This window comes from Clinocottus analis, unplaced genomic scaffold (assembly GCF_023055335.1).
Source record: "Clinocottus analis isolate CAN_PGR_092001 unplaced genomic scaffold, fCliAna1.0.p SCAF_24, whole genome shotgun sequence".
In the NCBI taxonomy this organism is placed as follows: Eukaryota; Metazoa; Chordata; class Actinopteri; order Perciformes; family Cottidae; genus Clinocottus; species Clinocottus analis.
The window spans coordinates 371,148-644,769 of NW_027175976.1; the positions used below are offsets into that span (position 1 = coordinate 371,148).

The window sequence follows — 273,622 nt, forward strand, 5'->3', positions numbered from 1 at the left end:
CCGGAAAACATGTTCCCAGAGCCGTCTTTGTGGACCTGGAGCCAACAGTCATAGGTGAGAGGTTTTATGAATTAGAGGGAACTGTTGCGTTAGCCAACTTAAACAATTAGTGCATTGTAAAGGGAGCTTTTATTATATATTGATGATCTTGTTGCTCCACAGATGAGGTCCGTACCGGAACTTACCGCCAGCTGTTCCATCCCGAGCAGCTGATCACTGGAAAGGAAGATGCAGCCAACAACTACGCCCGCGGTCACTACACAGTCGGCAAAGAGATAATCGACCTGGTTCTCGACAGGACACGCAAACTGGTGAGCTCTAATGAATCTCAAACTGTCGCGTAGTCATTTTGACTGAGACCTCAGTGATCCTTACAATAACACATATTCTCTTGTTTTATTCCTGCAGGCTGACCAGTGCACAGGACTCCAAGGGTTCCTCATCTTCCACTCCTTTGGAGGAGGAACCGGCTCTGGCTTCACCTCTCTGCTGATGGAGCGTCTCTCCGTTGACTATGGCAAGAAGTCCAAGTTGGAGTTTGCGGTTTACCCGGCGCCGCAGGTGTCCACGGCCGTGGTGGAGCCCTACAACTCCATCCTGACCACCCACACCACCCTGGAGCACTCCGACTGCGCCTTCATGGTGGACAACGAGGCCATCTACGACATCTGCCGCAGGAACCTGGACATCGATCGCCCATCATACACCAACCTGAACCGGCTGATCGGACAGATCGTGTCCTCCATCACGGCCTCCCTGCGCTTCGACGGTGCCCTGAACGTGGACCTGACGGAGTTCCAGACCAACCTGGTGCCCTACCCCCGCATCCACTTCCCCCTGGCCACCTACGCCCCGGTTATCTCGGCAGAGAAGGCGTACCACGAGCAGCTGTCAGTGGCTGACATCACCAATGCCTGCTTCGAGCCCGCCAACCAGATGGTGAAGTGCGACCCCCGCCACGGTAAATACATGGCCTGCTGCCTGCTGTACCGAGGAGACGTGGTGCCCAAAGACGTCAACTCCGCCATCGCCACCATCAAGACCAAACGCACCATCCAGTTTGTGGACTGGTGCCCCACCGGCTTCAAGGTGGGCATCAACTACCAGCCGCCCACCGTGGTGCCCGGAGGAGACCTGGCCAAGGTGCAGAGGGCCGTGTGCATGCTGAGCAACACCACCGCCATCGCAGAGGCCTGGGCCCGGCTCGACCACAAGTTCGACCTGATGTACGCCAAGCGGGCCTTCGTCCACTGGTACGTCGGGGAGGGGATGGAGGAAGGGGAGTTCTCCGAGGCCAGAGAGGACATGGCCGCCCTGGAGAAGGATTACGAGGAGGTGGGCACTGACAGTGTCGGGGAGGAGGATGAAGGAGAGGAGTACTAGGTCCCTGAACATCTGTAGCTCGCTGCGGCTCTGTTACGACCCAGAAAGAAGAGCCAAACTAAACGTCTTAATTGCTAAGCAATATTGGACTCATTCCTTAAATTCTGCACATTCCAGCGAGCTGCATGATCGTCACACCTCATTTGAAATCCTGCAAACCAATAAACGGAAACATGAAGTCATTCTGTTGTCTTGTGGTTGCGTCAATCATTTCACCGACTCAATCAGAAAAGGGAAACAGTTGTCTCGTGTCACTTTTTTTTACAGATTAGAAGCGAGAGGCTGATATTATGTGTCATTAATTGAAAGTGACCTCCAGGTCTTTGTAGTGTTAAATCCTTCAGCAGCAGATTAAACCTCAGCGTGTACGAGGTGTTAATGGTTAGTCTTAATCTCGCCTGAGTTAAATCCAGCAGCACAGCGTGACATTTCTTGGCCAAATCCACTGAGATTCTTTATTTTCTAGGTCAAAGTGAACCATGTTTTTGCCTCATACTGTTTTAGTACAGAGTCACAGAAGTCACACTCTATTGCAGCACTTAAACACGAAAATATTTAATCAAGGTCTCACAGATACAAAATAGCATTTGTTTTTTTTATATTTTTCTGACTTTGCATGAGGTAAACAACAACACATCCAGAGAGGACGGCACAGAGTTAGTCTTTTCTGCAGCTCTCCGTCACGAGAGGAAGCGACAGACCGAGCGGGTGAAACCTGTCTTTAAAACTCTGGACGAGCAAACGGCGGCACGGCTTCCACGAACTTCAACCACAAACAGGAAAAACAAGCTTCAGCTGGACGTCTGTTTAAATAGTGAGGCTGGTTTACATGCAGGAGATGCAGAGACCTGCGGTGAGTTCTCGAGGTTCGACGGCAGTTTTAAAACCTTAGTCTTGCTCTAACCTCAATTTTTTTATTTATTTCTATTACATGTGAATAAAAACACTTCTTAACCCTCTGATGGTCCCTGAACGCATCATATCTGTCTCACACATGCCGGTGTAAATCTTAACGCTTCACGTCGTCCCAGAGTAAGAGTTGAATCACCCGATAGAGCTTCTTCATCATCATCATCGGAGGGAGGAAGGACAAGGTAAGAGGCGTCGGGAGTCAGCTGATCTGGGTCGTACTGGTTTCACTGGGGCAGAGCTTTGAGGATGGCGTTGACCTCCTCGGCGACGGCGGTCAGGGCAAACTCAAACTGGTCCTGAAACGAGAAGCACATATCATCCAGTAACCGCTTCCTCAGGGCGCGGCCATGAAGGTCACTAAGAGGGCCTGACCTTGGTGCGGACCATCCCGGGCCTCTGGTCTCGGACGTGCTCCAGCGTTGCGGCGATGTCGATCTCTTTCACACCTGCAGGACACACACACTCTGAGTGCACCACAATATGCAACTAATGCGTTATGACGATTTAAAGGTGTTTTCTGTGTGCATATTGTCCATCTGTATTCATAACGACGTTTATGTACGAAGGCTTTTGATTACAATCAATAAGAAATGAGTCGAGAGCAGATAAACGGACCTTTCGCCATGCGGTTGAGGACCATGTCGATCAGGATGTAGGTCCCGGTCCGGCCTGTGCCGTTGCTGTGGAAACAGAAAGGAGAGATCAATGATATGGTGCTGCTGCCACCATGTGGACACACGTGCTGCTGCCACCATGTGGACACATGTGCTGCTGCCACCATGTGGACACAGGTGCTGCTGCCACCATGTGGACACATGTGCTGCTGCCACCATGTGGACACAGGTGCTGCTGCCACCATGTGGACACAGGTGCTGCTGCCACCATGTGGACACAGGTGCTGCTGCCACCATGTGGACACATGTGCTGCTGCCACCATGTGGACACAGGTGGTACTGCAATGCATGTGGCCACGTTGAGGGAAGTGTCTCCATGAAGCCTCTTTAGTCGTTGCTGTTATTTCATATTTAATGAGTCAAGGTGTACCTGCAGTGCACGATGATGGGGCAGGACCGTCCTCTGTAGCATTTATTCACCTTCCTGTTCATCAAAAAAGAACATTACTTATTTCTGTTGACAACCTTCATATTAAATATTCCATAAACACTTGTAGATGCAAGGTGAATGATCCAAGCATTATGTCTGTCTTAAACTCCTAGAACTGTTACAGTAAACACATCTTCATACTTTAAGTACTAAATAATAATGCAGCAAAAAAAGTATGATTATTTCATACCATATGTCAAATATAGCATGCTGAAGAAAGTCATAAACATGGGGAAAATATTAATAATTCAAAGTATAAAATGTAAAAATAAAAAAGTGAAATGTTATAGAAACACGAGAGCGGTCAGAGAGATAAATTGTTATATTAAAAAATGATACTTAAAAATGTGGAAAAAGTGAAAAAAGTACCGACAGAGAGAAAGAGATGGATGATGGAGAGAATGGATTGATTGATAGATGAAGAGGTGAAGGGTTTTCGGCGATGGACCTCCTGTTGCAGCCACATCAGTCCATGATCATTTTTGTGACTATGCAACTGGACCAGACTACTAGCTGCAAACCACAAGAATGACACAGACAGATATGTCGAAATAAACCACGGCCCCGCTGACCTCCATCGCACAGGAAGAGAGGACAGGAAGGGAAGAAGAGAGGAAAAGAGGAGGGAGGAGGGAGGACAGGAAGAGAGGAAGAAAGGAAAAGAGAAGAAGGAAGGAGGGAGGACAGGAAGAGAGGAAGGAGGACAGGAAGGAAGAAAGGAGGGAGGAAGAAAGGAGGGAGGAAGGAAGGACAGAAATGGTGGATGGAGGCAACAGTTTCTTCTGCATCATTTGAAATGTTTTCTGTCGTGAGTTTCAGAAGCGATTCTTTTGACGTTAAATATAATCAAATATAACAACAGAGGTTTGAAGAGAACCAAGTGCTGTGCAGAACCGGGCGATCCGGGTGTCAGACCCCGTCAGAAGCCTCTGCAGATACCTGCGGAAGTCCAGCAGCGGGCGCGTGGCGGTGGGGATGCCCTGCGCCGGCCAGCTCAGGAAGTGGAACTGCGTGAGCGTCCGGGTCTCCTGCGTCTGCACGTTCTTCAGGTAGAAGCTGCGCACCAGGAAGTCGTTGCACCAGATGTGCTCCGACACCAGGTTCACCTGCAGGGGAGAGACAGGAAGCCCAGCGGTGGAATCAGATAAGTCCCGCCCCCCGCGCCTCTCGCCCCCTCCTCACCTCGTAGATGTGGTACAGGGACGAGCCCTCGTCCGGCCAGTAGCGGTCACACTGCTTCTCTCCGTCCTCCACCAGCGCCGTCATCATCACGATCACAGTGCAGCCGTTCTCCCACACCATCTAGCAACAAGTCAAGCTTCATTCACACTGCTACTTCTTCTTTAAACACATTTCCCCGTGGGGATTCATAAAGTACATATGTATCTGTCTTCTGCTCCTCTTTTCTGTGTCATCTGAGCTCTCCTTGAGCGTGAGAACCCTGGATGTGTTTATCATCTCTGCGTGTCACCGACCTGCCAGAAGTCAGAGATGGTGTGAGACAGCGGGCCCTGGGTGGCGATGTAGGCCGGCATCCGGGGGTCGTGCTCGATCTGGAGGGAGGCGGAAGGTCACGCAAGGTCACGCAAGGTCAAACTAGCTTAGCTGAGAGCTACAGAGTCTCATGGAGACAAGTGGTGACAGCGACCGCTCAACCAGAGCAACCGCATCCTTTATGATTTTTGTACGACATACTATGACCTATTTTATTATATTTTTACTATAACATTGTTGTATGACACATTTAAGTATAGTATGTGTACATATAAGTACAACATACATGTTACATACGTACTATGGTGCTGGCGTTGATGTAGTCAGAGCGTGAAGGGTTGACCTCCGCTTTCAGCTTCACCCTCGAGTGGTCGTCTGGAGGACAACAGTCACGTTGAAAGCCTCGACATCCATTTGTTAAATTCCTCTTATATTCTACGTCGCATTTACACAGACATGTTCAGTATCTTGGGACTCACAGGGCACGGAGTCGGGGCAGCGGTTCTTCTTGGCGTTGGCGTCACTGTGCGCCACGGAGACGGCGCTGGGCTCGGCCTGGTAGGAGCACAGCGCCTCCCACTCCTTCATCAGCCGGTCCTTGTTCCTCAGGTGGTCCTCCATGTAGGCCTGAGGGGCCAGCAGCTCAGGTCGTTACTGTTCCTAACATCATGAATACATCTTCTAAACTCTCTAGAGTTCATGTTTCTGAGTATTTATTCTGTCACTATTATGCTGGGGAAATAAGGATTATTAAGGCACAAGGCGGAGGGTAAACTCTAAGTCAATTTAACAAAATGATGAGTACACCATATTTAGAATACTAAATAATTATAAATTGATCCAACGAGAAGATTAGTTCAAACTAATTGTATTTTCAGTAGTTTGATTATTAGTCATTCTTTGTTGTCTAAACTAGGATTTAGGTTTGTCTAATTTAAAATGTCTTGTTTGTCATACTAAAAAAACTGTGTGGATCAAAATTGAAGTTTACCATTGAAGGGACTATTCTTCCCCTTTCCCTTCTGTATTCTTAGTTGAATTAAGTCAAAGTTCAGACGATTTCAGTTCCTTAGCTTGTGTAAAGACATCCAGGTTACACATTATTTTAAGCTGAACCAGCGTGTTTTTCTACAGTGTACTGACCAGTATCATGTGCCCGGTGGAGATGTCCATGTTGGCCTGCGCCGGCTCCTCGCACCACGACGGCGTGCTGCTGTGGGAGCTCGGACTGGGCTGGGCTCCGTCGCTGAACTGGGACGACACGCTGCTCACCCTGGAGTCGGCTCCTCCCACTGCTCCTGCGGCTCCTCCTCCAGCTCCTCCTCCTCCGCTCGCTCCTCCCACGGCGCCGAGGGCAGCGGCTTCCAGACGTCCGAAGGCGCCTTTGGAGGCCATGTGCTGGCGACACAGGTCCTGGTGAGCCAGTGACATGCGTCACTGCTTCATCAGCGCACAGCGCTCCTACTGCTGTCGCATGAATACTTCCTCCTGTTGGGAGCTGAGGACATGTTGTCGTCCTCTCTCTCTCCTCACCTGGTACTCCTGGTGGGTGAAGCTGCCCCCCTCCGGTCCCAGGCCCAGCTTCTTCTTCGCCAGCCGGTGGGCGTGGTGACGCAGGCAGGCGATGGCCATGGCCGCCGCCAGCACGCTGCCCATGCAGGCCGCGGCCACCAGGGCGGCGAACGCCCAGCGGGAGCCTCTGGGCTGGACCCGCATGGCCAGAGGCAGCGCCTTCCCATCGCTCGTCTGGAAGGAGGAGACCAGTCAGTAATGAGGGAGACACAAGAGGTCAAAGAATAGAAGAGGAGGAGGAGGAATCTCTTCCTTTATTCCTTCCCATCTTTCTCAGCAGGAACTTAAGACAGAAATGTGCCTCAGTAGAGCTGTGTGTGCTTGCATCTTCCTTTCCTTTGCATCCTCCTCTCTCCTTCACTTTCTGCTCTCTTCTAAACTTTCCCTCCTTCTCCTCCTCCTCCTCCTCCTCCTTCTCCTTCTCCCCCTCCTTCTTTCCTTCCTCCTCCCCCTTCTCCCCTCCTCATCCCTCTCCTCCTCCTCCTCCTCCTCGTTGAATTGTCTCTCTTGACCTTTCAGGCCTCCTCCTTCCTCCCTGTGGGCCTCAGGAATGCGAGTCTCTCCCAGTGTGTGTGTGTGTGTGTGTGTGTGTGTGTGTGTGTGTGTGTGTGTGTGTGTGTGTGCTCTGCGGGGGTAGAAAGACTTCACCTGCTATTATAAAGCATAAAGGGGCCTTTTGGGGTTCGGTGTGTGAAACAGACGAACGAAAGAAGAAAGAAAATGGACGACATGTTTTTAGAAGAAGCTCACGTCGTTCTAGAATATTATAGGAACATTATAATAATACATAATACATAAAAAGGGTTTTATATCACTAATAATGTTTTAGGAATATGATCCAAAGCGCGTGAATAATTAAAATCACATTATTAAAAGTAGATCCCGATAGTGAAGGAACATTATGATGATCACAAAAGTAGATAAATATAACTTTAAACGATTATTAAGACATATTTATCTGAATATTAGACTTTGTTTGTGGGATACAAGTTCTCAATGAGAATAAATGGTCATAAATGTGACTTCCAGCTTGACAGATATATTAATTAACTCTTCATTATTAATAATAACTCTTCATTATTAATAATAACTTATTAATCCTCTTCATGTTTAAATCTGTCATGTTTTTACTCACCAACTCACCGGAGCAGCTTTCCTGAACTCACGTGGATCCAATGCCCAAATACCAAGAGTCAAGCTAGACGGAAGTCAACAGACTGGACTTCCGGGACTGACTTTCAAAATAAAAGTGTACTTTTTTCCCCCCGTTTTTGTACATTTAAATAAAAGATGCACTTCCGGTTCAAGTTTGAAGCGTTATATTATTTGAGTATTTCTATTTTATGGAAGGTAATATTTTATGTTTATATTCCTATTTCCCGGGCGTGAAACACACCTGTCCCACGCCGCTCTGCAGCACCTTCAGGCCCGTCTCAGACTGCGGGAAGTCCTTCTCTGCAACTGCAGGAACAAAAACACAAAGTGGAGTACTTTTACCAGGATGTTTGACAGTATTTGAAGTGGTAGTAGTAGTAGTAGTAGTAGTAGTAGTAGTAGTAGTAGTAGTAGTAGAAGTCATAGTCGTAGCAGTAGTTCTAAGTGTGTCCTACCGGCTTTCTCTGCCACATCTGCAGCCGTCAGGTTCTTGGAGTTCGGTTTGATCCGGAAGGTGACGGCAGGGCCGGAGACGCTGCACAACACAAGACATCCAAACACCAGTTACACACAATACTGCACACAATACTGCAGTACTGCGGGTACATTTGAGTATTCATGTATCTTCTTTTCTTTCCTCTCAGTGGAAAAATATTGTCTTTTTTATTCCTGCATTCATCTGACAGTTAGATTGTACATACAAAGAGCTTTTACATGAGATTAAACTAATGTGTCGTGATCATAACAAAGACACATTTAATAACTTCAGCTTTCATTGGTTTCAACTGTTTTCATGTATTTGGTGTATTCTGCCTTAAAGTGTTTTAATCTTCTCACTGACATTACATTTTTGTTTTAAAATTATTTTGTGTTTTTTAGGCAGAATGACAGACAGAAAGTGACTGCTACAGGTTCAGGTCAGAGGTCACCGTCAGCTGAAGGTCAGCGAGGTTAAAGAGGTTTGGTGAGATAAAGGAGAAGGGATCCACCAGGAGATCTTCTACCTGATGGAGATGAAGGAGTCGCTGGAGAGGCTCATCCTCTCCGACAGCTGCTTCAACAGTCTCACCCCGTCGCTCAGACTGAGGGGGCTGCGCGCACACACACACACACACACACACACACACACACACACACACACACACACACACACACATATAGACACACACACATAAACATACACACAAACGTAAACACACATCTACACAGACTCATCCATCAGAGGTGGAATGTAACTCGGCGCCTTTTAAAGGTTCTGGTGTCTTTTCACTTTATTTTGAAGGCTTTCTGGTTATTCTCCTCGACTGATATCCTCCTTCCTTCCTTCCTTTCTTCCTTCCTACTCTCCTCCTTTCCTTCTTCATGTCTTTACCATCAGTCTTTTGTCTTTCTTTCCGTCCTTCTTCCTGCTTTCATTCCCTTCATTCTTTCCTCATGTCTTACTCTCATCATTCTTTCCTTCCCTCCTTTCTTTGCTCTCTCCTCTTTCCTTTCCTTCCTACACTTGCGTCCTGTTCCTCGTCCTCTCGTCCTGGTGTGAGGATGCTTCCTCCTCCATGTCTCTCCACACGGACACAAACAGACATGACGACAACAGAGAAGCGTCATAGCTTCACTCATTCACAGCGAGTCTCCTGATTGGTCGAGGAGGCGACGCGCCGTACCTCTGGTTGGTGACGATGAAGCCGTACTCCTCTTGCCCGGCCGGCTTCAGTTTGTCCCGCAACCCTTCGCGGGCCGCTTCTGGTTCGGGGGGCTTGTTGGTGGAGGGCGGAGCCTCCGGGGCGGCCATCTTGAACGCCATTGAACCTTCTGTGACCTGATGAGCATGAATAAAGATGTTCCATTCAAGCAGCTGTTGACATCACACCTTTCACTGTCGTAGTTACCTTAACAATGTATCTACAGGAATATATTTTACAGTAACTAGGTCTTCACCTTCTTTCTCGTGGCAGCGTTGTTCTCATACTTATCTGAACAGGAAACAGAAACACGCAAGAAACATTATTGAACTGGATTTAAGATGGTTTTTAAGATGGTTTTAAGATGGTTTTAAGCAGACAGACCTCCAGGCTGCTGGTGGGCGGAGCTCTCCAGCAGCAGCTGCTTCAGGGCGACCGGCAGGTCGTCCCGCTGCTGGGGGGTCAGGTCCTTCAGGTCCTTCAGGTCCTTCAGGTGCTCCAGGTCCTTCAGGTCCTCCAGGTCCAGGCCGTAGTGGTCCAGCAGCAGAGCCAGCCTCTGCAGAGAGCGCTCTGAAACAACTGAACTGTCAGAGGCTTTTTATCCCATGTCACATTTAACATGTGCAGAAGTAGAAATACTACAATGTAAACACAAAGACTTCTGCAGAATAAAACATATGAAATTATAATATGTTGCAGCTGCTAAATTGGGTCCAATTTGAGCAATTTATATTATTTATAAATAATATGATTGTATATTCGGCTGAGTAGCTTGTAAATCACACACATCTCCCTGATGATCAATATATTATTAATAAAAAAATCAATAATCTTTTGTGTTTAGTTATTTTCCACCACTGAATGTTTGTTGGTCTCCACACTTATTTATATATAATATAATATGTTTTATATTTCCTTATTTCCTTCCTCACCATCAAGTCCTGAGAGGGCAGCATACTCTTCCTGCTCCTTCCTCCTCTCCTCTTCCTCCTGCTGCTGCTGCTTGTTGAGCTGAGCCACCTGGGAAACGTAGTCCTCGCTGTAGTCCAGCGGGAAGTCTAGCTCTGGGAAGAAGGAGGAAGAGTCGGAGGAGGAAGAGGAGGAGGACAGCGAAGAGGGAAATCCTGCAGCGGCTGCTGCCGCCCCTCTGTGGTGAGAGAGGGACTGCACAGGGGAGGAAGAGGAAGAGGAGGAGGAGGAGGAAGGGGAGGTGAGGTAAAAAGACACCAGGTCCTGGAGAAGCTGCCGGTCTCTGTCCAGAGGGTTTCCCTGGGACCTGGAGCGAGACGGGGGGCCGGGACTCTGGTCCAGAGAGTTGAGGGAGCGCTCCTCTTCATCCTGGAAGCCGTACTGCTGCTGCAGAAACACACATATACACACTTATATATATATACAAATACACATATGTATGCTGTATATATACATATACACGTATAGTGTATACACACACACACACATATATATATATATATATATATATATATATGTATATATATATATATATATATATATATATATATATATATATATATATATATATATATATATATGTATAGTTGTGTCTATTACAGAATAACTGCTGCAGCAACACACATTTTAAAACAATTAAATTCTCAACTTTGTACATAGTTTCCATATTAGTTATGATGTATGAAGAGATAATTCCCAAACTTGTATTTGCATATATTTTTTGGTTAAGTGTTAAAATACTTTAGTGGTGATGTATATCTCGTAGTTTCTACATTTAGTCGAGTCGTATAATATTTTAAATGTTTTATAGTATTATTATTACTAAATCTTTGGAATGAAGGCGTGTGCTTCCCCACCTGGCGGTAGGTGTACGGGTCCAGCAGGGGCGTCTGCATGTGCACGGAGGACCGGGCCGGCTCCAGCATCATGTAGTCCAGGTACTGCTGCATCATGCCGGGGTCCGCCGGCTCCTCGGGCCCCGAGACCCTCCGCTGGACGGGGCCCGGCAGTCTGGACATCCTGATGAAACAGCACTTTTAATTCATTGCCAATCGTCCCTGTGAGTTGTCTCTGGACGCCGGACGGTTTCTTACGGCTTCGGCGACTTCTCGTAGAGTCCGGAGCCGACGGTGGGAACGCGGCTCAGCTCTCGGCCGATGACGGCCTGCGTGACGCCGTCCTTCCAGGTCAGACCTGGAGCACGGACACACGAGCGTCAGCCGCTGGAGGCCGACACTGCTGAACGGGGCTCATGCACATGCTGACCAGCGGGTTTACGAGGCTTTAATCCAAATTTCCATGACTTTAAACCACATTTCCAGCAGTGTCGTACGCCTGCTTATGTTTTGAGCCTCTTTCTTTTAAAAGCATATTTTCAAACAGGTTTTGCATGAGCATAAGAGTCGAAGCTTCTCGTGTCGACGTGAAGGAGACTCACCTTGCACCATCAGGTCCTTGAGGACGTCCTGCAGCTTGTGCAAGACGGGGACGGACACCCGGTACTGGACCGGCTCGCGGTGAGGAGTCTGGCACCGCCCGAACAAGCCGTCTGCACAGGGAGACAGCAACACTCACTGAGGCTTCACGCCGGCACTCAGAGGGAGCCCACCCAGCAGCCGCAGACCATGTAGCGGCTGCCTCGCCGTGAAAGTTAAGTTGTGCAAGTTTCTATCTACGTTTCTACAACACGTTCTTCACCACGCAGAACCTCCACCACGCAGAACCTCCACCATGCAGAACCTCCACCACGCAGAACCTCCACCACGCAGAACCTCCACCACGCAGAACCTCCACCACGCAGAACCTCAGGTTCCATCTGTTAGAGACCAGCGCTCACGAGACGTTTCACGACAGGAATTGAGACCTAACCCCTGAACATTACGCTCATTCGTCCTCACAGCTCTGTCTTTGAAACATTACACTGCATTATGGGTAAACTGCATTATGGGTAAACTGCATTATGGGTAAACTGGTTCTTTCAGCATCGTGAGAGGAACCAAAGCAGCTCACTGAGGCAGGAAAACACACAACATAGACATGAATATGGCTCCAACGTACACATTCACAAGTACACACTTATGTACACGAAGCACATAGACAGGCGCGCGCGCACACACACACACACACACACACACACACACACACACACACACACACACACAATGGAGTGCCAGAAACACAGAGTACATTTAAAGAGTGTGTCTACAAACAGGTGGAGTATGTACACAAATACATGCAATACACACACACATAGTGAAGCACACGGTGTGTGTGTGTGTGGGTGTGTGTGTGTGTGTGTGTGTGTGTGTGTGTGTGTGTGTGTGTGTGTGTGTGTGTGTGTGCTGTGGTGAGTCATCACCTCTGTCTGCCTCCATCTCTCATCAAACACACACACACACACACACACTTGGGAGACACACAGTCGTCAGGCAAGTGATGTCACTGTTGTCATGGAGACGGCCACGGCGAGCTGCGATTGGCCGCGGCCGTCTGACGGAGGGAGACCTTGTTTACGTTGCTCTCTCGCTCTTCTTCTCTCTTTTGTCTCTTCGACTCCACCTCTCTGCCAACGTGACGAACCCAGAGGACAAGTAATCATCTTCCACCAGTTCTCACACACACACACACACACACACACACACACACACACACACACACACACACACACACACACGTCGTCGTAACGTCTGCTGCTTTGAAATGTCTTTGGATGAAATAGATTACAGATGTTTAAAGAAACAAAAAGGCTTATTCATTCTCGAACATATTTGTTTTACTAAAATATTAATACTCATACAACAAATTACAGAAGTATTTAGTACGCAAACTAGTACTATAAAATACTTTTATTGAACTCAAATATTTACCGGAGACGCAACCTAAATAGTATTGCTAGAATAAAATATAAATATTAAAGAATGATAAATGTTTAACACAGATTAGATACCAAATAGATCATTTTGTTACACAGTCTGTATTTATTTATACTTCAGGGTCTTAACACAGATTACAGATGTTTGACGCAGTCTGGAATGTGTTCTGCTGAAGTATGGCAGCGTTTCAAAAAGATGTTTCAGGAGATGAAATGGGGCGTTTGTGGTCTGCAATGGAGAGATTTTACATAAATATTCAACATTACAGATGTTCAAGGGCACAAAATGTGCAGTTATTTTAACGCAGTTTGTAATTGAATCTGTTTTACTGAAACATTCCAGAGGTTAAACACAGATTCCAGATGTTTCAGGCTGTGAACGGCATCGTGTTTGCGATGCAACCCGTGACTCTCTCAGCTTTACTCCACACACTCGGATTACACACTCTTGCATTTCACACAACATCCTGGAGGCGGACAGGGAAACGCAGCAGCATCAATAACTCAGCCGTCTCTGAAGGCTGCTCACGCATGTGCACGCTCACGCACGTGCACGCTCTCGTAATGACATCCTCACCGCGTTTGAACAGACAGGAAGTCCACTGAGGGACGATACACAGCCGTGACGGCCGTTTGATGGATAGAAGACACGCCGCCGCCTCCTGAAGCGTGACGCTGCAACCGTTGCCTGCTGGGATTGCTCACAATTGGTGGTTTTAATAAACCCGTCACGCTGCATTCAGGGTACCGTGAATACGAGTGTCCCACGGGAGGAAGAAAGCAACCACGCCGGCCTCCAGAGGAGGGCCTCTGCAGTTTGAATTTGGCCTCATGAATGTGTGAAAGAGAGACGTGCGTGGTTTTATAAAGGAGAAGTTTAAAGAGGAAACACATCATTTCTCCTCACCGCTCAAAGCTGGAAAATAAAAGCCAAAGATTCCTCTTGGTGTCTCACTTCTTCCTCTATTGGCTGTATTGATTCGTCCCTGTGAATCAATCAATATCTGACGTGTATAATATGTTCTCAACGTTCTCAAGAATCAGCTTCATGCTAAAGGAAGACTTGACTGAACTAAAGTTTTAATCAAAGTGAATCTCTATAAAACATGTTTGTTGTTTCATTTCCTGCTAAACTATTGACGTGCGCTCCTTATTAGCGCATCATGCAGCCGGTTCTTCACAGATATCAAAGCTCTGGCTGTCAATTAGCAGACCTGCTTCTTTGAGCTTTGAGGATTTATTTCAAATGTTGTGAAAGATGAAAGCTGAAGTAAGGAGCCAGTCAGAAGGAGCTCCACGTGTTTCAGGATGAAACTGTGGACGCAAACATCTGATGGAGTTGAACTCACCATCGCTGCACAGCTGGTCTCTGGGACAGAGCTTCTTTTCAAACAAACAACCTGCAGACACAGAAACATGAAACCCTGAGAGGATGCAAACACCTTATGTTCACAGTTTCATAGTCTAAGTGCTTGAACACTTTGACTGAGAAACTGTCGCTTTAATGAAAACTTATATTCTGTGAAACATAAATCTTTACAATGACATTTATATTAAATTCATTATGAGACAAATATGGACAGAAATTAGTTGGGGAAACCCCCAACAGAGCGAGCAGCGACACAGGACGTCCATCTTGTGCTGTGTGTGTGTGTGTGTGTGTGTGTGTGACAGTTGACCTTCTCCAGGTTCTAATCTGTTGCGAGGCAGTAAACAGCAGCAGATGTGAAGCCCGCGCTCCGCTCTGCTCCTCCACTGTTTGACTGGTTTTCATGAAGGGTTCATGTTCTCCGTGGGTTTTATTCACACACACACACACACACACACACACACACACTTCCATATTGTTTGAATAGAAATGGAAATATATTGACCTGTGTATTGTGTTTTTAGGGTTATAAGTGGCTGATGTTTCAGTGAAACCTTTAAAACCTCCTCATCACTCAGTCCTCTTGTTTTCTTTACCGGCTGGAATTATACTTTTCTCATGTTCCAGAATGTTAGTGTGTTGTGTGTTTAATTTAATTCTGGCGTGCTTCTGTGCACTGCAGTCTATCAAAGGTCGAGCCGACGACACCAACAACCTGCCGGTGCTGCGCTGCCAGAGAGGGAATCTCCATTAGAGGAGGAAAGAGGAGACGGCGCTAAACATAGAACGCAGAGTTTCTGCGTCCGTCCATCCGGCCGCCGCCTCCTCTGTAAAAAGTCTACATGATGACTAATCTGTCCTCCGTACACACACACACACACACACACACACACACACACACCCGGCCTCTCTCTTCCAGTGCCGGTGCCTCGCAGGTCGTGGTGGTCATGTCTCCCTGCATCACTGTCACCTCACCGCATCCTCACACACTGATTAGAAGTCACCTCGCTGTAATTGAGTCTAATGAGCAGGCTGGTGGATGATGCACTGTAAAAATAAAGACCAGTTACTTTAGATCCTTCACTTTAGTAAAAGTACAAAGTATTTGATGTCAAAACGTTTGCTAAATTAATAAAATATATTTTGCATTTGTGATTATTTGCTAAAAGATGAAAAAACACATTGATTTATATCGCAAACAAGATCTTTGTGCACCGGCAGATTTTATTCACTTGTTTTCCAGACTTTAAGGCTTCTTTTAGAAGAGACAGCTGACCCAGGAAGAGATGTCTATGAAAGGCTTTTTAATCCAGAGACTTCCAGAAACAGACGCAGCAATAAGATCCACGCTTTGATGCCATTTCATCAGAAAGAAGAGAAAACACATGGAAATGACTCAACTCCGCCGACAGCAGAAGGTCTTTACATTGCTCAAGAGAGAGAGAGAGAGAGAGAGAGAGAGAGAGAGAGAGAGAGAGAGAGAGGAGCTGACGTCAGCATCAGCTTCATTTTGTTTTCTGCTTTCTGTGAAGGTGTGGCTCCTGCTGAGCAGCAGATTCATCCTCTCATCACTGGAGGGAGATCAGTGACTCTCTGGTATGTTGATACAATCATAAAGTAGACGTCTATCTATCTAAAGACAACACTCTGTGAGCAGCTTCATGTTTCTTTGCCGTAGTAAACGGGTGTGATCTCCCTCAAAGCATAAACATTGACACAGGAAACCAGAGTTCACATCCCAAACCGCCGGTTTCTTTGAATCATTAACTCTGAACTGAAGGAACATTCAGAAGACTTTCTGCATCTTCACGGCTCACAGGATGACTCATGCTTAAAAGAAGAAAGAAAACTATTTGAACAGGCGTGAACAACTGGTCTAATGTGTGTTACGTCCATGAGATGACTCATCCTCCTCATCCTCCTCATCCTCCTCAGTGTCTCTGTGCCGTTGCCTTCATGGTCCATCAGGCTGCCAGACTGGTCCCAGTGTGATCTTCATGATGGTGCTGCTGGCGTGCGAGTGAGCTCGTCCTCCGGGCCGCAGGCGGGCGCAGGGCGCTTGAGGTGCGATGAGTCAGCCGGGACGGAGCACAGGCAGACCTGCGTGGTGCGGCAGCGAATGACAGGCTCTACTTTACAGAACCGAACCACTGAGCTCGCCACATGCGGTGTTTACAGGAGGATCCGTCTTCCTGCCAACACCCAATGGAGACACTGGAATGTAAAAGGTTAACCTGATGCGTCTTCTTCCTCCATAAGGACTCATCACTGTTGCTCCTTTATCAGCTCACTAAGCGTGGATCAATCCACCGCTGAAAGTAGATCCCAACACACGCAACATTTCCTCTTGTTTGAGTCAAACTGCAGATGATCGAGGAGAAGGTCTTAACTGGAGACGTGACTATATGTTTAAAGATGTGTGTTCAGTAGGAACCAGATCAAACACAGAAATATAGAAAATAATAACAGAATTATTCTAAAAGGTTTCTGTGGTCTCGTCTTCAACACTATGTTCTTCCCAATGCAGACACACAACATATCTGATGCTCATGTAAACTCCTGATTAAACAAACCAGCATCTTCCTCATGACATGGAGACAGCTCATGATTGTATGTTCAGCTCCAGAACAGGTGACTCTGAAAGATAATATTAAGAGGCACGATCTTGTTCTGACATCGATCTCACAGCCGACAGGTCTGTGGTTTCCACTGAACATGTTTTCCTTCTTGATTACCAACTCGCTCCCTCCGGGCTGCAGAACATCATCTCCTGCCATCAATGATGAAGCTATCGTGTATTCACTCAATGTATTAATATTTGATTTCCTATTAACTGCCATAAGAAGCCACAATAACCGTCCAGTTAGACTTTAATGTTTGAAAATTACAGCAAATGGCATAAATTGTAATATTGAGTTTTTCCCAGATTCATTAACCCTGTAGAAATCTCAGTGAACAGTGTTTTTATATTTCTAATAATGAGTGAAAAGGGTTTAATGAGCCAGTCGCTGTCCGTGGTGCTGAAACGCCGCGCTGTGTTTATTCCATCGAGGCGACAGGAAGCCTTTGTTGTACGTGTGAGCAGCCGGCGCTGAGAGGTCAGTTATGAGTCATAACTGAGACACGCCTGTAATATTCCTGCAGGGCTTCATCGTCTCACTACGCTTCCCTCTGATAATGTGGAACCAGAAATCTGTTTTCTGCCAAACCCCTGGAAGTGATTACAGTTTACGGTCATCAAAGATACGTTTTAGTTCTCAACGCCTTCGATATTCATCATTTTATGAGCTGCAGGAACGTTTATATTACAGAAAATACAAAAAAAAAACACATCTCCTGATACAAATGATCTCATTTCACACACAATAAACCTGAGGATCAGTGTGAGCTCTTCATGTTGTAAAACAAATTAACCGTGAGTTATGAAGCTGTGCTGTTTGCTGAAATATTCCTCTCCGGATATTACGATTTTATAGTGACTTACTGGCATAATAATGTTCTATAATATCTCCATAACCAGTTTTTTGGTGTGTAGGTTCAGTTTTATTGAGCTCGAGGCCATGGGAGGCTGACTGAAGGAGCCGCAGCTGAGAGCAGTTGACGTGTATTTGATGAAGTAGTTTTCATCGGTTTCCTCTGATGGTTATCGTCTTTGCTCCAGGATGTTGTGGGATGTCTACAGAGAGCAGAGTCACTGCAACAGGACGCTGAAGAAAAGATGTGTTCAGCTTCTCTTCATCGCCAGCGTGAAGGAAACACTGAAGCCTCGTAGCTGAGAGTTAAGTTCAACCAAACATTGTCTAAGTTTATCTAATAACACCGGAATGATTGCTGCAGCACATGGATGACTTTCTACATTATAATAGCATCATAAATTGTCTCCAAACCAAACAAAAGCATCTCTCTCGTGGCGTCATGTCTCAGCAGGGTCTCGGCCTCTCGCCTGCAGTTGATTTGTGTTTGTTGTCGTCTTTGCACACTGAACAACACAATGATTCATTCAGGCAGCCAGACACATCCGCGCTGACCCGCGGTCATGCCATTCGCCTCAGTGACGCAATCCAGCACCGGAGTAAACAGATCGGGGATTGCTCTCAATATCGATGTTAAGAAAGAATACGACATTGTCCTTCTTTATTTTAGGGATCGAGTTCTGCGCAGAACATATGAAGCAACTTAAAGCCCATTTCCACAAATCCTGCATCACATTTTCACAAGAAAAACAATCAAATTATCTTTGGAAAACCTCCAGTTGTTCTGATATCCTTCCTCTATTGGATAAAGAAGATGAAACAACAACACTTGAAGTGTTCTGCGGCCACACAAACTCTCTAAGTAGAACAGTTACTATAGGAACACTGTGGGGACTCTTACGCGCCGCCCTGCCTCGCTAGAGCGTCTCCGTCTGCGTTGGATCACATCTGATGCGTCTTACCGTGTCGGGCGGCCGCGCACAGCCGGCAGGAGGCGGTGAGGAGGAGGCAGAGAGCCGCCCAGAGCCGCGGAGACCTCATGGTACATCCAACAGGGGGAGGGGAGAGTGGCCGCCGCTGCGCTGCTGCTCTCCTACCAGCTCTCCATCTCGGAGGAGAAGCTGCTGCTGCTGCTGCTCGGGAGTGATGGAGAGGGACTGTGAGAGTGTGCTCGACCGGTTGGTTGGAAAACCAGGAACACAGGAGGCGCCACACTGCAGGAAATATTCAGAGCTGAGCCAGTGAAAAACACAGAATATTGTCATGTGGTGGGGGAAGTACACAGATCCTTTACTGAAGTAAAAGTATGCATACATCTGCAGATGAAGAGCACAAATATTCTTATTATATTAAGTTCATCATTAGATGGACTTGCAGACCTTTTGTTTTAGTAACTATCAAGTTATATCACCCTGATGAGATCAGCAGCTACTTTCTCAGATAAACAAGGATAGAACCACACAGGCTGTGTGAAAACGGTCATTTCTTGCAGTGTGGAGGAGTTCCCGTCTCCTGCATGGTGACGTGTTCATGTGCAGCATCCAGACGCTGAGCAGACATCTGGTCCTCACTGGGTTTATTAAACGTGAGCAGGAGGAAATAAATCACAGCTTCTCCTGCAAGATGAAAACCTTCCTGCTTATTAACCAAACAAAGAGGAGAAAATGAAAAGCCTTTCAGTCTTTTATTTACTTTTTCTAAACAATTTCAGTTCGTATAAAAGATCCTGAAATGTGGACTTTTCTTTATTTGAAGGATTACAGTTATGAGTCGACCACAACAGTTTTTAAAAGGGTTTGTCGTCTTCAACGATGATGTCATCACACGCTGAACACGGCGTCCTCTGCCTCCATCGCTCTAATCGACCACCAGCGAGCTCCTCACCGCGGGGAACAACTGGAAGAAACCCTGCAGGAGGAAGCAGACAGGAAGTGGGAGAGCAGCTCCGAAACATGTGAAAAATATATGAAACAGTCCATTTATGGTCCATTTATGATGATATGAAACCATACAAGCTCTATCACAGCTGTTGTTGTGGTTGTTTGACGTAAGAACAGTCCAGGAGGTCGTGTCCGGCCTCATCTCACTGGACACCATGGGGTCACACGGGCCTTACCTTGAAGAGGGTGGTGCTCTGCAGCACGCTGGAGGTGCAGCACATCTCCCTGATGGAGTGCATGGAGAGCTGCGGCGCTCCGATGTCCAGCACGGGGATGCCGAGGCGAGCGGCGAGGATCGGCCCGATGGTGGTTCCACACGGGCTGTCGTTACGCACCATCACGTCCTGCAGGGGTCACAGGTCACACTGAGACCAGAGAGAAGGCATCCATCTCTGTGCGCTTTCCCATGAGTCATGACATAAGTCCTGCTGAAGGACTCAGGGCCGTTTTAAAGACACTCAGCAAGCCAACGCTCAGGTGAATGGAAAAGCATTCTGCAACCATGCAACGCTCGCCTTTCGTCCTCTTCGATCCTCCTTTTGTCACAGCGTTTATATTGTTGTTACGAGTAAGTTCAAGATGTAAAACCCCTTTGAGCTCTTCCAGTATTGTCATTATTACTATAACAGTATAGAAATGTGATCTCATAAATAGAGAAAAATGAATCTTTCCACATTTGTTTTGCACATGAATCGCTGTTGACGTTTTTCATCTCCCTCGTGAATTATTTTCTCTCCGTGTCGTTCCGGCACGTTGCTAAGAGACACAGACACACACGCACACACACACACACACACACACGCACATGCACACGCACACACACTCCCCTCTGTACCTGCAGCGGCACGGCGACTCGGCCGGCGACCTCTCTGATCACGGCGGCGGTGACGGCCGTGGTGGCGTAGCGCTGGTTACAGTTGAACTTGATCACCGGGCCCTGAAAGGCAGACGTGAACGTTATTGATATGTTAATAAATCATATTCACCTGACGTGTGCTTGTCATTACGGGGCCAGGATGCAAAGCTCGAGGAGTTAAACTTTTGTTTTGTTTATGAAACAGTCCTAAATACTGATTAAAGCTCTTTTTGATCGAATGTCACTGGAAACCAAAAAGTTATTAATACAATATTATTATTTTTTTCATATATTTTTATTCCAATAATACATATAATTGGAAACTAAACTGTAATTAAGAACATGCACGAAAACAAAATATAATTTGCATTTTTTTATTTTGAAATGAATAAATAAACAAAAACAAGGTCTTCACCTTGTGGAAAGCAGGACGGTGGTTCTCCTCGTGCTTCTCCCTGACAAGGACATGTTTCAGAAAGGAAAGAATAAAACAACAATGTACAGAAAAGATAAAGATTACATCGTCCTAACGTGTGTGTGTGTGTGTGTGTGTGTGTGTGTGTGTACTGACTGGTAGTTGGGGTGCACAGCGTGCGCCATGTCGGCGCTGATCATAAAGGACAGCGGCGCCGCCTGCTGGAAGGCGGTGAGGTTGGAGGCGGAGGCGGAGAGGCGGCTGAGGATGAGCTCCGTCAGGTTGGACTGAGCTCCCTGAGCGCTCTCTGATCCCACCTGCAGGACACACACACACGGTTCACTCATTGATGATTAAAACATAGATGTGTTTGAGGCAAATCATTTGTTTTTTTTGTCTTTAGAGATCAACAACGTGTGTGTGTGTGTGTGTGTGTGTGTGTGACCCTGCTCACCTCTTCGTTGTCGTACAGAGTGATCATGCGTACGTTGGGCTCTTTATCCAGAGAGTCTCCTGAGCACGACTCCACCAGCGCCTGGAGGCGGGCAGGAGGACGGTCAACACGATACACGACAAAAACACAACAAGCTCAGCGCTAAGTGGGCAGATGTTCATTCTGAGAACATCTCAGCTGGTTTAAACAGCCAATAAAAACCAAGAGACTAAAGGAGAGACTAAAGGAGAGACTAAAGGAGAGACTAAAGAGAGTAAATAAAGAAGGGTAGAGGACGAGTCGTCGGACCTGCAGCGCGCAGTAGCAGCTGTGCAGGTTGTCCAGTCGAGGAGAGTAAATGAACTCTTCGTACACGCCTCCCAGCGCCTGCAGAGAGAGAAGAAGAAGAAGAAGATGACGGGTGGAGTCACGCCTGTTGATTTGTTGTCAAGTCTAACTGCGGAAACGTGATTTAAAAGAGTATTCAACAGTGACGTTTCCTGGTGTGTTTTCTTTATTTTTTGTGCTGCTAAGAGTGATTAATAAAGTCTCATCTTCTGCATAATGATCACGTGGCTCATGTCACAATGAGGATGTCACGCTTCCTTGCATCGAGATTCTGTGCCAGTGTTTTTGCGTCGTTCATAAATATCTGTGCACTTGCTGCTTTAGGGGGTCAAACTGGGTCATTACAGGCGACAGGAAGTCTCACCGCGGGCTGCGTGTCGGCCAGACAGAGCTCAAAGTCCAGCAGCGCTTCGGGCTCCACGGCCAGCTCTGAACACAGCACCTTCACTAGCGCCGGGTGGTGCTTCTCCGCCTGCAGAGGGATGATGCAACAACTTAGCGCTGAGGTTAAAAACTCAACAACAGGTCAATTATTCTGAGAGTTATGAGGCCAGAAGAAGTATCAAACATGAGGAATAAGAGCAGAGACGGAGAAGCACACATTCTACGACCTGCATGTGTTGGGCTAATGCTAATGCTAATGCCAGAATACCAGGCGGGTCTGTGTTACCGTGGTGACAGCACAGCTGCCGTCTCCGGAGGACGCACAGCCCGTCTCCAGCTCCTCCTGGACGGCGGTGGCGATGATCGGCACGCTGAAACAAAACAGAAATACACAAACTGAAGGATGAAGAAGTTAAAAAATAAAGAATCTAAGAAAATGAAGTCAGGAAAACAAGCTGTTTGTGAGTAAAAGTTGTATTTAGTGACATTCTCCTTGCTTATTTCCACACTTTCTATGTAATTAATATCAACAGTAAAACCTATATTACAACTAAAGTGTATTAAATGGTGACTTTGTTTTGTTCCTACTGGTTTCTCTGAACGCAACATGAACGCATGGAGTTACTGACAGGTGGTTCTCCTTGTTGGGGCCGAAGGAGTCGTTCATGTCCCTCTGCAGGTGGATGGCCAGGTGAGGGATCCTGAGCAGCGGCCTGGACACGTGGAACAGCCGCTGAACCAGCCGGCCGTCACTCTGAAGAGGACCACGCGCTCTCGTGAGAAACATCCCAAAAGAACTCCAAAGAATTTGTCTCATCGTCATTTTTTTTCCACAGATTTTGACTGACAAGAATAAGTGCCAGTACTTATACCTGAGCTAAATACTGAGTTATAATCCTGGTACCTTGACCATAACGCGGCCGGCGACGGTGAGGTCCCGGTCGAACCAGGTGTTCCAGATGCCACCTCCGTAGCACTCCACCCCGACCTGCAGGCAGCCCTGCTTCGTCCTCTTGGACCGCGGCTTCACCTGAAGCACAGAGAGATGATCTGATGCAACAATGTGATGATGCTCGACTGATTTACTGCCAAGAGAAACTTGTATTTTCACTTTGTTGTTTGATTCTTCGGCGTCTAATATCACAAGCTAAACAACATGCTGTGACACGAGCTCAAACATTAGAGTCAGAACCATGAAGATGTGTCTCCTGTCTCACGTGTAAAGGATGTAAAGTATTCTCGCTGCTTGCTAGGAATGCAAGGAAGCCTAAGATAGTGATTGACAGGTGAAAGTGGGCGGGCTCTCACCCTGAGGCAGGGGCTGTCTGTGTGGGCGCCGATCATGGAGAAGCCGTTTCCCGGCAGGAAGCGTCCGCCCACAGCGAAGGCGATGAGGCTGGAGAAGTTCCTGGTCACAAAGTACTGAAGAGAGCAAAAGATGGGGCGTCAATATGGATTATTCAACTTAAAAAGATGTGCAAATATTAGTTATGTAGCCTTTGAAAAAGGAGTCTTTAAAATCTCTGACTCTGACCAGATTTCCTGACTAAATCAGAGAAATATTCATTGGTGAAAACAAAAGTAAAATGAGTCTATAGTGACACTTTGCCCCCTGAAGGCTTCCAGAGGACCGTGACCTTGGACCCACCTTGCTGGACGGCTTGATGTCCCACTGCTCTGCCTCCTTCAGCTCGATGAAGCCCGCCTGCAGCAGACGCCGCCGGCATTCTTCAACCACTAGAGGAGCAGAGAAGAGAGCGCATGACTCTTTCTGTCAGAGACATTTGTCGGGTTTCACAGAGTCAGAGAGGTTTGTCATTGAAGCTGGAAGAAGATCTAGTCTGGCTGAGTGCAGATGAACTGAAAGACTGTGGAAGCCTTTGCTGAAAGACTCCTCTGACCGCAGGATGCTTTGAAAAAAATAAATATGCACATTTATACATCTGTATCTTATCTGGTGCAAGAGTCTGCAGTCTTTAAAGCACTTTAGCCTGCACTTCATGAGCGTCTTCTCAAATAAAGTTGGATTGCGTTAAAAAAAGGAAAGTGTGCTGTAAACGTGGTAAAAATGCACACAAAACAATATTGGTTAATCCAAAATAATTAATAAAGTGTTAAATAAAAATAAGTTTTTCTTCCTTCCCTAAATTGACGTCTCTGCACAAAAGAATATTTCCAGTAACACGTGAAATGTACTTTTTTAAATTGCTTTTCCTCATCAGCTGCTCTTTAAGACCGAGAGGTCGCGGTGCAAAGGTCGGACGCATCTCCTTTATCTGCAGAGACTTTATCTCAGCTGAAGCTCAAAGTCTGGCACCTTCTTGATGACACAAAGAGCCGTAAACATCTACAGCAGTAAAATACACGACACATAAAACACAACGCAGCAGTGATATTAATCTGTACGATAATAAAACACTGACAGAGAACATGTTACTGCACAATCAATGCTGTTAATACTTAATAAACACACTTTTCCTGACAGACAGTCAAGTTTTGGATGCACTTTTTTCACAGCGTGGTATTTGTACAGAATAAGAAGTATCGTGACGTCACCGTGGTACGGAGACACCCCTTTGTTGACAAACTGCAGGAACTCTTTGGCTGCAGACTGCACGGCCTCTTTGGAGCTCTTCATCATCAGACACTGTAGAAAGCAGAAGACACGTGACGTCACATGACCATATGTATACAGACAATAATCACGAGATTTAAATCCTTTCTATACTTTCCATACGACCAGACGTGTAGATAGACAAGACAATGAATAGATAATTAAAAATGAGTGAAATAAGAGACGCTTTTCAGCTTAATAATGTAATAAAATAGTCATTATAACGCTGAAGCCAAAGGTTGTCCGATAAAGGATGCACCGCTAAGCTTTGCTAGCAGACCTGAACGGGACAACTCGAGCTCCCTTTTCTTCTTCTCCTGTTGCGCTCCTCTTCCTCCGCTGGTCGAAGTCAAAGCAGCTCTCACACACCGCCGCGACAATACTCATTTTATGGCACTTACCTGCATTCATTAACTTTCAAACTATGAACTCCGGTGCAACAGCACAGCGCTGACAGGCGGCAACAGATTTGCTGACTGTGGACCGAGAAAGACGCTGTCGCGGTTGTTCTACAGACACAGCGCCACAGCGCCGTCCAGCGGCCTGGCGGGGTAACTACACCCGTTACATATTCACCTGCCTTTACTTCTACCTTTCCCTTCATGTCCCTCTCCACAAGGAGAGACTGGTGAAGCATGCAGGAGGCATTGGTTTAGATTTATTTAAACATATTTATTATATTTATAATACTTTATCCTCATTGCACAGTACAGGCATAGAGGCAACCTGTACCTACACTGTGCACACAAAGTGATCATGTACTTATGTCTTGTGATAATATAGCCTAAATATTATATCCAGAATTTTATATATATATATATATATATATATATATATGTATATATATATATATATATATATATATATATATATATATATATATATATATATATATATATATATATATATATATATATATGCAAAGCTACCCCACCGTGAGCTTCAGAGGTACGAGCACTCCTGCAGTACCCTGAACGCACCACTATAGGGCGCAGGCTCTGGAGTCTGTCCTCACCCACAATGCAGTTCACCTGCAGATGAGTTTATACCTCAGAGATATGATCCATCACCATTAAAAAACATCACAGTAGTCCAGCAGAATCAGAACTTCATACTTTTTGTATTAAACATAAAAATCATTTATATTTTAAAGGTTGGATTAGGCTTTTATTCTTTTAGTTGGGATAACACATATTGAGTCATGTTTTTAACTGTACAAATGAAAAATATCCCAAAGGAATCGTAAGACAATGTGTGTGTGTGTGTGAGAGCGGTGACTCTGTAAAGTAAAACCACTCTATTGTTTACATGCTGGCTATTTCAATCTCCTCACTTTTAAACTAATGGCTGTACATTGGTATTGATCCGCATTAGACCGGCTCAATGCTCGCTTTCACTTTATTCTGCACTTAATAGCCAAAGGAGTCAATTCTTTGCACTGAATGCAAACAGCTGAATGACCATTGAGTGATTTTACAAGCTCAATAAGCACTTATGACCTTTGACCTCAGCTAAACGACATCGTGGCGTTTCTGGCGTTCCTGTTGAGGCGTCGGTGATGCTTCCTGAGAAAAACACCCCTCCACACATGCAGCAACTCGTCGTGGAGCCGACACACTGCACCCGCAGCTACTGGGAAACATACATCTCTGGCGTGTTGAGACGAGTCGAGGCTGCTCTCTTTTCTCCAGTAATGTCTTGTCTGTCCATCTTCATGTTGGAGGGGGGACGGGATGCTGCGTTGTTCCCTTCAGCATCTCTCTGCTCTTATTACCGTACAACACGCGAGGTGAAGAGAGCTTGTCAACCGCATCAAATGGTGCAAGAAACTATAAGACAGGTTGCTGCACTAGAATCAATAAACTCAAGAGAAACTCACTCACCTTAACATTAAAGTCCCTCATACAATAAACAAAGAAAACACAAAAGAACAGCTCCCCGCAGGAGTTAAAATAAATCACTGGATACCAACGAGATATTTTGCAGTGGATTAGCAGAATATTCAAATCACAATGGAAGCAGCATTTTTGCAAAAGGGTAAAATCATTTTCAGACGGCCTACACAATGAAATGTGAAGTTAAATGTCACATCAATCCTCTGCTCATTTCCTCTCAGGTGTGCAGATGGATGCAAACCCACACCTGGAATAGTTGTTTTTTCTTGCATTATTCTTCTAATTCCCCCAAACACAGCTGCTTCTGTCCTGCTCATCAAGGTCAGTCAGTGTTGTCCAATCAGAACATGTGTTTGTGCAGATAAAAAGGAGACGATGGAGGAGATTAAAAGAAGATGAAGCTTGAGATACCGGAGAAGGAAAGCGGTCATGTGAGGTAGAAAATACAGGAAAGAGAGAGAGGGAGGGAGAGAGAGAGAGAGAGAGAGAGAGAGAGAGAGAGAGAGAGAGAGAGAGAGAGAGAGAGAGAGAGAGAGAGAGAGAGAGAGAGAGAGAGAGAGAGAGAGAGAGAGAGAGAGAGAGAGAAGAGGGAGGGGCTGTTTTCAGGAGAGAAAATCCTTTGTGACTTTCACATATTATTTGCTAATAAAAGTAAAGTGGACTTCATGTTCCAGTTGATGGATGTCTGCACGTCCTTGAGTTAAAATATGACACACACACACACACACACACACACACACACACACAGAGAGAGAGAGACAGATTAAATACAGGCCCATAGGAACACATGCTTTAATAATCATAGTCATAATTAAAGTTCTTTTAAAAAGCATGGAGTTACTGGCCTACAGTGATGACATTGCACTCTCCTTTACAGAACAGCCGGAGAAATAAATACATCAGAAAATAAATACATCCTAATGGAAGAGAACAATTTAATTAAATTCATAAGAAAAGAACGAGTTTAAAAGAAATGATCAAAAAAAAATAAAATAATAAGTGCTGTGTTTTATGTACAAATTTCACATGGATGCACATGAGTGCGTCCGGGTGTTCGGGGGGGCGGAGCCGGCGGATCAGGTGAGATCATGCACTTCCGTTTCCTACGGGTGAATAAAAACAAACCCTTCCCACATCTGTTTGCTTTTCCTATAAAAAAAGAAGGTAAAGACGATAAAGTGTTCACATTTTCACTGGTGACAGAAATGTTCCGTTATAAAGAAATGCACATGACGGAAGGAGCCGTTGGTCTAAGTACAAGTCGGTATGGCCGCTGGTCCTCTGCTTTCATCCAGACTCTCTGAGCAGTATTTACACTGGCATCTCAGCCTGGAGTCACATCTTCAACGTCACTAAATAATTAGATTCTAGAGAGATTCTTCTACACGCTCACGTTTAGATTGCTTTGCAATACCAACGAGGAAGAAGGGGCTGCTCTGCCACAACAACCGGGCTATAAGGGGGAAAGTTTCACACACTATCTTTTTATCTTTGTTCATGGAATAAAAACAATAAAAACCTGCTCGGCAGCGTGAATAATCTCCTGGAGGAAACCGTGTGGGATGAAAGTGGAGTCGTTTCCACTTCAAAATCCTCAAACGCTCGTGTGAAATCTCAGAGGAGGTGCCAGTGTAAATGTGTCTCTCTCGCTGTCAGCTAAAAACAAATCCTCCTTGTATACATCCAGGCATCTGTGACAACAACAAGCCAACTCCACTAATATTATGTTACCCTGTGAAAATCCTTCACATTTAATACACAAGCCGTCAGCAGGAGATCTGCCAGTAACCCCCCTCCTGTTGCTGAGTGGTACAGTCCACTGAGGGGCAAGGCACCGTTTCAACAGATTCCCCTGAAGTGCATCGTCCAGCACCAACAAGCACCGAGGGTGACGGAGGGGTTCCCCTCTGCAGCGACGTCCCTCTCCCTTTCAAGGACGGTCTTTGTAGTCCAGATGGCACAGAGAGCAGAAAAAACATGGGTTTGCATTTAAGGGCCCTTATTTCCCTTCGTAGACACTTCTTTGTTGGACACTTACAGGCTGAGGAAGTAGTTGTTTCTGCACCAACAGCGGTAGAAACGACAGCAACCGAAGCCTGCGTTTGAACCTGAGGTGGTTTTCCACTGGAACGGAGATCCCTGATCTGGTTTGACCGGGTCCGGTTACAGCCGGCTGCTTCGGGTTTCCACGCCGACCCATAAGATTGTAGCAGCGGTGTGTGTGTGTGTGTGTGTTTGTTTAAGTGCATGCATGCGTTTGTGCATTTTAATCTACTGAAGGACAGTGAAAAAGAGGTCAACCGAGCCTCTGCACCACACTGATTGCTCCAGCAGGTATCCACAAGGAACACTGGGCTTTATGGTCGAAATGTAACTAGTAAAGGGTTAAACATGTTTTGCATTTTGGGTAAATCCAGCCCTAAATATATTGTCATCCTCATAGGGGTGTGGCTAAACCCAGATTACATTTAAACCCAGAATCTTTGCCTTGACACACACTTTGTCCTTGCACAGCTGTGATTGCAGAGTCATGCGTCACCCTGGTCGAGCGGTGCGTTCAGGGCCCTGGGAGGTGTCGGACCGGTCAGATCCGTAGGGAAGCTCTTGCAGCGCCAGGTCCGGTGAGGGGCGTCGTGGAGCCGCGGTCGTAGCCGATGTCCACCACGGTGTGCGGGCGGCCCGCCACCCGGCTCGGGAGGGGCTGCGCCTGCACCTGACGCTCTCGGAAACTCTGGATGTAGCTCTGGAAGGGGGAGAGGAAGAGTTTGGTTTGAAGATGGAAAACACGGCAGCATTGCAGGAGGCACAAAAAAATAATAACGAGACCCTGACCGGCGAGAGGACGTCCGTGTCGTAGCGGCGGATGGGGTTGGGCTTGCGGCGGTAGGCGGGCTCAGTGTGAAGCTGCTTGGCCTGGTGGTTGGCGGAGGCGGAGCCGTGCTGCGGCTTCTTCTTCTTCTTGTTGCGATAGCGATCGTCCCGCTGACGAATCCGCATCACCTGCATCCTCCTCTGCTGCCGGCTGATGATGACTGAGGACAGAGGAGCTCGCATTGGGATCGAAGCTTTGTAGGCGCTGAGAGTCAAGCTACTGCTACTTAGCTAAAACAGCTCATGGAGCAAATCAGAAATACTAATATTTACAGTTTAACCTTTTGGAAACCACCCTATTTTCAGGAAAATTGCGTACCTAAACTAAAAAGCGTGTATCTCTGCAACTACAGCTTAAAGGTCCAACTCTAACCCAAACCATAGCACAATCCCTCACCCTTGGTATGGGAGTACCCCTCAGCGGTGACCTTCCACTGGACCATGACACCCAGCAGGGTGAGGGCAGGCCACACCCCGAGCACCACCCACGTCAGCCAGCACACGGGCTTTCCGGGCGCCGCTTTGATCCGCTCGTACATGTAGAGCACGAGGGCGAAGAGCTCCACGAAGTAGTCCACGGCCACGGTGATGACGGCCGCGCCGAACATCGCCGTGGACACCGTGGTGAAGAGGCGCTGCCACTGCAGGGTGAGCACGGCGAACAGCATGCCCAGGCCAAGCAGCACGCCCAGGGGCACCCAGACGGAGCGCGGCGGGCTGTCGGAAAGCTCCTCCATGCCCACCAGGGTGGCCACGGCCACCAGCAGGCCCAGCAGCAGGCCCACCATGAAGAGGCCCACGCTGCGGACCAGCATGGTGACCAGGCCGCAGAGCGTGCCGATGCCGAGGCCGATGCCCACCGAGGCCTCCACGCTCAGCTGGGTGTCCAGCACGCGCTCCTTGTAGCACAGCATGAAGATGACGACGGTGCCGAACATCAGGCCCGTCAGGAACATCACGGCTTTGAAGCAGCGATAGCCTGAAGCCAGAGGAGGAAACACAGGTGAACCGGGTGTAGCTTCAGGAGGAAATCCCTCCAGGGTTCATACACATTTTGACCAATGGACTCCATGACTTTAAAGCAAATTTCCATAACTCTTCCAGGTTTTCCATGACCGTACGAACCCTGAAATCTGCCGCGTGGAACCAGGACTCACCAAAGAAGCAGTAAATGATGCCGAAGAGACAGCACATGGAGCAGACGACCGAGGGAACCACCTTGTAGCGGCCGCTGGAGTCCTCGCAGCCGTCCAGGCGCTCTGGACTCTGCTCCTGGTCGGGCTGGCCCAGGATCATCTCCAGCGTGGTCGTCATGGTGAACAGGAGGAGAGAGGAGGAAGGGGGGAGGAGGAGGGGGAGGAGGAAGAGAGGTGATGAGGTGGGAGGCTAGGGCGCGCCACACAGCCGCATGGCTTCACCTGAGGACAGAGGAGAGCAGGCTTACAAAGCACGAAGAGATTTGGAGACTTCTCTCTAATCCTGGATCAGGAAGAGTCCTTGAATGCACCATCATAACATTCATAACGTTGAGGTTTGACAGCAGGTGATGAAAAGGTGCATTAGAAACCAATCGTTGAACCGGTGGTAGAGTTTCAACACGCTCTGCAGGTCCAGCGCATTAGAGGTAAAACAGCATGATCCAAAGGATCAACAACAAAACCCTGTTAGCCCGTTTCATAAAGTGGCTTTGAAATCAGCAGCAGAGCAAAACGGGTTCTGCCCACACACACACACACACACACACACACACACACACACACACACACACACACACACACACACACACACACACACACACACACACACACACACACACACACACACACACACACACACACACACACACACAGAGTTTGGCATCCCCCCCGATGGCGGAAACAGCAGATAATAATAGCTCAGATAGCAGCATGTGTTTGGGCGGATGAGGGCAATCGAAGCCTCTCTGTGTTTGATCAGGAGGCGTTTAAGGGCAACAAGATGGCGTCCTTTAAACGCAAACATCTCCCATCAAGCATTCAGCCCCTCCGATATGAAATACTCTCATACAGTTGGGTTCTTTATGCTCCTACCCCTGTGGTGTGATATTTATGTGTAGTATTACGGTTTGTTATTTTTTCTTTTTTTTCAAGTTTCCCTCATATTATTTTTTTACGCAATTTCTTCTCAATAAATCTTTTTATCCATCTTCAGTTTCTTTGCATCCTTTTGTCTGAGTGACCTTACAGTGTCTTTGTTTAGCAAAGTCTCCCTGTGATCATAACGTGCAGCGGTTTGTTTCCTTCTGTGCAGCCTTTCCTCACCTCCTTTACTCTTTGTTTTCATGTGTAATCCGTCAGCTGTTGCACATTAACCCCTTCCTGCCCTCCATCTGTTTCCAGCAGCGTCCTCAGCTCGCAGCGGTCAGTAAACACATTGGCCTGGATGGTCTCCTTGCTTTTGTTTTCTCACTTTGTCTTCTCTCTCTCCTCCTTCCTAGCTGTCCTTCTGTTTCCTCCTCCACACTCACAACAAAGTCCTGTATGCTTAACTCAACTGTATAGGATTGTTTTTGCTACATTTAATTCATGATTTGCTGTTGTCGTAACTATAAGTTGTAAAACACACCGTGCTGCATCATGTTTTTATGTAAAAGTAGTTTGATTGTGAGGTCAAAAAGTGCACGCAAAGTAGAACACATCCTCTTCCCCTTCCTTCCCACGCCTCCTCCCCTCTGTGTTGCTGCATCTCGGGGGGAGTTCAGTCTGACTGGAGGGTTTCTGGGTCAGGTTGCTTATGCAACTCCTGTCTGGGGACCTTTGCTGTGATATTCATGAGCTTTCTCATCCCTTCCCTCCTCTCGTTTCCTTCTCCCTCACATCCTATTTCCTTACCTTCTCATTCGACCTCTCCATCATCTGAAGGTTGAAAGTGGTCTTGCATACAGAAAAACACTTGTTTCCTTTCTTTCTGTGAGTTAAATGAGACAAATCTCACGTCTGCGTGTGAACTACAGCTGGAGTCAATACGCGGTTAGCTTAGCTTAGCATAAAGATTGCAAGCAGAGGGAAACTGGTAGCCTGGCTCGGTCAAAAACACCTCTAATCCTACAAATGTCCTACAAGTTTGTGCAGAAACGGGAATGTTAACGGGACAATTTGTGCTTTTCGGGGATGTTCTGAGGGGAACTACTTCTTAGTGAACAGAGAATGAGCCGACATCAGCACATTTCTTCCCCTTTCAGACACTACTTAACATTATAAAACTTATTTTTCCTTTTGATAAACGTCATAAAATAATAATAGTTTCTGAGTCGCCTTGATTCCCTCAGCAGGAAAAACTAAACGCATGAAAAACTAGAGAAACTGTCCATTGTACGTCGATGTTGCCAGAAGCATTTGAATAGAGCCAAAATAGAAACATTCAGTAGGAAGAGGCTGATGAATAAAGCCCCATAACACACACACACACACACACACACACACACACACACACACACACACACACACACAGACAACATTTTCATCCAGACATGTCATATTAATAATCATCTTTTGGGGGAGGATTAGCGGGTCGCGTGTGTGAGAGCACTAAGCCGTTTTGTACCGCAGATCAAGAGCAGTTTTTATGTTTGCAGATGGATCATCCTCTGAAAAAAAAAGAGAAAATAGACGAGTTTCTTCTTCTTCTGCTGTTCGAATCAGCAGCAGCAACAACAACAACAACAACAACGCCGTGGTCGTCCTCCTCCCGCCCGCTTCCTGTCTGCTGCCAACACAACGCAGCGATGCTGACAGACAGTCGGCCGGTCCGAAGCCGGACCAATGACGGAGCGGCTTAAACTCCCATAGCAACAGCGTGAGAGCCAATCTGTTCCCTCCGAGTGTGTGTGTGTGTGTGTGTGTGTGTGTGTGTGTGTGTGTGTGTGTGTGTGTGTGTGTGTGTGTGTGTGTGTGTGTTAAAAACGCTGCTATAGAAACCCTCTCCTTTAAATTAGACACAAGGCTTCAGTGTCAACCTGCAAAGCACAGAATCAAATGTCAGCTCGACTATTTTCAAAATCTATTATTAAAGTATTTTTTACTCTGAAAGATGTGAATATTGCTGACAAGAAATGAAGTGAGAAAAGCTTTTTTGTTTGAGAGAAAGAGAAGAAGAAGACTGTGAGGAAGTAAACAATGCAGGTTTACATTTTTAAACAGCTATTGTTATTGTTAGAAAGGAAGAATGTCCTCTCCTCCTTTCACGCCATCGGCTGTCCAATGAAAGCTCAAAATGCCCCAAAATGCTCTTGAATCAATAGAGTGATGATGCTCTCAGAACAATGAGGACGAGCACCACGAGCTCAACAAAAGGTTAAATTAACATCGACTGAAAGTGACTTTGAATGGATGGAAAACAAGCGGCGCTCCTCTGCTGCGTGCGTCTGTCAGCCCGACATTCAATGACATGTTTAGTCTGTTCTGCCGTTAATGATTTGAATGTAATGCAAAGAATCTCCTCGTCTCTGGTTCAAGAAAACACACGCAAAGAAAATGCAGTGCAGGAGTTGAAGCTGCTGGTGCATCAGACGATAAGACCCAGACACACTGACACAGATCCTGAACTGGAAGAGACAAAGCCCTCCCATAAATACAGAACATGTCTATTAATACACAGAACGACATGCCGCATACGTCTGACCCACACGTTCAAGTCCACACAGCACAAAACCTCTTCAATGTAAAGAGATATTAGTGTCAGTCAGCTCAGAAAATCTATCTACGTCTGCATGATGCGTTCAAGTGCTGCAGGGAAACGTAGTCGCAATCACCCAAAAGATGTTGACAGATGACACGAGGCAACGCTTGACTTTAAACAACAAAAGCTGAAAAGCTAAAGGTGGAAATGTTCTGGTGACGTCGCAGAACATATCTGCCCTAAAATAAATGTTCTCTCTGATTCTTTTTTTAAAGTCTTTTTGTTTCCGCTGCGTAACACAAGCAGAGGCGGGAGACATGATTCATTTTGCATTCATGCATCTTAATAAGCTCCGTCCAGACGCAGGGTCGTCTGCAGAGGAGCAGTCCTTCAGTGACTTCATCCTTTCATCTGCTCTCATTCAGGTTCATCCTGGAGAGTCAAACTTAACTTCACCGCCTGTGTGCGAGCGTCTCTTGATCATTTCTCTGCTTTCTCTCTGTGCACCTTTACAAGGCTGCGTGTTTCATAACCCTGTGACTCATGAATCTGTTCATGAAGCATTTATTTAAAGACACTTGTTCCACGATCACATCGTTTCTCTCCTTCGGTGACAGAAGCTTCTCTCGGCCACCAGAGAAGACATCTTCACTCAAACAGGTTCATTTTATCTGCTCACAAACGTATGTTTCATAGTTTTTCTAAAGACCAGACTTCTCAAGACACATATTTCAGCTGAGTGTGTGCGTGTGTGTGTGTGTGCGTGTGTGTGTGTGTGTGTGTGTATGTGTGTGTGTGTATGTGTGTGTGTGTGTGTGTGTGTGTGTGTGTGTGTGTGTGCGTGTGTGTGTGACATCCAGCTGTGTTAATCCTCCAGCCGCTGGGCGATGCTCTCTGACTGAACTCTTTTGTTGTTCACCTTCGGCCAATAAGAAGCCAGAGACTCCGGTGACCTCATCAGCCGGCGTCTGGTGCTTTCAAACCGCTGGTTTTAGTGGTGCTGCTATTTTCTCTGACTTTACCAACTGGAATAGCAAAATGTTGTCTCGTGAACCTTAAACATCTTCAGACTTCACCGAACGCCTTTAAAGACCCAGAGAGATATTGTTGCCCCTAAAACACGACGATGCTACACCCCCACACAGACTCTGGTATCGTTTCCATGTGAGAAAGCATGCGAACATGGAACGAGGCTCTTAGTTTCATGTGATGGGGTGAAGCGTGACGTGAAGGAGGAGAGATGCCGCGTTACGCAACGGCCTCGAGACGTCACTGCAAATCTCTCTGCATTGGCAACGAGTCACATCATTCAAAACAGGACAAATACAACATGAAAATAACATCTTATATGTCAATTAAAGACTGATTGACAGATTGTCCCACTTTGACTTTAGGAAATAGTGACGTGCATTTATTACCATGTATTTACATTTCATTTATTACCATGTATTTACATTTGAATCAATCAGGACATTTTAAGTTGCAGCTGTGAAGTATTTCATTTTCATCTTTGTTCACAATAACAGAGCACGATGCACGCTGCACGCTGCGCTCCGTCTCAGCGTGGTTCACCCTGCGAGGTATCAGGCTGCTGGGAGAGCTTTGCCAAAAACTACAAAAACAGGGCCGAGCATGACGAGCACCGAGCGAGCTGCCAGCGCCGCTCACAGCGAGTGTGTCACATGTCGGCCTCCAGAGAGGAGGTTGTTAAAGATAACCTGGACCACACCTCACCAGTCAATACGGAGGCAGGTGTGTGTGTGTGTGTGTGTGTGTGTGTGTGTGTGTGTGTGTGTGTGTGTGAGAGAATCATTCTGCTTTCCAGGGAATGATTCCTGGCAGGAAGGTGAACCCAGTGAACTCATGGGAAGCTTTTAGGTTTAAAGTGGGAAATGATGAGCAAACTAGATTTTCCAAAAATACTTTTCTAACTTGATTGTCATCTTCTTAATATGAACACAAATCTCCTCGGTCCAGTCTTTAAACGTTTCTTTCTCTGAGCTCCAGATCTTCACGTGGACTCTTTGTCCTGAAACAGCAGCGTGTCATGAGACCAAAAGCATCGAAAAGGACAAATAATTCCTTCACTTCATCAGAAGAAAGTGACTCACAATGCAGTTTTTTCCAGGAACAACACTTCGTGATCTGGCGGTCGCCGCCTCTCACCCACAAACACCCACAAACACCCACTGGACCGCGGGAGGTCGGGCACGACCGGCGGCACCGAGGCGTCCTCACACCTCCTCAGACGAGCAGCTTACATAAGGCCGCCGCTAAAAGCGGCTGTCGTGTCCTCTGATTGGACAGAATGTGGAGAATCTGCTGATGGGGAAGCGGTGGGAGGATGAAGAGGAGGAGGAGGAGGAGGACACTGAGGTCTTTGTCCGTGTTGGACTGTTTTACCTCAACAGGCTGCAGAGAGGGCAGCATCGTGAAAGAGACTATTAAACTAAACTAGTCTTTAAAAAGGTCAAAAAATAATCACAACATCTTTGAATGTCAGAACCCAAAAGATATTCCAGGACCTCATGAGTCAGACTTTATTATTTAAGCTTTTAAGGCAGCACCAAGTAGACAGCAGAAGCAGAGCGTCAAGCCTCAAATCCACTGTGTCCTACATTTGATGAACATCTTCTATCACACATGTTAGTCTCAGTGTGAGGAACATCTTCTACCACACATGTTAGTCTCAGTGTGAGGAACATCTTCTACCACACATGTTAGTCTCAGTGTGAGGAACATCTTCTATCACTCATGTTAGTCTCAGTGTGAGGAACATCTTCTATCACACATGTTAGTCTCAGTGTGAGGAACATCTTCTATCACACATGTTAGTCTCAGTGTGAGGAACATCTTCTATCACTCATGTTAGTCTCAGTGTGAGGAACATCTTCTATCACTCATGTTAGTCTCAGTGTGAGGAACATCTTCTATCACTCATGTTAGTCTCAGTGTGAGGAACATCTTCTATCACTCATGTTAGTCTCAGTGTGAGTGAACATCTTCTATCATACATGTTAGTCTCAGTGTGAGGAACATCTTCTATCATACATGTTAGTCTCAGTGTGAGGAACATCTTCTATCACTCATGTTAGTCTCAGTGTGAGTGAACATCTTCTATCATACATGTTAGTCTCAGTGTGAGGAACATCTTCTATCATACATGTTAGTCTCAGTGTGAGGAACATCTTCTATCATACATGTTAGTCTCAGTGTGAGGAACATCTTCTATCACACATGTTAGTCTCAGTGTGAGGAACATCTTCTATCACTCATGTTAGTCTCAGTGTGAGGAACATCTTCTATCACACATGTTAGTCTCAGTGTGAGGAACATCTTCTATCACACATGTTAGTCTCAGTGTGAGGAACATCTTCTATCACTCATGTTAGTCTCAGTGTGAGTGAACGTTCCTGCAGCCTCGCTCCGTGTCCTCTGTCGCCTGCAGGGAGCCGCTCAGGAATATCAATGCTGCTGGTTCCCGTGGAGGAGAAACTGAACGCTGTGTAGCACAAGAGCGCACACTATTTAACTTCCAGTTCTCTTTGCATGAGCATACACACCCTCAGGGATTCATTTAGCCTCATTTACAGCCTCGGGAGACAATCAGACACACTGCTCCCTCTTCTTGGGGGGGTGAAAACAGGAAGAACAGATGAGCAGTGTCACCAGCTGACAGGTGGCTCTCCCCTCCAGCACCACCTGTAACCTTCACTCATCATCACTATTCTTTGCATTTCTTTAATATTATTGTTTACTTACTCAAATGAATCTAAATCCTACGTATCTATCTGAGCAGCAACTTCAAAACATCGACGTCGTGATCATGAACATCGCTTTACGATCTGAGTGAAGAGATGAAGGATTCATTTTATTCCTGTTTTGTGTCAGAAAAACAAACGTGTGTCTGGACTTAAAGCTCATAAGAAAACCAAAGGAAGTCTGCCGCAGTAGGAAATATCCCATGATCCTCTCTGCTCGTCCCCATGCAACCTCCAACAATGTTGTGAGCGCACAGCGGCGGGGGAGGGGGGAATCGAACCCAATGATCTCCAACGCTGCGGCCACATCGGAGGATAATGAACCGCACAAGTTTGTTCACTCTGCATCCTGCACTCGAGCTCTGGTTTGAGCTCTGAGGAGAGTCGACTCATCATCTCACCTCAGCCGGTGCTTTTGTTTGTACCGGCTGAGGAAAGGCTCGGCGGCCCACTTCCTGTCTGTCTCAGCGATCCTGAAGCAGGAAGCAGCAGCAGTGCTCAGCAGACCGCTCTGCACCTGTCGGCTCTGTGAACATCTGGCCCGCAGCAGCCGGCGGCTCGCTGCTCGTCTCAGACTCTACTTAGCCCTCATTGGCGCGCATATCACTGCTGGACCCTGAACGCCTCGTGGGAAACTCTGACATGCAGATTCCCCGGCTCAGCAAGAAGAGAAGTAAACAGATGAAGCGCTCCATTAACGTTGTTACAATAAACAACCAGACGTCTGATGCACACCGAGTTAAAGTAAACAAAAATAATATCATAATCATTTTGAGAATATGTTTAAAAACAATTCAAGCATGTGTTCTGTGATACTTTAATGCATTCATAATCTTCTTGTGAGGTGGTGAGATGAGGTAATATCATGATTTAAATGCAAATAGTCTCAAATGTACAAGCGATGATTCAATAAGACACAAAGAGCTGCAGCAGAAGGAGAGTTAACTCCACAGCAGACTCAGACAGACGGGAGGAGGAGGAGGGAGGAGGGGAGACGAGGAAAGAGGAGAGATGAGGTGAGATGAGGAAGGAGGAGGGGAGGTGAGGGAGGAGGGGAGGAGAAAGGAGGAGGGGAGGTGAGGTGAGGGAGGAGGGGAGGAGAAAGGAGGAGGGGAGATGAGGTGAGAGAGGAGGTGACGAGGAAGAAGGAGGCGAGATGAGGTGAGATGAGGAAGGAGAAGGGGAGATGAGGTGAGGGAGGAGGAAGGAGGAGGGGAGATGAGGTGAGGAAGGAGGGGAGGAGGAAGGAAGAGGGGAGATGAGGTGAGAGAGGAGGTGAGGAGGGAGGAGGAGGGTAGATGAGGTGAGGGAGGAGGAGAGGAGAAAGGAGGAGGGAAGAGGAGGTGACAGAGGAAGCGAGCAGCACCAATCCAGAGATGTTGACCCACTCGTGTTGGGGCGTCTTCATTCCCCCGGCTGTCTGCAGAGCTCCAGTCATGCTGCCTGACTGCACCGATAAAACACACACACACACACACACACACACACACAGTTTCACAACTAGAGTTATTCTAAAGATGAAACGCTTTGTCTGCTTCAGTTAGCAATGCCTTACATTTCCCAGAATGCATTTCAGTGAAGGAATAATGACTCCAGATAACCTGGACTGGCTTATATGAAGGAACAACAGTAGAAGTTTTACAGCAGCTGCAATGCATTCTGGTCCATTTCCTGTTTGTATGTTATGTGTCAAATAGCTCCAGAGAGCTGGTGTTGGAATAAAAAAAGCCAGCAGAGTTCAAATAAAAAGACAACTGAGCTGCATTCTGGGAAATGCAGGATTCAGTATTTCTGAAGCGTGACGTTCACTAGACACCAAAGGTTCTGATATTGTTGGTCTGTGCTGCTTCTGACCGTTCCTTTTGTCATCCGTCTTTGGTTCCACCAACGTATCGAGGCCAGGTCAGTTTGTCTCGACAACAAATAGGAAAGTAACGTCCATCCACTGGGAGCTTTATTTAAAACACACCGGTGAACCCTGAGCTCTCATGAAACGTCCCAAAACATGAATAATACCATAAACCAGGTGATTTAAATACATTAACTACAAATGCTGCATGCCTCACCCAAAACACACATGTACATAACTCACATCATTGTTATGTAAAGACATCAAATCCTCCGGCTGAAGATGAACAAAGAGTTTGACACTTGTCTCATCTGACGGATTCATGAATATCTTGTGCCACAGATCCAACTCCAGATTTAAGTATCAATAGAGTTACAAAGGATTAACAACCACTGCAGATTGAATGATTACCTCCTCAGGGTCCTGAAGACTTCCAGCCTGAGCTGATGGTAAAACCGGTCCTCGATGTGCCTGAGACCCCTTCACGGCCCTCTGGAGAACTCAAACTCCGCGCAAACACGTCATCTATTCATGCGCGCGTCCATCTGCCCTAACGAGAAGCCATCGACCCAGATGCGCCATCCGGGTCATCCGTCACCGACCTCCATCACACGAAGCCCGCTGACCTCATTCCAGCCTCTGCTCACGCGCACACCGCCCGGTGCATCCTGACAGCAGGTGTGTGTGTGTGTGTGTGTGTGTGTGTGTGTGTGTGTGTGTGTGTGTGTGTGTGTGTGTGTGTGTGTGCGCGCGTGTGCGTGTGTGGAGGTGTGGACGTGCGTGCGCAACTGAGACAAAAGAGACGCACCGTGCGCGTACAAACAGGCCACTCACCATCCATCTTCACCCCCGACAGGTTGACGCGCCTCGTCCGCGTGCACGTGACGCCAGAATGAGCCCCCGAGCCCGGAGAACCGAACATTTTCAACGCTTTCTTCCCAGACTTGGGTGCATCGCCGTCGGTGTGGAGGTCCGTGTTTCCCCGGCAGCCGCAGCCCCGAGCGGACTAGCCCTCCATGCGGGGAGAGGCGCGCGTAAAGCGGCTGCAGAAGAGGAACCCTCGCGGGTTACATGGCGGAGAACAAGCAGGACTGTGGGCGCAAACTCGAGATGCAGTGATGCTTCCTCCAGGTGAAGAAGAAGCTCACATGAAGAAGGAGCCTCCGCTGCAAGAAATGTCCAGACGCGTCATCGACTGATTGAGTAAAGAGGGAACGACAGTCCGCACATGCGCAGTGGCTCCTGGAGGCTGAGGCTTCTCACACATCCCCAAATATGATATATTTGTTTATCAGTACACACATTATCTTCAATAACAAGCAGTGGAACGACACCAAGTAGCACACGTATTGTTGTTATTGTTAAACACAAACATCACCTGAACGTCAATCTTTTGCAGTGCGCGTGGCTGACACACGACGTCATCACGCAGAGGGAGCGGCGTCACGTAATTCGAGGTTGGGACCACCGGAAGTAGAGCTGTTTGACCTTCAAAATAAAAGCTTTAGTACAAACCTGAAGGCCCAGGTGAACTAAAAGCCCCTCATGCAGGGAGGGTAACTAGTTTGAGATATTCACAAACAGACAACAATAACAACATGCATCCAGCAGAGAGATGAGAACACGCGTGTTTATTTGAGTCATGAGAGCATTGCTGGTGTGTTACAGAGATTAAATACAAATATAAACGGTTACATCGTGTGCACAGAAAAGCCAAACAAGTCAAGCGTTTTCTGTTATTTAAATGAATCAGAAAAGAGCTTCCCCTTCTTCACAGATTTCATAAAACCTCCTTTCCTTCCCTCCTTTCCTTCCCTTGTTTCCTCTCCTGCGAGCCGTTCATGACACAGACCTCCCTTCTCGTCACTTTCCCACCAATCAGACTCCAGCAGGTCTTCCTCGTTCTCGACTCGGTGGAGTCTCCGGTGATGGAACGGCCTCAGAGAGTCACGCCGTGTCCGCCTGACACTCACATTCTAGCTGTTAGCACCTGCTGTGTGCGACCCTCATGGGGTCACACGGTTCATCCTTCAACATTGATGCTGGAACAAGCGCAGCAGTTGGACCTGCGTTTAAAAAGAAGCGTTTTAAGCGGGCGCCTCCTCAGGCTCGGGGCAGGAAGCGCAGGTTGATGGGCGTCCCGGGGACCAGCAGCGTTCGGGTTTTCGGCTCCACGACCGGAGCGCCGGGTTCGGGCCGGACCTCGTAGTGCTGCATGAGCTGTGAGGCGACACAACGGGGAACATTACAGACGCCTCTGGCTGGAGACTTCAGACCAAAGGTACTCATTGTGCGGCGCCCTCGAGGCCTCCCTCACCCGGGACAGAGCAAAGAACATCTCCATCTCCGCCACCCTCTTCCCCAGGCAGGCCCGCACGCCCACGCCGAAAGGCAGGAAGCTGAACGGGTGGTGCTGGTAAGAGCCGGGCGCCGCGCGGACGCCGTCGTCTCCGAGCCAGCGTTCCGGGATGAAGCGCTCGGCGTGGAGGAACTGGTCCTCGTCGTGGCAGGTGGCGTAGTGACACAGGTGGAACTGAGTCTGCAACAGAGAGAGAGTTGAAGGGGCGTGTCCTGCGGTCAGCTGTTAAGGGGCGGCGCTCATACCCGCTTAGGGAACCAGTAGTCGCTGACGACCACCGCGTCCTCCGAGATGAAGCGTCCGTTTCCAGGCACCACGGGATAAAGACTGCAGGGGACAAGCTGCAGGTCAGGTCTGCTTCATGATGGAGAGATGCTTTATGATGCTTTATGATGCAATATGGTGATGCTTTATGATGCTTTAAGACGCATTATGATGTTTTATGATGTTTTATGATGCTTTATGATGTGATATGATGTGATATGATGTTTTATGATGCTTAATGATGTTTTATGGTGCTTAATGATGCATTATGATGCAATATGGTGATGCTTTATGGTGCTTTATGACGCATTATGATGTTTTATGATGCTTTATGATGCTTTATGATGCTTTATGGTGCTTTATGGTGCATTATGGTGCTTTATGAAGCTTTATGATGCTGCATTGTGTGAGAGGAGCTCAGGAGTGGGCTCACCGGAGCGTCTCCTTGACGACGGCCTTCAGGTACGGCATCCTGCTCAGGTCCTCCGTGGTCGGCTCCCTCCTGTCGGGACACACGGCGCTCAGCTCGCGGTGCAGCCGGTCCTGCGCCCGGCCGTCCCTCGCCAGGCGGTACAGGGCCCAGGACAGCGTGTTGGAGGTCTGGGGAGGCAGAGGTTAGAGTCCGGCGCCGCTGAGAGGCTCAACACGCGACAGAGCGCCACCTGGTCCGCTGCTGCCTGTCGGGGCATTGAGGAATGAATATCTTTCTCATAGGGAGATGTTGTGTTTCCCCGCGTGGTCGGTGATCCGAGACAGCGCTGTGAGTTCTAGTCAAACTATTTCAGAAATGTCCCGACTCCAGCGAACACAACACCAACAAGCCTCAACCTCTCTCAGGAACGCCGCCCGACGGCTCGCAGAACCTGTTTCTGTTGCAGCGCTGGGTTCCCTCCAGGCGAGCCGCTCACAGAGGAACCCGCTTCTCCTTCTTCCTCTCAGGGACACAGCAGCTTCATGATGACTTCATGTATTCATAACTCAAGAAGGAGTACTTGTACTTTTAGGTAAACGTCCTGTACTAGCAGTACCACTGAACCTCCACACAGTGGAACCGCTACTTTAAGTATCTGAGTATTAATGTCAAATAAAAATATCAGATACAAAGACGTGAAACATATGAACACATGAATGGACAGAAGAAGTATTTCTAAGATGAAAACCATGAGGCTTTACGATCCTTTATGAAGCTTTATAATGAGGCATTACTATGCTTTATGATGTATTATGATGCTTTATAATGATGCATTATGCTGCTTTATGATGTGTTATGATGCATTATGAGCATTATGATGCATTATAATACTCTCCCCTGCAGCCCAAACACCAGTAGCTGTGACTCCAGCTGCTCACCGTGTCGACGCCCCCCAGCAGCAGCTCGGTGATGCTGATGTAGACCTCGGCTCTGCTCAGCCTATCAGAGGACAGCAGGTAGGTCAGGTACATGCCCTCCGCCGGCTCGCCGCTGGACACCTGAGCTTCAATCTCAGCGATCCTCCTGTCGATGAGGGCCCGAGCTGCCGGACGCAAACACAGACAACTCTTTCCTCACGTGCACATCAACCCCCGCGGCGTGTCCTGCTCCTGCGGTCGCTCCTCCGGCTGCATACCTACGCCGTACAGGTCGTCCCAGGCCTGAACGAAGCGGCTCCAGTAGGGGAGCACGCCGCGGCTCCAGCGGGGAAAGAGGACCACGGTCTCGGACAGCGTCAGCATGTCGTTGACGGCGGTGATGAAGCGCAGCGTGTCCGGGGGAATCTCGTCCTGCAGGCAGCCCAAACTGGTTTCAAATAAGATGGAGGAGATCCCTGCGGGAGGCCAAAGTGATCACAACGCGACCTCAACCTCAAATGTCCTGCATTCAAACAACCTCCCACCTTCAAAGCCAAACTTGTAGAGCTCGGCGGCCATGTCGGACACGGTGGCCCCGTCCTGGCTGCGACTCCGGAGGAGCTCGACGCGGCGCAGCAGATCCCCGACCACCTGCTGGATGACGGGCGCGTAGGCCCACGCCTCCCGCAGCTTCAGCATCTTGGGGTTCAGGGCGCTGCGCATGCGGTACCACTCTGGCCCCGAGCTGGAAAGTAAAAGAGCTTCTTCAGATCACGGGCGAGGGGGGAACGCCTCTCCTGTAGACCCACGGATCGCTCCGGCTCCACTCACTCCACGTGCAGCCCGTAGGCCTGGCCCCGGAGGTCCCGGTACTCCTTCCAGTGAGGCAGCTCGGCTCTGGACGGGTAGCGGCCCTCCTGCTGGATCACCTGAGCCACGAGCGCCGGCGTCGCCACGTTGACCACGTCAAACGGGCCGAACCTGGAGCGCCAGATGGGCCCGTAGAGGCTCCTCTGCACACCCTGAGACAAGAAAGACCAGCGGGGAGAATTCAGTGTGGATTGAGGATCAAAAGGACGTTAACAATTGTGTTGCGACGTAGAAACTATTTATATTTCATCACATTATTACAGCACTGAGCGACACAAACACAGTTACTGTTTCCTTTCGAAATTTCTGGGGAAATATTTCTCAACATACTAAATACTCATAATGCCAAAACTGCATAAACACTGTAACATGCTACTACTTCAATATTAGAACATTTCTCTCACAATCTTTTGTTTAATCTCTATAATAAACATAATCAACTTCACTGCAGTTTTCCACCAGGGGGAGTACGTCAGATACTATAAAAACTGCGTAGTGAACTTCTTCATTACTCATAACCAGTAACATATAGATGGATATTTACACATCTGAACACACAGCTCACTTTATGTACAGGGGATACAGCGCGTTTAGTTTGGAGATGACATTTTCGAGCAGAGGCCTAAAAACAAGTTGTTTTCCAAAGTTAAGAGCTGCTGTACCTGCAGCAAGTGGCTCTTGTCCGCGTATCCTTTCACGAACAGCCAGTACAGGGTGGTGGACAGACTTGGACCGGGCAGGTCCTCGATGCTCTTCAGCTTCCTCGCAGCCTCGCTGGTCGCCTCGCTGGTCGCCTGGACGTTCAGGTTCCTCCGGCCCGCGTGCGGCAGTGTGTGGGAGCAGCGCGCAGAGAGCCGCAGAGCTCGCGCTGCTGCCGCCGAGGAGCCCATCATGAAACCTATGCAGGCCTTCGTTTCTGTCTTTTATTTTGGTAGAACTTAGAGCACTTCCCCCTGCGGGAGGTTTCCGGCAAGTGATTTGGTAACAAATGAATCGTTGTGCTGGAGAATGTGACTTCATGTTCACAACATTTAGTAGAACTTTTGAACAACTGTCTTTGATGGAGAATCTGAATACTTTATTTGCCAGAGGAACCTGAACATACAGGCAACCAGTGAGGCGACCAGTTTTATTTTAAAATATAATATTGAAATATATACAAATTAATTGGAAATAAATCCACCAGCAAGAAGATGAACAAAATGGTATTTGGTTTTATTTTGAAACCTTTACCCGGAAGTTTAAATATGCCAGATTTTGTCTAACGTTCTTCTGTTGGTTTTCTATTACACCGTTTATTCATTATCATCATCATCGTGTGGCTACGCTGCCCTCTGGTGGTTCAAAACGTGTAACTACACGTGTGTTCTACATTTTTAATGCTGTTTGTAACAAAATCTTCAGAAAGTGAGGTTTTACGCCCTCTGGCGGCCATGGCTAGTCACTACAGTTAGATTTATATCAAGTTAGCGGAAATGCCTCCAAGCAATATTTAATACTTCCGTATAATATTGAATACGGTTGTTTCATTCGAATTCTTTAACGACGCAGTCAAAAAAATGATGAAAAAGTATTCAGCAGTATTATCTCACATTTAATTAATCTAACATTTAATTTTCTTGTATTTGAAAAGTGGGCGTGGTCATGTTTGTTTTTGCCCGTTGGCCGGTTTTGTCCGCGTAAAACCTCACTTTCTGAATATTTTGTTACAAACACAGCAGTCAAAATGTAGAACACACGTGTAGTTACACGTTTTGAACCACCAGAGGGCAGCGTAGCCACACGAGGATGATGATAATGAATAAACGGTGTAATAGAAAACCAACAGAAAAAAGTTAGACAAAATGTGACACATTTACACTTCCGGGTAAAAGTTTCCAAATAAAAGCAAATAATATTTTGTACATCTTCTTGCTGGTGGATTTATATACAATTTATTTGTATATATTTAATTATATATAATACATACAAACCTCAACCTAACCAATGAGCCTTATTTTTATGAAAGTCATATTTGACACATTTTGCTTTATACAAAAAACACAAACACAAAAAAGTGAAATAAATATCTTTTTATTGTTTTTCGTCATCATAATTGTTGTAATTATGAACACACAGCTGTCGCAATACTCCAGAATTTTGCCAAAAACAGCAACCATTCAACGGCACCGCTGCGTCTCTTAAGACCCAACCATGCATAAAATCTCCCATTTAAAAAAAAGTAAAATAAAAAATATATATTAAAAAATTATGCGTACCACTGATATACAGATCTGATATAAACAGGCGTATTGGTCACAAACCAATTAGAATTATAAACATGGCTTCTTTAACAATACACAGAGACCAAACATGTGGGATATAAGAGGACTTTGCTTATTTAAAAAAGGGGGTACATTTTAGTTTTATACATTTGTACATTATTTCTATTTTTTTTAAATTATCATTATTTGAATGTTCTCCCCTCCTACAGTCAGAATGCTCAAGGCATTTAGGGCGCAGTGTCCAAATAGCACAAATTGCAGTAAATGCACGTTTACTTACTTACACGCACACACACGCACGCACACGCACGCACACACACACACACACACACACACAAACACACACACAGGAGTGGCAGCAGTGGCTTTAGACACTAAAGAGAGAACTACAGGTGTATCTTGGCATTTGCAGGTGACAAATACTGGCACCGAGGAGTTAATCCACGGTGGTGAACGAGGCCATCCGACGGTAAAAAAAAAAAAGAAGACATACATTACATTCTTGTATTGAGTTTTCTCTCTCTCTTACACACACACACACACACACACACACACACACACAATAACACTTGTGTAAAAATAAAAAAATAGTCTTTAAAATGTGCAAAGAAAAGGTCGCTGAGCGGAGCTGCACGGTGCCGGCCGACAAGGGAATCGTGGAACGCGTCCGTGATCAGAGATAGTGCATCACGGCTGCGTATCGAGGGAACAGTGCTGGCGGCGGTCACAAGTCGACTGTAAGCCGCCTGGAACTCAATACAACCACGAATGTTCGCTGAATGAAGAGGCTCTCTCTCCTGGAGCTTCAGACGGGTCTAATGCATAAAGAGTGTTGGAGGAGAAGTTAAACAAACCGTCGACTCGGTTGAAGCTTCATGAGCTACAAAGTTTTCCTGCTGCTTTTAAAAATAGGTGCAATCAGTAAATTCTCTTTACTGGCGTCTAGTGGCCGCTGCAGGGAACTACAACAACAAACACGTCATTCGCTTGATTAGGAAATTAGGAGCTAGATTAGATTAGAAGACCCAAAAATAGTTTCTTAATTATTCCAGAGAACGTTTCCTAGAAGGAATCATGAGCAGGACAGAAATTTTATAGCAAGATTAGATTAAAATATTATTATTGGAGTCTTTATTCTTCGTATTTATTGAATCTTGCGTTCAGCCAACTTTATTAACGCAGCTAAGAAGTTTCCCTATAAGTACACCGTTCAGAGAGCGTTCTTTCCACGAAACGCATTTCATATTATTTCATAGTTCAAGTAGCAAAAAGCCAAACCCTCCAGGAGAGTTGTTCGTACCTTCAGAGTAGAAATATACATCGCGTGAAGTCATTACAGCTTCAGTACGCGGAGAAGTGCATGATGGGATGTCAGCGAGGTTTGAGCGCTTTAATTATTTCTTCCAGTTAATGAGCAGCTGCAAATAAATGTTTGGTTTCTGCAGCTGCAAGGAATATTTATTATTTATAACGTGTCTCGACCTCGGAGCAGAACGAGTCGTTCTTGATCCTGTTGAAGCTCAGAATGAATGTGTGGAAGCTCAGGAGGAAGCAACGCGTTTGTGGTTCGGCTAAAGTGACGAGTTCATATTGGATTTGGCAGCAAAAACAACAACAACAATAACAACAACGACAAAGGACAGGAGCTGTGAGATGCTGTAAACGTCTTCAAGTGGGAGTCTGATCTAATGAGCTTCTGTGATGAGTCACCTGTAAATGTTTCTGTAAGGGGACCACAGCATCATGCAGCCAGACCGGCCAATCAGCTGTGAGCTTGTTGCCACGCCCCCTTGTGGCCACACCCCTCTCCTGCTTCAGTAATCAAGCTACGCAGAAGATCTGAAAACCTTTTTTCTTCTTCTGATGACCCACTCGCCACTTTCTATTAAAATCAAACGTATTTTAATTGTTGTTCTTGATTAATCGTCTAAAGATATTAAATTTACCTTTTGAATGCTCTACTCGGTGAGACCCGGCGAGACCCGCGGACATTAACGGCTGATTTGAGATCTGCTAGATTTGGGGCCGAGCGCTGCAAAGGCAGTTTATCCAGGAGGCAAAACAACACTGAGAGGAACTCAAGACTTACTCCTACACTGCGCTTAAAAAACAGAAAAGGCACACGGCGAAGAACAAAGATGAAGGAGGAGGAAGAGGAGGAGACAGTGAAGAGGAGGTGGGATGAGGGCAGGTGAGTGGAAACTGTGTCCTCTGCATCGGGGGTTTAGTTTCGTCTATAGCAGCGGGCCCAAGTCCTCAGGTCCCTATGGGTTTTGGCAGGAGACTACATTCTGGGGTCGGGGTCAGCGAGATGGAGGGTCCGGGGCCACGAGAGTCCGGCGTCGACTCCTCGTAGGTCCTCGACGCCGACGCCGTCTCGCTCCCCAAACGCACGAAGAGAGAGAAACCGTACAAACGTAAAAAGAGGAGGAGACGTTTTCAAAGAGTCGCTTTTCATCCCTTCAGGAGAAAGAGCTCCGCCCCCTCGTTGGTTCAGAAATTAAGGTGCAAATTGCAGAGAAAAATAAAATATAAATTCATGTCCTCCATGGCAGTCTCGTACAAACAGAGAACGGAGGAGCTTGAACGCCGCACGACCCACCCGGTCGCCCCGCCTTCTTCCAGCTCCTCCTGGTCCAGATGGATTCAGCGTGGAGGCGGAGTCAGAGGCGCCCCTTTAGGTAAGGCCGTATCCGGCGGTTAATGTACAAAGATGTGCCTCAGTAGCTCGTCTGCAGACGGGCGCTGCTTAGTCTCTACAAAGATCCGCTTGAGGAAGTCCCGGCAGTGGTCCGACACGTGGGCGGGCAGCACCGGGTTGGTGGGCTGGGTGGCGATCTTAAAGATGGCCGCCATAGCCTCGAACTCCGCCCACGGGGGCCGCTGCGTCAGCATCTCCACGACGGTGCAGCCGACGCTCCTGAAAGGGAAACAACACGCGTTGAAGCGTCTGAACGAGCGGCCGGCCGCTCAGAACTCAAGAGCCCGGAGAGATTTGAGGATCGGTCTCACCAGATGTCCGCCTTCCTGCCGTAGCCCTCGCCGCTGATCACTTCCGGACTCATCCAGTAGGGGGTGCCGGTCACCGACATGATGCCGGTTCCCGACAGACAGATGGTCTGCAGCCGCCGGCTGGCCCCGAAGTCGCCAAGCTTCACGTTTCCCACCGAGTCCCGGAGGATGTTGGCCCCTGAAGCAGACGAGAGTCAGCTGCCTCTTCCTGGTCAGTATAATTAAATGAAGCCCCGCCCCCTCACCTTTAATGTCTCTGTGGACGATCATGTTGCTGTGCAGGTACGAAACACCCTCCAGGATCTGCCGGGTGTAGCGGCGGGTCACGTTTTCTGTCAGCGCTCCGTACGACTTTAGCTGGTCCTTAATGGAGCCCTTCAAACACAAGACCACAGCAGCGTCATCAAGCAGGTCAGAATCTGTCGCTGCGTAAACCCTCATGCATGTGAACTCACGCCGGGCATGTACTCCATAAAGATGGAGAGCGTCCGCTCCATCGTGTCCCGCAGGCAGCCGTAGTACTGCACGATCCGCTCGTGGCACAAATTCTTCAGCAGCTGGATTTCACACTCCAACGCGCTCACCTCCTGCAGGCCCGGAGAAGAAGCACCGCGGTACTGTCATTTCATGTGTGTACATGCACCCACCGGAGAAGAAACAGTCCTACGCCTCTCACCTTGCTGGTCTCCGGACTTTCCGGGTCAAACTGGACCTGCTTCACCGCCAATTCTCGCCCGGTATCTGCGTCATAGCAGAGGAAAACCCGCCCGAAGGCACCTTGACCCAGAAGCTTTCCCAGCCGCCAGTTGGTTGGTGCGCGTGGAGCTGAACAGACGATGACATCATCAGATAAATGACAGCTGACGTGCATGTTGCTCTCACCTGTAACATGCACACCAAGGTTCATACACAATAGTGAATAAACGTCATAAAGACATGAATATAACACATTTACAGGACTTTAACTACACTTTGGGGGGTTTTAAAAAGGACTTTTCCAGACCTGTAAATAACCGTTATAATGAGCAGAAGAACCCTGTTCTTGAGACTCACAGCGGCTGGGCGGGCTGATGTCCATGACGGACAGGGTGGGGGCGGTGGGTTCAATGTCGCTGCCCCGGCGCGGCCTCCGGCCGGGCCCTGGGGCCTCCTCCAGGTCGGGCGTGAAGACGCTGCTGCCGCTACTGGTGCTGGGCGACTGCTCGGTCGGGCTGAAGCTCACCGGCGAGCGGAAGCCGTGGACCTGCGTTCGCCGAGCGCGAGGGAAAGTCTTCCTTCCTGCAGAGGAAGAGGACGACTAGAGTTATGAACGAGGATTCATACATCTCACTGACTCAGACGTCCTTCAGGAAAATAACCCACCGTCACTGTAATCCTGAAGACCGAAGGGAATGCCGTATCGCCGAGGGTACGTCCCACCTTTCCCCGACTTCTCAAACACCGGGATGTCGTACTCTAGAGAGGAGGAGGAGGAGGAGGAATTTTATGCCATTGGACTTGTTGTGATTGTTTAGTGTCAAGTCAGCTTTTCTCTGTGTACAAAATAATGTTCAATGTATGAGGGACAGTATTTATTGTTATTCTTAACTTATTAAAAAGTTTCAGAACATTTACCGGGAAAGTCCTGGTGGTTGTCTGGGTAGCTCTGTGCTCGTGGCATCCTGGACTTTGGGTAGTCGCTGCACAACAAGGAAGAAAGCATTTTAGTATAATAATATAATACTATGTAGAGTTTCCTTAAGACTGGGTGTGCATTCAGGAGCTTCATCATGTCCGAGAATACAAGTAACCTGATCTGCAGATACGCACTTCTCTATATATCTCATCTCCAAACACAACAGCGGGCAAAGTATGCGACTCCCTTCAAGTATGAAACTGTATAAATGTGTATGAGGTCCTGACCTGTCCAGTGGGCTGTCCAGAGAGGGACAACTTCCAGACGCAGAGTTTTCTGGACTGCTCATAGACAGCGGGTCCAGCATCTGAAGAAAAGAAAGAACAAATAAATCATCACATCCTCAATGTGCTGTCAGTTTCTGTCTGTCTATAAAGAAGTGGACCCACCTGGTCCATGCTCTCCGGGATGAACTCCCCCTCGCTGTTGATGCTGGTGAAGGAGCCGTTCCTCGCCACCTGCTGCAGCGCGTCGGGAATGTAACCTGGAGGAGGGGAGCTGCGGTCCGTGGAATGGGAGCCTAAGGAATAGTGTTACTTAATGTTATTGATAATATTAATATATAATAAATGAGCTTGTGCAAAATGGTCAGCAGGTGATGAAGAGTTTGCTTCACGTCTGTGAGTCTCCACTGAGAACTACTCGGCTTGAGTCTGACCGTGAGACATAATCACCTATCAGAGCCAGCATGCTCTTCTGGTCAGCGACCCGGAAGCCTGTGTTGTCCAGCACCTCGTGGGACGTCAAGAGGTCCATGCTGGAGGAAGAGTTCTGCAAAAAGAGAGGGCAGGAGCCTTAACGTCTTGCTTTGTTCAGGGTTTACAGCTTAACATTGAATGCTAAGATAGCTTAAAAGTGAAGCTGGGAGCTGCTCACCTGGGAGGAGACCTGCAGCACCAGGAGGATCTTCAGGCTCTTCATGTGAACGCTGCGATCCAGCAGCTCCACGGCCTTGTCCAGGTCGTCTTGAGTGGTCAGTGGAATCACCAGCTGCAGGGAGAAAAAAAAAACACGTTGATGCCGATATCAATGATTAGAAAGTCATTTGATGAAATCTCCGACCGTCAAAAGTGTTCATAATGAACTGCGACGGCTTCTGACCTCGTTGTTGGTGTAGTGAAGGTCCATCGTCTGCCCGAACGCCACTTTAGCTTTCACCTTCAGGTCATCAAGCTTCACAGGTCGAGGGAACTGTAAGATCCTACAGAGGAGAAGAAAGGTCAGAGGTCACAGCTTCAGGTCGGCGCTGACGACGCTAAAGCGATGAAACTGGCCTCACCTCTTCTCCCCTTTGAACTCAAACTTCACTCTGACGTCGTTCTGTTGGAAAGACACAACGTCGGATGGATGAGAAAACCTTTTGTCATGTTTTGTTGTCGCCGGACATCTCTGCTCAGCATGTCGCGGCGTGGTTACCTGGTTCTTGGGCGAGGAGGCTTTGGGTTTGCCCAGGTCTGACAGGACCATGGCAGGACGGCGAGAGCGGTGCAGTTCAGCCAAGTCCTGCATGATCGAATTTAGCGCCTCCTGGTCATCTGAGAGAGCACGAAGGGCAGTTTATTTTACAAATTATAACTCATTTACAGATTATAACTCATAAAAACAAAAAGGAAGAAAAGGGAAAAATACTTAGGCCAAATAGAGACAATTACAGTTTAGTTCACAGTTAATACTGTGATTAACACAAGTATGAAAAGTATTCTTCATTGCACTTTCTGCAGCATTCTCGCAATTTATTTTACATTTCAAGACAGAATTCGTTTTTTTTTTTTTAATCCTCTTCAGTTATCTTTCAAGCTTGGCAACCAGAACATGTTATTGCAAATAGATGTCAAAGACACGTTATTCATGGAGAATAAACATTCTTTAGGGTTGAAGGTTTGACGAAAGACAAAGCTGGCTGACTGCCAAATAGTAGGACCATCTAAACACACACAGACATGGACACACACACACACATACCCATCATCATGGCACGGCGATTGACCCAGGAGGCCAGGAAAGAGGATTCTCCCATCAAAGGGATTCCTTTCTCCTGCAACAGCAGAAGGACAACATGAATCCGGACAGCTGATCGAGCCACAAGTCGGAGCCTGAAGCGCAGACAGATCAGCTGATCTGCACACAGCGAGTCTCTCACAGGGCTGGTGATATGTAAACATCGCATCACGGTCGCTCCAAAACATCGCTCCAATACCGTTTAAGATTGAAGTTGTTTAATTTGCGTTGGTGGCATTGACTTGTATCATAGTGGGACATGAAAGTGGAGGGTTAGTGAAGTGTTGTTAGTGTGCAACACTACAGTCAGAGGGTGTGTTAATCCACAGTGCTGATGACAGATAAATAGATATTACTGATGGAAACCTACGATCATCAATGATTTTCCTTCTTCGCAATTCCACCCAATTCATGACAGTTGGCTATGACCATAAACATTTGTCTTAGCCTAAACATAAATCTATTACTATTGTTATCCCAGTATTAAAGCAGTATTATTATTATGAAAGTAGTATGGTTCTATTATTATTATGATGACAGTATTATGGTAGTATTAAGGCAGTATTATGGCAGTCTTATGCAAGTATTAAGGCAGTCTTATGCAAGTATTAAGGCAGTATCATGCAAGTATTATGACAGTTTTATGCACGTAATAAGGCAGTATTATAGACGTGACAGAAGTGTTATGGCGTTATTATAGCAGTATGACAGCAGTATTATGGTATTATTATGGCAGTATTACGGCAGTATTATAGCAGTGTTACAGCAGTATTATGGCAATATTGTGTGTTGTGGCCTTCTGTGGTGGATAACTGACGTTAGCTTTAAATCAACTCGCTAGCATCGCCCAAACAGCCCCGCATGCTAAAAGCCCCTAACAACTGTTGCTAGCCTAATGTGCCCCTCCGAGCCTACCGTAAACCAAAAAGTCCCGACGGAATGATTCAGCGTGTTGTGATATAATCGATATATAGTCGATAAACAGCAGGAGAAAGCAGACCTGGCTGACGGAAGGAGCGAAGAGCTTCTCGCTTGCAGAAAGATCAGGAAGTTGTCAAGCTAAGCTAATGCCGTAAAAAAAAAGCCACAAATAAAACGACTTTTACGACACATCTGGAGCGGACGGCTCCTTCTTCACCCCCCTACCTGGTGGCGGGTTGCACGAGTCCACAGGGCCGGTGACAGGAGCCCCGGGCCCCGCGGAGAGGAAGCAGAAGTTTGGCACTGCGCTCCCAACTTTCACTCGAGTCCTGCGGGGCCACGACGACGAGGCCCGACAGGGGTCAGTGGGGCCCGCTGGGTGTCTCCGGGCGGAGAGACGACAAGATGAACGCTTCACCCGACGAAAGTATGCCCGTGTGCGTGTGTGTGGGAATAAAAGAGCAAAAGTTAATCGACAGCGTCCATTTGTTTGCGCTTCACGAGCCTGGTTGACGGTAGCTCCGCTCGCTGTTGTCCCCCCCGGTCGCGTCAATCTCACGGGCGTTAAACAGTGGGAAATCGGAAGTGGACATATTTTGATGACAAAATAAAACAAATGTCTCACAGCAGCATGGGGGATATATGGACCATCGTGCAAACAAGAGACATTATAAAAAGAAACAAGTTCAAAAGAAGTTGTATAAATGAACCAATAAGCTATACAAAAACAGTAATACAAAAACTGTAAACAAATTCACATAGCCTAAATAGAATATAGACAGAATAGCTATTATAAATTATGTTGTGTTGACAACACTTAATTTTGGTGAAAACACACTTTTATTTTGGTGAAAAATGACACAGTAAACACAGGTATACATTCACTTCTGTATCAATGGTTATCTAAATATATGCATAGTAGTATCTGACTTTCAGGATATTTCCTTTTTCATCGCAGTGAGGGAAATTGCCATCCATACTTTTTAGATAGTAATGCTACAGGTTAATAAGTGTTGTACAAAATATACTTCCTTGTCTTATTTCGAAGGAAACGATTCCCTACGCCACTTCCAGCGGAAGTTGAAAATTCTCACAACATCAAGGTACTGCTGCAACCGAAAGCTAGCGCCAGTTGCATCTATTGTCCATTACTAATAACGGCTCAAACGGAGGAGAAATATGTCAGATACGGTAAGAAATGAACTCCTGAGAGTCTGTATTGATCTAAGGCGGCCCACGGGGGACAAAAAGGCCGATTAGTTAGTGTTAAGTGTTAGCTGCTTCTTCGTATCTGGTCCAACAGCATGCTAACGGTTAGCTCGTGCAGCTTCAGGCCCACAGAGCTGTTCAGCTTTACGGCTTATTTACAAAGTCCAGCGATAAAATAGTAATCGATACCACAATTGTAAGGCCGAAACTTTCCCCTATGCGAACAGCAGTGTTGTAACAACAAGCCAGAATGCCTTTTTGTAATGTGTGTGTGTGTGTGTGTGTGTGTGTGTGTGTGTGTGTGTGTGTGTGTGCGTGCGTGCGTTTAAATGTTTGTTTATTTGTTATTGTGTTTTATGTTTAAGGAGACAAAACCATCCAGCCAAGACGGGGGTGATAAGAAGGATGGAGAGTACATTAAATTAAAAGTGATTGGTCAGGTGTGTAGGAATGCACTAATAACACAACTACGTAACTCTGAACACAAGTTGCTGTTGTTGTGTGATGTGAAGACTGATCTGCAGCATGTTATACACACAATCACTCAATATATACACATGTGTGTGTTAGGGTTGCTTACTTGTGCATTTAAAATATTGTTATGTTTCCAGAGTAAGTTTAGAAAAACACATGTATATTTATGCTGTGTTGGTTTTCATCTTCATAAAGAAACTTATTGAACATTACTGTGATGTCGGTGACATCGTCCGGCCTTCTCCACAGAATACTTTTGATCATATAGGAAACTGATGTGTTGCTTTGGAGGAGTTAACCTTTAACATATATTAGGAAGCTGTAAACTTGTTTTCATTCAGACTTTGGACTTCTTCCATTAATGTTGTAACAACATAAACTGTCACCCTGGTTGAACCGTGCATCATTTCTGCTGCTTCTCGTCGTAACTGTCTCTCTCCTACCGCAGGACAGCAGTGAAATCCACTTTAAGGTTAAAATGACGACGCATCTGAAGAAGCTGAAGGAGTCGTACAGCCAGAGACAGGTCTTTAGTCTTTTTTAAATATCTTTTAACTGGATTTAGAATCCAGGGATCTCAGGCTGTCAGAACAGCTCCAACAGCACAAGAGGCCATTATTTCAGATTGGTGTTGATTTGTGTCTTAAAGGGTGTTCCAGCAAGCACGCTACGGTTTCTGTTTGAAGGACAGAGAATCGCAGACAACCAAACTCCCAAAGAGGTAACGTTGTCTTTCCTGACTCCAGCGTCCCGTCAGCCTTTTGCTGAAACTTCTACGAACACATTAGTGATTTAGACATTTACCACCTCAGTGTTTTTAACCAATCCAAGGTTTCTAAAAGCTGCACTCGCGACTAAAACTAGCGCGTCTTTGTTTTCCCCAAAGCTCACACACTTTGCAAAAGATGTGAGACTATTACACCTTCATTTGGTTTTAAAAATGAGTCTATATTATGTTTTTTTTGGTCTTGAACAATCAAACAGCTGTGAAATATAAACAAACGTTGAAAGATGTTCCATTTCTAAGAAAACATGCAATTTGATATAAGTAATACACAAAATGAAATAACAGGAAAGATTTGTCATACAAGAAGCTTGTAAAACGTGTTTTTGACTCTTTTGCTGTGTGTCCATGGCAGCTGGGGATGGAGGACGAGGACGTCATCGAGGTCTATCAAGAACAGACTGGAGGACTCCGGAAGGATTAATCCTCCCACATTTCTACTTTTTTTCTTTCTTTTTTTGTATTTGATTTTGTATGTATGTACGTATTTTTCTTTCAAACCATCTGGATCAAAACCGACTCTTATCAGGGCTTCCATGTATGCAAGTTTAATATTTCCTCATTTGTCTTCTAGAAGTTAGCAACTTGCTCTGCGTGCTGTTTCGGAAACAATTGTCAAAACCAGTCTCGTTTTAAATAATTCAAATTTGAGCGTAAAGGTGTGCTGCCCGGTGTTGTTATGCTGTGGCCACTGGCTTTGGTGCATGTGGGGATGTTTTGGAAATGTTTTGGCTTTGAAATGTGATTTGAGAAGCAACTATTTGACTATTCGAGACACTCGAGGACCTTCTGGCCTCTTAAGTCTGAGGCGGCTGAAGCAAAGCTGCTGCTGAGCTCAAAGCTCTTTGGATGCACTGTTCCTTTAAATCTGTGTTTGACCGGCATCAAAAACACCGGCGTCCTCTCTTCTGGTTGTCTCCTCCAGGACGGTGCTGTTCTCCTGTTCGTTTCTGGTTTCGAGCCGGATGTCGACAATGCAGTTGTGTCTTTTTTTCCACATCCAGGAGGCGTCACTCGGACGTGTTGCGTGCTGATTGACAGCCGGATTACCGGTCAGCCCCTCTGTAACTTTAACCGTCTGACCACACATTTTAGTTCCCTCTGTGTGGCGTTTCAGAGGAACGGCTCCCTTCACTAAATTGTAAAAACATGATAATGATAATTGACCCGATGCGGTAAGATTTGAAATTTAAAAAACACATTTAAACAATATTTGTGCTTTACCTGTGTATGTTGTATTCATTACTAGAGTGTGTGAATGATATGCCAAATGTATCTGCAGTGCCGTCTTTTATTTATATACGAGAGGTTGATTCTGTAAAGATATATCTAAATATATATATATATCCGATATGGAAATATGTTTTTGCTGACTGACAGCAATGCGTTGTTTTAAACTCTGAATAGGCCGAGGTGCAGCGGCGTGTTGCTGCCAGCGCTGCTTTTTAAGCTTTTCTTTGTGTTTTTGGAAAGAAACTCTCCCTCTGAGCTGTGTGAGGTTCCTCCAGGGTTCTGTGGGGGGAACCTCAGCTGCTCATCCAGAAACATCGCAGGAAGCGACTTTCAAAAGCAATCATCCTTTACTCACTTAAGTGACGCGTTGATTACATTCGCTTCTCAGAGGCGTTCTTGAAAAGTGAACGACCGATCCTTCAGCTGATCCCAGTGTTCATCATGAGAGGAACGTTGATACAGATGGTTTGAAATTCTGGAGACGAGCTTGTTGCTTCTTTTTTGGAATAAAATATTTAAGAAAATACTGCTGTGCTCTTTATATTCTTACTCTAGTATTCATTGTAAAGGCTTCAGATGCAAGTTGATGCATTTCAGAACACTGAGATATTGTTTATTGTTCTATGGATTCACAAACCTGAACAAATAGCGCGCAGCTCGGTCTGAAGCGTGAAGTGTTTGCAGAGCACAGATTGAGACCAGTCAGTAAACCATGAGCTGAAAAGATCAAACCACAAACCAGAAGCTGATTTACAAACGTTTTCTTTCTTCGGTTCAATCTCATTAAGCAAATGAAGCTATTTTAAAGCCATGCAGAGTATTTCTCCTGAGAGTCCATGAGTTATAACACTAAAAAAGACGCTTCACAAGTGTTCGTGAGACTCAAACGCCGGGTTGTCGGCCCCCTCGCCGTCAGTCACAGGCGACCTCGCCGGTAACCTGTACGTGCAGAAGATGACCCCCGATACCGCCATGAGGACCGCCCCCAACGTCCCGAGCCTGATGCCCCACCCCGCATACTGGGACTCTGGAGCCGAGGGCATTCTGAACTCGGGGGGGAACTTGATGGTCTGATTGGTCGCCACCGAGCTCAGGTTCCACATTAGTGGTACGAGTGACGTCGCGGCGGCCAGCAGGCACAGAGCGCCGGTGCTGACGAAGGCCGCGCGGACCGAGGAGCTCCTCTGCACCCCGAAGTAAACGTTCCTCAAGGAGTAGACGGCGCCGGCGTTCCCGCTCAGCCCTGCCAGCAGGGACAGGAGCATGAGGACCTGCCCGGCCACGATCTCCGGCGGCGTGAAGGCCTCGGTCAGGCCGATGGGCTTGCAGTGCATGACCTGGAAGCCAGGGGTCACGTGGGTGTGGCTGTTGAAGCAGGCCCGCCAGACGCCCACCCAGGCCACCCCGGAGCTGATGGCGTCCCTGTCCGAAACCAGCCAAACCCGCCACTGGATGAGGCCGAGCGCCACGCCGGTGAGCATCCAGCCCACGCAGCTCACCCCGAGGGCTCCGAGCTGGGCGTGGCCGCTGTGAGCCAGGTACTTCATGGCGGCGAGAAACACCTGCTCCCTGCCGCGCTGCGCACCATCAAGGGATCAAGTGCAGGCAGAGAGTTCACCTCGTGGTGGTCGCTTCATGTGCAGCGCTTCCTCCTGCAGCTCCTCTGAGGACACGGACACACACACACACACACACACACAGACACACACACACACACACACACAGGTGTTCACCAAGGAAGCAGGCACGTTGCAATACATGATGTGACCACCTGGAGTCCTGGTCAGTTTGCTGGCATCAGGTAACGTTCAGCTAAAGCTTCATCATCTTGGATGATTTTTCAGTGATTATTATCCGTTAGTCGATCAGATATTTCCTCCTCGTCGTGTCACGTACCTGCTGCTGTGTTGCTCTGAGCCTCCGTCACACAACCAGACTGAGATCAAGTGAAACCCTTCTGGCGTCTCTTCGGGTCGATGCCCTGCTCACGGTTTCCCGTCAGGTTGTGAAGCTGTAAATGATTCACAGAACATAAACTCTGAAGGAGTCGCAGGTGAACCGGGTTCATGTACTTTAGTTTATTGCGCTTACTACAACGTCAACGTATCTGTAATTGAAGCCACTTCCTCTCTGGTCTACGAGGAAGTCGCACAGCAGTTTGTGACTTTAGAACAAGTTTATTCAGTTCATCACTTATATATTCTTCCTTTCGGCAATATAAGAAAAGTTCAATGTTATGGAGATGATACTCAATTATATCTATATAGATCCATAAATATCTATATAGAACCAAAGAAAACTTCATTCAAGTGTAAATATGCATTTATAGAACATCGTTTGAATGTGTGCTCTGAAATGACAGCTTGTTATCTCGTTTTATTCCCAGATTATCTGGATAATCTCCCGTCTCCCTCCGTCCCCAGCACTGTCTTCATAGCTCTATAAACTCGTCTCAAAGGTCACACTGGTAAACTGAAGGCGTGGCAATGGCCTCAGGATGATAATGTTGTGTCAACCGTCCAGACGCCAGCAGAGTTATGACTCAGTAATATTCAAACCCACAATGCATCAAAAGAAAATCTGCATTGTAATTGTTGCCTCCCATCACAACGGCCTGTTTGTTGAAATACATCTTAAAGGAGTTCAAACTCGTGTTTGTTATTTGCTTTTCTGTCACTAGAGCCGTGTCCTAAAGAAGAAGAAGCGATCCAAAGTATGAAACCTTCTTTCCAGTTGTCGTATGGACACTTCATATCCAGCTTTCTTCTACTTCTTTAAGTCTGGCTTTCCTAAAATAAGTGAAAATACAAATTCAGTGGTTTCCTTGATTGACCGGCATCTCACGTGCTTTAAGAACCAGTAAATATAATAGAAATACAAAACAAAAATCTCTCAGCTTTTATCATTTTATTGCTGCGTAGGTGAAAGAGTGCACACGTGTGTGTGTGTGTGTGTGTGTGTGTGTGTCCAGGCCACGCCCACTCCGGTCCATGAGCGTCACAGTGGTGGGAAGAGACAGCAGGCACGTCTTCAAATAAATATATACGAGTCAAATCAGAGAGTAAAGTGCTCACTTTCACCTCCACAGAAACACCAAGATGACGTGTGAAGGAGAACCTGCGAGGTCACAGGAGAACCCGCGAGGTCACAGGAGAACCTGCGAGGTCACAGGAGAACCCGCGAGGTCACAGGAGAACCCGCGAGGTCACAGGAGAACCTGCATGTTTCCTGCAGCGTTCACAGGCAGTGAACGCTGCAGGAAACATGAGTCCTGCTGGTCTTTAACACGTTCATCCGGTTATGGGCTCTTATTGTAGCATGAATGCAAGATGTGACTGCATGAGGTCACATGCACACATGTAGCTTACAGACAGATGTTGTAAAGCAGGAGTCTAACATCTGACAGGAAGCCAACCAGGAACTCTTCTTTCATTTCCTTAGAAAACTAAAAAAATACGTCACCGGTGAAAATAAATTCCCCGTATAAGTTTCCCAAAAAAGCTGTCAATAAATTACTGAGCAACATCGCTAAGACAACTAGAACACACCTGGTGGTAATTCATTACAGCCCTGCAGCCACACAATGCAACTTAAATATACACAAGTAATAAAGAGCAGCAACACTGTCGGATAACGACAACATTTGCTTTGTGTGTTTGCTTACACGCACCATGAAACATGACTCTGGTTTAGGTTTGAAATCAGTGTCTGAGTGTTAAACGGTGCTAAAACGCCTCAAAGTGAAATATAAAAGTTATAAAACATGAGTAAACCTGGACTTTGGGATACTAAAAGATATAAACAACTGTCTGTGGACTAAATCTAGATTCAGGTACCTTCATATTTATATTAAGGAATGAAAAGCCAACATTAAATCTTTTGTACTTTGTACATAAAATACATTTCTTATGTGGCTATGAGCCCTTTTGTTTTTTACGTGGGAATGTTAGGAACTTTCCTCGCAAGTCTACTTATTAAACCGTTAAAAACAGATGCGTCCCAAAGCAGAACAAACACAAATAACCACACAAAAGTCTCGTCATCGTGCCAGAGCTGGGCCGAAGGAGCCGTGTTTCCTCACGGATGACTGCAGGTCCAGCAGACCGGGCCTCGCTCCTGTCTCTTTGCTCAGAGAGCGAAATGCAGCATCAACAGTTCAGCAAAGACGTGGATATGAAACTGCTCCGGCAGCATCAGAGCTGCAGCCGCACGGCGCTCCGGGCGAGCGACATCAGAGCGCCGGCGGCGGCAGACTGTCCAGCAGGCACTTCAGCTGCTCCTCTCCCAGCTTCACCTTGTCCTCCAGCTTGCGCTGCTCGATGATGAGGGCCGACTTCATCTTCACAAAGTGCCGGTAGTCATCCAGGCTCTCCGGGTCCAGGTGCGCCTCCATGATGCCGGACACCAGCCGCTCCCGGCGGTCCAGGTTCTCCTTCAGCTCCTTGGCATCCTCGTGCTGCTGCATCAGCAGCTTCCGCTTCTCCATCAGGGTTCTCTGAGAACGGGTTCCTGTTATTAGTCAGGGCCCGTAGACATTTTGACCAATGGACTTACAGGACTATTAACCAAAGGTCCATAACTTTTAACCAAATTTTTATAACTTTTAACCAAATTTCTAGACTTTTAACCAAATGTCACCAAGTTGTATTTTTTCCCAGGACTTTTCCAGGCCTGGGAAAAAAACATTTTTAAAAACGCCAGGACTGTTCCAGGTTCTCCATGAGCGTAAGAACCCTGAGTATTGAATCAGCTCGTCCCTTCCGCCCCTTGGCCGTTACCTTCTCCTCCGGCGGGGCCTCGTCCTCCAGGCCGTTGAGGGCGTTCTCCACGCGGGCGAGCCGCCCCGACAGCGACAGCAGCAGGCTCACCACCTTGTCCAGGTCGCCCACGAACATGCAGAACTTGTCCAGCTGGTTGGCGCGGCAGAGCCGGCGCACCGTGGCCTCCACCTGGCGGCCCAGCGCCTCGTTGGCCTCCACGTCCTCCTGCAGGCTGAGCCGGGCGTCCCGCAGCACCGCCAGCTTCCTGGCCAGGCTGGACATCAGCTCCTGCTGGGGGGTTAACACCATACACACAGTCAACACAGACTGCAAAGCAAATGCCTGTGGACGATGGAAACGTGACGCACGTCTTCACCTTCTTGCCGGCGAGGTCGACGTCCAGCTCGTCCTCAGAGTCCTGCTCCTCCAGCTGCTCCTGCATGTCCTTCATCTTGATGAGGAGCTCGGCCTTGGGAGCCGATGTGTTGTAGTAGGAGGAGCTGGGGACCAGGGAGGCTGCTGCAGGCAGGTCCTCCTCCTCCCTCCTGACACACACACACACACACACACACACACACACACACACACACACACACACACACACACCTTTACAATCTGGCTAATTTAACTAATTTCTAACTGCATTTGATTTATTTTTAATGATTTCTATTCGTTAAAATAGTTTTTACGTCTCAACTCATATTATCTTATTTTGCATTGTGATTTTTTTATTTTAAATAAGTATGTTATGAAAGTATTATTATCAATATTAACTAACAACAGTCATAGTGTTAAATATTCAGGATAACGAGAGAGGTCGTTTTGAACGGGGAAGATAGATGTAATGAGACATTTGTCCACCAGGGGGCAGCAGGCTAATACAAGTTGTCCAGTCAACCTTTATTAGTCTCTTAGTTTGGTAATTTCATTCATAATGTTTTAACACTTCATGTTGATCTCTTTTTTATTCTGAATATCTCAAGTGTTTTGACAAGCAGCTCAATGTGAATCAATACTTCACAGAACTTGTTAAAGATCCCACCTGTCCATGCTCCTGGGGGACGAGGTGGGCAGTCTGGAGCCAGAGCAGGCCCTCCTGCTGCCCTCCAGGACCGGCTCCTCCGTGGGGAACAGTCCTTCCATCAGGTCCATGGTGGTCATCCTGCCGCTCTGGTCCAAGATGTCCACCAGGGTCTTGTCCTTGCCCATGATGTCCCTGGCCAGCTCCTCCCTCTTGGCGTCCTCCTCCCCCGCCGGACTCGACTCCTTCCCCGGGCCCGAGGCCTGGGCCAGGTCCTGGCGGGTGAAGGCGCTGAACAGAGACGAGGCCGGGCGCTCCGCGGCGCTCAGGGAGGGGCCGGGGGGCGGCGGCCCGAAGCTGCAGGTCTCGCTTTGAGGCAGGTAGGCCAGACCCTCTCGCTGCGAGCTGGACTCTGCGTGGACGATCCTCACGGGGACTTTCCTCACCGGGGGGTTCACATCCATGTCAGCGGGGAGCCTCACACCACGGTCTGACCTGCACAGGAACAACATTAAAGTATCCAAACATCTGAAAACAATGGAGACTTGTCCTCATCTTGTGCCTCATAGCAGCTCTTTTCTAGTTTGTTTCCTGTATGTTATTAAAATTATTTAAACATTTTGTCATCATCTGTATTTTATAGTCTATTTTTGCAAATGTAAGACTAAAAAAACACGAGGACTTTCCTAGCTTCCAAACAACTCTTTGCTCTTCAGTGTTTAAACCACGAGGAGGTCTTAGTCATCTTAACCTCAACGACTGAAGAAACCTGAAGATGAGGAGCTGGAGCGTTCACATCATTGCCCCAGTACGGAAACATCAGAGCTACGTAGTCGTTTCTAATTAAAGGACGGCTCCTACAGTCGAGCTCAAAGGCAAACCAAAGCTCATGTGGCTTCAACTAAATTACAGACAACCAGCTCAATCTAACCGTTGCATATTTCAGGCTTCTTCTTCGGTTATTCCTTAAAGTGTAACGTGTAACAAAGTGAAGACAGTGTAACGGTCTCCTTGTCCTTCTATCCGTGGACGTGAGCTGGTCTACCTGAAGTTCAAAGCCTTCTCTTGTGGGACGGAGAAGCCTCGCGTAACGAGGGGCGGCGAGTAAACCTGAAGCCCTTTTGCTAAGCAGCTTACCTGAGAGGTGAGTCATCCTGAGCGGACGCGGCCGGCGGCCTGTCGGTCAGCCTCCGCGGTGGCGAGGGAGAGCGCTGCGCTCGCTGTGCTGCAGGGAGCGACGGCGCAGCGGTCCGGCAGCAGAGCAGGGAGGACGAGGACGAGGACGGCGGCTGCGGTGGATCCTGCTCCGGCTCGGCTCCTCCAACTTCTCTGCTCCGGGCGGCTCCGGGCCGAGGGGAGCCGGCCGAGGCGGGGCCGGCGTCACGGTTCCGGGTGTCAGAGCTGCAGCTGGACCGAGGCCGGAGCGCTGACGGGTCTGCCTGGGTGCCAGGGAGGAATTCCTGGGAGGAGGATGTGGTTTCCGGGCCTAAATGGAGCCTGGGCGGAGGCAGGAGGCCCTTGGTCTGTGGAAGCTGGGATGGAGACTGGGATCCGGGGCCGGGGCTGAGGCTGCGAGGCCCTGAGGAGTGTGTGGTGTGGGAGGGACTGGTTCTGTGGTCGGCGAGGCCTGGGACCGGGCCCTGGTCTCTGGGGACTGACGGGGCCAGCTGTGGGCTGTGGTCGGGATGGCATCGCAGCCGGCTCTCTGTTTTTCCTCTGGAGGTCAAAGTGAAGACAAACTGCATCAGTAACTGCGATAAAAGTAGATTTTTAACCTTCGTTACAAAAGAGGTTAAAACCATCTTCAGTCTTCTTTTTTTTTAAAGCTGCTCTAACTACTAGTTTTGTTCCTGTGGCAAGAAGTCTGGACTTCATTTCATGAATCACGGTTTTGAAGCACTGTGTTTAATACAGAGACATATTGATGAAAAGCACTGTACAGCCGTGTACAGTGTGTGTTTCAGTGGTAACGTGTCAGAAGTTGTTTTCTGGTATAAAAAAACCTGACTTTGATAGACTCAAGCGGAAATCCAACAGCTCCTAAATTTGGAAAATAGTCCACAGGAAGTCGTTTCCTTCCTTCGCTCCACTAACATCCTGATTGTGTGCGTTACGATTTGAGAAACCTGAGCCACGGCTGTGAAAAACAAACACAGACGAGATGAGGGCAGATGGTCTGACACATTTCCACTAAATAAATATTATGTGACATCAATTTACAAGATTAAATTAGCGGACATATCATTAACCTGACAGCAAAACAGTCAGCAGAGAAAGCGATAACTGTTCATTTTGAAAAGCAGCTCAAGGGTTAAACGATCTCCACCTGCCGTACATCAGCTGTAATTACACACGCTTTTGTAAATGTGGGTGTAGTTTACAGGATGCCAGGAGATACTGTTCACCTCAACATGAGCTCCAACAACTCTACACGGAGGGGAAGAGTTCTCGTCTGCAGGATATTAATACTTTCCTTTAAGCGCAGGAAACCTGGAAATAGAAACTGAGGCGTTTTCTTTCTCTGAAAGCTCACCACTTAAATCCCACATTTACATGAAACTTCATGTGCATTTGTTGTTTTTTTCATGGATGTTCCCAGGAAACAGACGTTATTATGTAGGTCATTTTATATTTATCATACTGAACGCTTTGGGAAGAAACAGAGCATTTACTTAATGTAAAAAGTGTTTTTTCCACTGATTGTTTGTTGTACATTTTTGAACTCTTCATCTCACCTGGAAGTGCTCTGCTGGCTGGGAGCGGCTATCCAAGGTGAAGGAATGTTCTGCAAAAGAAACGTGAAAAACTTCTTTGCCTAACTCTGCAAATCCGTTCACAAGCTCTCGGATGAAAATATCCTTAACATAAAGAAACACAAAGAAATACAGCTTAACGTCATCATGCAGGTCCACAAACACCTGTTTAATCTCACCTGTGCATAGAAGTCTGCAGAGGGAGACGACCGGGATCTCTCGTGGACGCACACGGCCCTCTCCTCCCCCTCTGCATCCAGGATGTTCTCTGCTGAATGGTACCTCCCCTGCGTCTTGGCCTCGGATGACTTCTTCTGCTGGTTCCACGTAGCCTGGTACTCAGCGAAGGTCCCGAGCCTCTGCTGCTCTGCCAGCACCTGCATGTGTGCGGGGCTCAGGTGTTCTGCACACGGGCGAGCCTCCTCCTCTGCACAGGGAGTCGTCTCTTTGGGTTTGCCGACCTCACCGAGATTCACATTCAAGTTTGGACCCTGACTCAACTTCAGCACAGGCCTGGAAAACGCCGGTTTTACCTCGAAGAACTTTCTCCGCTCTCCAAAAGACCCCGTCTGGGCTTCTCCCTCCACGCCCACCTTGTTTATCTTGTCAGGTTCTGAGAAGGAGTGCATCCTCTTGACCATTGGGAAGCGCTTACGTCCTCTAATGCGTCCACTGGAGGGTTTAACGACCGGCACCTCTGGTCCAAGAGGCTCAAGGTCCCGTCTCTGGAAGGAGGTGGCCTGCAGGACCCTGGCCTGCGCCTCCTTCAGGTGGTCCTTGTAGGTGTTGGAGAAGGACACACCGGAAGACATGGACGTCTCCGTGGACCTCCACTCCTCCGCTTCCTCGTCCTCAGCGTTGCAGGTCAGGGTCGCGGCGCTGCGGCTCTTTTGCAGCTGGGCTCGCTTCTGCTGGATCTCATTGCGGAGGGTGGTGGCATACCGGTCGCTGCGGCGATAAGACTTCCCGCTGCCGGCGGCCGCGATGTCACTGACATCCAGCGTTGCGCCCGCGGTCGTGGCTGCCGGTTGCCTCGCGGCCAGACTCCTACTCTCCTGGGCAAGGGAGTGGAGGAGTGGGGTTTTCTGGGGGGATATTCGGCGGTCTTCTTGCGGCACCCATGGGTCTTGGTGTCGTGAAACACCGACCTTATGATCATTACTTTCATGTGTTGCGGCGTGTCTTTCCGTGTCATTAGCGAGCCCGTCGCCTCTCTTTGCAGCGTCCTCCTGGCTTCGAACAGGAAGCTCAGAGGCTCTGCGGTCATAATGAAGCCCGTTCCCCAGGTTGGAATGGCCACTGCGCTCCTTACTGTCACTATAAGGCAGCTGGGACTGAGGTAGAGAGTATTTTGTCTTATTGTTTGTCTTCAAGGAACTTGGGAAGCCAGGTTCATTGCTGTTTACCCGTTGTGGTTTCTCCATTTCCCCCCTACGGGCCTCGACTTTGCCGTGCCGGACCTGGAGCTCAGCAACCGAATGCTTGCTGCCCGGGCCGTAGTATCTGTTGTGCCTCACGTTCTCCTGGTTTGGGTTTGCAGCTGAACCAGCCGTGGAGGCTGTGGAGTGCCGGGCGTGTTTCCGGCTGAAGATGTTTGTGGGCAGTTCCTGGAGGCTGCGATAGTAGCTTCCTACACTCTGGATCTTGGTGGGAGCTGCCGACCTGGTCTGCATGCAGAAGGGGCTTTCGTCACTGTATTGCCTCTGGTGGGCAGGTGGTTGGGTGTAGTGAGACTGTCTGACATCATTGCTGGACAGCGAGAAGAGTTTGTTGGGCTGCAGCTGGTTGTGGTTGTGGTCAGCTGCCGTGTCGGGGAGGAGGAAGTCTTTGGTGGACAGCGGGTTGAAGCTACGTCTGGCCTCTCTCTCCTGCTGGGCTCTGAGGGTACTTTCTGTCAGTTTCTCAACGGACCTGCCGCGGGTCTTTGCCGGCCCACTCGGCCCATCAGAGTACGGGAACACCTTTGTGGCAGCGAAACTGTCACTGCGCAGGGGAGGCTGTGGAAGAGGAGGAGACTGGGACCTCTTCTTCTCTGGTACCTGCCACACCGGGCCTACGCTGGGCCTCCCTGCGACGGAGACCCGAGGGGCAGCCTGCTCCTCCCATCCGCCGTTCCCCAGGGTCGACTGCAGGTACCTGGGCCGCTCCGCCTGCTGAGGCCCTTCACTCTGAAGGCCCTTGAAGAAAATGTTTTCAGAGCTGGTACCCTTCCCATCATGACCGGGAGGGCTGGAGGTGATGGAGAAGCAGCTGAACCCGGACTCTCGTTTGCCTCCTGGGGCACACAGCGGCTCATCACCGCCGACGTATTTAGTCGGGGAAAGACGACCTGGTGGGAAGGGATGAGAGGGTCGCTCCAGGTTCTCCATGTTGTTCCCTGAGCTCAACGGGCCGGGCAGCAGACGCTGGACCTTCTGGTCCCCTTGATCCGACTCTTTGGGCCTGGTTGTGTGTCATCAGAAACAAAATGAGACCAATGCTCACAAATGAATTAAAACAAAAACGTTCTTTCCTGTTTAACAGTGAGAAGCTGAAAGAGAATCCCCAAAGTCTCACCTTGCTTCATGCTTTGGCTGCCAGATCGATGCCGTGGCGGCGTCTCGCCTGGCAGGCTCCGCCTCCTCTTCTGTCAGCTTGGAGGAGTGCCAGGAGAGGGGGCGTGAGTTTGGATCATCCTTCCTGCAAGGCACAGAGGCGAGCATGTGAAACAAGGGAGTATTTGACTTTTCAGCTGCAGAGTTCAATAGTTGAACTTTTTATTTCAACCTATTATATGTTTCTAGGTATTTGTGTGCAAAGTCTTCGAGCCTGGAAATCAAATGAATTTGCACGTACTCTTTGAAGCGGTTTTTCCTGGAAAGCATGTTGAAAAAGAAAAGATTTACACATGTTTAACACCCTCATTTCACAATATATTTAAAACAGAGGAAAATATATGACAGCGTGTTAACTTCAAGACATGAAAACCAACTAAAAGCTACGAGGAGGCTGAATACAACTGGGACAAACACAACATTAGAGACACAAATGTGCAATTACCACTAAAGGTTTGGACAAGCAGCACCCACAAGACTCAGAACACGAAGGAAGGAGCACAATGCACAGACTCCATCACTGGGTTCAAAACTACCAACCAACAGAGCGACGCGAGGCTGGTACCTCATGGAGCTGCGCAAAATCTTGGTGAGGAAGCTCCTCGCCACGTGAACCTCGCTTTCTGACGGCATTGTGTGCGGGGACACAACATCGACCATTTTAGCCCTGATGGGCAGCGAGCGAAGGAAGAAGAAAGAAAGAGGAGAAGGAGGTAGAGTCAGAAGACATGAAGAGACACAGAACAAGACAATCTTTCTTCCTTCTAAAGCACACATAGGAGTCTGAGGCCCTAGTGCTGGTTAGACTGCTGCAAACTCAAACAAGGCAAAAGTAACCCCCTTCCCCCCTCAGCTCCCCTCAATGGGACAATCTGTGCTTTTTAGATGCAGACATGTCGCTGCATTTTGGACCAAATCTAGGAGCCGACTTCCTCACAGATTGATGACCAAGCAGGCTGGAAGCTCTTACTCTGAAGAGCTTCCACAACCGGAGAGGACAGATCCGTCACCGCCATATGGCCCAGACGAAGATTAACTGCTTAGCTTGGAGAAAAATTTGAGAGACGGGATCCACAACCGCCATAACCTCCCAGTTTTAACGTGCAGGCTGAATCTGTTAAATGGTTGAAAATAAGTGCGCTGAAAAAAACAAGTAAAAAATGTCTGTTTTCTTGAGTTCAAGTGTCAGGTGAAAGTGAGATATCGCGACCAAAAGACACTTCCTTGGCTGTGATTGGAAGGTGGAACCCGGTCACGGTGCATTCTTTGAGGCCAGGAATGCAGGGAGGGAAACCCTCGCCTCCAGAGCACATCTCTGCTCTCCGTCAGGAGTCTGAGAGTCTGACAGCGGAGCAAAGAGAGAGCGGCGCCATGCTCTCGGGCTCGCTAACAATACCTCCACTGTCTCCCATTCCTTTGCGTGTAATCCCTTAAGAGACAGAAGAGATATCTGGTATTTTATTAACTTTCATTGTTCTGATTTCACAAGTTGCAGACGATCTTCCTCTTATACGTTTATACATATACGTTGGTGTTTTAGTCACAGCAGGTCAGATGAGCATGCAAACATTGTCTACCATGTCTACCAACCGTACGCTTGCATGGTAGATAATCTGACCGGCTGCGCACTAAAACACTAACTTTTTAATTAAGTTTTGGTACTTATATGTGTGTTTTTCTCCAGATATAGGAAGCTTGAATGAACTCGTTTGACTCGACTGAGCTTCTCTCTCCATCTATAAACCAACTCTTCTTCTTTTGCGTCTTCCAATCAAACCTAAACTGTGAAAACTCTGTTTCTTTAAAAGGTAGAAATCCTTCTTCGCTCCCTTTGTTCAGTGTGACACACACAGTGAGTGTTGCCTCCAAACAGACTCCTGCACAATAGAAATGCAAATGTCACTTTCTCTAAAGCGCCTGGAGGTCCATTGTCAAAGAAAGACAGCTGCTCCGTCACAGAGAGGAGACGCCGGCGCTCACGATGGAGACGAGTCAGAAAGCAGAAGCTGACGAGAACGCTCGTCAGAGAGAGGATGAAGCGGAAGAAAAGAAGCTACAAAAAACAACATGTTGGACTTCCGGTTGAGGTTTAAGGAGAATAAGTTTGTCAAGAGTCCAGTTGGGTCTTAAACAGTCACATGGAATGAGAATTCTGATCCAATAAAATAAAAAGACATTCAAAATCACACGTTTTAGATGAAATGATCAATTGGTGAATTAAAAAAGTGGCTCAGAAAAATAACGAATATGTCAAAGTCCAAGCAAATCTCTTGTATGATTTAATTATTACAATCGTATTCATTAACACATGCAGTAAGAACTCTAAGTATTGTAATAATTATGACACACATGTTGATAAGGAGCTCAACCTGTCGCTAAATGAAGCAACAGAGGAGGAAACAGTCCACTTACCAGCTCCCTCACAGGCTGGCTTCAGTATCACTTCACTCCTGCACAGCGACTCCTTCAGAAACCCAAATAAAAAGGTCCAGTCTGACACCAGAGCTCCCACCAGTCTGACACCAGTCTGACACCAGAGCTTCCACCAGTCTGACACCAGTCTGACACCAGAGCTCCCACCAGTCGGACACCAGTCTGAGGAATCTCCCTCCGCCCAGCAGCAACACAAACACACTGCACCTTGTGCGGAGGAGGAGATTTTCTCTGGGATTACAAAGGGGGATTTGAGACGGAGGGGCGGAGTCCTCGCTGTAATCTAGAGTGTGTTTGGGCTGCAAGTTGCTGGGCCTGCAGAGCCGCCGGGGCTGCTGGGAAAGTCAAGTCAACGGGACGTGAACGCCACAACAGTCAGGAAAGAAATAAAGAAACAATGTAGCAATGCAACAATGTAGCAAAGTAGCAATGCAACAATGTAGCAATGCAACACAAGCGCTCATTTTGTCTTATGATATTTATGCATTGACAACAACTCAACAATTTGTAGTTCCAACTTCTAAGTGCAACCCTTAAACTCCACCTAAATTAAAACAAATAAACTAAATCTGTATACGAGCAAAGGTTGACCCGGTTCTTAAGAGACCTGATCCTGATCCACCAAGAAGATCAAATCAAAACAATTGTTTCTCAGGTTGAAGCTTCCTCGTACACGCAGACGGAGCTCTTCCTCCACCGAATGACGCCACTCTTCCACCTCCATGTCTGGTGCAAAGGTCTAGATTTCAGGGGCTCTGATGTTTCATGACTTGGCTCTATCGGAGTGAAACTGGGTGGACTGGGACTGCAGACAGGTTCCCCGTCATCGAGCAGGTACCTGATACTTCTGTATTCATTTCATCACGACCTTGTTTCTCTGCTGAAGATCTACAGCAGCGTCCTTGTCAGGAAACATAGCACAGACAGGAATGTTTGGCCCGAGTCCGGCTCTGTTTGGAGAGATAGCAGCCAACGCCAGGCTGAGGGGGAGGAAGGAGGGAGGAAGAGGAGGAGGGAGGAAGATACCGAGAGACGCCTCCACCATGGAGAAACTCCTCCGCTCTTCATTTAAAATACAAATCATGAGTTTGAAGAGATGTCGCTGCTCAAATTAGGAAACCTGTGATGACATATTTGGTGTTAAAGTGGTGTAATGGTAGACGTTTATATTAATATTCATGTTAAATGTATGTGAGCATGTTCTCTGGATGTTTAAGGACTTTCTGGCCCATGTTCTAAATCAATGGGAGGCGGATTCATGGCAATTTGTAACGTTAGGATCACTGTGGTAAAGTGACTTTCATCACAATAAAAACATTTACATTTTGCAATGCATTGCCTTTTTTTCTTCTCCATGACACATTATGCAGTTTGTCAACATCTGTTTTCCCTCTTAAGTTCTCACTTCTTATCAAAAGTGACGCACAGCCGGTCCCCTGATGAGCAGCGAGGCGTTCAGCGCCGCCACAATAGAAAGTGCGAGCGTCATCAGCGCCGGGCTTATCGTCGCGGCGCTGCAGCGCTAACACAACAAGAGGGAGGAACATGCACGACCTTTGACCCACACAGACCTGAAGACGAGCAACACCTGGAACATCTGGCCCTGCTCTCACTTCACCAAAATATAAATGAAGGAGTGAAGGGTACGAAAGAAAAGTGGAATATTTATGCTCAATATTAACCTTTAAAACCTGATGGTAACTTACTAAATGTTTTTTTTTCTGCATAAATGTGCAGATCTGATGTGTTTTTTATGCTAATGTCGCGATCTCAGTGCAGGTTTTTGGATTGTAAACGTGTTTCTCTGCATTGTAAGACAACAAAAATAAAAACAGATTTTTAAATACAGACTCTGGATCTGAGATCTGAGATGAGGACATTCAGAATAATTCTCTGCATGCTTTCTAGTCTGTGAATAACATGACTCCTCTTTGTCAGGGTCAGATAACATGTGCCTGTGTGTGTGTGTGTGTGTGTGTCAGAGACATCAGGTTAAAGAGCTGGAACTGTGATTAACAAACGTTTTCTGCCCTGTACATTCACACAGAGCAGCTCTGCCAGACGTACTAAACATGGGTTTACCTGCACTGACGTCGTCCTCCGTCACCTTCCACCCTTCAGGTCCATCCTCACACTTTAAAAGCAGTTTGTAGGGCTCTCTCTTTTTAGATGTACAGCTGATCCTTTTGGGAAAACGCCTCTCAACCTTAATGCGTCGCTCACACAGCGCTTCCTGATGTACTCCCACTTGATTGAATCAGAGGAGATAGACACAAAGACAGGAAGTACCTGGGAGTGAAAATCTTCTCTTTTATCTTCTAAAAAAACAAACTGTCCAGAGCGAGAAGAACAGCCGACGGGAGCGCCCACTCTGTGCTGGTTGCAGAGGCCAGAGCCCATGAACACAATGGGCTCTGCTGATACGGCCTATCCCGCTAAGCAGTGTCAACTCACCTAGGCAACGTGGGCCGTACCACTCCTCCCGCAAACGGGGGAGCACGGCCGGACAGAGGAGGCGGCCCACCTTTCCCTCCTGTGGATTCAACCCACTCTGCAGAGCCCGGCCCAGCGGAGGCTTTGCAGCTGCTAATTGGATTCAGGCTCTAAGACTCTGTTGCTATTTGCCAGTGAGCTTATAATTCTGACAGGACAGGACATCAATAAGGGGATTATTCTGGTGGAGAGGCCCAAAGTACAGTAGGAAACTTTCCTCACAGAATAGAAAAATAAAACAAAGAAATGAGACTTGATAACATTTGTGGATTATTCTGTTCTTTAACTTTTTAATTTGTCCCCTTAATTTAAGTAAATTTGGATCTTCATTAGAATATAAAATAAAGATCTGTGGCTCTGTCATGATAATAGAACAACAGACCTCTTTCTGCATACGTTGAATCTAACTGAACCCAAATACATGTGAATGGCATATATCTGTATTCATATATTAATATTCAAGATATTTGAGGCATTCCATGAAAACTGAAATACTTTTGTCACACAGTAAAGTTGGAAGCAGAATATAAATATTTCACGCAGTCGGCTTAAACCTCCATAAGGTGTCGCCAAATCTTTCTGCGAATTAGTACACAAACTATCAGACCAGTGAGTTATGGATCCATGACAAAGAAGATCTCACGCTGCAGAACCTCTGCAGAACCTCTGCAGAACCAGTGCAGAACCAGTGCAGAACCAGTGCAGAACCAGTGCAGAACCAGTGCAGAACTAGTGCAGAACCAGTGCAGAACCAGTGCAGAACCTCCTTCATCTGAGCAACACAACACACCTGGTCTTAACCTCACTGTCATGAAGAGGTGGAGCAGAACATCGGCAGAAAATAGTGAAAAATAAAAAAGATATTTAGTTTACGAACATATACAACAGAGAAACGCAGAACATTGCCTCCTTGTTGAATCTTTCCAGGATAGATCCGTCACAGGAGACTCCTTCTCTCTCTAGGAGTCTTCATGAGCACTGAAACACCCGCTGGCTGCAGTTCATCTGCGTTTGTTTTTCAACCTCAAACCAGCAGCGAGAGGCCCATATGCGTTCCTCGCATATGGTTCCTCTGGTGTTTTAGGGCGTCACATGGTACCTGCGGACCGCCAGGGTCAGGGTCTGGTGGGAGCTCTTCACCAGGCAGATGGCCTCCTGACGGGAGCCGCTAAGCTGGACGACGCCCACTCTCACCAGCCCATCGCCGGCCTGCAGGCCGACTGCCGCCGCCACGCTGGCCTGCTCCACCTGAACACACACACACACACACACACACACACAAGGTGCACGGGGTCACAGAGGGTACGGTTTCATCTGGCCGGCAACCCGAGTGCTCCGATTAAAAATTAAAACGCTGCCCCGTCTGCAACCCGAGGAGGCTGGAGGAGCCTGCTGACCTGCTGCAGCCGCAGGAGGAGAAGGTCCATCATGAGCCTTCTATGATGGAGGTAGAGAAAAGGGGCAGCGGTCTTTCATTAGGTTACCGCGTCTTATATTGCGTTAAGTATTTTATATATTACTTATTTATGTTGCTTCATTGTTGCATCATTTTAAAAAGTCTGTAAATGACAAACTGTGTGTTTGACGATCAATTCATTGACAGAATATGATTTTTTTTTTTTTACATTTTGCCAACACAAATGCCAAAATATTCTCTGGTATCAGCTTCTATGATGTCATATATGATAGTGAAACAGCACCGTTGGGTTTTGGGCCGGTCTCACTAAAGAAATATAGTGATTATGAAATATGCTGGCTGTGTGTTGTACCTTTGTGATGACCAGAGGCTCTCTGTGCTCGGTGCCGCCCCTCAGTGTGAAGCCCCAGGGTGCTTTGCCTCGGAGCAGCACCTCCACCAGCTCTTCCTCCTCCTCTTCATCCTTTTGCTTCTGCGGCTCTGAGCCTCTCCGCATGTCCAGCTCCCTCGCTTCATCCCTCTTGCTGGAGCTCTCGGCGAGTCTCTGCCTCCGGTCCAGTGGGCTCCATCGTGACTCTGCAAGATTCAGCATTCATGTTGGAAAACATTCACAAATATATCCCAATTTACCTCAGAAGGATCCTTCAGTAACAGACGAGTCCTGACAGACAAATAGAGACACAGCAGGAGGTTTGGGCAACGAATGACCCATGGAGGGTTCAGTATCACGTTATTTAGATCATCGGTTTCCATCAAAGACAAAATATTTATGAAAACAAGATATTTTTTCTAATTTCTCACATTTCGGAAACCAAAATGAATGAAGATCATTGAAGATGAATAAAAAGGTCTTCTGAATGCTGTCCTGGGTTTGAATCACCACTTTATGTTCCTAAAAAATACAAAAGTGAGTTATCTATATATTCTTAAAACACACAATGTAATTTTTTCCTCACATTTTGAAATTTATTTTGGCTTTTAAAGTTAAATATTTATTTTAAATCAGAAAATCAACTTTATTGAATCTGCTTCATTAAGCTAGCCTGTAATATAAGTAAATACATGACGTCACGTGACGTTACAGGTCGATATTTAGATAACGCTGATCGCTAATAAGCTCATTGTGATTTATTGAACTCCAGAAGAAACTGTAATATCGAAGTTTTATTGATTTTTAACTAGAACCTTTATGGACAACAAACAACAAACAAACCTTGTGAACAGGAGAAGCTCCAACAGGTGGTGCGCGTGCACAAGCCTCTCGTCCTCTGCCGCGTGACGGCGTTTTACCCTCTTCAGTACTTCATAAAGTACTTCCTAAAGTACTTCAGAGAGCAACTCCATCACCTCTAACTGCAGTCCGCTGACCTGCAGAGCATTAAACACGGAACTGCGCACCAGCACCGAGCATCAAAAAGGTTTGTCGATCTGCACTCTGTCCAGCAGGGGGCAGTAATGAGCACCGGACGGACAGGGTCAAACGAAGAAGAAGAAGAAGAAGAAGAAGAAGAAGAAGAAGAAGAAGAAGAAGAAGAAGAAGAAGAAGTTTCCATCTACTTTTTTATTCTTTATCTTGTCTAATGTTTTCAATATTAAATCATGATGTATGTGTTCATGTGCAGTAAAAACATAATAACTAGTGAAGCAGAAGTATAAAGTAGCAGAACATGTAAATATAAAGTACAAGTACCTGAAGGGTCAATGATTGAGGCCAGGCTGCCCTGTGGCCATCAGGCCTGCAGGGCAGTGTGGTTGTAGGCGTGATCGTCTCACTGCTGACGTCCAGAGAGAAAGAACATATTGATCTTGTGATTGTGATCTTTATTGAAACACAGACATGTCTTTAGTTTGGCTGAGCACCAAAAGCAGCGAGCTCCTCTGCACCTGCTCATGCAGTGATGTCACAGGGCAGGAATGCAGGCGTGGAGGTGAGACATCCGAGGTACCTTTGAATCACCGAGCATCGTCTGTGAGTCCTGACTGCATCGTCTCAGGTGAGTGCGCAGTTTAATCTTCTGTCTGGGGGAAGAGGTTTTCACCTCGAAGCTTTGGAGGTATTTAATGCAGATTTCTAGATTTAATTAAATAAAACAAGTTTAGCTTGATTAGCAGGTTTCACTTTTTGATCAAAATAAATGTTTTCTTGTTAATCTCAGTGTGACATTGAACAGCTGGACAGAACATTACAGACAACCAATGGCTTCCTGTCAAAGCCCAAATTTGGAACAAAGTTTTTATTTTTCAAACCAAACTGAGCTTAACACAGTGAGGACAGAAGCTAACCAGTGTTGCATTAATATCAAAACTGTAATCATTCTTGCATGTTGGAAAAAGTTAAAGCAGCAATTTAAGTATTTTCCAAACCTGAAGGAACTCACTTGGATATAAAGTTTTCACCTGATCAACCTGCTTGTTTTAATTGATGCAGTCAAACTGTCGAACTGGTTTCTCTTGAACGTTAACAGGCACCTCCCTGTGTTCTTTTATCTAGCATACTGCGTCATTAAGGAAGTATCTACCACAAAGAACAACAACACAACATGTTTGGTGGTTCAAAAGGTAAGATATGCAGTTTTATCTCTTCTTCCGTTCATCCGGAGACACAAGTTTCATGTCATTTTCTTCTAGAAATTGTAAGTTTTTTCTTGAAACCCCAAAGCAGGAGGACAGGGTCTTAGCGGCTTTGGGCTTCCAGGCGGCGAGGAATGCGGGTTCCCTGACAAAGACCCCAATGGAGATGATCGTCATGAAGGCCGCCATGGATACGGCGACAAAGACCCCCATGGATATGACGATAAAGGCTGCCATGAAGATGGCGACAAAGACCGCCATGGATATGATGATACAGGCTGCCATGAAGATGGCGATGAAGACCGCCATGGAGGGCGTCGCCGTAAAGACCGCCATGGAGATGATGATACAGGCTGCCATGAAGATGGCGACAAAGACCGCCATGGATATGACGATAAAGGCTGCCATGAAGATGGCGACAAAGACCGCCATGGATATGACGATAAAGGCTGCCATGAAGATGGCGATGAAGACCGCCATGGAGGGCGTCGCCGTAAAGACCGCCATGGAGATGGCAATAAAGACCGCCGTGAAAGGCGTCGCCGTAAAGGTCGCCGTGAAGGGACCGGTGACGGCAGCCATGACGAGAGCGGGGGCAGTGACTGCGGCAGTGAGAGCGGCAGTGACAGCGGCAGTGGCAGCAGCACTGATGACGGGCAGGGTGGCCGTTGTAGAAGACATCGCGGGAAAGGTAAAGGACGTCATGGTCATGGTCGTGGTCATGGTCATGGTCGTGGTCGTGGTCATGGTCGTGGTGGGCACTGCTAAATGCAGGTGAGATACAAAGTCAATTAAAAGCCTGTTAAATCTTTTCTCTTACTCTGAGCGAGTACACACACACACACACACACACAGACACACACACACACACACCTTTCAGCCCAACATGGAAGCGTTTAGTGTCAAAGAAGAGCTTTGTGTTGTCAAAGTTTATTCTGTGGTGTTTATGAAACTGTCCTGTCTTGTCCTGAAGGCAGCAGACGCATCCAGTGAAACTCTAACTACATTTGTGCAATGAAAATGGTCATCGCTGTATTTCTGCACTCTTATGAAATAAAACATTGAAAAACATTATGTTGTATGTCTGTATTGTGACAGAGAAAGACTTTGCTGTTTTAGGAAGATGAATTGTTTGGAAATCATGGAGCTTTAAGATTGAGTTTCTGTCCCTTGTGTTTTTATGCATTTTGTAGAATTAAGGACATTTGAGGTGTATAAAATATGTTGTTTGTATGAGTTGAGTAACTACGACACAGTACAACGAGTCCTGAAGGCTCCTCCTCTTGCAGCCAGCATCTCTGAGAGGGGACAGGTGGGAGGTGACAGGTGACAGGTGATAGGTGGGAGGTGACAGGTGACAGGTGGGAGGTGACAGGTGGGAGGTGACAGGTGATAGGTGGGAGGTGACAGGTGACAGGTGGGAGGTGACAGGTGATAGGTGACAGGTGACAGGTGGGAGGTGACAGGTGACAGGTGGGAGGTGGGAGGTGACAGGTGATAGGTGGGAGGTGACAGGTGGAAGGTGACAGGTGGAAGGTGGAAGATGACTTGTCGTTGAAAATATTGAATGTAGTATTTTTAGTTTACATTTTCTCCAATAAGACGATCTCGTTTCTTTATCTGTGATCAAAGAGAAGTTAAACTGGTTTTCTTCCTCTGACACTTCGGGGAAAACCTTGGATGACCTCCGGCTGGAAAACAAGGTCGTCCTCCTCAACAGGTGTCATTTTCTCACTAAACAAAACCTGCTTCAAATACTGCGTTGAGATTTCAGCGTTTGTTATGAAGACATTGTAAGGAAGCCGTGTTTTGCTTATGAAAGCTCTTATTTCCCTCACTGCTCACACTTTAGATTCCTTATTATTTTGTCTTGGCAGTCAATTTGTTTCTGTTTGTGGAGTCACTCTTGTTGCTAGCTCACCCCTCATCATCAGGCCAATTCAACTTTGGTTCATGACCAAACTCCTGCAGAACTAGTGACATCCCATCGGCCTCGGTTTGTATTAATGTGATGTAAGCATGGTAAACATCACACCTGCCAAATGACACATTTCCTCCTGTTCGATTGAGAAAGTTAGTGTTTTATTCACTGGACGCTGCTCAGAGCAGCTTTAACCATCATACAACACATAGATCTCAAGCTCCAAAACGTACATGTTGCAGACGGGGACTCCACATTCCTCCAGCAGCAGACGGCGGGATGTAAACACATTTAGGTGCAGTTTTAAGTCCTGGTTCAGATCACATATTCACACTTAGTGTCCATGAAAGGCCAGTCCTCGCAGTGGATCTCCGTCTCCCAGCACAGCTGCAGAGCCCGAGCGATGATATCCTCCGACATCCTCTGGGCAAAATCCAGCATCGTTTTGCTGACTGGAGGAAGTGTCACCAAACCTCCATCATCCGGCGTCTCCTCTGAGCCAGCTGGACGTTTTGTCTCCTTCACGTCCATTAAGAATGCGTTGGTTTCCCTCGTTTCTTCTTCGTCCATGGCGGCCTCCTCCTGTTTGTGCGAGCGGTCTCCAGACCAGCATCTCGACTCTTTACATCCCATCTCAACTGGAACGCTCATAAGCTGATACTTTCCATCGCTGCAGAACAGAACGACCATCGCAAAGATGTTCCACACTCTTTCACAAGGTGTTTTCCCCCAAAACAAGGTGACGTCACCTGCAGGTTTCTGTTTACCCACAAACACAATACCAAGAACATCCAGTCTGGAGAAGGTCATCTGTGTCCAATAGATAATAAAACATCTAACAGGCTTTGTCAGATTAACCATCACTAAAAGAATATTTTGAAAAAGATGATTATATTAGAACAAGAAGGATAAAGTGTTCCTGTATTGTATCAACTTTATGTAAAAAGTAAACACTTCATGAACTCTGCAGCGCCACAGGAGACGATATTATTGAAATATATTGAGGTGTTGTATAATGTCTTACCCTCTGCGGCTCCTCTCTGGACTCGCTGCAGGTCCTTTAGGTGCTGACAACCTTCAGACCTGAACCAGTTCCCTCGTGGTGCAGGTCGGTGGGAGGAGCAGGTCTGCCAGTAAAACATGCTGACACACAAAATGTGTGTCAGTGTCTTGTTCTTCAGGTTTCTATCTTAGTAATTTTAGAGTTTTTCCAACAGGGCAAGTTTTAGTATTTAAATGTTCAATTTAAGCTAACAAGTCCAATTGCAATTTCTTCATGAAGTCAATGTTTATATTCTGCATGTCTGGTGCAATATGTTTTTATAAGCTGCAGTGTTCATTATTCAGTTCTTTTTGCATGTACACATATACAATTATCTCATGAAACTAAACAACATTGGTCTCTCAGACAAAGTATTCACATGATGTATTTCTTGCTTTGAACTTGTTTGCGTGGTTCTCTCTTGTCGGACAACATCACACATAAACACAACCTCAGAGTCACATCAGCTGAAGTGTCTGAGACTTCCCTTTGAACACATTATGTCTTGAAGGAAAACAAGAACAAAACAAGCACTGGAAATGCCAAGAAGTTGCTTATCTACCATCAAAACTCATCATTAAATAAAATAAATAACACAATGAATTCAGTGAAATGAAGACCCAGTTATTGTCTTTACTCAGGTTTCATTCAATGAAGACAATATATATTGTGAAATCTTGCTACCTCTTTAAATCTCCCTTCTGATTAAAAAAAGATCCGAGCAGCCAATCATAAGGTCCGGAGGCCGGAGGACAGACTCATATGAGACAGCGTCCCGCACTGGCCTCTTCTTCTCCAGGATGCTCCTCTTCCTCGGCCTGGCCGTCTTCTTCTCTGCGAGCTGGTCCGTGGAGACCAACCAGACCTCCAAGCTGCTGGCGGAGAGCGGGGAGCAATGCTCGGCCTGCGACTTCCGGGAGTACAGCAAGCAGATGCGGCTCCACAGCATCAAGTCCCAGATCCTCAGTATCTTGCGGCTGGAGCAGGCTCCCAACATCAGCCGGGACATGATCCGCCAGCTGCTCCCCAAAGCGCCTCCTCTGACGCAGCTCCTGGACCAGTACGACCCGCGGGTGGAGGACGAGGACCACGCCACGACGGAGACCATCATCACCATGGCCACCAAGCGTAATAAACCAACACCCCTTTGCTTTCCTCTTCTGTGCTCTGCACCTCTTTTCATCGTAGTGCGTAAATCCTGCGCGTAAAGTTAGTTTCCAAGTCCACACTAACAGCACCGAGTTTAAGCTTCAACTTTTACAATAACTTATATCCATCCGAACAAAATAGTTTCAAAGTCCTTCAATCCCAAAAAAAAATACTCACAGCATTGTGATTTTAAAGAAGAGATGTTGGTACTTAAAACAGTATTGTTTGAAAAAATATTTCTGCAAATTAAATCAAATGGTTTATAATAAAAAATATATTAACTTGGGTGAAGTAATAATAAATGCTGATCTTTAATGCCAGTAGGGGGACAAGAACAATGAATATTTATTATCCAGCAGCCTTTTGTTTACTGGGTAAAAGTTTCAGTTTAGATTTGTGGATTTTGTGGTTTGATGATGGCAGAAGAAAAAAGGTCAAAGGGTCACCAAAATAAATACGGTTCATCCTCTGGTTATCAAAAAATATTTACAGAAAATTTGATACTACTCTGTTAGTAGTATTGCAGTATTGAAATATATTGCTCTTGGAGAGTTGTTTTACTTTATCTTGTTCATGTGAAACAAGATAATTGAACATTTTGATCAATTCTTCCAGCTAACCCCATCGCCCAAGACGAGCTGTCCTCCTGTTGCCTCTTCAGCCTCAGTCCAAAGATCCAACCCAAAAACATGCTGCGCGCTCAGCTGTGGGTTCACCTGCGACCGGCCGACGCCGTCACCACCGTCTTCCTGCAGATCTCCCGCCTCAAACCCGGGAAGGAGGGGAACAGCACCCGGGTCAGAGTCCGCTCCTTGAAGATCGACACGGACGCCGGCGCCGGCTCCTGGCAGAGCATCGACATCAAGTCTCTGCTGCAGGCCTGGCTGCGGCAACCGGAGACCAACTACGGCATCGAGATCAACGCCTACGACTCCAACGGCGAAGATCTGGCGGTCACCTCGCCCGAGCCCGGAGAGGAAGGACTGGTGAGTGCACAACAAATCAATACATTTAAATGTGTTTTATAAGGTGCACTCTTTTATAAGCCGCAGCTACAGGTCAGCTAGCTCGCGAGCTAGCCTCTCCCACCACCTCCCCAGCGCTAGCTCGCGTTGCTAGCTCGCGTTGCTTGCTTGCGAACTATTGATGTAGAGGTGGTGGGAGAGACTCGCTTGCGTTGCTAGCTCGCGAGCTAGCGCTGACCTGTAGCGCACACCTGTTTTCCATGGTGCCAGCTTGGGCGAGCGTGGCGGCATCGCCGGTGGGTGAATTTTGTCCACAAATCAGCTGCACCAATATTTAAGCCGCACGAGTCTAAGTAGCGGCTTATAACCTGAATTTTAAGGTAACTAAACTGCAACCGCACATGGACCCTGGAGGGTCACTGGAGAGCCGGGTTGTCTGCCTCGCTGGTGCATTTTCAATCTCTTTCCAGCAACCGTTCATCGAAGTGAAGATCCTCGACAGCCCCAAGAGGTTCCGCCGCGACTCGGGCCTCAACTGCGACGAGGAGTCCGCAGAGACCCGCTGCTGCCGCTACCCGCTCACCGTCGACTTCGAGGAGTTCGGCTGGGACTGGATCATTGCGCCCAAACGCTACCGAGCCAACTACTGCTCGGGGGAGTGCGAGTTCATGCACCTGCAGCAGTACCCGCACGCACACCTGGTCAACAAGGCCAACCCGCGGGGCACAGCGGGGCCCTGCTGCACGCCCACCAAGATGTCGCCCATCAACATGCTCTACTTCAACCGCAAGGAGCAGATCATCTACGGGAAGATCCCGTCCATGGTGGTCGACCACTGCGGCTGCTCCTGAGGAGAGGAGGAAGCAAGTTGTGCAACATTATGTATTTTATTAAAAAGCTAAACTTAGTCACAGCAACATGAAAGACAAGTCCGGAGTATTCTCAAGGATAAGCTGTTTAGAGTTTTATACTTCGTGCTTTTATCCAACAACTAAAAATAGATGAGAAGAGATGACCAACTAAATGTGATAAAAGCACAACACAGATCCTCTTATCTTATGAAAGTGTGTCCTGGTTTGAGCCTTGACCAGAGCACAGCCTGCAGGGCGTCTTCCACGTGCGCCTTTATTTTGAAAAACATGAACCGAATGACTCTGGGCGGACTGGTCGCCCTTCTCTGTCCCAACGCTTGTTTGCAAACTCCTCGCTGTGATCTGTTCTCAAGAGAGTTTAGTGAGTATACGACCCCACAAGAGACAAGTGACCTGTCAATCAAGGCAAGTCTCATCGATCTTGTAGTTAAACACAGTTCACTGCCTCCTATCCTCGAGGCCTCAAGGTTGCATCGTGTCTTGAAATGTTCCCCCTTCTTCTTCTTCTTCTTCTTCTTCTTCTTCTTCTTCTTCTTCTTCTTCTTCTTCTTCTTCTTCTTCTCTGCCATTTTTCCATCTCTCTTCTTCCTGTTTTTTTAGCGTGCATTCACTACACATTTGCAGGTTACAGAGTATGTTGACGCCAAACGAATGAAGAAGTATTTCGCTGAAACATCTGAAACAGAATTGTGGTCAGAAGTGTGTAGCAACACCTGACGGTGATGTCACAGTGATGTCACAGTGTACTAGCACGCCTCGGAGTGCACTTCTACGTCACTGAACCATAGGAGGTCAATGAACCTAAAATAAGATTTTAGGTGGCGTTAAGTTCAATTCTGGTTCGAGACACAATCATTTTCCTGTCAGAGTCAGAGCGGAACAGCACCTAGTGGACATTAGAAGAACTGCAGCTGGAGATGGCACTTCCTTTGGCATTTAGCTGTGGTGGTTTATATGTCAAACTTATATATTTGTATGTTGCCTTTGGGGAGTAATAAGACACATATTTGCATGCCTCTAAACTCAAAATATAAACATAACTTTCCTCTCATAGAGCAAAAACCTCAAGAAAATCAGAACCAAAGGGTTATGTCAAAGGGTTGTTTCACATATCAAAATCACCCCTTAACTTATAAAATAGTGTATAAAACAGACAACGAAGTTGTGCTTCCATCAGCCAATGACAAGGCGAGGACAGGAACTGTGATCTCAGAGGGAGGTTTGAACTCGATTTGAAGCCAAGTGCAGATGTCTCTACTGTTGTTGTGCTTCACGGGGGCTTCTGACCCAAAAGTCTTTGTTCTGCTGTTGGAACAGAACGTCCATGAGTGACACAGTTCCATGTTTGTGGTTCTGCAGTGAACAACATGTGCAGTCGAGTTATTGCGTGCACATTGGTTAATTTTCCTGCAAAAGAAGAGGGGTTTAATCTTCTTCAACTCAAGTTTATCTCTACAAAAGGGGTAGTTTTCTTTAGATAAGGCAAATGAATCCACTAGAGGAAATGAAAAAAGCGGAATTACACCACTTAATGACATTTTAAATCTTAAAAAAAAATCATAAATCACACGTAAATGTGGATATTTTGTATATAGAGTATATATACTATGTGCTGTATGTTGCATTTCTCACTGCTTAAAATGAATAATAAAGTTTGTTCTGCTATTTATCTCTAAAGATAGACGAGGATGAGTTCATTAAACGTTCACTTACAATGTGCTGTGAGGATATGGGATGGTGCATTCAAGGACACTGAAAACTTAACTGTTGTTTGCTGAGAAGCATTCCATGTATGAGTAAAGCAACAGATGGCATGTAAACACGTTGACAATCCTTTAAAAATATAACTTTCTTCAGTAAAATATTGGCTGTCTTTTACGCTTCTTTGTGTCTTGGAACACACCATCAGTTCTCATTAACATAGGACTTTAATGTCTCATTATCACCAATATGGATCGTATAGTAGCTGTTACATTGTTTCCTGGAATCGCAAACATACTTAAAGGATGTTTCAAGCTTCTACAAGTTGAATTTCTCTCAGAAAATTGCAAAGACAAGCTGAATGCAAGAAACATGGTCACCGGATGAAGAGAATAAGCAGCTTTGAACACAAAGATGATGTTAAGTCTCGCTGGGATCAATGTTTTAAGAAATATGCTTCTCCACAAGCTGTAATCTGTTAGACCCAAACGTTTCTGTTTAATGATGTGCGTCAAATATATATTAAAAGTGTTATTTATTTATGCCACTAGGTGGCGACATTGTGCATTGTTTCCAAATTGAGTTGGTAAGAACTTGAGCTTTATGCCACCTGTGTGCTCGTGAATGCATCTAAGTGACGTGTAAGGTCTGTATATGTTTATACTTAATCATTATTGTACTTCGAATGACGTGTCTACCACAGCTGCACCCGACTTGTAAGTAGAAGTATTATTACTCCTGTAGACGAATGAATCACAGTTTTGATATCATACTGCATGCATTGATTTTTTTTGTGTAATTTTGATTAACATTTACATCTTTTTTTCTGAAGAAAATATTCATATATATATTCATATTTCAATGGGTCACTAGTTTTCACCACAAACTATTTCAGAGTGTTTTATTTTCAGAAAAATTCAGAATCCAAAAGGTTACACAATTACATCAATTACAAAAACACAAATTTAACAATATATACTTTGGAAGCAGAACTCAGAGTTAATTGTTTTCTAGACTGTTAATCATCTCGCAAACTCCAGATTCATATTATTATAAATATGATTAGGTGTCTAATTATTATTAATATGAATAGTAGAAGCATAAGTATTATTGTACTGACAGCATATCGGACACACCTGTTAAAAAAGTCTTTAGTCCTGTTTTTCTTTTATTGTCCAATATTTCTTGATTTTGAAAAATAAAGTCTTATTTTCCAATCATATATTTTTGCAAAATCGTGTTTAATGTCATTAGGTCAAAGTACCCATTTGCAAACTTATTTCATCATAACTTTCAGTTTCAGAGTTAGTTTCTCTTTCTTTGAAAACACGTGGTCACTGTGCGCTCTTCCGAGTATTGCTTTTACTCCCCCGGAAACTGCATTCTTTTGCTTAAAAAAACACATCAATAATATTTCTGTATGTAATTCATGACCTTTAGATTGTATGAAAAAAAATAAACACATATTTTTTCTTAATATTGTGATTATAACGTTCAAAACAACTTCAACACCATTATTTGTATATTGTTATTATGGGTACATCTGCTAACTGACGGAACAGCCATTTTCCTCGTTCTGATTGGCTGTCACCAGCAAAGGGGCGGGAACATTTTGCGAAGCCTATGCTGTGATTGGCTGAAGCTTTTTCCGCACACTACAGTAGCAGAAGTAGACGGAGTAGCTCATTGTCGCAGGTGGTGTTCATTTTTGGAAAGCCTTTTTTGGAATAAAAATTCCATTTCCGGCACGAATTGTGCACGTTTCCTCTGAATAAAAGGTAAGTTTGAAGAATTACTTCTTCACGAAGTGACAACACGTTTTCCAAACCAGCTGTATGTTGTCTAACAAACTGATCGAAGCTAACTCGCAGCATTGGGTCGCGTTAGTTAAACTCTTAAGTAATAACAGCGATACGTCCAGTTATTTAATATCTCAATTCAACTTTGCAAAGTTTTGAACGGACTCTGTCACCGCCCACCACATGTGTGTGTGTGTGTGTGTGTGTGTTCGTGTAACTGTGTATGATTTATCAGCTGTCAACTTGTCCCAGTATACGTAACACCAGGCGAATCACATGGAGGCCGAATTCACTAGTGATAAATAATCATTTGGATGACGTCATGTGTTGTGTGCTAAGACGCGCCGTATGGATGGCAATTTAGAAGAAACTCGTAAAAAGTCAGATTTCGTCACGGAATCTGGTTTCCGAAAACTGGCATGGGGAGGTGTGTTCAGAGACGATCTCGGCCGTGGGACGTTTAAATACTGACGCTGGAGGCGGTGATATTTTTGGTGAATACGAAACCTATGGACTTATTCTACATTCTTCACATTTATCAACTCACAATATTGCTTATAATAACGTTGAGTTCAAACATTAAAAAAATTATTAAGTTTGATTGAACAATATATTTTGGGGGATTTTCTATAAAAATGCACTATAAAGTCTTCGATGTTGGACTTTCATGTCGACAGTAAATGCATCTAAAAACTAAATTGCGAAATGACAGCCCATAATAATTACGCAGTCAGCATTTTCTCATTTCTGAGTCTTCCTCTGAAAGAAAACAACTGCAGGAACGCATCTGCTGAACTCTGCATCCTCGTGTTGTTGCTCTCCTTCACCAGAAGATGGCGCAGTGGTGCCAGCTCCAGATGCTGGACAGCAAGTACCTGGAGCAGGTGGACCAGCTGTACGACGACTCGTTCCCCATGGACATCCGGCAGTACCTGAGCAAGTGGATCGAGAGCATCGACTGGTGAGAAGACCCTTCAAACTAAACAAAGTGTTCCCCTGATAGGCACACGATCAATGAGTTAAGCAGATGAATCAGTGATGCATCTGTCGTAGTAGTTCTGTGTGCGCTGCCTCCTCAGGGACACGGTGGCGGTCCAGGACTCTCTGGCCACCGTCCGGTTCCACGAACTCCTCTCTCAGCTGGACGACCAGCACAGCCGCTTCTCCCACGACAACAACTTCCTGCTGCAGCACAACATCCGCAAGATCAAGAGGAACCTGCAGGTTGGAATCGCCGCCGCAGCGCAGCCCGAACCTGGTGACGCGCGCTAAACTCTCACTGTCTCTGCAGGACCGGTTCCAGGAAGACCCGCTCCACATGGCCATGATCATCTCCAGAAACCTGAAGGAGGAGAAGAAGATCCTGGAAAGCGCCAAAGACACCGAGGTTAAACATCTTCTGGCACCTTTTCAGTGTTTCAGAATATTTAGGGAACATTCACACATTTCTATTGCTTCATATCTATATTCTGTAATGCACACCTACACATTTTTGTATTATGTATTTTATTTTTATTAATTTCAGTAAATTAAAAGTTGTTTGAATCTCCAAAAAATCCTTAAATAGTTTTAGGAATGGCTTTGTAAGTTGGCCCTAAATATAAGTCAAATCAATTCTAATAAATCTATTCTTATACATTCTAATAAATTAATACATTCTAATAAAATATCTACTTTTACTTGGTGCACAGCAGGTCAGCAGATATGAAGAATAAATAAATGCATAATAAATGAATATTAACTTTGGTTTTATTGGAGCCGTTCCTTTCCTAGATATTCTCTTATTCACTGTGTTTATTTCGTACTAAAAGTAGGATAACGTTTCCCCGTCTGCAGCAGGAGAGGGAGGGCGTGGTGTCGGCCATGGTGGTGGAGAAACAGAAGCTGGACAACAAAGTGAAGGAGATGAAGGAGCGAGTTCAGGTGAGACGGTGGAAGAAGAGGTCACGTGACACCTGGTGCACATTAGTTTGTCTTCCTCCCCCGCTAAAATATCATAAATGAATTTATTTTCAAATGTTCTTCTTCAGGTGGCGGATCAGAACATAAAGAACCTTGAAGATCTGCAGGACGAGTACGACTTTAAAGTCAACACTCTGAAAAACAGAGGTGAGGTGACGTCTGTGAAGATGTTTGTGGGTTAACTATAGTCACGCATTGGGGAAAACTGTAATATTTAATGTATCATTTATATTAATCTGTTGTTTTCTTGAGTCAGAATATTTTAATCTCTACCTTTCTGACGGGAAACTGAAGCCGTTATCTTGGCTCTAATAAAATACACCAGACTCTATTGATAAAAACAGTAACTTAAGCTCTTTAACACAGGAGCTGTTGGTCTGCTGCTGTCTCTATCTGGTCGTTTGAGTTATTGTGAGACTTTGGTGAATCTAAAACGACCCTTTAAAACAACAAAGTCTCACAACAACGCAAACTAACTGACTGATGCACAGACCAGCGGCTCCTGTGTTCTGAGAGGTTAAAACACTGTTTTTGTTCATGGAGTCTGGTGTGTTTGGAAAGAGCAAAGATAACGGCTTCAGAGCGGTAACCAGGTGAAGACATTGAGACTCTGCCGTTGGCTTTAAGGCTTTCTTGGTGTTTCTGCAGAGAACGAGATGAACGGCATGACACCGAAGGAGCAGGAGATGGAGAAGATGACGGTCACGAGGATGTGCCTGGACCTGAAAACCAAGCGCCAGGCGAGCAGAGCTGCAGCACGAAGCACTCGGTGAGGCCTTAGCGTGGCACAGGGGGCTAACGGTGTGTTTGTGTGCCGGCGGTCAGGAGGTGGTGACGCAGCTCGCTGAGCTGCTGACCGTCACCCAGACGCTGCTGGCTGACCTCACCTCAGAGGAGCTGCCGGAGTGGAGGCAGCGGCAGCAGATCGCCTGCATCGGAGGCCCGCCCAACGCCTGTGTGGACCAGCTGCAGAACTGGTGAGACTGCTGCTAATACTACTAGTACTACTAGTACTACTACTAGTACTAATACTACTACAGACTCCCCCAATGTCCGCAATAACTTCTCTCCACATCTTTTTCCTCCTCTTTATTGATGTCGTCCTCATTTCTTTCATCCGTCTCCTCGTTGCCATTATTCGCTTCTTCCTCTTCCTCCTCTCTCATCTTATTTTTCCTCCTCCTCTCTGATATTCTTCTTCCTCTTCTTCCTCCTCCTCATCATCTTCTTCCTCCTTCTTCTCACATCTTCTTCCTCTTCCTCACATCTTATTTTCCCTCTTCCTCATCTTATCTCTCTTCCTCCTTTCTTATTCTTGTTTCTCCTCCTCGTCCTCCTCTCATCTTCTTCCTTCTTCCTCCTCCTCCTCTTCCTCCTCCTCCCACCCTGCAGGTTCACATCGGTAGCAGAGAGTCTCCAGCAGGTCCGTCAGCACCTGAAGAAGCTTCAGGAGTTGGAGCAGAAGTTGACGTACGACAGCGACCCCATCACCCAGAACAAGGCTTACCTGGAGGCCCGGGCCCTGGAGCTGCTCAAGAACCTGCTCTGCAAGTAAGGAAGTGATGGATTATAGGAATGAAACCTTTAGTAATGAGGATTATGCCTAATGTAACGCGTGTGTAGCTCTCTGGTTGTAGAGAGGCAGCCCTGCATGCCCACCCACCCCCAGAGGCCCCTGGTGCTGAAGACGGGCGTCCAGTTCACAGTGAAACTCCGGTAGGAAACTTAGCTTCACGTCAGCAGACACAACACGACGAGTTTGATTTAATCTGTTATATTATTGATGTTTTTGCTGATGTTTACAGATTCCTGGTAAAGCTGCAGGAGTTCAACTACCAGCTCAAAGTCAAGGCCCTGTTTGATAAGTACGCTGCGTTCAAGAGCTCACGATAAAAAACTTGTGTTGTGTTGTTTAACGTGTTGTTTACCGACTCTTCTTCTGCTCCTCAGAGACGTGACGGAGAAGAAAGGGTACGTCTCTAACTCAATGTATATTTTATTTATTTTTATGGTGACTAGTGACGACACCTGATGCAGTTCCACCGTTAATACTATAAATATTCACCTTTACAAGTTAAATTTGGATAATCTCTGAGATAAAACACATTCTTCATGCTCTAGAAAACATTTCCCCTCTTCCTCATCCTCCCATTTAAATGTAGATACACATTAATTAATTCACACATTGGCGTGGTTTCCATTGTCAGGTTTCGTAAGTTCAATATTTTGGGAACAAACACCAAAATGATGAACATGGAGGAGTCAAACGGCAGCCTGGCGGCAGAGTTCAGACATCTGGTGAGACTTCAACTTGTTTTATACGTCTGGAACATCTGGAGCGACACGAGCTTTAATAACTTCCTCTGGTTCCTCACGCAGCAACTCAAGGAGCAGAAGGTCGCCGGCAACAGGAACAATGACGTGAGAAACACTTTATTGATTTAAAGAAGAAAAGAAATAACTCATAAGAGGAGGAAGGCAGCTAAAAGCTAGACCAGAATAATTCATCATTGTCTCTCTTTCATTCTAATGATGGTGTTAAATACTCAGTTCTGGCCTAAAAGAAGCATCATTACACATCATTTGTTGTGTAGTAGTTGTGTTTAGTTTCTGTGTGTGTGTGTGTGTGTGTGTGTGTGTGTGTGTGTGTGTGTGTGTGTGTGTGTGTTCAGGGTCCTTTGATCGTCACAGAGGAGCTTCACTCGCTCAGCTTCGAGTCCGAGTTGCAGCTCAACCAGTCGGGACTCAACATCAAGCTGGAGGTGAGACGAGGTGGTGGTTGTTGTTGTTGTTGTTGTTGAGTCGGCTCCTGATCCCTTCATTGTCGTCGCAGGCCATCTCTCTGCCTGTCGTGGTCATCTCTAACGTCTGCCAGCTGCCCAGCGGCTGGGCCTCCATCCTCTGGTACAACATGCTGACCACAGAGCCCAAGGTGAGCCTGCAGCTTCTCTGGAGGTCCAGGTGAAAGCAACGGAGAAAACATACAAGAAAAAGACTATAGAAGAGCAATTAAAAGTCTAAATTACAAAGTGAGGAGACTAATATATTTATCAACATTAAGCAATGACACTCTAATTATCTGTATTCAGATATAAGCATAATGATATTCTATAACACCATGTACAGAAATACATGTTTTCATCATTAAATGCACTTTGCCACAATAGTTTGAGCTGTATTGTAGACGTGCATAGAGTTCATAGAACTTCCTTCTTCCTCAGAATCTGAAGTTCTTCCTGAAGCCTCCACAGGCCATGTGGTCCCAGCTGTCTGAGGTCCTCAGCTGGCAGTTCTCTGCTGTCACGCAGCGAGGCCTCAACCAGGAGCAGCTCAACATGCTGGCTGACAAGCTGCTGGGTGGGAACACACACACACACACACACACACACACACAGAGCAGGGGTCAACAGGTGGAGGTCCAGAGTTGATGTGGATGTTTGTCTGCAGGAGCCAAAGCCAAGCGAGACCCGGAGGGACAGATCCCCTGGAACAAGTTCTGCAAGGTGAGCCGTCTGCAAAAGGCTCGTTGCATTTCATTCATCATCTTCAACTCTGCACTCTTCAGCTCCTCTGACCTGCTTTTCTCTGTCCAGCAGCAGAGTGCCAACGAGAAGGCCTTTCCCTTCTGGCTGTGGATCGAAGGCATCCTGGATCTGATTAAGAGACACCTGCTTTCCCTCTGGAACGACGGGTGAGCCACGATACTCCAATGAGAGTCCCACATGAAGTTATTCAAAGACAAAATACATGAAGACGTATTAAGCATCCACATCATAAAATAAGGAGCACTACACTAAACACTCAAAAATAATTCATGGAAAATCTGCAAATATTCACATTTGTGAAGGTGGAACCCTGCAATGTTCCTGCATGAAAAATGACTGTTGTTGATGATTAAAGTAACGGCAGCTGTGGGATGAAAAGAAAAGACTTGAGTGGTTCTGCTGGTGTTGCAGCTCCATCATGGGCTTCCTCAGCAAGGAGCGGGAGAAGGCTCTGCTGAGTGGCAAGTGTCCCGGGACCTTCCTGCTCCGCTTCAGCGAGAGCAGCCGCGATGGAGCGATCACCTTCACCTGGATCGAGCACGACGTCCACGGTGAGCAGACGAAGACTCCACATTTCAAACCTCCTCCTCCCAGCCAGACGGGGAACTGAAGCTGTTATCGCCGCGCTCTTCAAAGCCACCAGACTCCTTTGAGGCAACTGGGCAGATTGTTTGTGTTATTGTGTGACTTTGGGTGTTTTTAAAGAGTGAGTTCAGGACGCACAAAAGTCAAACAGGACGATGGAGGCAGTGGTAGACCAGCAAAACATCATTTTTGAGAGGTTAAATTGCTGTTTTGGTAAATGGAGTCTGGTGATGATACAACTCCTGTTGTAACTTCCAACTATCCGGTGTGATGTCTTCAAATGTCTCGTTTGTTCAAACCAACAGTCCAAAATGTATATTCTGCAAAGATCGGGGTCCACTGATCTTTTCCCACTGAACGTCTCTCTTGTGAACGTAGACAAGCCGCTCTTCCACTCTGTGGAGCCGTACACGAAGAAGGAGCTGACCGCCGTCTCTCTGGCCGACATCATCCGCACCTACAAGGTGATGGCGGCGGAGAACATCCCGGAGAACCCGCTCCGCTTCCTCTTCCCCGACATCCCAAAAGACAAGGCCTTCGGGAAGTATTACCCCAAATCCTCAGAGAGTAAGTCCCCAAACCAAATGGCGCAAAGTTAAATCACACTATTCCAACCATTTATCCATGCAGTTAACTCGTTTGAAGCATGACATGCTGACGTGACTATGACCTAAATGATTACACCAAACTTCATGCAGTTTTTTAACGTTTTAATCTGTTCGACTGACTTCCAGCTCCGGAGCCCATGGACATGGAGAACGGTCCGGAGAAGAGCGGCTACATGAAGACTGAGCTCATATCCGTCTCAGAAGTGTAAGCGACGTCGCGTGATGATTAACGCCGTTATGTGCTTCATTCGCAAGAGATTGAGTCAATGTCCATCTGTCCAGACACCCGTCCAGACTGCACGACAACATGATGCCCATGTCGCCCGACGACTACAAGGCTTTGTCGCAGTACGTCAGCCCCAGAGAAATGGATGCTGTGGTGAGAGCCGCTTGTATTCACGTTACTGCTTAATGTCAGAAAAAAACAACATGGCGTCGTCCTCCTGGGATTAAAGCTGCCTGTGAACTGGGTTTAGTCTGTCTGGCTGTTTAACTGTCTGTTTCCTTGCTCTGCTTTCAGGCCAACAATCTGATTTCTGAGTTTGGAGAATTTGACATTCAGGTAGATGCAGCTTTAATATGTTGCTCTAGACTTGAAGTGTGGTATTATGCATGTACTCTGCATGTATTATGGCCTCTGATATACACTATATATAGATTATTGTCACCTCTTTACCTCTGACGGGAAACTGAAGCTGTTCGATAAGCTCCTTTCAAAGCAACCAGACTCCATTGAGAAAACCAGTGATTTAAGCTCTCAGAGCACAGGAGCTGCTGTCTGCTGCCTTCATGCGTTAGCTTCTTCATTTAGATGCACCAGTGACACAATAACACAAACTAACCAAGCTTAATCCTCTTGCTTGTCAGTACTTGCTTGTCAGTACAAGTTGCTTGGCTTTGTCTCTGTGCCTTTCAGGAGGGAGAAAGGACCCGGCATCTTATGACTTTGTCGTCTCTTCTTTCCTCCAGATGAGTGCAGAGTTTTCAGACCAGAACTGAAGAAGTTTCTTCACTTCATCTACGTCTCCAAACTTCTTCTGTCATGTGATACGATCCGAATGGTGTTGAAAAGGCCTTCATTCATTTTAGTAATTCTATCCAGTCTGAATGTGACGTTAAATCTGTAACTTTATTTCTGTACATATATTTTTCTTTTTATTGAATGGAATAAACCTGCCTGGCCAAACGCAAGGAGTCATTTATTTATCTATGCATATAAACATGCTTTTGTTTCACAATGATCATTACAGAGCATCAAAGATCCAAAATAGTATTAGCATATGTATGCGTATATTTATTAATGTATGTCAATAAACATTTTGCACAGTTAATGTTATATATCAAGCATTCCAAGCAGGAGAGATACAAATAGACATCCGGGGATCTCAGGTTACCGATAGAGGGCCACGCAGACCCCAATGACGTAACAGCCTCTCCAGTCCCACCAAAGATGGTCACGGCAGCGAGACATCTCACCCCATCGCTTTGTCCTGGTCCAGCAATGTCTTCACGTCCTCCGTCAAAACTACTAATTACTTGTAAAATGTTAAAGAGAGATATTCAGTTTGCAGCAAATGATGACATCATCACCGCTCATTAAAATATTACCGAGGACGTCGTTTCAATTAATCAAATAACTTGTTTCAGCACAAGGAACATACTTAGATTCCTTTAATGTTTTTATGTTTTCATGAATGTTCTTAATTGTTTTTGAATGCTGCTTCCTTCTGCATTGTGTTTTTATGTTTTTATGTGAATCTCTTTGAATCACCTTGTTGTCGAAGTGTGTAATACAAATAAACGTGCCTTATATTATCCACCACGTGACACATCCTCACGCAATACGCGATCTCGGGACACTCACGCCCAGCCTCAGCACCAGCGCATCTTTTCTCCACGGGGCTTTCCTCCCCTCTTCCTCCTCCATATCCTCCACCTCCTCCTCCTTCTCCTCCATCAACATTGCAAGAAGCCATGAGAGGGATGAGGCCTTCGTGGTGAGCCCGAGCACTTCTTCTGGTCTCGAGCTCGTCCCTCGCGGTTCGTTATGTCTTTGGGCCTGCTCCCCGCCTCGCCATGCCCGCTGCTGACCGCTCCCCGCTGCCGCTGCTGCGCTTTCTGCCGTCGTTGCTTCTGATTTCGTGCCTGCATGTGGCGGTGAGAGCAGCGGAGGAGGGCGGCGGCCTGCCCGCCCCCTCGCCCGGGGACAATGGCCCCGCGGTCCCACTCGGAGACCCGCCTGCCGCCGCACCGAGCACCCCGGGCCGCTTCCTCGGCCAGTCCACTCCGACAGAAGGTAAACAAAAACAACAACACACAACAAAGGGAGCTCTCCTTTAGATGCTCATTGTGAGAAAATGGAAATGAGCTGCAACAGAGGAAGCAGTGTGACTCATGGCTGAACCACAGTGCATCTTTAGACCTGTGTCTCTGCTCGAGGAAGAGATGGTTTCATCATTTTGTGATTTATTTAGATTATATGGCACTGCCTTGTTGTTTAGGATGTGCACGTTAACAATGAGCTCTGCTGCAGCTTTCTGTCATTTGTGTCAGACAAAGTAAAGACATTTTAAATCGCACACTTTTCTTACATTTGAGTGGCAGAACAATGTAAATGCTTAAAGATATGGAAGGAAAAAGTTCTTCAAATATTAACCGTTTCATGCAGAAACATTTATTGGATTGTATCCATATCCTCAACCATGTGGCTCCTATATGATATGTGATTGAAGTAAAGACTTCATTACCTTAACAGGACCAGCTGCTATTGGCTGTAATGCAGAGGCCGTGGGCTGGCAGGCTAATAGGATTAAGCTGTATAATGTGGAGGTGATGGGGATTAGGCTTTTATCGTGTTGGACTGAGGTGATGCATTATTTCAGAGCAGTAATCCTGATACAGCTCATGGCCTCTGTTTACAGCTGGTCTGGGCATGATGGAGGCTTTACACACTATAAAAGCAACAACAACAAAGTACACTTTAATGCCTTCTCCGGCGGCCACATTAGTGGCAGAATTACAGACTGCTACTTCCTGTATCTGAGCAGTCACTAAGCTCAATGTATCCTCCATGTGCTGCTAAAGATGACTGTGCATTACAACTAGAACTTACTTAAAAATGAACCTTCTAGTCAAACTCCTACTTCTTCTAAGTGTGTGTTGCAAGAGAAGTGTGTGTTGGCCATGAAGCATCTGTCTTTCTCCCACGGGCTGGGCTGTGCCTGCCTCATCACTTTTTCATGGTGAGAAAGGTTAGCGAGTGCTGAGAGGAGGCTGAGGCCGTCTGCATGCAGAACACATGGGGAAAGATGTAAAAAACTCACTCACTGTAGCATTCATGCTGTATTTTTACTGCTTTCTTAAATTACTTACAAATTCATGAAGGTGCTTTATTAAAGTGTTTGATCATAATAATACAATAACAGAGTTTCACTGCAAAACCTTTATTGAAAATTTCTGTTAATTTCTGTATTTTGAATGAAGATCTTTTACCTTCATGTTAAGGTTTTTGTCATTTGACGCTTTATTAACTACTAATACTGCTGTTAGCTGACGAAAACCGATGAGAGGTTATTATTTGAGGGGAGCGCTGTGTGAATGCAGTTCCTTTATTCAACACAAGGTGGCGCCTTCACTTCAAGAGGGAGTGCCAGGTGATGGGATCAGGTGTGTGTGGACGGGAAGCACAATAGTTTTTGACCGTGCTCGTGTCAACTCGCTGATGTTTTATCACGGAATAAACGGATAAAATATGCACGTCGCCCAGGCGTCCAAACATCTTCTAGTGGCTCTAACACTGAACGTTGGTTCAGGTTTGAGCCTCTACACTGATAAATGCAGTTCCTTGTGTGATTAAAAAAATTCACATAAATGACGTCATGGGAAGTCTGAACCGAACCCCGTTTTCTCCCCAGAGCCCCGGTTTGCCCTGAAGGTCCTCGTGAGGGACCTGGTGACCCGCCGGCCGCTCCCGGCCGCGTCAGTGGACGTTTACGTGAACCACACCCTGAGGAGCTCGGCCCGGACGGGGGCGCGAGGCGAGGCGCTGCTCTGGGTGGCCTACACGCCGGGCCTCAGCCTGACCCTGCTGGGCCACATGGAGGGCTACGTGCCCAGCCCGCTGCCCTGGAGCACCGCCAAGAGACCCAGTGAGTACCGCCCTCAGGACCACGCCGCCTTCACGCCCACGCAGTGACGCTGTCCCGGAGCACCGACTGGCGAGGCCCTCGTGGTGGTCGACACGCTGGCCCCGACCTCTCCTCAAGAACGCATCAAAGAGGGTCATCCAACATGAAGGAGCATGAAGGAGCAAAAAAAGAAGCAACTTAGCAGATAGTCTCACTCCATTTAAAGCTCTACTTTACCAAATTTCTCTTCCACGTGTGCTATTTTAACCATATGGCGTGGGAGTCTATTTAAAGGTTCAAAAATACTCAAACTAAGGCAAAAGTAAGCAGGTGTGTGCAACCATTTGTGAGTACACTACTCACACTGCTGCATTATTCATGGTCATTAGGGATTCATGAAGCGTCGGCGACAACACACAACTTGTCACTGAGGTTTTGTTCCTTATGAAACCGGACGCCGTCGTGTTATTGATCGTCTCTCCAGCAGCAGAGGACATATTCCTGCCTCAGCAAAGTGTCTTTGTCCTGCAGCCAATCAAAGGCACAGAGAGGAGGGGGTAAAGAGAGCGGGGGCCCGGGGCCTCCCCCCATTGTTTGAGCTCACACGTCCTCTCGCTCTCTCGCTCTCTCTCTCTCTCTCTCTCTCGCTCTCTCTCTCTCTCTCTCTCTCTGTCAGATAGAACAGAAACAAAGATGGAGCAGGTGTCAGGAGGGATAGCAAAAAAAACACATGCGGATGATGAAAGGGCGTCATCTGTCGAGGCCGCTCGGCTCTGCGTGTCGGAGGCGCCTCCCTTTTGTGCTGCTGAGCGACACAGCTCAACCCTAAAAAGAGCATTGAGGTGGTACCGCCCCCTGCTGGCGGGACGCCGGGCCTGCAAGTCACCAACGACAGCGTGTGCTGATGTCCAAAGAGTGACGTCACTTAGAACGTGTCATAGTTTCAAACTAAAAAAGTGATCATTCTATCAAAGTTTATTGAGGAGTGTTTTTTTGTTTGTCTGCCTGCAGTTTTCTCCGCCGTGACGCTGCTGCTGCTGCCTCACAGTCAGGGGAACATCTGGCTGTTTGACGACTCGGTGCTCATCACCGGGAAGTTACCTGGTGGGTTCTCACACACACGATGCACCTCCATGTCGATGAGCAAAGCAGATCTTTAACCTTTTGGAAACCGTGCGCGAAAAACATCCCGCTCCCATTTTAAGTCCCAGCATGCCCCATTCAGACAATCTGTTGGCATAAAATACGTAATTTTTCCATTTTTGAACCAAACAACAAAGTTTTTTGACTGACTTTTTTCGCAGATGTACGTTTTTCTCCCAAGACTTTGCTGAACAAATACATACAATAAACACAAGTATTGGAATTAATTTGGGGTTCCTATGACGACTCAAACAGGAAAAAAAAACTGATGGTTCCACAGTTTAACGGGTTAATTCATAAGAAGAATCACTGTTGACTCAACTAGAGAAGAAATAAACAAAGTGACTGCACAAACATGAGCTGCATGAGCAGTACGACCAGGACAAAGTATCCCATGATGTCAACGTAGTCAGTCATGAGTCGAGGTGCCATCTTGTTGTTGCAGACCGCTCGTCCCAACCCACCGTCAAGTTCCCCAAGAGCCTCCTCACCATGTCGGACAAGAGCAACGTCTCCTCGGTGACGGCGTACCTGACCGTGCCGCAGCGCCACCTGGAGAAAGACTGTGCCAACTGCACGCCGGGCATCGTCGGCCAACAATCACGTGAGCTGGAACTCAGCCGCGCCTTCTGTTATCAAGATGCACCGATTGGACTGAGAGCCCTTCGCTTCATTGATCGGTGACGCTTCTCTCCTCCACAGTGCTCAGGAGCATCGAGCTGAAGGCCGTGGCGGCCGTCAGCGTGCTGCTGTACTGCGGCGCTGAGCAGCTGCAGGTGCGGGGGCCCGTGCAAATCAGCCTGCCGCTGGGACCCGGCGCGCACCTCAGGGCCTCGGACACGGTGCCGGCCTGGGCCTTCAACCTGAAGACAGGTACAGTACGAGAGGAGGCTGACGTGAGCGCGCAGAGGGAGGTCACCTCAGAGATGTGACGTGTTCTCCATTCACACCGACAGGAGCCTGGGAGAATCAGGGACTGGGAATAGTGAAATCCGTTGGCGACGAGCTGGTTTGGACCTACACCGCGTCCCATCTGGGCTACTGGGTCGCTGCCCGCCTCCCCTCATCAAACGGTGCACAACTCATCTACGATGTAGATACAACATGTGTCGGAGCAAATGTTTCATGTCCTTCCATCTGTTTGGACCGTTCAGATTACCTGGGATATGGAGGCTCCATTGACTTCATGTCCTACCACACCTACATGCTGATGGGAGTACTGGGAGCTACGCTGGCTGTCGTGGTCGGGTTCCTCTCCTTGCTGCTGTGTCACTGCAGGTAAGAAAGCTGCTCAGAAACACCTTGTACTTTTATTACATTACATTTAATAAGGTTTAATCAACCCTCATTTACAGAAATCCTAACATTTGATGTTTTTAGAATGTGAAAACACGATGAAAAAAGAGCTAATATACCAAATCAACTGTATTTAACAACCACAATTCAAGAAACTTAATAGAAAGAAGTGTATTGTAGGTAAAAAATAGAAGCTTCAGAGTAAAGAAATGTCCTCACAATGGAAGGACCGTCCTGATTAAATTCTGGTTCTTCCATTCAGGAGTAGTTCTTATCGAGAGCCCAGGAGGAGGAGAGCACGTTTTTCCAAACTCACAGTGTTGAAAAAAGACCAGACCACCTCCACCCACATGGAAGAGGGTTTGTTGTTCCGTTCTGGCGACAGCAGCCTGGCTTCCTGCAGCGTCCAGTGTGACCCCTCGTCCACGCCGAGGCACAAAGCCAACTACAACATCTACGTGGAGGATCCAGGGGGCCGCCCGGCGGCTCCTCTTTATGAGAGCATTGCTCTGGATCGGATCAAAGGCTCCCAGCCGCCGTCTCACTACATCAACAGCGAAGAGGTCGCTCGGCTCCGGGAGCGGTCGGAGCAGAACCGGGCCAACATGAACTCTGAGCCCGCGGATAAAGACGGCTACGCCCAGACGCGGCCCAAAGTCCCTAACCTCCTGGAGTCCTCCGTCTCCGTGCCCGGCACGCTCAACGAGGCGGCGGGCATGCAGGCCTTCAGCGGCGGGCCCGGTGCGCCCGGCGAGCTGCAGGGGGTCTCAGAGCGCACCTTGCTGGAGCTCACCCGGGGCAAGTCTCACCCCAGGGCTTGGTTTGTCAGCCTGGACGGGAGGCCGGCCGCCCAGGTTCGCCACTCCATCATCGAGCTCCCGAGCCACCGCCGCCGCCGCCCGCCGAGCAGCAACGACACCAGCCTGGACTCCGGGGTGGACATGAACGAGCTGGACCGACGCTCCATCAGGGCGTCCTCGCTGCCGCACCCCAGCCGGGCCGGGCGCTACGCCGACGACCAGGACCTGAGCAGCAGTGAGAGCGGCACCACGGCCACCTGCACGCCGGAGGACCCCTCCCTGAGGAACATTTTGGACGGGAGCAGCGGGGCCATTCCCAACATCCCCGAGGAGCGAGACGGGGTGGACACGTCCAGCACTCAGGAGGACAGCGAGTCCAGGGCGACGCCGCCGCCACGCCGCCTGAGGAAGGGGAGGGAGAAGGGGAAGGCGGAAAAGAGGAGCGCCAGGCACGTCCGCGAGGGGCGGCCTCTGGCCAAGAGGAGCTAAAGCCGAGCGCCGCTGCGCTCAAGCGACCCACTTCACCATTTCAACACACACGGAGCTGCGTCATCGCGCCGAGTCGTCCAAAGTCACGCTCACGCAGGCATCGTTGTCGTCCAGTCATGTGATTGTACAACTTTGCCAAAGAATTTTGTTGCGCCGCCGCCGGCACGACGCGGCGTCGCCTGGAAGCACCGCGGCTCGGCTCTCTCATCGCCACCAATCTGAAGGTCGGCAGCGAGATTCATCACAGAAAAATCCCCCCACGCCCGCAACACTGCAGAGGGTTCCTTGATCACGCAGGGTATTCGTCTCTGTTGAGTGAAGTCTGGTGTGTTTGCAGGACTCAGACGCAGGTGGACGTGTCGTGCACCTATCCTCACCACTAATGCCTGCCGCAAATGAAATAGGATATTTAGGAGCTTTTCCCGGTTTGCAGAACTCTGCCACATTTCACTTAGAAAAGACACTCTGGGGTTCATGGAAATTGAAATATGTCATCACTGGAATCATCTCGTACGACTCTCGCCGACTTCGGTGGACTTTTGGAGCGAAACACTGTCGTTCATTGAAAAAAGATAAGCTGCCATTTCAAAAGTTATCGCACCTGATATTCAAGGTTAAGCCTATAATTGTTTTTAGAATGCATGAAAATGAACTTATTTCTTTCTGTAGAGCTCACTTCACGTCTGTTATTTGGGGACTGAGTGGTTTATTTCATCGTCTGTGTTCTTGGGAGGAGACTGTGTCGTGCTGCCAACTTTAACTCATGAAAAGAACAATAAGTTCTCATTATGATCACAATGGAAGACCTTCTGGACTCCCAGTGAAGGCTCAGATGTTTTAACAACTCAAAGTGACCAGGTCCACTTTTCAATACTTATGTTCAAAGTATTTCACTTTCAGAGTCCCAGGTCCAGTTGACATGGCAGCTTTTGTCAAATAAAGCACACTCCACTTTAATATGTGCCCATCTGTCACGCGGGCACACGGCATCTATTACACGCTTATTACATGTTCAGAGTGTAAATACAGACTTGATAAAGTTTTGGCAAAACATTTACCACGAATAACACGAGCAATATTTACCATAAATGACAATGGAGCTTTTGCAGCAACAGTTTTAGTCTTCCATCATATTGTACATTCCCTTTGGCTACACGTCCATGTTTGTATATAGCAAAGCGACATTTTATGTATTTACGTGTCTGTGATCGGACTTATTTTGTGCCGTTTCTTTCATCTGGAAGCGATGGTGTGAGAGGTGCAGCGGCTGGTTGAATGAGTCCATTTTCACTGAAGGTATACGAGGTGGAGTCTTTTCAATAGGAGAGAAGGAGCCTGAGCTTGAAGTTGCCAGAACGCTAACCAATGACCACACAAATCCAAACCTACTGCCACCCCCTCTTCTGGCTGAATGTATGCGTATTGATTTGAATGTGATCCCCAGGGTGCTCCTCTGGGTCTGGACATTGACACTCATGGACTGGTTTCCTTCCTAAGTGTCACCTCTTGTGTTGACCTGTGTAACGATGGTAGTGTTATTAGTCTTGACTTTTTTTGTGCACTAACTTAATAAACTTACTTGATACCAAAGTTCAGAAGCTTTTCTCATTCTTTTTTTTGGATATATTTTAATCTCCTCAGCAATAACAGATGTCCATCTTTCTGATTAAATGCACATTTTATGGATTCCTTCCATCTCACTAAGTGTCAGTGTTCCTCTGCTGAGTGTTGATCAGGACTCCCGTCATCCTGAGGTCCGGGTCCAGTCTGTCCACCGTGTGTTTCATGGCCGACGTGCCGCGTGGCCTCCTGGGCTGCGGTCTCGCTGGCCTGGCCGGCGGGGCCGCGGTGTGGTCCGACCCGGGTCGACGCAAACCCACAAAGAGGCTGCGGGGAGGCCGCTCTCTGCCCGCTGCCGCCGCGGCACGCATGGTCGGCGACGGGCTTTTTGCATGCGTCTTTTTAGAGGAACGTGCGAGTGAATCAGAGCTGCTTCCAGGAGGAAGAAGAGTTAGTTTCCCCTCTTCTGCAGCGACGCACAAGCCCTGAAACGTGTCGGTCATCATCTCTTGTGAGGTGTTGAAAGTCACCGAAGAGCCCGTCAGCACTTCTAAATGAAGAGAACCGTGTGGTGGAGCCGCTTTGGTGTTCCTGTCCCGCAGAGCCACTCCTGGAATAAACAGGTCTGTTAGGTCATTAACAGGCCGTGGAGAGGAGAACAACTTAGAGGAGGTCTTTTTTTCACTGGCCGTCCACGGCGAGGGGCTGTATATGATGTATCCGTCCAAGGGGCAGGAGTTCGACTCCCGCAGAATCCCGTCCACGCAGTCGGCGTGGAACTGGAGGGGCGAGAGGAGGAGTACACGGCATGATCACCCTGAACTCACCCTATGTTGATTGAATACTGGCATGACACGCTGAAGGGCTTCACCTTGTGACGGCAGGGCAGAGTTCGGACACGCTGGCCCAGGCTGAAGTCCTGCAGACAGAGCCGGCACTGCTGCCCCGCCTCCAGGAGCCGAGAGCCCGGCCTCACGCGGACCGCGTGCAGACGGTCCGGCACGATTCCTTGGAGAGAGTCTCCGACTGCAGGAACGACGCTGAGTCGTGAGCAACAATGTTTATAGTAGTCAGTTATGTGTCTAGCCAAGAAATTGTGTTAATACAAACTGGATAAAACTGTCTGTGTTCTGAATGGATGAGTCCAATTTCAACAGCCGGTGGTAAAATACATTTTCTGGATGAATTGATAACTTACATGTCATTAGCTGACTGAGAGGTCGCCCCCTGGGGTTCATCATTCAGGTCCACAAGACGCCACTCTTCACTTCTTTTCTGTTGGAGGTTAAGACATTTTATTTAATTTATTGCAGATCGGTAAGTATTCAGGCACTCATTGTGGCAGCAAACTGCTCACGTCCAACAAAGATACAAGATTTGCACAGGAAGTTGCTGCAATGTGTGACACTGTAAAGTTTAGTTATCTGAATCATTGTTTTTGCCCGACTCTTGAGGTCCTTTCAAAGCTAAAATGATCTCACTGTCCGTGAAGCGAGAGGGTGCTGTCGGTGCCGGCCCTTCACTGAGCAGTCCTCACACAGATACAAGTGCCTGCAGACCGTGCATCTGAAAGAACGACATCAGATGATTAAAGAAGTGTCAGTCTTAGAAAATCGACGCACGCGTTGGCCACTCGCTCACTTGAAACACGTGCCGGTGACGGGGCCGAGCCGGCAGCCGTGGCACATGACTCCCAGGTGCCGGTCCGGCTTCTCCCTCTCGGAGGCGGTGAAGAGCGTGGCTGCGTTTCTGGCCTGCTCTTGGAGCAGCTTCCAGGAGCTGAAGTCCTCCCTGCACAGAGGGCACTTCACCGCTTCCTCCCGGCCCGACAGCCTCTGGTGCTCCGCCCACACCTTCATGCAGGAGACGTGGACGTTGTTGCCACAGCCGAACCTTTAAAAGACACGATAGATATGTCCGCACAATGCTGAAAATAATAACTTCTGCACCGGCGGTTCCTCCTGAATGTTGTGCGTGTGAACAGCAGATGTACGAGGTCGTGTTCTGGCCAGCAGAACACGTTACATCATCCTGAAACATGAGTGCACTGAAACAACGACGGCGTGACCCCGTGACCCCAGCCGGCCGCCCACATACCTGCAGTGAGACACGGGCTGTTTTTTCTCCAGCAGCCCTTCTTGGCAGATAGGACACACATCCTGGGCTTGGATCGCTTTCCGGCAGACGCTTCCGGCGTCCCGGCCGACGGGCGCTGGGCTCGCGGCCCCAGAAGCAGCCGAGGGGTCGCGTCCCGTCCGGCAGTCTTTGGTTTGGTGCACACCGTGGAGCACCTCCAGGATCTGCCTCTCCACAAGTCCATGCTGGAACGAATCTGGAGCAGTTATTTTTAACATTGTATGTCAACAAGAGCACGTAGACGAGCAGGGAGATAGCACATAGCATGACATAGCATTCATTTAACGGTTGTCTAAAGTATCATTTATTATAAAATAAATAATATAGGTACTCAGTTGAAAAGGTACAGGATGCAGTCAGGATTAAAACAAATGGATATTCATTAAAATAGCTTACACTCATGTTCTCTGGGTAACCTGAATTTCCGCAGTAAAACCCTGTCGTGATAGATATTACATGTTCATTATAGTCGCAAATATGACAGATACATACATTCAGTTATTAGTAGGTCTGAGTAGCATGAGAATTATACAATACATTAAAAACAAAGCAAAATAAAATACAATGGAAAAAGCAGGTGAAATGAGTGAAGGTGTTGATCTTGATACCAGCAGATGTGTTTGCATGGCTCCCGCTCCTTGGTGAACACCGGGCACGTGCAGGTGTGCGGGTCCCCCAAGAACACCTGGACCACACCCACAAAAGCAGGGCGTAAGGAATGAAACCCTCGGCTTGGTGTCGTCTCATCATGTGCATTCTGAGTCCCACAGCTTCACCTTGACGTTGACCCCGCCCTCCTCTCGCAGGAGGAAGCCCGTCGGGCCGAAGGACTTGAGCAGGAACAAGGTGGTGTGGAGGGCCTGGTCCTGGTGCAGACGCACCGCAGCGCTGGCAGCGAGCCGGCAGCTGGTCTTCCTGGACATCCTGCCGCAGGAAGGGATGCAGCTGGTCAAATAGCTGAATACTGAACAGCTTACGGCTGTAAAGTCACCTGTAAGCTTGTGAAACATTATTAAAGTCAATAGCTCACTTAAATTATACTTTTTTTGTGTTTAAAGTATCTGAAATATATTATTAGTATCATACAAATATGTACACATTACAATATTTAGATTTTTAGGTTATCGTAATAGTATACCATGGTTATACTTTTGGACTATACTTCCAAGTAACATCATAGTATAAATATGTTAATATTGTAATGTGTACATATTTGCAAAATACAATTCATACAAATAAAGTACAAAAACAATTCAAATACACTTAAAACACAAAACAGTATAATATAAGTGAGCTATCGGTATATTAGCACGTACACAGTCATAGACTTATACTAAGTCTACCACTCTTTAAGTATACTTATGGTAAGTAGGGCTTTAAGTATATCATTAAATATTATGTTAGTCTCCTTGACCTGCGCACTGTAAACTCACCTGTCCTGTAAACTCACCTGTCCTGAAAACTCACCTGTTCTGTAAACTCACCTGTCCTGTAAACTCACCTGTCCTGTAAACTCACCTGTCCTGTAAACTCACCTGTCCTGTAAACTCACCTCTTTAACGGACCTTTCTTCGTCGCTAAAAGCCGGAAGTCCAGCTGCAGTTACCGCTGTAGCCATGGTAACCTGCGGGCTGCAGTGGCGCCTCTGGCCAGCAGGGGGCGCTGCTGCTCAGTAATAAAAACCCTTCCTGATTTGTGCTTCCAGATTGTAGCGAATAATAATAATAATATATTAATGTTTATAATGCATTTATCAGCCAGTCTGCCAGGTATGTTGCCCCATGTGAATACACTTTTATCAATGCATATTCCCCTTTTATAGTCATGACCAGAACAGCCACAGAAAATTAAAAAAATTAAAAAACATTAAGCAACAGGTTGTACCATATGCAGTAAAGTTCATTGATTTTATGATGACTCTAAAGCTCAATTAATACAATCATATCATACAAATGAGTGTAGCGCTGGGCTTTTCACACCCTTCACTCTGACTGAAGGCATGTCCCTCGATCTGCCTCCACAAAACGCCAGCCGCGTGTGACGTCATCCCCAGCTCCGCTCAGTGTCGCTCTGACTCTGCTGAGAAACGCACGCTGAAGGAATACTCCAGAAGAAATCTCTAAAACAGATGTTTGTATGTTCCTGCAGCCCTCCCTGACCCTCCCAGACTGAAGGAATACTCTTCAAGAGAGACTCTGTGTAGTTGTGTTCGTGTCTTCTCCTGTGAAGGTAGGTTTCTTATATTTCAGCATGCGCATTTTCATTGATGTTAGTGGTCAAATGTGTGTTTTTTAAAGTCCCGTTGGACCGTGAAGTGTTGTGCTTCAGGATGTATGTTGCAGGCCACAGGAAAACATAGAGGTAGAGAAGCAAATACGGGGAAAAGTACAAATTAATTGTCCCTTCAAGTAAAACGTGTTTATTTACTAAATATGAGTAGAACAATATCCCAAAACACATGTTTGTTGAAGGTATTTAGTGTGTAGCAGAGGAGTCAACCCTCTTTAAATGTTGCACACATTGAATCATCAAATGGGATTAATAGTCCTAATAAACGCTACCTCACATGGGAAAGTGGACATTTTGGGGACAGATGGCCGACACAAAGAGGGAGTGACTTCCCTTTGAGTTATTACAAGTATTTGTATACAATTAGAGAGATATATGTGTTATATGAGGTTCCAGAAGATATTAATCCTCCAAACTGATTTCCTGCATAAGCAGTCGGGGGATTTAAATGAATAAAGCGTGTTGCTTTTTATTTATGAACCGTTCTTTATTCTAAATGTAAGGTTTCACAGTATTCTACGAGTGTGTTTAGTTGTTTAAAGGCCTGTAGCGACGTATAGTTACTGGCTCTAAATGCTGTGGTCATAAATACATGATATATAAATAAATACATGAAATAATGTTTTAGTAACAATCGCCCTTTATGTGCTGTTTACTCCCTTTAAACAGCATGATGACAGACCAGGAATCTTTCTCACAATAAAACTCGTCATCATAATTTTTATTCCATGCAGAAAAAGAGCGACAAAGATATTTTGCTTGTTGCTGCATTTCTTATTTCCAGTCTTCATTTCCACTGTCACGCATGTTGCAGACATGCATTGCTCAACGTTCAGTTTGCTGAGGAGAGCGTCTGCATAGTGACTCTGCTCTTCCACATTCATGCCTCTCGTCTAAACTCGGTGAAACTTGCTCAACGTGCATAAAAAGGCTGCAGGAAGGAAGCAAGCCGTGGAGCGCAGGAGGAAGCAAAAGGACTCATCTTTAACCCCGACCTCCAGAAAGGCAGACCGGCCTTTTCAAAATAAAAACACGGCTTTGCAGACAAACTTGTTTACGTGGTTTTTGATCGAGGTCAAAGGTCACATTCAAGTTCCTCTTCTCAGGTACCAACGCTCCTCAGAGGCCCCGGGGATCCGAGCAGCGATGGACCTGAACTGCTTCATGTGTCTGCTGGTCCTGTGCGCCCTCCTGAAGGTAGCTGCTGCTCTGCGCTGTGCTTCACCTGAAATAGGATGTTTTTAGATGAATGTGTTACCGTCACGAGCCGGTCAAATGATGATGATCATCATTGTTTTTGTAGTTTCTGTGTTTCATATACTTTTGCAATGCATTTGTGACATTAGAGCAATCCTTTCCCGGTAAGAAGTCTCCTGTTCTTCCAATATTTATCAATTTAACTAAAGTTGTTTGCTTCTAAAAAAGAAGCAGCACTTGTTATTTCTCTTTATTTGATTGACAGAACACTTAAATCTTCCTTAACGGGGCCGTCTAGTGATTTAATATTGCGCCTCCATAAAGTTGATGGATGTGCGAGAGACGGATGAAAAGAAGAAGCAGAGGCTGAGATGTACAACTGTTAGGTCCTGATATGGTCAAATGTAATCCTACACTACCCACAATGCAACATGAGAGCAATTCTAGCTCCCCGGAGCCTCTTAGAGACATTATACTCTTCAATAATGATATTTCTCATGTGTTTCATCAACTGAAGTTCTCGGTTTGTGAGCGCTTTGTTCCCAGTCGCACTCTGGTTTTTCTATATTTGTGTATCGGTGTGTGTTTTTTCTGAATGTGGATCCTCCCTCTGAAGCTGCGCGTGGTGGCGAGCCATGAAGACCAGTACCAGGAGCATCTCAACCATCGGGGCGAGTACAAGTCCACGCGGAACGAAATCGCCACGGCCCAGTACGAATGCTTCCAGAGGATCCTGAAAGAGTCGCAGCGCAAAACGAAAGCGATCGGTGAGAGGGCCGCCGCTCCGAAAACATCCCGCGATGTCACGATGATGTCATGACGTGTAACCTCCCACCGTGTGTCTGCAGGGCCGGTGTGCAACGCCACGTGGGACGGGTGGCTGTGCTGGGAGGAGACGGAGGCCGGACACACGGAGCAGAGCTGCCCGGACTACTTTAAAGATTTTGATCCTCACGGTACCTAGCTACGTTAGCTTAGCACAAAAGCTGGAGCTCGGTATGCAGTCAACTCATTTCTTTGGTTCCTGAAACAGAAAATGTGAACTTGTGTCCGCAGCGATGGCGTCCAAAGTGTGCTCCGAGACCGGCGAGTGGGGGCGCCACCCCGAGAGCAACCGGACGTGGACGAACTTCACCAACTGCCAAGCCAACACGATGCATCATGGGAAAGTAAGTGGAAAAGACACTAGATATACGTGAAGCGCCTTCAACTGTGGAGTTGTACTCATTTTGTTCTCCTGCAGGCGGCCATGACTCACTTCTACTTGGTCATGATCGGTCACGGCCTGTCGCTGGTGTCGCTGCTCATCTCATTGTGGATATTCTTCCACTTTAAGTAAGTGTGGCAGCTTCCTGTCGTGTTAAAGTGATGCACATGGAAAAGTTTCTGAAATGGCTCCTCTTGCCCTCAGGAGCTTGAGCTGTCAGAGGATAACGCTCCACAAAAACCTCTTCCTCTCCTTCGTGCTGAACTCCATCATCACCGTCGTCTGGCTCACCACCGTGGTGAAGAAAGAGGGACACACGTACAACGACTCTGTGAGTGATCGGACTCGACGGCTGGAACGCCTCTCTGCATGTTTCAGCGTCGGTAAAGTCTCGTTGCTCTCCTCCAGGCCAGCTGCAAGCTGCTCATGTTCATCCACCTGTACCTGTTGAGCTGCAACTACTTCTGGATGCTTTGTGAGGGCATCTACCTGCACACGCTGATCGTGGTGGCGGTGTTTGCAGAAAAGCAGCATCTCATGTGGTATTATCTGCTGGGCTGGGGTAAGAACGGACGTAGTCCACTCGCTGGCACTGAGACGTCGCCACAGTTCTCACCGGTTTTCTTTTTGCAGGTTTCCCGTTGGTGCCGGCGGTGCTACATTCGATAGCGCGTCACTGCTACTACAACGACAAGTGAGTCTCCTGGAGCTCAACGTGTGTGTGTCTGTCTGTGTGTGTGTGTGTGTGTGTGTGTGTGTGTGTCTGCACGCTGAATAATACGATGATCCGATTCATGCGTTCACAGATGTTGGGTCAGCTCGGATACGTCCTTGCTGTACATCATCCACGGACCCATCTGCGCCGCTTTGGTGGTAAGCAGCGAGCCCCGAGTGGAGAGAGATGAACACAAACAGACATCATGTACTTTGATACAAAATACTGGAAAATATAACAAAATACAATAAATCTTCCTATAGCTATGTTCAACTAAAACCTTAACTTACTAAACACTGGCTGTGCAGCAGCCGAGACAGCGTGCTAGCATCATTAGCATGTTAGTCGATTACTAGCTTGATATTCTAACCATCAACATGTATCCAATAAACTGTGAAGCCAGACATACATTATACATCAAGCTAGTTCAAGATAGATCAGAGACCTGAAGACTGACCTCCTGAGCTGTGTTTTCATTCGTGGAGAAAGTATTTTGAGTATTTTAAATGCAAAACGACTCCACTCTTAAGTATTTTGTCTCAAATTAAGTTAGATATTTTTCAGCCTTTAAAATACAAATGACAAAATACTCAAAAGTAATTGAGATGCGCATTTCAAAAACAGGTGATAGCAACACTGCCCGTCTCTGCTCGTGGGGAATCCAGATGTCCTCGCTGCTTGCGTCGTGTCCTGTGTTAAAACGTACTTGTCGATGCCTTCTTGGCTTCCAGGTGAATCTTTTCTTCCTGCTGAACATCGTGCGCGTTCTCATCACCAAGCTGCGGGTGACGCACCAGGCCGAGTCCAGCCTGTACATGAGGGCCGTGAGAGCCACGCTCATCCTCATCCCCTTGCTCGGCATCCAGTTCGTCCTGTTCTCCTACAAGCCCCAGAACCAATGGGCCTTTGAGATCTACCTGTACATCATGGAAATCCTCATCCACTACCAGGTGCGTGCACACAGAGGAAAGTCCCCAGTGCGCCGATAGGAACAGACTGTGAAGTGGGAATATCCTCACTCGATTTGTGGTTTAAAATTACAAATATTTGACGAATAAGAGCATGAACATGTGGCACAGAAAGCAGCTGTTGGAGCTTAGGGGATTTCCCATCGTGTGTATTTTCTCAAGAGGCTTTCTTTCCTCATGCAGGGTCTCTTGGTTTCTACTATATTCTGCTTCTTCAACGGGGAGGTGAGTAACGGATGCAGTCCAAAGCCCTTTTTCCTCTTCTGTGAATGCATTAAAGATGGCGTTCGGTTGCTTCCACGTCTCCGTCGTCCACGCGTCCTCTCTGCGTCTCCTCCTGCAGGTCCAGAGCGTCCTGCGGAGACACTGGAACCAGCAGCGGATGCAGTTCGCCGGCACGTTCGCCAACGCCGACTTCTTCCGCTCGGCCTCCTACGTGGCGTCGTCGCTCACGGAAGTGCACCGCTGCTACAGCATCGAGAGCCACACCGAGCACATGAACGGCAAGAGCTACTCGGACATCTTCAGGTCGGACAGCCCGTTCGTGTGAAGGCTCACGGCCTCTCTGACTTTCCCCCCAAGATGCTGTGGAGAGCGATGTCTTCTGGGAGTTTTACCGGCGAGTACAGACACTTCACTTTCACACAAACTCACATATCTTTTGACTGCTTCTCACGAGTATTACCGCGACACAGAAGGAGCTTGAGAGCCGAAGACGCGGCTTGTGCATCATTATTAATATCCCACATATGGATGGAAAGGACACAACGGAGAAGACGTTGTGAGTCCACACGAGGAATAAAAGCTTTTTGCGTCTCGTGGAATAAACTTGAAGAGCCCTCGAGAACCAGAAGACGTTCTCGGGTTGTTTTCTGGGCATTTTGCTTTCTTCTTAACTGATTTCTCCAGAATGCTGTGGAGACGATGGTGAGATGATCACAGTGGAAATACGACTGCAAAGAGCATGTTTCTGTGCGTGTGTTTGTGCATCTTTCAGGGCACAAAATAAGAAGCCTTTAGTGTACTTTGCCTATCTATCCAGTCCGCTAACACATCATTGTATATAACTTTTTATGAATACACAAACTGCAGCCGGTTCGTTAAATCTGTCTGAAGATGTTAGTGGAAATAAGCTCAGCAGGAACTGACTGGTGTTGATTCTCAGATCAGAAGTTTGAAGAGATAAAAGAGAAGAGCTGCTGGTTTCAGCCTTCACAAACATGGATGTATTCATTATTAATGAAACAAGACAAATGAAACCCCTCTTGTGCCTTAAAATATGATTCTACAGCCAAGAGGTGGTTAGCTTAGCTTAGCATAAAGACTGGGAATAAGGGGAAACTGCTAGCATGTTAGCTGGACAACTCTCTGCAAGCGAGATCTTTCAAAATGTCAAACTATTCCTTTAATGCGCAGCACTGAAAACTTGCTAAAATGCTTCTAACTATTTCTTTCTCTGTTAGAATCACAGAATATTTCCGATATTCATAATACTGTTTGTGTACTATAATAATTTACGTAAACATATGACTTCTCCAGAGATTTCAGAGCAGAAGAAAAGATTTATTTTTTTAGTCAGCCTGAATCTCTTTTTTTTGTCAATAAAAGCTTGTTTACACTGAAATAAAAATGTTGTAAATAAAGTCAAGCAGTTTTCAACTGAGATTCAGGGGAAAGTACTTACTGTGTTTCTGCTTCTTTCCCTAATGTCTCTTCTATTGTTCTCCTCCGAGACGGAAAGAAAAGAAAGAAAGAAAATATGTTTTTTTCCGCCCCACATATTTAATTAAGGGTGGAATTTCCTCGTCTGACTTGAAAACGCTTCCCTGTGAAATGAATATTGTTTGCAGACAAAGCAGGGCGTGCTGTCTGTTCCTCCTCCAAAAGAAAATGTATGTATGGGACGAGGTGTAATTAGGAAGTCCCAAAGGAAAAGGGCTGTATCTATTATTCCAATGCTAACGTGCCGCTAACGTGCCGCTTCTACTCCACCCGTCTGCAAACGCACGAGCATGAGAAGCGCGTGTTCATCGATGCACGAGCTGCACGAGCTGCGGACCTCGACCCGTGAAGGATTGTGCCGGGTTGTCTTGACCGCTGAACATCTGACGCGACGTTTAACATCCTGTTGCACCAACACGAGAGAGACGGCATCCTGTGTGGCTTCTGACGGCACAGGCTTCCTTTAAGTTTTACCTATCGGAGCATCGATCCCACCTCGCTCCATTCACCTCACTGGAGACCAGTGGATGTATCACAGGCTTCCTGTTTCTAAGAATACCTCGCCGGCTCTGGCGTGCTGGTAGCAAACACTTCCTCGGCCTCATGACTAACACTTGTTTACCGCCTTCAACTTCCAAACGCTTCGACTGAAGCTTGAAGCATTTAGCCAGTGTTTCTGAATCGTCCAGTGTGAGGCATTCTGGGTATTCATCAGGGACATGCCTGAATGCAGACAGTACACGGCAGTGTGCTCTCTCCCGCACGGTGGCACAGCTGTAACTCTGCTCCACGTTTAGCTTTAATTTGACTGATGCACTCTTCTGGAGTAAATTACTCTGAATGAGAAACAGACCAGAGACGTACTTCAAGCACTGGGACAGAGAGAAAGGTCGAGGTGGAGCGGGACCATGGAAGTCTACAGGAAAAAGTGAGACATCAAGTGGATTTTTCCTTCCCTAAAGAGGGACATTTTTCCATTTAGTGTATCCTCGGAAAAAACCCTTTGATTCACAAGAAATGACGTGCTAGCTTCCCACGCAATGGCGACGTTGGTATGTTAGGAATGCAAAGAGCAGAAAAAGGTAGAGCAAAACCACAACAGAGGATCTTTGAGGCTTTCTGGGAAGTGCAGCTTCACAAACTGATCAGAAACACCAGCTGGAAACAAGCGGCGGGATGACCCCGACTTGAAACAATTAGCCACTGCTGTTTCCAATAACTCTTCTTTTGAAACCCGCGGCGTATGCAGAGTAACGCGCACACACACACGCACACGCACACACACACGGACACACCACACACACATCTGGCTCGTATAGCGTGATCTGACCTCTTGTGCACGCCAGGGATGTCTCACCCTTGAGAACAATGGAATGAGTTCTTGGCGGCGCTGGAGGGCGTGGGGGGCGTGCGGCGCTCCGGCGTGAGCGATGTGGCCCGGCTGCAGGGATGTGACCCGCGTCTGGGTGCGGCCTGCATGAAGCCTGCCTGCTTTCAGGCCGCTGCCACCGCGGGGTCAGGATCATCCCAGCAGCTCACCGCCGAGCGAAGCCGGCGCTCGCTGGTCTGGTCGCGGCGCCGCTTTTGGTATTTTCTGGACGGGGCGTCGTGATGGAGAGCGCCGTGGGCCTCGAAACGTGTCGTGACCTTTGACCTCAGCTGCATCGAAATGGATGAAAGCTTTGCCTGATAGAGAAGTCAGAGTTTTTTTAAATGTCCGATCTCAGCATGAGCACACAATGGTACCGATGTAAACGCTTTAATAAACAGTACTTTAAAGCGCTGATGCATTGTGGTCTGATGAGCTCTGGTGTTTCCATGGAGCCTCGTATGAGAGCTGAACCCGGGTGAGGACCAATGAAACGGACCCAGAGGCGGGACTGAAGGTCAACGATGCGGGCGTGAAGGTGACCTTCCTGATGGGTGCGACACTGAAGGGTACAATGATGCTTATTTGCTTTGCGAGCGATTTTTGTTTTCGTTTCCATTTCTCATTTTCTCTCGCAGCAGAACATGAGAGCAGACGTCCCGCCCTTCAAGCGTCAGACGTTTGGAATCAAATCGCTCGCCAAACATCTCCAACAATCAAGCGTATCGCAGTTTTTTGAAGAGCCCGATTCCTCCGGCCCGGGGCGGCGGGCCAGAGTCCACTTGTAGCGAGGCGCGTCGCCGCTCTTCGTCTTCGGCATCGAGCTGCCAACAGGAACTCCCTCACTCCTCTCCCAGTTTCCTGCCATTGTTCCTCCCCCCCTCTCCCCCCCCCCCCCCCCCCCCACCTCCTCCTCCACCTCCCCTCCCCCTCTTCCCTCCTGCCACCGGGCACACGCTCCGCCCAGGATTTGGGAAAAGGTGGGATGTTAAAGCGGCCCATTTCCCTTTCGATCGGCTTTGACCTCAGCTGGTGTGTGTGTGTGTGTGTGTGTGTGTGTGTGTGTGTGTGTGAATAGAGAGGCAGCAACTGTAAAAGCGTTTAAAGCGAGAATTTAGTGTGTGAATTTTCACTCTATTTCTCTTTTTGATGTCATCATGTGGCACAAACCATAAAATTCACATTAAAATCAAAGCACGCGTGTGTTCAACTCCCCAGAGGCCCACAGGGAAGCAAACTTACTTTTCAAAGAAAAGGAACGTTTTTCAAAGGTTTACGTGTCTTTTGTCCCGTTTAAAACCAAGCTAACGTACTATATCGGAGATATTTTATACCCCTGAGCTTTAAATTAACTTCACTCAATCAAAGGCAAACGCACAAAGGCTTAAAATACAGACCTATGTTATATAGTAAATAAAATATAGCAAATATAGTTACGATATGAAAGTACAACCTATTTTGCAAAATATAAATATTTCTTTTCCTTTTATGTGCACTATCATAAACCAATATACTAGTAACACATATATCAACTTATTTTCCATGTTCACAATGGTTTTCTGTACAATATACCTTTTACAATTATTCAAATAGGCCTTGTGGTTGAGGAGATAATCCTAATTTAGTAGGAGTATATTATCCATTTATCGGATTTCCAGAAAACAGGCTTGATGCCAAAAGATTAAGGAATAAAAAGCAAAATGGCACGGTGGGACTAACCTCCCAGTAAACCTGTGATAGACGCTGACATGTCTTCTCTGTCCCAGTATCACCAGCAGACTCCATCACTGTGACGGACCTGACGTTGTGGTGCCGCTGGAGGATCATTCAGGTCGACAGTTTGCTCTCTTCTCAGGATGCTTTCCCACCGTTTTCTTGCTCTGAGAGCTGTGCAGGGGCGTCGTGAGGTGGGGTCGGAGGGTGCACAGGAAGGAAAAGGTGTAGCTGGGAAATCTCACGGAGGCTCCTTCGGCGAACAAGAGACACCCCATTCGGGATCTGGGCGTCGCTGCCAAGTCATCTCAGGGTCGCAGACTCCAGCGGTCCGCGGCCTGTTTTTTTCTTCACAGAATTTTGATGCAGAAATACTTTGAAGTGTACGTGCGAGCGAGAGGATGAGATGAAAGAGAGGGAGAGAGGACGATGAGGCTCATGTATACAATAATAACGCCGGCGACCCGCCTGACCTTTCATTGTGCTCCAAATACCTGAACGACGAGAAGAAACTGCAATTAAGTCAACACTTAAATACAACACATACATCAAACTTGAGGTAATGCATGAGGATGTGCAGTCTGTATGGAGAGCAATGAAAGGGATATGAAAGAATACCTAATAATAAATATAACACAAGAGTGTGGTTTCTCTTTCTCTGTTATGTTGCAGTCTTGGATTCTGTGGTGCATCTTTTGCTTTTATTCTTTATTGAACATGTTATTGAATTAATTTTAAATGCATTTGACTTCCAGGAAGAAGAAAAATAGAAGAACTATACCTGCTCTGCTCAAATTTTCCATGCTCGAAAATAGCAGCCCGGCTAAAAATGACCACCTGACAGATGTGAAGAGGCCGGGCTGCAGGAAGCGGAGAGAGTGTCACGTCTTTCAGCGGCGCAGAGGAGAGAGGTCGACCCAGAAACATGTGCTGCCTGAACTTTGACTCTTTTTCTTCCTGTCAGGACGCCTTCTCCCTCGCTCCCTCGCTCTCTTTTGATCATACACCCACATGCATGCAGCCTTCAGGCCGCCAGTGTTACCTTTTAGTCACTATTCACCTATTTAGGGTTTAGGTTTACGTTGTAAAAGATGAAGTAGTTGTATGAGTTCTTATACTTGTGTTATGTTTTCAAAAGAATCACTTTTCTAACATATGTTGATCATAACTATGAACATCCAGAATGATCTAATTAAGATTTCCGACATGTTGGAAAGAAAGAACAGGCTTGTTTTAAGGGCTTTGTGTGTCTGTGGTAGCGGTCGCCCCCTTTGAGAAACACAGCAACAGCCACATTAAAAGCAACGCTGTTATCTGTTGAGCTAACACGTCAACACTTAGCTTGCATCATTATGATTTTTTTTTTGTTGATTTTTGTTTTTCATACTTTCTTTTGTGGCGGGAATGGGCTTTCATAGGTTGCAGAAATGTAGCGACGTGAAATGAAGTTAAACACCGATGTGGTTGTGGAGATAATTAAGGAAATGCAGGGGGCATGGAGAAACGTAAATAAGTGGGTGCAGCATGAGTCCATGTCTGTTTTGTATTTGCATACATGTGTATTGGTTTACAACCACCAGAGCTCTGCTGGTTTCCATCTCATGAAGGAACTTTTCCACGTCCGGTGGTTAAATCTGATCGTGAGGCTGTGTAGGAGTCTTTGTCTCCCTCTGGTGGTGAGGTGGTGCCACTTCTGAGCTCATGCAAACTCGTTTCCTCGAGAGGGGGATTGATTTATTCAACTTTCTAGGCTTTGGTCATTCCAGATAAAGACATTTATTCCACATCCAACAACAAACAAATAATTTGCAATTTACAGTCATATGTTGCATTTACAGTTGGGGTTTTTAAAAGCAGATAAAGGTTTTCTGTTGAAAGAGTAAATGAGTTCCTGCACAGAACTTAATAATTTAGGTTTAAGCATGATCTCAATCTTTTTATCTCATTAAAAGTCATTGCTATATTAACTCTTGCCCTTTCCAGGCTTGGACGTGCAATTACTGGAGTAAAAAAAGCCAAATAAAAAGGTTTGATTTCTTTTATTTGCTACAACAGTTCTAATGTAATCTGCATCTCTTTCAGCTTTAATATTATTGGCTTTTTTCCAGTTTGTGCAACTTTACAATCCCTCCAAACTCTTCTTACGTTTCATGTTAGCACCTCAGACTTTATTGTTTCCACCCACATGCATTTCCCCGTAGATACATTTATTGACAAGGTGAATAAATTACGTCAGCGTCCTGCCGGTCACGCAGCAAGCACGCTGTACTTCAACAGCTTTGAGGGAAACGCAGCCACGTGAGGAAGAACCTAACCTCCATCGTCTTGTACGCTCACAGAAAGACGAGTCCGTATACTCTAATTTACCGGTCATGATGTCGCTTCTGTAAAAAAGGGCTGTTTCTGTCCATCTTGTGTTGTTTTTTATGAGAAGCACACGGGGCCGATGTCCAGGCCGAACTCCTGATCCGGTTTCCCGACGTCCATGGGAGCCACGTCCACCACGGGCAGCCGGGCGGACGTCTGAGTCCTGAACTCGATCACCGTCGTGCCCCACTGGCCGTTTGATTTCTGAGGGACGAGAAGAAAGACGTACGGATCAGCAGAAGCTTCTCCCTGTCGCTATGGTGGTCTCTAGTTTATTCTGGGTCTATTCTGGAAACCTATTTTTCGTCCCTTCACTCGAAAATGTCCCACCAAACTAAAAGGGTGCATCTCTGCAGCCACGAGGGTGGTTTGAATAATGTGGTGTGATAATAAAAAGTACACATATGAGATGTTGAGTTGTGTAGATATCAGTCTATATGTTACTGGTGAAGAGGAAATGAAGATGTTTCAGGTCCGCCATTCAACATGTGAACATCCAGTAAAGCAGAACAAAGTCACAGAGGGTTTAGTACAGAGGTCTTCAACATTGCATTGGATTTTCTCTGATACCAAACCATATATGTCACTTGTATATTACTGATGGTGTTCAATACATCCAAATACAGCCGTTTTGGGCTTTTTTTGATGACTCACCGTGCAGCCGTCCTCCATGACGGTGTACCTGAGGCGCACGTTCCCTTGCGCTCTCAGCTCCTGGCCGTTGGAGCCTTTGAGGACCAGAGCTTTCTTCAGGTTGGTGTTCCTCTCGTCTTTGTACGCCACGCTGTTCCTGCAGTGGTACGTGATGTTCTGGTGCGACTCTCTGGACAAGAGCTGCAGCAGCTTCATCTGAACCGCCACCACGTTGGGCCGCTCCTCGCTGTTTCCATAGTGGAACTGAAATTGGATGACAGCGTGACGTGAGTACTGGATTCTCTGCCAAACGCATCATGTTAGGAATGAAAGATTTCAAAGCCCTGAAATGCATATTTTTAAAAATATATTTCTTACTTTGGTTCCACCGTTCATGTCGGCTTCGAACCAGACGGGTTTGTTGGCGCTGGGACTGGACTTGGTCCACCAGGCTTTGCGGGGAATGTTGGCCGGGTTGGCGGAGATGCAGGTTTCACCATTTTCCATATTACAGAAGACCTTGATGGCATCTTTTGTGCTTCCTTGATTTGGATCAATCCAGTACTCACCTGCATCGAACGTTACATTCATAAGTTAGATTGCGTTTGTGGTGCTGGTCTAAACATGGGGAGCAGACAACGGGACCCTCACCGCTCTTCTTCTGGGGGTAGCACTGCTTGATGTCCTGGCAGGTTTTCCCAGGGTTCAGCTGGCTGCCATCAGGACTGCGGAGGTTTTGCAGATGTCCGCTGAGGGTCTTCAGCGAGGCGTGGACTCCGGTGTCTGCGCGCAGGACGGCCGCCTCCTTATTGGGGAGGGCTTCGTCTTGGTTGATCTCCGGGAGCGGAGGAGGGTCGGCGGCCACGTCGTCCTCGAGGAACTCCACGGCTTCTGGCCCGGGGGCGTTCCCGTCGTAATCGTAAGAGGGAGCGTAGAGGTCCTCCAGACCCATGGAGGGAGGTCCAGGGGGGCCCGGAGCGCCGGTCGGTCCTGCATCACCAGGTGGACCCTGACCAGGAAGATGACAAAGATGATTTGGCGTTCTGGCGGTCATTGCAGTCAATGAACTTGTCTCATAAGCGGATTGTACAGTGGACGCCATCTTGTGTCACCTGTGCTCCGATTTCACCGCCGGATCCTCTGCTTCCTGGAGCGCCCATCGGTCCGGGATGACCGATGTTTCCTTCCTTTCCTGGAGGGCCCGCCACTCCTGGAGGACCCTGTACGGCGCAGGAGTGGGTCATTTACACTTTTTAATGAGACGGAGCTTCACATGTGCATTGGTGCTGGTATACACTCACCCTCGGCCCTGCTGGTCCAACAATACCTGTCGCCCCGGCGTCGCCTGTGGCGCCCTGAAACCAAGAAGAATGCCGTCTCATCGTCTGTGCTCTGTGTTCCAGTACCAGCTCACAGTAGTATGAGAAGAACCCAAAGAACTGCAAGTATTTTAAACACTTTGCTTACAGTCGTTCCTGGCAAACCGTGGAGCCCGGTGAAACCTCGGTGTCCTTTCTGTCCCCTCTCTCCTGTTTCTCCGGCGGCTCCTTTCTCTCCCTGTGGTCCTTGAGGGCCCTAAAGTTAGACGCAGCATGAGAAAACAGTGTTTTACTCTTCAAGTTATAAGTTCATTTGTTGGGGTATCAACAATGTCAAACGCTCTCATGTCCCGCTCACCACTTTCCCCCGTACTCCGGTTGCTCCTTGGGGTCCAGCGGATCCCACGGGACCCTGAACGCAACACAAACAATCAATGAACAGAGCTGTTGATGTGTGATTGACAGGTGGAGCCTATTGTTATTCGTCAAACTCACGTTCTCGCCTCTTTGTCCCGGACCTCCAGTCATACCCACAGAACCCTCAGTTCCTGGAGAACCTGCAGCACCAGCCAGACCTTCTGGACCCGCACTGCCCCTGTCTCCCTGGAAGCACACACACATGCTGGCTGTTACTACACACAGCCTGGTGCATGGTGCATTAGGTAGCATGAGGTAGCATGAGGTAGCATGAGGTAGCATGAGGTAGCATGAGCACATCCTGTCCACTCTTACCCTGGCTCCTATGAGACCGTCCTTCCCAGGAGGCCCGTCCGCTCCATTGATCCCCTGAGAAAACACAGATATGACCCGATAACGTACACGAGAGTGACTTGAAAGCCGAGAAACGACTCTCTGACCTGCAGGGACACGTTCCTCTGCCATACGGCGGTTCATGTTTTCAAAAGATAAGGTGCAGTGATTTTCAGGTAAAAAAAACACACACAGCGGACGACTCGACAAACCTCAGGTCCGGCGTCTCCTCTCGGCCCTTTGGCCCCCGATAAACCGACTCCACCGGCGGGCCCCGTGCCTCCCTGAACTCCAGACGCTCCGGCTTTCCCAGGTGGACCCTGAGGAATCAATCAATCAATCAATCAACCAACCAACCAAAGACACCGTCTGTCTTTGTGCGGTCAAAACCAAGAGTGGCGAGTACTCACAGCGGGACCCGGCAGACCCGGTAGGCCCGCCTCTCCTCTCAGTCCAGGCTGCCCCACGATGCCTCGCTGTCCTGCGGCGCCGTTAGGTCCAGTCGGCCCGTCCGGGCCCTGGCAGAGCAACACAAGAGCCGACACGCCTCAGTATGTGTGTGTGTATGTGTAGATCGTCACTTAAAGGTTGATTTTCTTACCCCGGTACCGTCCTCTCCAGAGTCTCCCTTCTCTCCGGGGCTGCCCGGCGCTCCTGAAGCTCCTCTGTCTCCTTGACGTCCCGGAGCGCCGTTCTCCCCGATGATCCCGGCAGATCCCGACTTTCCTGGAGCTCCTATTGGCCCGTCTGCCCCAACAGCACCCTGACACACACACACACACACACACACACACACACACACACACACACACACACACACACACACACACACACACACACACACACACACAATATGCCCTCAGTCCATGGTTCAGGTAAAACAAGTGTGACTTAATGAATCCACATTTTATAACCAGTTAACTCACATTAGAGCCAACAGGGCCGACTCCTCCAGGCAGCCCGGGGAAACCAGTAGAGCCCTGTGGGAAGAGCACAGTCCCAGTAAGATCATAAAGAAAGCTCAAGTTAGAAACAAAGACATGAAAGATGAAGCCGGACTCACCGTTGCCCCCTGGGTTCCTCTGCCACCCTTCAATCCTGTCACTCCAACAGGCCCCTAGACACACACACACACACACACACACACACACACACACACACACACACACACACACACACACACACACACACACACACACACACACACATACACGCACATGAGTAGCATGTAGACAAGTGGTTGGGCTATTTCTTTTCCCAGTTTAAAGCTCAATGGTTTTACCTGTCCTCCTGATTTCCCAGCCATCCCCTGTGGTCCAGGAGCTCCTCCCTCTCCGTTCAGACCTGCCCCACCGGCGTCACCTTTGACCCCAGGTTGACCATCAGGACCCTTTGACGGAAACAGGAAATGAAAATCAAGTATTTTCATTGGTTTATCCGTCTGTATATCTCGGACACGACCGCCTGCCACTTACAGCGGGTCCAGGGAAGCCAACGGCACCAGTAGGACCAGTTTCACCAGTAGAACCCTGTTAACACCGTCACGCAGAGACACTCTTCATCAACAAGGAATGGAAGTACGGTCATTCAAAGTTTGATGTCGGTTGTAAAATAAAAAGTGGTACTGACAGTGATTCCTCTCGTTCCACGGCGTCCTGCAGGTCCTGGCGGGCCGGTCTCACCCTGAAATGAAGTCACTTCATCAGTAATTTTATTGATTTGAGTTCTTAAATAGCTCTGGCCTGTTGTTTGGCACCAAGAGAATCATAATTATTTCCCCTTTGCCTCGTTTAGAGCTTTCTTTATTCCGCGTCTATTCTTTTTCTGTCAAATATTGTCCATTTTGGCTAATCTTTGGCTAACGACACGACCATTGCCAGGTTCAACACATTAATCGTGTGCTTTTGAGCTCACCTTCTCTCCATTGGGTCCACTAGAACCAGCAGGTCCCACAGAACCAGGAAGCCCCTTTTGATCCAATAAGAGTGTGTATTAGAACATCACATCAGTAAACTCAAGCGTAAGCTTGTCGGCCACGGATGGGTTTGTCGACTCACCCGTGCACCGTCGGCGCCGGCGTTCCCCTCCTGTCCGCTCGCTCCAGCAGAGCCCTGCAACAAGAGATCAGTCCCTCAGGTTCTTCCTCCACTGGGGGTCGTGTTGGATGGTGTCTCTAACATTTGACTTACTGCGTCTCCCTTCGGGCCTGAAGGTCCGGATATGCCTCTCTCTCCGGCCATCCCCTGGAGTCCTGGACCTCCCCCCTCTCCGACAGCCCCCTTTGGACCGACGCTACCCTGAAGAGGACCAAACACATCTCAGGTGTGCAGCTCATCGCCAACAGGCTGTGCAAGCAGCAAAATTCTGCGTGTGTCGGCGTCTTTAAGGTCACGATACCTTGGCTCCATCTGGTCCTGGTCCACCTGGACCTCCTTTGGCTCCCTGCAGCCCATTAGACCCGATTCCCCCTCTCTCTCCTGGAGGTCCTCTTTCTCCCTGTGAGAACAACCAGAGGGATGAAGTCACGCAACAATTCCTCGTTGCACTAAATCTCTTACTGTGAGAGATCAGTGATGGACTCACCCGGGGTCCAGTTCCTCCACCGACACCAGCTTCTCCAGCAAGACCCTGGGAACCAACGCATAATGAATGCAATATGATAGGAAGGACTTCTGAATCAAAATGTATTAGCTCTCTTTTTCTTGAGTCTTACCTCAACACCTGGTTTTCCTGACTCTCCAGGTGGTCCTGATGATCCTGGCAAGCCCTAATAAACACCAACCATCTTTGATTTAATGCTAATAACAATATTTAAATGCATACTTAATATGCTGAAATAGAGTATTTTTTTCATAATTTTGGGATGCAGTGTACCTGGAAACCATGCAGTCCCTGTGGTCCCTGCTCTCCCCTCGTTCCTGCAACACCCTGAAGAAAAGAAAAAAGGATATAAATCATCTAACCATCATGTTATTAAATCATTAATGATGAGGATGTCTTGACGGTTGGATGCTTACAGCTGGACCAGCTGGACCAGCAGCGCCTTCCTCTCCGTCTTTTCCATTCACGCCCTAGAGGACAGACACAGCCGCTATCAGGATATTACGGATGTATTTATGATGTAGTATGAAGCATAAACACAGTTTAATATATAAACAGTGAAGGTAACTTGCCCTTTGACCTGGAACCCCGGCGCCGCCAGCCTCTCCGATCTTGCCAGCGTCACCCTGAAAATCAGGAGCCACAGAAGTCACTTTCATCTGCTGCTGCGCAAAAATATCTGACGACGTATATTAAATCTACAATATGTACTGACAGCGAAGCCTTTCGGTCCCGGCAGGCCCATCGGTCCCGCTGACCCGCGGCCCCCGTTAGAACCGGCTGGTCCCTGTTTGCCGTCGTCTCCGGCTGAGCCCTGGATCGACCAAAAGAACCGTTAGCACACTTTAGCTAACATTAACACATGTTCGCACACTGTGCTCTCGGTTCTCATTTCACTGTGTTGGTCTGCATGTGTATTGTACCATTGGTCCTTGCTTCCCCTCGGATCCCTGGGCCCCAAGAAGTCCTGACAGACCCTGTGAAGTCAGACACATGTCTCTGAAGATGCAGCGGTACACCTCTCCATCACTGCAGCCAGCTCAAAGGTTAAACCCCTCAAGATGTTCTCCCAATGTGAGGTTGCTCTGTCGACACTCATAATAAATGATCTGTCTGTCGTACCCGAGCTCCTGTTAGACCGGACTCTCCATTACGTCCTAGATCTCCAGGTAAACCTTTGGTGCCGGTCGACCCCGACAGTCCTCTTTCCCCCATGGCTCCCTGTTTGGTTCAGAAGCACAGAAACACACGTCATGGTCTGGAATAATGAGAACAAACAAGTTATTAAATGGTGTTGCTTTACCTTTTGTCCTGGTAAACCGTCTCCACCTGGGAAACCTCTGTTTCCTGGAGCTCCCTGCAACGAAAGAGTTTCCAGATACATTTCGGCCCTGAGATCATGAAACATCCTCTGCTTAAATGTGTGAATGTTTTCTTAAACATGAAGTAGAAGTCGACTGACTGTCTCTCCTTGAGCTCCTGGAGGCCCGATGGATCCGGCGTCACCTCGGGGTCCACGTTTGCCGTCGTCTCCCATCGGGCCCAATGGGCCTGGAACGCCGTGGTCGCCCTAAACCAGCAATCAATAATCAGCCAATCAATCATCGGACTCAGTCCTCCAAAATAACGTTGAAGATAAACGTGTCTCAGCTTACTCTTTCCCCCTTGAATCCAGCTTCTCCTTTGAATCCAAACAGTCCAGCTTCGCCCTGTAGAGGAGGATCAGACAAGCTGGAGGTCAGGACATGAGCCACGACATCAGAAACAAAATGGAGGCGGAGGAAGACTTTGGAGATTCATCAAAGACACTTGGATGCAACTGGGGCTTGTACCAATTGGCCTTTTGGTCCTGCTGTTCCTGTGGTTCCCTGAGGGCCGGGGGGGCCGGGTTGCCCCAACAGCCCTGTTGGACCCTGGACACCTGCGAGACCCTAAGGAGCAGTGGATTAGCGTTAAAGACAGATTAACAGACGAAGATGTGCTCTATAACTCATGGTGTTGCATACTTACTCCAGAGCCGCGGCCACCCGGAGCTCCGTCAGGTCCTAAAGCACCCTGTTAAACACAATGAACTCATACTCACTCACCTGACGCCAAATACAGTCCAACAACGTGTGCGCACTTTAAAAATGAAACGCCAACAATGAACTTGTAACACACCTGCTGTCCCGACGGCCCGGCGGGTCCCACGTGACCGCCGTCCCCTCTGGGGCCCTGCTGGCCCGCACTTCCTCGGACCCCCGTTGGTCCTGCTTCACCCTGCGCACCAGGACACAAGTTCCAGATGGAGAGTTAGCTTCAGCTTTAAAGTTTTATTCCCAAAGAGTGTCAACGTGATGTTCAGCGTGTGCGTTGAGCATAACGGTCACGGTAGTGGTTCGGCCACAATATGCAATTTGCTAAATAACAGCTGAATCACAAATGATTCACGTTAAAGAAAACTTCTAGAAAGATGACGCGCCAGAAGAGCGTCTGACCTTCATTCCTGCGTTACCGGGAAATCCTTGAACTCCGGGGATTCCTATCGGACCCTGTAGCGAGAAATCATTATTTTTGTTTACAATGTGCATTATGTAGTGAAATAATGAAAAAAAACAGTGAAGCATAGAAGTATTGTGAAGCAGTATTTCAACACCGGGAGGTTCATTTTCTTGCAGAGAGTTGTCAAAAACCTTCTTTCTTAAAATATCAGACTATTGCTCTGAACGTTAATACAGTTAGTAGATGTAATTCCTCACCAGAGGACCGGGTTTGCCAACATGGCCGTTTTCACCACGTTTTCCCTAAAAGAGAAAGAAAATCATTCAACCCTCCATTTGACAGTTTTTGCTCTTTTCCTAAACGGATAAAGATGTTTCGTGTCCCTCACCAGAGGACCGGTGGCTCCGGCTCGGCCTCGTTCTCCCTGCATGCCCGCTGGTCCCTGAAAACAAAACGCTGGCTCAGCATCTGTGTGACTGACAGCTGTGTGAGACGCTGTGTGATATGTTCTCTGCATGTGTTGCCTACCGGTGGGCCTGCAGCACCCATCGCACCCGGAGTACCGGATTTACCCTGCAAGACACAAGGCAGGGTTGTTTGATTCGGCCCTGTATGACACGCAATGCATCCTGGTACATGTAGGCACGGGGGGAGTTGCTTTAATGGATTCACCATCAACATTGATTGAGCTTCCACATAGCAGCTGCTGAAATGTCCACTTTGAGAACATTAGACGAGGAATTCGTACCTTAGTTCCTAGCGCTCCGGACTCTCCTTTTGGCCCAAAAAGACCGGCAATTCCCTGTTGCAGAGATTTAAATTAACATTAATGTATTAAGTCTTTGATGTTTCTCACATTAAAGCATGAAAAACAAGCATGGAAAGTGAGGCTTGGTGGAGGTTTTGATGATCTGACCTTGGGACCTTTCAGTCCTGGATGACCAGGAAGTCCTGGGAATCCTCTTGCTCCCTGAATTGAAAGAAATAATCAACACACTCTTTGCAAAGACACAGGTCTCAGTCTTTAGGTCATAATCAGCGTGGATCGCTTGTATGTTTGGTTATACTATGATTATGATGTGTTGTGTGGATGATGGAGGACTGGGAGACTTACCACAGATCCTGGAAATCCTGGTTCTCCGGGAGCACCTGCAGCTCCAGCTTCCCCCTGAGCAGGAAAAGTGAAGTGATGAATAACACTAACAGCATATTCTGCATTTTCACGAGAATGCATGTATGTTCCACTCACATCAAGTCCGGTTTTCCCAGGAGGCCCGTCTGGTCCTCGGTGACCCGGCTCCCCCTGTGAACAAGCACAAGGACTCAGGACCACTGCCGGCTCAGAGGCCAGTTTAGATTTTCTCCTGATGGACACTCGACGTGAAGATGAGCATCAGATGTAAAATATAATATGAAGAGGCAGAAATGTTCCTACCATCGGTCCTGTGTCTCCAGCCTCTCCCGGATATCCCTGAGCCCCTGATGGACCCTAAACCGAGGGGATGAAGACAGTAACATATGATAAAAGGAAGTGTATTGTGTTCATAGATCAAGTCTTATGACAACAGGGAAATTTAAATCTTTGCTTGGAGGATGAGAACGTACTTGTTGTCCGGGCGTCCCTGAAGGTCCTCGTGGTCCTGGTTCACCCTGAAATACACACATTGCACACACTGAGTTAAATTGAACATCATCTCCAAAATACTTTGGAATACTTCACTCACCCTCGTTCCCGACACCATCCCGGCCACGCTGGACTTCTCCCCGAAACCTGCCGCCATCTGTGACACCAGGTTGCCCTTTTAGGGACGAAGAGGATTCAAGAGAAGTGTTCAGCAAAGGAATGTTCACAAAAAAAATCTATGAAGCTTCGAGGCAAACTCACCCCAGGGTGGCTCGGGGGGCCTGGGGGTCCCGGCTCTCCTGGATTTCCTGGCACACCGGGCTCTCCGTCAAATCCTTGAGGGCCCGTCAATCCCTGGAGGGTTAAATAATGAAACATCGTTCAGTAGAGACAAATCGTTCCCCTTTAAGAAAGGCGTATTACATGATATTTAAATTAGAGCTTGCATGATGAGCAGATTAGCTTGTAGCTTTATAGCATTTAAAGTATTGATCCGGACTGACCCGCCTGCCTTTGAAGCCTCTCTTTCCAGTGTTTCCAGGAGCTCCATGACGCCCCTGCATCAGAAACACAAGCATGAGATACGATAGATGTATGATAGATATGCGTAGAGATGCAAGTCATCATAAAGTCATCTTTGCACATTTATTTATTAAGTGTTTAAGCGTTTCCAATCATAAGCACTCCGATGACCCTCTGGTGCCCTCTCGTGTTAAACTCAGTGAAAATAGATTATTATAAAGGAGTTTGTTCAATAACAATACATTCTAATTCATTTCTGTAACTTTATATCTTATACATATTGTCAGTTAAAAATAAAAACAATAGAGTGAGCAAAATAAAACCTCACCGAGGGTCCGGAAGGTCCAGGGAGCCCCACAACCTGAGTAACAAGAACGCGTTTGTAACGAAACTACATTTAAATTTAAATTTATTAGAAGCTGAAATATGTACATGTAAAGATGTATTGCATGTAAAGACATAATTGTGAGATTACTTACTTGTGGGATATCACCTGGTTCACCTTTCTGTCCCTATGAATTAAACGTATTAAAAACTACAACAATACAGTTGATATTTGCTTTTAAATATTAATACATGTCAGAATGAACCATGACTTACCTTGAAGCTCATCATTTCTTGGGAAAAACACATAAAGAAACATGTTTATTCATGAACTTTGTCTGCATAAGGTATAGTCTTCCAGGCCTAAATGATGTTTGTATTTTAATAGATTTCTATGGCATTTAGCATGAAAGATCAAATTCCTCTCAAAGGCATGCACTTTAACATTCCTGCACACCTTTACACTTTAATTACATATTTGAATGTATTCTTATGTTTATTTTCATATTCTATGGTATATTTTCTCAATCTTCTGCACCGTGGACTCTGATTGGCTCACCTGTCGTGCGGCTGGCGCTGGCGAAGCTGTCGCACACGGGGCAGCACTCGCCCTGGCGCGTGACCGCCTTCTCGCAGCCGTGGAGCAGCTCGCACTGCACCTCGTCGCAGACGGCGACGCCGTTGTCACAGACGCACACGCGACAGGGCTCCGGTTTCCAGATGTGGTCGTGCTGGTGGACCTCCCCGTCCACCGTGCAGCTTTCCTTTTTCTTCTCATCTGCAGCTGGAACGGAGAGACGGATGTTTTAAACGAAGCACACACTGGACACCCGACAACCTGAGGAGGTGATGAACAGCTTCACCTGCTGTGGGGTCTGAACTGAGGGCCGAGGATGGACCTGCAGTCAAGCACACGGGGCAACACTCGCCCTTGGGGGTCACAGATTTCTCACAGTCGCCGAGGTCCTCGCAAACCACGTCCTCACACACGGCGGCCCCCGTAACGCACACACACACCCGACACGGCTCCGGGGACCACATGTCATTGTGGGCGTAGACTTGTCCATTTTCTGTGCAGGTGTCTTTATGAAAACAGAGAACACGGAGACATTTAATTAGAACCTGGAAGAAGTTTTGAATGTCAACATTTTATGCTTTTTGTTTGCATTCTTGCCACGAGTTATGAGAAGATTGACACCATGTTCATGACTAGTTAGAGTAGTGTGCATGTTTTAATCTAACTATTGGCAAGAAAAGCATGAAAACAAACCAATAACATACTCTAACATGCTGATCTTCATGCTAGCTTTTCTGAAAGGGTAGAAGTCATTACTGTTACGTTCCTCATGCAAACACACACCATCATCAAAGGGAAACTTTGAACACAATATTGTAGAATTGAAAATAAATCGTATTGGTCGTGTGCACAGAATGGAGCCTGAAAAAGAGACAGCACCAGCAGTCCTGACTGATGGAGGTGAGCCAAAAACTGCATCTGCGTTAGCTGTGTGTGTGTGTGTGTGTGTGTGTGAGTGTGTGTGTGTGTGTGTGTGTGTGTGTGTGTGTGTGTGTGTGTGTGTGTGTTTAAAACTTCAATATGCATGCTATTTATAATGGTCAGTCTCCAGAAGATAAGCATCCGTCAAGAAAAGACTTTTTAATTACTTTTCTTATTTCTGTCACCAGAAGAACAATAATTCTAAATAAAAACTCTCCTTAAAATGTCTGTTAGTGCAGCTGAACACACAGATTATCCAACAAGGTGCTATTGTTATATTTATGTTATATTTATTGTTTGATTTAATACAATAAAACATCTCTAAATACCATAATGGAACTGCAGTTCCCCTTCTGGCCACTAGGCTGCACCCATTACTAAGCAATGCTCTCCAAAGCAGAGAGAAGAAGACTTAACGTTCCCTGAAAGCCTCATAATTATGATCTGTAATGTTAAAGGGAGATTCCACAGATTGTAGCATCAGAGGCAGTTTGGCACACGAGCCGCTGCACTCTAATGTCTGATGTTTCTCATGTCTGGAGGCTGAAGGTTCAACGCTGGAATGTAGAATGAAAGGATGTCACAGAGTTGCATTGTGGGAAACGCTTGCTGCTTTCAATGGGATCTTCTATTATCTGACCTTCCAGGTCACCAAACTGTGTTAAATGTCATTAATGTATGATATTAATATTAAACAACATGAACCAATGCCTCCGTGTAGCCAGAGCTGGTTTGTGCTCGCCTCTAGAACTCAAAAGAGAAAATACTTTAAAAACAAACTTTAAACATAGATTATCACAGGTTGTCAAAAGTAGGGTGGAGAAAGCAGAACGAGTCGATGTATTTTAGGTCGAGTTATCGCTTGCAGAAAACCAAAAATGTAGTTCCAAACTATGTATTGCTGTAAGAATTATATGACAGCCGCTTTCAGGCAAATTGCCACTGAGCTGCCCTTGAGCAAGGCACTGTGACTAGACTGTGGTGGGACCGACAGCTCCGGGCTGTGAATGTGTCTGTGAATGTGTCTGTGCTGCTGTGTAATCATTCTAATGTCTCCACCTGTGGACAAGATGAAGCATATAGTTTTGCACATTATGGTTCATAAACCGTCTGCATGTCGTGTCATCACGAGGGAAAGGAGTCACATGTGTTTAAAGTCCTTTCATAAATTACATTATAGCGAGAAAAGCAGCACAACATGTGACTTTTTTACTCGACTAACACTTTATCAACATAATGTTTCAATATTCAAGACTCTTCATTGTGATGTTGTTTCTTAAGGAATGAAAAGAATCAGTTGCAGCACTAAAGGCAATTAAATCAAATTAAATGATGGGTTTGTTTTACAGTTTATCTCTTTTCCCAATGCATGAAAAGGAAGAAATTAAAAGTGCCAAACTGAAACAAAAAAAGCAAACATGGCCACCTGCTACGAGCGCTGCGAGCGTATTTTAATCCTGAACACTGATTATGTGGTGGAGCCTCTCCCCAGAGCGGCAGTTATTTCAGAGGAAACCGCCGCGGCTGTATTATACGTTTGGCTTGGGTAGAACTCGCGGTTTGGTCTTTATTTGGGTCGGCACAGAGGGGCCACACCCGGAGAACTCCTGCTAGAGAACTCCTGCTACAGAACCCTGCTGTGCCCCGAGGAGCGTCTCGCAGGCTGCAGCACGAAGGCAGCAGGCGAGCTGGAGGTTCATTCAGGCCGCGGATTGTGCAGAATGTTCAGAAAGCAACTCCTCTGATCAAAAACTATACTTTTTAGGCGTTTAAATGTGATTACGGCTCTGATATACAGCGAGGCAGCAATTATCCTGACTGACTGTGGGCTTCTTTTAAAGTGGAAACTCTCTGACGTTGTGGTTTTCAGACCTCCTCAACTCAGGTTTATTATTATTCAGCCCACATAAACTGCACCTTGGTCTGTCCACAAGATGACTAATATGCTATTTTCAACTTCTTTATCTTAATTGTCCTTTACGTTTTGCAGCCAGGTAACTAAAAAAAGTCATACACACGTTAAACTGTTAAATTAACTTAAATCATGTTTCCATCAAGAAACTGAGACTATTTAAGAGGGAACATCCAGTCACACACGTCACATTCATTATGTCCACACTGAGTCCACAAACCAGACTCCACTGCAGTAATTTCCCAATTAATATCCCATTGAATCCAGTATTGGGTCCTAAAATCAACCCTAAAACCAGTATGAGTTCTTAAAGATGTAAAAAAATGATTCTCAAGTTGAAAGAAAATGCTGTAAACTAGTAAAAAAAACAACAACTCATATTTTTGCAGCACGTTTGGCTTATTTTTCATTGGTTCTTGTGCTTGATGTACGAATGGATTGATTAACTGGTTACAACCAGTAAAAGACAGCTGACATGTGCAGATATAGCTTCACTTTAAAGGCGAGCAAGTCCGTAGAGACACACCTCTTTAGCTAGAAGCTAATATATTGACATTAAAAGAGTAGTTCTGAGAAGTAGTCGCGTCCGTAGCCGCTGGTTAGCTTAGCATAAAGACCATAGAGAGACCTTGGAGACTGGAAGAGTCAATGCAAACCTTCAGCTCCAGTAAAGCACAGACACCGTATGACTCGTGAGTCATTTTCCACCTTTTTCCTGCTTGGATCAACCCTTTCCTCTGAGTTATGGGGCCAGAAAAAGCTTCTGCACATCACATGACCTGTCCGAATAAACATCTACTAGTCCTTCTTCCTCCTCTTTCAGCTTCAGTGGAGGTGAAGTTGGATGCGAGCGAGCGAGGCGTAGTTCATCTCCAGCATCTCTCTCTCTCTCTGGGTGTGTCTTGTCTGCCTTTGGCTCGAACTCTGACCAAAATTAGTGGCCTGCTTTTGTCCGTTCCATCTGCAAGGCCACATCATTATAGCCGTGGCTCTCAGAAGCCCGTCATTCAGCCTCGGCCTCGCACCGAAATAGTACTGCAGCCTGCAGAGGGGAGGGTGGGGGGGTTGACCCAGGAACACATTCACTGGGACATTTTATTTTAGACATTTCTGTCTGTCACATGTCCATCTTCCAGACTTTCACTTTGCGACGTTGTCGGCGTGAAACCGATTCAGCCTCGGCACCAGGAGTCACTGTCACTAGAAGATGTTCTGCCTCAGTCATCACTTCTAATGAAGGCCTCCTGGCCTCGGCTCGTGGGTGTGATTTCTAACCTTTAGTTCGCAAACCGCGGAGCCAGTGTGGTCCGGCTGCTGCAGTTTACCTCGGGAAGTAAAACACACACAAATATGCACGAGATGGGAAATCTCCCAAACCACTTCCTCGTAAAACAAGAGCATAATGGGAAAGACAAACACAACTGTCACATTCATAACTTAAAAAAAGACACAGAGGTAAATGTTTCCACAGGGGCTCGGTTGCACAATCATGAATCATTAGAGGACAGATCAGGAGGAAACATTATCTATTCTGCATTACACATATGAAGCAGATAGACAGACCTACAAGGAGAGCACGATATGAATGATCCTTTTCAGAGCTGAATATAGACTTTTATTAACTTATTTTTTTCATATAAGTTGCTGATATCAAAACATGAAACATGTTGTTGGTTTAAGTCTAACAGACTTTATTATTGAACCACTAAGCCGTCAAAGGTTGTGCAGCAAACTGGAAATGTGGATTTTGTGACTTTTTTTTAACTCGTGCTGAAAAGAAAAGCTCAACTTAATCTTTTAAAGTCTTTTTACACCATCTTCTGTCATTATGGACAACAGGTCTATCTCACCTATGAGGCTTAAAGTTTGTATGTTTGCATGAATCTGTCAGCAGCAGCATCGCGTCACTCCGGTCGGCCGTCGCTCACCTTTCTTGGCGTCTTCTTGACAGGTCACGGCGATCACCTGAGCCAAGGCCACGAGCAGGCCGACGGTAATCCCAGAGCGTAACGAGGGGCCCATGTCTGAACGCCAGACATGCAGCGCTCTCTCACACGGACGGCGAGGTCAGAGAGAGAGAGAGAGAGAGAGAGGGCGAGAGAGAGAGAGAGAGACCGACCCCGAGCTACAGCATCCAGATCGGAAAAATCCAAATATCCCTGAGTGGAGCGCTTCTGCTGGATGAGCGATTACTGCAAAGTGAAACAGGCTCCCTCTTTACCCCCCTCGCCTCCTCCCTCCTTCTCTGACTCTCCTCCTCTCTCTTCATCTTCCCTTGCTCTGTTTAGCGCCAGCCTCCTCCTCCTCCTCCTCCGCCTTGAAAAGATGCAGCTAATTAAAGACTCGGATGAAATTTGTCCATAATGAAAGAAGATGATGGTGGTGAAAAAAGAAAAATACTTTTGAAAGCTTAAGTTGAGCGTAGAGTTAAAAAAAGTCACAAAATCCACATTTACAGTTTGCTGCATAACCTTTGACATCTTAGTGGTTCAAGAATAAAGTTTGTTAGACTTAAACCACCAACATGTAGCCACTTATATGACCTAATGGATGAAAAAGGAAATAAATAAAAGTCCATTTTGCTTTGACCCTCTGTCTGCTGCTGAAAAAAGATCATTTTCATCCTCTTTTCATTTTAGGTTTGTCTATCTGCTCTAATTAAAGCCGCTCCAATAAATATGTTATCAATGGATTTGAATGTGAAAGAAGTCACTCGGCGTGATGATGATCAACGACTCTGCAGCGTTTTATTGCACCGACTATGTGTTTGTGTTCAAATAGATGAGAATCACTAGCGAACATGTTACGCAACAATGTCAGTATTGTGTTTGCGATTTGTTCGCGATGCCCCCGAGTGGCTTTAACATGTATTACTGCAGCTTCAATCCCGAGAAGATGTGTAGACCCGCACAAGTCGAGCTGTCAGAGGAAGAATTAAAGTATCCTGTGAAGCGTAAAGCACAGAACCAAAGCTGAAGGAACACAAATAAGCGTTTATGTTGCCATCTCCCTGACGACATTCTTGTCCACCTTAACCTGAGCTCTGCAGCTTGAGCGCTTTACAACGTGCATGTCTCGTTCATCTGATGTGTTTTCCAGCACTCTGCAAGCCAAGCGGCCCGCCGGCCCCGAGGGGACGTCCCGTAGGAAGGGAACAACACAAACATCATGTCTGCTTTGTGTCCACCGCTGTACACAGAATGCAGGGCTGCTAACAGGAGGCACCCAGCTGTCAACGCCTTCATGAAGGCTCATGTCTGTCAGGCCGCTGAGGAGGAGTTCACTTGTTTCCTTTTGCTGAGACAACTTGGGGGCAGGAAGTGATGAGAGCAGGCTGGTTTCCCATTAAGAGCCACTGGGGACCGAAGGTGAAGCAGATGGGAAGACAGTTCCTCCGTCAGAGGAGGCCTCGGCTCCTGCACACTCTATTTTAAGCACCAGGAGATGTCTGCAGTGATTATATTGTACAGAACTCGCTCTGCATTTCTTCATCTTTTACATGATTTCTTTTATAGCTTTTATGAAAGTACAGGACCTCAGTTGGCCGAGACGGGAGAAAGAGTTACAGGATTACAGGGAGAGCAACGCACAGAGAGCTGATACTGAGCTGAGCGCCGCGCAGCGAGAGAACGCTTCTTACATGTGGGCTTTAAAGCCTAAAAACACACGCGCTATTTCTGGAGGTGCAGACGAGACTGCAGTGTAACCACAGCGGAGATCAGCCCATGTTCATGCATGCAGGACACACACACACACACACACACACACACACACACATACACACACACACACACACACACACACACACACACACACACACACACACACTGAGTGGACATTATCCAAACTGAACAAAAAGAACTGCAGTGAAAACACAGACATCAAAAGAGCTTTTTTTCAGCTTTTAGAGAAATGTATGTCAGAAAACATCCTGTAATCATTTGATCTAAATAGTTTTTTCTCGTGTGTAAAGAACACGTGAAAACCTTTTATTTAATTATATCTTTTTATCAGTGAAAAGAAGTGAAGTTTTGGTCTTTAAAACTTTAAAAGCATCTCCAACGATTAGTTTTGTCATGTGACAGGAAGCTGCAGGCCGACCCGCTCACACACACCTCGTCCCATATTCCCTTACACACACTCACTGCATTATTCATCATTCACGAGCCTGAAAGAACACCTGGGCCGTGTGTGTGTGCGACTGTTCTTCACCGCCCGACATGTTCGCCTCGGCCACGAAGAACTTTGTGAAGCAGGTGGGCGACACCGGCAGGTTGATCCCCGTGCCGAGCCTGAGCGAGGCCGACCGCTACCAGCCCCTCAGCCTGGTCACGAGGAAGAGGAAGAGGCACTTCTGGAAGAAGAACAAGTACGCCTCGACCGCCTTCTCCCTGAAGGACGTCCTGGTCGGGGAGAAGGAGATCACAGCAGGTAAAGAAAGGATGACGCCAGGAACATGTCACCTGAACATATCTGAGCTGAACGGGTTATCAGTAGGGAATATTCCAGATGTCTTCTGCATCATTTTACTCTTTTCCCCAAAATTAAATCTCATATATTTGTTATCAACATCTCGGTCTGAACTCAATATTTTTGAATTGTGTTAAAGGATAAATAAATACTTTAAAATCTTTGTGCATAAACTTTAATTTAGTCGTCCGTGTTAAAGTCATTGTGTCACATCGTAACACAGTTAGCATGTTAGCTCGTTGGTATTTTAGTACAAGTGCAAGTTAAAGTTATGCTTTTTACTTTATTCTTACTTACAAAATGACAAAGTGATTATTGCTGGGAAAGAAGAACGAGGATGCAGAAAACACGGCTTCCCTTTTCTTTGTTTTACAGGCGTGTCTTCCTATCAGCTGCTGAACTATGAGGACAAGTCCGACGTGGCGCTCAGCGGCCGCCTGGGGAACCACATGCTCAACGACGTGGGCTTCAACATCAGCGGCTCGGACTCCGTGGCCGTCAAGGCCTCCTTCGGCATCGTGACCAAGCACGAGCTGGAGGTGCCCACCTTACTGCGAGAGCTCAACTCCAGGTGACACATCATCATCATCATCATCATCCTCATAGTGTCACTTCACACTTCATTCATTATTTATCTTTTTGGAAAGAGAGATGTTATCTTTGCATGTTTGATATCTGGATTCTGACGCTGAGTTGATGACCTTTGACCTCCTTCGACAGAGGGAACGTGAGACGACGGGTTTCCTTGTGAGGATGAATAAATGATCGAGTTATTCTCCACATGACGAGGGTACAGGAGGACAATGTGGGGAAAAAATGTATAGGCGGATCTGAAACCTTTTTATTTCCTTCTGTGCGTCATCGTCATTTCCTCTTAACCAACGACATATAGACTGATATTCACACTTCTGGACAACATCTCACATGTGTTTATTAGAACACAACATTATTCAAACAGCCCTAGTGGCTGCAAAGACACAGCCTTTTTAGTTTGGGTTGTTTTTTAATTCACAGTCTTGTTTGAGGTTTATTAGGCTAGAAATATCGATTGTTTTAGCGTCCCTCTTTCTGTCTTTTAGGAAAGTGGACCTGGACCACTGCCTGGTCCGGCAGTCCAAGGAGAGCGGCCGCACGATCCTCTGCGTGGTCGTGGAGAGCATCCGCACCACGCGCCAGTGCTCCCTGACCGTCCACGCCGGGATGAGAGGCACCACCATGAGGGTAAACACACCATCAAACCTAGATCAAATTCAGCCCCAGATGGTCCAAATGTACCGGTTCAAAATGCAGGCACCAATGGTGGATAAATGCAAACGCTGCATCGTCAAATATCTCAGATAGCTGACGCGTCACTCGGCTCTCCACTGCAGTTTCAGATCGACGACGGCAGGAATCCCAAAGGCCGAGACAAGGCCATCGTCATCCCGGCTCACACCACCATCGCCTTCAGCATCTGCCAGCTGTTTGTCCGACTGGACGGCCGACTCGGTACGACACACACACACACACACACACACACACACACACACACACACACACTGCATTCCAGTGATCTGAAACACAAGCTTAAAGAGCAGAAACTGCACCTTTTGCCGACTCTTAAATCCACTGAGATGAAACAGAGAACTTAAAGGCTTTGACTTGTGAGGAGCTGCAGCGGCACATTCTCCACACATTCTCATTACAGACCTTATGATTTATTGCATAAAGTCTTCATCATCAATGACATTAATTTGCAGGGTTCATTTGACCCTCGGCTGATAATACAGATGCATTGCTGCCGACATGTTAGATTAACGGCAGAAGCGAACGCTCCAACGTTGGCGTCTTCTCTCTCGGTGTCAGATCTCTGCGTCGCTCCAGAGTCTCAAGGCGGGTTTGAGCGGGAGCAGATCCGGGAGCAGCTCGGCGGTTACATCGGCCACTTCTCCATGGGCCGCCTACGTCGCTTCCTGTCTGGAATCATCTACGGAAACCCCTTCAGAGCCGGTGAAGCGCAAAGACCTCCACCGCATGATAACAAAAAAAAAGCCATTTCCGTAAAAGTCGGGTTACAAGCCGCTCCTACTTTCGGTCGGTGTTCCCGCTGTACCAAACTAGCGCTGCTGCTAGCTCCCCGCTAGCTCCCCGCTAGCTCCCCGCTAGCTGCTTGTAATCTGACTTTTAAGGTACTTCCACTACATGTTTGCTATTTTTTGTTGTTGCAGAAAACCAAACATTCGAGGAGCTCACCCACTCGGACACGTACATGGACGACTACTACGAGAAGGCCGCGAGCATGACGGACGTGTCCACCGCATACCTGAGAGACAACTCGCACACACGGGTCAACCTGCTCAAGCACAACATCCCCAAGGGGCCCTGTGCGCTGTGCGGCATGGGCAACCAGCGGCGGGAGACCGTGTACGGCTGTCTGGAGTGCACGGCCGCGGGCCAGAAGTATGTCCGGCTGCACGTCGTGCCCTGTTTCGACCTCTGGCACAAAACGCTGAGGTGAAAAGAAGCAAAGTTTGTTCACGTCCCGGCGTTGCAAAATGAAGTGCAACTGTTTACCAACTGTTTTGAGATGTTTGTTCTTGCAATCTTTCAAATAAAAGTCATGAAAACTGCACTCAGACTGGACTTTGTCGCAACGTGAGCCACACACAACTTTTCCAGTGAAAGACGTGTGAAGATAAACTCTGTATTATCTCTCTCTTTGTGGTTGAAGATGTGCAGGATCACTTTCAGAAGCTTTGGCACCGACTCACTGCCACGAGTGTGCGGTGTGCGTACTGGAGCTGCCAGCTGCTGAATTATTCAGCGGTGTATTCTGTATCTATAAATGGGAGGGATCATATGAAGGCCTGCTTTTGTTTTATTCCAAGTGTGTCGTTTATTTTCAGCACCACGTTTTGCTTTCACTGTGTACATGGCAGAAGTAATGATTATTTCCTCTTTCATACACAAAAGAAACATGTGGGTTTGTAATAATAAAATTAAGGTTGTTAGGAAAGGATCTCAAAAGCAAATATTGTATGTATTTTACACAATACACAACTTTAATAGGCTAACAGATATTATTATAAACAATATATTTATTTCCAGTCGTTCGCCCTCCGCGCCGCAAGAGGGCGCTGATGAACGCGCCTCAAACCGGATGTGTCAAGTGTCAACAAAATGCTAACACGTGTGGAGTAGTGGAAGAAGAAGCATGTGTACTATTAACCACCTATGTATACTTCTGAGGAGAAATAGAAGTATTTAAAAAATAGATACATGCGTGGCGTTTAAGAAATATTCACTAAAATGAAGTTTGCTTATAAGGTAAGTACGTCACTGCTAGCTGAACCTGTCCTGCGTCTTCGTAGTCTGTACGGCACACCAAACTTCATTCAACAATTGTTCAATTTAATATACAATTTTATACCAGTGAGAGTAAACATCCTGTTTAACTTTTAAGAGTTAATATTGTTACGTGTTAGTATTCACACGTTGGTTCGGCTATATTTAATGATATCATTTAATTTAATAACTTGTTAAATTAAAAGATCTGCATTTTAATGAAGTCCGGACTTTACCAGAACTGGTACTGTTTTTGTTTTGAGTTCACAGATTTCTGAATGTGATTCGTGATGAAGTTATCTTCCTGGACGCAAAGAAAAAGAAGCTTATAAGTGTTAAAGAAATAAAACATTTGTTTCTTCATTTTAGTTCTCCAATCTGCTCGGAGCGGTCTATCGGCAGGGAAATTTGAGTTTCTCTAAAGATGGCAACGCTGTGATCAGTCCGGTTGGAAACCGAGTCTCTGTTTTCGACCTGAAAAAGTAAGCCGTGATGAAATGCATGAAAATATGAGGAATTGTTCATGCACAGGTGTGTGACACCTGGAGGTTGTGTAGAAGCCCTGCCTGCAAAAAAGAGTAAATGATGCAGAAAATAATAATAATAATCACATTCTTGGTAATTGTACGATATTTGTCCTTCCATATTCTTCAGCAACACATCTGAGACGTTACCCTTCTCCACGACCAAAAACATAACATGCGTGGGTCTCTCTCCTGACGGAAACTTGGCTGTCGTGGTGGATGAAGGTGAGATAAAACGTTGTCTCTTTCTTATGTATTAACCTTAACAGGATACTGTTGCTCAATTTTACAATAACCAAAGTAATCTTTGCGTCTGTGTGTGTCTCAGATGGCGCAGCGGTGTTGGTCAGTCTCATCACCCGAGCCGTCCTTCATCATTTCCACTTCCACAAGCCCGTCAGCAGCGTCCGCTTCTCGCCTGATGGCAGGTCAGCACGTCTGATGGATTATTAAAACAAAAAAAAAGTATTTCCCATAACCCAAGTCGACATCTTCAATTAACTCATTCTGTCAGTTAAAGCCAAAAGATATTTCAAGTGATGTCTTATATGACAAAAATATCTAATTACTTATTATCAGACTCTAAAGTTTCTAAATGACCTAAAACGTATAGTTCTTTCTCGCTTTGCTGCATCGAAACAAAACATTTTCTGAGCTTCGGTGTGCTTTGTTTCCTCTCAGGAAGTTTGTTGTGACGAAGGAGAGCGTGGCTCTGATGTACCACGCTCCTGGAAAGCAGCGCGAGTACAACGCCTTCGTGTTGGACAAGAGCTACTACGGCCCCTACGACGAAACCACCTGCATCGACTGGACGGACGACTCCAAGTGAGTCAACGATCACTACACATCGAAGCGCGCAAAAAAAGACAGAGAAAACTAAACTTTTTTTTCTCCTTCAGGTGTTTTGTGGTGGGCAGCAAAGACATGTCCACGTGGGTGTTCGGTGCGGAGCGCTGGGCCAACCTCATCTACTACTCGCTGGGCGGGCACAAGGACGTCATCGTGGGATGTTTCTTCGAGAAGAACAGTCTGGACGTGAGTCTGAAAAAGGACTAATGTGGCTCTGCATGAGAATAGAGAGAGAATATCAGTGTGTGAATCCTGTGTTTTCACCGTGCCGTTGTCAGCTGTACACGGTGAGCCAGGACGGGACGCTGTGTGTGTGGGAGAGCGACACCGAGCTGGACGGCCTCGTCCTGAGGAAGAGCCAGGACAAACCCAAGCCCCAGAGGAAGGGGGGCGACGACGACGAAGATGATGATGAGGAGGATGAGGAGGAGAGAGCGGAGGGAGAGGTCATCCGAGGGAAAGCCGAAGCTCCCAAAGAGAAGAACGAGACCAAAAACGTTCGATACAAGCAGAAGAGCAAGTAAGACACTTCTTAAAAGAACTGTCACAGCAGCTGCTCTTAGCCGGACGTTCATACTTTGACACTTTAAGTGTCCATCATCCCGCTCTCCTGTGTGCTTTTGGCGCCTCACAAAGTGCAGCTGTGTCTGTGTGGCTGCTCTAAAACGCTCATTGACGTATCGACGCTCGTCACAACTAAGCTTTGCATCAACCAATATGAGATGGTTGTAAAAATGTCTTTCTGTTCTTCTTGCCTCTGCTTTTTAAGACACTTCTTCAACAAGCAGGGGGATTTTAACAACCTGACAGCCGCCGCCTACCACAAACCCACTCACATCCTGGTCACCGGCTTCGCCTCGGGAATCTTCCACCTGCACGAGCTTCCGGACTTTAATCTCATCCACTCGCTCAGGTGAGAGGAAAGTTCAGGCTTTGAGGAGAGAAATCTGAAAAAGGGGACTGGAATACACTTTTAAAACCTCATTTAAACAGACAAGACTTACTGATTTGTTTGCTTTGTAAATATAATGATGCTTCTTCCAGTATTTCCGACCAGAGAATCTCGTCAGTGGCTATAAACGGCTCAGGAGATTGGATCGGCTTCGGCTGCTCGGGTAAGAAGTCTTTTCCTCTTTTGTCTCATTTTTATTTCCTTTACTCGATAAGCGTCTGATTTTAATTTTGTTTTTCATTTAAAATGTGCACGTTGTGTCAGGGATGGGTCAGCTGCTGGTGTGGGAGTGGCAGAGCGAGTCGTACGTCTTCAAGCAGCAGGGACACTTCAACAACATGGCGTCGCTGGCGTACTCGCCAGATGGACAGTACGTGGTCACGGGAGGCGACGACGGCAAAGTCAGTGACTCCATCGTGTGCAGAAAGAATGAATAAAACGATTTCCAGAAGCGTGTGTGGGACGCCGTGCTTTCCTCTCCGCAGGTCAAAGTATGGAACACCAACAGCGGCCTTTGCTTCGTCACCTTCACGGAGCACACCAGCAGCGTCACCAAGGTCACCTTCACCTCCAGCGGCTTCGTCATCGTCAGCGCTTCTCTGGACGGGACGGTGCGAGCCTTCGACCTGCACAGGTGACTTTCAGAGAAGCTGGTTGACTTCCAACATTTGACGGGCGACCGGGTCTTTGTGTCTGAAGAGAAATTAGTTTTTAAATCAACGCGGGCGTGTGCGTGTGCGTGTGCGTGTGCGTGTGCGTGTGTGTGTGTGTGTGTGTGTGTGTGTGTGTGTGTGTGCTTGTTTGTGTGTTTCAGGTACCGAAACTTCAGGACGTTCACGTCTCCTCGGCCGGCGCAGTTCTCCTCCCTCGCAGTAGATGTCAGTGGAGAGCTGGTGAGCGCAGGAGCCCAGGATTCCTTTGAGATCTTCCTGTGGTCCATGCAGACGGGCAGACTGCTGGAGGTGAGCACGCAGCAACACACATCATATGAATGTGGCTGATATGTGAAGATGCTCTTCTTCACCTCCTCCTCCTTCTCCTCTTCCTCCCTGTGACTCACCAGGTCCTCGGGGGCCACGAGGGTCCGGTCAGCTGCCTGTGCTTCAGTCCGGTCCAGTCCATCCTGGCCAGCGCCTCGTGGGACCGCACCATCCGGCTGTGGGACATGATGGACAGCTGGCAGGTCAAAGAGACGCTTCCCCTCACCTCCGACGGTAAATGCAGACACCGTGGGAACCCTGTCTTTTAAGTCACGGACATTGTGGCGTAACTCACTTTTCCTCTCAGGTTTGTCGGTGGCTTACCGGCCGGACGGCCAGCAGCTGGCAGTGGCCACGCTGAACGGAGAGATCTCTTTCTGGGACCCACAAACAGCCACGCAAACCGGCTCGGTGGTCGGACGCCACGACCTGGAGATGGGCCGCAAAGAGACGGATAAAATCACGGCCAAGCACTCCGCGAAGGGCAAGTGAGTGAAAATTCTTTTGGTCCAAAAACCACAGAAAGAAAAGTCCCATTTGAGGTGTTCAAGCTGTTTCCTGCTGCCCGCGCGCTCAGGTCCTTCACGACGCTGTGCTACTCTGCGGACGGGGAGTCGGTCCTGGCGGGAGGCCAGTCCAAGTTCGTCTGCATCTACAACATCAAGGAGCAGATGCTCATGAAGAAGTTTGAGATCTCCTGCAACCTGTCCTTCGATGCCATGGAGGTAGAGTAGCGTCACCTTTAAGCTCTGCACTCCACAAAAACGCGCTCGCTCGCTGCTCGAGCTTCAACTCTGTGTCGTCGCCCTTCAGGAGTTCCTGGACCGGCGGAAGATGACGGAGTTCGGCAGCCTGGCTCTGGTGGACGAGGGCGCCGGAGACGGGGACGGAGTCACCATCAGCCTCCCTGGAGTGAGGAGAGGTAGGACGCTCGCTTCACTGCTTCACCCCTCAGCTGGTATTCAGGAGGACAGGTTGAGAAGCTTTTGGTCCCGCTGGTGCAGCGACGACAGGCCTCTAGGACACAAAGACGTTTTCAACAAATAAATGTTTCTCAAGTCACTTCTTGTTGTTGCTTGATGACTTACCGTCTGCTCATGTATTCCCTCGTGTTTTCTCCTCGACGTTTTCACTTTATTTTCCACTTTTTGTGCGACTCTGCAGGTGACATGAGTTCTCGACACTTCAAGCCGGAGATCAGAGTGAGCTCTCTGCGGTTCTCTCCCACCGGTAGGTCGGCTTTCTCTAGTTTTTGTTGAATGCAGTCTGACAACAGAGGTACAAACGTTGCTTATGTTGCGGTCTTTCAGTCTGTCGTCGTATATAAGACGCAACTGAGAAAACCTTTGAGTAGAGAAGTTGTCAAGAAGACCATGTGTGAGCTCAGGTGATCTCAAAAGGCTCTTCCTTCTGTTCTCAGGTCGTAGCTGGGCCGCCACCACCACTGAGGGCCTGCTGGTCTACTCCCTCGATGGCTCTCTGGTCTTTGACCCCTACGACCTTGACCTGGACGTGACGCCGGCCAGCATACGCAAGCAGCTGCGTCTTCAGGAGTGGGCGCCGGCCATCGTCCTGGCATTCAGACTGAACGAAAAGGCCCTCAAGCAGGAAGTGCTGGAAACCATTCCACACGCGCAGAGTGAGTAAAACCACCCGCTTTTTTAATAAATGATCGGATGTGGATTTAGTCCCTTGAATGCCGACGGTAAACAAAACGGTTTGGATTGTTTTCGTGTTGCAGTCCCAGTCGTCTGCGGCTCTCTTCCTGACATTTACGTCGAGAAGCTTCTGGGCTTCGTGGCGGCGAGTTTGGAGAAGTCTGGTCACCTGCAGTTCTACATGAGCTGGGCCCAGAGCCTGCTCATGCTGCACGGACAGAAACTCAAGAACAGGTCGGCTGCCAGTGCCTTTTCATGTATTCATTTCATTGTGTCGTTACGCTGCTATCTCCATGTACATGGGAGGTACTGATTATGTTTCTCTGGTGTGCAGGTCGGCCGCCATACTGCCCACGATCCAGGCTCTGCAGAAGAGCATCCAGAGACACTTTGACAACCTGTCCAAACTGTAAGTCTCATTTCTCCGTTTCTGTTTCTTTAATATTATTATTAATATTGTGCTTCATGTTATACTACAAGTGAGCCCTAAACCAGAGTCTATTCTTTGCACAGGTGTGACTTTAACGTGTATAACATTCGCTACGCAACGGCGCTGTCGAAGCAGAGGGGCATAAAGAGAGAAGCGGAGGAGGCTGTTGAAGAAGAAGAAGAGGAGGAGGAGGAAGATGAAGAGCTGTCAGACGAGATGAGCGTGGCCTCTTTGGAGGATGCAGACTTAATACTGTAGGCCCGAAGCCAACCCTCCTTATTCCAGCAACATGGTGGATTTAACTGCAAATAGGACAATAATGAATTACTTCAAATGCAAATTAATTTCTGTCTTTTTTTTAATTAAATACATGATATATATATACATGACATGATTTTATGTGTTCTTTGGCATGCAATCAGTTTGGTGAAATGTCCTGCTCACACATTGATTTATTTCAGAAGACTTGTATTTCTTAATGTCATATGTATGTATGTCAGTAGACTTTTACTTCAGACTTAATTACATATTAATTTATTTATGCAAACTTATTTCACATGTATTTATTAATATTAATGTATTCGTTCATGCAAGATTTTATTTCTTAATTTCCCATTTATTTCAGGGGACTTATTTGATTAACCCGTATCTATTTATTTATTATTTATGATATATCACATTTATAATTATTACGTTGAATTGAAGAGGGCGTAGTTTTTCGCACAGACTACGATCTGAGTCCGAGTCGAACTACATTACCCAGCATCCATTGTGGCAACAGAGCGGAAAAGGCGGAGTTTGAGTCAAAATGAGGGAAAATAAGAACATGTCCGAGTCCCCTTCTCAAGCGGGAAAAGAAATACCGGCGAAAAAACAAAAACTAAGCAGTGACGAGAACAGTAACCCAGATTTATCAGGAGACGAGAATGTAAGAAGTTAAATTATGTTTATTCGGCCACAAATGGCGACTTTTAGCATCGTGCTAAAGTAGCCAGCTAAAGTGGTTAGCTAGCATCTTTGTTCTTCGGAACCGGCTACACGCAATTAAGCTCTTACGACGTCAGCTGATGGCCGTTTAAAGCTGTCCATACGACTGAATGCACAGTTATCTTCATTACTGTGTACTTGAACATGTTGTTGTTACCCTCAGGCTGCAGGCATTTGCTTGCAACCCAACGTTAGCACCTAGCATCTACTAGTTAATCAGGTAGAGGAGGGATTGAAACGTGCGGTGTGACACGAGGATATAAAGTCACTTGACTTCACGAGGAATGGATGGCAGGTAGTATCAGAGCCATATTGGCCTCTTGCTATCATGATTAAGCTCCTGTCAGCAGATTTAAGCATCAAAATAAAGTGTTTATGTTCATGCAATTGCTTTCTTTGCATCTTTGAACAGTAACAAGATGGTGAAAAGGTGTAATGCAGATTATTGTGCACTGTAATTTAGTGGCATTCACTGTGTACACTATTGCTTGTTACTTGTTATTAATGTCACAACAAGAGTTGCTTCAGTAGAGTGTCAGCCAGTAGAGAATGGAGAATACACCTTGGTAATTTGTAGTTTGCCGAGTGTCATCCCTGCAGGAGAAATTTAAAACCTGTGTCTTTGTTTTGTTGTTGCATCTGCAGGATGATGCCATCAGTGTTGAGAGCGGGACCAACGCAGAGCGCCCAGACACACCCACCAACACCGCCAACGCCCCGGGCAGAAAGAGCTGGGGCAAGGGCAAGTGGAAGTCCAAGAAGTGCAAATATTCTTTTAAATGCGTCAACAGTCTGAGGGTGAGTACAGACAATGCCGTGAGCGGTATCGTGCGCCTGCATCACAAACGTGCATGTAAACCTCTTGCAAACGACTTTGTGAGTGAATTTACTGAATAGCGACACAATGACTTCCACAGGAGGACCACGGCCAGCCGCTGTTTGGCGTCCAGTTTAACTGGCACAGCAAGGAGGGAGACCCCCTGGTGTTTGCCACAGTCGGGAGTAACAGGGTAAGTGATGGTGAGGGATGCGTGCAATATTCCTAACGTCTTCTGTTGGGGTACACCATGTGATGTCATCCTATTTGATTATAATGTGTGGTCTTTTCTTCACCAGGTAACTCTGTATGAATGTCACTCTCAGGGAGAAGTCCGGCTCTTGCAGTCTTATGTCGATGCAGACGTATCCTTTCACTTGTTTGAGGCGCTTTTCTAACTTCCTTTGTAGTCGTTGCTTTTGTTTGGAGCAGCTATTATTTAACCTATGGCTAATGGTGTCGATCCCAAACCGTGGAGGGACATTGTAGTTTAGTTTTTTAGTGTCATATTCCTTGACTCGCTGTGTGTGTGAAGGCAGAGGAGAACTTCTACACGTGTGCTTGGACCTACGACACCAACACGAGCCATCCTCTGCTGGCGGTCGCCGGATCCCGAGGCATCATTCGGGTGATCAACCACATCTCAATGCAATGTATCAAGGTACCGATCGTGTCTTCTCAGAGCCAGGGAACTTAGTTTGCAGGCACCTTGAAGTGTTGTATCTTGAAACCTTTCTTGTTGTTACATCCAGCATTACGTAGGTCATGGAAACGCCATCAATGAGCTCAAGTTTCATCCGAGGGATCCAAATCTCCTTCTGTCTGTCAGCAAAGGTAAGAAAGCTCCAATATTTATATTAATGTAATTAAACTAGCAAGAGGACAGTGTGTCATGTGAAAATAGAAGTTTGTTTTTTTTCAATGTCAGCTTTATGACTTTATTGACTCTCGTCCGTGATTTGTTATGTTCTTTATGTCACAAACACGTCCATAAAGTTTCTTTATGCAGGATAGTTCTTGTTTTTATTTTTTATTACCATGCGATTGTCAGGCGGTGTTCTAATCTGAGCCTCTAAAAGACGACAGCGGGGCCGCCTGGATGAGGGTCATGTGAGGTTTAATCTTTTATTTAATCAGGTGAATGTTGACTGGACACATTTCCCGACTTTCCACCCCCAGCCTGCTTTTTTTGAAGTTGTTGAATTCACACTGTGGAAGTTCCCACGGCGTCTCACAGCATCGTCATGATCGGTGTAAACCAGGCGTTTCCTCCCGATCACCAACAAGGGAGCCATTAACAAAGTCAAGTCAGCTTTAATGTCAATTCTTCCACATGTGCAAACATCCAGAAGATTTGAATATACAGGGAACTATCCGTCTGTATTAATCAGATTTTAAAGGAAAAGAGCCCGAACAGTTTACCTTTGACAAATAATGTGTCCATTGCATTGATTTTAGTTGATTTGTTTCCTCAGATCACGCTCTTCGTCTATGGAACATTCACACGGACACTTTAGTGGCAATATTTGGAGGCGTGGAAGGTCATCGAGACGAAGTCCTGAGTGCTGTGAGTGTTTCGTTCAATCAGAATTACAACAAACATCAACAAATACCTGGAATCATTATTTATTTGTTTCATCCCGCTGCAGGATTTTGATCTTCTGGGTGAAAAGATAATGTCGTGTGGGATGGACCACTCCTTAAAACTTTGGAGAATCAATTCGGAGAGAATGCAGAAAGCCATCCGCGGGTCTTATGAGTACAATCCCTCAAAGACCAACAGGTAAACCGAACACAGCGCCGCCGTGTCGGCTTTCACCGCCGTACGCCATCACATCTTCACCTCTCTGGTTCTGTGTGTTTTCTTCAGACCTTTTGTCTCACAGAAAATTCACTTCCCCGACTTCTCGACGCGAGACATCCATAGAAACTATGTGGACTGTGTGCGGTGGCTCGGGGATCTTATTCTTTCCAAGGCAAGTACCGAGTGGAAAGATAATTACTGTGTCCACGGAGTAAAAGAACTCCTAATAAGTTAAATAAACTTTTTTGACAACAAATGGCACTGAAATAGTTTTTTGATGTTGTACGTTATTGAGTAAAATGCAACAGTGTTGCACAATAAAGTGTGCAGGAAATCCTCTGAATGTCTTTCTGCTTAATGGAAGCCGTTATTGGGTCGAACACCTTCCTCACCTGTCCCCTGTCTCTCTGCAGTCCTGTGAAAACGCCATCGTGTGCTGGAAACCAGGAAAGATGGAGGAAGACATCGATCACATGAAACCAAACGAGTCAACAAATGTGACGATTCTGGGTCGCTTCGACTACAGCCAGTGTGACATCTGGTACATGCGCTTCTCCATGGACTTCTGGCAGAAGGTGAAGTCTTTTCTTTCTTTCATAGCTGCTCACTTTGTTTTTGACCTTTTTGATATTCATGATTTGACCCTGAAGTTGTTAAACCAGTGGAGTATTTTTCACGATCACGGCTCTAGAAGTGCAGCTTCGGTCTCTGTGCGCCTTCGCTCATCTTTTGCTTCCTGTGATGTCGCTTCTACAGATGCTGGCTCTGGGGAACCAGGTGGGGAAGCTTTATGTGTGGGACCTTGAAGTGGAAGACCCGCACAAAGCAAAGTAAGTGTGAGAGCGATGTTCATCACCACAGATAGACGCTGGCTTTAAGCCAGAACACATAGACCAGACGGGTGTTGAGAAACCTCAGTCGATCTTACAAGCTCGGCCAAAGTGAAAGGTGTTGACCAAATCAAACTATTTGAAGCTTGTAATGTTTAGTTTTCTTGTCACATTGCTCCGGACATTAACGGCATATTAATGTCTAAATAGTCACAAACACTAAACATCTCTTTTTGTCCAATGAACAATCCAAAACCCCAACATAATCGATTTATGATGATATAAAATGAGAAAAGCAGCAAATAGTCACTCTGGAGGAGCTTGAACCAGAGCATGTTTTGATTAAAATGATGAATCTATATTTAGTTGCATGTGGTTAGCTTTGGGTTTTGGCTCGTCGACAAAATACTTGTAATGATTTCAAAACACTGCAAATCCTCCTGAGTTCCACCAAACGGGCGTCGCTGCATGTAATCGGCGTTATCCGGCGGCGTGCCGTTTGGTCTGACCGTCTCGCCTCCGGCCTGCAGGTGCACCACGCTGACGCTCCCCAAATGCACGTCGGCTATCCGGCAGACCAGCTTCAGCCGCGACAGCAGCATCCTGATCGCCGTGTGTGACGACGCTTCCATCTGGCGCTGGGACCGGCAGCGCTGAGAGGCTCCGCCCCCAAGACGAGCGCGAAGATCCTTTCGGTCCCGACCCCGTTGTTCAGATTTACACTGCAAGAAATGTCTGTTTGAACATTTAATCTTACAAGGGGTCTAAAAATCCATCATTTCCTTAAAAAAAAACAACACAAAAAAGTGATAAAAAGGTGCCGATGCAGGACGAGGTGATTCCTTTTGTTTTGTTGCAGGACGTTTAAAGACGAGGAACCTTTTGTTTCCCACACGACACCACTGGTGATCTGGGAGTTAGTCCCTTTTTACGTGAACATTTTTGAGCCACAACACTAAAGAACAAAAGATGGACAGAAGAGTATTTTAGTTTAGTGTTCAGGAGCTGTAACAGCTGGTGCCATGTTCCTGCCCCGCGTGCCTTCTAGAGTTCTATGCAGCCGCTCATCCAGCGGAAGTGAATCCATCACACCAGACAAGTGGAATCATCTCCAGCAACCGGCAGATTTGATTTAGGGAAAATAAGCTTTTAAGATGAAGTGACCAAAGGTGGGTTTTCTTTGCAGTGGGCCACATTTTATATTCACAAAATAAATGAAGAGTTGTGTCCTTTGCCCCCCTCCTCCCACAGACACACACTTTGACTGGAGGACACTCAATAAAATGTATTTTATAAATATATACTTCAGAGTCCGTGTGTTGGGTGTTGATCATGAACACGTTCATGTGGATGCAAATCTGACGAAGTGTTTGAAGGCAGCTTTAGTGGTATTTTGCGTTTATTTAGGCTTTTATTTTGAAAATACAAACTAATCCCGTTATAATACAATGGGGGTTATTTTGCCTTTTATTCAATGCTTGTACTTAAATTAATTTGGACTTGAATAAAATAATTTTTCTACAGATACCTTGGTTTATTTCTGAACCCAACTTTCCCCTCAAAGAACTACAAAAGTCCTCACAAATTGTAGTTCAGTGCAGAGAACCCTCAAACGGCGCAGATATGCGTTGTCTTGGAGTCTTCTGCACCTTCTGCAGAAGTCATGTGATGGGAGGCTTTGTCATAAACGATCAAACAAAAATAAAAAAAACTCTTAAAAAAACCGTCCGTGTTCCCGCAGTGCGCTGCGCTCCTCTCCAGGAACAGCACGCAGCGCTTCCTCTCTGCGGACTTTTGCCCTCCAACTCTCACAGGTGACGATAAGCCAGACGGCGTTGGAGCAGCGCGAGCATGTTTTCACCAAAGTCGCCTAAAAAGCCGTTTAAGTATGTCTCCAAGTCTGCGGCGCGCGGCGCAGGGGAGCAGATCCGCATGGAGGAGTGCGGCTGCGGGCCGGACTGCACCTGCGGCGCCGGCAGCGCGAGACCCTGCGCGCCCGAGACCGAGGTAGGCCTCCGGGGAGCTGCGGGCCATGCGCCGCGCAGGGGCCGCGGGGCTGTGGGAGGGTTGTTGGTGGAGTTCCACCTGGTGCTGTTGTGGGGTCCAATGGAGGACTTCTGGGTCCACGCAACAGGAGCTGGAAGAAAGAAGCACATTGAAGTTTTTACTCCCGTGGGATCAGAGGGGCACATGGAGCACAGCTCTGCCTAGAAACTACTTTTACAATGTTGTTTATAACACTATCATTTATGAATGAATTCCAAAGTAAACAACGTTGTTTTTACTTTGAAAATCCATTCATAAATGCATCTCTTATAATCCAGTAATGCTGTGTTACTCTCACATGGACCAAGTCCTGCTTGGCTTGATGATGCATTGTTATTACAAGTTTTGCCAATATTTATTTCACATTTTGACTGCAAGCCTTTTATTTGTGAAGTATTTATATGTGTAAGTATTGCTAGTTTTACTTTAGTGAAATAATAAGTTCTTTCACACTAGTTGATTAATTGATGAACAGAAAAAAAAGTAAATTTGTGGAACAAAAAGTCGAATGTGTCTCTGAAAAGTGAGTATAGTGTAAAGTGTAAATACTCAGGTGAAGTACAAGTACCTGAACATTTCAATCTAGTTCTTGAGGAAGTCTGTAAAACCCTCAGGATACCAACGTGCTCATATCTCCACATCTGCTGTCATGGTGAACTCTGCATGTGTCACGCTGGGTTTGTGTTGCAGCAGACAAACGTTTCCTTGTCAGCAGGTGAAGGAAGTGTGTGTCTTCGTGTGTCACTGCAGCGGGCAGCTCGTGTGCCCGCGGGTTCAATGCTGGTATTGTCTGTGCGTTGGAGCGAGGCCAGACGCGTCCTGGAAGTCATTCAGTCTCAGACCGGTTGAGGAGGAAGGTGTCGCGTGAGTGACACTAACAAGTTGTGTGACTTTATTTAAACTCTCTGGTTCCTCAGCACATCGCTGGCTTCTTTTTTTAGTCCAAATCAGGATTTATTTTATGTCCCAGAACAAAGCAAAATGATTTAATGTAAATTATCTATAAACAAACTATACATAAAGGTCTCCAACTACGTCCCAACACTCAGTAAATATAACTTAATGAAAGACATGAGCTCTGTTATTCTCATGGAATGGAACAACACAATTTGATCCCATTCCCTTAATTGCCTTTTTAATCATCCTATGAGCCGTATGAGTGTCGGACCGACCAAACCGCAGAGGTATAGAACAGAAAGCAGACCGCGGGAGGAGTCGGACCTCCTGGGACGCCGTCGAGGCCCCGACTGACCCCGAGCCTGAGATTGGGCCTCGCTGGGACCGGTAGCTCCGAGAGTTCCCATTTCCCCTCGCGGCTAAAAGATGAACAGTACATTACAGGATGATGTTTCTGGGAAATGTTTGTTGTGTGTGTGTGTGTGTGTGTGTGTGTGTGTTGAACTTTGAACAGGTGAAAGCCCTGGTGAGCAGGAGTCAGTGTTAGTCTGAGTCACCGTCGCTCCGCTGGTGTTCCTCGTGTTTTGAGATTGAAGATTTGAGCGGTTTGTCCTTCTGGGCTCGTAGGACGGCGGCCTCCTCGGGGGGTTGTGGGTTTGAGTCTCATGTTGTGCACCAGACGTCCCATACAGAGCTTTGCAAACGTCCCTTTCTGATTTTAAATCACGACTCCTCCTCATGTGACATGAAATCTACTCGTCATGGAGTTCCTACTGATCTTCGTCACTAAAATATCAAGAATGAACCTCTGAGGCGTTGTGTGCGCATGTGATTATGAAGCATTTCTCATGTTTTTTGTAAAGTAAAGTGCAGCTCTCGGTGTGTCTGACTCCGTCCTTCAGTTCTTTAAGCAGAGTCACGTTGGGGATTACGAGCAGGCCGGTCATGTGACCTCAAACCAGCAACGCTGCTTTTCTTCCTGTTGGACCCCCAAACTGTGTTTATTCTCAGGGAGATTAAAACTCCTCGTGTGGCAAACGGATGTTCTACCCACGAGGCTTAACATAGACACCGATAGAGACACAAGTTGAAAAAACACACACAAGCATAGAAGGAGGCTGACGTGTCCGATGCTGCGTGGATGAAAGATGGAGATCATCTTGTCCAAACACACAGAAATATGCAGATTATTTCCACAAAATGAGGGCAAGGCACGTTTATTTTCGAGCACGAGGCGATTCAAAGTCACCTTTTAAAGTGCCTTTAAAAGGTGACTGTAAGAAAAGGCCTCAGACCCTGAAGGGGTCAGAAACAAACCCCCTCACTGTCTCCAGACTACGTTCATCCATGAACATCCTGTGCTGCTCTGTCTTCCAGGAGAACGGGCTCGACAACTTGGCCTACGAGCACGGGAGTCAGACGGAGCTCCAGACGCCGCAAACGGCCTCAGGAGCCACTTTCAAGCTGCTGGGCCTGACCCCCGAGCACCGGCCGCAGGCCGTCGAGAGCCGGATCTGCGGCCTGAGCGGCGTCCTGGCCGCCAGCGTGTCTCTGCCCGGCGGCTTGGCCCGCGTGGACTACGACGCCTCGGCCGTCACGGCCAGAGAGATCGCCCTGCGGCTGCGGGGCGCCGGGTTCGGCGTGGAGTCGGCGGCGCGGATCGCCGTGGACGGGATGCGCTGCCGGTCCTGCGTGGAGGCCATCGAGGGGCGGATCGGGCCTCTGCCCGGCGTGTCGCGCGTCCAGGTGTCCCTGCAGGACGCCGCCGCGCTCATCGTGTATCAGCCGCTGATCGTGAGCCGGCAGGAGCTGAGAGACGCCATCGAGGAGATGGGGTTCGGCGCCTCGTTGGCGGGCGACGAGTCGTCGGCGTGGGACGCGAGCTGCTGGCGGCGGGATGCTGCGAGCCGCGCCGTCACCGTGTGGATCGGAGGCATGACGTGCGGCTCCTGCGTGCGGGCCATAGAAGGGAGGATCTCTCAGGCGACGGGGGTGCAGGCCATCGCCGTGTCGCTGGAGGAGGCCAAGGGGACGGTGACCTTTGACCCGAGGCTGACGGAGCCGGAGCAGCTCAGGGCGGCGATCGAGGACATGGGCTTCGACGCGTCGCTGGAAGGTTGGCAGACGTGTTTTATGCCGAGGGTTCAAAGATCTCACAGGAAACAATGTAAAAACAAGCGTTGTGTCATTTCAGAGCCTGGACATGTTCAATTATTTGAGTTTCTCTCTTAAAAAAGGACTCAAACTAATAACACATCATCAAATAGTCCGACTCTCATTCCCAGAGGTCCGATATCAAATCCCCACAGTGTCACAGGTGGATTAAGTGTCTGCTCTTTAGAGGGACGCCTGTATAAAGGAATAGTTGGACCTCTGTGAATGCTCCCTGCAGGCAGCATGAGATAATAGAAACCAGTTCATATGCAGCTGCAGCCATGAGGCTGTGTGTTAAGCTGCATAACAACCCGACGTGAGTGCAGGCTCACTGGTAAACTCTCGTGCACGATGTGTCCAGGTGCATGCAGGGAACTCTGCGTTCTTCATATCTCCTTGACCCCAGTGCGCTGAGAGCAGAAAGCCTTTCATTTCATTCTCTGCAGCCTCTCGCTGGCCTCCACTCGGCCGCTCTGGTTCCCAGGGAAACCAGACGGAGTCCCTGCTGCAGAGCCGGGTGGAGGGCCCTCACGGCCGCCCAGCTTAGTGCTGGATTTAAGGACCGAAGCAGCTTGCAGAGACGTGGAAGCTGCTGAGCCAGCTGGCTGGCTTCTCTCAATATAAACATGTATATATGTTATGTGCAAGTGCACGAGCGTTACTAAGTCTGACAGCTTGAAGAGCTTCACATCTAGAACATTAAAAGGTAAAAGAGTCTCAGAAAATGATTATTTTATTGTTTTTTAATGCATAACCTTCATCAGAAAAGTAACAAGTAGCGACAGCTGTGGAACACGTGAGGGCGAGGAGACACACTGTGATTTGTTTATTCTAATTTAAAGAAATGCATAAACGTACATTCATTACTCCCTGTAACACCCAACTGCTCCTTGAATGTAAAACTATTCATTAGATTAGTTTTATTACCCCACTAAAGCATGTAAAGACAAAAGAACAACGTATTAGAAGAAGTATGAAGCATCAAGCACTCGTCGTGGACTCGAGTAGATGTGCACGTTACGTTGCTGGTTATATTTCAGGATGCTGAGCTTCTGCCTCTGTCTTTCTTGAATTTCCCTTTGGGGATCAATAAAGTAATCTATCTTATCCATCTGTCCCTCAGAACCTGCGTCTGCAGACGCCGTCCGGCCTCCTGACCCGTCCGGGCTCGCCGGCCCGAAGCCGTCCGTCCTCTCTGACTCGCGGCCGGCCGATAAGCCGTCGGTCAGCAACGGCGGCGGCGGCGGCGGCGGCGGCGGCGGCGGCGGCTCACAGGCGACGCCCTCCGGGAGCCGGGCCACAGCTCAGAAATGCTTCGTCCGCGTGACGGGGATGACCTGCGCCTCCTGCGTGGCCAACATCGAGAGGAACCTGCTCAAACGGCGAGGTGCGGCGGGCGCTTCGGCCGAGTCTGCGCTTCAGTTCCGCGGCGCGCGACGTGACGCTCCTCGCTCTTGACTTGCAGGGATCGTGGCGGTGCTGGTGTCCCTCATGGCCGGGAAGGCGGAGGTGAAGTACGACCCGGAGGTGCTGGACGCCGCCGCCGTGACGCGGCTCGTAGAGGACCTGGGCTTCGGGGCGGCGCTGATGGAGGACGACGCCGCGACGCACGGGAAGCTGGAGCTCACGGTGGGTCCAACGGGACGAGCACGCCGCGCTGCGCCGGCTCCTCTGCCGCACGCCATCTCCTTAAAGAGTGCCCTCCCTCCCTCTAGATCACGGGCATGACGTGCGCGTCCTGCGTGCACACCATCGAGTCCAAGCTCTCCGCCACCAAAGGGATCCTCGCGGCCGCCGTCGCTCTGGCAACCAAGAAAGCCCAGATCCAGTTTGACCCGGAGGTGCTGGGAGGCCGAGACATCGTCAAGATCATCCAGGTGATGATCGCGTTGCTTCTTCTGTTCCCTCCTCCTCTTCCTCCTTCTCTTCCTCCTCCTCTTCCTCCTCCTCCTCATCCTCACCTGTGTGTTGTGTCGTTGTCCAGAGTCTCGGGTTCGAGGCCAGTCTGCTGAAGCCGAGCTTCAAAAACAACCTGGATCACACCGAAGAAATACGACAGCAAGTATCTGGTTCTAAAATGTCTAAAATGTCTAAAATGTTTTTAAGAAAAAGTTTGCTCTTAAAATCTCATGTTCAGGCTACCATTGTATTCACTGCCTTTGTGAAGCTAAGACCTTTTGTAAACCCGTTCCCGTCACCAAACCCTTCCACCACATGAGTAAAGTTATGTTTTCACAAGAGATGTGAAGAATTTACAAAATCAAGACTCCATTTTCCAGCTTCAGAGTCATGTGATCTCTTTGCATTGAGCCTCATAACAATAGTTCCTCAATATCTTGAGAGCTGAGATTGTTCTGCAGTCTTTGATGTAACACATGAGTGTCTCATTATATTATTATTATACAGAACTAGTGGTGACCCACATCAAACTACAGTAACTAGAGAAGTCATGTGACACAACGCTGCTTCTGCCCTCACGGGACTCAAACCCTCGATGTTTCCCTCCAGGTGGAAGAACTCCTTCCTGCTGTGCCTCGTGTTCGGCGTGCCCGTCATGGGCCTCATGGTCTACATGATGGTGATGGACGGTCAGCACCCGGAGCACGGGGGCTCGATGCCCGAGGAGCAGAACCTGCTGCCCGGCCTCTCCCTTCTCAACCTGGCCTTCTTCCTGCTCTGCACACCTGTGCAGGTAAGTCACGTTTCCTCGTGAATGAAAGCGTCTCCTCCTCTTTAACCTGTTTCATCGCGTGTTCCTCCCCTGCAGTTCCTCGGAGGCCGATACTTCTACATCCAGGCGTACCGCGCGCTGAGGCACCGCTCGGCCAACATGGACGTGCTCATCGTGCTCGCCACCTCCATCGCCTACGTCTACTCCTGCGTGGTGCTCGCCGTGGCCGTGGCCGAGCGCGCCGCCCAGAGCCCCGTCACCTTCTTCGACACGCCGCCCATGCTGTTCGTGTTCATCGCGCTGGGCCGCTGGCTGGAGCACGTCGCAAAGGTGAAGCGACTTGTGACGGAGAATGATGTCCGAATGCTGTAGCTTCTTTCTGTCATGAATAACCTCTGAGAATATTCTTGAAATGCATATTGATAAAACTGCTGGCTCGTACGGCTTATTCAAATGTGCAACGTCTTTTATTTTGAAACTTCAATATTGTTATGACACCTTGGAAAAACCCTGTTAGTCTGTGGGTGTTGGTATTATTGGACCACATTTCCCATAAGCCGTTGCTCTGTCCCTGAAGAACAGCTTACATTTTAGTGATTGTTTCCTATGTTTCAAATAATTACACTAATTAAAAATAATCCTAATCTATTATTGTTATTATAATATGCTGGAATACTACAGACTGCACCTTTAAAAACATCCATAACCCTGTTAGATTTTGTTTGTTTCAGAGTAAAACCTCCGAGGCGTTGGCCAAATTAATGTCGCTTCAAGCCACCGATGCCACCGTGGTGACTTTGGGGCGGGACCACTCCATCCTGAGGTGAGACCTGAGCACATGAGCTTTATGGCGTGTACAAGTTGAAGCTCCGGCCTGAGGTGTGTAACGGTCGCTGCGTTGCTGCTCAGCGAGGAGCAGGTGCTGGTGGAGCTGGTCCAGCGGGGCGACGTCGTGAAAGTCGCTCCGGGGGGAAAGTTCCCCGTGGACGGGCGAGTCATCGAGGGAAGCTCCATGGCGGACGAGTCCTTGATCACAGGTAGGAGGACGGGTCGATTCACGTTGTAGAGAGATGTCCACACGAGTTGATCAAAACATGCGTCTCTCCCGGTCCGCCGCTCTTCTTCTGTGGTGGTCAGGGGAGCCGATGCCCGTCAGCAAGAAGGCGGGCAGCTTGGTGATCGCCGGCTCCATCAACGCCCACGGCGCTCTGCTGGTGGAGGCCACGCACGTCGGCGCCGACACGACTCTGTGTCAGATCGTGAAGCTGGTGGAAGACGCCCAAACCTCCAAAGTGAGGAACTTCTCCCTCAAGTGTCTGCTGGTGAACAAAGACCACGAGGTCTTGATCCGTACTCTCGTGTCTCTCAGGCTCCCATCCAGCAGTTTGCAGACCGGCTCAGCGGGTACTTCGTGCCCTTCATCGTGGTCGTCTCTCTGCTGACGCTGCTCGTCTGGCTGGCGATCGGGTTCGTCGACTTCGACATCGTGAGGGACAACTTCCCGGTAGGTGCGCTCTTGTTTGTTTCCACAAACAATGGCTGCTGTCACTCATCCAATGGCATCGCTCCAACAACGCATTCCTCTCCCTCGCAGGGTTACAACCAGAGCATCTCCAGGGCCGAAGTCATCGTCCGCTTCGCCTTCCAGGCCTCCATCACCGTCCTGTCCATCGCCTGCCCCTGCTCTCTGGGGCTGGCGACCCCGACGGCCGTCATGGTGGGCACGGGGGTCGGCGCCCAGAACGGGATCCTCATAAAGGGAGGCGAGCCGCTGGAGATGGCCCACAAGGCAATGCTCTCTTCATCCTGACTGCAGCACAGTTTCATCCCCAGAATGTCGGGTAACAGCTGAATCAGCAGCGTCGCTTGACCGTGTCTTCTCCCTCAGATCGACGTGGTGATGTTTGACAAAACCGGGACGATTACAAACGGCGTGCCCCTGGTGACCCGCGTGCTGGTGCTGTGGGAAATGGCCCGCATGCCCCTGAGGAAGATCCTGGCCGTGGTCGGCACGGCGGAGGCCAGCAGCGAGCACCCGCTGGGCATGGCGGTCGCCAAGCACTGCAAAGAGGTGACCGACGCTTCTGTGTGTGTGCGTCTGTTGTGTGTTTAATCGCTGGTGTAGTAACAGCTGTGCTCGTTCCAGGAGCTGGCCAGCGACTCGCTGGGCTACTGTCAGGACTTCCAGGCCGTGCCCGGCTGCGGGATCAGCTGCCGGGTCTCCAGCGTGGAGCGTCTCCTGCAGCCGCCGACGGAGGAGCGCTTCCTGCTGCCGGGAGCCACCACCGACGAGAGCGGCCCGCCGGGCGCCGCCGAGCACGAGCCCGCAGGTCTGATGGCGTTCAGTTATGATGCAAGATGAAGAACGGCTTCAAGCTGCCGCCGTTTGCAAAAAGCAGCATACGCAACACATGCAGCACATGCAGCACGTGCAACACATGCAGCACGTGCAACACATGCAGCACATGCAGCACATGCAACACATGCAACACATGCAGCACATGCAACACGTGCAGCATGTGCAACACGTGCAACACATGCAGCACATGCAACACATGCAACACATGCAGCACATGCAGCACATGCAACAGATGCAACACATGCAGCACATGCAACACATGCAACACATGCAACACATGCAACACGTGCAGCATGTGCAACACATGCAACACATGCAGCACATGCAGCACATGCAACACATGCAGCACATGCAACAGATGCAGCACATGCAGCACATGCAACACATGCAGCACATGCAGCACGTGCAACACGTGCAGCACATGCAGCACATGCAACACATGCAGCACATGCAACACATGCAGCACATGCAGCACATGCAGCACGTGCAGCACATGCAGCACATGCAACACATGCAGCACATGCAACACATGCAGCACATGCAACACATGCAGCACATGCAACAGATGCACGGCCTGCAGGACTGGATGAACTTTAAAGGAACGAGATGAGCTATTTGGCATAAAACACATAGAAACAGAGTCTCTGCTTCCAGGCGAGCCGCCGTCGTACGCTGTCCTGATCGGGAACAGAGAGTGGATGAGGAGGAACGGCCACCACATCGGAGCAGACGTGGACGCCGCCATGTGCAGCCACGAGGCCAAAGGACAGACCGCCATCCTGGTGGCTATCGATGGTGAGGAGGAAAAACCACCAAAACAACACCGACATTCACTCAATCTCTTATCTGATGGGTTGTGTGTGTGTGTGTGTGTGTGTGTGTGTGTGTGTGTGTGTGTGTGTGTTCTCTAGGTGTACTATGTGCCATGTTAGCCATCGCAGACACGGTGAAGGCGGAGTCGGCGTTGGCGGTGCACACGCTGGGCAGCATGGGCATCGAGGTGGTGATGATAACGGGGGACAACAGGCGCACTGCGAAGGCCATCGCCGCTCAGGTACCGCCCACTGAGGAGAGGATTCAGCGGTGAAACATGAACTAAAGCTTCTGTCTGGCCTCAGGTGGGGATCAGGAAGGTGTACGCGGAGGTGCTGCCGTCACACAAGGTGGCGAAGGTGCAGGAGCTGCAGGACCGAGGCCGGCGGGTGGCCATGGTGGGCGACGGCGTCAACGACTCGCCCGCCCTCGCCCTGGCTGACGTCGGCATCGCCATCGGCACCGGCACCGACGTGGCCATCGAGGCGGCCGACATCGTCCTCATCCGAGTAAGCCGGACGCGCCCCGTTGCAGCCGGCGCTCCGTGAGGAGATGCTGTGTTTTTCTTCACTGAAAGGAGTTTTTCTCCTCCGCTCTCTTGCAGAACAACCTGCTGGACGTGGTGGCGAGCATCGAGCTGTCCAAGAAGACGGTGCGCAGGATCAGGACCAACTTCATCTTCGCCCTCGTCTACAACCTGGTGGGGATTCCCATTGCTGCAGGTGAGCACGGAGGATGCGGCAGCAGCCACCGTATGACTCAGCGTCCTCATCAAATAATAAAAAGCTGAAAAACTATATTAATATGGCGAGAACATGAGACCCAGAAGGGTCAAACTGGGCTGCGTAACCCCATGAAAGTTGTATTTTATCATTCCTCTTTTTACATAATTAAAGTCACGAAGAGTTAAAGTTATTTTTTAGTTTGTGCTCCCTTTGGCGCCCCTTGTGGACAGAAGGGGAAGTGTTCCTCGAGCACCAGCCTCCCTTCAGAAAACCTCAAATTTTACTGCAAAACAAAAGTCTCATCTGATCATGAAATCAGACCAGATGAGCTGATGGTCATGTGGAGCCGTTGGGATTAAATTAAGACTCATAACCAGTTCAAAGTTAAAAAAGCAGAACAATAATTTCAGGGATAATCTAAATGAAGGTTTGATACTGCCATCCTGTGGTTTTAAAAGCCAAATCTGATGCCAAGCGACATGACTAGCAGCTTCTTGGTGAGCTTGGTGTGTGTTCAGTGGGTTACATCTGCCCTCTCTGTTGGCTGCAGGCGTGTTCATGCCGGCTGGCCTGGTGCTCCAGCCCTGGATGGGCTCCGCCGCCATGGCGGCCTCGTCCGTCTCCGTGGTCCTGTCGTCTCTGATGCTGAAAATGTGAGATTGGTGCGAACCTGAAGAGTTTCCAGAAGACGAACGGATGGTGTGTTGGTCGAATCACCCACGCGTTGCGTTGCAGGTACAGGAAGACCTCGGTGGAGGCGTACGAGCTGCGGGCGCTGGGCCGCATGAGGAGCCTGCGGTCCTCGCAGATCAGCACGCACCCGGGTCCGGACGTCCAGCGCCGCGGCGCCGGCCCCTCCTCCTCCTCGTCCTGCGGGAGCCAGCGCGGCGCCGGCCCACCCGACCAGGCGCCGAGCGTTCAGTGCGTCCAGAGCCGGGACCGCTACTCCGTCCTGGAGGACCTGAATGTGTTGTGAAGGGAAAAGGGAAGAAGGACTGAGACACCTTCTGGTGGTCACCTTCACCGTTCTGGAGTATTTCTATGTATTTATGTAAATAGAGAGCTGAAACTCACCTTTAACTCATCAACCTCAAACCACTTTTACTACTGTTGACTCTGAGGACACTGATCTATATCTATACATATATATATATATATATATATATATATATATATATATATATTTATATATATATATATATATATATATGTATAGATATATATATATATATCTATATATATATATATATATATATATATATATAGATATATAGATATATATCTATATATCTATATCTGTAGTTGGAAAACTTTTAAAAATCAAGCCGCGAACACTTAAAGTGAAGATATTACTGAAGTTTGTCTTTTTCTATTCTCGCCAGGAGCCACATAAATCAGAGTTGCGATGTGAAATGGGTTTGCTTGTGTGTACAAATGCACTTTTACGATAAGTCAAAGCAAAGCCAGGCTGTTTGGATAAGACTGGAGAGCCTCAGGTCATCAATAATGCATGAGCCGATAGAGACGTCAGCCCTTTCCAGGAGGTGTTTGTTCTTTGGTGCAGCCGCTCCGTCCTGTGCTTTAATTGTGAAACCGTCCCTCCAGCTCAGAGGGGAATGTTCCCCCATGTTGCTGTGTTTATGCATCCTTATTCTTACAAGCCACACACGTGTACACGTGCTGCTGTTACTCATCGAAGTGAAGAAGAAGATGAAGGAGCAGTGGAGGGCAGACTTCTGGCCCGCGGGTAATTAATGGAGCAGATTATTCAAATGATTCATGCGCCAGAAATAAGGGTTTCACAATAGATATATAGGCTATACGGATCTAAATCTGAGGTTGTCCTCGCTCCCAGCTCATGGAAAAGAGCTTTTTCACAGCGGACATTTTGACATGTGAAAGCAGCAGAAGGACGGGTGAGATTAATACCAGTGATGAATGTTCATGTTCTTCATTGTTCCTGTGAGACATGAAAAGGCTCAAGAGACTCAGGCCGCCTGACCTCTCGTAGGGTTTCTCTGCCACGAGAGCACAGGGCTGCCAAGAGAGAGGACAGGAGTGTTTCTGACGAAGACGAGGGTTTGAGATCTGAAAGCACTTTGAGCCGTGCCTTTTGTCTTCTACTCTGTCTGCATATATATATATATATATATATATATATATATATATATATATATATATATATATATATATATATATATAGTTCTGTGTTTCTAGGTTTGAAGAAGCACGGAGAGTTTGCAGAGTCGCAGATTGAATGTCTGTTCTTTTCCTCCGTGGTGTTTTTTTCTGGTTGTTGTTGCTGTTTCGATAAAACTTTTGACAAGTTGAAGAGCTTTACGGGCGATGTGGGGTCGAGGAGCAGATATTGTTTTGTGGATGAAGATGCTCCAGCAAATCCAGTCCTGCCTCTGATATAGCACTGAAAATCTGTTTCTGTCGCTGCTTTGTTTGTTTTATTTGATTCATGTGGATTTTCCTCCATAATTTATGTCATTCTGAAGGGACAGATTCCTCTGACGCTGAGCATTTAATCTAATCTGCAGAGAGTATTGATTGCAGTCTGCTATCTCTGTCTTTGTGTGTCTGTACACACGGCTTGAGCTTAATAGGGTGTCAAATTGTGTTTCACGGCAGTGTTACTCGGGGGCACAGCACCCTGGGGAGACCTTCGCATCTGTAATTGAGCCTCGGTCACAGTCCGGTGGTCAGACAGAACCAGAGAGCTTCATTTCTTTATTCCTCTGGTTTGCAGCGTCTCTCAGAGAGATGGAGAGAACAGTTGTGTTCTGCTGCCGGTCCCGTCTCTCTGCAGATGCTCCTTCTTGAGGATGAAGGTTAAACACTTTGAAATGAACCAACCTGGTTGTGTGGCTTTAAACGTTTGCTAGAAGTTGTGTATTTTATTTGAACAGCTGCTCTTCATATTTTTTTAGTAATTTGTTTTTGTGCAAATTGTGTTGCTTTTTACAAGAATAAACACAATCTATTCATGCGCCAGATGTTCAACCGTGAGCACTGACGTGAAGATGCAGGGGAATGAGCCCTACAGCAACTATTACCCTGGGACTTGAACCCACATCCCTAAAGGCCATTGACTAAAAAAGACCAACTTCATGGAATAAAAATAGATTTTTGCCAAACGCTGTCATTAGCGCTCATGAGAATATCTTTACAGCAGGAGTTTGTATTCACGACACGGGTCTGCTCCTCAGCCCTTCAAAACCTATTACAGTTAGTGTGTGTGTGTGTGTGTCTGTGTGTGTGTGTGTGTGTGTGTGTTTGTGTGTGTGTGTGTGTGTGTGTGTGTGTGTGTGTGTGTGTGTGTGTGTGTGTGTGTGAGGAGATTGTCCAATGTTTGAAAGAAAAGTAGGTGCTGGAGTGAAAGAAGAAAAAAAAAATCCCAACTTTTTGAATCTTTGTAAGAAGACGCATGAAATGCAAAATAAAAATGTAAAGAAACCGAATGAAAGAGTTTGTTTTCTCCGTCCTGTGGCCTCCTCGGCCTCCTCGGCCTCCTGCTGGTACGTTTCCTCCTCCAGGTCCCAACAGGTCCTCGCACACGAGGTCTCACTCTTTCAAACGGCGTGGAAGAGGAAGTCTCCTCCAGCACTGCTCACGTCTGCTGCAGGCAGGAGGCGCCTGACGCCTTCACAGAGGCTGCTTCTGCTGATGGCATCAGCTGTGTGAGAGCAGAGCAACAGGAAGTGATTAGCACAACTCCTCTGGGAACTTTGACACCATCATTTAAAGAAAAGACGTGACAGGAGCTTGATGGGGAAGCAGCTGATGGTGAGTGTTTATAGTCCTCTGGTCATCAAGGTGAGAAATGAACATCAAAGTGTCAACTTTATAGCTGACTTTTCACGTCCAGCTATTTACCAATCTAGACTAGCAGATTGAACAAAAACGCAGCAGTAATATCTCCCTCAATGACACGGAGCTGAAGGGGGCGAGGGAGTGAGAGAAGGAGACAGGAGACAGGAGGGAAGGCACCTTGCTGTGTCCTCCCCTGCTGTCTCCTCTGCAGACGTTTGAACCTGGAACAGTGACCCGTGAAGGTGCTGCGTCACGCACCAGCTCTGTGTGTGCGCGTGTGTGCGCGTGTGTGTGTGTGTGTGTGTGTGTGTGTGTGTGTGTGTGTGTGTGTGTGGATAAACGGTGTAAGAAGTCAATGTGACGGACACTCTTTTATGTTTTCTCCAAACTGGATGCCCGGAAAGATTTTTTTAGTCGAATAGAAATGAAACCCTTTTACTTTGGAGTGTGTTGGTTCAGTAAAGTCGCCCTCCACTTCTCCGTGACGTCTGTGCGCCGCGCGCTCCTGGAAGAGGAAGTTGGGAGGACGCGACCGCTGCTTCAGATGTCCAAATGTCCCAGATTGAACTTTCCAGGAAGTTATCTGCAGTTTCACAGACCTCGCCAGCAGCTCTCGGTGTTCTTTGCGTCCTTCGTCGGGCCGACTGAGCCGTGACGTCACCGCTGAAGATCAATAGATGATGATGCTAATCATAATGTCCAGTAACAGGAAGTCAGACGGGTCCATTTGGCCTCTTCTCGTGCGCTCCATGAAGAGCTCTTCAGGCAGTGAACTCCTCTCCTGAAGGTCGTGTTAATGTGCAGACTGGACGGCCTGCAGATAATCTGCAAACATTGGGCTCAATCTCCATGAAGGTCTCTGACCGTGAGTCAGTGCCACTGCGTAGAGTTTGAGTTAATCCACCATGACCTGAAGGAGGCTCCTTCTTCTTCTTGTGGCTTCACAACAAACTATTATTAGTGCACTTCTTGTTCTTATTCTGGGTTTTTGCTCCGTCAGCAATAAAGCCGCCTGATTGTTCAACCGCACGGGGGGAATATAATCTGTGGTCAATCTGAGGAGCTTTTTCCTCCAAAGACTGAGGGATAATTCACGCGTAAACAACTGGAGCGCAGAGAAAACATGGAGAGGGTCTTTAAAAGCAAGCAGAGAATAGAGGAGCACTATAGGGGAGCGAGGACTTAAAAGCAGCCGTGTTCCCACAGGGCGCCGGTCCGGACGCCACCAGCTGCACGCTGACGTTAAAAGGCTCTCACGGCTCTGTCGGAATGGAATCGCTACGTTTTACTTTCCCAATCTTAAAATACGATGAAGAATAAACCTTTTCCCCCTGGTGCTGGAGTGCAGCGCCGCTCTGACCTCCACTGGTGAACCTCACTGGGTTGAGCAGGTCGAGGCCTCGGGACGAAAACAAAGCGATCTGGACTGTAATTTAAAATGTGAGCGTTCGGCAGGAGAGACGCCGGCCGAGGCTTCAAGGTGGACATTAGAAGTGGAGATGTTCATGAAGTGAAAGGTGGAAGAGACCAGAAGAGAGGCCTCACATTCCAGCCCATCCAACATATAAATCAGCATCATCTACCGCGCTCCAAAACTGAATTATGTGCCGATACTCTACACGACACGGCTCCTGCTTTACTTCCGGGTCGCTCTGTGGTTTCCCCTGAAGTCAGCATGCGTCTCCAGCAGCGGTCGCTCGGTGAAGGAGCAGGATGTGGATCCTCCCTCTGACCCGGTGGCGTCCTGCAGCCGGAGCTCATTGAGCTGCAGCGCGGCGCGCGCCGCATCAGCAGCTCTGTGAACCTTTACCAGCGGGATGAAGGCGCTTTCACAGAAATGCTAAAGTTTGCAAAGAAAATGCTGAGCTGGTTTGACTCCACATATTGAGCCGATGTTCTCTGGACTTAGACGAACTGATTCTGCACCGACGACCTGCACGGGTTTAAAATGCCACGAGGTGTGAACGCTGAGATTACAGCTGCCACTGACGACGCCTCAAAGTCTGATGGCGCCTCACATGGAGATCATCTGACGGGCTTTGCTGCTGTTTAGTGTCTCTTGGTGGTAGTGTAGTGTCTCTTTGTGGTAGTTTAGTGTCTCTTTGTGGTAGTTTAGTGTCTCTTTGTGGTAGTTTAGTGTCTCTTTGTGGTAGTTTAGTGTCTCTTTGTGGTAGTTTAGTGTCTCTTTGTGGTAGTTTAGTGTCTCTTGGTGGTAGTTTAGTGTCTCTTGGTGGTAGTGTAGTGTCTCTTGGTGGTAGTTTAGTGTCTCTTGGTGGTAATTTAGTGTCTCTTTGTGTTAGTTTAGTGTCTCTTGGTGGTAATTTAGTGTCTCTTTGTGTTAGTTTAGTGTCTCTTGGTGGTAGTTTAGTGTCTCTTTGTGGTTGTTTTGCCACTCTTCATAATCCTTGCAGGTGTCGGTGTCTCTTTGCAGCTGTTTTGCATCTCTTTGTTGTCTTTTTGTGTCTCTTTCTGATAGTTTTTGTGTTTTTTCTGTAAACGTTTTGATGTAACTGGTGACCTCCTGAGCAGCGGCCTCCAGACACACTTCCACAAATGATCATCAGATTTATGGACTTGAACTGTTAGTGGAATAAAAGTATTTTGGGGATTCGAGCCCCTTATTAATATTCCGCCTCATCCGGATGCTGATGAAGATGAACGGCTTCCATATTTGGAGCTGAGGCTCTTTTTCACAGTGAGGAAGAAATGAAGGATCCCATTGTGCTGATGAAGGATGGAGAGACTGTTGTGCGGCTTATTCATCATAAAAAATACAAAATGCAATGCAGGAAATCTATTCTCCATCAGACTAACAGACATTATTACGACCTCGTTGTGAACATGTGACACACGTGTGCACAGATGCACATCACGGGGAGTTTACAATAAACATCAACTCCACTTGCGTTTTATTTTTCTGTCCCTGCGTTATCTTTGTGAAATACAGTATCTTTTTATTTTATTAGATATAAAAAACTCTCCATGCTTTTCAGTTAATCCTCATATCTGGTGCTTTATTTTCCTTTTTCAGCAGTTTGTTCTTCACTTGTTGCTTCCTGATGCTCAGAGTGACGTTGTGTCTCCATGTTGTGTGTTTCTTATCGCCGTCATCTTGTCCACCGCTGGAAGCCACGACCTGCGCTCTCACCGCCACCCTGCCTGTGCTTCCTGCATCCTTTCTCCCTTACATCCTTTCCCTCTGCATCCTTTCTCCCTTGCATCCTTTCCCCCTGCACCCTTTCTCCCTGCATCCTTTCCCCCTGCATCCTTTCCCCCTGCATCCTTTCCCCCTGCATCCTTTCTCCCTTACATCCTTTCTCCCTGCATCCTTTCCCCCTGCACCCTTTCCCCCTGCACCCTTTCTCCCTTACATCCTTTCCCCCTGCATCCTTTCCCCCTGCATCCTTTCCCCCTGCATCCTTTAACCCTTCATCCTCCCTTTCATCCTCCCCGTGTTTCTTTGCCTCTTGTCTTCCTGTCCTCCCCCCCCCCCCTCCCCGGTGGTGTGTCATGATGAAGTGTAAAGGAGCCTCAGCACTTCATCACCTCGTCTCTTGAAGCCTTGAAGACTTTTTCTGGCTGAGCTTTACCTTCTGCTCCTCGTGGCTTCAGGAGAGTCTGTGTCTTCCTCCACATGACTGACACGATGTTCACCTGACAAGAAACCAGATATGTCTTCTTTCAAAGGAGAGAGAGCATCCCGCTGGAGGATGTGTTTCATCATTTGTTGACAGGAACTGTTTTATTGTTCATAGTAAAATATTCTTCTAATAAAGACAGTAAACCAGAGTTTACATGAGCAGTAATACGCGTCAGTGAAGAGTGAATAGTAGACAATGTTTAATATATAGAGGTTTACAGTATTGTACTACAAAACACTAACGGTAACGTCCTGTAAACACATCCAGCCGTCAGCTGTGAATCCTAAAACACTTCTACAGTAAAGTTAAAGTGATCGTCATGATGATGTCATTGTGAGCCTCCACTAGAACACGCTGCTGGCCGTGTCGTAGTCCTTGCTCACGTGGGACGTCCCGGGCAGCGACTTGAGGTACTCCATGTGCCTCCTGGCGTCCTCCTTGTTGTGATTGATGTAGTAGATGATGTACGCCGTCACCATGGAGAACCAGCAGAACATGGCCACGAACATGGCCACGTCTGTGGTCTTGTGGTGGAAGTTGCAGAAGTTGACCCCCGAGTCCAGGACCTGGACCACCGCTTGCCCCACGTACTCCTCCCGCACCGACGTGGAGCAGCTGACGTCGTTGGCGGTCTCGGGGTCGAGCCTCAGCTCGCGCAGCACCTCCTGCAGGGCGCACTCGCAGTGCCAGGGGTTGTGGGACAGCCGCACGCGGGCCGACAGCTTGGCGAAGGTGTCCTTGGGGAGGCCGCTGAGGCGGTTGTCTGAGAGGTCCAGAGTGCGCAGGCTCTCTGAGAGGCCTTGGAAGGCGCCGACCTCCACGCTCTCGATGGCGTTGTGCGATAAGTCCAGCTCTCGGAGGCGGTGGAGGCCGGCGAAGGTCTCTTTCGGGATGCTCCTGATCCGGTTGGACGAGAGCAGGAGCACGGCCGTGTCCTTGGGCAGGTTGGGCGGGACGCTCTCCAGGTTGCGCGAGGTGCACTGCACCACCACGCCGTTCCTGTCCGTGCAGTGGCAGTTGTTCGGGCAGGCGCGCGCCGCCGCCGCCATCGCACACAGAAGCCACAGCGTTCCCACGGGCCGGCGAGGAGCGCGGCGGGGCGGCGCTACAGCTGAGCGGCGCGCGGGAGACGCCCCCATGAGGGACTGCGATCAGCGCCGCGCTGCAGCAACCCGGCGGCGCTGATCCGGGTACTGGCGGCACATGGAACGCTATCCAGGAAGTCCAGGACTTTAAAGAGGTTCTACAGCTCGGCCTCGCAGGACGATACGTTGCAGCTCTCCGGCCGGACGACCCCGCGGGCTTGAGGCCTCCGCGTCGGCATGGCGGCGCCGGGCTCAACGGTTCCTCACTCACGGGTGAAGGCGGTCCAAACGCGGCCTCGTCTCGGCGTCGGTGGCTGGAGTTGCATCCTCCGGTCCTTTCAAACGGTCACTCTGACATCATCGCTCATTAACAGCTGAGGGGAAGCGACGATGTCACCAGTCAGAAAGCAGCAGATGTCCAGAGGTTTGCACATGAGGTGTCAGAGTGCATGCTGGGGGACGGAGGGAGGGGAGGGGGGGGGGGGGGCACGTGGTCCTGTCTGAGAGGAAGAAACCTGTGATGGAGAGAGAGGGAGATAAAGAGATGGGGAGACAGAAGGTGAGATAGAGAACATGTCAAAGATTATCAGGAATCAATTAGTTTTCTATGTTTTGCTGCCAATCGAGTCTCAAAAGGTCAAACTGCATGCAGACGACTCTTATCTTCAGATATGCTTCTGATAGTGTTTATGTGACGGCTGTGTCACATCCAGCAGACTCTCTCCACCTTCTCCTCTTTCCAGACACCTTGCTCCTCTGAGGGGAGGCGAGCAAAGTTCAGCATTATCATAATAATGGTGTGTTTCTCCAGCGGAGTCTCCTCCCTCAGCATCTGCTGCTTTCTGAGAAGATGCCCTTAAACAAGCGGCTTCATCAATATGCAGCAGATGAACTTTCAAACGGTGATTTGTGATGAAATGAAAAATGTCTGTTTTCTTTAGGATGAACACAGAAGCGTGTCGGGGAGTAAAGGTCAGAATCCAAATTACTACCAAAGATAAGAACTCAAAGTGCTTCTGATAAGATGTTTGATGAAGATGATGGATGTCAGCCGCTCAGAAACAGTTTAGATCATAACAATATAATGATGATAATAAACTAAATGTCGCTGTGAAAGACAAAGGAATGCTATAAACATATATTTGGAGGTGTAAAATATAGATAATCAAGATGAAGACGGCATGAATCACTGTCATAATGTTGAAGGATTTTAAATATAATACAAGTTCTCATTTGTATTCATATTTGTGTGCGTTGTGGACATTTGAAGATGTCACTCTGGACTCTGATATGTAAATGTTATTTACTGGACTGATGAATCAACCCAGAAACTCATTAGATGATTCATCTGAAAGGAAAACAGTTGCAGGCAATCTCTTAAAGTTCACTTAAGAATATTAAAAGATATCTGAGACTGCATATTTCTTTTAAATCAATAACGGTATAAATGATGACGTCCACTTGGTGACAAACTGTCATCTTAAAATGAAAAAGCAGCTGCGAAGAAAACACACTTAGCTGATTACTTGCATGTTCAGTGAAGTCACAGCTGGATTAATTAAAGTCCTCAGCAGCGACACAAAGTGAGTTCATCTCGTGGTCCACACCAACCTGAGCTGCTCTCGGTCCGGTGCTCCTCTGCGCGCATCCACGAGGCTTCTGGTCTTCACACGTCCAGGAAGAATGAAATGAACCCGCAAAGCATCCTGTGAGGAGACGCGCAGGGCTGCGGCTCCAATCCCAGAGGTCCAGCCCGCCAGGAGCCCGATCCAACTGTTTGGAGCAGTTTGCAACCTCGTGTCAGAGCGGGTCTGCAGCAGCAGCTGGGTGTCCTTCTGTGTGCGTGTGTGTGCGTGTGCGTGTGTGTGCGTGTGTGTGTGCGTGTGTGTGTGTGTGTGTGTGTGTGTGTGTGTGCGTGTGTGTGTGCGTGTGTGTGTGTGTGTGTGTGTGTGTGTGTGTGTGTGTGGATATGCGCAGAGGCGCAGCGGCTCTCGGTTCCTCCTCCTCGCGCTCCGTGAAGCGGGATGTGAACCTGCGCGTCACGGACTCAACTTCATTTCCTCCATGTTCATCACAGCGAGTCAAGATGACAGAAGAAAGTACTGCAGTGTAAAAGTACTCACGAACTAAAGTCCTACTTTCAGAAATGTTACTTAAATATAAAAGTATGAGACTCAAAATCTACTTTTCAGTGAAAAGAAGTGCATCAGAATCAGTGTCACATCATATGTATTGATGCTTTCATGTGATGTGACTCTGCAGTCACCTGCAGCAGAGCAAAGGGACAATATTCACCTCAAGTTTAAAGTAGCAGACAATGTAAATACTCAAGTGAAGTACAAGTACTCATAATCCTAGTGAAGTACATCACTTGAGAAGTTTTGAATCCAAACATCCTGCAGAAGTAGCCGTCTTTATGCTAAGCTAACTAAGCTAATTCTACACCAGAACATACACGAGCATCAGTAAAAGTTTTTGAAACATTGATGTATATTTTCTTCAATTGTCAAGTAAAACTAAACGAGACATCTCTTGTGCTCACGGTAGTTTAAGTTTTGCTGTTTTATAAAGTGGCTGAACAGGACAACTGAGGCAACGTTAGTGACTTATGATGAACGCTGCGCGTCGTTCCTGGAGTTCACTGGACGAAATGGAAACATATTGGATTGAAGATGAATATTTGTTGTGGCCCTATTGTGCAGTGTGCCCTGTCAGTCTGCGCTCTCCGCTGATGGAGCAAACCCACATTTCATGCTCGCTTGCACCTTCTGAATGACTGAAGCTTGTCTTTATGTTGGACTCCTCTGTGTGCACCATGCATTTAAATGTGCACACAAATGAAAACTCGTACAAAGTACATTGAAAGGGCGCAGCGTTGCAAATGGCCTCTCTGTGCATGCATGTAGTTCCTGCAGCAGATGCTGCACACACACTCGTGTTGTGGAATAAAACAGACGTTTAGAATGAAGTGATCAGTAATTCAAATGAAATGCGTGAACAGCCCTGGTGGATGTGGTGAAGATGTTCCTGTGTCGCTTCCGATGTTTAAGACGCTTGAGACTTGCCAAGTCATTTGTTTAACAACCTGACTAATCTTCCTCGGCCTCCTGGCAGACTTCCTGACCCGGCTCAGATAAATCCCTGCTCCTCCCCGGCACGATGGAGCGGAGCCAAGTCGGGAACCTTTGTCCGGTGAGCATGGCGGGCCGTCACAATGGAGGCTCATTGACCGGCAGACTTCCTCTGTGTGGAGCCGTTGTTCCAACAGCGTTCTGCCGCTTCCTGCCTGCTCTGTTCCAGTGACATTGTGAGGAGACTGAGCGGCACTGCGCTGCCCTGCAGTCTACGTTGACCTCTTCAAAGCCTCGCTCGGTACATTTGAGAACGCTTCCCCGCTGCAGAGACTCTCTGACATTGCATCGCTCGCTCTGTTTGGAATCGCTCTTCACTCACAGGAGGAACAGGGCCGCCGATGTCATCGCACTTTTTTTTACATGCACGTCGTCTCCCTCATTGCTTTGACATCAGTCTTCTGCATTATGGAGAAGGTTGTCTGTAAGTAGCTTACAGCAGTGCTGAGTGAAGGCATGGACTCACTCCAACGTTGATGCCCAGCCAACGCGCAGCCGTCCGGGGTTGAGCCGTACTGGATGAAGAGTCTTTATGATTTACTGTTTTGTTACAGCTTCCCTTTTTTTAGAATAGATACAAACTTTAATTGGCTTCGTGAGATGTTTTGTGCAGATTTCCTGATCACACTGTCAGCCTCTCGCGTCACCGGGAAGCTGTATGTCACAGTCACATCTCACTATTAAATAAATCACCGGCTGCAGACTGCCGTGCCGAGGGAGTTATTTTGAGCACTCTGGTTCATTTTCTGCAAAGAAAAAATAAAGAGACTGGCACCTCGAGCGCTCGAGCGAAGCATTCTGGATTTTACATATCTTGATCTTCATAACAATGGCAGCTGAGGCTTCTGGGTATCGTAGTATTGCCACACCGAGGCGTTGTATGAAGGGGTGTTGCTGCAGTAACGTATTGTTGGGTAAACTCAAATCAGTGTTGCTGCATCAAAATCAACTTCACATTTTCACCTTTGCGTTCCTGTTCTGCAGGTTGTTTTATCATCTATAAATAAATGCCCTTTTCTGTGAGATTCTTTTATTCAATAACAATGTGAGAATGTGTCATGACTCTTCCTCGCTCCGGCTCTTGCAAAGCTCTGCTGGCTCCCTGCCAGTGATTATGGTCTGCCTATCAACTTCTCACACGATCTACCCTTGACACCCAGAAGCCATTACCCAACAGCGTGCGAGCTTCCTCGTCAGCTTTCTGCTGGACCAGCGTCTCCGCTTTAAAACAAATCCAGAAACGGAACAATTTATCCTCCCAAGTCTCTCCTGAGGTGGAGAGGTCACTGAGGAGGAAGCTCAGAAACACAGAGGGCCGTGGATGTATGGAGAAACAAAGAGGATCCTGTTCTAGAAGTGCAACGTTACACTGCTGGCGTTTCCTTTTTAATAAGCGCCTGCACTCGACTCGACGTTGTGGTTCATGCAGCCTTGATGTGCTGACATCATGGAGATATTGTTCATATTCAAAGAGAAACAAGTGAAAAACAAGTCACAGAAAGAAAAAAATGAAACTTTATTTGTTTTTATACTTACCAACACTTTGAAATTAAAACCTATGTAATTACTCACAACTAATATAGATCTGCACATAGCAAATAAATCAATCAAATCATTACGAAGTCCTATCACTTTGTTCCCTCCAAACTGCAATACACACAAACAAAAGCTGAAAATAAAACATGTCTAGTCTTTTTTTCCTGCTGTTGCTGCCACATGGAAAGTGTATTTAAAAAAAGTGTTTTAATTAAGCTACACAGCTCTCCTGTCTCTATGCTATTAATAACTGAATAAATAATTGCACATTGCACCCTATTATTGCATTAGTTGCAGTTTGTTTCAAAGTTGTACTCAGGCATATACACAAATGTAAATACAGTTTTCAAACACTGAGTAACACATGAATATCAATGTTTTTGAAATCACACTGCCATAGCCACCAAATTCATATCACACAACAAGATCTTTGTCAAATGCACGCGCAAACGGTGCTAATTAGCATTAGCAATCCTTGTTTTTCTATGTTTTTAATGCTTATAAAATGTGTACCACCTTGAGTAAAACATTGTACACACGCACTGATAACAGTTGTATAAAAGCCGTTCTACCCTCGAGGAAGTTCTTTACTGGTACAGATGGGAAAGAATGCCCTCTTAGGTGTTAGCTAACTGTTCTAAAAAGCATGTTTGCCCAAAATTCATAATTAGATTCATTTGACAAACATTCCCATTGAAGTACAAGCTATGACAACTCAAAAATAAAAATAAACACAAATTCATGATTTCAATGCTAGCACTACTACTTGAGTTCACATCAAAATGTAAGAATTATTGCAGAGTAATCATCGACGACGCATGGTTCAGTATAGCAATACAGCATTTCTCAATTTACAGCGCTTAAGACCCAAAGTTCAGGAAAGATTGAGCTCTTGGAAAATATGTTGCTTCATCTCCTGCAGAGAGTTAGGCGAGATGATTGAAACCGTTCTCATCCCAGTACTCTTAATGCTAAGCTACTGTTAGCATCTGGCTGACTTAGCTTAGCATAAAGACTAGAAACGGGGGAAACAGCTAGGCTAGCTCTGTTCAAACGATGTCCAGAATGTTACTTATTTCATTATGTTTAAGTTTTATTTGTGGTCTTTGCAAACTATAAAGCTAAAACAAGGGGAAAGTTATCCTAACTTAGCTTAGCACGAAGACTGAAAACAAGAGGAAACTGTTAGCCATTTAACAATCTAGATAAAACATGTAAATTTGAGCTTTTTAGGTGCCGGTAAACAATCTTCTCATCTGACTCTTGACAAGAAATGAAAATAAAAAGCATATTTCCCAAAATTTCAAAAGTTTCCTTTTAAGCTACTAGAAATAAAACAGAAGTGGTGGTATGTACGAAGAAATTGAGACACTGGAAATGCAGAATGTTGCTGTGTTGGACCGTAGATAATGTGATTCGACAATAACATTCAACAGCTGTTTGTATTATGTCAAAACCTAATTGAGCTCAGCTGATCCCAAATGAATCTGTCCAAACGTATTCAGAGCGTCCTCGTCAGTAAAACACGTGAGGGATGGTTGACATACTGAACCACACCGCATAGCATCCACGCCTCCCCTCCAAATAAATACAATACCACAAAACTAACTTAGCTTAAGATTCATTATCAACAACCAGAAAAAGTCCTCTGTGCATCACCACAGCATAAATAAATACACGCTGGTCTTGTTACTGAAAACCAGCGAAGCAGGAAATGTCCTCCAACCGGTTCTCAAATAAAAACCACGGAGTCGCTGACAATGAAAAGACATTCAAACCTAAAGCCTCAAATCAACAAAAAGACGAGATGAACAATCTTGAAAAAGAGACTGAGTGGTCACGTCCGCCCGTACCCTCGCCCCCCCCCCCCTCACCCTTCACCCCTTTACCCCCCGCCCCCCCACACCCCCCCACCCGATGAACCCCTGAACATTCCTTGGCCCCTAAAAATACCGCCCGGCTTCGCCCAAACGTTCAGGCCTCTTTGGCGCGACGCGTCGGCTTCCTTCCCTTTTGTTTCTGAAGCTTCCTTCCAGGACGCTGCGTAAGAAACAAGGGAAGGAAGCCGAAAAGGTTTGGACGCAACGCTCGGCTTTAAGTCCAACTAATTCCTCCCCGTCAGAGGCGTCCAGAGTAAAGTGTTGAATAGTCTATTGCATGAGCGCCGCGTAGCAGACTGATGTGCTAAACCACAGGAGTCCTTGTACAAAACAAATACAGTATAGTAAGAAGTTAGTAAACAATCATTTTTAATTTTCAGTTAGTGTTTTAGCCACTAATTTTTCACTAATTTCCATTCATGCATCTAAATACTAATAATCGGTGTTGATAGAAGGAGGCTATGGCGGAAAGTTTCTCATCTGGGCAGGAAGTATAGGACGAGACGTGAGCGGCCAAAAATGTTGAGAAAGGTTTCGGGGAAAAACAACCTGTGAGCACAGAGATATAATACTGACGCTAGAAGGAGCACGAATACTGAACAGGTTTACTGAAATGCACGACGACACCACACTGAACACGTGCAACACAAGCCATCATGTAAATACAGGAAATGAACACGAGAAGGGAGGCTCGAGGAGCGATACCATTGGCTCAAAAGGGTCATGTGATGCAGCAAAGAGTCACGGGGAGAGATTGGATGAGAGACGACGACGCAAATTAGGACGAAAGCAGAAGAGTCCCATTTTTTTTCTTTTCTAAATATATCTTATCAAAATGTGATACTTTGGCTACATCCCACCACACACTCTGCCGATAGCATCACTGCTGCAACAGGCGAATGACTACGGTCTACAAAAAATTCTCAATCTTTTACAAGTTAATACTTTTAATGATGTTCTATATGACGCAGCACTGACAGAGAGAAAGCAATAGATAGAGAGAGAGAAGACAAAGATTAACACAAGTTCTTCCTAATAAACATTCAACATGCTTCAACAGTTCTCTAAAAAAAACTAATCAACAGAATTCCTTTTTTCGTAATTCTTATTTTTCCTAAATTTAATTTGGCTCTCTGAAATAAAAGTGATCGCCCAACCCTCCCTGACATATAAAGAGCTTTGAACCAGGAAGGCAGGAAGGCGGTCAGGGCTTTCGGAGAGCCAGAACCAGAAGGGCTTCATCAGGGTAGTCTGTCGTTGGAAAGGGCCGAGCGGAGGAGCCAGTCAGGGAGCTCAGGAAGTGGTCATGGAAGTTGGGTCGTTCCACATGGCCGCCACGTCTCTGAACCTGCAGCCGGATCAAAGGGAAGGAAGCGGTGAGGTCACGTCGCTCTGAACCTTCCTCTTGTGTTAGCTCTCTGTTAGCATCTCTTGGCTTAGCTTTCTGTTAGCATCTCTTGGGTTAGCGGGTCGGCTTTGCACCCGTGCATATTAACTTTAAGGAAAAGGCTAAAAAGTATTTTTTTCAGCAATATCAAAATCTCAATTCGATGCCGTTCTGGAGTGAGAGCATGCCGGACTCGACCAGCCGCTGGTTCTGACCTTGCATTGATGAGGTACTGGGCCAGGCTGATGTTGGCGGGGGTCCCTGTGATGGTGATCTGGCGCTCCGCTGACCCTTCCATGGCATTAGCAATTTTGATCTGCGCCCCAGACATCTGACGGATTTCGTTGATTTTGGTTCCCTGACGTCCGATTATGCAGCCTATTAGCTGGGAAGGAAATGGGGATGGGACTTAGGACGGCCAGAACCACGCAGGATGCTCAACTGGAGCACGAGCCAGTCAAAGCAAACCTTTCAGCTGCACCGTTAACATTTCTTATTCGGTCCAACAAGTCTTTTCCATTAAGGACATTCACTTTACGGAGCTAACTGCCTGCGGCTGGACTATCTCTCCGCCGTGGAAAAGGAGTTCTCGATGGTCGCGGCTGATCCGCTGTCAGATTGTGCCGCTGGAAGCTTCAACAAGAAGCCTCGTTAAGGGATAATAAACCAGAGTGTTTTGACATCGTGGTCCTGAAGCATTTGTGGATTTGTGTTGTGATGGTGGTAAGATTCTGATCACACTTTCTGTTTCGAGCTTTCTAATCTCGCTCTAAAAGTCACATTGACCTTAATGGATTCTCTGCAAGGTTTGCTGTCAAGAGGCTTTAAAAGAAGTGTTTTACTTTAAGGTACTGTGGCAGAGACAAATTGGCACAAAAGGGCCACAAATGATCAAAACTGCTGAATAAGTGGCAGTTTTTCTTCAATACTGTCAACAGTGTTGTCTTTAAACGCGCTGGAGGAGAAACCCTGAACCATGACCACTTGTCAGTTTGTGATTGTCAAATCTTTCATTTTTGGGTAAAAGTGTTTGTTGCAGTCAGGGAAAATGAAAAGTATGAAGTACACATTCAGATAAATGTACTCACATCATTGGGAATGGTGAGTTCATGAGTACTGGCCTGGTTACTGGCATCCAGACCTGCTGCTGAACACAGGACGCACACGGGACACAGGAGGGAAGGAAGAGGACATAAAATAGAGTTTGGCACATGTTTTTTAACCATTGCCTTGCTGGTGACCAGTAGCAGGTCACTGGGAGGTCCGGCTCAGCCCGGACCGAGCCTGCACACACTCACTGTACAAAGTTCTACTGTCTGAAGGGGGGAATAAAACAACATTTGCTTCATTGAACAGAAGGAGACTAAAGGGAACACCGAAGAACAAAAGAAACCTCAACATCAACAAGAGCAGACCACCAGCAGGCCATGTCGAAGATGGCAGTGCACCACAGAGACCATTAGGAGGAGAACGACGAGAAGAAGAAGAAGAAGGACAGAGACAGGAAGAGAGAGAGAAAAGGAGGTAGAGAATGTGTTTTGTCTCTACAGGTAAAAACGAGAGAAGGAGCTTTGGTAAAGAGGGTCGTCGTGTAGGTGGGTACGTACCGGGGAAGGCAGGGGTGGTCTGTCCGAGGGGGGTAAAGGGGGTTTGCTGCATAGCCAACTGGTGGAGCTTGCTCAACTGCTGAGGGGGGGAGGAGGAGGACAGCAGTGCTATGAGGTCATCGTTAAAATACACACTCGCACACGCACACCCAGACACACACACACACACACACACACACACACAGAGAGAGAGGATCTGAGGAGAAGTAACAACACAGACAGGTGAAGGAGAGAGAGAGAGAGAGAGAGAGAGAGAGAGAGAGAGAGAGAGAGAGAGAGAGAGAGAGAGAGAGAGAGAGAGAGAGAGAGAGAGAGAGAGAGAGAGAGAGAGAGAGAGAGAGAGAGAGAGAGAGAGAGAGAGAGAGGCTCATTGGGGACTTGACCTGAGACTGGGAGGTCGGGCTGGAGGCTGCATATGTGTCTCTGGAGTCTTTTTATAAATAATCTATCGTGCATCATAAATATTCATGTCGTCTCATTCAGGATTTCATGCTACAGCCGCATGTCCAGGTCTTCCATCGCACTTTTATTAAGAGTAAGTAATCCACAAGGAAATACGCTTCCCTCGGGACGTAATTCACAACTTTGTTGGATGGAGGCCTTCAGAGACGGGCAGCAGCTGATAAGCACTGCACACGGATATGACACGTGTGAATAAAGCAGCAGCGGACATGCGTGTGCTAGAATCCTCGTGCCACATGCAGGAGTCCACAGTGAGGCAGTAGTGCTTTACTGCGGTCAGTTTGAAGACACTGAACTACGTTTAGATTCATCACCGTGAAGATGTTTCAGAGTCCAGAACTGGGAGTTTTAAAATCTATTTAAAGGGCCACTCCATCTGCACCTGTCTTTGAAAGCAGCAACAAAGCAAGTTGCACCTGCGTTACTGTACGACGACAACGTCACATTATTATTATTATTATTATTATTATTTGCAGGTTCAGTTTTTGCATTCAAGAGAAACCACCAGCGCCAGGCCAAGCCCCATGAGCTCCAATATGAAACAAAGTGAGAAGAAACAGGAAGTACACATCAGAGAAAAAGAGCTGTATTAATATTAACAGTTAATATTAATATGGGCGGAGGAGAAGCGAGTAACTGCGACTCAGAGAGAGAAGTGGATGCAGACAGACAGAATAATGGAGCGAGTGCAGGGCGGCGGCCTCGGGGAGCACTCACGTCAGGATGAGGGATGGCGTACTGTCCCTGGATGGTGTACGCCTGCAGACAAGAGGAGAGCAGCGTTGGTACCTTGTTTTGTGTTCGAAAAACACAAATACTCACAACACAAAACACATGCTGCAATAAATAAACTTTTGTCAAGTTAGAACTACGCAACAAAATACGACGACATGTAAAAACCAACATTTCTACAACACAAACACACTAGAGGCTCATTTACAACATGTTGCTAGCTGTATTTTACAATAGCTCATGCACTACAGGCCCTGGCTGGTGCTGCTGCTGTTCATCAATCAGATCCAGTTGAATTAAACCAAGAAGGGACAACTCAGACAGCGGGGTGACGGGGAGCGGCCCTGAGGGTTATCGGGACGCGACCTATGGGATGTGAGCTACAGGGGTCAGAGGTCAGAACCGAGCTAAACTCATGTTTATTTCATCGTCCGAGATGGCAACCAGAGCGGTAACCCCAGAAAATAACACGTGGAGTCTCAGAAGAGAGGAAAATATTGTCATGGAGACAAAATAATAATACAACTTCCAGATTAATGTTTTGTTGAACATTTTAACTATTAAAAATTTCAAATTCAAATACTGGCTTTCCTGTTAATTGATGAGAATACTTGTGATGATCATTCATATATATATATATATATATATATATATATATATATATATATATATATATATATATATATATATATATATATATATATATAAGCGCAATAAGGTAACGAGAAGCGTGTGAAAGTAGTCAAAGTGCTGAAGCGCTTGATCAACCAATTATGAATTAGTTGATTATCAACTGAAATATCAAGACTTCTTGATTGCAGATTTTCTCTGTTTTGTGTGACCATAAACTGGATATTTGTTGTTGTTTTTAAAGGTAATTTGAGGCTACTTAAGGGAGACTACTGGCGGACAACTGGAGCTTGAGGATGAATAATCTCTCGCCTCAATAGAGCAGATTGCTCTTCTTACTGATGTGGACCATGAGAGTAATTTAATAAGGAGTGGTGCATGTGAATGGTGTGTATTGGCCCTGAGCATCGCAGTGGATGTGAGAAGGTCTTTATGAGTGTTTTTGTTCGTCCTCGTGTCCTGTCATTCACGTCCAGGCCACCAGGTGTCCCTCTCGTGCTCCTTCCTCTGCAGAGCTGCTGATCTAACCTGACGCTGCACACCTGCTCCCCCTCAGCCTCTCTGGCCCGATGCTCTCCTGCTGGGGGTCACGTCTCTGTTAGTCCAGAAATATAGATTACTTCTGTCCTGGTACGTTCGCTAGTTCAATAGCAAAGTTAGAGGAACTTTATTTGCATTGTTTTTAGTGCTTTTTTGGAAGTAAAGTTGTGTTTTCTTCTGCTGTGTCTGTAGAATCGCCACGCTGACCCGTTCCCAGTTCTCATCATTTAACAGGTAGGTCACCCAGCTCCATTTAACCCTGTTCTGCCTCGTGTCGGTGTCGGTGAGGGCACAGTAAACAGCAGTGATGGTTTCATGCTAGTCGGGTGGGGGATAGGGTGAGGGAGGGAGGGGGGAAAAGTGAATAAAACCTGGTGTGACACTAACAGGCAGTGGCTGGTGCTGCAGTAAGAGGCTGAGGTTGGCTGTGGACGCCCCCAGTGGGTCTGCTCTTACCTGGCCACCTGAAAAAATGACAGGGGTGGAGGCAGGCTTGGGGCGGTAGGGGATTGTGGCACCTTTCGGTGGGGACTGAGGAGAGCAGAGGAGGACAGAGTGGGGGGAGGAAGAGAGGGGTGAGATGTGGAGAGAGTGTTAGAACACAAAGAAAGAGAGAGAGAGTTGCGTAAAGTGAAACCATAGAGGGGCGGTGCCTTTGGGGAAGACTTCCTGTGACACAAAAGTGCTCTTCACTGCGTGTTCATGCTGACATCGAATGTCCAAACCGGATTTACCTGGAACATCACTTTCAACTGGATTATGATGACGCTACTGTTCACACTGTGTCTACAACATCTTTTTAAATAGTCCACGTTCTGGAGACTTACAGTCATGTCCCATATCTCCTAGCATCCATGGCTGGTGCCAGCATGAAGGCCCAATGGGGAACTGGCTGTGCAGATAGTTCAAGTTAATGGAGCAAGAAAAAGAGAGACAACTGCAAAGTGTGGAGCCCTTTGGTTCAAGCATGGTAGCTTCTTCTGGTGTGGCATGTTCCTACAGGACTGTGGGGCTAGTTTCTGCTTTATTAGTCATTGGGAAAATGTGTTAGCAGCAATGCAAAGAAGGCTCGCTTTCCAGATTCACAAATCAAGATGTCAAAACAAAAACAAATCAAGTGCATAATTCATGAAATATATTAGCAGTAAATATGACAGAAATAGGTATGCCATGACCAGAGAGCCCTTAATACAGCAGAGTGAACGTCTAGCTGCGTTAAGGGGATAGCCCTTTCTATTACAGTATTATAGTACTGCTGTTTTCATTGTTTAGTCATATCGCCTTCACATGGGCATAATTAACAGGAAATTATGATTTTTACTCGTAGCAAGTGTGTTTCTTTGGCTGAAATCTTTAGGATCATAATTGTATTTAAACTACTACCAGGAAAGTCGGGGTACAAGCCGCTGCTACCTGCGGTGGGCGTCTCCGCTGTAGCCAGCTAGCTCCCTGCTAGCTCCCCGACAACAGCAGCGGGCGGCTAGCAGCAGCGCTAGCTCGCTACAGGGGGGACGCCCACCGACGGTAGGAGCGGCTTGTAGCCCGACTTTCACTTCATATCTTCCACACTGAGTAAACAAGTCTTCCTCCATTGCCCCTCCCTCCTGTACCTCGAGCATCACCACACATATCTGCTTGACACACTGGATGATGGCTTCTGGGGCCCCCGAGATCGTCACCGCTCTCTCGGTGGAGTTGGGGAGCATGTCGCCTGCAACCTGGACCTGAGCTCCTGTGGACTGAAAGGTCAGAAGAACGTTTCATCGATCTGAGTTTGTCTTTGGGAAACATACTGAATGGCTGCACTTAAGGAAATATGTATTCTGGTTGCAGAACCGGGGCGTCGCCTCTAAAACAATGTGGTAACATCTCTGTTGCTGTGGGTGTTCGAGACGCTACCTCTCTCATTTCTTTGATTTTGGAGCCTCCTTTGCCGATGAGGGAGCCGCACTGGCTGGCCGGGACCACGAGCCTCAGGGTCACGGGGGGTTTACTGGTGGCTGGACTGTTGCTCATAGAGTTGATTATATCCTGAGGGCAGCGAAGAGCCGGTCACATGGTAGAACGTGTCAAACGACTGATGACTTTTACATTTTAGTTGTGTATGGAGGCAAATGTGCACGTTATCTGTGCTTCAACTGATCCTGAATCCTCTAAACTGGCGCGAGCGCCTCGTTCCTGGAGCTCGGGTCGTGTTTGGGAGACGCTCTGGTTTGGGTGCTGATTCAACACCCAAACCCAAACGCAGCCCTGGCCCGCATTCAAAGGGTGCTGCAAGGTTAGATCAGCACATTTCTGTCCTACATAACGGGCCCAGCCTGCTTTGTATTCCACTTGGAGGCCAGTCGGCTCAGACCATGAGGCGTGCTGGTGGGGGCCGGAGCCGAGGACTTGTACCCAAGTACACAACAGGTACCTCAGGTGTATATGTGTGTGTAGTACTTGAGTATTTTATACACTTATACTTTAATGGAAAAAAAGGAAAATATTTTGCGGTTCCAGCTGATTTTGCATGATGCTGAATAATAATCTAATGAAATACATCATCCTGATTGCTTTTGATTGGAACAGTGCTTACAGTGTGATACTTGTACTTCTACTGAAGTACATGCATACTTCCTCCCCCACGTCCCTATGGACTCAGCATGAAGTGGTACTTTGCAGTGTCAGGGTACAAGTGTTCTACCTCCTCAAACTTGTAGGCTATCATGGCGAAGGCCTTGAAAATAGCGTCTGTCGGCCCGGTGATGGTGACTATCCGCTCGGGGCAGTTCCCCTCTGAGATGTTGATGCGGGCGCCGCTCTGCAGGAGCAACAAAAACACACCACGATGAGAGGAAAGCACACCTGGAGTGTGTCGACAATATTTCCAGGAAAGTTTTACTTACGTCTTCACGCATTTTCTTCACCGTTTCTCCTTTCTGCAGGCAAAGAAAAGGGCACGTTATGAAGCGTTCCCTGCAGGCGTGACCATGCTGTGCTGGTTGTGTGTGTGTGATAAATACCTTTCCTATGATGCTCCCAACCTCCTGCAGGAACACAAACAAACAGTGTTGGGTGTATTTGTGGCACGGGGAGCCTTGAAATATTCTATTTCCTTATAATTGGAAGTAAAAGCAAGAAAGAGGAAGTCCCAGTCACTGTTGTGTGGGTGTTTTTGTGTGTTTTTGTTGTACCTTGCCGTGCATCAGCAGCCTGATGGTAAGGGTCACATTCAGTCCACCTTCTGATTGGACCTTGATGGGCTCCATGTCGGGATTGGATGTGAAGGAAGGGGCGTGGTCACGTGAGAGAGGAGTTCAAGGGCCCAACGCGAGTGTGATGGTGGAGTCAGCCAACCGGTCACCTGCCGGGGAGGAAGCACACAGACGCACCTGAGATGAGGAGCTATCGGTTCATGTGAGGAAGTACGAGGTTTTGTTTGGGACTACTTTCTCTGGCGGATTAGTCCGCATTTGGTGCTCTTGTGAGTATTTGTGGCAGCAGGGCGACGTTTGAAGCATTTAGTGAAAATAAACTGCAGTGTGTGTTCAGGGTGGTGAAGAAGTGGCTCATTGATGTGTTTTTAATAGTTTTTGCCCAATAATGGAGCCGCAGAGCAGTAAGATAAATAAGACGGATTGACACACAAGACTTTATTTGAGTGTTATAATCTCGTTTCAGGGCCTTATTACTGCAGTTTTGTGCGTATATGTCGCACATTTCTCAGCCAGCGTTGTAATCAGATTACCACACAGCAACCACGGGGCCTGACGTCTGTAAAGCTGCACAGAAAGAAGGAAATGGGTCAACTGGGTCAACATTTTTAGTAAAACTACAATAATCTGTGTACAAACATGTCAGAGCGCCTCCCTGTGCTACAGCACGGTGTGTGTCGAGATGTAGGGCAGCGTGTGTGTCTGCAGCCATCGAACAGAGAGCGCCGTGTTTATTTTTGTCAAACACATCGCAGCTGAACCCGTCTCATTCTGTCTGTGACGTAACGAGTCCACAGACGGGAGTCTGGAGCGCGGCCACGAGGGGGCGCTGCAGAGCCGGCGGTGGATCTGTTGGGCTGGTTGGTTCAATCTGCTGCAGCTGCAGGCCACAGTTTAAACTGTGTAATAATTAAATCAGGAACAAAAGGTGTTTAAAGTGATCGGCATTCATACGACTTGTCAGAGCTGCAGTTCAGCTCTGAGTCGATGATGACGAATGACGTCATTTACAGATTATCTCTTGTTTTAGGAGACACAGTGACTGCAATGAAGAATCAGATTGTAGATGATGAGCTTTCCAAATAATAAAGCATGTATATAAATAAATAATGAATTGATGGGATACGATTTAGGCAGATTTGAAGTGAAAATATGATGAATTTCCTATTTTATTCTGTAATATATAAAGATGTTTGTCGTGGCGTAATACGAGAATATGATAAATTGATGCTTCATAGCTCGATATTTCACTATCAACCTTCACATCCAATACGACAGTTTGCCTCAGCTTGAGTTTGATAAAATGATAAAAGATGAACAGAAGACGAGTGGAGTCGTATTTCTTTTTGCTGTCGACTGAAAGCGAATACGTGGAAAATGAAAGCAGCTGAAGCGGCTGACCTTGACTGAAGAGACGGATAATGTCACCATCTGCCAATCAGAGGCATTGTTGCTATGTGGATCTCTCTCTCTCTGTCTCTCTCTCTCTCTCTCTCTCTCTCTCTCTCTCTCTCTCTCTCTCTCTTTCTCTCTCTCTCTCTCTCTCTCCTCTGTGATCTCTAATTAGCTGATGATCTATGAAAAGAAGTGTGAGTAACTGGGACGAGTCAAACAGAATGGTTTGAAGGTATTGACTCGTTGAGGCCTCCGTCACGTCCTGATGGAGCAGTACCGCCTCGGCCTCCAGGGGGAGCCGGTGAGCTCGCTGCTGCAGCATCACACGCAGGAAACGCTCCTCTTCATCAAACTCTGAGCCCGTGAAGATTGTTTTAGTACTTTAGGCTAAAGCACCAAATACAACACAGGTCTAGGAGTATTTACTCATCTTGTCCTCTGGTTTTAGTCAGAACGCTCCTCAGTGAAGTTTATTTAATGGAATGCAGCGACAGCTGTGACGATTATCCTCATTACCAGTTCATCTTTCATCCTCTCCAATAAGAGCCGTGTTTTTGTCTATAAAAGGTTATTATTTCACGATGCAGTAGCTCGCTTTGTGACTCAAAACTCGTGAATTTACGATCCTCCTGGGGAATTATTATTCGATTATCAGGAAAGTTGCTGCTTTATTTCTTATTGATGCATTGAGAAGCAGAAATGACAGCAGGGTAGTAATATGCCTTCATAGATTAGATAACCTGCATTATAAATTCACAGATAAAAAAACAATTCAACAAGGACATTAAGAGCAAGAAAACATCTGAATATTCCTATTAAAGAGGCCGGAAACTACAAATGTGGCATTTTTGTCAAAGAATTCACATTAATAGTCACATAACTTAACTTAGGCATCATGTCGCACACGGCGTGTGTCTTTTTTAAGCTTTAAATGATTAATATTTCCAGTAATGTCACTAATGTTGTCCTCTGGACGTAACTGTTCTACACCTCACATTGTTGTTTAAGTGTTTTATAGATATAAATAAACCCCCAGATGTGGAGGAAAAGCTTTTATTTTTTTCCAGAGGACGGTTCGCCATCAAGCGCCGGCTCCAGAAGTCATTCCTCCTCTAATCTACGCCGCATGCGGCGCTGAGAGCGCAGGGATGTTGGCTGGAGGCCGGGGGAGGTTGGAGAGATAAGGACAGGGATTCTGTTGCCAGCTGTCTCTCCAATCTCCCAGAGGAGACCAGATTACATAAAAAGCCTTAATCCGGGTTTAAGACCCAAGCCAGCGGTGCAGGTCCTCTCCAGGGGCGGGAGGGGGGACGGGGAAAAACCTCCAAGATTTACAGAGTCAAGCCTGGTTGATGGTGGATGACGCAGTGATTTCATCCAGCGTCGGGGTTTGGAAGGAGCGGATGATTTAATTTCAAAGCGTCCTGGTGTTGTGGGAACACTTCCTCTCGTGCACAATAATGCAAAACCTGAATGTCTTCAGAGAGCCTGTGAGTTAAACACAGGAACTCTGCTGTAGATTTAGGTCAACGTGAACGAGGTCAGCGTTAAGAGCTGCGTTTGAAAGCTGGCGCTCCCAGACTGTATCTGCTCGTTCGTCCTGTAGCATAGTAGAATTAGGTCGAGGCCGTGAATCATCTGCCCCAATGGGCTTAAAAACCTCCCAGCAGAACTCTTTTATTTTTATTTTATGCATACATATGATATACATCCACGAGAGGCGTGGCCACGTGTGACCGTCCACAACGCCCTGCACATGCGTCGCTCTGGTGACCCCCCCCCCCCCCCCCCCCTCGTCTCTCTGTTAATCAGACAGGAAGTTGGAGAATCGCACAGAGGGGATGGCAGGGAATTTTTTATGACATCTGACAGGGAAAGTGGGTCATGCTCGGTGTTGCAGCGCTGCTAGCCTCCTCCTCCACGCCGGCTATTGAATTAATCACGCTTTACGCTCGGCTGGACAACGCAGAGCACAAAATGGCTCCCCCACCCTCCCCCATCACCCCCCCGCCTCGCCTCCCGTCTCTCTCTGCGTCCGCCACAGGAAAAAAAATAAAAAAAGCCTCGTGCATTGCGCTTGAAGTTGAATCCAACGTTGATCCCTTTATGCTGCTCACAATGAGAAGATGCTGCTTTGTGCAGAGCCGCTGATGTGCAAGTGATGAAAAGCACTCACAGCAAAGTTAGGAGACGTTTGGGACGTGAGGAGGAGGAAAGAGCTGGATCATTGAACACATTGAACAGTGTTTCATCAGAGTGATCGGCCTCTTTGTCTTGGCTTGGAGGGGAAGAAGGCCGCATGGCTTCAGATATCATCTCGTTGCTCTGCATGAAGCGTGATCCTCTGCAGAGTGACCTCTTGGACAAGATCCACTTCATCTCAGGACGCATGAAGACTTGTCTTATGGCTTTCATGCACCTTTCTTTGGAAAGTATTCATGCCCTATGAATTCAGTTTAAAGGCTTTTCCATTGATCTTAGATGCTTATAAATAAATCTAGTACCTCACATAAAGGTGCAAAACGTAGAATAATCCATTTGAAATTTCTGCTGCAAAAATAGGATATTTAATCTAATAATTATATATCTTTACGTAATTAAGATTCTGTAAATCTATCAGATCCTCATCAGAGTAGATTTAAACAATCATATGTCTCATAAACTTCCACTGAAACAGCAAGAAGCAACGATGAAAGACGACTTTGCAGCGGGGAAAAGGATTAATGAAATCCTGCGTGTTTTGAAGTGTCGGGCGGTTGCGTGCGAGCGGCGCGCTCCGTCCTTCTGAAACGAGCTTTCACTTCATCGTGTCGGCTGTCAATACAACGGCCGACAGACAGAGAGAGACATCTGAAATCCTGTAAGGAAAATCATTAAATGGACGGCCGAGGGTCTAATCTAGGCCAAAGCCGCTGTCATCTGTTCCGTCCTAATCCACGTATCTACAGATATGTCATTATGATGTTTTGATATAAAAGCCTCCATGAGTACACTGAGCCGAGGCCCAGCGCTCTGCAAATGCATCTGCAGGAAGAGCGATGTTCAGCATCCTGAACGAGATCATTTTACTGGATAAAACATGCGTCTTTGTCTCTTTTTGGATTAATAGAGACGCTGTTATGCAAACAAAAAGACCTTTTGAGTCCATTTGTGTCGTGAAATGGCATTTTTATTCAAAGTATCTGAATTTTTCTGAAAGTAAATTTGTTATTTAGATTGTGTAATTCTTTCTGTTCGATGTTCTGCGTTTGGAGGCGGGTCTTAATGAATCCCAAACTGAGTTCTCTTTGACTTAACGGCTCACTTTTAAAGGATTTGTTCACGAACATAAACGACTGCAATCATTTCAAGAAACACTGAATTGAAGATTTGAGGTGAACTTTTAGGCAAAAGCTTTTTCTGCTGGAGGTCAAGATTAGAAAATGTCTTTTATTCAGAGATGTTTTGGTTAACTGCAGAGCAAGAGGAGGATATCTTCATGGTAAACTGCACAAATAAACATAATCCTCTCTGCCTCTGAAGGTTTTCTTTACATTTGCTATTCCAGTCTTTGTTAGGGAGCTTTTCAAATCTAAATCAAGGTTTCTCTGCAAATACGAGCTCTCTACTCATCTGATGTGGACATCAGTGATTAGACATGCACATCATCCAGATGCGTGTGTTGAGTGAGTCTATAGCGAAATGCTAATTTCCAACACCTAAATTCTATTATTCTAAAGAATAAAAACCTTGTTTAGCAGCGGTACATCTACTAGAAGCATTGCCCAAGGCCAACATATGGTTAAAGTCCCATTGTACAGTGTTTTACATTGTAAACCCTCTTTATTTTAGCACCTGGCGGCTAAAGAGCCCTTGAAGCGATGCCGTCAGTCAGGAAGCTAAACATCTGGAGCCTAATGAAGCCAATATGTCTACAGGAGCGCTCCGCACGTTCATGTTTGTGCTCCAATTAGGGCGAACAAAAGGAAAGTCAGCGTGCATGTAGGGCAGCAGAGGGGGCGCTCAGAGGGCGACCTCGTTGATCCATATGTTTTACACGGGATCGCTTCAAAGCCTCTCTTCTCCGCATGAAGGAGCCGCTCACTCTCAGGGCTCGTTCAACCCGTTTGAGGAGAGAGAACCTCTCGGAGACGGAGTTTGTTGGGCGGATGAAGACTTCCTTCAAGGAGCAGGAGAAAGAAAGAGATGAATAATTGCCTGTCAGAGATGGCAACTGGAGGCAGACTGAGGATCCGGCCCTCAGTTTACTGGATATGAGCATCTCTTGTCTCGCCTGGCGCAGGCTTTTGTTGTATGTGGTGCGGTGTTGTGCTGCGATGGAGGGGGGGGGGGGGCGGCTACCCCATCGGCTCTCCTATACGCCACGATGACAGTGCTCCCAAGAGCTGTCAGCCCACATCAGCACCCCGGCATCCTGATCGCTCAGCCTACATCACGGTCAGAAACTGAGGCCGCCACATCCTCAACACGAGCAGTCGAATCAGAGGGAAGACACGCGGCTAACGACCAGCGCCGAGCTTCAAAAGTCCCTCACGGGGCGTGAAATAGTCTGTGTGTGTGTGTGTGTGTGTGTGTGTGTGTGTGTGTGTGTGTGTGTGAGGGGTTTCCAGTGAGTCTGCGTTGGCGGCGGCACGGGGCAAAGGGGCTTTTTGATGCACCATGTTGCGCCGTGAACGCGGCGCACAGAGCCGAGCATTAAAAGTCGGCCATTTTAGATTTGCCACAATTTGTAACGTGAGATCAGCGCTTGTCACAAAGTCATGGCTTCCATACGCGGCGCTCCCGCCGAGCAGTCGTGCAGAACGGGTCCAACGCACGCCCGTTTATTTCTCTGCATGTCTTCAATCCCCCCGTTAAAAAACCCTTTTCAGTCTATTTTAGTATCGTCGCCCTCAGACTGTTGCTGCTTTTCACCCAGACAAAGGAGTTAGTCATCGCCGTAGCCTTTGATGAAATGGAAAAGGACATTTTTGGTCTATGACGAGCCCAGAATAAGGCCATCAGCGGCGCGGATATCAGAATGATAATTGTAATAATGATCTTGGGGGAGGGAGGCCGATGAATCCATTTCATGTGCCGTCACGTCATCCTACTGTGGAGGAAAACAGGTCCGTCTAGCTTCGTTAGCGGTGGATAAACGGACGTTTTCCAGTTGTTCATTGTAGTTTTTTTACGTTCCATTCGTGGCTAACTCTTGAACAATAAAATCGCTCATGCTTGAATCAAAGCCTCGATGATGAGCACCCAAACAATGAGGGTCAAGAGAACCCCCGAAAGCAAAATCGACTGACCATAAAATGAGCTATTCTCTGGGGAAAACCAAAATATTTCCACGCCGCGTGCCGCCGCCTTATTTGGGCGCGCTGAGGATAACTTCAGAAACTGTTAACTTGATCTCCTTCAAATAACCCGATTAGATGAAGAGTCAATGAGTCGTCCTCATCGTGCGCAGGCTGATTATTCTCCTCCGCGGGTGAGTTACCAGGTGAATTCATGAGAGCGGCGCTACCCGGCTCGGCACGGGCCAGAATTCATGCAAGTTTCCAACAGTTTGATGCTTTAGAAGTCCACAAACAACGTGTTTTTAAAAATAAATAAAAATACATTTTACATTTTAATTCTAGCATTCGGTGGATAAAATGCACCCAAGACTATGCAGAATAATTCTCCGTTGGAGCCATAAAAAGAGGGTTTACCTTTATGTAGCGCAGGATACAGTAGACGACGACCACTTTCGGCGTTGCAAGATTAAAAATCGCAAAGGGAAAATGCTTTTTTTTTTTCCGCCCCCTCTTCCTTCGCTCTGCCCAGGACGAACCGGGCCGCCCTATTGGTCGGTACCGCGGGGTCACGTGAGCGACCGCGCGACCACGTGACCGTTCTCGAGATCCTATGATGGAATGAAACCGACTGGCGTCCTCGATGAGCGCAGTTTTTGTTTGCCGCGGTGCGATGCTCTGTTTGCCTTCCTGTTGGGTGTCGAGTGTAAATAGGCCGTGTGATGTGGGGCGTAATCTGGGTGACCATCGCCCCGCATGCCCCCCTTTCCCGCAGAAAGGGGGGCATGCGGGCATGCATCGTGGGGCACGTCTGTGGACGAGCTGCTCTGAAGCAGCGTCGCCCCCGGGGCGCTCGGCTATCCCAGGGGAGGGTCGAGCGCCCCTGAAATCCACCGTCGCCCTTGTCACTGTGGATAACGATCGACACCAAAGTAACCCGGCGACATCTTCAGATTATCTGAGATTCGAAACGCACTGACGTCCTGTGCATTTTTACTCGGGACGGCCGAGAACTTTTCTTTAATGCAGGCGAACCCCCTCAGAGAAGTGGAGGTCAGACCCAACGCAAACATCTCTACATGCACAAAACCTCCCCAGCCGTGCTGCTCCCTCTGCTTTTTAATCTGCTGCTATCTGTGTGTGTGTGTGCAGAATTACAGAGCTTTGGAGGCATCCCATCCAGATTTTCCAATCCAGCTCAAATCATGTCAGATGGACAGTTGTGTGCAGAGCTTAATCTGGCAATATTAGGGCTGGACGGCAGTTTAAAAAGAAGCTGCCAGAGAAAGCCGGCGGCGGGGTTATGCCGTCTGGATTAGGGGCAACGCAGACAATGAAGAACGTGTTTCACCTCATTGTCGTATGTTTTTCGTCTCGCATAGATGCTCTCCATTAAAAATCCATATATCAAACAAAATGAAAGGCTCTGTACGAGGCTCCCGATAGGCTAGTGCTCCTGATGGTTTGGGTCCTATACAACAGGAAGTGACCATGTCTCTACCTACCCACCCGGCCGTAAGATGGCCCGTGGGATGAACCACAAATAGAGCATTAAATGTGCTCCACATTGAATCATAAGAGCGTCTGCTTTGTATTCCTACGACACTGTTGGCTCACCTTCAAAACCCCAAACACAGGACTGGTGGCACGTTGGAGAGAAACTAGTTTACATAACATCTTGTATAATTGAGTAAAGTCTAATCCTTTTTGGTCCTGAATGTCCTCAGTCTTTAAGACATGAAAATGTATTTTTTTATTTATATGAAGCAGTATTAATCATAAATAATTACCACTGAATAAATCAACTGGATTTGTGAGCTGAAGATTTATATATCAGGATAAAAACCTAAAAGAAATGGGCAAGTTTGATGGCCGAGCATTCTTTCTCTCTTTTTTTAACACTTCTTGAGGTCAAAGGTCACACGGCTTACTGGTTAAGATGTGGGGAAGCTCCTTATCAGGGGAGAAGAGGTGCAGTCTGGGAGTTTAGGACCACGATGGCAGCTTGTGGGCACACTGAGGGCTGGGGCAGCTCACAGGGTCCCATCACTGCAGCCGCCCATGGCCTGCAGCAAGGTGAACTGGTCCAGCATGCACAGACCTCCATCACCCCCCACCCGCACCAGAGCCTGTCCTCACCACCACCCGTGTGTCCTATCAGGGTGCCAGGGTGCTAATGGAGGCAGAAGGGCGTGAAGGAGAGGGCGAGGTGGATCAGTGACCGTCAATCCAGCTGATTGTTGGATGCAGACTGAAGTCGACCCCGTTAGACCCACGCAGCGTGGAAACAGAGTGAAATCATCCCGTTTATGGGATTTTTAGGTGGATTTTTATAGAGGAAAAGTCTTACAGGGATCTACAGTAAAATCAGATTATTATGTTTTTATTTTTACAGTCATAAGTTGTTTCACTCAGATTACAACACTGTAAAAAACCAGTGAATGCTTGAAGTTATACATATAAAGTTATGGAAAGTGTGTTAGGGGGAGAGGCGGGTCATGCTGGCTTTGAGCTGTTTCTGACAGACTTTTCTCTGCAATCAATGTTTATTTCCATTAGCAGACAACAGCATGAGGCCAGAGAACTGGACCACCGCCAACTTAATGGGTATCTGTCCAAAAAACAATTCATTTTAATTACTTTTATTGGGTTTCGGATCCTTTTCATTCGGCTGAAGTTGTTTATGGGATCAGTGATATCCTGCCTGCTATTGTGTCCTTATCAATGATTAAAAAAAATAAAAAAGGTTGGTGTCCCTCAAAGCACTATTCTGGGCCCACTTCTTTTCTGCATCTACGTGTTTTAGTGGCAAAGGTCAATTCTATGTGGACGATACTCAACATTATACTTCTGCTACTTCCTCATCCTGAAGAGTTTTGTGTGATGTATTATTTAACAGGGATATACCCCATATACCTTTTGACAAGATTACACAAGTGTCAGGAGTATTTCCATTGTTTTACGATATTTAAACCCTGATCCTTTGCTTCGGTCACCACGCCAGCGCTGCTCGTTATTCCATTTTCAGCAGATAAATGATGAAGTAAATGATTGGAAGGAGCAGACGGAGGAATAAAACTGGTAGCAGACGAGATAAGTTACAAGTTTTAGGTTTGTTGAAGATGTCAAAGTTGGATCCAGCTCGGCTGCTTGAAGCTGCTTCTCTACATTGTACAATATAAAACAATGTGAAAGATTTCATCAAACATGCCACCAGGATCTGCATGAACGTATTCAGATACGTGTTGTGGATCTTCACGGTGAAAGGCAGGAAGCGATGCCTGAACATAAATAAAATGTTTTTAAAGGTATACATAGAAGCCCTTTTCAACCCTTTTCCATTTAATAATCTCACATCTTCTTTTGATGGCGGGTTCATCCCCCGGCGGCCATAACTGCAGCACTCTTGTGTCGTGGGCACAATGAACCTCCCGTGAGCGTTGGGCATGCTCTAAAAGCCCTGGACTCTGCATCTGCGCTGCACACAAAGCGCCGCCGTGCCGCTAATGGAAAACATCCCCCGACCCTCTCTGCAGATGTGGTCAATGCAGTAATGGGCACTCGCCGCCCGCCGGCCAAAACCCATGATGAATAGACTTCAGTGTGGCGAGCAACTTCGACTGCGTCCGCTTCCCCTGCGGCGCAGACACTTTGTTCCCACTCGCACCGGCGTACAAAAGCAACGCTGCACCGCGCAGATGCAAAGACGCTGCGTTCGTTCATGAAGGACGTTCCAGTTGTTCGCAGACGACGCCGCATCGTACACGAGCGACCACGAGTTACACATTGATGAGCCGACGCACATCCCAGAATAGTCCAACAACTTTCTGAAGCATGCAATTAAACATTAACTTTGATTTACTGGAGAGATTTAAAAGATGTTGCGGAAGAACGTTTTGAAAACATATTCGTGGTTTCACTTTTTTGTATCACTGTAAACTAACAGTTCTTTACCGTTTCTTTACTTCAACGTAATAACTATCATTTAAGAACAAGGAGAAGAAAGATTAAGCTCAGTGAACCAAATAGCTTACTTATTACTTACTCTTCAGGAACTTAAAAACATTTTCTAAAGGACCTTTGACCTCACTTTTCTGGAGCGTTTGTTTTCTTCACCCTTCAATCAATCGGCAGATGTTTTGCAAATGTCCGCCGTTTACTTCCGGCTGCCCCGCTTCTATAACATGGCAGGCTCTGTGGATCAATGTTGCATTCTCAGGATGCTCTGCCCTCAGTAGACGCTCCCAGGTGTCAGAAGTGACATAATATTGCTTCAATCTGGGATTACCTCGCGGTAATGCAGCACAGGACATTGCCCCGATCACGCAAATCTATTTTAATCAATGCATCGACGCGCCGGCTCCTCTGGAAGGATCCCGATGGGATCTGAAGCGTTACCATGCCGGTGCACGTACAGATGAGGACGATGAGCCGTGTGCTGCACTACAGCGATATGAGCCAGGGGGATTATGGGTATGTTTACTGCAGGAACACACATCTGGGATGGAGATGATTTACAAGGAAAAAGAGGTCTGATGAGGAATGAATCGACACGTAAACCAGTGAGAATACACTGTGTGTGTGTGTGTGTGGGGTGTGTGTGTGTGTGTGTGTGTGTGTGTGTGTGTGTGTGTGTGTGTGTGTGTGTGTGTGTGTGTGTGTGTGTGTGGTGCATCCCAATAGCAAAGGAAAAAATGTTCTTAACTCGTTCAAAGAGCAGTGATAGAAATTCGACCTGACCATGCCAGAGGCCGAGACACACACACACACACACACACACACACACACACACACACTCACTCTCTCTCACACACACACACACACACACTCTCTCTCTCTCTCACTCACACACACACTTGGAGGAGCATCACTGAACCTCAGGACAGTTCTTCATGCAGAGTTGAGGGCCCCGTATCGCACAAACACTTGAAAGAAGACCTGCGGGGCCTCGACTGAAACAGCCAGACTGCATTTATTAATATTTAAACGCTGCAGATGGATATTAAACGCATGCCGTGGACTGAGTTTATCAGGCATTAATAATTAAATTGTAGAAATTGATAATGGTTTTCTGGTGTCTTACCAGTGAGCATGGATGGAGAAATGCTGTGCAGAAAAATGAAGGAATATTGGCAGTTATTACGGAAAGATTATATGCAAATTCTCTTATTTTGTAATGCAGGTTACAGGGCGAGCAGAGACGTTAACCATTAAACAATTCATCTATTTTCATAATCGTCTCATGTCATTTCCTTTGTTCACTCATCCTGTGAGCACAGCTGGGACCTAACGTGCACGTTTACACTCAACATGCGTATTCTCATTAATAATGACATAAACGCTTCAATGAGTTCATGAGTTGACTCCAACAGAAAGTCTGCAGCAGCGTGTCTCCTTCACCAGGAACACACGTCTCAGCATCAGGACGCATGCCACAGGGTTCTGTGCACTCATCACATTTCTTTATCCATGATCACATTCTGGTGCAAAACTAGTTTTTAATCATCTGCCAACAGTTTTTTTTGGCTAAAGTTCTAATCTCGACCTGGAAGGAGTTTAAATCTTTGCAGTGAAGAGCGACGAAGACGATGTGGATCTGCAGAGCTCAGCTTCTCAAACACTTTGAAGAGTCTGATGCTGATCCCTCTCCTCCTCCCTCCTCCTCCCTCCCTCCTCTCTCCTCCCTCCTGATTTTGTCATAGAGTCCTTCGAGGAAACCTTTAAGATGTGTTGCTCAAAGGGAAGCGGCAGCAGCGACGGCCTCAGCGTGCAGCTGCTCATGAAGTTGTGTGTGTGTGTAGTTCAGTGTGTAGTCGGCCGTGTTTCAGCTGCAGCTCCTCTCTGTGGAGAGGACACATGAAGAGCTATAATGCATGCCGTCTCCATCCTTGTTGCTAAGCACTTGCTGTGCTGTTGCTAGCGATTGCCTGTCAATCAAACGGTTTCCAGGGTGAACGTTGAGGACTTTTGGGTTTCATTTTTTTTCCAGGTGTCGCTGCTGCGAGAAGCGACTGTGCTTAAAGAGCATGTAGAGCATGTACAGTGACTTCTCTCACTCTGTTTCATGCTTACTGACACACACACACACACACACACACACACACACACACACACACACTGCCTCCTAGCCGGAGCTGCCAGTGTGGCAGAACCAGTTGCTTTGACAAAGGACACTTGTTCCCCTGGGTGTCGGTGGAGCCGCGGTGCCCTGAGTGTACAGCCGGCGTCTCTGTTGACTCGTGTGTGAGCGTCTGCATCTTGTGCACGGCGCCTGTGCGCCGCCTTCTTCTATACTTGTGAGGACCCGACGGGCCCAGCAGCTCGGAGAGGTGAGGGTTGGCTAACGGCTGCATGTTGGTGTCAGAGCTGGGGGTTAAGGTCAGGGTGTGTGAACATACTGTCCACACACACACACACACACACACACACACACACACACACACACACACACACACACACACACACACGTTCCAAAGGGGTTTAAGTCGCATGCTGAAGCAGATTTAAGGCTTTTTGATCCAAATCTAGACGACGAGAACAGAAAGAGGAAATCCCAGATTGAGATATTAATCACAGATTTGTGAATATTCTGATGGAGGAAGAGTTTTGAGTTTCAAACAGACAACGTGAAGACTTCAGTGAGCTGTTTGAAGGAACCCTGAGCAGAGCCGCTGGTCATTATTTAGAAATGAATTACTTCTCAAAATGCTCTTGAACCAGGTTTTACTTCGTCTTCAAGTCAAAGCACGTGATGAAATGCTCATGGAGAGGCTTTAATATCATATTTCATACTTCAGGATCTTGGTCAGAGTCTCAATAAAGACCCAAACCCACTAAATGTCTCAATCCACAGACGACTCATTGGAAACCCGGATCGGAGTCAGAGGATTGTTTTTACTGAGGCTCAGGTGCATGAAGTTATGATCCATGCATTAATAAAGAGCCTCGTCGTCACGCTCTTCTTCATGCCAGGCGTCAAACTACCAACCTTCATCCTGCAGACATGGCTCACGGCTGCAGCACCAGATGCAGAGCTGCTCGCTCAGCCTCTGCATGGCTGCCTTTCATAATTAGCAAAGGAATTAAAAAATAAATAAATCTATAATTAGGCCTTGTGATTTCAAGCGTTTCTCTTCACCGCTGCCTCAAGTCAAGACGTCTGTCACAACGTGGGGAACGCAGAGGAGGCAACCGAGGAGCTGAATCACAGTCATACACGATGTGCTCGGCCTCGGCGGGCAGCGTTTGTGTGATTTTAATATTCTCGCGTCACCATTGTGTCATATTTGCACGCAGGCCTCTGAGGACTCAAAGAGGGCGATGAAGCTGCAGCTCAGGCTTTTTAAAACATGCATTTGTTTCAGGAGACGGTCTGCTGGAGGTTTTATGAACTCGTGAGCTGGTGTTGTGTTGTTCGCCGTTCATGCTCCTCAGAGGACGAACAGGGCCTGCAGCGCCACCCGCAGGCTCACGCGGGCTGTGAGGAGGATTTTGGTGGCGAATGTGAAATTGCATCGCAATTAGTTTTGGTGCAGATGTCCGTGTCTTGATGCAGACGCTCTAATGTCCCCCAGTGCCCCCTCGTCTTTGAATGCATCTTGTGGCTGACTGAAGAAGCTGCTGATGCACATGAGTCCCGTCATCAGACTGCAGACCCACTTGAGTCCATAATGAGTCCTTTAAAGAAATGTGCTATTTAAATGAACGTCAGGCCATAGATAGTCTTTGTATTCAGTCTCCTGATGCATTACTGTTGAATATAGCTGACCGACACACTTCCTGTACGGAGGTCACTTCCTGTACGGAGGTCACTTCCTGTTCGGAGGTCACCTCCATCGCTTCAGGAAAACTCTCTGAACACCAACAGTTGTGTTTTTCCACAGCAGACAGATCATAGTGTGTGTCTGCACGGTGGTGTGGTTCAACCTCCTTTCACTGTGTGTGTGTGTGTGTGTGTGTGTGTGTGTGTGTGTGTGTGTGTGTGTGTGTGTGTGTGTGCTGGAGGAAGACGTTATCTGAAGTTTGGTGACCCTCCTCGTGGCCAGAGGGCAGCTTCTGTCCTGCAGGCCGCTGGCTCCCCCTGGTGGAGAGAGTCGGTACTGATGCTGTGACGTGTTTGTCCTCATAAGCATGTTAAGATGCAGACAGTCTAATCTGCTGTAAACGATCACTTCAAGATTAGAATCAGTAGAATATTTTATTGTGATAATCTGTAAAAGAAATCTATATTTTATAAAATCTAAATGGATTTTTGATCCCGACTCAAAACATATTTCTCAAAGATCAAAGCATAAGCTCCTGTGGAAAGTTCTCCGCTGCTTGAACTCGAATGCTCTGGCTGGAGGAATGTTTTCCTTCCTGAGCATCACAGCAGCTCATTAGCATAGCACAATACACCAGGAGGAGCGCTTGATTAGCATAGCACAATACACCAGGAGGAGCGCTTGATTCGTTCCTCCTGGGAGCAGAGACGGGAAACTTTCACAGCAAAGTCACAAACTGATGCTTTTAACCTTGGAGAGGAATTAAAGTGCAACATCCAGGCAAGTTTATTCAGTCACTTGTTTAAATAGACGTCAATGTTATGTTATCATGCATTTTAATTTGATTATTACGAGTCGTGTATCTCAAATGATTGTAGTCGCCCAAAATAATATTTCCCTCATGGATTCATAAAGTTGTGTTGAGTTGATCCAGCAATGAAGTAAAGTGAACGCAGAGGCTTCATTCAAAGATAAAGACGTGCAGCAGTGAAATAATCTCAGAAAGACAAAATGGAGTTTCATCCTGACTTTTGTGTGTCAGCTTGAAAACTTTCAACTCTTTTGTGAACTTGTGTCTGCGTCCTGGAGCTCCGACGTTCCTTTGCACCCGGAGGAAACGTCCTGAAGCATCTGAAGCATCTTTAATCCTGAAGCATCTTTTCGGGGCACCCTGAGGTGCTCCCCGTCCAGATGGACACTGGAGCCCTGCAGCGGTTCTTCGTCCTCCCGCTGCCTCGTCTTCCTCCACAGGGAGGCGTCCTGCAGTGTCCTTATGATTTATTTAATTTCTTATTTATCTGTGACTTCATAACAAGACTTTAAAGTGTGTGTGTGTGTGTGTGTGTGTGTGTGTGTGTGTGTATATATATATATATATATATATATATATATATATATATATATATATATATATATATATATATATATATATATAATGATTACCACTCATTATGGTGCCGCGGTTATGGAACAAATACATATCTTTTCTTTTGTATGTTTTGATTGACAGTGATGATGTTGATTTAAACACATGTATGTATATATGTATGTATATACATATATACATACATGTGTGTGTATATATATATTTATATATATATATATATATATATATATATATATATATATATATATATATATATATATATATATATATACACACACACATATACTGATCTTGATAGTATGCAGTTTTTATAAAATACTTTACTCTGCTGATGTATCATCATGAAGTACTGCAATACTTCATTGTGCTTCAGTATTCTTTTGGTTTTAGATGACATATTGTATATTTCAGGATATGTGTTCACTGAATGAAACGAGTATTTCCACACATGAATCCATCTTTCTTCCTCCTTGTAAAGGTGGACGAGTCGTTGTTTCAGGAGCAGCATCACGACCTCAAATCAATGTGTAATGTCAGAAATGTCAAATCTGACTTTGCAGTAAAATAATAAGCAGAAAAGCTTCAACCTGAAGATTAATGAGTGAAGAGAATCCCAGCGTTCAACAACTTTATGAACCAGGTAACGATGACACCTGGACTCCTGCCAGGTCACAGCAGGAGGCGCTGAGGACGCTCAACCTGCGGGGCGCGGCCCTCTGAAGGCCTCAAGGTCACTGAGGTCGTGAGATGAGTGAGGTCATCTTTTCAACAAGATGCTTCATCTGGATAACATATATAATGCTATATATAACTAGCATAAGAAGTATTTCAACTGTGTACTTCTGCACGCAGCTGATGCAGCTCATGCAACACTGATGGATTATCTTTAATCCAACAGGCATGTCAAATGTAATCCGATTACTGTTTCCAGCTCGACGTGTTGCTCCCTGACAGCATGCAGGTAGTCAGGTGATGAAATCCTCATCATCATCTTCATCCTCCTCTTCCTCCCTCCTCAGTGACAGGATTTGTAACGTCAGTCTCCTGTGTGTGTGTGTGTGTGTGTGTGTGTGTGTGTGTGTGTGTGTGTGGGGGGGGGGGTTGAGTGGAGTTGCCACCTCAGCTCCTGCAGACAGACATTTTCTGATCCTGCATCCCATAATCTGTCAGATTAAACCGGATCTGGATGAGACTGAACCACCGTTTGCGCGCCTGCGTCTCGCGCTCTAAACACCGCCCGCTCCTCTTCCTCCTCCTCTTCCTCCTCCTTCGTCTTCTCCTCCTCCTCCTTCTTCATTTCTTCTTCATTCAGATCCTCTCTGTGGATGGATTCGCTCTGCTGGAACCCGCGCGACCCCACCGGCGGAGGATTTGAGCAAACGCGAGATGCGCAGAGCGAGTCCAACTCCAACTACCTGTTAGCGCCTCCGGGCTGCGGGATCATGACGAGGCACACTGCGCGGCGGCGCTGAGCCTCCATTCACCGCGTCTGACTCCGCAGCTGCACACACACACACACACACACACACACACACACACACACACACACACACACACACACACACACACACACACACACACACACACACACACACACACACACACACACACACGCTGCACTACTTTGTGCAAGTTGAGGATCATAAAGACGCAGAAGAGCGGAAGCAGGAGGGAGATGCGGGAACAGTGGTGACCCTGAAGGGGGAACTTCCAGTCCGACGCAGGAGAGTTAAAGGAGAGGGCGTGCAGAAGAGCCAGACGAGCGTGCACGCCTGTGTGTGCACGTGGACAGAGGAGGTGATGCGCGCGTGCCTCCAGCTGGACCTCGCGCTGCTGCTGCAGCTGCTGGGCTGCGGGCTCTCGCCGCGGATGGCCGCCGCCAGTGAGTCTGTTCACTTTCTCTTTGTCAGCTCGTCGTGTTCGCGCGGCGTCACCGTGAAGTCCTGCAGCTGCACACACCTGGCTGCGTGCGTGCGAGGCTGCAGGGGGTGTGTGTCCGGATAAGTGCTTCAGATACAACATTCACCTCCACGACGCGCGACCGATGTGAAATGCATCATGGGTCTGTTTTCACTCAGAACAAATACTAGTTGTTGTTTAAAGGGAAATGAGGATGTCGTTGTCATGTTGTCATCAGATGCTTTAAGTCATCCCGCAGGTGTTTCTGGATCCATCCTGTTGTCTCCATCTGTGCACACGCTGCTCTGTCTTTGTGCTTCTCCTGCTTTCAGATGCCGTTTCAGGGTTTTTGGAAAACATTTCCTCATTAATATCACTGTGAACACAAAGACCATGTGCAGACTGTCTAATGATCTGCATCTTCTCCTCCGCTTTGATTCATTCAACCCGGCTGCTGGTCAAAGGTTTCAAACCCAGATGACTTCATTTTAACGCCCAGCAGGGATCAGATCAGTGTGAAGTCATGCAAACACAGCATGAACACGTGTTTCTCTGTGAGCACCAGCTGCTGCTTCTTGGTGTGTAGAGCTCTCGGGTCAGATCGCTGACTTTATTCACGCCGTAAATATCAACAAGACGGACAGGTGTGGTAAAACTGTCAAAGCGGTAATTGAATATCAGGAGTTTGGCTCTGTGGTCGCTTTCATTAGAGGAATGCACTCCAATCATTTATCCTGCTTTTCATCCTTTTACAGGCTTTTATGAAAACCCACCGCAGGGCTTCTCCTTGGCTGATCCCCAAGAGGCTGATCTGTGGTTAGAGGCTCTATATTGACTGTGTGTGTGTGTGTGTGTGTGTGTGTGTGTGTGTGTGTTCCCCACATTCAGCTCCTCCAGTCATGATCTGAACGTCTCCGTTCGGCATCCTGCTGCTCTCTGATTTATCTTGATTGACTTGGAAACATTGTTTTCTCAACAATAAGTTCACACTGTAATGAAGGTAATGAGTTCTGAATCGTTGCTGACTGAAAGGAGTCGGCGTTGAGGTCCAGTGGGTTGAGTCTTCTTGTCTCTGCAGTTTAGATGAACACATTCACGAGGGAGCCAACATGGATGAGAAGTACTTTAGATTCTGTGATTCTGAGATATTTACAGAGTCGTTTTCCTCCGCTACGTCTCACTTCTCTGAGGTAGAAATGAGACGAGAGGCGCTCAGCTTTCACAACAAAAGTTCAACAGGGTGTTTTGGGGGTTGAAGGAGCTGAAACACTGCAGCTGAACTCTGGCTGGAGCTTTGAAAAGCAGCGCTGGGACCCCAGGGGGTCTTTCTGGAAGTACAGCAGGTCAGAGCGTCTTTACTGGCGTATGGAGGCTCTCCTCCTCTTCCTCCTCTTCCTCCTCCCTCCTGCGTGTTCATCCTCTGATCTTCTCTGCAGCCATGTGGGTTGCGATCCTCCAGTGTCTCCTCAGTGGGTGAGTTCTCCTCACTTTGATCCGTCCTCACAGGACGGGAAACTCATGCAGGTCCTCCGTCACGGCCGACACCTGCGACCACAGCCAGCACGTTGTCGCAGTGTGTCATGAACCTTCACTGGACTCACACACGATGAAACGAGAATGAACCATCTGTCCAGGTCATGTTCTAGTGTGTGTCAGTCACGGCCCGTTGGTCCAGGGTGAGGACTGTGTGTGTCAAACCACCAAAACATGCCAAACTACCACAAAGGACAGAAAAGAAGTATAAAATGCCCACAAAGAGGGAAAAGTGGCCTCCAAAAACACACAAAACAACCACAAAGAGACTCAAAACAACCACAAAGAGACTCAAAACAACCACAAAGAGACTCAAAACAACGTTACAGACACACAAAACAACGTTACAGAGACACAAAACAACCACAAAGAGACTCAAAACAACGTTACAGAGACACAAAACAACTTTACAGAGACACAAAACAACGTTACAGAGACACAAAACAACTGGGGTCTTTATAGAAGTCTTTACTCAGTTATGGTCTCATTATCCAGTGTACAGTGTATCTTCATCTTCATCTTCCTCAGCACATGTCGAGTCTCCATCACGAGGAGCGTGAAGCTTCATCCTGATTGGTCCGTCAGACTGCTGCTGTGATTGACGGCCGAGTCTCCTTCAGGGGAAACGCCGTTAATAACGAGGCTTCTTGTTGTTGTTGTTGTTGTTGTTGTTGTTGTTGTTTGTTGCTGCGGACGCCACTATTGTTGTGTTGCTCGGCGCCGCAGAGAAACATTTGGATTTGACAAGAAAACGTATGTTTGGAAGCTTTTGTCTCGTAGAAGAATGAAGAGCGGCGCGTCGTGTGGAAAGATCAGACACATTTTTTAATAAAAATGTTCTTCTGTTGACCTTCAGCTCCAATTTATGACCAAACCTCTGTGTTCACTCCTGCGCTGCGTTCAGCGCTGTGGCGTCTGCTGGCATGTCCTGTGGAAAGGTTGAACGTCCTGAAAAGTAAGAAAAATGTGAAAAATCGGTAAATAAAAAAATTGACATTTTAATGTAAATATTGAGAAAATGGTTCACTGACTCAGATTTAGACTGTGTGTGTTATTATGAAATGAGTTGTGGATTAATTCAGATCTTTATTGGTTTATTGGCGTCTAGTTTATGACATCATAAATCATATCTCCCCACTTAAGAGGATTTCATTTAGAGCAGAATCACGAATACTAAACGCATCCTGATGTTTAAAATGATGAACGGGCATGAAAACAAACAGCTGCACACACTGAGGACGGACAAGGGCGTGTGTGTGTGTGTGTGTGTGTGTGTGTGTTCTTACATCCACCTGAACTGCTGTATTTCATCATTCAATCGATACCCATATTCTCCTCCTCCCCGCTCCCTCCATCATTGATCTCCTCTCCTCGTCTCACTTTGCCCTCCGTCCGTCTTTTTCCTTCAAAAAACCCAAAAGATTGAAACTTCTGCGTCTCCTGATGGCCGGAGATAATGGCTCCGTCTTCATCTCTTTTCATTCCCTCCATCTCTCCCACTCATCCATCCTCTGTTCTGTCATGTTCCTGTCGTCTCTCATCCTCCTCTTCCTCGCTCATCTCCATCTCTTTTCCTCCGTCTCCCTGACTCCATCCTCCTCTCGTCTCCTGGTGCGTGTGATGTCATTACAGGAGTCTATTCGCTGCATGTGCACTTTGCTGCAGATGAAAGCGCTCGGGCCGTAACTTCGTTGGCTTTTTGAGGGAGTTGAGATCACTTTTCACCGTTAAAGGGTGAAGGTCTGAAGACAGACGGCGTCTGTTGTGAAGCCTCTTGAGGCACATTTGGGACGTGTAACATAATTAAATTAACATGAAATACAATCATATAAATGACTCTGCAGCGGTGACGCAAAGTGAAAACATTGACGTACATCGTCATCTTTAAGATGCGCTTTTATTTTGAAATTCCCGTGAAGAATCAGTTTCACCTTTTCCACATGTGAGCTCCTTTTAGCTGGGGTTTATAATGAAATATGAATCATCTCACAGGGCTTATGCTGGTGTTAAAGCAGGTCACATGCATTACACTCTCATTCACCTCAAACAGCTGATGTACTCAGAACCTCCAGCCTGACTTCTTTCTGCACAAGTTGAGCCCTGAAGCTGCGGGATGAGCCGACATGCTGCTGATGCATGTTCCCCTCATGAAGGGAGTCGGTGTGTCTTCCTCCAGTGGAGGCTCGTCTCCCGCAGAGCGCCTCCTGCTCGTAGCTCTTCAGCGCTCGTTTGGGTTTCATGTGTTCACGTACTTTTGGACAAATACTGCAGCGCTGAATCTCAGAAAATGATTCAGAAATTGAGCTCCGTCGGGTTTCAAGGCCGTTCCAGCGAATGAAGGAGCCTCTATCTGCTGCCAGCATGCAGCAAACACTCAATGATCTTACGGAGAGGAATCCGTCAGCACAGCGGCCAAATGTCTCCTCCCACGGCGTCGAGAATAGAGCAGAACGCTGTGAGCCGCAGGACGCGGCTGCTGCTCAACGGACACACAACAACCTCCCACTTCCTTTGCCTCCACCTCCACACGCCGCCTGCAACAGGTCCACGAGCCGCGCTCGCTGCTGTCCACGTGGGTTTCTGGGAAATGTAGGCCATCACCAGAACTGGATGCATATTGATCACGGTGCATGGCGTGCTGGAGGAAGTCTGAGGATGACGGATGGACCGGTCAGGGCCTGATGGGAGGCCGGCTCCCTGTGGTCAGCCTGCTAGCCTGCTAGCCTGCTAGCCTGTTAGCCTCTTAGCCTGCTAGCCTCTTAGCCTGAACTGGACATTCACGTCACACTCCACAGAGCAATGCTTTCCTCTGCTTCCTCTTTTAGTCTGGCGTGTCCTCTGTCCTAGAGGCCTCTGTCCTAGAGTCCTCTGTCCTAGAGTCCAGTGTGTCCTCTGTCCTAGAGTCCTCTGTCCTAGAGTCCAGTGTGTCCTCTGTCCTAGAGTCCTCTGTCCTAGAGTCCAGTGTGTCCTCTGTCCTAGAGTCCAGTGTGTCCTCTGTCCTAGAGTCTGGTTTGTCCTCTGTCCTAGTGTCCTCTGTCCTAGTGTCCTCTGTCCTCTGTCCTAGTGTCCTCTGTCCTAGTGTCCTCTGTCCTCTGTCCTTGTGTCTGCGTCATGTGATCATAAAGTTAAATTGAATTCAAAATAAAACGTGAGGCTTCGTCGTCTCCGTGAGCCTGAAACCATGGCAACAAGCGTGTCCCAGCCGAGCGCATCACATGGTTGCACTCGTCGGTTTGTGTGTGCTCGTGTTGGTTGTCGTCACATGGGGTGAGCAGTGTGTTGTGTGTCTGTGTGTCTCTTCAACACAACTCATGAGTTCATTCATCCTGATGCAGAACTGCAGTTTTAACATCTTTTTTTAGCCTCGGCGTCCTAATTGGCTGCCGTGCCGGCGCCTTTTCCCTCCTGTGTTGTTTTTAAAGCCTCACACACACACACACACACACACACACACACACAGACACACACACACACTGATGGAGGAGTGCTCAGTTTGCTCTTCTCAGTCAGAGGATGGAGAGGTGATCAACAGCTTCTGACTCGCAGTAGAAATACAGTTATTGATTCTGTTACAGTTCATATCATCGCTTTCTGTCCTCTTTTTCTCCTTCTTCATTTCTTTCTCTCTCTCTCTTTTTCTTCTTTTCTTTCTGTCCTCTTTTTCTCCTTCTTCTCTTCTTTCTGGCTTCGGTCTCGTTTTCTCTACTTCTTGTCGCTTTCATCATCTTCTGTGTTTCTTGTTTTTTGTCTTTCTGTCACATTCAGTCTTTATTGTTTCCATCTGTCTCTCTGTCATTTCCTCCTTTGTCCCGTTTCGGCCTACATATAAAGTTTAAATCTTCTCTTTTTGACCTTCTATCTTTTCCTCCCTCCCAATTAGCAACAATGTCCTCCATTAAAAGAAGGAAACAGCGGTTCATAATGTTTAATATGAATATTCCTCTCTGTGAAGGTCACGGCGTTTACTGAGGATTTAAATCCATCACTCCTAACCAGTCTCCAATAAGTACAGTGTGTGTGTGTGTGTGTGTGTGTGTGTGTGTGTGTTTCTCATCTTCAACACATGGTCATACATTTCCATCTACACTTTCATCCACAGTGACGGAGGCGACGGGACGGTCATGCTCACCAGCGTCTCGCTCAAGGACACGCTGATGGAAACATGATGGAGTGTGTGTGTGTGTGTGTGTGTGTGTGTTTGTGTTTACGTGTCCGGAGCGTCCAGGACGCTGTCAGGACGCGGGGACATCTGAATGCTGGCCAGGAAACAGCGGCCCTGAATCTTTTGGAGATCGTTAGTTTGACATCTTGTTAGCTGTTGCGACATCTGGTCGAAGCCCGAAACCAGACAAGAGGGATGTTGTAGCTGCAGGTGTGTGTGTGTGTGAGTGTGTGAGTGTGAGTGTGTGAGTGTGTGAGTGTGTGTGTGTGAGTGTGTGTGCGTGTGTGTGAGTGTGTGTGTCTGTTGGCGTGTCTCTCCAGGAACCTGCAGTAGATGTCTTTGCTGCAGCAGGACTTGTGTTTAAACTCTAAAAGGTGCTGTTGACCGTCCCTAATAAGTAATACTGTGTGTGTGTGTGTGTGTGTGTGTGTGTGTGTGTGTGTGTGTGTGTGTGTTCACAGCTGTGCCAGCAGCCCCGGTGAACGTGTCGGTGACTCAGCTGAGGGCGCACTCGGCCATGGTGACCTGGAACGTCCCACAGGGAGACACCGTGATCGGATACTCCATCTCACAGCAGGTACAGGAAGTGTGTGTGTGTGTGTGTGTGTGTGTGTGTGTGTGTGTGTGTGTGTGTGTGTGTCTTCCTGTGGTTATGAGCAGATGGATTGGTTTTAATTGCTTTAATCCTCAAAAAGCTCTGATAATAAGGAGTCAGTCTGTGCAGCATCCTCTCAGCTGAGTGATGTTTTGTGATCGGCTTCATCTGATCGATGTGAGTGAGACGCTGCGCCATCGAAGGCTTCTCCTTTGTGAAGCGTCACTCTGAAACATTAAAGCCTTTAATCTCCTGAACACAGAGACTTCCAGTCGGAAGAAGTCCTGGAACTTTCCATCGAAGCAAAGAAGAGGTCTTCAATAAAAACCTGTGAGTGAACTGTTCCAGCTGAACATAACTGTGTAACTCTCTGAGGACCGTGTAGAAGTCTGAACAGAGTTGACTTCCATGATGTGGGTCTTCTCGGTGAAGACTTGTGTATTCTTCAGGAGCAGCGTCCTGCAGCGTCCTCGTACCGGCACACTCACATTCTCCCTGCGCTGGCTTCCTTCTCGTCACTTCTTTCCTCCCACGCGTTGGCAGAAGCAGAGTCAGACGTTAGCTCAGCTCTGAGTGGGAGTCGCCTCCATTAGTGGAAATGATTTGGCCGGCCTCGTCTCGCAGGAGGAACATCCACGCTGCCAAACTGCTCCTCTCTTTCCTTTAAGTCGCCTCACGTCTGACTCTGAATCCATCAACCTTGTGGCGTCTGCAAGAAAACATCTTCCATTACCTCAGATAGCTCTTATGTAAAAGCTTTGCTCAAAGGAATAGAGGCGGTGGGGCAGCAGGTGTTCAGGATGTTCGTCATCACAGGTGGCTTCAGACCAAGAAGATGAAGATGTGGCTGTCAATCATGCAGATGCTCAGGATTCTGCTTTCAAGGTGTGAAGACCACCTGGCGATGATCTGGTGTCACTGTCTCTCTCTCACACACACACACACACACACACACACACACACACACACACACACACAGACACACACACACACACACGAAAAGGACCTCACCCAATTTGAGATTATGTATTTAAGATCCACAATAATCCTGTTTCTGAAACATGAATCCCTAAACTATCCCAAGGCTGTGTGTGTGTGTGTGTGTGTGTGTGTGTGTGTGTGTGTGTTTATCTGTACTTCTTTCTTCACCTGTAACTATCTTGGTCACTGAACGTCGTCTCCACCTGAAGGAGCATTTCACTTTGAAGTGTTCTCGGCTGGAGCAGCGAGCGGGAGCTAAAGGACTTTGTGTAAATGACCATGAACACTGCAAAGCTTCATTTAATAACTTCCCTCCTTTCATGTTTGGACTCTTTTTCTCTGCTCCAAACAGGATTTAATTTACTCTCTCAGACGTTTGAGGAGCAGATGTTGTTTGAAAGGGAAACTTTAACTGGGAAGCTAAAGAAGTTGGAAGAAGAGAGAAAAAAATATGAATTTATTAATAAAAAATACGAATGAAGCGGAGGTCAGATTGAATTATTACCATCATCTCCATTAACCCTCGTGTCAGGAGACCTGCAGGGCCGCAGGGTAGACAAGCATTTATATAGAAATATATCCATATATATATATATATATATATATATATATATATATATATATATATATATATATATATATATATATATACACATACATACAGAATCCCTGGAGACTCAATATGTCTTATTCATACGAGTGAAGCGGCTCGTTGCAGCCGGTGGATTTAATTTGCATTTACGACGTCGAGCTGTCTCTGAATGGTGGAACGAAGACGCTGTGTGTGTGTGTGTGTGTGTGTGTGTGTGTGTGTGTGTGTGTGTGTGTGTGTGTGTGAGAGCAGCTTTTCATCCCACATCCTGTGTGTGTGCAGCGGCAGGACGGCCTGATGCAGCGCTCCATCCGGGAGGTCAACACCTCCAGCCGCTGGTGCGTCCTGTGGGACCTGGACGAGGACACACACTACAGCGTCCAGGTGAGACACACACACACACACACACACACACACACACACACACACACACACAGGATTAACAGTATAAATAAAGGAGCTATGAACGTGTTTGGTCCACATGTTCCTGGGACATGTGAGTCTTGTCCTGTGAAGGAAAAGTTCAAACATGTCAGGAATTGAATGAAATGAAAACAGGGATTGGTGCAGAGAGACACGCCCACCTTCAATAAGACACGCCCACATTAATTAAGACACGCCCACCTTCCATAAGAGTAATACTAAACACTTTGACTTCATGGCACTCGGCTTTATTAAATGTCCCGTGAGCGTCTCTTTGCTCAATAAAACATCATTAAACCAGATCAGCAGTTCTACATCTCATTCATCCCCTTCAGTATTTTAATAAGATCTTTAATAAAGATTTAAAGGGTGGAGTCACATCATAACTTAATGAAAACTCTCCTCAGTGAGGTTGAAAGCTCTGGAAGAAGCTGCTCATTAGATTTGAGGAAGACGCTGCAGCTTGAGATAAAACTGCATTTTAGAAATTGGCTTTTATTCTTTAAACTTTGTGTTTAATTAACAGAACTTTTTTCTCCACGGAGCTCAAAGTGTCTTGACTGAAAGGCGGCGGCTCCCTCCCTGAAGGAGGACTCCATTAGCACGACTGTCCAACGCGTGAGAATCCATCTCGCTGAACAGACGGAGACAGAGCGTCTCCAGCCAGCACTCGTTAAACTTCTCGCGTGTCAGCAGACGAGTCTCTGAGCCGCCGGTGAAATGAGTCCATTCCTCAATGGAGAAGTGTATTTTTACTTTCTAGAAGGAGAAAGATTTGGATGATTTCAGATGATGAATTAGTGGTAATTACTTTAGTCTTGTTCTCATTTCACAGTTTCTATCAAACTGCTCTGTTTGATGAAAACACACCAGCAAGCTCCGTTTCTTTGTGAGTTCGTTCCCCGCTTTGTGAAGAGGTCTTGACTGAGTCTTGAGCTGAAATCTTTACTCCCTCTTTAATCCTCCGAGCTGCTTCCACACTGAACGCGCTGCTCGTCCTCCACCATCGCTCAGGGACCCGCAGCCAAATTCACTCTCTAAACATTCACTGCCCGCTCATTGATGACGTAACACTCAGCTGATGTGAGCTGGGAATGGACCCAGAGCAGTGAAGCAGGAGCCAGCAGGTCCTGACAGGACAGAGAGAGAGCCAGCAGGTCCTGACAGGAGAGAGAGAGCCAGCAGGTCCTGACAGGAGAGAGCCAGCAGGTCCTGACAGGAGAGAGCCAGCAGGTCCTGACAGGAGAGAGCCAGCAGGTCCTGACAGGAGAGAGAGCCAGCAGGTCCTGACAGGAGAGAGAGAGCCAGCAGGTCCTGACAGGAGAGAGAGAGAGCCAGCAGGTCCTGACAGGAGAGAGCCAGCAGGTCCTGACAGGAGAGAGAGAACCAGCAGGTCCTGACAGGAGAGAGCCAGCAGGTCCTGACAGGAGAGAGCCAGCAGGTCCTGACAGGAGAGAGCCATCAGGTCCTGACAGGAGAGAGCCAGCAGGTCCTGACAGGAGAGAGCCATCAGGTCCTGACAGGAGAGAGCCAGCAGGTCCTGACAGGAGAGAGCCAGCAGGTCCTGACAGGAGAGAGCCAGCAGGTCCTGACAGGAGAGAGCCAGCAGGTCCTGACAGGAGAGAGCGGCGCTCAGCCTTCAGTAAAGAGCTCCTGTCTCTGGCTGCAGGTCCAGTCTGTGGGTCCGCAGGGCGACAGCCAGCCCAGCCGGGCCGTGCACTTCAGGACCCTGGAGAGGACCGACCACTACCCAGCTGGAGTCCTGGACCAACGTGAATACACACACACTCGAGACTTATGTTCCATCTTTTTATTTAATTATTATTGCTGGTTAAATCTGAATCTCGCCGCGTGTCTCTGTCCTCAGATGAGCCGGCGATGGAGGGGCTGGGCATGACGCCTCACCTGCAGACCGGAGAGCTGCTCATCATCACCACGGTGCTGCTGCTGTGGGCAGGTGTGTGTGTGTGTGTGTGTGTGTGTGTGTGTGTGTGTGTGTGTGTGTGTGTGTGTGTGTGTGTGTGTGTGTGCGTTTCATATATTCCATTTTTAAACTCATGCATGAAAGTAAAAGCAGGATTTTTACTGCTGTAGTTGGTTTAAGCAAAGCTCGTTTTGAACTTTTACCTATTTTAATTATGGATTAATGTGATTATTATTTCCTCAATCAATTGATTGTTTGGTTTGTAAATATTCTGAGTGGTAACTTGAGTTTACAATACAATAAGGACATGTTAACTTGAGTATAAATACAATAGGGACATGTATAAATACAATAGGGACATGTATAAATACAATAGAGACATGTATAAATACAATAGAGACGTGTATAAATACAATAGAGACATGTATAAATACAATAGAGACATGTATAAATACAATAGACATGTATAAATACAATAGAGACGTGTATAAATACAATAGAGACATGTTAACTTGAGTATAAATACAATAAGGTTGTGTATAAGGATGCGTACTAACTGTTTGTTTTTACTTCCCTCCTCGTCTTCGTCCTCTTCCTCGCCAGCCGTCATCGCTCTCTTCTGCCGGCAGTATGACATCATCAAAGACAACGACTCCAGCAGCTGCAAAGACAAAGGCAAGAGGCCGCTGGTCCGGGCGCCGCCGCCCTACTACAGCGCGTCCGGCGGCAGCTCGCCCGTCTACCACAACGGAGATGTGCGCGGCAGCCGGGTGAACTTCCTCCACGCGTCGTCTTCATCGTGGTCTTCATCGTGGTCTTCGTCGTGTGGCCTGCTCTATAGTGCATGACGCCGCTCGGCCGTGTTTTGTTTCCCTCTCCTCCCATCAGAGATCTCTATAGCAACCAGAGCGGCTGCCATCGCGGCTAAATATAAAACCGCCGGCTGGGAGCAGAGAGCTCGTCGGGTCGCTGCTGTGGGATCTGATCAGCGACGTGCTGAGAGCATCATTTAGACTGCATGGACCCAGCATGTTGTATTTCATATATTTATACACAGATGTATTCTGCATTGTGCAAAACGTGAAGCTTCATAACTGAATGTGACCTTCATTAGTTTAGTTTTCATAAGAGGACGTAAAGGATGACTCGCCTGATGAGGAATTATCTCTCCGTCCTCTAATAAATTACTCCTTTGTTAATCACTTCAGCTCTAATGTAATGAGCTTACTAAGAGATTATTAACTGTTTAATGGCCTTATCTTTCCCCTTAAGTGGCTCTAAAATAGACAAAATAATCTCATCCCGCTCTCTATCATCATTCTTTATGAATTATATTAACGTGTACAGAATTTTACACACATTTCACTCACATTCATCCTGATCTATGTGGAAACTTTGGCACCTCTGCTTGAATTCAAAGCAAAGTTCTGACAGTTTGGCTAAAGTTTGGCTGCTCAGTGTGAGTTCATGACGTAACAAGGTGAACGACTGAATGGACTGTGATTAATTACATAACACGGGTATGAAATCCAAAATGAGGACGCTTGTTGATGAAACTAAAAGGTTGTCGTGCTGGCACAGGGGGAAACCAGGCGAAGCCAGAACAAAGCAAGATGTGCCAAACGTGATTTATTTCACGCGTCGTCCTGCAGAACTTGGACTTGTTTTTTATCTTTTCTGTCAAAACCTGAATGCAATCAAGTGAGAGCTTCAGCCGCGCCGGCGTGAGCGCGACCAGCGTCTCTCAGGGTGCATGACGTGCATGTGAAGAAGCCCACACGCCTCCTGCCTGAGCTTCATGAGTCATGTTCATGTATGTGGCCCTCTCTGTTCCTGACTCATGCACTCTCTCTCTCTCTCTCTCTCTCTCTCTCTCTCTCTCTCTCTCTCTCTCTCTCTCTCTCTCTCTCTCTCTCTCTCTCTCTCTCTCTCTCTCTCAGCTCCACAGAGCCTCCTCCTCCATCAGCATCATTAGAGTCTGAGTTCAGCTCTTTGGCTTTGAGTCGGCGATGTCTGAGGAACTTCAGAGGGATTATAGACTCCACCGAGAGTCTAAATGTTTGTAAAATATGAGGCAAAGAAAGAAGCGCTCCACGCAAGCGACAGCGTGGAGGAAACGGGTGACTGTCGCCCTCTAGTGGCAGAAGACGGCGTTAAAACAGCTGGAGGAGTTCATCCAGGAGGACGCGTTGACCTTCAAAGACTAAATGTGAATATTTGCATGACGGCCTCAAATTAATTAAAAAAGCTCTGTGTGCCGAGTTCAAGACACCTTTTGTTTTTACATCTGGATGCAAGTGTGTGTGTGTGTGTGTGTGTGTGTGTGTGTGTGTGTGTGTGTACATTACAAATATGTTGTGCTTTTTCTACATTGTAATTCACCTCATCTGTGTCTTTCATCTCCTAATCTAAACACAGTAGATGTTCAGCTCAGCATTAAAATAAAGTGTATTATATGGAAATAAATATGTACATAGTTCAAATGGAAAGTATTGGTATTTAAAGTATGATGGGAACTAATATTTTCATGTGTAGTAGGATTCAATTTTCTCAATCTGTTTAATATAATCAATAGTTGCAGCATTTAGTTCAAGTGATGTTTCATCTGGCTGGTGAAACTACTCACAGCCTGTTGGCCTCTTCCAGCTTCTGGAGGAGGGTGCAGGAGAGGACTCGGCCTGTAGAGGGCGCCGTTTGCTCACGTGTGATGATGTATGGGTCGCTATCACTGACAGCTCTTTCTTGAATGTACCAGGAAATTAAAAAAGAATACGTTGAAAGTTACAATATAATCTCTCTAACGTCATAATTAGATCAAACTTTGTATCTTTTTAGTTCGGCTCTAGTGTCAGATTATGATTTCTGCCTCGTGACGATCCTGTTCTCAATACGAACATGTGAAGCTGAAGGGCAGCGGTGAGCGTCCATGTGTCCATGAGCAAGGCACTCAACCCCAACAAATTGCTCATCACAAAACCACACAGGTGTACTGTGATGAAAGGAGTGATGGGAGGGTCAGAACCAGTCTTGGCACGGTGTTTCTGGAGACGCTCCTGAGGTCGCGATGGTTGCAGTCTGGTTGTAAAACGGCAGCAAACAACGTCCGGGAGTCTCTTGTTCACTGATGACGTCATGCAGCAGCCCCGACGCCGTCACGCAGGCCGCTGGCGGCGGGATGTAAACTGCTAGCTGAGAATTTAGAATATAAAAATGATTTATTACATATACAGCATTCAAATAAAGCTCTGAACAACCCTTTCACACACGGTCTGAACACACACTCCAGTTTGATCAACAGGGCACAAACAGAAAGACAGAAGTTAGGCAAGTTCTCTACAAAAAAGTGTGATCCATAGATAAATATGACAAATTAAAAGGGCACAAGGTGTTCCTGTGAGTTTTTAACTCTGCGCAGCTGGACTGGTGCTTCTGGTCCAAAGGACACACAACTCTTTACAACACTGCACAAAGTTATAAAAACATGTCAATACACTTGAAACAATTTTCATCAACAAAACAAATAGCTCCATTCCCAGAGGCTCCTTCAGCTGCTGACATGTTCCTTCACAGCCGCCTGCACTGCCTGCTGGCGGTGCATTATGGGACTTGCAGTCTTTTCTTTTTCTCTTTTTTCCTTTTGGCAAAGTAACATAATTTGTATCACTACTTCACTCTTTTATTGTTTCACTCTCACAACCACAAGCTCAGCTGGGTTTTGACAAAAATATGATGAAAAATCTCTCTGGACGCTCTCGTCTTGCTGTTAGGTTTGTAGTATTTTTGTTACAAAGACTTTTTTTTTACTTTTCACAGCAAGAAACCATTCAGAGCTGCTGGGATGTGGAGCTCCTCTTGATTCCAGGAGGTTGTGGGTTTGAATTTTATCAGGATCATTTTGTTTTCAGGTGTGTTAACCACACTAAAAGTCAAATTCAGCAAGACACTGTAAAGGTATGAAGTGATGAATAGCTCACCCTGATGGGTGAAGGGTCATGACCTGGGAGGTTGTGAGTTTGAATGCCATAAAGCTCTTCTTGTTTTGACGTCTGTTAACCACACAAGTCAAATACAGCAAGAAACCATGCAGGTGTACTGTGATGAATAGCTCACCTTGATGGGTGTCGGATCAGGATGTTGTAGGTTTGACTCTCATGAAGATCGACTTGTTTTAAGGTGCGTTAACCACACTTGATGTCAAATACAAGGCTAGTCTAAGTGATTCTACACACCCAGTGATCTCTATAGAGTACTGCTATATTTGCAGTCTCTCAAACAGAAGGTCTTGTGTTCGATTCCCAGATGACAGTTTGTTTAAATTTGTGTTTCACGGTCGCTCTTGTTTCACTGGTTCAATGTCATTCACTAATGAGCTACATGGGGACTTTAGCACAGTGGTATCAGTGTTGACCTACAACCACAAGGTCGCATGTTCAATACCCAGCTGAGCTTGTGGTTGTGAGTTTGATCCTCATGAGTGCTTCAAGATTTTGGAAGATGTAGGCAGGGTGAGGAGTAAGTTAAGTACTAACTTACTGGGTTCAAATCTCACTCGTAGGTACTTAAAGAGATTAGAAGTGGCGTGCTGCTGGGCGGCTATAGCTCAGCTTGATCAGCGTTCGCCTTGTAACTCCCGGGTTGCTGGTTCAATACCCAGCTTAATTCAATGTCTCGGGTTGTCACCAGATTTGTTGTCTCGAGCAACCAGCGCCGGGTTTCTGGTTCCCCGGCGGTGGTTTGGTCCAGACAACCAATCTGTAGTAATAGCTTGAGACACGGGCATTGAACCAGCAACACAGGAGCTACAGGACAGACACTGATCAAGCTGGGCTAAGGACGCATTTTGCGACGCCCCAAATCTCTTAAACGCATAAAATAAGTTCGTAACTTCCTCCTCACATGTTCAGAAGACCAGCTACTTGGCTATGAGTGGGATTCGAACCCACACGTACAGACTCTTGTTACGGGACAGATTCCATGTGCACTCATCACTGCACTACCAGTCCGCTTCACACCTGAAACTCTGGTCTTTGCATATTTGACTTTGTCATTGCATGTCAGAATTGAACTCAAAACCACTCAGCTGGGTGTTGAACATGCGACCTTGTGGTTGTCGGTCAACACTGATACCACTGTGCTAAAGTCCCCATGTAGCTCATTAGTGAATGACATTGAACCAGTGAAACAAGAGCGACCGTGAAACACAAATTTTAACAAACTGTCATCTGGGAATCGAACACAAGACCTTCTGTTTGAGAGACTGCAACTACAGCAGTACTCTATAGAGATCACTGGGTGTGTAGAATCACTTAGACTAGCCTTGTATTTGACATCAAGTGTGGTTAACGCATCTTAAAACAATATTTGCCTTATGAGATTCAAACCTACAACATCCTGATCAGACACCCATCAAGGTGAGCTATTCATCACAGTACACCTGCATGGTTTCTTGCTGTATTTGACTTGTGTGGTTAACACACCTCAAAACAAAACGATCCTCATGAGATTCAAACCCACAACCTCCTGGAATCTGATCCTACACACATCAAGGTGAGCTCCTCATCACAGGAGCCCTGAAAGGTTTCTTGCTGTAAAAAGTTTTTTTCCCCTTTTTGTGATATTTTAAAGTATCATTTCACTCTTTTTCATGTAAATATGACAATAATGTCATCAATATGTTTCTCTGGAAGCGCTCGCAGGTTTGCAGTATTTTTGTTTCAAAGAATTTTTTGGGACTTTTTTTATATATATTTTTTAGATTTATATGAAAAAAAGAGTGAAATAATACTTTAAAATATCCAAAAGAAAAGTAAAAAAAAAATCATGCCATAGCATGTCGAAAAAGTCTTTGTTACAAAAATACTGCAAACACCAAGGCAAGAGCGTCCGGAGAGACATTTTGATCACATTATTGTCATATTTATAAGAAAAAAAGAGTGAAATAATACTTTAAAATATCCAAAAGAAAAGTGAAAAAGGTCATGCTATAGCATGTCGGAAAAAACTGTCAAAATAAAGCCTTTGTAACAAAAACGCTCCAAATGTAATATCAAGAGAAGAGAAGAACCATTTTCATCTTATTGTCATATTTACATGAAAGAAAGCGTCCGGAGAGAGACATTTGGATTCTAAAGTATCCCTCTCTTTAATATAAAATAGAAACATATGCAATAAAAACGTACAAGTAAAATATGTCATACAGTCTACGTATGTCCTGAGACACACAGGTTCTTCACCGGTAAAGAACAATAATCCGCTGCTGATGGAATTATTCCTCTTCTTGGATATGAAGGACTTGAGATGCTCGCCGTGTCTCGTTTGATTGACAGGCGTCCATTGACATGCAGCTGAAAGAGCTTCCTGTCCGCGTGCTGGCGGCACAGAGCCGCTGAATGAAGCCGGTAAATGTCAGGACACCTTGCAAAGATGGCTCTTTGTTCCACCGGAGGAGGTTGGGAAAAGGTTTGGACCATTATTTCACCCCATAAAGTGATTTTTCAGGGTTCACCGGGTGTTTTGCTGCTCTTTCCTTCTCAAAGTCTGAGACTGAGCCCTGGAGAATACACACTTTCAAAAACAACCTCCTTATTTAACGACTTTCCCTCCCAATTAGGCGCAAATAACACCCGATACTGATGTATTAAATTACCTGGCCTCTCACACAGCAACAGTTGAACTTTTACTTGCTTGCAACAGGTCGATGTCATTAATTTCCCAGTTAATTATCTTATTTACCATAAATATGAGCTGGTCCCAGTGCTCTGACTCACACTTCTAATTAAAACTCATCAGAACATCATTATTTTTTGTCAACTTGTTCATGTAAACCAGGAGAATGTTGGTTTTTAATTGCCATTACTGGGCACACATGATATATAACATTATATGACGATTAGTGACCACAAACAGCGTTTGAGGCACTTCCAGATGTTTTTGCAGGCTAAAATATTTACATTTGACATATTTTTGGTCCAACACGGTTTGAGTCTGCAGATGTTCTGTGGAGAAGAAATGGAGGAAGACGACGGCATCTTCCTCACACTTTTCAATTAGTGTGCAGGCGGACACCTAAAACCCTCCAGAGGAAAAAGAAAGGAGCATTAGCAGTCATATGCCAACCAGATTTGTCCCATAATTCATTACAATTAATTGCTTCCTCGCACTGCCGGCCTTTTCCCAGGAAGCTGCAGACTGAAATATGAACGACGGACTTAAAGCTGTCATTCAAATCTCACCGTGACCTTTCGGGAGAAAAGGCTGTACTTCACGCAGTTTGGATGGAGTTCAGTGTGTGTGTGCGTGTGTGTGTGTGCGTGCGCGTGTGTGTGTGCTTCTATACTTGTGAGAACCAATGTGAGCGAGGGTATCTTCACCAGGTGTAACCCGACCCTGCAGGTAACGCTGTGCATCAGTGTACATGTTGTCATGTACAGTAGCTGCTGGGACACAATGGAGGTCAGCGGCGAGGCTGAAGGTCACTGCGTCGCCGCTCAGGGACGTGAGGTGAGCTTCAACGCCTCAGTGAGTTCACAACAAAGAAATGTTTAAAACGAACGATCCTTTCCCGCAGTAGACGCGTAACGTCTCTCACACAGGAAACACACAAAAACACAACAAAGCTGCGCGAGCAACCAGAGACATTTAATGAGATGATTGCTTCTTCTTCTTCAGGCCTCACAGCTCTCAGGAGGCTCGCAGGTGATGCAACACCATCCTTTGAGTCCACATGAAGATGGAATTTCATCCGCGGGAGACAATAAAAACATCGAGGTCTGGATTCAAGTCGTGCAGCCGAGAGCTGTTCCTGACACACACACACACACACACACACACACACACACACACACACACACACACACACACACACACACACACACACACACACACACACACACACACACACACACACACACACACACTAATGGTTCGTGGGGTGGAATGATTGTTTACTGCGTAAGAATAACTCCAGATCAATCTGTTAAAGGTGAATATAAAGCAGAATATAAAAGGCAGTGAGGAAGCTCTCACACACACACACACACACGCGCACACACACACCTTTGACAGTAAAAACCTTTACAGGTGGTCTGCTGACATGTTGAGTAAACACATTTTCTCTCTCGTGTTCGTGGAGCTCCTCACAGTGAAATGATCATTTAAAAAGGTTTCAGTGTAAAAAGAAGTATTTTTTTACAGATCACTCTAAATACAATAAAGGAAGTCCAGTTTGAAGGATTCCCGGAGGCCAAAACGCAGAACAATACTTCACTTAAAACCCTTGAAAACGACCATGAGGAGTGTTTTCTCTCACAACGAGCAGACATCCTGCAGAAGTGACGACAACCCACTATCCCACCGCACAACTGAAACATTAAAGGTCTTTGTGATAAAGTCAGCAAAAACATCAAAATGAATTGTTGAAAAAAAGATCTTTTCCTGAATGAAAAGGATTTACAACCCGTCCCAACATGGCGGCACGTCCCTTCAGAAACAAACAAACCAAACAAATGCAGGTTAAAAACTTTATATAACAACAGTGATTTAAATAGCTTTACATTCTTTAGCATGAGTTTGTTAACGTGGTGTGTGGCATTGTGGGAGAAGTGAGTCACATCTTAGGCACATCGAGGCACATAACACACACACACACACACACACACACACACTAACGGATAAAACATGTCACACAGACAATGAAAACATCCGCAGGACTACTTTACATTCTCTCTGCTCACCACAACAATAAGAGTGTGAACTCACTTCAAATGCACTTGGTAGAAATGATTTAGCTTTACATTGTTAGAGGAACATGAAGCATGCGAATACAAAGTCCTTTGAAATCTGTTTTTCTCATGCAACGTGTTTGAATCTCTGTGTGTAATTGGCTGCAGTGACATAAGGAAAAATAAAAGATATATATATGGAAAGAGCAGAATAAAAATCATCTTCTCAGTAACGCTGAAGCTGGAGAGCTCGCCGTGTGAGCCTCCGTGTGCTGGTAGTGCAATAAAAAGGAAAAGTAGGAGAGGATGTAACCCGGACCAGAGGAGACGGCCTTCAGAGACACGTCAGAGAGCTCGAAGAAGCATTAAACATCAGCGGCGAGTTATCGTAACCAGATCACAGAGCAGACGAGGAACGCTCTCCTGCAGAGCAGCGAGCGCTTTCTTTAGTTTCCTGGTGAAGAACTGCTGATTGAGTCCCGACCGCAGGTCAAACAGGATCAATTCTAACCAATCAAATCCTCATGAATGAGCCGTCAGGTTGTGGCCTCCGGTCGGGACCAGGCCCAGCCTCTTCCCAGTGAACCGGAAGAGCATGATTAAGAAATACAAAGTCATCAACAATCATTATTTTACAAAAAGAAAAGCGGAGTGTAAATGCTCGTGCTATGAAAGTTTAGAGACAGTAGAAAACAGATGTGCTGTGTAACATCAGAGGCACCAGATGTTGAGAAGACAGAACAAACAACAACAACAATCTTTAGATACGATTTCACTCAAAACACTGGCGAGTGGCGCTTGATTCGTCCAAATGCTCCTCCGCCGCGCAGCCTGATTGCATCATTGTCATTCAAATGGCGCCTCGTTCGCACGACGCCACCTTTCATTAAAAAGAAGAACAGAGCGGGAGTCGGGGGTTAGAACCCGCCCCCGCTCCGGTCCACCGTCACCGGCCCTCGTTTATTCAGCGTCTCCTCCGCCGTCTTCATCAGGATGGCCAGCCGGCTGTCGGACACCTGCCCCTTCTGCACCGCGCTCATCAGCTGCACACAAAGGGAAGAGGTGCGTCAGTACAATGTGCATGAGCGACACCGGCAGAGCGGCGACCCCCTCCACACATCCCGCACGCCGAGAGGAACCAGCCCGACACCACACGACGACTTCACGCGTTGAAGCTGCGCCACGAGGGACACCCGGAGGTTCAGGGAGAAAGAGACGCTTCCACTCCTTTTACTGAGGGAGATTTAACATAAAGAGAAGCATGAAACAAGCGGGAAGTTCGAAACAGTATTATTCTGGATTTTCCTTATTGTCAACAAACCCCATCACCATAAATAAATGTTGTATTGATCTATTGTTTAATCTGCTGCTGGTTTGTAATAAATGCTCTGAAATGAAGGGAAAGTGCTGCTCGTTACTCAGGAGGACATATTGGGTTTGTTGAGGACTATTTTCAGCAGATTAATACACTTAATTAAATCTGAGGATGTGTCTAACGTGGTAAAACATAGTTTTCCTGCATCTTCAGTCGATCCCTGTCCTCTGATTTTCTTGGTTGAATGTTCTGTGTTGTAATATTTTCTCTATAATATTTCTTTTACACACAAATCGATGCTCCTAAAATAGTAAAAATATGATTAACATGCGTTTTATTTCATGTTAGATCTGTGTTGGTTCTTTGATGCTAATAAACATAAAACACAGTTTGGCTCATTGTTTCTAGTATTGTTTGGAAGAAGTTATATGATGATGAATTCATTAATTGTTGTTGTTGTTGTCTTTTCATGGGGTTTGTTGACAATAAGGAAACAGCGCTCATCCTTCCAGTCGGCGATGTTTAAAGTGAGCCGGCGCAGCTTCAACACGGCTTCCTTCAGCGTTCCCCTCCAGCCACCAGAGGCCTTGAAGCCTTCAACGTCGTTGTTAATGAGCTGCTGGCGGGCTCGAGGTGTCATGCCGCTCCCCGTCATGTACGCTACCTGCTCGTTGTCGCTAAGTCATCCGCGTGCAGGCCGGCGTCCACACGAGCAGAAACACACATCGAGAAGCACAAGAGGATGAAAACACTTGAAGGAAACAACAAGCAAAGCGTCTGCAGGAAGATTCCTCAACGCTCGTCTCCGCTAATGAAGAGCGGCTCTCACGCCTCTCCGGCTGCACGCCGCCGTCACGGGAGGAACTCATTTATTTAGCGGACGCAGAAGCCGCCACGCCGTCCTCCTTCCTCATTAGCAGGTGGTGACTTCACACCTCCGTCTGCAGGAGGAACACGGTCCTGCTCACAGGAGGACGACGAGCGCAACACTTCACGCCACATATACACGTGTAGTGTACGTCTATAAATATGAACTGACCGACTAATACGCGCTTAAAATCAGTGCTCATTGCATGAGAGAAGATGCATGAAAAATATTTGTGAAGCACAAAAAGGCAGAAGATGAAAACACTAAAATATAAAAAACAGAAAGTGTGATTATCAGCTTTTATCTGGATTCTGTGCAGCAAACTGCAGAAATCATTTCTTGCAACAAATGAATTAATATTGGAAACAGTCTGAAATTGTCGTATTTTTTACTTGTTGCAAAGAAAATGAGGTTTTAGGACTTCATGATATGAGGATGAATGGAGAGATATGCATCACTCCACTTTAACTAATACACACATTTAAAAACTAAAACACTGAAGCGTCATGAAAATGGAGCGTGATTCTCCATCGTGGGATTTACTAAAAAGAAAAGCACCAAACGTAAAGAAGAAGCTCATTGTGAGCATGAATAACTGGATCATAACTGGATGAATATGGATCTGCTGGTCGCGTACCTGCATGAACTCGTCGATCTCCACCTGTCCGTTCTTGTTGAGGTCCACCTCGTTCAGGATCTCGTGCAGCGCGTTCTCATCGATGTGGACGTTGATGCTCTGCAGAGGAGAGGAAAGCAGACGGGGGACGGATGAGCGACGAGGGAGAAGAAGAAGAAGAAGAAGAGGAAGAAGAAGAAGAAGAAGAAGAAGAAGAGGAAGAAGAAGAAGAGGAAGAAGAGGAGGAGACGCAGCGAGGACTCACCTCCAGGACTTGCTGGACGTCGACGGTCGTGATGAATCCTTTGCTCTCTTTGTCGAACTTGTGGAAGCGCTTCTTGTACCTGTGGGACAGATTACACGTGTTTCACGTCATCGCACCGCCGGCTGCACTGACCACAGAGAGCCGTCATAACAGCGGAAGCGTCACCTGGCCACTTCCTGGTTGTCCAGGTTGATCTCGGACGTCTTGGTCAGCTGTTCAGAGCGAGACCTGTAGCCCATCTCCAGGTACAGGAACTTCCTGGCTGCTTCCAGCTCGGCCTGGAAGTCAGATTAAATGTAATAATCATAACAATAATAACAATATTACACAAATAACAGACAACACGAGCATGTGACTGTAACTGCATGCAGCGCTCACGTGGTGCGTGTGGAACAATAACTGAGTTCAGCTTTCATGCAAACTCCACTCGTATCGCTTCATCTTTCTCACACACACACACACACACACACACACACACACACACACACACACACACACACACACACACACAGCTTCCTCTGAAGGGATGAAGGGTGTGGACCTTTTCTATTGTGTGAGGAAAGAAACCCTGCGGGGTTTTAAATCCTTGCGTCAGGGTTTTCTTCAGAGAGACGCCTCAGTTTGTGGACTTTTAGGAGTCGTTGTGTTGTTGTTGTTGTGTAGTTGTCGTGACACCGTACCGTTTTCTGCTCCTCGCTCCACTGCAGCTCCTTCCCCATGATCTGCACGATGCGCGGCAGGGCCTCGTCGGCCGCCTGCACGTTCAGGAAGCCCAGCCGCGTGCGGCGGGCGATGACGTCGGTGGCGGTGCAGGCGTACTCCTTGATGGCGTACAGCACCTGAGGGCACAAGGGGAGTGAGCGCGAGCTTCAGCCCGTCTGGAGGAGAACTTTAAACGTGAAGTCCCTCGTCACCTCGCCCTCGATGTAAGGGAACTCCGACACCAGCCGCTTCCCCACGATGGGCCACCTCTGCCCGGTGACCTGCGCCATCTTGGCCACGTCGAACGCCTTGCCGCCGTACGTGGAGGCCAGATGCTGAGCGACCTGCGGGGGAGGAGCCGGCTGTTAGGACGCCGTCATGACATGTTGCAGGTAAAGAAGGAAGTCAAACTAGCGCTTCCTCCAGTCCTGGTGGAATACAACACGTCTCTTCACACGACTCAAAACTGCACATTTATACTCTTCAAAGCTCTTTTGTGAAACGGAGAAGAGGTCAAGAAGCAGAGGAACTTTGCTGTTTGTCATGAGCGTGAGTCTTCATTGTCTTCGCTGCGACCAGACGTGGATCAATCTCTTCACATTTCTTTTCCTTAATATGTTTTTTGGTCTCGAAAATGTCAAAAAAGAATAAAAGTTTCTTGGAGAAGCGTTAAAGAAAGACGTACAGGGTTGAGTTCTGACCGTCCACTACTTCAAACTAAAACGCTCCTCATCGTGAACCTCTCATTGTGATTGTTCTTCTCTCACAATACATGAATCACGGCGTGGAGCTCGTGGCGGCGGCCTCTCATACCCCCGTGATCGATCCCCCGTCCCGAGCTCAGCGCTACCGAGCACTTTGTCAACGAGGCGTCACGTGTTGACACGGCGCCGGCCGGCTGTTTGCCATGCAGGCCGTCGGCCCGCCGATCACGCGAAAGGGCAAACGCTGTCCAAATACCAACAGTGACCTTTCAGGAGTATCGGCGAGCGCGGCGGCGCCGCAGAACGCCTCTAATGAGGAGTAAGTGTCCTGAACACTCGGCGCGCGAGGACTTTTTCCTCATGAAACAATGTTCTGCAGGTTTAATGAAAAGGCACAGCCTAATTATTGGAGAGATGGCTTGTAGCTTGTAGATCAATGCGCCCTCGCTCGGTGCCGTCGATGAACACGCGGCGTGCGGCGCGGCCGTCTTTTGTGTCGTAGAAATGTCAGCATTGTTACGCGGCGGCTTTAATGTCAGCTGGAGACCGCGCGCCGTCACAGCTTTGTTTGTGTCGGCAGCTCGTTAAAAAAAAAGAGGTGAGATGTTTCAGGAAGTCAAACTGCTGCTGAGGGTTGAACCCAGAGAGTCACACGCCGGAGGAGGATGCTCATGTACTGCAGCAGTACAACGGAGAAATACTCCTCATGAGTCAAAGTACACAAGCAACTGCAACAAAAACACATCAGAACTTGGATATTGGATCATTATCAGAGTCATTAATGTGTAAGTGGCACTTCAATGTTCTTGTTTAATCTTTAACAGAGCGTCATATTCTAGATGTAATATCTAAATTACAATATTTTTCTTTTTGTCTATCTTTTGAATTTTTCATTTTATGTTTGTAATTTTGTAAAATCTAAAATATTATATGGGCTTTTTGTCTCTTCCTGCACTCTGGTATTTATGTATTTCTGTTATTGTTTGAATTGTGCAAATAAAATGAGCTCTTAAATCTAAACGTAGTAAAGTGGAATCTTTCTCTCTGAAACGTGGTGCGATAGAAGTACGAAGTAGTACATCAACGTTGTACTTATACGCAGTAGAAGTATTTGCTGCTTTTCCTTCAGGCGGCGAGCGGAAGGAAACCAAATAAAAGCCACGTTTGCGTTGCTGTGAAGCGCCGCGGGGCTGAAGCGGCGCTCACCTCGTTCTCCAGCCCGTAGTCCTGCACCAGGCGGATGTAGAGCGTCGGCGTCCAGCCCTTCGCTCCCTCCAGCATCAAACCCACGGTCTTACACGGCTCCGCGGACAGACCGTGGATTTTAACGGCCGCGTCCAGCGTCTCCTCCGCCATGGACCTGTAGGTCGTCCACTTCCCACCTGTACACACACACACACACACACACGTGAGCCTGACCCCTGACCCTTGACCCCTGACCCGGCCGCACCGGGCGGTCGCGTGGCGGCGGCACTGACCGGCGATGGTGACCATCCCGCTGTCGCTGGTGCTGACGATGTGGTTCCTGCAGATGGACTGCGTGTCCTTGGAGCTGGGGTCGGTCACCAGCGGGCGGATGCCGCTCCACGCCGCCAACACGTCTCCTCGCCGCACTGCGGACGGCACGGACACAACAGCTCTACCCAGGATGCTTCACTTTGAGGTCCACCGAGCGCACGGTCACATCCATACAACAGAAACGCTCAGGATTTAGGATCGTTAAGGGAAATGAGCCGATGTCCTGATGGATGACGAATGTCAACGAGGTTCTCTCACTTCTAGAGGATTCGCCTCCAGAAACACGGAAACGTGGCGCATTCGCAGCGTAAATGAGCTGAAAATAAGACTCGTCGTGCTTCGAATGAGCAGTTTATATCTCATGGAGCAGGAGCTCTCTCTACGGGAGCCCAGAAGGGACAAACCAAACCCTGAATGTCCTCACACTGCCCCTCGGAAGTAAACCTGTGATTGGACAGGTGCATGCCGGAGCCCTACCTTCCACGTCGGGGCTCAGGTAGTTGCGGATCTCTCTCAGGATGAAGTTGATGTCGTTCTCTCCCGGGATCGGGTGGGCCGTCACGCTGGTGGGCGAGTCGGTGGTCCCGGCGATGGTCATCTTCTCCCAGGGCAGGAAGAAGATGACGCGGCCGTCGCTCGTGGAGGGATCGAGCAGACCCATGTTGTCAGGGCTGAGGGGGAGAGGAAGAGGGGTTCATCTCTTCTTCACTGTCTCAAGGGGCAACACAGAAGCAGGAATAGAGGAGGAAGAAGAAGAGGAGACACAAATGGGAAAAGCCAGATGTGGGGGAGGAAGAGGAGGAGGAAGAGGAGCTGGGGGAGGAAGAAGAGGGGGAGGGTGCAGATAGCGGCAGGAGGAAGACGAGAGACGAGGAGATGAGGTGCTTGGCATTTCCGGCGCTGTTCAAAGGGCTCGCGCTCCCTCGGGTTTCGCTCAATAAGCTTCGCTGAACTTTAAGAAACGGCGCTCTGCTGCGGCGCCGCGTCTCCGCCAGAGAGGACGAGCGCACGCGAGCGCAGGTCGGATGAGAGTTCAGTGTTTACACATTAAAATGAGAAAACACTGAGGATTACAATATGCAGTGAACGCCTCCGTACCTGTAGTAACCGGGGATCACGATGTGGACGCCGGCGCTGGGCTGGCAGATGTTTTGGGTTTCCTGGTTGTCCATCTTCCTCAGGGAGTCCGTGAACGGCCCGGTGGCGTTGATCACGCACTTGGCCTTCACGTCGAACTCCTTTCCTGCGAGGAGGACGATGACGAAGGTGTTAACGAAGGAGAGAGCGCAGGAGCGGCGAGAGGAAGACGGCGCCCGCTCGCCTCACCTGTGAGGACGTCCCGGCATCGGGCGCCGCACACCTTCTCCTCGCCGCTCAGCGGGTCCGTGCGCTTCAGCAGGCGCACCACCTCCGTGTAGTTGGCGATGGCGGCGCCGTAGCGGGCGGAGCTGAGGGCGATGGCGAGGTTCATGCGGGCGTCATTGTGCTGCCCTGGAGGAGGAGGAGGAGGAGGATAGAGGAGGAAGAAGAAGGAAGGAGGATAAATATGTCGTTACTCTTTACAGAACTCATTTTTAGTTTGTTTTTTTGTAGTTTTGTGCAAAAAAAGTGAACATTCTGTGACTACACATAAAATAAAATAGATTTATTCTCCTCTACAACTCATTTTACTCTGCAAACACACATTCGCTGCAGGATTATTGGCCTCAAATGTAAATTGAAGTCAGATTGAAGGAACAGCAACAACTGGTGGTTCATGACAAAATGAAACAGTTTGCTAGCATGATTAGCAGAAAACACTCCCTGACCCTGAATGCCCCGTAGTGCTGTAATGTGAAGCGTTAACGCTCATATTTACCACCCAGCCCGTTCCCAGTGCGCGCATGAGGCCTGCACATGTGCTGCAGAATGAAAGTGCCTCTGCAGCAGCTCAAGTAACCAAGACAGCGGGAGAAAAAGCCGCCGCCGCCGCTCGACACCGCCGGGAGAGAAGGTCAGATTTCGAAATGTCACCGGCGTGATTGTTCCAGACGGCATAATTGGAGAAAAGACGCCCTGCCCCTCCAACATCCTGCCCCGACCCCCCCTCAGAGATGACGGGCGGGGGGGTGGACATCAAACACACGCCGCTTTGCACCAAGGACGTGCTCTTCTTTCTGTCTCTCGCCAGTGAATCCAGTTCAATCTGCACTTTTATTTCACATGGAGTGGAGGAAAAAAGGCTTTTTGCGGCATATATGCTGCAGCATTTAAAAAGCATAAATCACAGCATGTGAATGCAGCGCTCAGTGTGGCAAACTGCTTCCAAAATTTACAAAACTGCAGGTGATTTCTTTAAAAAGCAGCATGGATTATCATTTCTGCTATCGATCGCATTGATTTTGACAGTAGACAACCATGAATAAAAGAGGTTAAAAGCCTCTCATCTGCTGTTGGTTCTCCTCTGAGCATCCAGGCAGCGTGATGCGTTCACTGCCACAGGGAACAACGGGCATCCAGCATGTCAACACACTTAGTGCTGCACCAGTGGAGACGGAGAGGCCAACGGCAACATCTCCATCCTTTATCTTCACCGTGCCACACTATTTATACAACATCACGATTTATCTGGAGCCTGGATGTCCTTTAAAACGCTTAGTGCTCAATGATGTTACAGGAATATTTACTTTCAATTTATTTGCCTTTGTTTTCACTCCTTTGTCGTGACATTTATGAGAATAATTGAGAATTTTTGGTCTGTATGTGCACAGGTTATCCAACACAGGGCCAATATCTCTCTACGAGTAGACAGAGGAGATATAAAAGTAATATAAAAATATATTGACCAGCCTTTCTGACATTAATGGTAAAAAAAAAAGAAAAAAAAAGAAATTGGATACGACAAAGCTTGTTTTTCACTTCTATTTGAGGGGAAATAATCTAACAATGGTTGAAAGAGAACCTTTACCTCCCATGAAGATCTGAAGTCATGAGGAGTGTTCTTATGATTAAGTGTGTGTGTGTGTGTGTGTGTGTGTGTTATGATGCCGTTATGACAAAAACAAAAGCAACGTCTTTGCCAATTAGTCGTGAAAAGCTCAAATTATTCCATAAAATCACTTTTTAGCGTGTTGAAATGGGAACGAGTGTGTATTTCACAGGCAAAGAGAGTATTTGGAGAAAAGCCAGAAGAAAAGCCCCTCCGGTGACTTCTGAGGGGTTGTTTGCATCACGGCACAGAGCGATGACGTCGTCCTGATCCTCCAGCGATTGGTTCCCGCTGGAGAGAAGCAGCTGCGAGGAAAAGCAGCAGAAGGAGGCGAGAGCGCCGCGCTGCGCTGCTCTGTTCGTGTTTACAGAAAACCCAGAGATGAGTAATGATCAACAAAAGGCGGCGCGCTGGTTGTGATTACCGACCACACGTACGGCGCCGCGGCGCGGAGGCGGGGTTTCACCCACCGTCGTAGTACACGATGGCCCCCACCAGCTTGTCCTTCTTCAGCATGGGGAAGTGCTCCAGGGCCTTGGTCTTGCTCAGCACGTAGCTGTTCTTCAGGTTGTGCACGCCGGCCACCAGGTCGTACATCTTGATCCCGGCCCAGTAGTACGGCAGCTGCCACCATCTTGGAAATTAAAGGAGCATTTTGTTACTTCAGCAGTTTAATGGCGAACGGTTTGTGATCAACTAAATACTGATTATCTCCTCAACGCCGAGGTCTATTTGAATGATTTAAAAACCTGTAATATACAGAAAACCCTTGTTAACATAGATATATGTATTAGTGGTGTATTCGTTTATGACAGTTTAGTTTTCTAGTACATAGAAAAGGAAAGATATATATATATATATTTCTAAAAAAAAAAAGAAGTTTTTTCTTACTGTAACGACATTTGCAAACACTGAAAAAAAAGGCCCATTTATGGACTGGTAGAGCTTGAGAGATCGATGGAGACCTCCCACGAGCTCTGGCAGTTAGCTTAGCCGGACCCGACACGTACTTGTACACAGGGAGCATGATGGGTAGCGGAGCAGAGAGGTGCGGCGCGATCTCCAGCAGGTTGGCTCGCTCGTGCAGGGCCTCCTTCACCATCATGTACTGCCGCCCGCGAGACAAAACAGGAAGTTCACGTCAGAGGAGGGAGAGCGAGGCGGACAGGATGAACAGAAAGCGGCGAGGAGAGGAACCTGCTCGTAGTCCAGCTGCATGATGGCCTTCTGGAGGTAGCGCACGCCGCCGTGGATCAGCTTGGTGCTCCGGCTGCTCGTCCCCGAGGAGAAGTCGTCTCTCTCTACGAGAGCAGTCTTGAGGTCTGAGGGGGGGATGGAAAAGACGTGTGAACGTGAAGATGCCTGTTTGCATGCCTGCTGACACTTTGAGAGAGAACACTATAAGCTTCAGAGCCGGCCGGCTCACTCACTGCGCGTGACGGCGTCTAAGGCACATCCCGCCCCCGTGGCCCCGCCCCCGACCACCAGCACGTCAAACTCCTCCGTGCTCTGCAGCGCCGCCAGCTGGGCCTGTCGGGCCGGCAGCTCGTCGGCGAAGGGAACCCTCAGCTCCGCCTCCGCCGCCACGTGAGCCAACCGAGCCTGCGGGGACACAGACGCCCACGCGGTGAGGCGGGCGGCGTCGAGCAGCTTCGAGCGGCTTCGAGCGGCTTCGAGCGGCCTCAAGTTGCTTCAAGCGGCCTCGAGCGGCTTCAAGCGGCCTCGAGCGGCTTCAAGCGGCTTCAAGCGGCCCCCGCATGGTGCAAAACTACAAGTTTATGAGTTAATTTCTACTCAGAGTCTATGTTAATGTGCTTAATCAATACACAGCCAAGGAAATAATACAGCAACACTTTTCTTGAGGTGCATTTTGAAACATCATGAGCTCACTGCAAGAAATGTGTTTATGCATTACAATCGCCTCATGGTGACGTAATGCATAATGACATGCAATCATTTCAATACATTATGCATTTGACTGTAATCAGATCATGTACATGTGCACTAGTGTGTCCTCGTGGACGTTTGTATGAACACATGACTGTTTCAAAGAAGAAACAGTTTGTCATTTTAATGTGTTACTTTTAACTCAAATGTCATTTAAATGTGTTTTTGAATCCAAGATATGAGATTTTACAAAGTGTCCCATGATGTCTCGTTTTCACCTTCAGAAGTGTTGCTAATAAAGCATAATCATATGCGTGATTAGTAGCAAAGGCGCATTCCTGTTGCAACATGCTGCACAACTTTGCAAAACCAACAAAATAAAAATCACAATGATGAGCAAAATAATGAATTTACACAATAAAAGCAACAAAAAGAAACAGCACCACACAGCTCTCCTCTGATACGAGGATGTGGAACATCACTTCTAATGATTTATTCATTCTCTTTTTCTCTTCTACTTCGCGGCTCAAGCTAAATGATTGCATCAAGCGGCTTTGAAGCAATCGTGGCATTTGACTTGCAAATAAAAGCAGGCGTTTGTAATTTAGCTCTGCGGCCGCGAGCGAGAAGATGATATAATCATTGTCTATTTCTGATGATGCATACAGACGAACGCCGCCACAGAATTAAGCAGCGTGCGCCCCCTGTAATCAAGTTAAGTCGTGAATGGCACAGCGAGGCCCGTGCTAATAGCCAATCGGCCGCTGCCTTGAAAACTTCTCCAAGCCATATGCCCTTGCTTAAGGAGACGGACATTCAGCTCATCAGCGGTGCAATTACTCGAGATTAGAGACATGCATGATTACAAACTATTGTGAAAAATAATTATGTTTCATCAGGGTCGACTTCTTGCTTACCAATCCATGCTTGGTTGAGAGGACGACGGTGGGCAAGAGAAGACATTATTGCATCAGGACAAAAAACAGAGTTCACATTAGGATGTACAGTCAAGTAAAAGTCTGGTATGTATTGTTAAAAATAGAGCCGGGGGTCGGAGGCCAGGAAACAGCTGCTCGTCCCGTTCAAGAGGAAGCCGCCTGGTTAAATACGGTAAGTGCTTGTGAACTCCATCAGCGGCTCCGGTTCATATTTCCCTTCATGCAGAGATGGTTTGTTATCGCTCGAATATCTCTACGGGTAACTTAGCTTAGCATAAAGACAGCAAAGGTAACTAAATCTGCTCATCTGCACCTCTAAAGCTCCCCAATTAACGTGTTAAAATTTGAGCAAAACACTATTAATAATCGTTTTACATGCCATGCTGTTGCTTGACTGGAACCAGTAAGCTTCTGGTGTCCACACTGGCTTTCTAGCAACTGGATCCAGTCTGTATGCTAAGCTAAGTTAGCAGGTGCTAGCGTACAGATTGATGTCAATCTTCTCATGCGACGCTCAGCAGGAAAAATTAAAAAAAAACATTGCCCAAAAAAGTCCAACTTTTCTTTTTCTTTCCAGAAAACTCTGTTGACAAACACCTGGTTTATTTATGAATAAACACAAACAGACGAACAGCCGCACCTCCATGACAACAAGTTGTCCCTCAGGTACACTTCATGAACACTGCACATGTTGTTGGACCAGCAAGTGGAGGGAAGAGTTTAACAACAATGTGAAAAGAAACAATCATTCCATCCTCATATTTGTCTCCAGGTACTTGAAGCAGCTGGAACGCAGCCAATAAAACACCTCGAAGACGACAGCGAGCACATTCCGACATCGAGACCGGGCCTGCCCTGAAGGGCCCGCCTCCATGCTGGATCGACTTATAAAGACCAAGAACACCATTCACATTATCATACTGTTTTTTCACACCTGGCAGGGTGTAAAAAGCACGTGAAGCAACGTAAACGTGGACAATGAGATGCAAAAAATAAACATATGTGCCTTGAGTCAAATCCCGCAGAACTGGAACTCATGCAAACACCGAGTCGTGAACACGATCCATTGGCTCACCTGCGTCTTCTTGTACTCGATCAGCTGCGAGAGGCCGAAGACCGTGGCGAGCGACCCGCCGCCGATGATGACCGTCCGCTTCAGAGCCTTCCTGAACGCCATGGTCCCTGTGGGAGGCAGAGCACAGTGAGGATGACGAGGCTCTGACAGGACGAGCTGATCGTGGGAAGGAGGCATGTGAGGAAGTACGGCAGGTGGGCGGGTCCAGAAAGCTGAGAGTCAGGCTGGAAGTTCAGGTAGAAGGTGCAGAGAAGCGGAGGTGCAACTTGAAATGATCTTTTCAGCCAACAGCTGGGCGCGGCCCTCGCTTTGTGAGCGCTACCTGATGAAGAACGGTTTGGTTGTACAACCATCTGAGTCCACGCGCCAAAGATATTCACGCTGATGTGAAGTAGAGGAAGAGCAGAATATTATCACGTTGGAGAAGCTCGGGCCGTCAAATATCTGGATTTTTTTTGCTTGGAAAAATGACTTATTTGACCTTTAAAAAGGTAATTGCTCATTACATAATCACTAATAAGCACTTTGAGCACACGTTTGCTCTGTGATGGGCATTTGTAATTAGTTTTGACATTTAAAACTCCACATGATCAGACAGATTGATTAGTTTAAAATATAAATATATATATAAATAAATATATATAAATAAATATATATATATATATAATTGACAGTTTAATCAATGAAAATGATTGTTAGCAGCACCTTTTGCAGGATCATTATGTTTGTCCAACTCAAAGAACCCCTTTCCTTATTACTTTCATCGTAAAGGTTCTGTGCAATGCATTCAAAGAGTTTGTACACATTAAATACTAATGGGAATACGCATCATATTTGACCATAACATTAAGTTTTTTGCATAGAATTCATCTTGTAATGTATTACGATCAATATTTACGTTTTGAAGGAGTCTCCAAGTAAACATATTGAAACTCTGCAGCATGAACTTGCTTCAGATGGATTTTAAAGGACTTTAATTCAGTATATTTGCAGTTAAGTATTAAGCAACTGTTAGAGGACTGTTTCCTGTTTAAACGAGATGAACATTTGGAGCAACCAGAGCGATTACGTCAGCGCTGTGTTGTGTCAACCGACACCAGAAGTCTGTGTCGTTGCTTTTATCACTTCATACAATAAAAAACAACCTCATGAACGTATCATTTACTGGAAGATATTTAGGAGTTTACAATTCCTGATCACGATCAAATTTACACCCATAACAATACAGCTGCAGTAAGATAATATCAGCAGACATATTGCTTTGGAGGATTTCTCATATGTGAAATTTTTGCCTCAACAAAATAATCCACAATTTGCTTTTTTCATCCAAATCACGACACATTACATCCAATAATAACTTCTGCTACTTGAAGGGTAAATAGTTTGACTATTTTATTTAGGCAAATACACAAGTTGTTGCTTATCTTTCTCAAAGCTAGTTCTTATCAACACCCACCCATTGTGTTGTTAAAATCACCACACAATCAGAAGTCATTCATAGCTCAGGCGTCCACACCCTCATAAATGGAGCCTTTAAAAAGGCCAAACCGACAATAATTAGCCCTGAGGAACATTTGTGACTGGCTGAGCCACATGCCGGAGAGAAGCTGCAGCACGACCAGAAATATTTAACTTGTCCTCTTCGTGACAATAAACACCTAAATCATGAGTAAATCAGCAGCAGAGGGGGCTTCCTGGCTGCTTCTTGAAGCCACCCACGCCAGGGTCCATTGACATTTTCCCACTTTTAAAAAAGGGCGGAGGAATGCCGTTTGTAGCTTTGACACATCACACAGCAGGTGGTGGCATATTGTTTTATGATGTCGGCACTATAATGTTCCGTTAATCCATCACCAGCAAGAGGAAGTAGCCTTTATTTGAATAGTTTCCTGCTTCGTTTTAACGGCTTTAGGTTACATAAAAAAGGGGAAAAAGACCTGTTATACACCTCCACCGGAAGAGAGTAACCATGGAGCCGTTTTACGGGTTTATACAACATAAATACACACGTAAACATGGCGTAAACAATTCGGCTACACAGCAGACATTCCCACTTACAGGATTCCTTGTTTTGCGGCCGATTAAAACTCGCTCGGGGCGACGCAGGGCGGCGACTCAGGACATCGGTCGGTCTCCAGACCTGCAGCTTCTGTTTGACAGCAACAACCAGGAAGTGGGGTGGCCTGGAGTGACGCCGCGGAGAGCCAATCAGAACGCGGCACTCGTCCAATGGCGTTCGAGAGGAGGCGGAGCATCGCTGTTGACGTATGGTGGAGGGGAAAGATTGCACAACACGAGTCTTCCCTTCGTCCTCCTCCTTCGGGATAATAATAAAGAGGGAGAGAAGGGCCACCAGCTGTCGTTTTCTTTCTGTGGTCCAGCACAAGAGACGTGACAAAGAAATGAAGCCGACAGTTTATATAAAGACTGGCATTTTCTACAGTACGTCTTGTTCTACACGTTTTAAATAAAAAGTATACTCATTGTTAATAAAAAAAAACAGTTGTCAAAGATGATTATAATATTTAAAGACGTGTAATGTTACTCCTAGTTAATGCCCAAATACATTTTTTTTTGTGTAAAAGCCCTAAAGGTTACAGTTTGAATGACAAAAAACACAATAAATGTCGTTATAGGCCGATGATGCAAACTGCAAGAAAGTGCGCGCATTATTTTGGAATTAGATGAACTTTCTGTGCCCACGCACACCACTCCCCTCCCCTCCGTGGCCCGTGCGTAATATGGGTTTGGCACAAGGGCGCATAAACAAAAGCACATTGTGGGTGTCACGGCCAGCAGTGTGCAAGACCAGAAAGAGAGAGAGAGAACATTCCCTTTGCTCTGCAGGAGGAGCGGACTTGTCTGAAGCTTCAACACAGAGGAGAGAGATGGGATTACTGCTCACTGTCCTCTGAGGTGCTGTATGATCTCATGTTTCTCACCTTTATGAACAACTCAATCACGTGGCAGCGGGAATAATGAGAGTGACTTTCTGATGTTTTTCTGTTTTTGTTTCAGACAAACTAGTGAGAAAATAACTTCCTGTGGAATAGAACAACTTAAACCTTAAGGTAAGAAAGACTTTTCTGTGCATCTCGGCTTCATAATGCTGTGCTAAAAAATACATTCAGGTTGTTTAATGAAATCTGATTTTAAAAAGATATTACTGCCTTTCAACAAGTGGTCCTTTCTACCAGGCGTGCATTTCGTTTCCAGTGTTTAAAATCCAGATAAACGCGTAAAATGCTTTGTGTATTTCCCCGTGTGCGCAGGGCCATGCCGTGCGTCCAGACCCAGTGCGGCTCCTCTCCTCAAGGAGCCAGCCCGGCTTCTCAGAGCGCCGGCAGCTGCGACTTCCTCACGCCGGAGTTCGTGAAGTTCAGCATGGACCTCACCAACACCAACAGCGAGATCTCCGCGGCCGCGTCGGGTCCCAGCAGCTTCGGCCCGCTGGGGGACACGTACGGCGCCGGGTACGACGCCAAGCCCCCGTGTCTCTTCCAAATGCCGGCGCAGGGAGAGCTCCCGTGCGTCAAGGTGGAGGATGCGCACGGGTGTCCTCGGTACCAGCCGGCTCAGCATCACCAGCACCAGTCAGACGAGCTGCTCTCCTCCCCGGGCTCCGTGTACTACTACCGCTCCCCGTCGCCGCACGCCACCTTCCAAACCCCGGGACACGTATGGGAGGACTCCGGCTCTCTCTACACTTTCAGAAATGACTATTTGGCGGCGGCGGCGCACAGGAAAAACACGCTGTCCAGATTCTCGCTGTTTTCACTCAAACACGCGCAGCACGGGAGCCAGAGCGCGTCCACGTGCCGCATGAAGTTGGACGGATCGCTCCACGTGTCCATGAATCTGGACGCAGCCGCGGCGCACCAGCCGCTGGACAGCCCCGCGGGTCTGGGCTCCTCTTCCCACGGGAAGCAGCCCGCAGTGGGCTTTCCTCACCCGCTTCAGTTCGCCCACGGCCACGGGCACCACTTCATGGACTACCCGGCGTCCTGCGCGCCCGGCCGAGGCCCGCTGAGCGCGGAGGGGCTGTGCGCGGTGTGCGGGGACAACGCCGCGTGCCAGCACTACGGGGTGCGCACCTGCGAGGGCTGCAAGGGCTTCTTCAAGGTCTGTTCCAACCCCATAACGCTGCATGCAAAACAATAGGATTTTAACGTGGATATGTGCAGTGCAAGAGGAAAAGTCTCGATCAGAAACAGAAAATCCGAGACTTGTTAGACTGGATGTATTCACAGGAGACTCTCCCTCATGAAAGCTTCTAACTTTAAGTAATAAGCTACAACACAACCCCCCTCAGGAGCCCCGACTGGCCTCCCAAATTGCACTTTGTGCTTCAGACGCACGTTTTGATCTCTTGACACGTATTAGGGCCAAATGTCCTGTATTAAAACGGCCACCGACGTGCCGTGAATAAAAACCTGACCCTTCTCCTCTCGGAGGGAGATTCCCGGGGCGATTCTCCAAATTATGAACGGCCACGACCCGGTATTTACCCAGACTGCCCTGCCCGCCTGCTGAACGCCTCCATGGCCCTCAGGAGCGGGAGGGCTGCTGTTCATTTCCAAAAGGACTATTAAAAGGCTTTGTACTTCAGGTTCGACCAAAAAAAAACATCCTCCTAAAAAAGGTTTCCCCTGATTAGATCCCATTGGTGCCATGTGTTCCATCTCATGAGGAGCTGCACAGTGGGTCAGCAGAGCGCTCCATAAGGTGACGCTCTGTGTGCAGTTCAGTCGAAAAGAACCTTCAAAAAGGTCTTCATGGATCCTATTGAGGTTCAGAACTCAAATGCATCAACCTCACATTTCTTTGGTGTCCAATGTGCAGCTATTTTTTTACATATTTATAGGATTTTAAAACATTTATCTTCCTTCCTTCAGCGCACGGTACAAAAAAAAGCCAAGTACGTGTGTCTGGCTGCTAAGAGCTGCCCGGTGGACAAGCGCAGGAGGAACCGCTGTCAGTACTGTCGCTTCCAGAAGTGCCTCGTGGTGGGAATGGTGAAAGAAGGTAAAGCGGTGGCACGCCGCCTCACGCCCGACCTCCAAACGACCTCCAGACTCCATCCTGATCTCCCGTTTCTCTTCCTCGTGTCTGCAGTGGTGAGGACAGACGGGCTGAAAGGTCGGCGCGGTCGCCTGCCGTCCAAACCCAAAGCTCCGGCGGACTCGTCGCCTCCCGCCAGCAGCCTCCTGAGCGCGCTCGTCCGGGCGCACGTGGAATCGAACCCTCCGCCTTCTCGCCTCGACTACTTCAAAGTGAGCAGAGCGGCGTCGAGTCGAAGGCTCGCACACATTTAATAAAAGGTGCAGCAGAGATGTAATCAGGGTTTTTTCTCTCCATCTTTCAGCTCAAGGAGAGTCCAGGAAGTCCGGCGGGGGACGACGTTCAGCACGTGCGGCAGTTTTACGACCTCCTGACCCGGTCGATGGAGGTGATTCGAGGTTGGGCGCAGAAGATCCCGGGCTTCACGTCTCTGCCCAAACACGACCAGGACCTCCTCTTCTACTCGGCCTTCCTGGAGCTCTTTGTTCTGCGGCTGTCGTACAGGTAACCAAGCAAAGGGACTCAGCCTCTGACCCTTCGCTTTCTTACCGGGTGAACGTGTGCACACGGGGGTCTGCCCACAACCTCTTTGGCTCAGATAAAAGACGCGTAAACAGCTGCAGAAATGAGCTTCGTTAGAGCCGAGGATCCGAGCTGTCGTACCGTTTCAGGTCCAACCCGGAGGAAGGGAAGCTGGTGTTCTGCGACGGCTCGGTGTGGCACCGGCTGCAGTGCCTGCGGGGCTTCGGGGAGTGGATCGACAGCATCGTGGAGTTCTCCGCCAACCTGCAGAGGATGAACCTGGACGTGTCCACCTTCTCCTGCATATGCACACTCGCCCTGGTCACCGGTGAGGCGCTCAAAGAGACTTTTATGCATTTGTAGAATAGGAAATACGGCAGAAGCTTTGGTGAAATCAGAGTGTGCAGCCGTGAATCGAAGCGTCCGTGCGTTACCTTTCATGTTTCTCGCCAGCAGAGCGACACGGGCTGAAGGAGCAGAAGAAGGTGGAGGAGCTGCAGAACAACATCGTCAAGAGCTTGAAGGACGCCGACGGCCTCTCGGACTGCTGGTCCAACCACCTGTCCAGACTCCTGGAGAAGCTGCGTGAGCTGCGCACGCTGTGCATCCAGGGCCTGCAGAGGATTTTCTACTTGAAGCTGGAGGACCTGGTGCCGCCGCCCGCCGTCATCGACAAGCTGTTCCTGGACACGCTGCCCTTTTAGAGGCGTCTCCAGAGCGCTTTGCACCGGACGCAGTCGCTCCTGAAGGTTTGAGGAACATTTTGAAATCCAATGTCACGTGAAGATGAGAATAAAAACTACACTTGTTTTGATAAATGTGAGCAGATTCTGGTAATTATCTTCATAATATCAGAGAAACTGCGTCGCTAAAAGAACGGATGAACACGTTTTAATTCATTCAGATTAAAACATGACTTTAACTGCCAGTCGGGCACAAGAGTTCTATGTTGGACCCGTTTTGATACCAGATGTTTCCCATCGGGTTATTTTGTTTATTTTTGTCATATAGTGATTAATATAATATTCATATTAAGTAGACTCCATCATGGTCTGTTGTCATTGTTCATGTTTTAATAAATAAATGATCGTTATTGCTGCTGTTTTGAACTTAATTTCTTTTTTATATATATAAAAAATGTTTTATTCCTGTTAAATATCAATAAAATCTTTAAAACTTGTTTCACTTAAAAAAAAATCATAATTCATAACATTTGTTTCCTGACATACAATTTTGCTATTTTAAGACAAATTATTATTTTACAGTCAAATTAAATACTGTTAACTTTATGGTTTAAGAACACGACATTTTAAAAATATATACATATAAATATATAAATATAGTTCTGGTGCTTACAAGATAGTGAAAATGCAATTTTGCATTAAAGGTTAATTAACCAACACGTCTATGTGTGTGTGTGTGTGTGTGTGTGTGTGTGTGTGTGTGTGTGTGTGTGTGTGTGTGTGTCGAGGTCAAAGGTCAGACTCTACACCTCACAGCCAGCTGACAGATTTCATACATCATGTTGCAGGGTGTGTGTGTGTGTGTGTGTGTGTGTGTGTGTGTGTGTGTGTTTTATGGCTGCTGGCTAGCTGACATTTCTGCAGCCCTTTGGTTACGTCTGGCATTAAGAAGTCACTTCCTGCTGCCATTTCAGGTCCCTTCACCAGAAGCGTCAGGATGCAGAAGCGACGCGGCTTTAAATCACATTTAAAGGCTTTTCCTCCTGAACTGGCAGCGAGGTTTAAATGACAAGCAAGGCCTTAAATCAGGAGCCTTGTTTTAAACGCAGCAAATGAAATCAGCTCGTTTCCTCCCGGCTGCTTTGCGCTGGTTGTCGTTGTCGTCGGCCACGTTGTGCCGCCTCCTCTCTGCCGGGCAGAGAATGGATTTCATGCTCTTTTACACACACGAGGGAGGGAAAAGAAACAGGATAATGATTCCAAAGAGGTTTTAACAGCCTGCAGGTCGATGCCGCGGCCCAGAGAGATCGATGGCCGCATCGGAGAAACGTCAAATTTATTCTGATAATGCCGTGATTGACAGGTGGAGAGGGAGTTTAATACAATACCAGATACTTCAGACCATATTAGAGGTGTGGACATTACAAGACTGCACATATATAAATACATATACACAAAATAGCGAGTTGTAGGAAGTACATACTATTGTACTTTTTGCTCCAGTATTTATCTGACAACTTTAATATAATTAACTAATAAGTGAAGATGTGTAATTATAGATTTAACTACCCAGCAGAGAATAAATTAAAATGAGCTCCACATTCACCAGCTGCAACATTCAAGTGATTAATGCATCAATAATTATGATACAATATTATGATTTACATGAGTCAGTATTTTGAGTACTTTTAAAGCTTTTGTATTTTTTACTTTAAGGGGTTTTATTTATGAGTTTCCATGCTTTGTTATGTCTACTTTTATTATTTACTTCCACATATTTCCTTTCGAATGTGTTAAATATTTAAAACAAATGGCCCAAATGAGTTTAAAGTCTAAATAATCCACATGTTTGTTCACTTTACTGATCTTTATGGTTGATGAACTTCTAACTAGAAGTCATTGAATCATAAAAACCTACCTTACAGGCCAGGATAACGCTCCAGTACTCCACCTTTCCTTTCCTCGTCTCAGTGACCTCATCGCCCCGTCGGCCGGCTGGACCCAGACGAGTGGAGGAAACGTGCATAAAATTAAAAATGAGGTATAAATTAGGTCAATAATCACACATGCGTGAAATACAATATGCTGGATCAGCAGGACGACGCCCTGAAGAAGCAACAACTTGCCCCAGAACCAGGACGCGCGCCGGGCTGCCTGCCTCAGCCCTCGAGCCGCGCTTCTATGAGACTTTATTCTTTATTTTTTAGGCTCTGAGCCTTTGATCTCTGCAGCATCCAGCTTCAATAGGGCTTAACCCTTATCACCATCAGCCCAGAGACCGCCAGCGTCCAGGGGGATTTACAGGCGGGGCCCCCGGGTTCCTTCAACATGTAATCCATTACAGATTATTACAGATTACCCATCAGATGCTTCAATAACTGTAGGTTTCAATTAGTCTGCTGGCAGCCACACAAATGCTATTTTATTGATCTATTATTGTGAATAAAAGCTAATAAACCATGCTGTCAGAGAAGCGGTGGACGAACAGGTTCTTTTGCATCCGTCTCCAAACACCTTGGCTCTCTGAGCGCCGTGTGTTCAGGACACGAATACAAAAACAGACTCAGTCGGGGTGAAGGGGCCACTTAGAAACTCTTTCTCTAAAGCTTCCTGTCGTGGAAGCAACAGACACTAATTGGAAGGATTAGATTTCCTTATTTCTGAGGGGAAATCCTTCAGGGAGTCTCAGTCAAATTAGCATTCTCTGCTAACGGCTAATAGTCGCCTGAACACTTGAATCAATGCATTGGATTATTAACGCCCCGAGACGCAGGACGCAATGCACACAGAGGATCCCCGAGGACCCCGAGGACCCCGAGGCCTCCCAGAGACGAGTCCTACCTGCGAAGAAGGGATTTGTGGCATCACATTATGAGACAATACGCATCTTTTCTACTGGGAATGCCAAATTAAGTTTGTCTGGAGATGTTTTCTCCACGTAATCTCACTTTAGTGTTTACAGTTTTGGGGATGAAGACGATGGGCTGTAAACAGCTGAGGCCGAGCATCTTGAAGGGATGCAAAGTCGAGACATTTAACTGAAAATACACAAAATGTCACCAGCTGAACGACATTCAACAGCAAAGCATCCACTGCTGCTGGATGAAAACATGTTAAAGTAATAACAAATATACAAATGCAATATGACGCTGCACATGTGTGCAAAGCTCTGCACACATTTAGTTAATACTTTAAAGGCTGCAGCTTCTCAGAGTAGAATATGTACATTTATATTTCACATATTTGACATGCAGTTTGGAGTCTCTTCTGGTCACACTGCGGTGCATTGATTCATCTGCAGGAGGATGTGTGCTCACTGTGTTTGAGCAGCGGTTCAGGGACTCACGTTCATATCTGTATGCGCGAGGACAACTGGACCTGTGAGCTGCATCAGCAAACATCAGTGTGTCAGGCTTCACACACTCACACACACACACACACACACACACACACTCACAACACTGTTGTTGAGTTGTTTGCTTCCAAAACTCCACAATGTTCCTCAACATATGAGTCATATAATGTATAATTACCATGCTGCTTCCAGCTGACACCAGGTTTGGTTCTTTCTGGACACATGTGACAAACTTTTGACTTCTTCATCACAGGACTACTGTGTGCTTCAGTTCACTCTGAAAGGCACAGCGCCCTCTACGGGTGCTGTGCTGCAGTTCTTCACTTTAAGGTGAAGATGTTGTTGCTTTTATTTGCTCCGTCAGTTCAAACAATGCTGCATGTAATGTATACATGTGTGTTCTTGCACATAAATAGTGAGAATAGATGTTTACAGCTGTGTTAATGCCTTTAGTTGGACTAAAAGGTTCCTGCAAACAAATGAAATTCAAAGTATGACGTGACCTCATTTGGTTCATGCAAAATGAATTATATTGTGCTGTTGCTTTTGGGGATTTATAACGTTAAATATATTTAATCAGTGTGACCTTGTGTGTCTTTGCTTGTTCTTATAGATGCACTTCTTTACTCAATAATAAGTTGGAGACCTTTTCTTCTTTCTTTTCTGCAGCACAAAGTGTCCTCGTCACATTCAAGAATAGGTCAAAAATAAAAAGCTTCCAAAGAGTCAGGAGGAGGGAGGAGAAAGAAACAGCTTCACCGCTGAGGAAGATGTAAAAGAAAAGTAATCTGTGGCGCTCCGAGGGGAGGAGGCCGAAACACAACACTTGAAAAAGATCTCCATTATCCGACTATCGCAAACTATCTCCACCCCTTAAAAAAAGCTGCTGTGGGAGTATTTGAAGAGGGGATGAGGCGAGATGGGCTCTGGAGGACTCAGGGGTTTGTTTGAGGATTATGAGGATGCTCACGTTGAGGGCCGAGGAGCTCGGGCCTCTGAAGGCTCCGGGATCAGCTCTGCATTCCTGTAAAGAGTGATGGACAGGCGGCGCTCGCACAGTAAATATAGAACATGTGTGGGCTGAAAACATGAATGCTGCATCTTTTCTTTCCTTCACACCCAATGCCACAAAGACTCACAGTGCAGACACACTTTAACACATTGCACTTGCACTGATTGGAGAATTTAGCTAAAATACAGAATATATGAGATATAATTGAGTAAATGCTTTAATATACTGACATCCATGGAAGTTGGAAGTTTACAGGATCTGGCTGGATTTGTTGTTTTGTTGTATTTTTTCAGGTGTATTTATTAATCTTATATTATCTGTATGCCCTTGACTATTGATTATTACAGTGCATAATCCTCAGTGTGTTTCTGTGACTTCTGTGATTTCTTCTCTCTCTCTCTCTCTCTCTCTCTCTCTCTCTCTCTCTCTCTCTCTCTCTCTCTCTCTATATATATATATATATATATATATATATATATATATATATATATATATATATATATATATATATATATATATATATATATATATATACATATCCTCCTCATCGTGCATTGAGTCAACCTGCACAACATCATAATGATGAGGACTCCATCTAGTGGCTGAAACCTGTATTACCGTTTCAGGTGAACCACAATGAGAATTAAATGAATACCTTTAAAAAAGTACCTTAATTCCTACATTTCCCATGATGCAACTGTCTTTTTGGAGGCTGCAGCTGTTGTTGGCTCCTCCTCTTCCTCCTCCGCCCTCTGCAGTGGGTATAAAGCGGTGTGCGTCACGCGCAGGCGGCACTTCATTCACAGAGATCTCATTATAGGTGCCTGTGAGTTTCTGCAAGTTTGACTTTATCTTCCTCAAAGGACAATCAGACCAGCAACATGGTGAGTATCAATATTAATATCACGCGTGTGCGTCTGAAAGGAGAGCCCCGCGTACTGTGTTATTGATCTATACCTGCGTTGTGACACAGGAAACATGTAATCGTAGTTTTCCTGTTGCGTCTGCGTACTTTCCCTCCAAAAACCTACCAGAAGCTCCAGCTTTGCGCCCTTGGTTTCTACTCGAGGGGCCTCGGCCGGAGCGACACTTCACCTTTTATCAACACTTTAAACACACATTGTTTAAAATGTTAAACTTCATAGTCCATCGGGGGGATTGAGCTCAGAGTGGCTTAGCGGGCATATGGCTTCCAGCTCTGGAAAGGTTAACAGTTTCCATATGCGCGTGCCCCCGTCAGCAGGGCGTGCTGGTTTGCCCGGTTTTTTTTAGGGTGGGGGGTTAATGCTGATGTGGCTCCCAGAGGCCGCTTGTGTGTTTTACGTGTCTATTTCTGCTGTGCGCCATCGGGCCGATGAGCTGCTGCGTTCCTGCAGCGTCGGACGCGTGATTTTAAATAAATCAAGCGAGGCCTGCTTTTCTCCTGTTGTAACAGGAGGCAGTCACGTGACGTGGATCAACTTTTTTTTTTTTTTTAACTGGGGATTAAGATTAATTCAGCAGGAGTTAAGGCAGCTGACCTTCCTCTTTACAACTTTAATCAGTGAACTGCGAGTGTCGCAGCAACCTGAACGCAGCTTAGTGGAGAAGTTGGTTCTCCAACTTTTCTTTTTTTAGTTTGACACTTTCTGTTGGCGCGTCGACGTAACAGGAGTAAACTTTACAAAATGTCAGCAAACATGACTTAATGTTGACACACACTAGGGCTCCGGTGTCTAGGCCCTATCGTCAGCTGTGACGTAGCTTCAGGACGAGATGCAGGAAGTGGAGAGTCACTCTGCGCCGCCATTGCTCCAGTGTAGCGTCGTGAGCGCGCTACAATGTGGCATGTTGCGACACGGCCACGCCCACATTTCTCACTTCCTGCCGGTCGCAGTTTGTCGAGTTCACACGACGTTAAAAAGGCGAAAAAATGCCGAATAAGTTGTTTTTGTGGGGTTGCGCAGTCTGCGTCAGTTGTATCCTGCGTCATTTTATCGTGCGGTGGAAGCACGTCGGGTCAGTGGGGCAGACGGGACTCAAAATAGCTGGCTGCCTGAGCTGGCAGCTCCCATGCGGCCCCTTCCTGCGGCCCCATCACGAGCTGCTCCAGGGGGAGGGGGAGACTCCAGAAACCAAAGCCCACAATGAAACCCGCTAAACGGGGTGTGTTGGTCACAGTTCAGGGTGAAAGGTCTCTACGGAGGCGGAAGCCCGCTGCTCAACTTTTAGGCAACAAGTCCCATGTTGAACTGAGTGATTCACACAACTGTTCACGCAGAATTATATCACAGTGGCGGCCATTCATATCGCCAACAGGAAGTATGACATCATGGCAATTCTTTAAACTGTCTTTAGGAAATACACCAGAACACACAAGTGTCTTATGTAAAGAACTTTAGCTTCTGTGTTATCGGTTCAGGAGTCATATCTCCATGTATTACAACCACTATATCTGTTTATTACAACCCTTTATATTACATGTAGCTCACTGTAAGCTGTAAAGTAGGTCACTCCACTTGTGTTTAACGCTTTAAGCTCATGTTTGAGGCTATGCTGGAATTCCAACAACACATTTCTCTGGCTGTAAAGTTCCCTCTAAATGAGGTCAAAGGTCAGCTGCCGCTCCATTTATCGCCACACAGAAGGGAGAGTTGGTGACGTAATGTACTACATTTATTTTTACACGCTAGTCTCTACTACTCTTGCATCCTCGGGCCAGATCTCTCTCTCTCCCAGACTGAACTTGTTTCAGTCGGCGTGCACCCGTTGCACCACCCTCCACCCACACCAGCTAGAAATACTTCAGGAGGGTGTGGAAGCACTTTGGCCGCTGTGGATACTCTGACAAGAACATGTTGGTTACCTCCACTTGCCTATTTAGCTCGGTGCTGAACACTGATGGAAATGTGGCGCCTGTCTGCAAAGCTGCATCCACAGAAGTCAAATAAAGCGACGCTGCAGACACAACTGATTGACATTCCTTAAGCATCTCTTAAATACTTGACATGTATATTAAAATCTCTTGTTCCTCCGCAGCGCGAGTGTATCTCTATCCATGTCGGCCAGGCCGGTGTCCAGATGGGCAACACCTGCTGGGAGCTGTACTGCCTGGAGCACGGCATCCAGCCGGACGGACAGATGCCCAGCGAGAAGCCCAAAGGAGGCTACGACGACTCCTTCACCACCTTCTTCAGCGAGACCGGCAACGGGAAATACGTCCCCAGAGCCATCTTCGTGGACCTGGAGCCCACCGTCATCGGTGAGAGATGCTTTCAGGTTGAAGCCGTCTGAGAGACAGAAGCATTCAGATAGTCAGTCACTTCTATGTAGACCAAAGTTCACTTCAGGTTGGCCAATCAGCAGTCTTGTTTGCTTTTGGCCACACCCACTTCAGTTTGAATCAGCCAATCAGATCTCGGAGGCTCACTCTTCACCAAAGTTCTGTTTCTTTATATTTATAAAGTCCACCAACACTCTGTTAAAGTGTTTAAATACATGACTGTATCTAAGACCCTAAAATGTGTTTTCATATTTACTTCATTCAGTATCTACTATAAAGGTCGAGCGCTTTAATTCACACCTCCCCTCTTCTCTCTCCAGATGAGGTTCGCACAGGAACGTACCGGCAGCTTTTCCATCCTGAGCAGCTGATCTCAGGAAAGGAGGACGCCGCTAACAACTACGCCCGCGGTCACTACACCGTGGGAAAGGAGCACATCGACAACGTCCTCGACAGGATCCGCAAACTGGTACGAAAAACAGCCCAAAATATGAATTAAAGTCTTTATTGAAGCGTCACAGCTGTATAGTCTTTACGTCGGTTTCTAAAACTTCTTCAATGTTAAATTTTACTTCTTTTTTTTTCTGGACCAGTCGGATCAGTGCACAGGACTCCAAGGGTTCCTCATCTTCCATTCCTTTGGAGGAGGAACCGGCTCTGGCTTCACCTCTCTGCTGATGGAGCGTCTCTCTGTCGACTTTGGCAAGAAGTCCAAGCTGGAGTTTGCCATCTATCCAGCGCCGCAGGTGTCCACGGCCGTGGTGGAGCCCTACAACTCCATCCTGACCACCCACACCACCCTGGAGCACTCCGACTGCGCCTTCATGGTGGACAACGAGGCCATCTACGACATCTGCCGCAGGAACCTGGACATCGAGCGCCCGTCTTACACCAACTTGAATCGCCTCATCAGCCAGATCGTGTCCTCCATCACGGCCTCCCTGCGCTTCGACGGCGCCCTGAACGTGGACCTGACGGAGTTCCAGACCAACCTGGTGCCCTACCCCCGCATCCACTTCCCCCTGGCCACCTACGCCCCGGTTATCTCGGCGGAGAGGGCGTATCACGAGCAGATCACCGTGGCCGAGATCACCAACGCCTGCTTCGAGCCCGCCAACCAGATGGTGAAGTGCGACCCCCGCCACGGTAAATACATGGCGTGCTGCCTGCTGTACCGAGGAGACGTGGTGCCCAAAGACGTCAACTCCGCCATCAGCAACATCAAGACCAAACGCAGCATCCAGTTCGTGGACTGGTGCCCCACCGGCTTCAAGGTGGGCATCAACTACCAGCCGCCCACCGTGGTGCCCGGCGGAGACCTGGCCAAGGTGCAGAGGGCCGTGTGCATGCTGAGCAACACCACCGCCATCGCAGAGGCCTGGGCCCGGCTCGACCACAAGTTCGACCTGATGTACGCCAAGCGGGCCTTCGTCCACTGGTACGTCGGGGAGGGGATGGAGGAGGGCGAGTTCTCCGAGGCCAGAGAGGACATGGCCGCCCTGGAGAAGGATTACGAGGAGGTGGGCATGGACTCATTTGAAGACGAAGAAGAGGGGGAGGAGTATTAGAAAGTATATCGTTTATAAGTAGCGCCGTTTTAAAGGGAGGGTAAAGTTCTCTCTCAATCTAACAGTTTATAATTTTGAATCTCCTCCAGAAGCATGCAGAGTGTCAATGTGCCGTACGACTTGTATGTAGACCTCTCAACACTAATGTTACTGCTGCGCAGCGATTTGTCTGAGCTCAATCCCATGGTGTTCGGTTTAAAAGATGCCTCTCCGGTGGGAGAGAATGTGCCTTTACATCCTTTTCTAAATAAAGCTGTTAAGACCAACTTCTCTTGACTCAAAGATTAACATCTATGGATTTGTTTCATTTTCTTAATCACCCTGATGCTTGTCTGCTAATGATTGTGTTCAATAAACTGCACAAAACCTAAATATTTATTTTTACGATGATGTAAAGATAGAAAATGAGCAGATCATAATTGTGAGGCTGGACTCGGCTAAATGAATAAACCTCAACAGAACCAAGATATATTCCTGTCCTGTTTCTTTGCGTTGGAGCCACAGTAACAACTCATTCTTTCATTAATATGTTGGGTTGTTTAGTACCTCATCAATGGTTATGTTTTAAAGTCTTTAAATTGAGTTCATAGTACGACCATTACATCTGGATGTGACATCCATTTAGCAGAGAAACCTCTGGATGTTCACATTAAAATAAAACAAATTAAAGCAATCAAATCAAGATACGATGAGTTTTAAATGTAAAATAAACCCTCATTTTTACTAGTTTGTCTGAAAACATTTGTAAATTCACCCACTGCATACAGGAACTATTTCATTCAGACCTTTAACATCCAGGGAAAACCTTCACTTTAACTCACTTTTTAAAGTTTTGAGTTCAGTACTTGAGCTGTTTTTCCTGCTGGGTGTGCTGCAGGTGTTTCACCACCAGATGGCGGTGTTGCTTTACTGAGCACAATATTCACACACATGCACTAAGAAGGTTAATTAAGCAGTTAATCTATTAGTTAAATGGTCTTTTGCCACAGAACTTCCTTCTGTAGGTTTTCTGTGCCGGTCCACCAGAGACGGACTTCTCTCCTTACCTCCTGCTATCTCTGGTTTGCTGCTGGACTTCTCCCTTCCTCGGAGGACGAGGCCTTCATCTTGGCAGTAATTGCTTTAAAGTAATTAAGGCTGAGTTTAAGCAGCGTGGACGAGGGATTCATGAAGACAGAGGAAGATAAATGTTTCATTCCTTCAGTGTGTAAAGGTTTAAAAAGAGGAATGACGTGACACAAATACATTTAAACTGCCGATAGACGACCGGACACGTTTACCAGAGGTCAGAGGTCACTACGGACGGGAAGCATGGACTCCAGTGTCAGGTAACTAATGCCCAAAATGACCACAAAGAGACACAATAACCACAAAATGAGCATGAAAACAGGTTTACAAAGCAAAGGGCCACAGAGGAAACGCTTCATGAAGAAGTGCAGGTGGAGAAGTTTATGAGTGGATACACTTGACATGGAGTATTTTTAGATTGAGGTATTTCTACTCATATTACAGTGGAGGTATTTTACTAGTACTACAGTGGAGGTATTTTACTAGTACTACAGTGGAGGATCTAGTACTTCCTCCGCCTCTAGCGAGACACAAACACCTCCAACGCGACTCATTCAATGTTTCAATATCAAAAACAGCCCATAATAAAATAAACCGTATTGGAGGATGTTGCGTCACCAGCCGGAGAGCGGCCGTATCCAAGGCTACCAGAACACGTTGGCATGGCAACCGATAGCCGATGCGACGGAGGAGAGGGATTGTGACAATCTGAGATTAAGAGATGCTTCTCCTCCTCGTGTGGACGTGCGCCAGAGAAACACTCGGGAGAGGATTCATCCAGAACACATTTTAATTAACAAATTAAAGTTTACACAACTTTACACAACAAAACATATTTAGTGGTTTTGTAAGCCGGGAGGTTTAAAAAAGGAGCGTCAAGAGGTTTAATGAACCATTTGGCAACAAGTAGAAAGTATAAAATACAACCCTGAAACTACGAAAACATGAGCACGAGCCACGGCTACTGTACTGTAGTACTGTACTGCAGTACTGTAGTACAGTACTACAGTACAGTACTGTAGTACTGTTACATTGTTCATCACGTTAAAAACCAACAACCTGAAACTTCTGCAGGTAGAAAGTGACCTCTCGTGACCTCTCGTGACCTCTCGTGACCTCTCATTCTGTGGGACAACAAACATTTCACGTACGGCCCCTTTGAGCTTTAATGCAACACTGTAATAAATAAGAACTGTTTAGCACTATCGAGGTCTAATCAAAGCTGAACGACTTCACCACGTTAGTGAAACACAAACACACAACACTTACACTGCTTTCACTAACGCTCACGGCTCTGGACTTTTACTGGAGGTATATCAGCTCAGTGTTTAGCTTTAGTCCCTCGGAGCAAGAGCTCCAGACACATATTCAATATAATAAGCTTCTAAACAAACAGTTACACTCGGAAACTAAACGCTGGAGAGAAGAATTAGAAACAAAATAGATGCTGGACGGCTTTCTCCAATCTAAATTTAGATTTTTGCTCATTTAAGCCTTAATATGAATGACTTAACTTGTTAAAATTGGCTGTTTCACCTTTACAGGACACAAAGGCATGAAACTAGTATATCATTTATAATAAAGCCAGAATTTGATTTTGTGGGGCCTCTTATGCCTCAGCCTGTTGCGCTCCCTAAAGACACATTTAATCACCTCTGGCTCCAAACATCCCACGCTTCTCGACTCTGAAACAACAAACTAACATGTTCTCCGCTGACCTCTCTGCATGACCTCTGCGTGACCTCTGCATGACCTCTGAGTGCATCGTGGTACGAGCTGACTGCAGGCGCTTTATTCTACGAGGCCAGAGAAACTACATCTGATCTGTGAGGAGAAGCTCGTTTAGTCCTTCACACGTTGCCCTACAGGTATAAAACACACACACACACACACACACACACACACACACACGTCTCCTCTCACTCGTCGTCCCGTTGGTGTTGTTCTATTGACGACGCGCCGAGCAGACATCCTCTGAAGTAACCAATCAGGGAGTGAGACAGCTGCAGCCGGCTGCGCGTGGACAGGAAGTGTCCCTCGTCCGGGTAGATCTGAGTGAAGAAAAGATGTGAACATCCTCGGTATCGCCTTAAAAAATACTAGTTTGTTCCTCAGTAGTTTGTTTCCATGCGGCTAAAAGAAAGTTTGCAGCAGAGTTCCTCGTTCCAGACGTTGACTTCCTGCTCAGGACTCGCTGCTCGCTCACCTGCATCGTGTAGTTGGCTCCGATCTTTATCAAGTGTTTGATGAGCTCTGCCGAGTGCTGGAAGTGAACGTTAGCTGTGGACAAAGCAACAATAAATGAAGTGGTTCATCTGCTGCGTACAGAAGCTCCGGCTCTCCTCCAACACGGTTAAATCTCTGCATGCTTTCATTTCAGAAGAGGAAACACGGTTTCTGTACCGTCCGCTGTGCCGTGAGCCAGGAACAGAGTTCCCCCCTGCAGACCTTTCATGGTGCTCAGCACGTTGGACGCCTGCAAGACAAATCATTGTTCTCAACCCGTTGTTCTTGAAGGTCATCGCATGTTCTCAACCCGTTGTTCATGAAGGTCATCTCATGGTTAAATCTCACCGGGGTGGTTTGACATTGTCATCGCTCACAGAGTCTCTCGTTCGCTTTGACAGAGCCAGGCTAGCTGTTTCCACCCGTTTCCAGTCTTTGTGCTAAGCTAAGCTAACTGGTTGGAACCTCGCATGTATCAGAAAGCAGCTCCAGCTGTGACATGAATGGAGTGAAGAAGACATCCGCAGTAGCATAGAGATTCCTGTTGTGATGATGGACTCTAACAAGAGAAAATGGCCTTTGAAAAGTCATGGAGGGATGCTTTTAAGCCACTTCATGCTCTCGTATGGTCTTGTTAGCTTTGACAAAGCCAGACTAGCTGTTTCCACCCATTTCTAGTCTTTGTGATAAGATAGGCTAAACTAAAATGGTGAAAAAGCAGCTCCAGCTGTGAAATAAATGTAGTGGAGCAGAAGTATTTAGTAGCATAGAATGGGAATACTTCAGTGAAGTACAAGTACTACATTCCTGTTGTGATGATGGACTCTAACGAGAGAAAAAGGGACTTTAAGGTTGTGGAGAGATGCTTTTAAGCCACTTCATGCTCACGTTTGCAGAGAAACTGTTGGCTCTTGTTCGCTTTGACAGAGCCAAGCTAGCTGTTTCCACCCGTTTCCAGTCTTTGTGCTAAGCTAAGCTAACTGGTCGTAACCTCGTATGTATCGTGCAGAAAGAAGAGCTTCAGAAAGCAGCTCCAGCTGTGACATAAATGTAGTGGAGGAGAAGTGTTCAGAAGCATATAATGGTGATACTCCAGTCAAGTACAAGGAGCACATTCCTGTTGTGAGGATGTGAAAACGGGCCTTTGAAAGGTCACGGAGGCGTTTAAGCCACTTGGCGCTCTCATTTCAGAGGAACTGTTGGCTCTTTTCCTCGTTCCCTGCAACCAGAAGCCAGATTGAATGCTCTTGCTCAGGGGAGTGTGGCGGCGGTGTTGCATTACAGGACCTCTCCACCTCATCCTTCACTCTCTCTCTCCAGATGGGACTCAAACGAGGGCGATCAACGAGCGGACGTTTAATAACCCGCCTGCTTCTTCTTCGCTCTCCGCCTCAGAGGACGAATGACGCCGTCCTGCTGATTATTGTCTGATCAGATCGTGCCACATTTCTTCCTCTGTGGTGGATTTAAAAGCAGCCCCCCCCCCCCCCCCCCCCCTGCTGAGAGCCACAGAAATAGCCGTCCCAGTTATAACGCAACCCACTTAGAGGAAAAACACTCCACGACCTTCACGTAGAGGGCGATTCTGACGTTTCTCTTTCCTCGCTTGTGTGTTTTTCCCCTCGCAGGATGTGGACCCCGAGATGCTCCACATTGTTCTCTATTTATATGAAGCGCTCTGTTTGTGAAGTGAAGCGGAGTGCGTTTTCATCCAGAGCACCGTGACCTTCACCTCGCCATCAAAAACACATGAAAAAGAGCTTTTGTGAATAGAAAAGTGAGGAATTTGAAATTAAAGTATGTTTGAGTTGTAGTATTTGAATTAATAACCTTTCACTTGTGGAGGCATTGAAATGTGGAAGTAAAATAGATTTTATGATTCATTCTCTCTATTCTGTTGCATCATCACGCATCAACAAAGACGCTTCTCTGAAGCAGAAAGCCAAACACACCTGAAGGCTCTTCAGAAGATTCACAGCAAAGGAGACAATTCAGACTTGTTGCTTATTTCCTGCATAAAAAACTGGATATTTCTACATATTAATAAAGCATTATGACCAGAGGAGTGTCAGATAAATGGACTTCAGTAAACCTGTCATGAAGGTGTTTGAGTCGAGACTCAAACTATTCACGTTTCATGGTATTTGTGTTTTTGGGTGCAGGTTTCATTCACAAACTAATATACGTGGTTGATTGTTCAGTCTTTTCTGATGGACGGTGTGTCAGATCAGAGGATTTATTAGTTTTATTCAAACGTATGCATCTGACTGCAGGAAAAGACACGAGTTCTAACATGAAGTACAAAAGCAACAGATGGATTATGGGTAAAAGCAGCTCACTTGGTACGCGTTCTCCTCAGTTGAAGGAGATCCGAGGTATCGCTCCGAGAACGCAGACGCTGGAAGAGAAAAGGTTGCGGCGGGTTTTAAGAAAGAGAAACAAAACGGCATATATATATATATATATATATATATATATATATATATATATATATATATATATATATATATATATATATATATAAACTCAATAAGCCTAAATTCCCGACAGCGGAATTGAAGGATAATTAACCCGGACTACACCCGGCAGGATGAAGACGTCCTGAAGTAGACGAGGTGTGTGTTGAAGAAGAGGAGGTGTGTGTTGAAGAAGAGGAGGTGTGTGTTGAAGAAGAGGAGGTGTGTGTTGAAGAAGAGGAGGTGTGTGTTGAAGAAGAGGAGGTGTGTGTTGAAGAAGAGGAGGTGTGTGTTGTAGAAGAGGAGGTGTGTGTTGTAGAAGAGGAGGTGTGTGTTGTAGAAGAGGAGGTGTGTGTTGTAGAAGAGGAGGTGTGTGTTGAAGAAGAGGAGGTGTGTGTTGTAGAAGAGGAGGTGTGTGTTGAAGAAGAGGAGGTGTGTGTTGAAGAAGAGGAGGTGTGTGTTGAAGAGGAGGAGGTGTGTGTTGAAAAGGTGTGTGTTGAAGAGGTGTGTGTTGAAGAGGTGTGTGTTGAAGAGGTGTGTGTTGAAAAGGTGTGTGTTGAAGAGGTGTGTGTTGAAGAGGTGTGTGTTGAAGAGGTGTGTGTGGCGTGATGAGCTCACCGTACATGGACCAGTCCGTGATGGGACTCCGAGCCGCCGCGCAGCCGATCAGCTTCTCGCTGGACTTCAGCATCGTGAGCGCGAGGAAGCCTCCGTAGTCCTGTTGGGAGACGCACAACACAGTTTGACGCTGTCGCCTTTACAAAGCTCCCGACCACACAACGTATGGACACACACGCGCACACACACACACACACACACACACACACACACCAGCAGACCCACCTCTCCGTAGACGCCCACGCGCGAGCGGTCGATGAACGGCAGCGTCAGCAGGTACCTGAAGCACACAGAGGACTCAGCTCTTCACTTCAGTTAACCCTAACCCTAATAAACACACACACACACACACACACACACACACACACACACACACACACACACACACACACACACACACACGTATTCTGAATATATGGTGTCTTGCTGCTTGTATCTCCTTGTTTTGTTGTTTTGTCGTCCTCTTGTGTTGTGGTTTTTTTTGTGCAATAAAATAAAATAAAAATAAATAATGAAAGATTCAAAGACTCAAAGCTGCAGTTGTGAATGTTTTCATCCTGGTGACGAGCTGCTCAGACTCGCTGCATTAATGAGCGCTGCTTGCAGCGTGAGATGCTGAACAACAGACGACACGAGGACTCACTCCAGCGCCGCCGTCTGGTCCTCTGCGTCCACCGAGCCGAGCCGCCGGTGCAGCTGCTGCAGAACCCTGCGGAGGGACGAAGACGAAGACGAGGGTGAGACAGTGAGACTCGCCGCGGCGCGTCGAGCAGCGGGGCGTCGGGCGTCCGGTACCTTTGGCCTCTGAACCCCGACCCTCGGCCGTCCAGCCGCGCCACGACCACGTGGTCCGACCCGGCCAGCACCGAGGCCCAGTCCAGCCCGAACTCCTGCGTGGCCGCCTGCGCGCCCGGAGAGCTGGCGCTGCGGGGAGAACACACCACGTGTACTTCAGGACGATACGCGTTAAAGATGAAAAGACCCACTAGGGTAAACGAGCTAATATGAAGATTCAAATGAGTAAACCTTGTTGTGTTTGTACTACGATACAATGAAGTACGACAACTCTGAGACTGTGAAACTACTCTGCACCCAACAAGGGTCTGAGGTCGTTAAAGCGGTCGCTCCGTCTACATGGAGTCCATCTCTAGCTGCTGCGTCTGCGTTTGAACTGACGGCCGCCAGGAGGAGAGCAGCTCGCCCTCTGAACGTGAAACGCTGAAAGATGTAAATGAGATGAAGCTGCGGCTCACAGGACGAGGAGGAGGCCGTAGAGGAAGGACGAGGAGAAGTCGGGAGGATAGATGAGCTTCAGCGGCAGCTCTGTGAGGACGAGACGGAGACGTTAGCTGAAGGACACACACACACACACACACACACACTCATGTCATTCATCTTTCCGTGCAGATCACCGGGTACCAAAGTTGTCATTGGTGATCATCCTGATCTCAGTCTGGGTCCTTTTCTTCGTCTCCAGCGCCGAGTGCAGAGGGAGGTTGTTCTCCAAGATGAAATACGCTGTTAAAGTAAACACAAGTGTTACTATATATCTATATCTATCTATCTATCTATCTATCTATCTATCTATCTATCTATCTATCTATATATATATATATATATATATATATATTGTATATGCATATACACACGTATATTAAACTAGAACAGGTTATTTGAAGCTTTTCTGAAGATCTAAGAAGCCTAAAACATATTCATGTGTTCATATTCAGGCCTGACTGCACACAGAAGCTCTTCTATTCCAATAACGACACTTCTCATTGTCAGAAGGACACTTTTACATCTGGAGTACGAACTCCAGGAGCCGATGAATATTGATGAATATTCAAACGCGGGGTCGTATAAAATGGACAAACTGCCGGTGCTTTTCTTTGCTTTTCTTTTGGCGTGGAGTCAAATCCAGCAGCTGCAACGCGGCGATGCTTCATACGCACCGCTGGCACGTGAAAGGAGAAACGAAGCCGACTCACAGTCCACGTCGTCCAGACTCAGCAGCAGCACGGCAGGAACCCCCGGCCCTGCGGCGGAGGAGGCAAACACTTAGAGCCGCTGGATCTGCATCCTGCTGGGCTCTAAAATCTACGCTTCCATGGACGCTGACCTCGGCAGTGCAGGACGGCGTGCTGCGCGTCGGGGTTGACGTCGGCGTCGTAGAAGGAGCAGTCCTCCTTCAGGCCGCAGGTCAGGCATCGCCGCGGGAACAGGCCGAGGGTGGACACGCTGCCGGAGGACCAGACCTCGATTCAGCGGAGGAAGACATGGACGAACACAAAACAAAGAGACGTATTCTACCTGTAGAGGTGTCGGTGCTGGGCGCCGTCCTCTGTGCTCAGGAAGTATCTGTGTGGAGGGAAAGCAGAGATGAAGTAGGACGAGGTCACAGACACGGAGCCTGCAGCCTGAACGCAGGGTTAAAAACACAGCGGCTGCAGGAGGAGGGAGAGCATGAAGGCTCAGCTGGAGAAGCACAAACTCTATCAGGATGAAAATGAGGCTTCTCCTGCAAGTGTTTTCTTTCCTTCATCAGTGGAGACACGATGTCGTGATCACAGAATATTTCATTCAGTCACGAGCCTGCAGGTCAGCAAGCAGGCAAAAGATGAAGCTCAGGGACAAACAAAGCCATATTAACGTCCGGTAACAGCGTCCCGGCAGCTGGACAGAGCAGACCCAGCTGGAAGCGTTTCCTGTGATGTCATCACCTACACGATCTGATGGTCTTCATCGTAGGCCGAGATCTTGGTCACCTCCCAGTCCCCTGACGTCAGGTGCCGGACCTCGTCCTGCTCGCTGCGCAGCTGAAACCAGAGAGAGGGAACCAGGATGAAGCACACGGCGCCCCGCTGGAGGAGCTGGAGGAGGTGGAGCTGCCGAGCGGCGCCGCGGTACCTTCCTGGAGAACATGGACACGTGGAGGAAGTCTCCCTGGCCTCCCTGCCTCACCGGCTGCAGGATGAAGAAGCGGCTGCGGTCCTTGGAGAACAGCGGCTGCTGTTGCTGCGGAGACAAAGAGGTGACACTCTCTACGTCAGCGGTTCCTGTGCGGCGGCGAGGGGGACGCGGCGTGGAAAGGTGGGAGGACGAGGCTCACCTGCACGGAGAGCCAGGTCCCAGAGGAGTCTGCACGTCTCTGAATCAAACCGAGAAAATGAAATTCACTTTGAGGAAACGCTCTGACAGATGTGACCTGGAGGAGGCGGCGACGCCCACCTGCAGACAGACGCCGATGGTGGCGTCGCACACCGTCAGCAGTGATGCATTCTGGGGCCGGTTGACCCAGCGCACCGCCAGGTGAGTGTTACTGATCCACTTCACCATGGTGACGTAGAAGTCTCTGCACAGGGGAGCAGAGAGGACGGTCACTGTGTGTGTGCGTGTGTGCGTGTGCTTGTGTGTGTGCGTGTGTGTGTGTGTGTGTGTGTGTGTGTGTGTGTGTGTCACCTGAGCCTGAGCTCCTCAGGAGGCTGCAGGTCTTGTGTGTGTGTCGCTCCAAACAGGTTGACCACCGACAGCTTGACTTCTGGGTTTCTCTGACCGGCCTGAAGACGGAGGAGTTATGAAGTTATGAAGTTATGAAGTCTTTTGTCCTCTGAATATTAATATTATTAAGATGTTTTTTCAGTAAAAGGTTTCTGCACGCTTACACAATATATGAGGTTATTTCTTAATAAAAATAAATTGGAAGTAAATAAATTCAACACTGATTTCCTTTTTAGCAAATACATTATAGATTAGCTTCATATTAAAAATAAACCATTTAGTGTAAAAGACTAAACTATTAAAATGACATCAATAAATTATAAAATATAAGAATGAAGATGTTTTTGCGTTTCGTGACGTCTGGACTCCATTTCCCACAATGCCCTGCGGCAGACGGACCGTGGGGTACGGGTACTGCAGGCCTCTGGGGTAGGCGTTCCCAGTGAACTGGGGCAGCATCATGTTGGGAACCAGCGAGGCGTTGATGGTGAGGAACGCCAGCCGCTCGCCGTCTGGAGACCACCAGAGAGCCAGCTGGGAGCGCAGCAGCTCCTCTGTCAGTCAGCCATGAACATGTCAGGATCAAACGCTTGCAACGCTCCGGCACATGTTTAGATATTAGGTCACACACACACACACACACACACACACACACACACACACACACACCTTCGTACAGCCAGTCCGACAGGCCGTTGAACACGACTCCCTCCATCCCGGAGGAGGTGATTCTCAGAGAGTTGCTCTTCACGTCAGACTGATAGTAGATGTTGTTCTCAAAGATGTAGACCTGAGAGAGAGAGAGAGAGAGAGAGAGAGAGAGAGAGAGAGAGAGAGAGAGAGAGAGAGAGAGAGAGACTGAACTTTACTGTGTGAGTCCTGCTTTCTGTCTTTGTGAGTCTTCCTGCATCGTGTGTGTTCGTCCTCTCTCATCACGGTTTTAATATTTACATTTTGCAAACACAAACAGATCCTCTGCAGGACTGATTTATTTACTCTGAATATCCATCAGTACCACAGCAGACATTTTGAGTTGGGAGAACTTGAAGAAGAAGAAGAAGAAGAAGAAGAAGAAGAAGAAGAAGAAGAAGAAGAAGAAGAAGAAGAAGAAGAAGAAGAAGAGCTAGAAAGACAGGATGACGTGGAGAACAGAGGAAGTAAAGAGCAGCGTACCAGCTGCTGTCCTTGTCGTCCCCACGCTGCATGCTGCAGCACCGCGTTGTGAACCTCTGGCGGGTTGAGCTCCCAGACCTCCCTGTCACACACACACACACACACACACACACACACACACACACACACAGATAAGGTCCAGCACCAGCTGGTGTGTGCGGTGGAGGGCAGCGAGGCTCACCTGGTGTAGATGTTGTAGACGATGTAGGACGCCGTGTACGAGTATCTGTACGTCTGCAACGAGAGGCCAGTGCGTCACCACACACACACACACACACACACACACACACACACACACACACACACATCAGAGCTCATCTCGGTGAAGGCGAGTCCACAAAGTTCTCTCCAGACAACCAAAAGAGCAGGAGCGCGCTCCAGTGGGCGGGCTCTCTGCGCGCCAACGCGTGAGTGACAGCTCCCTGGGCGTTGAGAGGAGCCGCCGTGTGAACAACAGCCTGCCAGGAAGTGAAGGAGGAGAGGACGAGCGCCGCAGCGGGAAGCGTCGCTCGTCGATGCACAACGACGAGTTTGTGAGTTTTTAACCTTTTTAATAAGCAGATTGTTGTTTGCATGATATGAGCATCATGTGTACTTCTACTTGTGCACTATGAATACATTGTGTTCTGTCTGTGTATGAAATATTGCTGCTGTGGATTCTTTACTGTTCCATCACTGTTCATTCCTCTGTCTCCTCTCAGGACTCGTGGAGGTGAGCTCACCTGTTTCACGTCGTAGGCGAACAGCGCGTACTTCAGGTCTGCAGAGAGCGAGTACTTCACCACCTTGAAGGCCACCTGAAACATAAAGATCCCCTTCACCGCTGAGGAACTCTGACACGGCAAACCATTCTATAAAAAAAGTTAGTTTTTTGTTTAAAATACTTGAAAAGAGGAAGTTTAAAAACAACGGACAAACGTGCTGTTGGTCAGGATGACCTCCGTCTCGTTGGAGGAGAAGTTGAACTTGATAACGTGGCCGTCGCGGTTCCTGTACACCACCTCAGAGTCTGAGCACGCACACACACACACACACACACACACACACACACACGAGAAACATTCAACACATTAAAATCATTAACACACGAGCGGCTCAAAGAACGACCAACAGCTGCTGTGAGGATGACAAACACAATGTGCAAGAGCTGACGGGTGGAAATAACACACACACACACACACACAGTAAAATGAAGTTATTCTAAATAAACATACACCATAATGTCTCATATCTTTTGATCTGCGTGGACTGAAGCTTCCTGGTTCTGTTCGCTGGAGTTAAAGATCCGTCGTGAGTCTTTCATGCTGTGGAGGTAAAGACACCTGGACCAGAACGATGATCATCCCGCTCTAAATATCTCCCTAACACGATATCCTCCTGACAACAAATGCCTCAACGTGTCGTTGAGCGACAGGTTTCACGTGGCAGAAGAAGAGAAAACACCTGAGAGAGACTTTAGGTTCTAAACCACAGGAACAGGACAAGATGTTTTACTTCAAACAATAACGCACCTTATTAATGTTAAATACATGCATGTAAATGTCATAAAACGGATTTCTAGCTGGCCTCTCCCGACTTAAACATGTAAATAAAATGAGATCAGTCACAGTGAGGACAGACATGATAATAAATGTTATTTCTTTTGCGTGTTATTGTATTTTTCATGAACAGGAAGCAGCTGCTGCTTCGACAGAAGAAGAAGAGGAACTCTCTCCTCTGTGATTTCACTCCTCTGGGGAGTCGTTCCATCGGCCATCGCTCTGAACCCACCGTCTGTCCACTGGGACACACACACACACACACACACACACACACACACACACACACACACACACACACACACACACACACACACACACACAATATGGTGTGTCTCCTTTACTTCAGTATTTTATATTCTACTTCAAGCATCTTGGATCTAAACTGTTCCTCCTCATTAAGATCCTCATCAGACTGATCCAGGACCAGCTGCCTCTCTCTCTTTCCTCTGCTCTCTCTCTTTCCTCTCCTCTCTCTCCTCCCTCTGCTCTCTCTCTTTCCTCTGCTCTCTCTCTTTCCTCTGCTCTCTCTCCTCCCTCTGCTCTCTCTCCTCCCTCTGCTCTCTCTCTTTCCTCTGCTCTCTCTCTTTCCTCTGCTCTCTCTCTTTCCTCTGCTCCCTCTCTTTCCTCTGCTCTCTCTCTTTCCTCTCCTCTCTCTCTTCCCTCTGCTCTCTCTCTTTCCTCTCCTCCCTCTCTTTCCTCTCCTCCTAAAGAGTTGTTCTTGTTGTTTGTTGCTTGTCTCCACATGTTACACAACACTAACACAACGGATGCATTATTCATGTGCTTTTACTGCTGCGGGTCACCGCTAAAGATGCAACCTATTGTTGTGCAAACCTCATTAGCAATCACAGAGGACGAGCAGCGTGGAGCACTCATCCACGCTCTGATTGGACACACACACACACACACACACACACACACACACACACACACGCACACACACACACTATTATCTAACACAAGAAACCTGAATGTTTCCTTGGTCTGATAGAAACGCGCTCCGCTCACATTAACGGAACATTCTTCGGGCTTCCAGTAAAATTTAGAGACGCGATTAAAAATATGTTATTTTCATGCTCGCTGCTTTGCGTCTGCAGGAGCTGAAGACTGAATAAATTACCAGGAAAGAGCAGATTATCCTTCTGAGTCAACTCTTCTAGTTAAGGTGTGTGTGTGTGTGTGTGTGTGTGTGTGTGTGTGTGTGTGTAGCACAGATGCAATAAGCATCAAGTTCCCTGTGACAATAAGCTCTGTTGTTGTTGTTGCTGCTGTTTTTATTATTATTGTTTATTTAATATGGTTCATCCCAAGGTGGGAGGACGCTCGGCCCTGAGTCACTGCAGGCTGACGCTCGTCTACTGTGAAGCCATCTGTGTGTGTGTGTGTGTGTGTGTGTGTGTGTGTGTGTGTGTGTGTGTGTGTGTCAGCAGGAGTTTATGCCTTTATGAGAACGAGTGCAGCGATAAAGAACAGAGACACAAAAATTAACTAAATTCAGCATCCTGAGGGCAGAAGAAACGACAACATATTTTATGTATTGTATATGACACTAGAACAAACATAGAATATGTATATTCATCTATTTTAATTTAATCAAAGTGTGAAGTCAATGCAAAACTATGTGTTCTGATTTGATTTTATTAAAGTGGACTTCAAGTTCCACATCTTACAGGAAATACTGACACATTGCATTAATAAATTAACCGTACTATGAGTTGCATCCTGCATGTGACCTCTGATGCATCCTGATGCCTGAACGCGTCCCGGCGCTTCATCTGATCTGTGCTCCATCTTCTGTGAGATCTTTTTATAAACTGGTCTGGAGGAATAAAAGGTTTCTGGCGTCTGAGTGTTTCTGCTCTGAACCTTCTGACCCGGAGGGAGGCGGCCTCATCGGGGCCATGTTTGTCTTTTTAATAAACTCGTGTGAGTGGAAGTCGCCGCTGTGTTCTCGGTGAGAAACGAGAGCAAAAGGTGTTGAAACCCCACCGAGCGCCGTCCCACCGGACGCTGCTTCAACCCGACACGGCCAGCGCCTCTCAGACGGTTTCTTCTCCTCGGTTACATCACCATCACTCCTTCCTCACTATGTCACGCCGTCCTCACCTCCTGTGTCACCTCCTGTGTCACCTCCTGTGTCACCTCCTGTGTCACCTCCCTGCCTCTGACTCGCTGCACCGGAAGGCAGCGCCGGATTCATGCGGCGTTTACGCTGTCGCTTTGAAGCCATGATCACAGACATCGTTTAAAGCAGGACTCTGACTTTCAAGAGAATCACGTAAAACGTGTTCCTTATAAATTAAAAGTTGATTTCACAAGCAGACAAAATGCTCTGCTGCTCACCCAGAATGCACTGCAGCTAAAACACAAAGGTCTTGTTGTCATCACGTCTGCATATCAAGATGCCGTCCGCATAGAGATTACAGATATTCACACATGAACGGACAGAGGACGGTGACACCTGCTGCAGAATGAAAGAGGCCACGTGGGCTCTGATCTCTCTGCAGTACTAATATCTAATAATAAGCAGTACTCTGCAGTACTAATATCTAATAATAAGCAGCACTCTGCAGTACTAATATCTAATAATAAGCAGTACTCTGCAGTACTAATATCTAATAATAAGCAGTACTCTGCAGTACTAATATCTAATAATAAGCAGTACTCTGCAGTACTAATATCTAATAATAAGCAGCACTCTGCAGTACTCACTGCTGATCCACTGGGCCTCGGGGTCGTGGACGCTGAACTCCGGCTTGTACAGATCCGCCCCCGTCAGCCGGGACTGGCCGCTGCTGGGCAGCTCCGCTGGGAGGAGAGACACAAGGAGCTCAAAGTCAAATCCATCCTCATCGCGTCGCCCGCCAGGAAGGAAAGCAGCGCACGACGTACCGGGCGTGAGCACCACCACCGACATGGTGATGAGCGAGCACACCACCACGATCACCAGCAGGGAGATGGCGATGCCCTTCCAGTTCCTCTGAGCGGGGCTGACGTCCACGAACTCCTGCACACACACACACACACACACACACACACACACACACACACACGAGAAGAACACAAAGACAGCATTGGTGCAATCACATTACATCATGACAATCACATTTTATCAGCTGATTTTGGACTTCAAAAAGGTGCACAGAGCGACAGTCAGCTGTGTCTTCAACAGCTGTTTGATACATATTAATGCTGCTAAGAGGAGCATATTAATGCTGCTAAGAGGAGCATATTAATGCTGCTAAGAGGAGCATATTAATGCTGCTAAGAGGAGCATATTAATGCTGCTAAGAGGAGCATATTAATGCTAATATAAGGAGCATCATCTGAAAACCTGCAGCTCAGTTAATAATTACCTCATAAAGATCTTGGGAGACATGTGTGATTTTGTTGAAATAAAAAGGCAACTAGTTCTCAAACAACTCAGAAAACCATGAAACCTTTACTTTATCTGGAATAAGACGATTTAAAACGCCACGATTCAAGCAGACGTCTGTGGTACGCGACCACACAAACAGAGTTCAGAGTATGAATCTTCTTTTGTTAGGTTCAGGTGAGAGACGTCGACGCTCTCATCTGAACCAAAAGACTCCCGGACGTTTGCATCTGGAACTTTTCTGACGACATCTGCGACCCGCCGAGAAGCGGCCGGGTTACATCACCTCTCCTGGACTCCTCCGCTCACTCGCTTCAGGCGAGAGGGATGAGCTACCTGTAGACTTAAAAAAAGAGAACAAAATGATGCAAGGAGGCTTTTTTCAGTTCAAGCGCGGGGATTTGGCGAGAAGCCGGGCGTGGACGAGCTCTCCAGCAGCGACACGGCGGGGAGCTGTAATAGGTAGCTGTCATGTGGTGTTTGCTTCACCATTGTTCAGAGCTGGAGAAAGAGACAGAGTGATACATCAAAGGAGACAGTGTGAAGCCTCTTCCTCACATCAAACGTGTCCAATTTAATGTCGACTCTTTTACAGAAGCACTGTTCCTGCGTCAGACTTCCATGTGGACGAGAGAGCCACGAAAAGGGATTAGATCTCCTTTTGGAGGCAGAAACTTCTTCTGATAGGAACCGACCTCTACATGAATAAAACATGGAAAACGGTGGTTGTGTCTCCGGTTTTCACAACGTCTTGGCCTTTGGAAAAGGTCATTTTAAAATGCTTATTATGTAATTGCACAAACTGCAACAACACATTGTTTATGCACAAACCTGACAACACTCATTTGAGTGTAAACGTGCAAAAATAAGATGTCAGATAACGGTGAAACGTGAACGAGGCCCCAAGGCGGCACAAGACGTCCAGCAGCTGGTTAGCTTAGCTTAGCACAAACACTGGGAACAGGGGGAAACTGATAGCATAGCTTTGTTTAATCTGCACAAAAACTGCAGGAACTTTAATATCTTTTGAATAGTCTTTTGAAACAGCATGAATCCTTTTGGCTTCCAAGTTCAAGCTATTGAAGAACATAATGTACACAGAAGAGTACACTGTACTATTCATAGTAATACTACGACTACATAGTACACAAGTCAGTGTCAATGAAGGATTATAATCAAGAGAAAAAGGCAGAAATGTGTCCTGAACAATCTGTATCTCATGTTGTGTTGGGTGAGGAGGAAACTGTTTAATTAATGAAGCAAGAGAAACTGATTCTCTCTCACACACACACACACACACACACACACACACACACACACACACACACACACGGAGAATTAGCTTTGAGATGTTGAACTAATTCTCAGAGAGCAGTCGATGGCTCAGTGATGTGCAAAGAAGGCTCTACCCACTGCCGTGTGTGTGTGTGTGTGTGTGTGTGTGTGTGTGTGTGTGTGTGTGTGTGTGTGTGTGTATTGAGTTAACAGGATAAAGTCACAGAAATGGATCGATGGAGAAACTCTTAGATGGAAATCCATGCAGGTTTTGAACAAACACAAATGTTTGCCTGTTTAAGGCTTAAAATGTGAAAAGAACTTAAATAACAGCTTTGAAACTGATTTTCACCAAAATAAAAGGTCAAATACAAAGTTTAACGTTTCTTTACTGCACTGTAACTTTTATTCCCCTGCTTTATGACATTTTACATTATTTCTACACTATTTGAATCGTATGCACATCTTGTTTCTTCACTATTTAAATCTCTTTTTGTGTCGTATGTAACACAACTCATAAAGAACACCAACTCGCCTCATTCCTTTCAAAATATGATTTCCTTGCAAATCTTTTCCAAAAACCCTTCTTTACTCTGTTTTAAAGGGTTTTCTGCAGCTGCACAACTGTGTTAAGGTCCAGCACACAGACACCATGAACACACAACTCACCACTACACTGAACTAAGTCCTGAAAACACACAACACCTGCACCCAAGACAGGTAAAGTCCCACAACGGCTGTGCATTAATTGCATTAACACAACTACACCTGAGATCAATGTTAACATGCAACACAAAAAGACACAAAGATAGAATAATAATGTAATGACTGCACTGTGATGCATGTTTGCAGGTTATTAAATCCCATATGAATGCATCTGATATCGGGAGGAGGGGTCCTCCTCAGGAGGGGGGTCCTCCTCAGGAGGGGGGGTCCTCCTCCCCAGGTGCGGGTCCCCGCTCCCGGTACCTCGTCCTGCGCCTCCTTGGGTTTCTTCTTCGTGGGGTCTTTGGACGCCGTCATGGTGCAGCAGCTCCCGGTCCTTCACGGCAGCGGCTCTCCCGGTAATAACATCCCGGACCTGTCGGCGCGTCAATTTAGCGGCGCGAGCGTCAAGCTGCCGCGCGACGCGGACGACTTCCGGGAGAGGCTTTCAAAATAAATGCAGGACTTCGCTGTTTTGGTAACAACACAGTAGTTTTTAAAGCTCTGCAATATATATTGTGGTTTAATAAAATAATATTACTAGACCTATTTTAGATTTACTGTTTACTAATTCAAATTATGTTTACATTTTTGTCGTAAGCTTTTATTTTGTTAAAATATTTAAACATCCGGTGTCATCGCCTGCTATTCAATATATATTTAAATAAAAAAACACACAATATCTATCTATCTATCTATCTATCTATCTATCTATCTATATCTATATCTATATATATATATATATATATATATATATATATATATATCTATATAGATATATATATATATATATATATATATATATATATATATATATAGATCTATATATAGAGAGATATATATATCTATATATCTATATATAGATATATATATATATATATCTATATATATATATATATATCTATATATAGATATATATATCTATCTATATCTATATAGATATAGATAGATATATCTATCTATATCTATCTAGATATATCTATATCTATATAGATATATCTAGATCTATATAGATATATCTATATCTATATAGATATATATCTATATATATATATATATATATATAGATATATATATCTATATCTATATATATATCTATATCTATATATATATATCTATATATATCTATATATATATATATATATATAGATCGATAGATATGCTTAAGTAAGAAACAGTGGTACTGTAGTAATAGTAGTATTAAGTCCTGCCATCAAAATATACTTTCAATCTTCAAAGTAACTAAGGTATTACATTTTACAATGGAGTAAAAAGTAAACAATTAACATATTTTTTTACAATTCATATGCAGTGGATGAGAAGTATAAAGCTCAACCTCCAGTTCCTCTAACAGTAGTTGAGTAAATGTACTTATTCATCTTTTCCAAATGGCAGCCAGCCATACACTCAGAGACAGACTATTTCATTAAAGCTGCAACAGGAGCTCAAAGCATTTAAAAAGCCATTATCTTAGTCATTAATTAAACTGAATCTCACATCTGTCGGTTAATGAATCTGTTTTACTGACACATGATGCTGCGCACGTCTTCATTTAATCAGTTATTAAATCATCCCATCACATGCTGTTCATATTTCTCATGTGAGTGAGTATTTGTGATGCAGTGTAATATTCCCACAGGGCTCGGTCTTGCCCTTTGTGGTATTTTTACCCCTGATGATGTCACTATACTACTCCTACAATATCACTTCAGGGACTTTAACCGGCTCACAGCCGCGCGCGTCATCGGAGAATGAAGCGCGTGTGAAATCTCCCCTGAGGGGAAACGAAGCGAGACGACGCAGCAGATCCGTAACCAGCTGGCTCGTCCTGCTGCCAAGTGACTGGATGCAAACTGATAGGTGTCACGCAGAAAAGCCCGAAGACACAAACCTCCAGCCAACACACACACTGTGCCCACTATCCAAAAATAATGAGGGGGGGGGGGGAGGGGGGGAGAAATGGACGACACAGGACAAAGCAGCCTGATATCAGTCCCATCCTGTGTGCATCTTCTCGTTTGAATGGACTTTGAGGAGCAAATGCTGCCACAGGGCACAGCAAAGTACCACAAATACTTAAAAGTACCAAAAGTAAAAGTACCACATTGGATTATATCATCCTCCTGGAGCCGAACGCACACGTTTTGAAGGCTTGAAGGGTGTTTCTGCTCGAGTGAAGGCTGGAGGAAAGTGGCAGCAGATTGAAAATCCAGAGGAAAGCAGAGAGGGAGGAAGTGGAGAGCAAATAAGGAAAGATGGAGAGAAGACGAGGATGTAGAAAAGAGATCCTCAAAGCTCGTGCTGGACTCTCTTCTTCTCTTCTTCATTAAATATTGAACAAGGGAATCAGAGAGCACATGGAAGTGATCTCTCTCTCTATGACCTCTGCTGATGTTGGAGAAGTTCACAGACGTCCCAGAGGCTGAAACCTCCAGACATCAAACCAGCGAGTGCATTTGTTCCTGCATTACTACTCCGAGCATCCTGCATGTTTGTGTTGGGGCTGGTTTCTTGTGCACCGGCCTTCACGCCTCAGGTTTAAACAATGACTTGTGTGCGTTTGCTTTGTAGCAGCTTTTAATATGGAGGCAAATTATTGTATTACCATCGATTTGATTGATTGGAGACGATTAAATCACGCGTTTTCTTCTATGATCTTTTGTCTTGTAACATATTACCGTAAAAGTCGGGTAACAAGCCGCTACTACCTTTGGTGGGTGTGTCCGCTAGCTCCCTGCTGTAGCTGGCTAGCGCTGCTGCTAGCTCTTCACTAGCGCTGTTGCTAACTCTCCGCTGTAGCCGGCTAGCGCTGCTGCTAACTCTTCACTAGCACTGCTGCTAGCTCACCGCTAGCGCTGCTGTTAGCTCTCCGCTAGCGCTGCTGCTAACGCTCCGCAAGGTTCTTTGCTAGCTCTCCGGTAGCTCCCCAACAGCCACTGGAGGTAGCCGGACCCGCCTCGGCTCGAGCTGTGTGCGGCCTGTACAAGAGGCAGCGAGCAGTCAGCACTTTTTAAAATGTTTTTACGGGTCACACGGCTAAACAGTGAGAGTCTTCTTCCTCAGACCTCCAAACCACTTCTGCTGCCTAATCAGCAGCTGACGGACACCTGGGACGCCAGGTGAATGTAATTAACCTGCAGGGCTGTGAGTCTGGAAGCAGCCACGTGTGGTCTAATAGTGCGCTTGAGATAAGGAAGGCTCCTAAGTGGGTTGATTGACCCAGAAGGATCTGAGGTGAAGGCCCGATAAGAGCCGGTTAAAGTCTGCAGGAAAGTGTTTCACTGCGTCGTCACTTAATTAGTCCGATGTAACTCAGTGGGACGTGATTGTCTTCTTGAGAGCTCTTCAGACCGACGCTGCTTTCATGCAGAGAAAACCACCTGTTACTCTGACTTCATCCCAAAGAGGATGCCCTCGCCGTCAGCAGCAATTATATTTAAAGGAGATATTTTTACATGTCTGGTGCAGACTGCTGTCAACATGTTTCTCCCTCGTAACAATTTTTTCAAACTCTTTTGTCTGTTATGGTAATGTTTCTGTGTTTTCATACAAATATAAATATGTAAATATCTATATGTGTATATAGATACATATAAATAGATCCAATAGCTTTGACACGATTGAGAATAAGAGGAAAATGGTGTGAATATAATATTTTAGATTATACTTCACGTATTGACACAAAAGTGCCTGTTTTCCTCCAATTTCTTCAAAAAAAAAAAAGCTTGCAGAAGTCATTGTCTGGCCGCTCATAAAGAAATGATATAGAGACTCAGGGACCAACCTGTAAACAAGCCTCATAAAAGAAGCAGCACTTCATTCATATGCCGTGTTTTGCAGCAGAAGGGGCCTCACACACTGAACCGTGGGAATGCTTCAAATCCGCTCAAGGCCGAAATGTCCATTTATAGAAATGCTAAATTGCAAACAGCACAGACAATGAGCTGTGTGTGGGAGTCTAGTGCAGCTGGCACATGAAAGCAGGTACCTGCAAAGCACATTAATCATCACCATGAAGATACACGTGCATATTTTAATTCAAATGCAGGTTTCCAAAAAACAAACCGCACATGAACTTTGAAGATGAACATTTTTAAAAAACTAAAGGCTAATAGAAGCTTCTGTGATCGAAAGATGATCCAAATCAGTCAGTGGACTGCAGAGTGTAAAGATCCACTACCTTGACCCAGAAAAAAGTAGGTCAGGGTTTCCTCACTGACACATTAACCAGCCGGCAGGACGCCATCAGCCAGCAGAGCGTCCAGAGAAACACTGTCCATCAACAGCGACGCCTCGGCCTGCAGGGATATTAGTTATTAGGTTTGATAGCTCGGGTGCAGACGTCTCCATCACACACAAAGACCTCCAGGAGACCAAGCATTAGCGTTGGAAACCATTTTGATTGTCAACTTTTAAGCAACAAAA

The 273,622-nt window shown here is 47.0% G+C and overlaps 26 protein-coding genes and 1 long non-coding RNA gene across 55 annotated transcripts in view; 14 read left to right on the plus strand and 13 right to left on the minus strand.

Annotated features, from left to right (window-relative positions):
- LOC137794168 (tubulin alpha chain-like) overlaps window positions 1-1,565 on the plus strand; it is a 2,947-nt gene extending 1,382 nt beyond the window's left edge. Inside the window, exons 2-4 of the mRNA XM_068590842.1 lie at window positions 1-54; window positions 163-311; window positions 409-1,565. The exon at window positions 1-54 is cut by the window's left edge and continues 169 nt beyond it. Coding sequence (XP_068446943.1) covers window positions 1-54; window positions 163-311; window positions 409-1,383 — 1,178 coding nt within the window. The 3' untranslated portion in view covers window positions 1,384-1,565. The remainder of the gene's footprint in view (window positions 55-162; window positions 312-408) is intronic.
- Window positions 1,566-1,899: 334 nt separating this feature from the next.
- Window positions 1,900-19,156, minus strand: LOC137794149 (receptor-type tyrosine-protein phosphatase-like N). Of its 5 annotated transcripts, none has more exons than XM_068590793.1 (23): window positions 18,948-19,156; window positions 14,493-14,543; window positions 11,710-11,820; window positions 11,366-11,465; window positions 11,129-11,291; window positions 10,235-10,655; window positions 9,687-9,872; window positions 9,559-9,593; window positions 9,285-9,439; window positions 8,625-8,711; window positions 8,076-8,155; window positions 7,862-7,926; window positions 6,427-6,639; window positions 6,037-6,306; window positions 5,373-5,520; window positions 5,195-5,268; window positions 4,875-4,952; window positions 4,582-4,701; window positions 4,339-4,505; window positions 3,340-3,393; window positions 2,911-2,975; window positions 2,668-2,741; window positions 1,900-2,591 (listed from the first exon to the last, which is right to left on the minus strand). In XM_068590793.1, the coding sequence occupies exons 1-23, from the start codon at window positions 19,024-19,026 to the stop codon at window positions 2,520-2,522; spliced, it is 2,868 nt and encodes a 955-aa protein (XP_068446894.1). In that variant the 5' UTR covers window positions 19,027-19,156; the 3' UTR covers window positions 1,900-2,519. The 5 variants fall into 5 exon arrangements, with proteins under 5 accessions (XP_068446894.1, XP_068446896.1, XP_068446893.1 ...); XM_068590795.1 differs by having other exon boundaries at window positions 6,037-6,291; window positions 10,235-10,658; XM_068590792.1 differs by having other exon boundaries at window positions 10,235-10,658.
- Window positions 19,157-19,662: 506 nt separating this feature from the next.
- dnpep (aspartyl aminopeptidase) lies at window positions 19,663-25,488 on the minus strand. Of its 2 annotated transcripts, none has more exons than XM_068590838.1 (15): window positions 25,256-25,380; window positions 24,918-25,008; window positions 24,010-24,098; window positions 23,670-23,783; window positions 23,266-23,391; window positions 22,991-23,115; window positions 22,648-22,732; window positions 22,342-22,449; window positions 21,939-22,016; window positions 21,651-21,731; window positions 21,353-21,513; window positions 21,197-21,236; window positions 20,761-20,862; window positions 20,102-20,269; window positions 19,663-19,893 (listed from the first exon to the last, which is right to left on the minus strand). In XM_068590838.1, exons 2-15 carry the CDS (start codon window positions 25,000-25,002, stop codon window positions 19,843-19,845), a joined length of 1,413 nt encoding a protein of 470 aa, XP_068446939.1. In that variant the 5' UTR covers window positions 25,003-25,008; window positions 25,256-25,380; the 3' UTR covers window positions 19,663-19,842. The 2 variants fall into 2 exon arrangements, with proteins under 2 accessions (XP_068446939.1, XP_068446938.1); XM_068590837.1 differs by having other exon boundaries at window positions 19,664-19,893; window positions 25,377-25,488.
- A 2,150-nt stretch (window positions 25,489-27,638) lies between these two features.
- tmem198ab (transmembrane protein 198ab) lies at window positions 27,639-41,358 on the minus strand. Of its 3 annotated transcripts, none has more exons than XM_068590845.1 (5): window positions 40,842-41,358; window positions 30,899-31,159; window positions 30,139-30,720; window positions 29,703-29,902; window positions 27,639-29,613 (listed from the first exon to the last, which is right to left on the minus strand). In XM_068590845.1, exons 2-5 carry the CDS (start codon window positions 31,053-31,055, stop codon window positions 29,455-29,457), a joined length of 1,098 nt encoding a protein of 365 aa, XP_068446946.1. In that variant the 5' UTR covers window positions 31,056-31,159; window positions 40,842-41,358; the 3' UTR covers window positions 27,639-29,454. The 3 variants fall into 3 exon arrangements, with proteins under 3 accessions (XP_068446946.1, XP_068446947.1, XP_068446948.1); XM_068590846.1 differs by lacking the exon at window positions 40,842-41,358 and adding an exon at window positions 40,419-40,827; XM_068590847.1 differs by lacking the exon at window positions 40,842-41,358 and adding an exon at window positions 33,324-33,419.
- Window positions 41,359-41,628: 270 nt separating this feature from the next.
- Window positions 41,629-45,742, minus strand: cyp27a2 (cytochrome P450 family 27 subfamily A member 2). Its single transcript, XM_068590835.1, has 9 exons — window positions 45,492-45,742; window positions 44,791-44,981; window positions 44,505-44,704; window positions 44,238-44,435; window positions 43,981-44,144; window positions 43,064-43,230; window positions 42,612-42,693; window positions 42,325-42,546; window positions 41,629-42,227 (listed from the first exon to the last, which is right to left on the minus strand). Exons 1-9 carry the CDS (start codon window positions 45,720-45,722, stop codon window positions 42,111-42,113), a joined length of 1,572 nt encoding a protein of 523 aa, XP_068446936.1. The 5' UTR covers window positions 45,723-45,742; the 3' UTR covers window positions 41,629-42,110.
- A 1,144-nt stretch (window positions 45,743-46,886) lies between these two features.
- On the minus strand, window positions 46,887-55,247 carry map3k2 (mitogen-activated protein kinase kinase kinase 2). 3 transcript variants are annotated; one of them, XM_068590832.1, is made up of 17 exons: window positions 54,925-55,247; window positions 53,743-53,815; window positions 53,197-53,315; window positions 53,060-53,100; window positions 52,882-52,981; window positions 52,657-52,770; window positions 52,455-52,551; window positions 52,170-52,300; window positions 52,008-52,087; window positions 51,720-51,784; window positions 51,468-51,560; window positions 51,159-51,383; window positions 50,782-50,930; window positions 50,561-50,692; window positions 50,351-50,480; window positions 50,106-50,283; window positions 46,887-50,013 (listed from the first exon to the last, which is right to left on the minus strand). In XM_068590832.1, exons 2-17 carry the CDS (start codon window positions 53,795-53,797, stop codon window positions 49,794-49,796), a joined length of 1,929 nt encoding a protein of 642 aa, XP_068446933.1. In that variant the 5' UTR covers window positions 53,798-53,815; window positions 54,925-55,247; the 3' UTR covers window positions 46,887-49,793. The 3 variants fall into 3 exon arrangements, with proteins under 3 accessions (XP_068446933.1, XP_068446931.1, XP_068446932.1); XM_068590830.1 differs by having other exon boundaries at window positions 50,782-50,987; XM_068590831.1 differs by having other exon boundaries at window positions 50,782-50,987; window positions 54,779-55,247.
- Window positions 55,248-55,772: 525 nt separating this feature from the next.
- sumo1 (small ubiquitin like modifier 1) lies at window positions 55,773-58,923 on the plus strand. The gene is made up of 5 exons (XM_068590859.1): window positions 55,773-55,890; window positions 56,274-56,348; window positions 56,831-56,908; window positions 57,032-57,103; window positions 57,522-58,923. Exons 1-5 carry the CDS (start codon window positions 55,879-55,881, stop codon window positions 57,588-57,590), a joined length of 306 nt encoding a protein of 101 aa, XP_068446960.1. The 5' UTR covers window positions 55,773-55,878; the 3' UTR covers window positions 57,591-58,923.
- A 339-nt stretch (window positions 58,924-59,262) lies between these two features.
- Window positions 59,263-59,946, minus strand: LOC137794293 (claudin-34-like). The gene has a single exon (XM_068591041.1). It carries the CDS (start codon window positions 59,944-59,946, stop codon window positions 59,263-59,265), a length of 684 nt encoding a protein of 227 aa, XP_068447142.1.
- A 1,733-nt stretch (window positions 59,947-61,679) lies between these two features.
- On the minus strand, window positions 61,680-77,242 carry LOC137794145 (protein Shroom2-like). 4 transcript variants are annotated; one of them, XM_068590783.1, is made up of 12 exons: window positions 77,084-77,242; window positions 76,223-76,446; window positions 75,553-75,701; window positions 69,769-69,786; window positions 69,490-69,612; window positions 67,113-69,375; window positions 66,916-66,965; window positions 65,318-65,896; window positions 64,202-64,675; window positions 63,536-63,704; window positions 63,178-63,450; window positions 61,680-62,894 (listed from the first exon to the last, which is right to left on the minus strand). In XM_068590783.1, the coding sequence occupies exons 2-12, from the start codon at window positions 76,364-76,366 to the stop codon at window positions 62,631-62,633; spliced, it is 4,506 nt and encodes a 1,501-aa protein (XP_068446884.1). In that variant the 5' UTR covers window positions 76,367-76,446; window positions 77,084-77,242; the 3' UTR covers window positions 61,680-62,630. The 4 variants fall into 4 exon arrangements, with proteins under 4 accessions (XP_068446884.1, XP_068446883.1, XP_068446881.1 ...); XM_068590782.1 differs by lacking the exons at window positions 69,769-69,786; window positions 75,553-75,701; window positions 76,223-76,446; window positions 77,084-77,242 and adding an exon at window positions 74,043-74,334 and having other exon boundaries at window positions 63,178-63,447; XM_068590780.1 differs by lacking the exons at window positions 69,769-69,786; window positions 75,553-75,701; window positions 76,223-76,446; window positions 77,084-77,242 and adding an exon at window positions 74,043-74,334.
- A 592-nt stretch (window positions 77,243-77,834) lies between these two features.
- LOC137794183 (uncharacterized) lies at window positions 77,835-78,772 on the plus strand. The gene is made up of 3 exons (XR_011078281.1): window positions 77,835-77,864; window positions 78,362-78,429; window positions 78,530-78,772. It is a non-coding gene; the product is annotated as an uncharacterized lncRNA (long non-coding RNA).
- Window positions 78,773-82,204: 3,432 nt separating this feature from the next.
- Window positions 82,205-87,486, plus strand: LOC137794171 (growth/differentiation factor 8-like). Its single transcript, XM_068590848.1, has 3 exons — window positions 82,205-82,532; window positions 83,169-83,539; window positions 83,989-87,486. The coding sequence occupies exons 1-3, from the start codon at window positions 82,205-82,207 to the stop codon at window positions 84,367-84,369; spliced, it is 1,080 nt and encodes a 359-aa protein (XP_068446949.1). The 3' UTR covers window positions 84,370-87,486.
- Window positions 87,487-87,729: 243 nt separating this feature from the next.
- On the plus strand, window positions 87,730-95,775 carry stat1a (signal transducer and activator of transcription 1a). Of its 6 annotated transcripts, none has more exons than XM_068590821.1 (25): window positions 87,730-87,869; window positions 88,721-88,851; window positions 88,970-89,114; window positions 89,182-89,277; window positions 89,727-89,813; window positions 89,921-89,999; window positions 90,501-90,592; window positions 90,678-90,829; window positions 91,245-91,403; window positions 91,476-91,568; window positions 91,658-91,717; window positions 91,803-91,823; window positions 92,060-92,150; window positions 92,232-92,273; window positions 92,525-92,614; window positions 92,686-92,784; window positions 93,074-93,209; window positions 93,300-93,355; window positions 93,446-93,543; window positions 93,809-93,948; window positions 94,361-94,549; window positions 94,717-94,795; window positions 94,873-94,969; window positions 95,111-95,152; window positions 95,560-95,775. In XM_068590821.1, the coding sequence occupies exons 2-25, from the start codon at window positions 88,724-88,726 to the stop codon at window positions 95,587-95,589; spliced, it is 2,301 nt and encodes a 766-aa protein (XP_068446922.1). In that variant the 5' UTR covers window positions 87,730-87,869; window positions 88,721-88,723; the 3' UTR covers window positions 95,590-95,775. The 6 variants fall into 6 exon arrangements, with proteins under 6 accessions (XP_068446922.1, XP_068446924.1, XP_068446925.1 ...); XM_068590823.1 differs by having other exon boundaries at window positions 93,449-93,543; XM_068590824.1 differs by having other exon boundaries at window positions 89,730-89,813.
- Window positions 95,776-96,423: 648 nt separating this feature from the next.
- fam171b (family with sequence similarity 171 member B) lies at window positions 96,424-104,035 on the plus strand. The gene is made up of 8 exons (XM_068590828.1): window positions 96,424-96,886; window positions 98,505-98,738; window positions 99,729-99,821; window positions 100,306-100,464; window positions 100,563-100,733; window positions 100,817-100,933; window positions 101,015-101,138; window positions 101,419-104,035. The coding sequence occupies exons 1-8, from the start codon at window positions 96,667-96,669 to the stop codon at window positions 102,443-102,445; spliced, it is 2,145 nt and encodes a 714-aa protein (XP_068446929.1). The 5' UTR covers window positions 96,424-96,666; the 3' UTR covers window positions 102,446-104,035.
- On the minus strand, window positions 103,854-107,737 carry zswim2 (zinc finger, SWIM-type containing 2). The gene is made up of 10 exons (XM_068590833.1): window positions 107,694-107,737; window positions 106,918-107,065; window positions 106,750-106,826; window positions 106,538-106,578; window positions 106,103-106,337; window positions 105,647-105,898; window positions 105,487-105,571; window positions 105,204-105,280; window positions 104,877-105,045; window positions 103,854-104,784 (listed from the first exon to the last, which is right to left on the minus strand). The coding sequence occupies exons 2-10, from the start codon at window positions 107,062-107,064 to the stop codon at window positions 104,146-104,148; spliced, it is 1,722 nt and encodes a 573-aa protein (XP_068446934.1). The 5' UTR covers window position 107,065; window positions 107,694-107,737; the 3' UTR covers window positions 103,854-104,145.
- A 488-nt stretch (window positions 107,738-108,225) lies between these two features.
- Window positions 108,226-114,016, plus strand: calcrlb (calcitonin receptor-like b). Its single transcript, XM_068590839.1, has 13 exons — window positions 108,226-108,370; window positions 109,537-109,627; window positions 110,244-110,394; window positions 110,476-110,583; window positions 110,684-110,796; window positions 110,871-110,962; window positions 111,039-111,165; window positions 111,243-111,396; window positions 111,468-111,528; window positions 111,641-111,707; window positions 112,281-112,499; window positions 112,701-112,742; window positions 112,861-114,016. The coding sequence occupies exons 2-13, from the start codon at window positions 109,577-109,579 to the stop codon at window positions 113,065-113,067; spliced, it is 1,392 nt and encodes a 463-aa protein (XP_068446940.1). The 5' UTR covers window positions 108,226-108,370; window positions 109,537-109,576; the 3' UTR covers window positions 113,068-114,016.
- Window positions 114,017-119,108: 5,092 nt separating this feature from the next.
- LOC137794143 (collagen alpha-2(V) chain-like) lies at window positions 119,109-131,052 on the minus strand. Of its 2 annotated transcripts, none has more exons than XM_068590779.1 (54): window positions 130,806-131,052; window positions 130,502-130,720; window positions 130,219-130,235; window positions 130,098-130,130; window positions 129,947-129,979; window positions 129,600-129,653; window positions 129,358-129,450; window positions 129,197-129,271; window positions 129,078-129,122; window positions 128,908-128,961; window positions 128,722-128,775; window positions 128,587-128,640; window positions 128,389-128,442; window positions 128,221-128,274; window positions 128,001-128,045; window positions 127,861-127,914; window positions 127,730-127,774; window positions 127,469-127,522; window positions 127,152-127,250; window positions 127,002-127,046; window positions 126,824-126,922; window positions 126,647-126,700; window positions 126,454-126,561; window positions 126,295-126,348; window positions 126,114-126,212; window positions 125,915-125,968; window positions 125,707-125,805; window positions 125,564-125,617; window positions 125,408-125,461; window positions 125,265-125,318; window positions 125,104-125,157; window positions 124,974-125,018; window positions 124,788-124,886; window positions 124,580-124,687; window positions 124,448-124,501; window positions 124,305-124,358; window positions 124,020-124,073; window positions 123,866-123,919; window positions 123,673-123,780; window positions 123,454-123,507; window positions 123,317-123,370; window positions 122,992-123,153; window positions 122,801-122,908; window positions 122,603-122,710; window positions 122,373-122,426; window positions 122,136-122,243; window positions 121,999-122,052; window positions 121,789-121,896; window positions 121,623-121,676; window positions 121,434-121,541; window positions 120,973-121,330; window positions 120,700-120,890; window positions 120,343-120,585; window positions 119,109-119,892 (listed from the first exon to the last, which is right to left on the minus strand). In XM_068590779.1, exons 1-54 carry the CDS (start codon window positions 130,981-130,983, stop codon window positions 119,746-119,748), a joined length of 4,629 nt encoding a protein of 1,542 aa, XP_068446880.1. In that variant the 5' UTR covers window positions 130,984-131,052; the 3' UTR covers window positions 119,109-119,745. The 2 variants fall into 2 exon arrangements, with proteins under 2 accessions (XP_068446880.1, XP_068446879.1); XM_068590778.1 differs by having other exon boundaries at window positions 130,502-130,726.
- A 6,520-nt stretch (window positions 131,053-137,572) lies between these two features.
- Window positions 137,573-140,319, plus strand: pjvk (pejvakin). The gene is made up of 6 exons (XM_068590849.1): window positions 137,573-137,783; window positions 138,198-138,393; window positions 138,902-139,043; window positions 139,193-139,310; window positions 139,668-139,733; window positions 139,991-140,319. Exons 1-6 carry the CDS (start codon window positions 137,573-137,575, stop codon window positions 140,317-140,319), a joined length of 1,062 nt encoding a protein of 353 aa, XP_068446950.1.
- Window positions 140,320-140,987: 668 nt separating this feature from the next.
- pwp2h (PWP2 small subunit processome component) lies at window positions 140,988-146,868 on the plus strand. Its single transcript, XM_068590802.1, has 21 exons — window positions 140,988-141,128; window positions 141,516-141,628; window positions 141,801-141,895; window positions 141,999-142,098; window positions 142,352-142,495; window positions 142,570-142,705; window positions 142,798-143,039; window positions 143,289-143,432; window positions 143,564-143,634; window positions 143,736-143,872; window positions 143,957-144,105; window positions 144,286-144,433; window positions 144,535-144,685; window positions 144,759-144,939; window positions 145,029-145,176; window positions 145,265-145,373; window positions 145,616-145,681; window positions 145,872-146,090; window positions 146,193-146,343; window positions 146,444-146,518; window positions 146,623-146,868. The coding sequence occupies exons 1-21, from the start codon at window positions 141,111-141,113 to the stop codon at window positions 146,795-146,797; spliced, it is 2,772 nt and encodes a 923-aa protein (XP_068446903.1). The 5' UTR covers window positions 140,988-141,110; the 3' UTR covers window positions 146,798-146,868.
- A 458-nt stretch (window positions 146,869-147,326) lies between these two features.
- eed (embryonic ectoderm development) lies at window positions 147,327-152,278 on the plus strand. The gene is made up of 12 exons (XM_068590854.1): window positions 147,327-147,467; window positions 148,172-148,324; window positions 148,444-148,536; window positions 148,643-148,708; window positions 148,879-149,004; window positions 149,096-149,177; window positions 149,819-149,910; window positions 149,993-150,126; window positions 150,214-150,319; window positions 150,561-150,722; window positions 150,904-150,977; window positions 151,508-152,278. The coding sequence occupies exons 1-12, from the start codon at window positions 147,348-147,350 to the stop codon at window positions 151,632-151,634; spliced, it is 1,335 nt and encodes a 444-aa protein (XP_068446955.1). The 5' UTR covers window positions 147,327-147,347; the 3' UTR covers window positions 151,635-152,278.
- Window positions 152,279-152,738: 460 nt separating this feature from the next.
- Window positions 152,739-163,757, plus strand: atp7b (ATPase copper transporting beta). The gene is made up of 21 exons (XM_068590860.1): window positions 152,739-152,984; window positions 155,298-156,036; window positions 157,198-157,461; window positions 157,540-157,703; window positions 157,790-157,951; window positions 158,059-158,132; window positions 158,583-158,766; window positions 158,842-159,075; window positions 159,477-159,568; window positions 159,655-159,782; window positions 159,883-160,037; window positions 160,115-160,249; window positions 160,340-160,534; window positions 160,634-160,816; window positions 160,892-161,075; window positions 161,759-161,899; window positions 162,016-162,158; window positions 162,223-162,426; window positions 162,522-162,639; window positions 163,193-163,295; window positions 163,378-163,757. The coding sequence occupies exons 1-21, from the start codon at window positions 152,829-152,831 to the stop codon at window positions 163,616-163,618; spliced, it is 3,999 nt and encodes a 1,332-aa protein (XP_068446961.1). The 5' UTR covers window positions 152,739-152,828; the 3' UTR covers window positions 163,619-163,757.
- A 6,671-nt stretch (window positions 163,758-170,428) lies between these two features.
- Window positions 170,429-171,241, minus strand: LOC137794175 (leucine-rich repeat-containing protein 3-like). Its single transcript, XM_068590852.1, has one exon. It carries the CDS (start codon window positions 171,239-171,241, stop codon window positions 170,447-170,449), a length of 795 nt encoding a protein of 264 aa, XP_068446953.1. The 3' UTR covers window positions 170,429-170,446.
- Window positions 171,242-178,998: 7,757 nt separating this feature from the next.
- LOC137793974 (poly(rC)-binding protein 3-like) lies at window positions 178,999-186,343 on the minus strand. Of its 4 annotated transcripts, none has more exons than XM_068590465.1 (12): window positions 186,269-186,343; window positions 186,098-186,121; window positions 185,981-186,013; window positions 185,779-185,895; window positions 184,992-185,123; window positions 184,703-184,831; window positions 183,549-183,623; window positions 181,908-181,949; window positions 180,729-180,807; window positions 180,210-180,262; window positions 179,337-179,506; window positions 178,999-179,082 (listed from the first exon to the last, which is right to left on the minus strand). In XM_068590465.1, exons 1-12 carry the CDS (start codon window positions 186,341-186,343, stop codon window positions 179,028-179,030), a joined length of 984 nt encoding a protein of 327 aa, XP_068446566.1. In that variant the 3' UTR covers window positions 178,999-179,027. The 4 variants fall into 4 exon arrangements, with proteins under 4 accessions (XP_068446566.1, XP_068446565.1, XP_068446564.1 ...); XM_068590464.1 differs by having other exon boundaries at window positions 180,210-180,265; XM_068590463.1 differs by having other exon boundaries at window positions 180,729-180,804; window positions 183,480-183,623.
- A 16,884-nt stretch (window positions 186,344-203,227) lies between these two features.
- Window positions 203,228-217,056, plus strand: LOC137794017 (fibronectin type III domain-containing protein 4-like). Of its 3 annotated transcripts, none has more exons than XM_068590557.1 (7): window positions 203,228-203,995; window positions 210,169-210,284; window positions 212,158-212,259; window positions 213,968-214,070; window positions 214,166-214,255; window positions 214,826-214,992; window positions 216,163-217,056. In XM_068590557.1, the coding sequence occupies exons 1-7, from the start codon at window positions 203,914-203,916 to the stop codon at window positions 216,202-216,204; spliced, it is 702 nt and encodes a 233-aa protein (XP_068446658.1). In that variant the 5' UTR covers window positions 203,228-203,913; the 3' UTR covers window positions 216,205-217,056. The 3 variants fall into 3 exon arrangements, with proteins under 3 accessions (XP_068446658.1, XP_068446659.1, XP_068446657.1); XM_068590558.1 differs by having other exon boundaries at window positions 214,826-214,977; XM_068590556.1 differs by lacking the exon at window positions 216,163-217,056 and having other exon boundaries at window positions 214,826-216,128.
- Window positions 217,057-222,157: 5,101 nt separating this feature from the next.
- gpd2 (glycerol-3-phosphate dehydrogenase 2 (mitochondrial)) lies at window positions 222,158-237,954 on the minus strand. Its single transcript, XM_068590758.1, has 17 exons — window positions 237,857-237,954; window positions 235,799-235,905; window positions 233,329-233,500; window positions 233,096-233,220; window positions 232,909-233,006; window positions 232,369-232,532; window positions 230,257-230,421; window positions 230,029-230,173; window positions 229,408-229,601; window positions 228,891-229,025; window positions 228,619-228,794; window positions 226,921-227,052; window positions 226,687-226,845; window positions 226,172-226,284; window positions 226,007-226,085; window positions 225,763-225,861; window positions 222,158-223,985 (listed from the first exon to the last, which is right to left on the minus strand). The coding sequence occupies exons 2-17, from the start codon at window positions 235,898-235,900 to the stop codon at window positions 223,860-223,862; spliced, it is 2,184 nt and encodes a 727-aa protein (XP_068446859.1). The 5' UTR covers window positions 235,901-235,905; window positions 237,857-237,954; the 3' UTR covers window positions 222,158-223,859.
- Window positions 237,955-238,850: 896 nt separating this feature from the next.
- Window positions 238,851-242,085, plus strand: LOC137794037 (nuclear receptor subfamily 4 group A member 2-like). Its single transcript, XM_068590583.1, has 7 exons — window positions 238,851-238,869; window positions 239,071-239,920; window positions 240,694-240,823; window positions 240,914-241,071; window positions 241,164-241,363; window positions 241,531-241,709; window positions 241,838-242,085. Exons 2-7 carry the CDS (start codon window positions 239,075-239,077, stop codon window positions 242,083-242,085), a joined length of 1,761 nt encoding a protein of 586 aa, XP_068446684.1. The 5' UTR covers window positions 238,851-238,869; window positions 239,071-239,074.
- A 5,145-nt stretch (window positions 242,086-247,230) lies between these two features.
- Window positions 247,231-251,730, plus strand: LOC137793999 (tubulin alpha chain-like). The gene is made up of 4 exons (XM_068590518.1): window positions 247,231-247,315; window positions 249,450-249,672; window positions 250,014-250,162; window positions 250,287-251,730. Exons 1-4 carry the CDS (start codon window positions 247,313-247,315, stop codon window positions 251,259-251,261), a joined length of 1,350 nt encoding a protein of 449 aa, XP_068446619.1. The 5' UTR covers window positions 247,231-247,312; the 3' UTR covers window positions 251,262-251,730.
- A 1,377-nt stretch (window positions 251,731-253,107) lies between these two features.
- Window positions 253,108-273,622, minus strand: part of LOC137793998 (inactive dipeptidyl peptidase 10-like) — a 25,470-nt gene continuing 4,955 nt past the window's right edge. For 2 of the 6 annotated variants that reach the window (XM_068590513.1, XM_068590515.1), the window contains exons 2-27: window positions 266,734-266,848; window positions 266,554-266,649; window positions 263,215-263,309; window positions 263,023-263,097; window positions 262,482-262,534; window positions 262,301-262,382; window positions 261,797-261,917; window positions 261,527-261,681; window positions 261,089-261,186; window positions 260,858-260,981; window positions 260,739-260,777; window positions 260,537-260,644; window positions 260,354-260,445; window positions 259,940-259,987; window positions 259,749-259,867; window positions 259,618-259,665; window positions 259,049-259,147; window positions 258,883-258,952; window positions 258,425-258,553; window positions 258,273-258,338; window positions 257,855-257,909; window positions 257,630-257,729; window positions 256,895-256,953; window positions 254,733-254,805; window positions 254,536-254,609; window positions 253,108-254,380 (exon numbers count right to left, since the gene is read on the minus strand). In XM_068590513.1, the coding sequence (XP_068446614.1) occupies window positions 254,249-254,380; window positions 254,536-254,609; window positions 254,733-254,805; window positions 256,895-256,953; window positions 257,630-257,729; window positions 257,855-257,909; window positions 258,273-258,338; window positions 258,425-258,553; window positions 258,883-258,952; window positions 259,049-259,147; window positions 259,618-259,665; window positions 259,749-259,867; window positions 259,940-259,987; window positions 260,354-260,445; window positions 260,537-260,644; window positions 260,739-260,777; window positions 260,858-260,981; window positions 261,089-261,186; window positions 261,527-261,681; window positions 261,797-261,917; window positions 262,301-262,382; window positions 262,482-262,534; window positions 263,023-263,097; window positions 263,215-263,309; window positions 266,554-266,649; window positions 266,734-266,848 (2,325 nt within the window). In that variant the 3' untranslated portion in view covers window positions 253,108-254,248. Of the gene's footprint in view, window positions 254,381-254,535; window positions 254,610-254,732; window positions 254,806-256,894; window positions 256,954-257,629; window positions 257,730-257,854; window positions 257,910-258,272; window positions 258,339-258,424; window positions 258,554-258,882; window positions 258,953-259,041; window positions 259,148-259,617; window positions 259,666-259,748; window positions 259,868-259,939; window positions 259,988-260,353; window positions 260,446-260,536; window positions 260,645-260,738; window positions 260,778-260,857; window positions 260,982-261,088; window positions 261,187-261,526; window positions 261,682-261,796; window positions 261,918-262,300; window positions 262,383-262,481; window positions 262,535-263,022; window positions 263,098-263,214; window positions 263,310-266,553; window positions 266,650-266,733; window positions 266,849-269,461; window positions 269,568-271,905; window positions 272,274-273,377; window positions 273,397-273,622 lie in introns of those variants that run through there. The other 4 variants (XM_068590517.1, XM_068590516.1, XM_068590514.1 and 1 more) reach the window with 4 other exon arrangements.

What these genes read in the sequence shown, in the direction of transcription:
- LOC137794037 (XM_068590583.1), top strand. Translation starts at nt 239,075, where the DNA reads ATGCCGTGCGTCCAGACCCAGTGCGGCTCCTCTCCTCAAGGAGCCAGC. An exon ending in GCTGCAAGGGCTTCTTCAAG is followed by an intron (nt 239,921 to 240,693) that starts GTCTGTTCCAAC and finishes TCCTTCCTTCAG; the next exon opens with CGCACGGTACAAAAAAAAGC. An exon ending in GTTCTGCGGCTGTCGTACAG is followed by an intron (nt 241,364 to 241,530) that starts GTAACCAAGCAA and finishes GTACCGTTTCAG; the next exon opens with GTCCAACCCGGAGGAAGGGA.
- calcrlb (XM_068590839.1), top strand. Translation starts at nt 109,577, where the DNA reads ATGGACCTGAACTGCTTCATGTGTCTGCTGGTCCTGTGCGCCCTCCTG. An exon ending in GCGCAAAACGAAAGCGATCG is followed by an intron (nt 110,395 to 110,475) that starts GTGAGAGGGCCG and finishes GTGTGTCTGCAG; the next exon opens with GGCCGGTGTGCAACGCCACG. An exon ending in ACACGATGCATCATGGGAAA is followed by an intron (nt 110,797 to 110,870) that starts GTAAGTGGAAAA and finishes GTTCTCCTGCAG; the next exon opens with GCGGCCATGACTCACTTCTA.
- pwp2h (XM_068590802.1), top strand. An exon ending in AATCTCATCCACTCGCTCAG is followed by an intron (nt 143,433 to 143,563) that starts GTGAGAGGAAAG and finishes TGCTTCTTCCAG; the next exon opens with TATTTCCGACCAGAGAATCT. An exon ending in AACCATTCCACACGCGCAGA is followed by an intron (nt 146,091 to 146,192) that starts GTGAGTAAAACC and finishes TTCGTGTTGCAG; the next exon opens with TCCCAGTCGTCTGCGGCTCT.
- LOC137793999 (XM_068590518.1), top strand. An exon ending in CCTGGAGCCCACCGTCATCG is followed by an intron (nt 249,673 to 250,013) that starts GTGAGAGATGCT and finishes TTCTCTCTCCAG; the next exon opens with ATGAGGTTCGCACAGGAACG. An exon ending in TCGACAGGATCCGCAAACTG is followed by an intron (nt 250,163 to 250,286) that starts GTACGAAAAACA and finishes TTTCTGGACCAG; the next exon opens with TCGGATCAGTGCACAGGACT.
- LOC137794017 (XM_068590556.1), top strand. Translation starts at nt 203,914, where the DNA reads ATGCGCGCGTGCCTCCAGCTGGACCTCGCGCTGCTGCTGCAGCTGCTG. An exon ending in GCCGCGGATGGCCGCCGCCA is followed by an intron (nt 203,996 to 210,168) that starts GTGAGTCTGTTC and finishes GTGTGTTCACAG; the next exon opens with CTGTGCCAGCAGCCCCGGTG. An exon ending in ACACACACTACAGCGTCCAG is followed by an intron (nt 212,260 to 213,967) that starts GTGAGACACACA and finishes CTCTGGCTGCAG; the next exon opens with GTCCAGTCTGTGGGTCCGCA.
- stat1a (XM_068590821.1), top strand. Translation starts at nt 88,724, where the DNA reads ATGGCGCAGTGGTGCCAGCTCCAGATGCTGGACAGCAAGTACCTGGAG. An exon ending in TTACCCCAAATCCTCAGAGA is followed by an intron (nt 94,550 to 94,716) that starts GTAAGTCCCCAA and finishes ACTGACTTCCAG; the next exon opens with CTCCGGAGCCCATGGACATG. An exon ending in TTGGAGAATTTGACATTCAG is followed by an intron (nt 95,153 to 95,559) that starts GTAGATGCAGCT and finishes TCTTTCCTCCAG; the next exon opens with ATGAGTGCAGAGTTTTCAGA.
- LOC137793974 (XM_068590461.1), bottom strand. Translation starts at nt 186,343, where the DNA reads ATGGAGCCCATCAAGGTCCAATCAGAAGGTGGACTGAATGTGACCCTT. An exon ending in TTGGGAGCATCATAGGAAAG is followed by an intron (nt 186,014 to 186,097) that starts GTATTTATCACA and finishes CTTTGCCTGCAG; the next exon opens with AAAGGAGAAACGGTGAAGAA. An exon ending in GACCACCCCTGCCTTCCCCG is followed by an intron (nt 180,263 to 180,728) that starts GTACGTACCCAC and finishes GTTCAGCAGCAG; the next exon opens with GTCTGGATGCCAGTAACCAG.
- gpd2 (XM_068590758.1), bottom strand. Translation starts at nt 235,900, where the DNA reads ATGGCGTTCAGGAAGGCTCTGAAGCGGACGGTCATCATCGGCGGCGGG. An exon ending in TCGAGTACAAGAAGACGCAG is followed by an intron (nt 233,501 to 235,798) that starts GTGAGCCAATGG and finishes GTGTCCCCGCAG; the next exon opens with GCTCGGTTGGCTCACGTGGC. An exon ending in ATGCCGGGACGTCCTCACAG is followed by an intron (nt 230,174 to 230,256) that starts GTGAGGCGAGCG and finishes TCCTCCTCGCAG; the next exon opens with GAAAGGAGTTCGACGTGAAG.
- LOC137794175 (XM_068590852.1), bottom strand. Translation starts at nt 171,241, where the DNA reads ATGGGGGCGTCTCCCGCGCGCCGCTCAGCTGTAGCGCCGCCCCGCCGC.
- LOC137794145 (XM_068590783.1), bottom strand. Translation starts at nt 76,366, where the DNA reads ATGCGGAGAGGCTCAGAGCCGCAGAAGCAAAAGGATGAAGAGGAGGAG. An exon ending in CTGCAGACTTCTATGCACAG is followed by an intron (nt 66,966 to 67,112) that starts GTGAGATTAAAC and finishes TTTCTTTTGCAG; the next exon opens with AACATTCCTTCACCTTGGAT. An exon ending in TCCCCCAGGAGCATGGACAG is followed by an intron (nt 63,705 to 64,201) that starts GTGGGATCTTTA and finishes TGTGTGTGTCAG; the next exon opens with GAGGGAGGAGGAGGACCTGC.
- fam171b (XM_068590828.1), top strand. Translation starts at nt 96,667, where the DNA reads ATGCCCGCTGCTGACCGCTCCCCGCTGCCGCTGCTGCGCTTTCTGCCG. An exon ending in CCAGTCCACTCCGACAGAAG is followed by an intron (nt 96,887 to 98,504) that starts GTAAACAAAAAC and finishes TTTTCTCCCCAG; the next exon opens with AGCCCCGGTTTGCCCTGAAG. An exon ending in GAGCACCGCCAAGAGACCCA is followed by an intron (nt 98,739 to 99,728) that starts GTGAGTACCGCC and finishes GTCTGCCTGCAG; the next exon opens with TTTTCTCCGCCGTGACGCTG.
- cyp27a2 (XM_068590835.1), bottom strand. Translation starts at nt 45,722, where the DNA reads ATGATGGGCTCCTCGGCGGCAGCAGCGCGAGCTCTGCGGCTCTCTGCG. An exon ending in GTCGTCAAGGAGACGCTCCG is followed by an intron (nt 42,694 to 43,063) that starts GTGAGCCCACTC and finishes TGTCCCCTGCAG; the next exon opens with TCTTTATCCCGTGGTGCCTG. An exon ending in ACTACTGGTTCCCTAAGCGG is followed by an intron (nt 42,547 to 42,611) that starts GTATGAGCGCCG and finishes TCTCTGTTGCAG; the next exon opens with ACTCAGTTCCACCTGTGTCA.
- tmem198ab (XM_068590845.1), bottom strand. Translation starts at nt 31,055, where the DNA reads ATGACGACCACGCTGGAGATGATCCTGGGCCAGCCCGACCAGGAGCAG. An exon ending in CATCATTTACTGCTTCTTTG is followed by an intron (nt 30,721 to 30,898) that starts GTGAGTCCTGGT and finishes CTCTGGCTTCAG; the next exon opens with GCTATCGCTGCTTCAAAGCC. An exon ending in GGGGTACTCCCATACCAAGG is followed by an intron (nt 29,903 to 30,138) that starts GTGAGGGATTGT and finishes CTCTGTCCTCAG; the next exon opens with TCATCATCAGCCGGCAGCAG.
- zswim2 (XM_068590833.1), bottom strand. Translation starts at nt 107,064, where the DNA reads ATGTCCAGGAAGACCAGCTGCCGGCTCGCTGCCAGCGCTGCGGTGCGT. An exon ending in CAGCCCGTGTCTCACTGCAG is followed by an intron (nt 105,899 to 106,102) that starts GTATGTGGGCGG and finishes TGTCTTTTAAAG; the next exon opens with GTTCGGCTGTGGCAACAACG. An exon ending in TCTCAGTCAGCTAATGACAT is followed by an intron (nt 105,046 to 105,203) that starts GTAAGTTATCAA and finishes CTCACGACTCAG; the next exon opens with CGTCGTTCCTGCAGTCGGAG.
- dnpep (XM_068590837.1), bottom strand. An exon ending in AGGGGTGTCTCCGTACCACG is followed by an intron (nt 24,099 to 24,917) that starts GTGACGTCACGA and finishes CTGCTCCTCTAG; the next exon opens with TGGTTGAAGAATGCCGGCGG. An exon ending in GAGTCGCCGTGCCGCTGCAG is followed by an intron (nt 20,270 to 20,760) that starts GTACAGAGGGGA and finishes TGACCCCTGCAG; the next exon opens with GACGTGATGGTGCGTAACGA.
- sumo1 (XM_068590859.1), top strand. An exon ending in AATTAAAAGTGATTGGTCAG is followed by an intron (nt 56,349 to 56,830) that starts GTGTGTAGGAAT and finishes CTCCTACCGCAG; the next exon opens with GACAGCAGTGAAATCCACTT. An exon ending in ACAACCAAACTCCCAAAGAG is followed by an intron (nt 57,104 to 57,521) that starts GTAACGTTGTCT and finishes TGTCCATGGCAG; the next exon opens with CTGGGGATGGAGGACGAGGA.
- atp7b (XM_068590860.1), top strand. Translation starts at nt 152,829, where the DNA reads ATGTTTTCACCAAAGTCGCCTAAAAAGCCGTTTAAGTATGTCTCCAAG. An exon ending in ACGGGAAGCTGGAGCTCACG is followed by an intron (nt 157,704 to 157,789) that starts GTGGGTCCAACG and finishes CCCTCCCTCTAG; the next exon opens with ATCACGGGCATGACGTGCGC. An exon ending in CCGACATCGTCCTCATCCGA is followed by an intron (nt 162,427 to 162,521) that starts GTAAGCCGGACG and finishes GCTCTCTTGCAG; the next exon opens with AACAACCTGCTGGACGTGGT.
- LOC137794143 (XM_068590778.1), bottom strand. Translation starts at nt 130,983, where the DNA reads ATGTGGTCCCCGGAGCCGTGTCGGGTGTGTGTGTGCGTTACGGGGGCC. An exon ending in CAGGCCCGAAGGGAGACGCA is followed by an intron (nt 124,502 to 124,579) that starts GTAAGTCAAATG and finishes CTCTTGTTGCAG; the next exon opens with GGCTCTGCTGGAGCGAGCGG. An exon ending in CGGGACAAAGAGGCGAGAAC is followed by an intron (nt 122,053 to 122,135) that starts GTGAGTTTGACG and finishes TGTTGCGTTCAG; the next exon opens with GGTCCCGTGGGATCCGCTGG.
- eed (XM_068590854.1), top strand. Translation starts at nt 147,348, where the DNA reads ATGAGGGAAAATAAGAACATGTCCGAGTCCCCTTCTCAAGCGGGAAAA. An exon ending in CCTTCTGTCTGTCAGCAAAG is followed by an intron (nt 149,178 to 149,818) that starts GTAAGAAAGCTC and finishes TTGTTTCCTCAG; the next exon opens with ATCACGCTCTTCGTCTATGG. An exon ending in AATCCCTCAAAGACCAACAG is followed by an intron (nt 150,127 to 150,213) that starts GTAAACCGAACA and finishes TGTTTTCTTCAG; the next exon opens with ACCTTTTGTCTCACAGAAAA.
- LOC137794293 (XM_068591041.1), bottom strand. Translation starts at nt 59,946, where the DNA reads ATGAAGTACCTGGCTCACAGCGGCCACGCCCAGCTCGGAGCCCTCGGG.
- LOC137794149 (XM_068590792.1), bottom strand. Translation starts at nt 19,026, where the DNA reads ATGAGGTCTCCGCGGCTCTGGGCGGCTCTCTGCCTCCTCCTCACCGCC. An exon ending in TACGAGAAGTCGCCGAAGCC is followed by an intron (nt 11,292 to 11,365) that starts GTAAGAAACCGT and finishes CTGTTTCATCAG; the next exon opens with GATGTCCAGACTGCCGGGCC. An exon ending in TGCAGAGCGGCGTGGGACAG is followed by an intron (nt 6,640 to 7,861) that starts GTGTGTTTCACG and finishes TCCTCCTTCCAG; the next exon opens with ACGAGCGATGGGAAGGCGCT.
- map3k2 (XM_068590830.1), bottom strand. Translation starts at nt 53,797, where the DNA reads ATGGGAGAATCCTCTTTCCTGGCCTCCTGGGTCAATCGCCGTGCCATG. An exon ending in TCGCCGTGCCATGATGATGG is followed by an intron (nt 53,316 to 53,742) that starts GTATGTGTGTGT and finishes GTGCTCTCTCAG; the next exon opens with ATGACCAGGAGGCGCTAAAT. An exon ending in CGTCCACAGAGACATTAAAG is followed by an intron (nt 50,284 to 50,350) that starts GTGAGGGGGCGG and finishes CGTCTGCTTCAG; the next exon opens with GGGCCAACATCCTCCGGGAC.
- pjvk (XM_068590849.1), top strand. Translation starts at nt 137,573, where the DNA reads ATGTTCGCCTCGGCCACGAAGAACTTTGTGAAGCAGGTGGGCGACACC. An exon ending in GGAGAAGGAGATCACAGCAG is followed by an intron (nt 137,784 to 138,197) that starts GTAAAGAAAGGA and finishes TTTGTTTTACAG; the next exon opens with GCGTGTCTTCCTATCAGCTG. An exon ending in CTGCGAGAGCTCAACTCCAG is followed by an intron (nt 138,394 to 138,901) that starts GTGACACATCAT and finishes TCTGTCTTTTAG; the next exon opens with GAAAGTGGACCTGGACCACT.
- LOC137794171 (XM_068590848.1), top strand. Translation starts at nt 82,205, where the DNA reads ATGCTCCTCTTCCTCGGCCTGGCCGTCTTCTTCTCTGCGAGCTGGTCC. An exon ending in CATCACCATGGCCACCAAGC is followed by an intron (nt 82,533 to 83,168) that starts GTAATAAACCAA and finishes CAATTCTTCCAG; the next exon opens with CTAACCCCATCGCCCAAGAC. An exon ending in AGCCCGGAGAGGAAGGACTG is followed by an intron (nt 83,540 to 83,988) that starts GTGAGTGCACAA and finishes ATCTCTTTCCAG; the next exon opens with CAACCGTTCATCGAAGTGAA.